Genomic DNA, 252216 nt, shown 5'->3' on the forward strand with positions numbered 1-252216 from the left:
TCTAATTAGTAAGTGTGCCTGTGCACAGGCACACCTTTCCGAATTGAGAATTAGTCTCCAAAATCCCAGAAAAAAGTAAGTGGCTAACCTGGAGGTGAGACCAGATTCTACTTAAGCAGACTGCTTACTCAAAGTAACAGGTGACACAGCACCCCCTGGTGGCGAAACACACAGAGCCCCAGGTGACCAGGGACTTGATTGAGAATGACAAGACATAAACCCTAAGACTTTTGACTGAGTCCCCCCACCCTCCGTGACACTGGTAACTGCATTACTCTAGACTATGAAAACACCAGCCACAGACATGCCATGACACACAACACCCTCAGACACAGACTGCCCGAGTCCACAGCTGTTCCAGGGACTAGCACATGGTAGAAACTTCTAGAACTCCTGTACTGAGAGTCTCCACTGAGATCCATAAGCATTCAGCTGTAGTTGGTGTTATTTACTCCTTGGCTCTTTACTCTTTAAGGGCCCCACCACCCAACTCCCAAATAAACCACACACGGAGACTTTTTCTTACTTATAAATGCCTGGGCTTAACTTGGCTTGTTTCTTGCCAGTTTTTCTTTTCTTTTCTTTCTTTCTTTCTTTCTTTCTTTCTTTCTTTCTTTCTTTCTTTCTTTCTTTCTTTCTTTCTTTCTTTCTTTCTTTCTTTCTCTTTTCTTTTTTTTCCCAGACAGGGTTTCTCTGTGCAGCTTTGCGCCTTTCCTAGAACTTGCTTTAGAGACCAGGCTGGCCTTGAACTCACAGAGATCCACCTGGCTCTGTCTCCTGAGTGCTGGGATTAAAGGCTTGTGCCACCACTGCCCGGCACCAGCTTTTCTTAAATCATTCCATCTACCTTTTGCCTCTGGGCTTCTACCTTTCTCTATTTCTGTATACTTCTTCACTTCTTACTCCATGGCTTGCTGAGTGGCTGGCCCCCGGAGTCCTCCTCCTTATCCTGTTCCTCGATCTCCCTCTGCCCAAATTTCTCCTCCTATTTATTCTCTCTGCATGCCAACACTGCCTATCCTTTTTTTCTGCCTCCCTATCAGCCGTTCAGCTCTTTATTAGACCAATCAAAAGTGTTTTAGACAGGTAAAGTAACACAGCTTCATAGAGTTAAACAAACGCAACATAAAGGAATGCAACACATCTTTGCATCAATAAACAAATTTTCCACAGCATAAATGAATGTAACAAATCTTAAACTAATATTCCACAACATTCAGTCAGGTCAAAAGTTTCCAATGGAGACTGAAATGGTGCATATATCCAAGCTCTCCTCAGTTGCTGGGATTCCAAGCATCAGCCACCCCTTCCTTCCTTTCTCTTTTTTGAGAGTCAGTGGTCCTCCATCTCTCCTCCCAGTTTCCTCAGCAAGACCAAGTTAGTGATAAGCCAGATGGCTGCTCACACTAAGCCTTTCCCTGCTCCAGCCTCCTTGCCTGTTGCTGCCTCCTTGTGGAATATCTAATGAGACTCACAGAAGACTCCTTTCCTGGGCAGCCTTACCAAGTGCTTCTGCCCTTACTTAAACGTGTGCGCGCACGCACTCAAGCACACAAACACACCACTGGTGTTCAGGACTGCAGTGGGCCTTGCAGACTCAAGCCCCAGTCAACCTCAGATTTTGGAGCAGAGCCACAGACAATAACGTTGGTGCTAGAGAAGTTGGTCTACCTGACCTCACTGGGGTGGAGTGCAGTCTTTGAGGTTCAATCACCCAGTCCCTTCCAGTTTGGACAAATTATTCCTGTTGAGGAGTGATTCTTCTGAACTGTACCAGCCAGCTTACAGTGCTCACTGGCCCCTTCCCTTCCTACCATGATGAACTGACCTGAAACACACCCCAGACTGCCCCTGGACATGGCCAGGAGCCCTGCAGCACCAAGGGGGTGTGCCTAGGTAGTGTCAAAACTACTGTGTGGGAAGGCCTGTAAGCAGCTCTCTGTCCTCCCTGATCAAGGCAGAGACTGCAGGCATCATCTGCCTTCTAAATTTTATTATGTATCCATGGAGTCCAGCTCTGAGGTTCACCAGCCATAGACAGGCAGGGTCTTCACAGGGGTACAGAGCTACACCCAGGCAAGAACAGGGGCCAAGCTCCTATCAATGGCACCCTCTCCAAGGAGTCCCTGCTGAAGCTGCAGAGCAATATCTGAAGAGGATAGAGGTCACCAGTGGCACATGTGACAGACCTGCACCTGAGACCCAGTCAACACAAGACAATCCCATAGGAATGAGCAGCAGAGGGAGAGGAGGAAACAGAGCTACAGCCAGGGAAGGACACAAACAACAACAGGGAAGTGACCATGTGAAGCCTCACACCTGACCCTGGGCAGAGATATAAAGGGCCCAGGCTCAGGAGGCTCCACATCTGCACACTTCCCTCTCTATCTGCTCCTCTAACCTACTCCATCCTCAACCAAACACCAGAATCATGAGCTGCTGTGGCTGTTCAGGAGGCTGTGGCTCCAGCTGTGGAGGCTGTGGCTCCAGCTGTGGGGGCTGTGGCTCCAGCTGTGGAGGCTGTGGCTCCTGCTGCTGCAAGCCTGTGTGCTGCTGCAAGCCTGTGTGCTGCTGTGTGCCTGCCTGTTCCTGCTCCAGCTGTGGGGGCTGCAAGGGAGGCTGTGGTTCCTGTGGGGGCTGCAAGGGAGGCTGTGGTTCCTGTGGAGGCTGCAAGGGAGGCTGTGGCTCCTGTGGGGGCTGTGGCTCCTGTGGGGGCTGTGGCTCCTGTGGGGGCTGCAAGGGAGGCTGTGGCTCCTGTGGGGGCTGCAAGGGAGGCTGCGGCTCCTGTGGGGGCTGCAAGGGAGGCTGTGGTTCCTGTGGGGGCTGCAAGGGAGGCTGTGGCTCCTGTGGTTGTTGCCAGTCCAGCTGCTGTAAACCCTGCTGCTGCCAGTCCAGCTGCTGTAAGCCCTGCTGCTGCCAGTCCAGCTGCTGCAAGCCCTGCTGCTGTCAATCCAGCTGCTGCAAGCCCTGCTGCTGCCAGTCCAGCTGCTGCAAGCCCTGCTGCTGTCAGTCAAGCTGCTGCAAGCCCTGCTGCTGCCAGTCCAGCTGCTGCAAGCCCTGCTGCTGTCAGTCCAGCTGCTGCAAGCCCTGCTGCTCTTCAGGCTGTGGGTCTTCCTGCTGCCAATCCAGCTGCTGCAAGCCCTGCTGCTGTGCCCCTGTGTGCTGTCAGTGCAAGATCTGAGGTACTGACCACAGGCTTCATGCAGTTTCCCTCAACCACAACTAGGGAGGTTTCTGGTTTCATTGTTCCCTGACCACTTCCTCATCCTGTGGTTCTCTGGCATTCTCCTCTCAGCACCAGTTCTGTTTCATTCCCCTGGAGGAAGTATACATTCCAACCCTCAGGCATGTCCCTGCCCTATGCTAATCCCTACTTCTGCTCTGGTCTACCTCTTCAACTCTTCTTATGGACACAACCACATCCCTGTGATCTGTTAAAAATGTCAGGGGGAACAACCCCCTGCCCTCACCCAGACTTATTCTTCCTACTTCTCTGACTGTCAGCTCTGCCCAGCAGGGCTTCCTTCCTGAGGCAGTGAGGGAGGTTCCCATCTTTGTCTGTTAAAATCAAATTAAACCCCAATTTATTAAAAGCTCTTTGTCCACTACAGACAGTTCTGTTCATTGCATGTGTTCTTATTTCTTTTCTGTTACTGTAATAAAACACTCTGACCAAAAGGAACTCAGGAAAGAATTTATTCGGCTTACACTTCCGGGTCACAGACCATCATTAAAGGAAGTGCAGGAACTTGAAGCAGTAACCATGGGGGAATGCTGCTTGCTGGCTTGCTCACAGGATCATACTCACTAGCTTCCCTATACATGCCAGGACAGCCTGCCTAGGGAATGGTGCCGCCTACAATGGGCTGGGCCCTCCATCAACTAATAATCAAGATAACCCCTCACAGACATGCCCACAGGCCAATCTCATCTGGGCAAGCCTCCTCAGGTGACTCTAGGCTGTGTTAGGTTGACAATTAAAGCTGACTATAACAGTGGGATTCTTTCTCAGCCCCTTTTGTTTATATCACCACACATTTCAGTGTTTGATTCACTCCAGGAAATCTATATCCAGTCAACAGGTGCATAGCACACACCACCCACCCATGTGTCCTCAGCCCAGAGACATCCATCCAAATGCCCTCATATGATCTTAGTAGGTAATTGAGGTAACATTTTGGAAGAGGGAGATAGAATAGGAATGCTGGCCTTCAAGTCAGGGCCCTGAGATTTAAGCCCTGGTTGCTCTGATCCAGCAGATGGACCCAAGGCCTCTATGTTCTCTCACTGGCCTCAGTTTCCACAACTATACAACAGGGAAGTGGCAAGGTGAAGTCATTCCCTGCATCTTTATACAGCCTCTGTGCTGCAAGAAGGAGCCCACAGGATTCCTTCACAGACAGCTACTACACAGATTTACTTCCTGGGGCTGACGGCACTTGGGACTGCCAAGGTTCAGGCTCTTTGTCTCATCCAGGGCCCACAAAACCATAGGTGATGAAGTAGATCACAAGGACACATAGCGGTGACTCTTACGTTTAAATAGAATCTAAGACACCTACCATCCAGATAATCCAATCCTAATCTGGATGCTGTCATGAAGGTTGCCTACATTTAAGGTCCTGTATTGGTCTGTTCCATGTTACTAGCACAAAACACTGGAGGCAGGCTAGCTTGGCCAAGAAGTGTTGGCACATACTTTGGTTGCAGGACATGGAGAAATCAAGCTAGGACTCAGATGGAAGTTTCCTCCTTGCTGGCTAGTCCTCATAGTGCTAGATGGTGCTATGTAGGTTGCTAGGAGAGAATGGTCACCAATAGTTTTTGCTGCAGACCGCAGGAATATATCATAAGAACTCATCTGGTTATGGCAAAGTCACTACCTGAAGGGATCAGGGAATTCCTCCAGAGGAAGCCAAATTCCAAGGAGTTTTTGGTGTTACTTGGCTTGTTATATATCAGCTGTATTCTGTTATGAAAATCATGTGTGCCTTTATAGTTTTTCCAATTGACTTTCCCCTAAGAAGGACTAACAGTGTAGACTGATCACTCTCTGGACATACACATTCCAGGTATTTGGAGAACAGCTTCAGGAAAGGCTTTCTCTGGAATCAGATTATCTCCCTTAGCCACTTTCAAGGACTACAGGAAACACCACCCAGGGGGACGCCCAACTTCCGAGGACTAACAGTGATAACAGCCCACATGCAAGTCTCCTGACTTACAGTAAATTCCACAAGGAGACACCGCCTAGGAGAGGTGGTTGTTAAGTAATAGCTTTACACAATTTAGCTTGGACCCTCCCTTTATATAACGGGACTTCCAGGGCACAGGACGGAGAAGAGGAAAGAGAATGGAAGAACTAGATGGGTAAGAACTTGAGAGGAACAAACTGAGATGGGGAAGAACTAGATTGAAGGGCTAGAAGAGAGGACTAAAGGAACAAGATGGAAGATGAGGAAGAGCCAGATGGGGAAGAACAAGATGAGGAAGAGCCAGATGAGGTAGAAGGAGATGGGAGAGGAGCTGATAGGGGAAAGAACTAGATAGATGAGAACCTAGAAGGGACAGAACTAGATGAAGGAATCAAGGTAGAACCTAGAGGGGATAGTAGATAAATATACAGAGAAATTAGGCAAGAAAGGAGCTAGGCATGAGAGCAGAATAGAAGCTGTGTAGAGAGAGAACTATCACAGAATAATAAAGTGTATGAACTAAGGAGTCTCATGTACATAGATTCATTTCTTTTCATCAAAGATTAATTATCAGCTGGTTGTAGATTCTTCCCAGACCCTGGGAGGGGACTATTGAGGGGCTGGACCCCCATAGTCCCTGATAAGTTTTACCCTGCTTTGAGCCTTATGTGCAATACTACCAACCCACCAGCAAAAATGTATCTACTGGTGCAGTAGTGGCACGACTCTTTGGAGGCAACCAACAGCCTCCTTTTTGAAATTAAGGTCTACTACACAAGAAGATACATCTGGCACTATAAATCTGGTCAAAAGCTCATAGTTGGGGAAGTGGTCATAGGACCTTGTGGGGAAGCTGCTGCTATTGTTTTGCTACATGAACATAATGTATCCATCATATTGCCTTCTGAATGTGTTTATGTCCATAGATTAGCACTGCTATCAGCTTTGGTCAGAGAAGCTTCTTTTTTGCAGAAATTCATAATTGGTCCAAGTTCTGGGGAATCAGTGACTATTGAATGCTCAACCCTCAATGGGACATTTAGATCATCTCCTCAAAGGTTCAGAGGTCATTGAGGAAGATGGGGCTGCCATGGGATGATCCTTCTGTATGCTGTGAATATGTATTACTCCCATTGGTTAATAATAAAGCTGCTTGGCCTATGGAAAGGCAGGATAAAGTTAGGTGGAACAATCAAACTGAAGACTGAGATGAAGAAGGGCAGAGTCAAGGAAGACATGAGCCAGATGCCCAAGAAACAAGATGCCTGAGGACTGGTAAAGTCATAGCCCCGTAGCAATACATAGATTAGTAGAAATGGGTTAATTCAAATGTAAGAGCTAGTAAGTAATAAGCCTGAGCCATTGGCCAAGCATTTATGATTAGGTAAGCCTCTGTGTGGTAATTTGGGAAGCGGTTGCCAGGTATTTGGGAACAGGCAGATGAGACAGAAAACTCCACCTCTATTTACAGGGGGCAGAAAGAATGCACAATTTGGAGGGGAAAGTGGTGTGGAATGCTGCTTCCATGAGTGATATGGCCATTGCACTTTTGAACCTTCAGCAGCTGTGGTTAACTATATGAGACTTGAACATAATTGGGTCTGTCACCTCTCTGTCATGGGGAAAGAGGCTTACTTACAACATGCCATACCTCCTTGAGGATATATAGGCAATTAATGGTTGCTTGGAGAAGGAGAGACATTTTCTTCAGTTGTGTAGCTACCTAGGTAAGGTGTCCATGCTCTTGTAAATAATCCCTCACCCATTCTCCTATAAGCAACCCTAAGTAAACTCATTGGGTCACCCAATATGAAAGTATAGGGGTAGATCACCACATGTGTGAGGGGGACGGGACTACAAAGCAAGGAAAACAAACTTTATCAAGGAATAATGCTGATTGTCAATGAGGAAGATTTGGTGTAATCTGCAAAAATATACTAGAATTGAAAAATAAATGTAAGGTCAATTTACATGAACCAATATTAGAAGCAAGAGAATGAGATCAAAAATGTGGTTTTACCCTCATTTAGATCATCTCCTCAAAGGTTCAGAGGTCATTGAGGAAGATGTAGCACTAGTGTGAAAAGCACATGAATAAATTTAACAAAATCTTCCATTTACCTGTGCAATAAATACTATAAAACAATGCTAAAATCAACACAAATAAAAGAAGATAGAGCCTATGACCATGGATCAGTATACCCAGTACTATGTATTCTCTCCAAATTGATCTATAAATTTGGTGTCATCCCAAATTTACTAAAGGCCAAGCAAATGTTTTTGTAAAATTTGTTAAAGTGATGCAGCCACACAGGGAAGAAGGGAAGGCATTCCAACACATGAAACTAGATATTGATTGTCCACGTGGGAAGCAACTCAGAAAAATAAAAACATGTTGAAGGCCTAGATGTAACACTAAACAATCTTTTGAAGAAAACTTGGGAGAAAAATCCTTACTGCTTGGAGGTAGCCTAAGGTTTCTTATATAGGACATAAAAAGACTATGCCAAGGGGCTGGAGACATGGCTCATCAATTAAGTGACCTGGGTTCGATTGGCAGCACCCACATAGTTGCTGAAACTTTAGTTCAGGGCAGTCTAATGCCCCCTTCTGGCCTCTAGGGGCACTGCACATATGTGCAAAGACATATATGCAGGCAAAACATCCATATACATGAAATAATAAAATATATTTTTAAAAAGACTGAGCCATAAAAATAGATAAATTATTTCTATGCTAGTCTGCTTTCCTGCTGCTGTGATAAACACCACGACCAAAAACAACCTGGGAGTAAAGGGTTTATTTTATCTTACAGCTTGTAGTCCATCACGAAGGGAAATCAGAGTAGGAACTCAGGGCAGGAACCTGGAGGCAGGAGCTGAAGCAGAGGCCATGAAAGAATGCTGTTTACTGGTTTACTCTCATGGCTTGCTCAGCCTGCTTTCTTATGAAACTCAGGACCACCAGCCCAGTGATGGCACCACCCACAACAGGATGGATCTTCCCACAACAATTACCAAGAAAGAAAATGCTCCAAAGACATAACCACATACCAGTCTGATAGAATCAATTTTTCAGTTGAGGTTCCTTTTTCCCAGGTGTGTCAAGTTCACAGCTGACGCTAACTAAAATAGTATCCAAATTTTTTTTAAAAAAGTATTCTTTAAACATAAAAAAGAAAGGTCCAGTATATATATGAAAAGATATTTAGTATCAGTTACCATCAGTGAATTTAAAGCCATGAGACCCCACTGATACTTGCTAGAATTTGGAGGTTAAGAAAAATCACAATGACAAGTACTGACAAGGACGTGGGTCCACTGAAGCGCCACTCTCTGGCCGCTGTAGGGGTACAACCTACTGGAACACTGGAATTACTCTGACTATTCCATTACATGCATACTTACTAAAGGAAATGAGAGTAAATAGCCACAAAGCAGATGTATATAGCAGTCTTATTAATTTGAAAAAAGTGGAGACAACCTAAATGTCAGTCAAGAGGTGAATGAGGAAATGCAGTCTACAGTGGAATATTGCTCAGCAATACAAAGAAAGAAATTATACATGCCAGCAGAGATTCATCTCCGAAGGGTTGTACTGAAGAAATGGATGTGGCAGGAAAGAACAGAGACACTGTGTGAGAGTCACTCAAGATTAAGAGTTCTGTTCTAACAGGAAGAAAATTGACAGAGCCAAGGAGAGTGAGTGGCAGTGATAAGAGAGGCATGGCCAGATGCACCGATGGAAGCAGGTGCACGTCCAATGATGGTGCACAGGATCAGTGGTCAGATGGAACGAATACCATAAATTACACATCAAAGCCAGTGACAGAAAGGGATGGAAGATGCATAGATATGTGATAGGTAGATGATAGACAGACAGATACATACATACATACATATATACATACATACACAGATACATAGATAATTATGATATGTAGATAAGATAGATGGATGGATAGGTGATAAATAAATGATAGTCACTCCACATTATTAGATGCTCATGACAGCAACATTCCATCGCCAAATGTCAAACTCTGTATTTACTATCTGATTAACTACAGAACTATGGCACAACTATGGTACTTGTCTCAGAAACACATACCACCAATAACAGTGCTGGGGGTCCATCTCCATGTCACAGGTTGACATGTAATTGTCAGTAGTTCCTCTGGAAACTCTGAAGGAAAGACTATTCCTTGCTTCTTTCAGTTCCTCAGAGCTGCCGCTGGTCCTTGGTTTGGGATCCCATCACTTTGGGTCTTCAAGTCTCTCTCTTTAGCTACACAGCTTTGTCTCCCATTGGTGTCAAAACTCTTCCTACTAAGATGCACCTGAGTGAGTGCATGTGGATCCATCCAGATAACCTATGATCATCCCTCAGTGAAACATTCTCAGTTGACACAGATCGATAAAGTCTCTAATTCCAAATGACATAACTTTTAGAGGTTCCATGATAGGGGTGTCATGTCTGGGGCCACTAATGATTCTACAAAGTGAACCTAGGAAGAAAAGTCCAAATAGAACTTGTGTAGAAGAATCTGGACATGATACTGTCACATGAAGTCAGCAAACGGCAGGTGACCATCTTCCAGGAGCAGCTAGGAAGCAAACACCAAAGTTAACGTGAACAAGGAAGAGATCAAATTTGGAAACCTAAGATAAATCACTAGTGCATGCAGTCAGCAGAAAGTCAGGGAAATGGACACAACAAACAAACCACAACATCAAGGAAATAGCCTGAAGGCATGAGGAAGTGACCAGGAGCCCAGCAACACCTGGGCAGGGATATAAAGGGCCCATGCTCAGGAGGCTCCACATCTGCACACTTCCCTCTCTATCTGCTCCTCTAACCTACTCCATCCTCAACCAAACACCAGAACCATGAGCTGCTGTGGCTGTTCAGGAGGCTGTGGCTCCAGTTGTGGAGGCTGTGGCTCCAGCTGCTGCAAGCCTGTGTGCTGCTGCAAGCCTGTGTGCTGCTGTGTGCCTGCCTGTTCCTGCTCCAGCTGTGGGGGCTGTGGCTCCTGTGGGGGCTGCAAGGGAGGCTGTGGCTCCTGTGGAGGCTGCAAGGGAGGCTGTGGCTCCTGTGGAGGCTGCAAGGGAGGCTGTGGCTCCTGTGGGGGCTGCAAGGGAGGCTGTGGTTCCTGTGGGGGCTGCAAGGGAGGCTGTGGTTCCTGTGGGGGCTGTGGCTCCTGTGGGGGCTGCAAGGGAGGCTGTGGTTCCTGTGGGGGCTGCAAGGGAGGCTGTGGCTCCTGTGGAGGCTGTGGATCCTGTGGGGGCTGTGGTTCCTGTGGGGGCTGCAAGGGAGGCTGTGGCTCCTGTGGGGGCTGCAAGGGAGGTTGTGGTTCCTGTGGGGGCTGTGGTTCCTGTGGGGGCTGCAAATCTAGCTGCTGCCAGTCCAGCTGCTGCAAGCCCTGCTGCTGCCAATCCAGCTGCTGCAAACCCTGCTGCTCTTCAGGTTGTGGCTCATCTTGCTGTCAGTCCAGCTGCTGCAAACCCTGTTGCTGTCAGTCCAGCTGCTGCAAACCCTGTTGCTGTCAGTCCAGCTGCTGCAAGCCCTGCTGCTGTCAGTCCAGTTGCTGCAAACCCTGCTGTTGTGAGTGCAGCTGCTGCAAGCCCTGCTGCTGTCAGTCCAGCTGCTGTAAGCCCTGCTGCTGTCAGTCCAGCTGCTGCAAGCCCTGCTGCTGCCAGTCCAGCTGCTGCAAGCCCTGCTGCTGCCAGTCCAGCTGCTGTGCCCCTGTGTGCTGCCAGTGTAAGATCTGAGATACCAGGCAATCAGCTGTCAGGTGGGGTAGGGTAAGGTGGAGTTGAGCACTCCCTCAGATACCATCCTGTGCCCCTGAGGTTCTCTTTCTCACAAATATGACTTCTTTAAAACTCAGCCATAGCTTTGTAGGAGGCTAGTGGCCATGGGACTTTCTGACTGTTTCTTGGCCACTGTCCACTCCTCCCAGAAGATATGGATGCTAATTGTCTGCAGCACCTGGTGAGGGACAGCTTGTGTGACTTCTTAGCAGGACAAAGAAATACACTGCCCACATCACACCACTTCTTCCTGCCAGCACAGTCCACAGTGGCTCCCCCTTCACACCCTTTTTGTACCTATCTCTTTAGAACACAGTAATATTTTCCTTCAATAAAATCATCTCTGTCGCTGCAAAATAACTGTTCTTCCAGTGTCGTCCTTTCATTTTCTTCTCTCTGGACTAAGGAATGGCAAGGTCATTGTCAGTGGGCTCCTGGGAGACCCAGGAGAAGGTCTCTGTGGAACTGGGAAGGGTGGTCACCAGGAGGGAGCAGTGCTTACCCAGCCTTTGATGCAGTGAGGTGGCTCTCCCATTACTACACTCCTCTACTTGAACCGTCAAGACCCTGTGGAACACTCCTTGATGATTCATGGTGCCTCCTCCTCCAGAAGCACCCAGCCAGGAAATAGACAAGTGGATGAGACAGTATGGTGACCATACTGGGCAGGAGACACAGGAGGTCAAAAGCCAGGCTCAGATTCCTTTATGGAGTATACAGGATAAGAGCCAGGGACAGGCCCCAGAGGAGGAAAGTGATGACCACAATGCAGACATTATGGTAGATCCTGGCCAGTTGGCAACACAGGCCATGGAGGGCCTGGATCAGGCTGGACACTCACATTGTAGAACAGGTCAACAGTTGCAATATCATAAGTCCTGTGTAAAATGGGTTGCAGGTTAGGCCCTCCACCCAGTGGACACAGGCCTCAAGGCCTGCTTGTAGAGAAAGCGCCAGGACCCAGCTCAGAGAACTGACCACCACAGACGTTCACATGGGGCAAAAAGTGAAAAAGAGGATGCACAAAGAGTTCTCCATGCTCATGGCTACCAGGAGACAGAGAGCTGTGGTGATACATGTTCCCCAAAATATTGTGTAACCTAATAAACTTATCTGGGGTCAGAGAATAGAACAACCACTAGATATAGAGGTCAGAAAATGGTGGCACACACGCCTTTAATCCTAGCATTCCAGAGGCAGAGATCCACCTGAATCTCTGTGAGTTCAAGGACACACTGGAAACAGCCAGGCATGGTGACTCATACCTTTAATCCCAGGAAGTGATAGCAGAAAGCCAGAAAGGTATTTAAGGCATGAGGACAAGGAACTAGAGCTGGTTAAGCTTTTAGGCTTTTAGGAGTAGTTCAACTGAGAGCCATTCAGATGAGGACACAGAAGCTTCCAGTCTGAGGAAACAGGATCAGCTAAGGAATTGGCGAGGTGAGGAAGCTGTGGCTTGTTCTGCTTCTCTGATCTTCCAGCATTCACCCCAATATCTGGCTCTGGGTTTGTTTTTATTAATAAGACCATTTAAGATTTGTGCTACAAGAGGCGGCCACCGCTGCTACTGTTTCTGGGATTACCATTTCATAATTGCTTACTACAGCTAGCACAGTGGAGACCCTGGCAGCAAAAGTAGCTACCACAGTTAATTAATCTTTCATTCTATTGGGTATGATAAATTTAATTCAATAGTTATATACATTTCAATTGGCTTTTAAAATTATAAATTTATAAACTCAAGTTCCATTTTCCTATGGGATACCGTCTTACAAGGACTCCAATTTGCAGTAAGGGTCATTAAGGAAGGGAATGGCTCAGTTGCCCTTAACCTACTGGCTGTGGGTGGGTTAGGACTTCTGTTGGTCTTTTCTGTGTTGAACACACAGATTGCAAGCCCAGAGCCACTTTGAGATCTTTGGCAGCAGTTAACACTGCAGCTCACACACACGATTGGGCCTGTATAATAATGAGTATTCAGAGATGGGTAATGCCTGGGGGCACTCACCAACCTAAGACAGAGCGCCTGTGTGGCCTGGGCAGGCGTCTCCATGACGGGTAAGGTGACCTGCTGATGTCCCATGCAACCTAAGTCAGAAGCTCATTTATTAGTAAAAGGGGGACCTGTAGAGTCCTGGCCCCCGTTTTGGATAATTGTTGCCTTGCTTGCTGATCTTGACCTTGATATCCTCCCTATGCTAATTCCCTCCCGGGTTTCACCCTCCTGAATGCTTAAGGGAAGTTCTTTGTCTATGTATCCTGCATAATGGGTGTTAACAGCTTAGATGCAAGATTGTAAAACACCTGTAGAGAACTTCTGCCCTCCAGGGTTCTCCCATTGTGCTATAAGCCTGTATTTAAGACCTCCTCCCTCCTTCAATAAAAAGCATTCAGCATAAAAATAAAAAAAATAAAAATAAAAAGATTCGTGCTGCAGGGAGCCACTGTGTCAGAGAAAGAGGGGATTGGCTTCAGGGTCGCAGCAGCATGCCACACCACCTCATGAAGGAGTCTAATCATGTCCTCCAGCAGGACCCTGATGGTGCAGGTGAGACTGAGGTCAGCAGTGGCCAGGCTGGGGACATGGGCCAAACAGAAACAGAGGAGCCAGCAGACTACACTGTTGCCTGCTACCCCAAAGAGGGCCACCATCACCATGAGACAAGACCACCTGCTCAAACTGCAACCACTCCAGCCCTTGACTATCCACCTCCACGAGTCCTGGTGTCTCTGTGTCATAGTCCAAGCCCATCTCCCAGGGGAGGGGAGGGATGAGCTCAGCCATATAGATCCCCTGGCCATCTGGGCACATTTGTGGGGACCCCACAGGTGCAGGCCAGAAGAGGAACAGGCAATCTGTGGGGGACCGACCCCTGCTTTTCAGATCCTCAGTTGTGTGTGACCGACTGGGTCTCTAGATGCTCATCTTCTTTGACACCACAGCTGGTGTCCATCCCTGTAGCTATATCCTCTTTGGGCTGAATTAAAAGATAGACGTAAGGGCTGATGAGATGTTTCAGTTGGCAAGGCACTTGAATTACAAACATGAAGGCCTGAGTTCAATCCCCAGAACTCGTAAAAAAGGCGGGCTGTAAAAACTGCTCTGAGAGGGGCTGGAGAGATGGCTCAGTGATTAAGAGCACTGCTCTTCCAGAGGTCCTGAGTTCAATTCCCAGCAACCACATGGTGGCTCACAACCATCTGTAATGAGATCTGGTGCCCTCTTCTGGCCTGCATGCATACATGCAGACAGAACACTGTATACATAATAAATAAATCTTTTTAAAAAATGGCTCTGAGATTAGAGTACTTGCTGCCCTTTTTTTTGTGGGGGGGTCCGAGACAGGGTTTCTTTGTGTAATTTTGGTGCTTGTCCTGGATCTCGCTCTGTAGACCAGGCTGGCCTCGAACTCACAGAGATCCGCCTGGCTCTGCCTCCCAAGTGCTGGGATTAAAGGTGTGCGCCACCACCGCCCCGGCTACTCGCTGCTCTTCTGCTCTTACAGAAGACTGAAGTTTAGTTTCCAGCACCCATGCCAGGAAGCTCACAACCACCTTAACTCCAGCTCCAAGGGATCTGACTCCTTCTAGCCTCCACAAAGCACCCACACTCACCATCAGGCACACATGCACGCGCGCGCGCGCGCGCGCGCGCGCACACACACACACACACACACACTAAATATATTTTTAAATTTTTAAAGCGAAGCATGGTAGCATGTGCTTGTAATTCCAAAACTGGGGAAGTTGAGATAAAAGGATCCTAGGACTCACTGGCCAGCCAGTCTAGCCTACTCAGAAAGTTCAAGGACAGTGAGAGAGACCCTGTCTCAAAAACCAAGATGGACAACACCTGAGAAAGGACAGCATAGGCCTACATGTGCACACAAATATAAATAAATAACCAAACCAATAAGGAGCAGCAGAGTGGGTGTCCATCTGAGGACACAGTGAGAGGGTACTGTCTGGAAGCCAAGGACAGAGGACTTGGGACATGCCGGTCCTGTAGCACCTCCATCTTGGCCCTCCAGTCTCAGGCACATAGGGCAAATGGGCCTCTTGTTTTTCACTCTTTGGCTTTTGCGGGCCCAAATAAATCACATCGAGGCTTTATTCTTACTTATGAATGTCTGGCCTTAGCTTGGCTTGTTTAATTATCCCATCTACCTTTTGCCTCTGGGCCTTTACCTTTCTTTACTTCTTACTGTGGCTTGCTGTGTAGCTGAGTGGCTGGCCCCTAACATCCTCCTCTTTGATCTCCTTTTCCCAGATTTCTCCTTCTATTTATTCTCTCTGCCTGCCAGCCCCGCCTATCCTCTCTCCTGCCTAGCTATTGGCTATTCAGTTCTTTATTAGACCAATCAGGTGTTTTAGGCAGGCACAGTAACACAGCTTCACAGAGCTAAACAAATGCAACATAAAAGAATGCAACACATCTTTGCACCATTAAACAAATGTTCCCAGCGTAAACAATTGTAACACACCTTCAACTAATATTCCACAACAGCCTCTGACCTTAAATCCACCAGCTGTGTTGATGGCTACAGTAGCACCAGCCAGTACCATAGGTGTGATAAGAGTTGGACAGACCCAAGTGGGGGATGTCAGAACAGCAGAGTCAACCTGGTCCTACAATGCACAGCTGCACAGGCTTAGCTGAAACACTAAGCTGATAAGAAGCCCGTTTTAGTCAGGAAATACTCACAGGTGAGCCTGGAGTCTGCAGCTTGGGTGGATTCATCACTCAGGTGTTGGGAGCATGTTTGAGGTGGTGTATGAATCCCCTCCTTGCCAGGAGTGCCCTGCCCTCTAGGTCAGTGGTTCTATTGAAATGAACCAGCCTATTTTTTTTCTTTCAACCTCCACTGTAGCCTATACCCTCTTATCTGGGGTTATTGAAGACTGCAGATCCAGCTCAGATATCATCAAGTCATATGACTGGGTACAGGACTGGAGACATACAGTATTCTTGGAAACAGTTGGGGTCAGCATGTCAAAAATTATGATGGGACTGGCTGGAGAAGGTGGAATAGAACCCCACATATAGTTGACACCAGGAAGGTACAACTGGGCTGTGTCCCCTGTCCCAGCAAGAAGAGAGGGACATATAAATGAAACAGTCTCAGGGAGGAGAGGTGATGTCCCCTCCATCAAGGCAGCAGCTGCCCTTGATAGCATGTAGATTCTCAACAGAGTCCCACAACAGAGCAGTACCCTTGCCCAACCCCTAACCTTTCCGTTACTCTAAACTCTACCTCCGCCAGCAGCCTCTCCCATCCTCCTGCTTCTGGCTCTTGGCATCCACCATTCTGCTTCCTATCTCTGGGCTTTCCAGGCTGTGTAAGTGGAGCCATAGCCTATGATCTCCTATGCCTGGCTGCTCCTACTAGGCAACATGTGGTGGTTTTATTTTTGTTTTTTGTTTTTAATAAGGGGGGGGGGCAAAGTGTTCTGTTTTGTGTTTTAAGATAAGATCTGGGTGTGTACCCAAGCTGGCCTTGAATTTGCAATCATCCGGCCTCGGCCTTTTGAGTGCTGGAATTACAAGTGATGCTTGGTTGTGTTTTTAAGCTCATGACCTTATTCTTTGTGGGGTACCTCTCCTCAGAGGTCAGCAGACAAGGGTTACCACTCTGATTCAGTTGCCAGGTTAAAAACTGTCTCAGCCAGACATAGTGGTACACACCTTTAATCCCAGCACTTGGGAGGCAGAGGCAGGAGGATCTCTGTGAGTTCAAGACCAGCCTGGTCTACAGAGCAAGTTTCTAGGACTACATAAAGAGACCCTGTCTCAAAAAAAAAAATAAATCTGCCTAACCATTCCTTGGCTGGATGTAGTTATCTCAAGTATACCAGGTTGGCCTCAAGCTCACTGTGGAGGCAAGGATGAATTTGAACACACAGTCCTCCTGTCTTTAGCTTCCCAAGGGCTGGAATTACAGGCACTACCAAGCCCAACTTCTATGAAGTTTTAAGTTCTAGGGAAATACATCTCAAGATTTAATGAAAATGAAATGGGGTTCAGTTGGTAAAGCTCTTGCCATGTATTCAGGTCCAGAGGACCTTAATTCAGACCCCCAGAACCTAAGTAAAATGTTGGGCCTGGGGGCTTACAGCTGTAATCCCAGCACTGGGGAGGCAGAGACAGGATGCCCTGGAGCTCACGGGTCAGTCAGTCTAGCTAAATCAGTGAGTTCCAGGTACAATGAGAAAGCCTGTTTCAAACATAAGGTATACATAGCTCTGACCTCCACATGGATCTGCAGAGATGCACACATGTGCCCTCACACACATATCACATGCATGTCCACACACACAGGAAAAGAAAATGAGTAGAAGCATAGTCCCTTCCTACCTGGACTACCTTGGCAGTCCTGGTGCTGTGGCAGTCAGCATGCTGAGGTGAATTCGGATCCTCATGTCAGGAGTGCTGTGGGTATTTCTGCCAGGGGATGAGTCCTGACACTGGTGACAAGTCCTCAATGTCCTTGGATCCTCCTATGCTAGGGTCACTCACGAATCAGGTTGCGGATCTTTATCAGAACCATCACTTCAGCATCTTATGATGCCACCCACCCCCATCTGACTCTCAGTGTCTTTATCAATGGTCCCCAAACAAAGAAGGCTCTCCAAGGGAAGTTGCAGCCTCTGCACACATATCCACCTCCAACCCTGACATCCAGACCACTCTCAGCAAGCTGGAGATTTTTCAAATAGGATCAAGTATTTAGGGAGTTCAGACATGCTGATGTGTATAAAATGGTAGAGTGCTTGCCTAGCATGAACAAAACCCTGGGTTTCGTCTGCAGCACAGCATAAACATGGCATGGTGACACATGTCTATAATCCAGCACTTGGGAGGTGGGGGCTGAAGGATCTGAAGCTTAAGGTCATCCTTGGCTCCATAACAAATTAAGACCCTCAAGAATGGATAAAGATGTGGATATTCCTATAAACCCACCCCATAGCCTCCCCCAGGGCTCACTGTGTCTAGGGGATTTCTCTGAGCTCCACTAGGGCAGATCATTGCATTGGTCTGCCCACCCTTAGTTTGCACAAGACCAGTGAAAGACACTGTTTTATTCCCAAGAATTTTAACATAGCAGTCAGTTGGTTAATTTACTGTAATTAAGTCTCTGTTCAAGTCAACAGAGAGGTTCATTCAGGAATCTGGCGACTGGAAAGCACCTGGTCTGAGAACCCACTTAAAGGACCTGAGCCACTGCTAGAGATGGCATGTGCCACCTAGTGGAGGAGATGGGAAGTGCATGCCTGCCCTGCAGACCTACCTACCAGGAGCAGCTGAGGTAGGTGAGACTTTGCTTCAGCCACTTTATTGATGGGAAATGTAAAGAAAATGCACTGTCTTGCCAGGAGGAGGAAGGAATGAGGGATATGGGGGGAGGGGGGAAGTAGGAGGAGGGGTGAGAGGGGGATCTGTGGTTGGTATGTAAAATGAATAAAAAAAATTTTTTTTTTAAAAAAAGGAAAAGGAAAATTCTTCCCGGAGAAGCAAATAGAAAACTGCAAAACAAACAAAGGAAACTACTTAAGAGATTCAGTATTCACAGCTCGTGGTCCAGCACACCAGGGAATCATAAATGTGCAATTCCATGAAGACTGCTAAAGTGCAGATTTCGTCTTCACTGACTTTAAGAGGAAACTGATGCCCAGAGAGATGTGGAGACAACAAACTCTAGTTGAGAGGGAGGGACTGCCCCAGGTATGCACCTGCATTCTGGGGTTGACTCGGTTATGCACCTGCACCCTGACGTTGACTTGGGTATGCACCTCTGCCCCTGTATTGACTCAGTTATGCATTTGCAACCCTGTATTGACTTGACTGTGTACCTGCATCCCGGGTTCACTCAGCTATGCACCTGCACCCCTGATGTCTCAGTTAGAGTTTCTATTGCTGTGATAAAACACCGTGACCAAGGCAACTAATGAAAGAAAACATTCAATTAAGTTTAGTATTTGAGAAGCCTTAGATGGCTTGTCTCTTCCAGGTTTGCTGCCTGCAAGACACAACCCCCCCCCCTCTCATTTCACTCCCTGTGTGCAGCTTTCCTTGGCAGATATTTCATGGCTCCACCATACAGAAGATTTTGGGGTATCCAATGTAATCTAGAATTCACGTTCACAGTGTCATGTAACGATCTCTCAGGGCCTCATTCAGGGACTCCTCCGCCATACACCTAGCCTCAGTGGCTCTCCTCAACTGCAGGGTTAGATTCCACAGTTCACTCCTTTATTCATGTATCCTTCCTCACTCAAAAGTCAGAGCCATGTGGACAACACAGCCACGGGAAATCACCCCAGCCCCTAGAAACACTTCCCTGGAGGATTTCATTTGTTGTTCCTTTCTAGGAACAGAAAATTCCTTAGGCCTTTTCACAAGTTGGAAGCTTCACTGGGTGGGGCTTATCCTGAGGGCAACGCTCTCTTTATGCTGACTTAGATCAGGCTTCTCCTTCATTCCCTTATCTCAGCACAAGCCATGGCTCCAACACTAAATTTCCATTTTGCTCTACATTTTGTATTTCTATTTACCTCACTTGCTCTTTTTCACTGTATATCTGCATAAGACTGATTACTAATTGTGGGAGGCCCCAAAACAGCTTGACCACACAGCTGCCATGATAGGCCTGGAGGCCCAGACATAGCTTCTGTGACTGGCAGGCAACACCCAGATCCAGGAAAAGCTGTAAGCTGACACCACCCAGGGATCTACCCAGAGATGGGCCAGGGATAGGGAAGTACCTAACACCCCGAACATCCCAACCATTAGATAAGACAGCCAGATGTATTTGAGCCTAGCACACACCTATTTCCCCTTCTTACCAAGATACCCTAGACAAATGTCAGCCAATCAAGGTTCTGAACACTGGAAATCCCCTCACCCCAACCTCTGTTATGATAAAAACCCTAACCCACTTGGGCTCAGGGCTCTCTGCTCTCACTGCTGCATCAGACAGACAGAGAGCAAGCTCGGAGCTTGAAATAAAGGCTCTTTGGTTTTACATATAGGATTTGGTCTCCGTGGTGGTCTTTTGGGGGTCCCCGTGATCTGGGAATAACATTAATAACTACTCCACAAAGTCAATATTGGATTGTTTTGAAATCTCCTCCAACAAAAAAATTAGTTTGTCCATTGTTTTTCATTTCAGCCTTAGGCAAACTCTTAGGACAAGGGCTGAAGCTAGACACAATCTTTGTTAAAAATGCCACAAGAATGGACTTTAGCCCAGTTGCTAATACTCTTCCCTTCTGAAACCTCTTGAGCTGGCCCCCTATGGTCTACATTGCTTTCAGTACTACTATCTTCCAAGTTCCTACTAGGATGTCCCATTGAACTCTGTTTATAGCATTCAACCACTTTTTTAGTCCAAAAATCCCAAAGTCTTCCACAGTCCTCAAAAAAAAAAAAAAATCACATAGGGCTGTTACTGAAATAACTCACTCCCTACTACCAACATCAGAGTTTCTATTGCTATGATAAAACATCATGACCAAGGTAACTTATAGAAGAAAGCATTTAATTTGGGCTCACGGTTTCACAGTGTTGAGTCAATGACGGCAGAGTTGGGTGGCAGGTGGCTAGAACTGCAGCTAAGAGCTCATATCTTGAGCCACAAGAAAGGAGCAGAGTGAGAAAGAGACAGACAGAGAGCACACAGTGGAAGTGTCGAGAGTCTTTTAAACCTCAAAGGCCACCCCCAGTGACACACCTCCTCCAACAAAGCCTCCTAATCCTTCCATACAGTTCTACCAACTAGGGACCAAGTATTCAAACAGAGACTCTGTGGGGGGCATTCTCATTCAAACCCCCACACCTGTGTTGACTTGGTTATGCACCTGAACTCCTACTGTTGACTTGGTTATATACCTGGACACCTGGGTTCCGTATTCATACCCTGGAGTACTCCATTAATTTAAGTGAGTCTGTCCTTCTTTTCCACTTTCATCCTCAAATTGCTTTTGTTATTTCCCTTAAAATCTAATGTCTGTGTGGCCATCTGTTTTACTTCTTTGATCTTCATCTGTCTCTTAGGAAGCTGACAACGGGATACCAGCAAGAAAGGACATGAAAAAACAATGTTGGATGCTCTGTGATTTAAGACAGTCTCCAGAAAGATGCTGAAGGGTTCAGGGCTTCCCTGAAGGCAAGTGAAGCAGCAGGGCTAAAATTCTACAAGCTGCATCTTCTGTTCCAGGCCTAGCACGAGATGACTCTACCACAGTCAGTAGAACATTGTTGTTTCCTCCTCTTTGGGGCTTTCTGGACAACAGCAAGCCTGCTCACCCTAGATGTCCTGATGTCTGTCAAATCCACTCTCCTAGATGTTCTTTGTCCACAGGGTCTGTGGGCCTGTGCCCAGGCTCACTCTATCTGCTTTTTGCCTCTAATCCTCACTGTAAAAACCAAATGTGTTTTTGTATCTCTGATTAATTTTCAACCTGCTTTCCTGGGGTGGCCCCACAGCTCCAGCAGTAACATGCCACTGCTGGAACTGTGTCGTCTTGACATTTCCTTTGCTTAATTAATTCATTGCTTGTGAACTTGACCTCACTCAAGTTCTCCAGACACAGGCATATTATAGCCAGACTGTCAGAATGTAACACAAATGGCCTCTAGTTCAGTTCTCAGTGAAGCCCTTGTTCCTCTTGAAATCTCAAGAGCACTGTCTTCCCTGCCCACATCTCTGTCTACATTCTGCTCTTCCAATCTCCCACCAGAACTGCCCCCTGCACTCTTCTCCTTTCACATTAGAGTTTCTCGGTAAGATCCCCCAAATCTTCCATACTCCTGCAAAACAGCTCCAAAGACCTATGTTTCATGGAGCAAGGCCAATCAGAGCAACCAACACATTTCTGTTACCACTTTTCACATAGTTCTGACCTGTCAGGCACAACTTGTAGGATGAAGGATTTATTTGGCTGATGGTTTCAGAGAGATTTCAACCCATCCTGTAGAGGAAGACCTGGTGGAGGGACTCTGTGGCAGTGGGAGCATTTCGGGAGGCTCCTCACATTAAGGGGACCAAGAAGCAGAGAGGGTACTGAGGCTCTAGCCTTCAGAAAGCTACCTCCACCAGCAAGGTCCTTCCTCCTACATAGTTCAAAACATTATCAGCAACTGGAAAACAAGTAGAAGAAAAAAGGATCAGCAGCGGGGAGACAATTCAGATCAAACCCTAACAGAGGCTGTAAGTTCAAGAGTAAGTGGGGGGGAGAGAGAGATAAGGATGAGGGCTGAGAGATGGCCCAGCAGGTAAAAGCGCCTGCCACCAAGCCTGATGACCTGGCCTTTATCCCTGGTGAAAGGAGAGAACCAACTACTTACCACAGGTTGTCCTCTGACTTCTACGCATCTGCCATGGCATGTGTGCAAGCAGCACACACACACACACACACACACACACACACACACACACACACACACTATAATTTAAACATAATAAAATAAAATAAATAAAGGTAAATAAAAGAATTTGAGTGAAGCTGAATTGAAAATCGATTTGACAGAAGAACTTCAGGGCAGAATAATATCAGGACTGTGGTTGATGTTATAAGCTGATGTTACCCCTTCCTGTCCTTCAGGGCTCAGAAGACTCACATGAGGATTGTAAACATCACAGGATACTGACAAGGGAGCCATTAGTGTCTACAGCTGCTGCCACTTCCACCTCTGCCCTCAGTATTGCAAAGGTATCGTGGCCTATGAACCTTGACAAGGAGCAGTCTCCCCAGCACAGGTACCTCTGGGCCGATGTCATGCTATGTTACTCACAGACACAGAGGTTCCAGCCCAGGTTTCACCTCCATTAAGCCACTACACACAGTCATGCTGATGTCTGAAACACAAACACAAAGACGCCATGTGCTAGACTGCCCTCTATGGGAACAGCTGTAAGCAGCTGCCTCTTGCCATGATTCTGTTCTAGTCACATTTCTATTGTTATAATAAAGCACACTGAACAAAAGGACCATGGGAGAGGAAGGGGCTTATTTGTCTTATAATTGCAGGTTACAGTCCATCATTGAGAAGAAGTCAAGGCAGGAATGCTGTGGGATGGTCTGTATGTTAAATGTGTCACTCTGATTGGTTAATAAATAAAACATGGGTTGGCCAGTAGCCAGGCAGGAAGTACAGGTGGGACAAGGAGAGAGGAGAATTCTGGGAACAGGAAGGCTGAGTCAGAGAGATGCTGCCAACCTCCGCCATGAAAAGCGAGATGTAAGGTACCAGTAAGCCATGAGCCACATGGCAACCTATAGACTAATAGAAATGGGTTAATTTAAGATATAAGAACTAGATAACAAGAAGCCTGCTGTGGCCAAGTCTCTGTGTGTTTATTCGGTTGGGTCTAAGCAGCTGAGGGACTGGCCGGTGAGAGATTTGTCCTGACCATGGGCCAGGCAGGACTGGAGAAAACTCCAGCTACACAGGAACTCAAACAGTTCGTCACCAGTCAAGAGAAGAGAGAAACAAATGTACCCATGCTTCCTACTGGCCTGCTTGCTAGTTTTCTTCACTCTTACACAGTTTAGGGACCACCTTAGGGAATGGTGCCACCCACAGTGAGCTGAGTCTTCCTACATCAGTTAACAGTCAAAACAATTCCCTACAGACAAACATGCCCACAGGTCAACCTGATCTAGTGATTCCTCATTGAGACTGTCCTGCTGTGTGATTCTGGGCTGTGTTGAGTAGACAATTAGCTAACCAGCACACCCACCCTGATTTGGTTCCCACGAGAGTGTCCATGACTGTTGGACACCTACTGGACTGGAGGGAAGAGCAACAGTACTCTGGTTTCTGGACTTCAAAAGAAACTTCTCCACCACTTTGTTAATGTGACTGTTACTAGTCCCTCTAATTTTCTAATCTTCATTCACAGTACTCTGTGACACTGTTCTCTGGCTTGGCTCCTGCTTTCATGCACTTCATGAATTATTTCTCCTGCCTGGTGGGTCCAAAACTCCTAACTTCTATCAGCAATCAATACTGCATCCTCTCTGTTCTCTGGCACAGACATCCTTGCCCATGTCATAGGTCCCCCATCATCTGCCTCTGAATGGCCCTGTCTTCCCATGGATGAGACTGATTGCTACAAATTATTTCCTGAGCTTCATCTATGGCTTTGTCTTGATACCACTGTCCTCGTGACCAGCGTAACTCTGAGAAGGGTGCCTCCAGTGTGACACCCAGCACGTCTTGTTCTGTCTCACTGGCTTTGTGTTTCCTTCTACTGTTCCCTCGCACAGGTGTTTGCACGGTTTCTGCTTACACAGGGAGAACACCCATCTTGCACTACCGTGTCACTCACTTTGTGGTTAATGCCTTTGCTCCCATCGTCATCAATAACCTGTTAAAGTCTAGGATGTTATGCCACAGCTGACCCTCACATGACTAAAGAGAGCAATATATCTATCCCCTAAGACAATTAACAAGGCAAGCCAGTGCCTGCAGAGGGCTAATCACAGTGAATACACTAGGAAAACTGGTGTTTGGAGAAGGAGGATCAGTTTGTAGGAATGTCAACCACACATAGTAATCACATTCATACCTCTGATTGTGGGAGACACTAAGTTCTTTATAGTCTCACTTTTATCACACCACTATGATTTTTATTAATGAGGAGCTGGAGAGATGGTTCAGTTGTTAACAGTGTGTAGTGCTCTTGCAAAGGACACAACTTCAGTCCCCAGTACCCACACTGGGTGGCTCACAAATGCTTGCAATCTAGCTGCAAGGGAATCGGATGCCCTCTTCTGGTCTCCAAGGTCACTGGCTGCTGGGAACTGGACTTAGGTCTTCTACAAGAGGAGTGTGCATGCTCTTAATTGCTGAGCCATCTCTTGGTCCCAATGTATTAATATTCTTAACTATCTTATTAATTACATAAATTATGTAAATAGGTTATTTAATGTGGTAGTATAGTATGTACTTGATAATATCTATTAATACAAATTAATATAAAGTATTATAAATATTAATATGATAATACAATTCAATGTTTTCTTAATATAATAGTATATTATTACTAATGCATTAATATCTTGTTGCTTACATGTTAATATATTAACATATTGGCTTATATATAAGGTATCAATATATTAGTGGTTATACTATTACCACAATCAATTCTTTTGTTTGTTTGTTTGTTTGTTTGTTTGTTTGTTTTTTGAGACAGGGTTTCTCTGTGTTGCAGCTCTGGCTGACCTGGAACTCACAGACATATATGCCTGCCTCTGCCTCCTAAATGCTGGGATTAAAGGTGTGAGCCACCACCACCTGGCCCACCATCAATTCTTATTTTCTATATTTATATCATTTCATAATCATTATGTTATTTGTGTTATAATTATATTGACCATTTATCATATTCTAATTATTAATCATCAGCATCATTAATATTTTTAACATTACTACTGCTCATTATTGTCTAGACGCAAGATCTGGCAGCTCTTCCTTGGGCTGCTCTGCCCTCTGCTGGCAGCTCCCAGGGCTACAGGACTCCACCCAATCTTCAGAGTCACCTCTTGTTGAGATTGAGGTTCACTTTAAGACCAGTTTCCTCTTCTCTCAAGAGCTTCATAAGTAGAAACATGTCTGCAGTGATAAAACATCACTTGACACATAGTTTGGACTCACAGGGTAGAGCAGTACGTCTAGAGGAGCCTCTGGCTTCTCTGGATTTTCATAGCCATCTCTATCACACAGAACAACCGAGTGAGCCAGATGGGCAGGACCTGGTTTAGGGGAGAGTTTCCTAGACAGCCAGACGCAGGGATCTTCCTGTATGAGAAATGGAGATCTGCCTACCCAGCTGGATGACAGCCTAGCAGGGTCCTTAGGCAAGTCTCCAGCTCTGAGCAGATGGCCCCATCTGTTCTGTTCCTTTTTGGTGCTCCCGTTCTTACAGGGAGTCTCATATAATTTGAATGCAATTACTTGCTTCCATTAGTGAGTTAATAAATCCCTAAAGAGTTCCTGGCAATTCTAGTGGTGCCTAGGCTCTTACACCATATTTGAGCTTACAGAACATTCTGGTTTCTGCAAACAGCCTATGGAAAGGGAGGGGCATTGAGCAGCTGCAGAGCTACACAGAGCATCTGATGCTATGGTAGCAGGATCTGGCCACAGCTTCTTCTGTGGACCATGGCTTCCTCTATTGACCTTTATAAACTCTATAGACATTTGCAGAATGCCAAAGATGTGACTTCTTACAAGGCAGAAGCTATGAGTTGCTCTAGGACACTTTACTGGGGGCGGGGTGTTGCAGGAGAATAGATTTGAACTCTTTACAGAAGGCTATGACCAGTCATCCTCAGCTGAAAATTCAACATCTGACCTCTTACTTGGGATCCCATGACCCTTGGCATATCTCAGCAGAGTTATGGAGGATGCTACATCCCATGTCCAGGTCTCCAGGGCTCTGGGAACCATTGTGAGATGTCAGTTATGATGAATCCAAATATCCAAAATTGCCAGGAAGACCTCAGGATTCCTAAGAAGAAAACTCTCACGGGTCCAATGTCAAGCTCTCCTGCCACCCTGGATGCTGTCAGTGAACTTTGGTTCCTTGAAGACAATAAACACATGGAGCTTTTGGAGAAGTGGAGTAAGCTGGGGAGGGTGTTTCATAAACAGAGGAGGGCATTGAGTGAGGTGACACAGAAGGTCACTGTGGAATGGTCACAATGGTTCAGAGCTCAAAGGATGCAGTGAGAGCCTTCAACACCAAGAATAGACTCCCTCCTTCTGACCTGAGGACCACCAGCTTAAGTGAGGACAGAAGAATAGCCTGCAGCCATGGGCAGAGGGCCAGCAGCTCCAAAATGTGACTCCAATCAGGTATGGGCCAGAATAAAACATCAGAAAAATAAAAAATCAGAAGGCTGAGGCAGGAGGGTTGCGAGGAGTTCAGAGCCATCTTGAGCTACATAGTATGTTCTAGGTCAGTGAATGAGCCTGGAGGGCACCATTCTGAAGGGAGTAGCCTATATCTCCAAAGGTTTCATGATTGGAACATGTCCATTTTATACCTTCAGAACAGAACGCTAGAGGGGAGGAAATAACAAAGAGAGAATAATCTCACCATTCTGAAGGCTGGGAAACCCCAGATGGAGCATCCCATAGCTGGGTCTGGTGACAAGCACATACCGTCTCAACTACTCGGGAAACTAAGACAGGAGGATCTTTTGAGCCCAGGAAGTTGAGGCAAGTCAGAGCAACACTGTGAGACCCTGTTGAAAGAGAGAGACCCTGCACGCTTCAGGTAAGGTACAGGCACTGGTGCAATAGTGGCATGAATGCTATAGGGTAACCAACTGCTGTCTGATTAGATTAGAAGACTGCCTCACAGGAGAGAGTTTGTACTTGGTGCTGCAAACCTGGCCACAAGTCCATAGCTGGGGAGATGGGAGGCTCAAGTAGGGGAACCCATTACTGTTGTTTTGCTAAATGACTACGTTGTTAAACTGCCTGCCAAATATTTATGTTCATGCACATTGATGGGTGCTGCTCTCAACCCTGCTCAGAGAAGTTTCTTTTATCAGTGGACAATGGTTCATGCAGCAACTCTTAGCTCGTCAAAGTGTTGATATTAAATGACTGTTAAGTAATCAGCCCTAAGAGGGAAATCTCTATCAAACCTCCTTCTCCCAAGGCTCAGGGACCATCACAGAAGAGGGGAAAGAATTAACCAGAGCAGGAGGATGGGGAGGAGTGCTGTGCAACTGTCTTCTGGACATGACAGGGATGTTGTACTCATGAACTTACAGCAGTTATGCTTGTCTGCACAAGACCCACACGATATTGAGTCTGAGAACATTTCAAAATGAGTACGGGAGGAACATATAAGGTTCCAAGCCCAGCTGTGATGCCACTGGCAGGTAAAGGCTGCGGGGAGGTGGAAAGTCATTTTTCTTCAGTGACAGTCTCTGGTAAGTTGCCCATGGTTCAGTAAATAAATTCATACTTATGTTCATGCAAGTAAGCCTATTTTAACTCAATAGGTTATTACAAATAAATAAGCTGGGCAGTGGTGGCACACGCCTTTAATCCCAGCACTCAGAAGGCAGAGGCAGGTGGATCTCTGTGAATTGGGGCCAGCCAGGGCTACAGAGTGAGTTCCAGGAAAGGTGAAAGCTACACAGAGAAACCCTGTCTTGAAAAAAAACAAAATAAATAAACAAATAGATAGATAGAAAAAGGCCAGTGTAAAGGCACTTGCTACCAAGCATAACAACCTGAAATCAATTTCCAGTACCCACATGGTGGAAGGAGGTAACTAAGTTTCATTGGATGTCCACTGACCTACACACAGACACACAGACACAGACACACAGACACACACACACACACACACACACACACACACACACAAAATAAGAACATAGAGAGACATGTTGGGATGAAGGATACCAAAGGGAATGGGAGGGAGTAAAAGCATTATATGCATAGATAAAATTGTCAACAAATAAAACATTGTTTTAAAAAAAAACACTACCCCCATCTGGAGTGGCCCATTTGGCTGTGTCTTCACAGGATAGGCAGAAAACCATACCACCATACCTGCTAGCCCTTTTCACAGCAACAAGGATCCCCTCGTGAGAGTGGAGACACCATCTCAGGGGAACCTCAGCACAACTGCACTGGAGTAGTTTCCAGTACCCGAGTTAGGAGACATGGCCAGTTTTCAACAGAAAGGACCTATGGAAGCAAGCCGAGCAGAGATGCAGGTCTGACTGCAGCAGTCTCAGGGGCGAGGGCACTGAGCAGTGAAGTGAGGAGATGGCCAGAGACTGAGTGGTCAGATAGCCGTGGCAGGGAAAGGGATCCCATTATAGGGGTGAGAATGGGGTGAGTTTGTGTTCACAGGAGAATAGTTGAAAGTCCACCCCCAGAGGCTGGTATAGGCATGGAGAAACTGAGGCAGAACAGGCCTGGGAATATCTATTTAATTTGTGTACGGCATGCTTACAGAGAGCAACCAAGTGCCATCTGTAGGAATAGGGTACTGACTCATTTACTTTCTTTTTATTGTTTCTAATAAAATACCATGAGGCTGCCAGGCGGTGGTAGTGCACACCTTTAATCCCAGCACTTGGGAGGCAGAGCCAGGTGGATCTCTGTGAGTTCAAAGCCAGCCTGGGCTACAGAGTGAGATCCAGGACAGGCACCAAAACTATAAGAAGAAACCCTGTCTCAAAAAAAAAAAAAAAGAAAAGAAAGAAAGAGAGAGAGAGAGACAGAAAGAAAGAAACAAAGAAAGAAACAAAGAAAGGAAGAAATATTTTGGGGGCTGAAGTGATGGCTCAGTGGTAAAGAGCACTAACTGCTCTACCAGAGCACCTGGGTTCAATTCCCAGCACCCACATGGCAGCTAACAACTATCTGTAACTCCAAGATCTGACACCCTCACACAGACATACATGCAGGTAAAACACTAATGCACATAAAATAAAGATAAATAAATTGTTTAAAAAATACCATGGGTGACTTGAAAAGTTAGAATATAAAATAAATATCATCAGGGAACAGTCAACAGTGAAAGTATGTACATGTGACCAAGATGGTATTCTTAGGGATCACACAGTCAGGAGAGACAGCAGATGATCATTACACAACCCTCTTGGGGACATTCCTAACTACCTGGAGCCCAGGCTCCAATATGGCGGGGACAAAACAAACAAACAAACAAAAAAACCAGGAACAGCCCTGTAAAAACAGAGAGAAAGATGCTCAGCTAAGCTAACAGGAAGTCACTGCCTGGAGAAAACATGAGGATCTGGAGGACCCACAGAAAGTCACAAGGAAGTGACCACATGCAGACTTGCACCTGACCCTGGACAGGGATATAAAGGGCCCAGGCTCAGGAGGCTCCACACCTGCACATTTCCTCTCTATCCGCTTCTCTAACCTACTCCATCCTCAACCAAACACCAGAACCATGAGCTGCTGTGGCTGTTCAGGAGGCTGTGGCTCCAGCTGTGGAGGCTGTAGCTCCAGCTGCTGCAAGCCTGTGTGCTGCTGCAAGCCTGTGTGCTGCTGTGTGCCTGCCTGTTCCTGCTCCAGCTGTGGGGGCTGCAAGGGTGGCTGTAGCTCCTGTGGGGGCTGCAAGGGAGGCTGCAGCTCCTGTGGAGGCTGTGGTTCCTGTGGGGGCTGCAAGGGAGGCTGCAGCTCCTGTGGAGGCTGCAAGGGAGGCTGTGGCTCCTGTGGAGGCTGTGGCTCCTGTGGAGGCTGCAAGGGAGGCTGTGGCTCCTGTGGAGGCTGTGGCTCCTGTGGGGGCTGCAAGGGAGGCTGTGGCTCCTGTGGAGGCTGCAAGGGAGGCTGTGGCTCCTGTGGGGGCTGTGGCTCCTGTGGGGGCTGCAAATCTAGCTGCTGCCAGTCCAGCTGCTGCAAGCCCTGCTGCTGTCAGTCCAGCTGCTGCAAACCCTGCTGCTGCCAGTCCAGCTGTTGCAAACCCTGCTGCTGCCAGTCCAGCTGTTGCAAGCCCTGCTGTTCCTCAGGCTGTGGGTCATCTTGCTGTCAATCCAGCTGTTGCAAGCCCTGCTGCTGTCAATCCAGCTGTTGCAAGCCCTGCTGTTCCTCAGGCTGTGGGTCATCTTGCTGTCAATCCAGCTGCTGCAAACCCTGCTGCTGTCAGTCCAGCTGCTGCAAGCCCTGCTGCTGCCAGTCCAGCTGCTGTGCACCTGTGTGCTGCCAATGCAAAATCTAAACCTCCCAACTCGGGCTTTCAGTTTTCCCAATGCTCCATGACATCTGGTGTCCCTGAATTAGCTCATTTCTTCAGACTCTCCTGCAAACACCTGTAATCCCTCCCCACCTTTCACCCATGTCCTAATCTTCCCTGGCACAATCTTCCAGCTAGGTCTTGTCTCCATCCTCCTTCTGGAGAAATGTATTTCATAGGCCCTGGAAATGGACCCCTGTAAAGGTAGCTGACTATCTGATGGCCACAGGTGATCACTATCTGCCTCTTTGGGGCTTCTGAGAGCCAGAGTCTGACCCACAGGGGTCTGTGCTTCTGATCTGTCAGGGACTGCTTTCACTGGGTTCTCAGCCTTCTGAACCCTGAGTCTTCCAGGCTACTTCCTTTTTCCTGTGACTCATTTTCTACAACCTATTCTAGGACCTTTCTGTTGCTTCCTACTTTGCCTGCTTGAATAAATAAAATAATAAACAAATTTCTTTTGTGTGTGAGTATATGTGTTTAGGGGCAATGTGTACAGATGTGAGTGAGTGTGTGTATATGTGGAAGCCATGGGTCAATCTTGGTTGCTATTCTTCGTGGCCACTGTGATGATAAGTTGTTGTCAGTTTGACAGAATTTAGAATCACCTAAGATTCAGGCACACTTGCAACAGACTATCGAGATTGATGTTCACCTCTGGAAATGTCTGTGGGGGCTTGTCTTTAACAGTTTAATTGATGAGGAAAGACCCATCTTAATTGTGTGTGGGACCATCATATGTGGAGGACTGTATAAACTGGAGAAAATTAGATGAGCATTACCATTCATTCATCCATCCCTCTGTTTCCTGAAGGTTAAGGGGATGTGACCAGGGGCTCCCTTGGCTTCCCCACCATGATGGACCACACTCCTGATCTGTAAGCCAGAATAAACCCTTTCTTCCTTAATATCCACCAGGATATTTTATCACAGTGACAGGAGCTTTCACCTTCCAAGACAGCCATTCACCTTGGTTTTTGAGGCAGGGCTTCCACTCACTGGGGCCTGGGGCTCTCTGATTGGGCTAGACTATTGGGTCACTGAGTTCCAAGAGTTCTCCTGTCTCTACCTGATAGAAAAATGAACAATCTCAAATGGTTGGTTAGAAGACAAAGAGGTCTTGGACGTTATGGGTTACAGGTATCCCTGAGAAACAAGTGGTTCATCATGGTTCACTGTGTGGTGACAAAGAGCTCCCAGCAGGATGATGGGGTATGACAGGAACAGTTGAGTATAAAGTGGAATGCCTGTCTGCAGTTAGAAACAGCCCACTGTCTTTCCAAAGAACAATGTAGATAAATTTCAAAGACACCCAATTTGCTAAGTGAGAAACAGAACAAGATGTAGAATCACAGCGGATATAAACAGGCATGCTGCAGAGGTGGAGCCAGCTGGATCCCTGGGTCTCACTGTCCAAACATTATAGCCTACTTAACTAGTTCCAGGACAATGAGAGACACCGTCTGACAAAAAAAGACAGAAGGAACCAGAGAAATGAAGACCAAGCTGTACGCTGGCCTCTACACCTCTACACACTCAGGTACATATGTACATACACACACATACACACACACACACACACACACACACACACACACACACACACACGGGGGAGAGAGAGCAACACAAAACACTAGTGATCTCAGAGACTTAAAACTTGCAACAGTATCAAAATACTTCCATACAACAGGCCTGGCACATTTCGAGGAAAATTGTAGACAGTTTCCCATCCCAGCAGCTCTCCCAAATAACCACACAATAACTTAATATTAATTGTATATACTCGGCCAATAGCTCAGGCTTGTTACTAGCTAACTTTTACATTTAAATTAACCCATATTTCTTATCTACACTCTGCCATGTGGCTTGGTACCTTTTCTCAGTATGGCATGCTCACCTAGCTTACAATGTGTCTGCTGGTGACTCCTCTGACTCTGCCCCTCTCTCTTCCCAGTCCTTAATTTGGTTGTCCCACCTATACTTCCTGCCTGGCTACCAGCCAATCAGATTTTTTAACCTTTTTTTTTTTTGGTTTTTTGAGACGATGTTTCTCTGTGTAGCTTTGTGCCTTTCCTGGATCTCACACTGTAGACCAGGCTGGCCTTGAACTCACAAAGATCCGTCTGCCTCTGCCTCCCAAGTGCTGGGATTAAAGGCATGCACCACCACCGCCCACCAATCAGCTTTTTATGAACAATGAGAGCAACACATTTTCACTGTGTACAGGATTATTTCACAGCAAAAACTAGATGAAAAAAAAAAAAAAAACTTTAAAAACACAACCCCAAGAAAACAAGACAGTGACTAAGATGTCAGTTTGTCAGTTCAGATGTGTTCACATGTCAGTTCACATGGCTAACAAATCCACACCCTAGTGTCCACCAGACATACAGCCACATAGAAAATGTGGGTACCAGCATGCAGCAGTCTTCCCTATACTAAACAAACCAGAAAGACTCCAAATGTTTACCAACCAGTAAGTGAATAAATGAAATATGGAAGATGAGAATGACAGAATATCACTGAGCAATGAGGAGGAAATACTGACTGATCATTTCCAATAGTGGCACCATTCCTTGGGCAAGGGGTCCTGAAATGTGTAAGGGTAGAGAAGAGGAGCTAAGCATGGGCAAGCAAGCATACATACATTCATTGCTCTCTGCTCTTGATGGTGGATGTGATATGACCAGATGTTTGAAGTTCCTGCCTTGAATTCTCTGCAATGAAGAACTGTAACCTAGATCTGCAAAGTGAAACAAAGTTGCATTTTGTCAGGGTAATTCATCACAGCAACAGAAACCAACTATAATAGGCATGTACAATGAGACCCTCTCATGGAGGAAACAAGCAAGAACCCCAGATTCACTGTAAATCAACACACATAGACTCAGAACAAAAACAGAAAGGCACATTGCCTCCCTGTGGGACAATTCAACTGACCCCAAAAAGAGCATACCAGCAGGGCAATGCCTGGAAGCTCTAAGGAAAACAGCCATTCCTGTGGAGAGGTATCCCTAGTCAGAGCATCATTCTACTTCCCTACAAAGCTGGGACATTTCCTAGCAGGTGGTGGGGTTGAGCTCATGATGCAGGAAAAAAGGAAGCTGAGCCCTGCCACCAGAAGGACTGGCAGTGAGGCAGCAGGAGTCGAGTTCTTGGGAGCATGTGAGTGACTCAATAAACAAGGATCTTCGTGTGTAGAAAAACAGGAGGGAAACCCCCACACCACGTGGGTAGCTGGGCTGGGCTGGGCTGGGCTGGGCTGGGCTGGGCTGTGCTGGGCTGGGCTGGGCTGTGCTGGGCTGGGCTGGGCTAGAACTGCTTTCAACTTGACCATGCCCTCAGGTAGGTTGACATGCACAGTGCTGTTTAAAAGTATGGAGGGCTGCCAATGAAGGGGGTTTGTGGGGCTAGGGCATTGCTCAGGGTACAGCACTGGATTCTATCTCAAGCACAGTAAAATAAAATGGGAAAGGAAACTCTGTATGGAGTGTGTGTGTGTGTGTGTGTGTGTGTGTGTGTGTGTAATTTCTGAATGAGTCACAGAAAAATAAAGCAAGACCACCACCACCACCACCACCACCACCACCACACCACCACCACCCCAAAAAAATGCACGCCTTTATTCCCAGCACTCTCAGGAGACAGAGGCAGGGATCTATGAGATCAAGGCCAGCCTGGCTACAGAGCCAGTTCCAGGATAGCCAAGGCTACACAGAGAAATTGTCTCAAAAAAGAAAGGAAGGGAGGGAGGGAGGGAGGGAGGGAGGGAGGGAGGGAGGGAGAGAGGGAGGGAGGAAGAAAGGAAGAAAGAAGAAAAGAAAGAAAAGCCTCCGAAAATTCTAAGAGAATGGGAAAGTTGAATGTGGTAGCACATGAGTTTAAAACTAGCAGAGGCTATAAGGCAAGACCCTGTCTCAAAAAACCAGAAAGGGGGTGAGGGTTCTGAAAAAATGGCTCCGTGATTACAAGTGCCTACTGCTCTTCCCCAAGAACGCAAATGTGGTTCCTAGCATCCACCCTGAGCAGCTCAAAATTGCCTATAACTGTAGTTCTAAGGGATCTGATACCTCAGACTCATACACACACACACACACACACACACACACACACACACACACACGTGTGCGCACGTAAAATGTAATAAAAATGTGAAAGGAAAGGAAAAAATTAGAATAAATAGTATTTCATCTTTAAAAGAAACAAATCAAGGGCTGGAGTAATGGCTCAGAGGTTAAGAACACTTGCTGCTCTTGCAGAGGACAGAGGTTTAGTTCCCAGAATCCACATGGTGGATTACAACCATCCCTCACTCCAGCTCTCTCTTCTAAATCCAGATACAATCTTCTAAATGCTGCAGGCACCAGGCATACATGTTGGACACATACATACATGTAGGCTGTGATGGCTATTCTTGGTTATCAACTTTATTACATCTGGAATTAACTAAAACCCAAGCAATTGGATACATCTGTGAGGGATTTTTCTTGATTGAAACATTTGAGGTGAAAAGACCCACCCTAAATCCAGATCTTTTGTGGTGGCAAGATCTAAGTTAAATCTGAGGCCACATCTTCTGATGGCAGCCTATATAAAGAATATGGGAGAAGGAAGCATTTGCTTTTTGCCTACTTGACCTTGCTCTTGATGGCAAGTCCATTCATTTGCTGGTATTAGAGTCTGCTTCTTCGGGATTCCAGCATAAACTACAGCCCGGTTGAGATGTCCTGCATTGTGGACTGAACAAATATTGGATTCTTAGACTTTCTGTTGGGAGACAGCCATTGTTGGACTAGTTGGACCACTAATATAGATTCATTCTATCAGTTCTATTCTAGAAAACCCTAATACACAGGCAAAACACTCATCTACATAAAATAAATAATCAAAAATAATAATTTTAACAAAGAAAAGAAGAAAAGAAACAGATCAGAACAGGAGATGACTCCGTAGTCAGTAAACAACACAAACATGAGGATCTGAATTTAGTCCCAGAAACCACATACAGCAGCCAAGCACCATGGCATGTTCCTGAAATCCTGGTGTTGGTGGGTTGGAGGTGGGCAGGTCCCCCGAGCTCACTGACCAGCCAGCCTAGCCTAATCATCAAGCTCCAAGTCTGTGAGAGACCCTGTCACAAACAAAAAACAAAACAAAACAAACAAAAAAAACAGATATAGGGGTGAAATTAATTTCTAAACGGTCTTACTAAACAAGAAACATGGAGCCAGATATAGGGGTGAAAACCTGGGAGATCAGGGAAATAGGGAAAGCCATAGCTAACCTCACCTCACCAACTCTGCAGTTTCCAAAGAGACCTACCTCCTGTCTACCCACGCCTATATGCCTTGCTGTTCTGCCATTGGATTTGCTCTCTCTGTCCAGCTACATCACTTCCTCTTCCTGTCTAGCTCTGCCACTTCCTGTCTGTCTGTACAGACCTACAGACCTCCATGGTAAACTAGTGTTGGAATTTAAGGATGTGCCACCGCACATGGCTGTTTCCATTGTGGCCTTGAACTCACAGAGATCCAGACAGATCCCTGCCTGACAAGTAATAGGATTAAAGGCATGTTCTACCATTGCCTGACTTCTTTATTTACTTATAATGGCTTGCTTTTTCCTCTGATCTCCAGGCAAGCTTTATTTATTAAAGCACAATTAAAATATCACCACAACCCAGGACCGAGTAATTCCTGTCATGTACAAACTTTTCCAGAAGTAGACAATTTGAGATCAGGTTCATCTTCTTACATGGCTGGGACTTGTGTGCACTGCACACTGAACATGGCAGGAGCAGCAGGAGGGACCAGAAGCATCCAGCCCCCTGACATAGAAGGCTGCTCAGAAAACTGCATGTCAGCAAAGCCAGCTTGAAATGTATGAAACAACGCAAAACACCCTCAAGCGGTATGTGGTGCACACAAATAACCCCTGCCCTCAGGAGGTGGAGGAGAATGGATCACAAGTTTGAGGCAAGCCTGAGCTACATAGAGAGACCGGTCTTAACCCCTCAAAAAATTATACAACATGCAAGTTATAATAACCTCAGCACCATGTGCCTCAGTAGGACAAGGGCTATCCACCGTTTAAAGTGTATCTATAACTCACCACACTGAGTAAAAGGGATACCAGAGTACAGAAAGCCATCCAGTGAAGTTCTTACCTCCTGAAGACAAAGGAAAATGGTCAGCAAGCTAGAGACAAAAGGACCTTCCTTCAACTGATAAAATTTCCCACCCAGAAGTTACAACACCCATTTCATCTTGCAAATGTTAGACATGTCACCTGCAAAATCTGGAATAAGGCAAAGCTGCCATTGTGCCTGTGGGACACTGTCCAGGTCAACCACAAACAAATGCTACGAAGATTAAAAGGGGAAAAATGCTTTCCAATTTTCACTTTTAAAAAAGTGTCAATGCAAAAATAAAGAGACTCTACAGGTAAATTATTAATATTAAAAATAAAACTTGGGGCTTTGGAGATAATTCTATTGGTAAATTGTTTACCTCATAAGCAGAAGGATCCAAGTTGTAGTCCCCAAAACCACCTAAAATGCCTGGTATGGTGGCATGCACATATAACTACAGCCCTGGAAAGGTGGAAGCAGTGAGATTTCAGGGCTTATTAAGCTAACCTAGCCTAATAGGAGAGTCCCAGACCAGTGAGAGACCCTGTCTCAAAAACAGGTGGACAGCTCTTGATGAATGATACCCAGCGTGGACCTCTGGCCTGCCTCTACATACACACACACACATACATACCTACCTCTTCATACATACAAACAAACAAACAAACATACATACATACATACCCACATGTGCCTCTACATGTGTTTGTGCACACACACACACACACACACACACACACACACACACACACACATAAAGCTTGTCTAGGGATCAGAGGACAAAGCCAGCCTCTAAATTAGACATAGGTGTCAGGCAGTGGAGGCACAAACCTTTAATCCAATCACTCAGGAGGCAGAGATCCATCTGGATCTGTGAGTTCAAGGCCACACTGGGAACAGAGCTAGACATGATGGCACACACCTTTAATCCCAGAACTTGAGATCTCATGTCTTTGCTTGGGAAGGACATACGCCTTTAATCCCAGGAAGTAATATGACAGGACACAGAAAGGTATATAAAGCGTGAGGAAACAAGAACTCTTCTCTTGAGGCTGAGGATTTCGTAAAGGTAAGCTAGTGGCTGGCTGTTCTGATCTTTCAGCTTTCACCCCAATAACTGGCTCTGGGTTTTTTATTATAAGACCTTTTAAGATTTGTGTTACAGAACTTTGCAGAGTGAGCATGGCAGCCCACCTATAATCCCAGCATGCCCAAGGAAGTGACAGTGAATCCTCAGCAAGCTGGTTAGATGCACCAGCCAGAATAGCAAGCTCTGGTTGCCACAGGAGAGGTTACCTCAATATATGTAGCTGAGTGATTGAGGAAGACACCTGTGTGCAGCCTCTGACCATCACAAGTATGCACACAACTGAGTTCACTCCCATATATGTATACATATGTACATATACACAAATACATTGCATGTGGTGGTTTGAATGTAATTGGCCCCATAATCTCATAGGGAGTGGCACTATTAGGAGGTGTGGCTTGTTGGAGTGGGTAGGGCCTTGTTAGAGGAAGTGTGTCACTATGGGGGCAGCTCAGGATATTGCCCAGTATGTCAGCTGACTTCCTGTTGCTTGCAAGATAAAGCACTCTCAGCTCCAGCACTATGTCTGCCTGCATGCCACCATGCTCCCCATCATGATGACAATGAACTAAATCTCTGAAACTCTATGTGAGTTACCCAACTAAATGTTTTCCTTATAAGATTTGCTGTGGTCATGGTGTCTCTTCACAGCAATAAAAATCCAAACTAAGACACATACATAAGCAAAAAAAATTAATTACTCAAATGTTAAGTCTGAATTTTAACAAAATGAGCTGGGCCATTAGGGGCCTTGATCCACTCTGGACAAAAATTCAGCAATAAAGTTGGATTTATCAGGGAACAAAAAGCCAAAGATCAATGAGTGGTACATGAGGGGGTGATGACTGCAGGAAAACAAGAGAAGTAGCCCTAAAAATGGCACAAACAGGAACCAGGAAGTGACCATGTGCAGCCTCACACCTGACCTGGGCAGGGATATAAAGGTCCCAGACTCAGGAGGCTCCACACCTGCACACTTCCTCTCAACCTGCTCCTCTAACCTACTCCATCCTCAACCAAACACCAGAACCATGAGCTGCTGTGGCTGTTCAGGAGGCTGTGGCTCCAGCTGTGGAGGCTGTGGCTCCTGCTGCTGCAAGCCTGTGTGCTGCTGTGTGCCTGCCTGTTCCTGTTCCAGCTGTGGGGGCTGCAGTGGAGGCTGTGGCTCCTGTGGGGGCTGCAAGGGAGGCTGTGGTTCCTGTGGGGGCTGTGGTTCCTGTGGGGGCTGCAAGGGAGGCTGTGGCTCCTGTGGAGGCTGTGGTTCCTGTGGGGGCTGCAAGGGAGGCTGTGGTTCCTGTGGGGGCTGCAAGGGAGGCTGTGGTTCCTGTGGGGGCTGCAAGGGAGGCTGTGGTTCCTGTGGAGGTTGCAAGTCCAGCTGCTGTCAGTCCAGCTGCTGCAAACCCTGCTGCTGTCAGTCCAGCTGCTGTAAACCATGCTGTTCTTCAGGTTGTGGGTCATCTTGCTGCCAGTCCAGCTGCTGCAAACCCTGCTGCTGTCAGTCCAGCTGTTGCAAGCCCTGCTGCTGTGAGTGCAGCTGCTGCAAGCCCTGCTGCTGTCAGTCCAGCTGTTGCAAGCCCTGCTGCTGTCAGTCCAGCTGTTGCAAACCCTGCTGCTGTCAGTCCAGCTGTTGCAAACCCTGCTGCTGCCAGTCCAGCTGTTGCAAGCCCTGCTGCTGTCAGTCCAGCTGTTGCAAGCCCTGCTGCTGCCAGTCTAGCTGCTGTGCCCCTGTATGCTGTCAGTGCAAGATCTGATTTTTGGCTTTGCAGGGCTATTACCAGATAGGCCCTATCCCTGTCAGGAGTTCTAGCCCAGTACACAGAGCCAATCTCCTCCATTAGCTCCATCCCTCTCTTGTCTTCCTTCCTTCCCAAGCATGAAAATTTCCTTTTGGCTTCTTGTTGGTCCAGCTGCTACAAGGGTAGCTTTGGCTCCTGTAGTGGCTACCAGGCCAGCTCTTGCAGGTCTAGTTGCTATGGGCCTTGGGATCAAGAAGAATGACTTCCAGCACCCCCCTACCACCCCTGCAAATCACCCCTGGCCATTTCTGCAGGTATCAGTTTCACCCTTTTGCACAGTGCTATCCCTGCAGTTAAGGCCTTCCTCAGCCCACTCACTCTGAAGCCACTAGGAGCTCTGATCTCTGTCTTTTAGTCATCTAATAAAAGCACTACTCCAGCACCCCATTGCTTTATTGTGTCTGTTTTCCTCTGGTTGGGGAAGGGTACATTGGGATAGCGCCTGTGGCCACACTGCATTTCCAGTGGGCAGAGTGTCCTACCTGGCACAGCTCCTCCACTCACGACAGCTGACAGGCAGAAGCATCAATGACAGCCACTCAAGCCTTACTGTATAACTTCCCCATGCATCTGGGGAAGCCAGAGAGAATTAAGGGGACACATCGCCATCTTTGCTGATTATCTCAGATAATGTTCCTATCACAAAATGCCACAGACCCAGTGGCTTCTCAACAAGAGAACTAAGTTCTTTTTACACATGGAAGGTAGATCAAGTGTGGCAGAATCAGTACTCTTAGATCTCTCTTTGAGATGTGTGTGTGTGCGTGTGTGTGTGTGTGTGTGTGTGTGTGTGCGCGCGCGCGCGCGCGCGCGCGCGCGCGCGCATGTCTACAGGTGCACATGCAGATATATGCATATGTAGAGGCCAGAGGTGTCTTCCTTGATTTCTCTCCAATTTATCTTTTAAGACAAGGTCTCTCTCCATCAATCTTGAGCTCACCAATTCCACTAGGCCACAGTGAGCCCCAGAGATCCATACCCATCAGTACCCCAGCACTAGAATTATGGGTGCTACATACAGCTACCACACCTGGCTTCTACATGGTTGCTGGGGATTGAACTCAGGACCTCATGCTTGTGCAGCAAAAGCACTTTACTGACTGAGCCATGGCCCCAGTCCCATGGGGTATCTCATGTAAGCCCCACTAAGAAGGCTCCAACCTCATGATCTAATGGCCACACAATGGTATTGCCTTCTGATTCCATCACCCTGGGGCAAAGTCTCAACATACAGCTTTCAGGAGCAAACCATTCAGACCGGGCTTGCCTAATTAACCAGGGAAAATCCTGGCTTGGTGGACTCATGCTGCTCCTCCCCTCCCTGCACTGACTTGAATGTGAAATATCTCCTCGGGCTCAGGTGTTTGAACACTGGATCCCTAGTTGGTAGCACTGTTCTGGAAGGTTAGATATGGCTCCTACTTGGAGGAAATGAGTCCCTGGAGGTGGGCCTTGAGATGTTACAGCTGGGCTCCACCTTCTGTCTGCTTTCTGCTTCCTGACAAGACAGCGTGGTCTCACATCTCTGCCAGTGTGCTGGCCCCTGCCCACAGACTATAAGTTTGTCGTTGGTTATTTTTTGCTCTTTTGAGGGGCCCACCACCCAGCTCCCAAATAAATCACACATGGAGACTTATTAGTACGTATGAATGTCTAGCCTTAGCATGGTTTTCCTTAACTTTAAATTATACCTGCCTGTCTTTTTGCCTCTGGGCTTTTCCTTTACTTACTTTTGTAACCTTACTTTTACTCTTACTCCTATGCCTTGCTGTGTAGCTGGGTGGCTGGCCCGATGTTCTCCTCCTTCTCCAGCTACTTCTTCTCTCCTCCCACATTTTGCCTTCTATATATTCTCTCTCTGCCTGCCAGCCCTGCCTATCCTTTCTCCTGCCTTGCAATGGGCTGTTCAGCTCTTTGAAAAGTTTCTGCACCCTGATAAGCCTCTCCACCTACGCAGCAATCCGAATCAGACCGAATTATTAACGTGTCTGTTTTCTGGGGTGCAGTTTAAATATCCTGAGGGAGTGGTCTTGAGCATCTTTGGGGGAGAATCAGTGTTTGGTGGGCTTGAGACAGGACAGGGTTTGGGGAGAGAGAGATGGGGGAAATGGAGCTTCCACCAGAACATTCCAGACTCTTTGGGTATATGGGTGCCAGGGGCTGAGGTGGAGCTTCTACCAGAACACTTTATTAGATCATCAGGTGTTTTAGACAGGCACAGTAACACAGCTTCACAGAGTTAAACAAATGCAACATAAACAAAAGTAACACACCTTAAAATAATATTCCCCAACATAAGTTAAAATAAGCTCTTCCTCCCTTAAGTTGCTTTGTATCTGTATTTGGTCACAGCAACAGGAAAAGAAACACACTCCCTGTCCTGGAACTTCTGCTTCATTCTGAGGATTCTGGGAATGATGTACACAGGGTATTTAGTTACTTGGGGTGTGGGAGAGGGGGAGCAGAAGACAAAGAGCAGAGAGGAGTTTGGGGAGAGAAGAGGGTCTGCTTCCTGGGACTGATCAGATTTCACTCTCAGTTCTATCTCATGGTTTCTCTCTAATGACAAATCTCAACTGCCTCCATGGAGAACAGACTCCTATAATGTGTTCACATTCATGGTCCAGAGGGTCTTTGCCAGGCAGCTCGGCCCTTACACCAGGTCCTGCAGGGCATATCCTCTAAGGCAGTGGTTTTCAGCCTGTAGGTTGCAACCCCTTTGGGGGTTCCCATATCCGATATCCTGCATATCAGATATTTACCTTACAATTCATAACAGTAGCAAAATTAAAGTTATGAAGTAGCAATGAAATAATTTTATGGCTGGGGTCAGACTACTGTCTGGTTCCCCAAGAAAGTCCTTTTCCCAAGGTCAGACTTTTAGACAAAAGCTACCATTCCCTCAGGGGCTTACAGAAAGTTCCTGCTTGCTAAAAAGGGACTTATTCTTCTTATCTCTGGCAAGAGGCTCTTCCATTAACATATGACATATTAACATATGACTGTGGTGTCTATTAACTTGTCAAGGGCAATGCTAGCCTCTAGGCTCCCTCAATCCCTGCTCACAAGCCCCACCCCAGCTCATAAACCCTTTAACCCTGGAAATCTTTCCCCTGTGGCTTCTTCTTGCTTTCCTGGGAGACAGACTTAACAGTTGGGAATAAACCTTTCTCTTTTCACCCACAGAGAAGCTAATTTGGTTTCTTTACCTGTCTATTTCCATTCACTAACAGCCCACTTGTCCAAGACTCTCTCAAGCCACAATACCCAGTGCCACTGAGATCAGCTTTTCTGGAGGTCAGCTCCAGAAATCTGTTGTTCCCCAGAGCTTTGGTTTTGGCTTTGGTTTTTTGTTTGTTTGTTTGTTTTGTGAGACAAGGTCTCATTATGTAGTCCTGGCTGGCCTGGAACTTGCTATGTAGACCAGACTAGCCTCAAATTCATAGAGATCTGATTGTCTCTGACTCCTGAGTGCTATAATCAAAAGCATACCAGTTTTTTGTTTTGTTTTAATTGAAGAAACCATAAACCAGGTGTGGTGGTGCACAGCTTTAATTCCAGCACTCAGAAGACAGAAGTAGGTGGATCTCTGAATTCAAGGCCACCCTGGTCTGTCTACAGAGTGAGTTCCAGGATAGCCAGGACTACACAGAGAAACCCTGTCTCAAAAATAAAATAAAATAAATGCAAATGACTGAGCCTGGTGAGACTCCAGATATGGTTTTCTTTAGTGGTAGTTTAGACATGGAAAATGTTAACAAATCAGGCAATTACTTCACGTCTATCACTTGTCATTATAACTGGCTACTACTTGTCATCCACATAATGTCAAAACTTCAGACAAACAGAACTGATGTCATCTTGAGCTCTTTTGTTTTGACCAAGATTTATTTGGAATGGAAGCATTAGTTCCTTAAGGAAAAAAAAATTATATGAATTGTCTAAAAATAAAGAGTATTTAAGCAACATACCTTAGCCTGGCAATGGTGGCTCATACCCTTAATCCCAGCACTTGGAAAGCAGAGGAAGCAGATCTCTGTGAGTTTGAGGCCAGCCTGGACTACAGAATGAGTTTCAGGACAGCCAGGGCTACAAGGAGAAACCCTGTCTGGAAAAACAAAACAAAAAGAGAATACCTTAAGAAAATCATACACCATAGCACCAATTTGGATTCATACAGGAATTCAAGGTTAGTTAAACACACACAAATCAACAAATATAAGATAACACATACTAGAAAGATACAAATAATATGATCATCCCAGTAGGCACAAAAATGATTTTGAGTTCACCTTCACTGAGTTCAACATCTCTTCCGGAATGCTAGGACTAAAGGTGTGTGCTTCCACTGCCTAATGTCTACATCTAATATAGTGGCTGCTCTGTTTTCTGACCCCTAGATAAGTTTATTGGGTTGCACAATATATCAACCACATCAATGCAGGAACCTTGAGGCAGGAGCTGAAGCAGAGTCTAAGGAAGAACTCTGTTTATTGTTTTGCTCTTCATGGCTCTTCATGGCTCACTCAGCTCGCTTTCTTGTATAGCCTAAGACCACCTTCTCAGGGGTGGCACCACCCATAGAGACCTGAGCTCTCCCACATCAATCAGTAATCAAGACAATATCCCACAGACATTCCCATAGACCAATATGAGAGAGGCAGATCTTCAACTGAGGTTCCTCTTCAAGAGACTCTAGTCTGTGTGATGTTGACAAAACTAACCAGCACAGGGACTATGGAAGGGCAGGAGAACAAAAAAAGGCAATGAACAACACATCACAAGAAAGCAGGAGCAGGCAGTGGTGACACACGCCTTTGATCCCAGCACTCAGGAAGCAGAGGCAGGCAGATCTCTGTGAGTTCTAGGACAGCCTGGGCTACAGAGTGAGTTCCAGGACAGGCTCCAAAGCTACACAGAGAGACCCTGTCTCAAAAAACAAAAACAAAAACAAAAAATCAAAAACAAACAAACAAACAAACAAAAAAGAAGGCAGGAGGCCCTACTTGAGAGGAAGAAAGAACCAGTTAGAGGGGATGAGGGAGACGGGAAGACATTGGAGGGACTAAAAACTAAGTATAGTGATACATGTGTGTGAAAAATGTCACAGTGAACCTTAGCACCCTCTCTGTTACAACTCTGGCCCTCTACTTAATCTCACCCCTCATTCTAGAATTCCAAAAATGCACATAGTGGTCACTATTAATCTAGCACTTAAAAAAGTACTATGTATATGGATGTTTTGCTTGCATGTATATCTGTGTACCATGTGTGCAGCTCCCAGGAGGCCAAAAGAGAGTGTCAGATCTCCTGGAATTGGAGTTACAAAGAGTTGTGAGCTGCTCTGTGGGTGCTGGGAATAGAGCCCAGGTCCTGGGAGAGTAGTCAGTGTTCTTAACTACTGAGCCAGCTCTCCATCTCTGGCTCTTAAAAAATATTTTGCTGGGCGGTGGTGGTGCACACCTTTAATCCCAGCACTCGGGAGGCAGAGGCAGGCGGATCTCTGTGAGTTCAAGGCCAACCTGGGCTACAGAGTGAGTTCCAGGAAAGGCACAAAGCTACACAAAGAAACCCTGTCTCAAAAAAAACAAAAATAAAATAAAGATTTTACTATTTTTATTATGTGTATGTGTCTACGTGAGTGCATACCATATGTGTGTGGGTACCCAGAGGCCAAAAGAGGGTGTCAGACCTAGAGCTGGCATTACAGATGTTTGTGAGGTATCTGATCTGGGTACTGGGAGCAACATGAGCTCTTAACTGCTGAGCCATTTCTCCAGCTCCTAATTTGGCTCTTTTAATTGGTGTATTAAGATCTGGCTTGTTAGGGATGCCAAGAGCACAGTCTCTGTCTTTAATAATTCTGGGGAAAAAGCTGTCCAAGTATCCATTGACATAAAAAAGAAGAATACATAGGTCGCTGTAGTGCATTCCTGCTGAGCTCCTGGCCTGATTCCAGAGAGCAGCACTTAGCCCTAATCCTTCCTTTGTTTAACCACACCTTTTGTTTCTCTTATTTGCCCTATGTGAATCTTGTCTGAGAGTCAAGTATCAGAGAGTCCCCCAAGGACCAAAGGCCTGTGCAAAACTTGGTTCAGGAAACCTGGAAGACCATGGTACCTGAGAAATCAAATAATTTGCACTTGGCGTTTGGTCTCTGGGGGCTCCTTTTAGGGTGCTTTGAAGGCATAGAAATTAACCGGCTAAACTGTAAATAGAGAGTAAATAAAAATGACCTAGGCAAAGGCAAAGTGCTTCAGTCCTTTGAGGCTGGAACCCCCTGCAGCCATGAAAGGCTAGATTCATTCTTAAGATGTCTCTGAGTCTTCATTCCACGGATCCACGTGAACCTACACACCGGTGCCTTCACAGTTACAGGTTGCAACATGGAGAGAGACCTGCCCAGTGTGATGGTGCATACCTTTAATCCCAGCACTTGGGAGGCAGAGGCAGGTGGATCCCTATGAGTTCAAGGCCACCCTAGTCTACAGAGCCAGTTCCAGGACAGCCAAGAATGTTACACAGGGAAATCCTGTCTCAAAAAACAAACAAAAAACAACACGGATGGACCTAGAGGACACTATGCTGAGTGAAACAAGTTGGACACAAATGGACAAATGCTTTGCAACTGTATTTGTAGGAGGTTCCTATATTCAACAACCCCACAGAGACAGAAAGCAGGGTGGGTGAGCCAAGGACTGGGGAGGGGAGAGGAGTCAGGGTGGTGATATTTTATCTGTGTGCTCCAATAAAGTTTATCTGAGGATCAGAAAAAAAAGCCAAGCACTACAGTAAACATAGAAGCCAGGCAATGGTAGCACATGCCTTTAATCCTATCACTTGGGAGGCAGGGATCCATCTGGATCTCTGTGAGTTCAAGGCCACACTGGGAACAGAGCCAGGCATGGTGGCACACACCTTAAATTCCAATATAGTTAACCATAGAGGTCTGTACAGACAGACAGGAAGTGACAGAGCTGGGCTGGAAGAGGAAGTGATGTAGCTGGGCGGAAACGAAGTAAGTTGGCAGAACAGAAAGGCATATAAGTGTGGGTATACAGAAAGTAGCTCGTCTTTGGAAGCTGCAGAATTAGTGAGGCAAGGTTAGCTGTGGCTTTTCCTATTCCTCTAATCTCTCAGGTTTGACCCCGATATCTGGCTCCAGGTTTTTGTTTAATAAGACCTTTTAAGATTCCTGTTAGAAGTCAGCATTTAGTAGGGACGGAGCTTCAGTGTGGAAACATGAGAAAGGTTTCGAGGTGGATGGTGGGGATCAACATTGGGTGTACTTCATGCTGCTGAGTTAAGTGCACTTGGACATGCTTAAGATGGCAACTTTTAGGATTGCAAGGTGGATTACTTAGCAGGTAAAGCCACATCCCTAGAACCCACTCCTGACTGGGGATGTAGCTGGGCAGTACAGTGTTTAACTAGTGCATGTGAAGCCATGGATTCCATCCTCAGTACTACCAATGGGAAATAATTATAATGACAATAAAGAGTTGGAGGTAGAATTAAGCCAGTAGGATAGCTCAGTGGATAAAGACACCTGCTGCCAAGCCTGATGTCTGAGTTTAATTCCTAAGAGCCACCTGGTGGAAGGAGAGAACCAGTCCTGAGAGTTATCATCTAACCCCCACCTGCAAGTGCACACAGACACACATAGACACAGATAGATAGATAGATAGATAGATAGATAGATAGATAGATAGATAGATAGATAGATAGACAGAAAGATAGATTAGTTTCATATATACATATTTTACCACAGTTTTTAAATCCTAACAGTCAACCTTACTATATGATAATGTTAAAAATTAAAGAGAATTATGCAAAAGTGAAAATAAAATATTGGACATGTGTGCACATATCCTAGACTTGCTAAGACATAGATCTTGGGTTGTAGGCCCTAGGCAATATAAAACAGGTATCCAGGGAACAGAAGAGTGTCTACCATTCTTTGCCATGAAAGCTAAGTACTCATCAGTGGCCACGTGAACAGAATCAAGCAGCAGTGTGTGTCCTTGGTGACTGGTTTGTGTCATTAATCATAGGGTTGTGCAGGTTCACCCATGATGCCTTTCCAAAGGGAAGCCTACATCGAGGAAGGAGCCAGACTCACATTAATAATGATTCACAGACCAGAAGAAAAAGCAAGGGGCCTAAGAATAGTGGCAACATCCTTATTTGTGAACACTCCTGACTAGGGATGTGACTCAGTGGTGGAGTGCTTACTCCACATGTGTGAGGCCATAATACTGCCAAAGGAAAAATAACAAAGATTGGAGGAATGACTGGGCTGGCGACATGGCTCAGCAAGGAAAATCAGCTGCTGCCAAGCTCAGCATCCAGAGTTCAAGCTCTGGGACCCACATGGTGGAAGGAGAGGACTGAGTCCTTTGCTTTGACTTCTGACCTCCAGACACACACCAAGGCATACCCATATCCTCCCCTCTACAAACATTCACATAAAATAAATGGAAATGTAATTTTAAGACCTTTTAAAAGATTTTTAAAAATATATGTGAGTATTTTACCTGTATGTGCACTGTGTGTGTGCCTGGGGCTTAGGGGGCAGAAGAAGGCACTGGATCTCTGAGGAACTGGAGTATTAGATATTTGTAAGTGGCCATGTGGGTGCTAGGAAATGAAACTAGGTCCTCTGGAGGAGTGGCCAGTGGTCCTAAGTACTGAGCCATCCTTCCAGCCCCTAACTTTAATAAATTTTATTCACTCCAAAGCACACAACAAAATAAAACTACCTACATAGGGACCGGCAGAGCAGTGAAACTGCAAACACAGTACAGGGGGACCCCCCCCCCCAAACCTGGTATTCTAACCTGGGGTTTCTTTTCTGTTGATGTGACAGATATCCCAACGGGAAGCAACTTGGGGGGGAAGGGGTTTATTCAACCCACAATTCCGAGTCACAGTTCATCATTGAGAAAAATTAAGTTCTATGATGACAATTATGGGTAGTCACCAATCTAATTACAGGAGATGGCCAGTTCAGGCACCCTCTCCACTATTGCTAGGAGTCTTAGCTGGGGTCATCCTTGTGGTTTCCTGGGAGTTTCACTGGCACCAGGTTTCTTCCTAACCCTACAATGCCCCCCTCTATCAAGATCTCTCTTTCATTGCTCTTTCTCTCCGTCCCTTCCCCAACTCATCCATCTCAATCCCTCATGTTCCCATCCCCCATCCCCTCCCCTCTACCCCCGACCCCAGTTTACCCAGGAGATCGTAACTATTTTCCATTCCTGGGGCAATCCATGTGTGACCATCTTAGGGTCCTCCTTTTCACCTAGTTTCTCTGGGGCTGTGGGTTGTAGCCTGGTTATCCTTTACTTTGTGTCTAATATCCATTTATGAGCGAGTGCATACTGTGTTTGTCTTTCTGGGTCTTGGTTACCTCACTCAGGATGATTTTTTTCGATTTCTATCCACTTATCTACAAATTTCATGATGTCATTGTTTTTTATTGCTGAGTAGTACTCCATTGTGTAAATATACCACATTTTTATCCATTCTCCCATTGAGGGGCATCTAGGTTGTTTCCAGGTTCTGGCTATTACGAATAATGCCTCTATGAACATTGTTGAGCAAGTGTCCGTGTGGTATACATTTTTTGTGTATATGCCCAAATATTGGTGGGTCTTGAGGTAGTTGATTTCCAGTTTTCTGAGAAACTGCCATATTGATTTCCAGAGTGGCTATACAAATTTGCACTCCATCCAGCAGTGGAGGTTTTTTGGTTTTTTGTTTGTTTGTTTTTGTTTTTGAGATGGGATTTCTTTGTGTAGCCTGATCTGTCCCGGAACTTGCTCTGTAGACCAGGCTGGCCTCTAACCTACAGATATCCACCTGCCTCTGCCTACTGAGCACTGGGATTAAAGGTGTGCACCACCACCACTTGGCTTTCCTAGCTTTCTTATACAGTTCAGAACCACATGCCCAGGGATGGTGCTACCTACATCGTGGTGGGCCCTCCTTCATCAATCAACAATCAAGATAATCCCACATGCCCACAGACCAACCTGATCTAGGCAATTCTTCAGTTGAGGTGTTCTTCTTAGATGGCTCTAGATTGTATCAAGTTGACAGTTAAAGCTATCCAGGACACCTAGATAGCACCTGCCTCTGGACACCATAGCCTGTGGTGGGGATCCTTCCTATTGCTTTTCTAATCTGAAATAACAACCAAACAGGACAGTATTGCAATTGCTGCATCTGGCAGCTAGATACTTGCTATTTTGTTCCCCATGTTTATCGTTTTAATTGTGTCATAATTTCAAAAGAAATAGTCTGAAGTGCGTACTAAGGGCACATGAAAGGATGACACCCACCATGCTGTATATACTAGCCAAAATATGGGAATAATCTAATATATAAAAATAAATGAGGTCTGGGGAGATGACTCAGTGGGTAAATCACTTGCTGTGCAAACCTGAGGGCCTGAGATGGAATCCCCAGCCCCCACATAAATGCCAAGGAAGCACAGCAGCCTGCTTGTCATCCCAACACACAAGAGGCAGAGACAAGGGATCCCTGGAACAGTCTGGTGAGTGAAACTAGCCAAAACAGTAGCTCTGTGTTCAAATGAGAGACCTTAGTCCAATAAAGATGGCAAGCAACCAAAAAAAGACACTAGATAATAACCTCTAATTCATGCGTGCACTCCCACACATATATGTGCACACACCTACACACTTTCAAACATGTGTACACATGTACTAAGAAAAAAATGTTTTAAATAGATAACCCAAAATTGTAAGCCAAATAAACCCTTTCTCCCCCAAAGTTGCTTTCAGTCGGGTTATTTGTCACATCAACAGAAATTAGAATACCAGGCTTGTGGGTATCCTCCTGTACTGTTTATAGTTTCATTACATCTGGTCCCTATGTGTAGTAGGTATGGTGGCAGAAGCCTGTAATCTCAGCACTCAGAAGGTTGAGGCAGTAGGATTACTCTGAATTCCACAGTGAGTTCAAGGCCAGGGTGGACTACAGAGGAACATCTTGTCTCAGAAGTGGGGAGCGGGGAATAAATATCGATTCAAATACCACTGCAAACCTTTTGAAAATACAACACACAGCCATGGTTGTGGGAGAGCAACAATAAGGAAGCATTTCCCCAGCTTGAAGAAGTCAAACAGCAGAATACAAACTATGTTTCCATATCTATGTCTGAGCACCCATCAGAACAAACAAGGGGCCCAGCTAGAAGGGAGTCTGTTTTCTTATAAATGTATACAATTGTCAACACATCAGTTTCCATAGTGGCCGCCCCAGTCTACATTCCTGCCAGCAGAGAATAAGGATTCCCTTTCCCCACATTCTCATTAGCATCTCTTGCTATTTGTTTTCTTGATTCAGACTGGAGTGAGATGGAATTTCAAAGTGGTTTTAATTAACATTTCCCTAATGCATAGGTGTTTTTCAACCAAATAAAAACAGAAGTATCATATAATTCAACTATATCACTCAGTGCCATATACCTAATGGACTAGGTCCACATTCCTGAGATACTTGCACATCCACATTTGATGCCACACTAGCTAGGAAATGGGACCACCCTAGATGCCCACCAACAAATGAATGTCTAGAGAAAATACACACAGAAAAGTGGATGGAATTATAGCACTAAGTGTAACATGTCAGGCTGAGAAAGACAAATATTGCATGTTTTCTCTTATAAAAAGAATCTAGGTATTTTTAGTAGTGGTGGTGGTGGTGGTGGTGGTGGTGGTGGTGGTGTGTGTGTGTGTGTGTGTGTGTGTGTGTAAGACATGAATCTAGGAGAGGTGTCTCAGGCATTAAGGATGCTCAACCTGCCTATGGTAGTTTGAATGTAATTAGCCCCCATAATCTCACAGGGAGTGGCACTGTTAGGAGGTGTGGGTTTGTTGGAATGGGTATGGCCTTGTTGGAGGAAGTGTGTCACTGTGGGGGCGGGCTTTGAGGTTTCCTATACTCAGGATATCACCCAGTGTCTCACTCATCTTCCTGTTTTCTGCAAGATGTAACACTCTCAGCTCCAGCACATCTACCTCAATGCTGCCATGCTCTCTGTCACGATGATAATGGACCAAACCTCTGAAACTGTAATCAAGTCACCCCAATCAAATGTTTTCATTTACAAGAGTTGCCATGGTCATGGTGTCTTTTCGCAGCAACAGAAACCCTAACTAAGACAGAAGTTGGTAGTAGGGACTAGGGTATTGTTGTGATAAGCCTGACCATGTTTTTGTTTGGAGTAATATGGACTTAGAGAGTTTGGATTAGGAAAGCAGTGGAATGCTTTAAACACTGCTTAATGGGCCATAGTAGTAGGAGCATGGAAAACAATGGTGCTGAATGTGATCTGATGAACTGTGGGGATCAAGAGATTCAGGGAAGAATGTTAGTATGTGGTCTAGAGACTGGTCTTGTGATATTTTGGTGAAGAAAGTGGCTGCTTTTTGCCCTTGTCTGAAGAGTCTGCCTGAGGCTACTCTTCAGAATTTTGGATTAATTCTGTTGGCAGAAGAAATCTGAAAACAGCCTAGTATAGACTCTGGTGTGGTTATTAGTGGTAACTCTAATGAACATTTATGATGAAAAGGAGCACACTGAGCAGGTAAATTACAAAATGTCAATTTTGAGGAGAAAAAGAGCACCAGAAAGTGGAATGGAGCTAAATCCTGTGTTCAAGGAAAGAAACAGATTAAGAAATGGAATAAAGGGAGTAGTGACCTCAGGTCAAGATCCCACCCAGCTAACTTGTGAAAAGGAACTAAAGAAAAGCTTAGAACCAGGTGTGGTGGGGCACACCTTTAATCCCAGTACCAGGAAGTCAAGAGGCTGGAGGATCTCTGAGTTTGAGGTCAGCCTGGTCTACAGAGCAAGTTCCAGAACAGCTAAGCTTAGGCAGTGAAGAACAGAAAGCTGATGAAGATGTAATTGAACAAGGGGGGAGCGTCTGAACCCTAGTAAGCAGCCGAACTTGGCAGCTTTAGCCATGTGGTTCTGGCTTTAGAGTTAAAAAAAAAACAAGTTATGGAATTTGCCTCTGCACCCAAAAAAAAAAAAAAAAAAAAAAAAAAAGCTGCTGAGGCCAGGCATGTGTTAGGGGTGTCCCTAAATGAGGCCTAGGAGAGAGACCACTGGATGAAGCTGTGAAGTTGAATTGCCTTAGAGAACTCAAGATTTTAGAGATGCCAGAGCTGTGGGATACCTGCTGAGGAGAGCTGCTAACAGGAAGTGGAATGAGCCCAAGAGAAAGAAGTATGTTGTAGTCCGGAGTTTGCCCTGCTGATTTTCAGTTTTGCTTTGGTCCAATATTTCCTTGATATGTTCCCTTCCCTGCATTTTGGAACAGTAATGTATATCCTGTGACATTATATGTTGGAACTATGTGATCTGCTTTTTTATTTTTATTTTTATAGGGGATTACAGGTAAGAGATTGCATGAATCTCAGAAGAGACTTTGAACTTTGGACTTTAAAACTTTGTTGAGACTGTGATAGACTACGGGGAGTTTTGAAGTTGGACTAAATGAATTTTGCATTATGATATTGTTAAAAGCTTATGGTCATGGAATGTGGTAGCTTGAATGTAATTGGCCCCCGTGATCTTATAGGAGTAGCACAATTAGGAAGTGTAGCTTTGTTGGAATGAATTTGGCCTTGTTGGAGGAAGTGTGTCACTGTAGAGGCAGGCTTTGAGGTTTCCTTTGCTCAGGATACCACCCAGTGCCTCAGTCAATGTTCTGTTGCCTGCAAGATGTAGGACTCTCAGCTACTACTCCAGCACCACATGTGTCTGCACACTGCCATGTTCCCCATCATAATAATAAGAGACTGAACCTCTGAAACTGTAAGGGAGCCATCCCAATTAAATGTTTTCATTTATAAGAGTTACCATGGTCATGGTGTCCTTTCACAGCAATAGAAACCCTAACTAAGACACTGCACAAGCATAAGGACAAGAGTTTGGATCAAAGCACCCATCTAACAAGGTCTTGTTGATGCCTGTGGCCCTAGCACTAAGAGGAGTAAAGACAGAAGGGGCTTGCTGGCTTCTAGCATAACTAGAAAAGCAGGAGCTCTAGGTTCAGTGAAAGACCCTGCCTTAAAGGAATAAGGTGAAGAGTGATCTGCACCATCCTCCGTTGGCCTCCACTGTGCCCAAAGGCACATAAACCGCATGCCCATGTGAGCACATACAAACTAAAACGAGAACAACAAGAAGGGATCTTAAGGGATGTGGAAGGGGAGAAAGAGAAGAAAATAGAATACATGTGAGGGAAGCAGAGGAAGCTATCTGGGGGGAAACGTTGCCAGCAAGAGAGAGGCAAGCAGATAGTGGAGGGCAGTGGGTGTGTGTGTGTGTGTGAAAGTATCATAATAGAAACCCATGACTTTACATGCCAACTGTAGACTTTAAAGGTGTGGACAGTAGCAGGGGGACTGGAGAGATGGCTCAGAAGTAAAGAACACTTGCTGCTCTTGCGGAGGACCCAGGTTCAGTTCCTAGCACCTATACATCACTCACAACAGTCTACAAGTCCAGTTCCAAGGCATCTGACATCTTCTTCTGGCCTCTGAGGGCACTGTATGCACATGGTGTTCATCCATACAGGCAGAAAAGCATTAATATGCATTAAAAATAAATGAATAAAAGCTACCTCATCAGTTAAAAACAATAAAAATAATAAAGTGTAAGAATAAACCTCTTCCTCATACTGGATTGCCTTTCCCAGCCTTAATACAAGGGGAGGAGCTTAGTCCAACCTCAACCTGATATGCCTGCTTTGTTGACAGCCATGGGAGGCCTGGCCCTTTCTGAACAGAAACAGAGGAGTGGACTAGGAGGGGGGAGGGAGGAATGAAAGGACAGGAGGGGGGAAACTGTGGTTAGGATATAAAAGAAATGAATAAATTTAATTAATAGAAAGAAAGAATAAACATCACCTTTTTAAAAATAACATTATCAGTTTGAACGGTGGTCCATGAGGCTGAGGGGGATAAATTCTAGCAGGGACCACTGCTCTGTTTTGTAGGAAGACAAAGAGTTCAGCAGATGGATGGTGGTGGTGGTACATAGCAACCTGAATATTCTCAAGGCCTCTGGGTTGTGCTCTTCAACGTTGAAAGTGTGTGTATTTGACCATAGAATAGAATTTAAAAATAAGGATGGAGGGTGTGACTCTGTGACAAAATGATTGCCTAGCATCCACAAGGCACTGAGTTAGATCCCTGGCACTGCCACACTGGTGATGATAATAATAAATATATTTTTTAATCAGGAAAGGGCCATCTGCTGCACTAACATTTCATTTACTGTTCCTTCTCTTAGAAGTCAGGCTGGGCAGCCCAAGGGCACAGATGGTTCTCATGCCTCATAGGCTGAAACAGAGAGATGAACATTCACTTCTCTTTGCCAGGCAGTGGGGTCAGCCTCTGGCGACCTAGCTGCACCTCAGGCGGCCAGCCCTCGCAGGGTACTGTTGTGGGCGGCAGAGGGCGCCCGTGGACAGAGCAGAGGGACCCAAGCTCGCTGCACCTGCCGGACCCTTCCTGAACAATTCACTCCAGCCAGGACTGCCTCCGTCTGAGCGAGCCCCCAGCACCTGTAGAATCCTGTCAACACAAGGGACTCCAAAAGGTGTCCTTAGGCTGAGGCCAGTGTGGTGCGCTCACCTGTGGGCTCCAGTGCCCACAGGGCCACCGGAGGTTGGATATTGTCCTCCCTTGGCACGGAGGTCCAGCACAGAGGAGAGCAGCAGCCTGAGACTGCTCTGCTGGCTCCAGACACTTCTAATCCCCACTCGGTTTGTGAATATATGACTCCAATGACCAGCACTCCAGAAGACTGCCTCTCACTGCCGGGGGTGTGAGGGACCCAGCACCCCCACTGAGAAAGCATAGGTTTGCAGAGCAGGTAGTCCTGGAAAGGTACATAACTAGCAGCATTTGTATGACATTTGTAGGGCACCTAGCAAGCCCACCCACGAATTGTATCTGCTCCAGCATTACCATACGTGTGTCCCAGCACAAAACTATAAACTTACTTGAAATACTTTGAGTTTTTTTTGCAACCTGATTATACTGTTTACAATATTGTGTCCCAGTCTCAAAAGGGTGGGGACAGGCTGCTGTCCATCCCACCCACCTGGGGTTTCCAGAAGGATCTCCAGGTCACCTGTGGTCTGCTGCTCTAACCTGTCAAGAATCTGTGTCAGCATAACCAGAGATCTAATGGGCACTCCCAGAGTGTCAGACCATATTCTCCCACACTGCTTCTCACCTGGACACCCTTTTAGGGTCGTGCCCCCCCCCAGCTCCTCCTGGGTCTGGTAGAGCGAGAATTCATTCTCTCTCTCTCTCTCTCTCTCTCTCTCTCTCTCTCTCTCTCTCTCTCTCTCTCACACACACACACACACACACACACACACACACACCAGGAGACCGACAGCTCCTCTATCAGCCCCCACACCTGCAGACCCCAAGCTCTTTGAGGCCCTGCCTCCTCAGGAATCCTACATGTCCATCCGATTTGCCACCTGGACCTGTCCAGGGCTCAGCCTGAGCTGTTTCCCCGTCCCAAACCTCAGCCTCCCCATTCTTTGGGCTCAAAGTGGGCAGAAAGCCAGCCCATCAGCAATCTTCACCCCAACACTGACCTGAGGAAGCATCCAGTGGAGTTGGCCAGCTTCCACTTCAAGGGCTATCTCCAGTAGGAGACCCCTCTTCAGGGCCGAGCCTGAGGCAGGGAGAGAAAGATCTGAACCCAGTGCCAACCCCAAACATCCCTAGGGCTCCTCAGGCTTCCTTCCTGGCAGCACCCCCAAGTTGTTTGTTTATGTTGTGCTATTTCTGAACCAGAGACAACTCTTCCCTCCAACCTGTGTTAATCCCAGGCTAGACTCCCAGACTCCCCCTGGGCTACATGGGGAGATCTCTGCAAGCTGTCTTCAAACACCCATGGTGAGCCGAGCCAAGCAGGGTACAGCAGGGTAGAGGAGGTCCCTGCAGAGCCTTGCCCAGCACCCACGGTTGTTTGTAGTATCCTTCACCTAACCCACACTAGCATCGGAGTGAGTGTTCCTTTGTGCCTGCTTCCTTTTCTGTGACTTTTCATTCAACTAGCCTTCTCCAAGCTCCTTCCTTCACCTGGGGCTGGACTCCCAGGGGAAGTTCAGAACCACTCCCCTCAACAACAAGAGACTCATGCTATCTGGTCACCTCACTGTTCACCCAGCAGCCTGGATAGGGGCACTTTTGTGAAATGTCTGAGGTAGCCTGGCATCGTGGTGGGTGCCTGTAATCTCAACACTAAAGGCTGAGACCAGCCTGGAGAACAATATAGAGTTTTAGGCCAACCTGGATTGTATAATAGATCCCGAGGAAGGAGAAAACTAAGGACTCACGTGGTTTCTGCCTGCAGGTGAACCAGAGTGGCACAATACTTCCCTTCCTCTCAGATCTGCCTGACCCCTGTGTATTTCTGCCCTAGTTGTAATTACCCATGTTTTGTTCTGAGTGCTCACGTGGTTGTGCTCACACAGTGGGATGAGGCCGACAGTCCCCAGCGGGTAGTGATGTCTGGGTGGGAGCAGAGGACTGTTTCCAGGGGACTTTTCACTGGAAGCATCAAGGACTGAATGTCATAGGTAGGGGGCAGTGCCGCCTGGGGAGCATCGGTGGGTCTGGAGCACCGCTCCGAGTTCCCGGGATTAGTGACCTGAGGCAAACCATATAACCTCGGAGCTTCTCCCGCAAGGTAGAGAGCTGGGTCCCCACCTCCTCCAGGGGTCGTAGAAAGGACAAACGTGGACGCCGCAGGTAAGGCGCTTTGCGGGCGCGGTTCTCCGTGAGCGTGTGCCCGGGCTGCACCGGAGCTAGACGCACTCTTGGAGGGCGTCCCCGCGTGAACAAAGGCTAAGGGAAGGAAAGAAACCGACGACAGCTCCAGTTCAGGAGGGCACACAGGGACAGTAGGCGCGGGTCAGAGTGCCGCGAGGTTGAGGGTTCTTGGGGCCACCAGGAGCCCTGGGCTGGGAAGGCTTCCTGGAGATGGGGAGCCGCGGCATACGTGGCCCCTTTAAGAATCGGTGCCCGAGGAGAGCGGGGTGCGGGGGACCGAGGGCGGTGGCAGAAAGACCCACGGCTGCCGCCAGGGCTCCGCACCCAGCGCCCGCTCCGCTGACGTCACCTGCCCCCGAGCGGCCCACTCTGATTGGCTGCAGGTGACGTCAGGGGCTTTTTCGCTCGGCATGACCTCATCCCCGCCGGCAGCCCCGCCCTCCGCCCCGGGCCTGTCACTCGCGGCTCCCGCGGTGGCCGAGCCGGCTCCGCGGACCCCCGCCCCACCCGGACGCCGGACGCGGGACGCCGGACGTTGAGCCGGGCCGGAGCCGCCAGCCGCGCCCGCCAAGCTGCGGGCTGGGATGCGCGCCGTGAGCGCGCGTGCCCGACCGCAGTGCGCGCGCTCCGTCCCGAGCGAGCGCTCCCCGCGGTGGCGGCGACGACGACGGCGGCGGCGGCGACGCGCCCCGCGCGCCTCTCCGGCCCTTGCCCCGGCTGTGCGGGCCCCCGACGGGCCCATGGGTGGCGTGACAGAACGGGTGCCCTGAGCGCGGCACCGACGTCGGGGGCACCCCCACGGCAAGCGAGATCCAGGTGAGCCGGGCGCGGGCACCAGTCGGTTTCGGAGCCGGCTGTGGGCCCGGGGCGTGAGGGAGGTTTCAGCGGGCGTGCGCCCCCGGAGAAGGCTCTTTGGAGCACCAAGGAATGGATAGATGTCTCTGCCCTGCGCCCGGCGCGCGCTGCGAATCTGCGCCCGCACCGAGCCGTCTTTCTATGCTCATTCCTTCTTATCTGGAGGGACGTACATTAGAGGCATAGGGATTCGTGGGGGAGGGCTGAGATCCTGCACAGATCAGTGAGAATCCCTGCAAGGCGCCCCCGCTGGCGGCTAGAATTGGAGAAGGTCGTCCGCGGCTGCAGCCGGCAGCGAGATGCGAAACCTCCGACGCCAGAAGGTCGGCTCCGGCCTGTGGTAGGCTCTGTGTCTGGAGGGGAGGCCCTAGGACCCCCCACTCTGCGGCTCTCTGATGGCTGTCCTGTCACCCCCACTTCAGGGTGCTCTACTGGCCTCTGCGGATAAAGAACATCCTTACCCGACGCAGAGGCAGCAGGCGCGATGCTGGGGGAGGGGCCGGCACAGCTGCCTCCTTCAGCCTGTCTTCCTGGCCTATCTGCCCACCTTGGGAGGGAGCGGCCAGTCAGCCGCCGCGGGTACCTGTGGGCGAAACCTTGCAGGTGGAGGGGTAAAGACAGGCCCAGATTCCACTAGATCAGACCTCTTGGGTAAATTTGCCTTTGACTCCTTGTTGACAGGGTATGCTGCGTCTGCAGCCGAGAGATGGGGGCCCTGATGATGCAGTGATGGGGGTGGGGGACCAGTGTGGCATCTGCAATGCTCTGTTGTGCAGCTTGGGGTCGGGCTGGGGGGTGCCTCAGGCCAGGGGCACAGCGTCTTTCACTGTACGAGTGGGTTCAGAATGGAGATCCAGTGACCTGTAGACCCACCCTCACACTTGCTTGCCCTGCCCCCGCCACCCCACGCGGCGGGGGTAGCTGGGTGGGTGAGTGTAGCCTACAGTGCCAGGCTCTGCTCAAGGAGGTCAGAGTCCCCGTGCATCCACTCCTTAGTTAACAAGCACCTGCTAGAGATGAGCAGATCATATGACCAGGAGCTGTAGGTTCATCTTTATGTCTGACTGCTGCAGTCAGCTTAGAGACCTCAGGAGAGTTGCTGGGCAGGTTCTCTTTCCCTCTTTCCCTGTGCCCTTGGGGAGACTTGAGGCTGCCTCTGAGGACTTAGCACTGAATAGAGATGCAGAAAGATTCTTCAAGTCGGTGTCTCGGACCGCTGCCAGCTTCTCTCTTCTTGGGCTGATACTGATGTCCAGCGCAGAAGTTTCAACTGGACAGGTGTTTCAATGTGGTACATCTGTGGATTTGAGGTGATTCAGACATGCAGCTCATAGAGAAAGCAGGGACAGAGGCTGAGTCCACGACAGAAGAGATAGTAGGTTGTGGTCCTAAGAACCTTATGAGCCAGAGAATCTGACTGGACCTCTCAGGACCACAGCTTTCTCAGGCCTCCACTGTCTCTTCTTGGCCTGGCCATTTGCCTGAGACAATGTTTCTGTCCTCTCCCAGGGGAGCCTGGCCAGAGAAGTCATGGGCTCGCCATGCAGGAGCATTTAAGGCCACCCCCTCCCACCCCAGGAGATGGTCTCTGCTGGTCTCCAGAAGTGCCATGTGTGACAGTGACCTGGCATCTCAGTGTCTTGGGCCCCTAATTGCTGGCTCTTTCCTGAAAGTCTGCTTGGCTGTGGCCAAGGACACTCAGGCTAGACCACTGTGAGGGGGACCCAGTCTTACAGTGGCTAATGGTCCTGGCAGCCATCCCTAGAAGTAGGGAGTTCCTTGTTACTAGGCACTGAGCAAGAAGTAGCTTGGTGAGGATGCCCACCCAGGACTTGGGCTTTTGTTGGTCACATAAGGACTCAGGGACCAGAACATGCTGTATGGGAACCCCAGTGTGAAAGGTAATGGACTGGCACTTGATATATGGGCACCAGGACCTTTGATATTCAGAAGACAAGGATATGTATGCAACTGTATACTTAAGTCATGCTCTCCAGGAGACTATAATGCCGTATGTATGTGCAGATGGACACATTGACACATGTATAATTGCACTCAGGGACAAGAAGGATTGTCAATAATGCACGCATCTGCCAACGTGCAAAGAGGTGTGTTCTCGTGCCCAGAGAACAGTGCCACAGAGGCTGAACTGTGGACCTGGCCTCCAGAATGGGGGCTATCCAGGACCTCCCTGAGAGGCGTGGTCATTGGTTGAGCGTGCCTGGGAGAGGCCTTCTCCTGATTTTGGACTTAGGAATGCTTGCCTCCTGGCTCAAAATCCTTTGATGAAGGCCTACAGCTTCTGCATAGAGGATCTTGACCACCCCTCACCCCATTCAGGGTTCTGGAAGAATAGGCTGATAGCTGCTCTTCCTGGGAAGGTCTGGGCAGGGAGTACTTGAGAGCACACGCTTTGCTCAGATTTTGCATGGTCTATCTGTGCCCTGATGACCTTCTCAGAATTGACCCTGCATCTCTACTTCTAGCCCCAATGAAATTCTAGGCCTGATGCCCAACACTGAGAAAGCCAGGGGTGAGGGTACAAAGAGGTGCTGTCAGGATGTGCTACTGAAGACCAGCATAGTGCAGGGGTTCCTGTGTGAGGGGGCTCATCCAGATCTTTGCAGTGCAGTATACTGATGGCCTCGGAGGAATGCAGAGCCAGTGAGCTGCAGTATGGGGCTGGGTCCTGGGAATTAGAGCCAAGTAGGACAGGGTTAGAGTAAGGGGCTTCCTTGCTGTCTTTGAGCGATAGGTCACAGCTCCTGGGCACCTGCCATGGAGGAGTGGGAGCATAGAGGAGGGAGTCCTGCCTGATCTGCGGAGCAGCCTGCTTAGTGGCTGCTGCAGTAGGAGCAGCCGTTGCCTGGCACCTCTGCTGTTGCCATGGCAACGACGGAGGTGCTAACTTGCTAATGAGTCCCCCTCCGCTGCAAATAACAATACTGTAATGGTTAATAGGGCCCAGCTCCTGTTCTCAGGGTTCCCTGGGAGGTAGAGGAAGGGACAGGTAACAGACCTGAACAAAGCTGCCCCCAATCCCACCTGCCATCAACCCCATCAACCGGCTCTCCCCTGCCCTTCCCTCTGGGTCTCAGGCTTCCCTTCCCTGACATCCTCGGCCGCAGCCCCTTGGAGGTTCTGTGATGAGGGTCTTCAGAAGGGGCACCCCCAGCACAGCTTCCCTCAGGGTAGTTCAAGGGCTGCTGCAGAGAGGGTGGGGCTGCGTCTTCTAGCTCCCTGGACTCTCTGCGTCTCTTGATGCAGTTAACCCATACCACTCATCTGGGAGGAGGGGGAAACTGCTGGGTGGGAGGGCCAAGGGACTAGCAAAAGCCCTCTCTACCCCAGCATCCTCCACTATGGTCCTTTCAAGGTCCTGGACTTTTAGTCCTGCTGTCCAGCCCTGCAGGTGGGAGGGCCTGCTCCTTCCTCTGGCCCAGGTCCTAACCATCAGCCTGTTGTTCCCTCATGCAGTGGAGGAGTGGGAATGGGCCAAACACTAAAGAGCTAAGTTCCTCCCTACCCCACTACATTTGTGAGGTTAGATGGGGGGGGGGCACTACTATTTCACCTCCATTGCCTCAAGCCTCCGTGTTCCCATTTTAAGGCAAACTCATTGTCCTGACATTGCATGTGTCCTAGGGGCTGCAGGGAAGACAGCACCTGACAGATGAGGGTCGTCCAGCCTGTTTGATGGGGCCTCCAGAGGTCCCTTGACGCCGTCTATCTCTAGTTCCTCCACACATTCTTCAGCTCAAGAGCTTCTGGGGCCCCACGCAGAAGGTCCAGCAGTTCCATGCATCCCCAGCACCCCAGCCTTCGTCCTAGAGCTGACAACCTCCATCCCTTTGTGCAATGGGTGGAATGCACCAACCTCAGCCAGAAGCACACAACAGTTGCAGTGAAACAGGAGCTCCCAGCACCTGGCCTTCAGCCTCCAGGAGCCCAGGAGTGGGGCGGGGTGGTGCTGGGGGGTGGTCCTGCCCTCCTGTCTACCAGCATCCAGATTATGAGCTTAGAGAACCTTTCCTGGAGATGAATTCTAGGAACTGACCATGCAGCACTGTGTCAAGAAGGGGAGGGAGGTCTGAGAGTCTCTAGCTGGGAAAAGAGCAGAGAGACAAACTCTGTACCCTAGGGTCCTGAGAAGAGGAAAATGCAGAGACCAGCAAGTCAGAAGGCACAAGTTTAGCTGCACCCCACAGCTCATACTAAGAATTCTTCTTTGGGTCCTAATTTGTCCTCTGCCTTACACCAGAACCCAGGCAGAGTAGGGGGTGGTCAAGGTCTCTTCTATGCACTCACCTTACTGGGGAAGGTGTTGATTCATCTATCCAGGATGAAGGGCCCAAAGGACATGCCAGCTGCCAAACATACAGCCTGCCTGGGAGCCAACTGTAGCTACCCAGATCCCACCATCTGCTGACCATTCACCTTTCCCTCAGGTCTGGCGCCATGCACTAGGGTACCCAGAACGCTGCAAGGCCACGCCCTCCTCACTTCAGGGGTCACTCTCCCCACTGCCTACCACCCCACCATGGCTGGGGATCGGCTCCCGAGGAAGGTGATGGATGCTAAGAAACTGGCCAGTCTGCTGCGCGGCGGGCCTGGGGGCCCTTTGGTCATCGACAGTCGATCCTTCGTGGAATACAACAGCTGCCATGTGCTGAGCTCTGTGAATATCTGCTGTTCCAAGCTGGTGAAGCGGCGCCTTCAGCAGGGAAAAGTGACCATTGCTGAGCTCATCCAGCCAGCTACACGCAGCCAGGTACCTGTGTTCCCACCTTGCATACATCCCTGGGGCTGACCTTTCCTGAGCAAGCATGCACATGTCACCTCTGAAAGAGACTGGAACTCCTAGACCTGGGGCCCAAGAGTCCTCTGATCAAACACTTCCTCTTCTCTGTCCTCTAATTCCAAACTGGGTTCCTTGGGGTCACAGCTGGCAGTGCTGTAGAGTAGTCCCCTCTAGTGAGACCTTCCTCTAGAAGTGGTGGGAAGCCCCTTTGTCTCCCCATCTACAGGGCAGGTTCAGAGGGTGGACTGCTGAATGGATAAGAGAAGTGGGCTTATGCAGAGGGTAGAACCGGGTAGATGCAGCAGGCTGGTGCATTCTGAGGACAAGGACAGCTGGGTCTGGCTACTCTGACTAGAGTGAGGCCAGGAGGGGGTGACTAAGGGGATTATACTAGGCAGACCATTTCACTAGCCTCCCCATTCCTCCCCCTACCTCCCAGAGTCTTAAGTAACCCAGAATGCTCTCTGTGGCCCCCAAGAAGGACCATCCTTCCAGGGAGAAAGGGACAGATTTCTCCCCAGGACTATCCAGTACAATAGCTGGAGAGGGACTAGCCTATCCAGGAGCATGTGTGGCCTAGGGTATTTACCAACTTCTCCCACCTCCTTTGGGTTCAGGGGCATGCCAACAGACCAGAGGCTTTCGGAGGGTTTTAGTCCCCAAACTGCCTGACTCCACGCTATGATGTGAGAGAACCCAGGTGGGATGCCGCTTGTCGGGAGTCCCCCACTCCAAGGCCAGAACTGGCTCCCTGTGGTGCCAATGAAGGGAATCCAGTGATTAATCACCCCCAGCGAGGACTCCAGCCAGACTGCAATCCTATTGGCTGCCGATGACATCATCCAGCCTGGGGTTGACAGCTCAGCTAGCTTAAAGGCTGAGTGTGCTTGGGAGGCAGGGACATCGGCCTGTCTGAGCAAAAGCCCCTCAACATCTGGCCCTAAGGCCACCACAGTGGGGAGAAAGGCAGGAAGAACCCCAGCTTTCAGCTTCTGCTTCCTGACCTGGTGGTGTTTGGGGAGGGGAGTCCTATTGCAGCCCCAGTTTCTCCATCAGGGGCTGGGGGACAACAAATAAGAAAAGAGGTACTGACCTCCCAGGAAGCCTAGGAGCCAGCCCAGGCTATGTGTATGTGCTCTCTGGGGCCACATTATACCCCCCTGTGCTCGTTAACACTTCTGGTTCTGATGCTTTTGCCCATGAGGGGCATGGCTGCCTAGAACTCAAGCCACCCCCAATCCCCAGTCCCTGCCTGGTACAAAGCCTGTTAGTGGAACCATGGATTTTTTTCTGCCTGTCCAAGGGAGTGGGAGGGAGGATGACAGCAGCCCCCTGCCTCCTGTCCTCTGCCACCTTGATCTTTCAAATGGCCTAACTTCTGCCCTTATGGCCCCCTAGGTGGATGCCACAGAACCACAGGATGTGGTAGTGTATGACCAGAGCACTCGAGATGCCAGCGTGCTGGCAGCAGACAGCTTCCTGTCCATCCTGCTCAGCAAGCTGGACGGCTGCTTCAACAGCGTGGCCATCCTCACAGGTGAACTCCAGGGATGGGCCAGGGCTATGGGATACCTTCTCTTCCAAGCACCCCTCCCCATGCCCTTGGCTGGGACAGGAGTGTCAGAAGAGAAGCAGAAGTCTGGGCCAGTAAGGGGATGCTAGTGCCTCTAGAGTTCTCAAAATGCACCTCTACCTAAATAAATAGCAGAAGAGGTGGACAAGCAGGAGCTCCCCCAAAGCCATGTTTTTGGTAGAGAGGGGGCCAGGGACCCAGGCCACAACCTGTCCCTGTCTCAAGGAGAAGATGTGGAGGCTTTACCTCCTGAAAACCTCAGTCTATTCCAGAACTGGTCACACAGCAGGAACCTTACTCAGAGAAGGTGCCAGTTGGCCACAGGTTATCTCACAACAGCCTACTCCATCATGGCTACTACTTAAGGGACCAGCAGAGTATCTCTCTGGGCTACCTGTACTCCAAAAGCAGTCTGGCCAGCTGGCCTCCAGTCCCCACTCAGAGTCACACACACCCGCTGACTCATGTCTCATACTCCCACTCTCAGCCATGTGCTTAGGCACACTCACCCTCAGGCCGTGGCTGAAAGGGCTTTTGTAGAATCTACCTCCCTGGGAGGCAGCCTAGATTCCTAAATAGCTGCTAGAGTGGGCTTGTTCCAGGATGCCTGCTCTGGCTGGCTGGAATCTGGGCCCTTTGCTGATGCCCTGTGCCCATGCTAGTAGCCTCTGCATAGCACAGAGCTGATGGAGTGTCCTCCACACCCACTGCATATGGGGTGGAATAAGTGAGTGGGTGGCCAGGCCAGTTTAGTGGCACCAGAATCCCATGAGTACAGTGACATCCAGCCCAACCTGAGAGGGAGGCTGGGAGAGCCCGGACTGCTTTAACCAGACTGCTAGGTGGATGAACCCAACCCGAGGGGCTTCGAGTGGTTTGGAGGCTCAGTATCATGGGTAGGGCGAGTGTCTATTTGGCCAGTATGGCCCAAGGATATCTGTGTGTCTGTGTGCCCTGAGCCTCTTGTCTCAGCCACATGCATATGTACATGCACCCCACCTCTGGTATCTGTATAGGTGCTAAGCCTGTCTGGGTAGGAATCATGATTTATTGTTGCATGTGAGAATTCTTGGGACCAGAAGCCACATAGCAGCTAGCTGTACCATAGTTCCAGCCTCCTGGGCTAAGTTTGGGAGGGCGAGGAGTCTGGGCCTTTTTACAAGCCCACTAGGCCTATAGGAACACCTCCAGGACCTAACTCAGTACCCTAGTCATACATGGAAGCATGAGGTCCTTCTGAAAATATGAAGGGCTGAGGAGCAGCACCCTTCCTGGCCCTAGCAGGACAGCTCAAAACCTGGCAGGGCTTGTCTCTTGGGCAAAGAGCAGAAGGCAAGGACACTATTGGAGGCTGGAGTAGTCCTGGGCTGGGATCCTCCCAAAGGGTTCATCTGGACCTGGTTGTGCTCTACCCAGCTCCCTCCAGTTCTAGATATCTGTCTTGCCAAGTTTGAGTCCTTGTCCCCGTTCATCCAAACATTGAGCCAGGGAGTCCTCCTGGTCAATGCAGTGTTGAGACAGACTCAAAGTGACAACACCTTGGCACAGCCCCTGCTGAGCTAGTGTGGAATCAGAACAGACTACTGAGTCGGGGTTAGGGGTGACTTCCCAGCACACATAGTCCTTTGGTCTCCTGGCCAAACACAACAGAGACTAGGCCTTTAAATATCTTCCTCTGGCTGGTGCTCACAGGAAGCTCAGGGAGATAGGTATGGGCAGTGAAGGCAATCAGGAGAGGGTACTGGGAACTCAAACAGTGCCCCCACAGTGGTGTTATCTGGGGGAAGGTGCCTTAGGCTTTGTTTGTTTGTTTTTTGAGACAGGGTTTCTCTGGATAGCCCTGGCTATCCTGGAACTCTCTCTGTAGATCAGTCTGGCTTCAAACTCACAGAGATCCACTTGTCTCTGTCTCCCGAGTGCTGGGATTAAAGACCACCTGGCTAGTTAGGGTTTCTATTGCAGTGAAGACACTCCGTGACCATAGCAACTCTTATAAAGGAAAATATTTAATTGGGGCTGGCTTACAGTTCAGAAGTTTAGTCCATTGTCATGGCAGGAAGTGTGGCAGGAAGCATGGCAGCATGCAGGCAGACATGGTGCTGGAGAGGTAGCTGAGAGTTCTACAACTTTTGGGTTTGCAGGCAGCAGGAAGAGTGAGACAGTGGGCCTGCCTTGAGCATTTGAAACCTCAAAACACACCCCCAGTGACACACTTCCTCCAACAAGGCCACACCTCCTAGTAGTGCCACTCCCTATGGGCCTATGTGGGCTATTTTCATTCAAACCACCACAGAGGGTTAATGAACTTAGTCCCTTTTTCCCTTAAGTAAAGTTAGAGTTTATGAAGAAAGAGTTTTAACCTAGATGTCAGTATGCTTTAGGTCCTTTTCTGCTACTGTGATAAAACTTCTAGTCAAGGTAACTTCAGGGAGGGAGGGTTCATCTGGCTCACAGGTAAGGATACAGCCATCACAGTATGGAAATTAAGATTTCAGGAGCCTGAAGTAGCTGATCACATTACATCCATAATCAGGAACAGGACTGCATATGTGGGTAGACTGCTGCCAGCTCACTTCCTGCGTTTTGTATCGTTCTGAATCCCCTGCCCAGGGAATGGTTATGTTCATAACTGAGATGGGTCTTCTCACATCACTGAACATAATCAAGATAATTCCCCACAGGTTTGCCAGAGAATTCTCTCCCGAGTGATTCTAGATTCTGTCAAGTTGACAATTAACATTATCCATCACAGTGTGCATTATTAGAGACAAGGAGAGGGAGGGAGGGACTTTAGCCTTTTAAACAGTGGGCAGACCCTTAGCCGAGAGTTGGTGCAGCCTACAGTGGTACCATCACTGTGGAGTGTGAGCCAGTGATGCCACAGCTGTCGGACAAGCAGGCCCTGCTGCCTGGAGATGCTGACCTGCCCCAGACCCTAGTGGGTAGGTGGCTGTAATAAGAGCAGAGCAAGCCTGGCCATCAGTAGCACAAATGAATGCATGTTTCTGCAGATGTCTCCTTGTAAACAGCAGACTTGACAAGGGCACAGTCTCTGGCCTCCCAAGTACAGGGGGTAGGGGCAGTGTATGGGAATGTTCTGTAGAAGAATGAGCTTCAGGGACGGTCAGAGCATTTTCTAGGTGTCCCAGAGACTTAAAAAAAATAGCTGAGGTGCACTCACTCAACCTTGGTACCCCCATTTCCACTCACTCACATAGCCTGGGATAGCCCCCCAAATCCCTGAAGCCTCAGACCATGGGGAGATGGAGTCCATAGGATGGATCTGGAAGGGAGCTCAAAGGCCTCAAACTCAGCTTAGCCTGGAAAGCTTTCTAAGCTGCTGAGAAGTCTGGGGTGGCTATACTTGGTGGACACATTTGAACCTGCCTCCTGTGAGTAGGGTGGACAGGGGTCTCCCTTGGGCAGGCTGTAGAGGAAAGAGTGAGACCAAGGCTTCTGGCAGAGAGAGGAACAAGAAAACAAAAAGGGCTGTAATCCATGGAAGAGGCTATGCAGAGGCACCATCCCTCTAGGGCCTAGCCCTGAGCGGCACAGACCCCACAATGCCCAACTCAGCCTCCCCTTGGAGTGCCTGCATGGAAGCCGCAGCATTGCTGGTACCACCATGACCAGCCGTTCCTCCCTGCCTAGCCTTCCCGAGGAAGGGGCTGCTTCTCCCCCTAAGGCCACCAAAGATAAGATTTCATTGAGGGAGTAGGGAGCAGCCATAACAGATAGACCGGTTGAGAGGTTGCACGTGTACTGTCTATGAGCTGGGCCAGTGTGGCAGCAAAGGTAGAAGCTTCCCTGTTCTTAGAGGTTATCTAGGTCCTTGGCACCTGCCTCTTTCCAGACCGGGGAAAAAGCAGTGTGTGTGTGTGTGTGTGTGTGTGTGTGTGTGTGTGTGTGTGTGTCCGTCCAGAAAGTGTCCTCACTTTCTCCCATGGGACACATTGGGTCTTAGCCCAGGTGTCCTGTATTTGGATGGTATGATTGAGACCAGAAACTGAGCCCACTTGCTTGTCAGAGCCTGTCACTATGGAGTATAGGAAGTCCCATTCTGCTGAGCCCTCCTCACCATGCTGAGAGTTGGTTTCTGGATGAACCCCAGCCAGGCTAGATGTGGCTGGATCTATTTTCACATCTTTATTATTATTTTTCTGAGCCTGTCAACAATGCTGTGTGACAGGCAAAATAAGGAAACTGAGGCCAGAGGCATGCCTTGCCTATGGTCACTGAGTCAGATATACCAGAAGAGCCAGCTTGGGTATCTCAGATTGGTGGAGGGTTTCCTTCCTCAGTCCAGAGTCTGGATCTTGGATGTATCTAGACAGTGGCCACAGGGAGCAGGCTGTTTGTATCCTGTGTGCAGGCTTTCCTGCTTCTCTGTCATCTCCGGCTGGGTAGACTGGAGCCATGGCTGGACCACAAATGCCCTGTGGGCTATGGCAATTCCAGTGGGTGATGTCATGCCCAAAGAGGCCCCACCTCAGAACCTTTCCTCCCAGGCCTGGCACTAGAGCCCAGGCCTGTGGCTTTCAGCCAACTGGAGTCAGGGAGGGATTGCATCAGCATGGAGAGAGGCTAAGTGCCAGCCTGGCCCCAGGCCAGTGATGTACAGAGGCTGGGAAAGGACTTGCCATGCCTGGGGAATAAGAGAAGACCCTGATGAGGTCTGAGCCATCCCCTGCCTGGCTTCCATGTGCTGTGCTGACAGGCCACCTTGACTCCACATTTATGGGCATCAAAGCAGTGCCCCTGAGCCAGTCCCTAATTAGCCTGAGGAGGAATGTGGGCGTAGGTGCCTGCTCTAAATGGGCAGCAGCACACCCCCCAGTGCTGCGGAGAAGAGCAAGTAGCCTGGCAGCAAGAGTCCAGGTGCTAGGCCAGAAGCAGGCTTGGGGTCCACAGAGGAACTCTCCTGCCCTGGCTGGCCAGCCTCCTTAAGAGCCTTCTGTGTCTCCTCCTACAGGGGGCTTCGCCACCTTCTCCTCCTGCTTCCCAGGCCTCTGTGAGGGAAAACCTACCACCCTGCCATCCATGAGCCTCTCTCAGCCCTGCCTGCCTGTGCCCAGTGTGGGCCTGACCCGTATTCTGCCTCACCTCTACCTGGGCTCTCAGAAAGATGTCTTGAACAAGGTGAGTGCACAGGGGGTCACCGCTGATGGTGTAAAGAGGGGGAATCTGGAATTAGGTCCTAAGATAGTCTGAAGGGAAGAGCAGGTGATAGATGAGTATGAGGTGGGAGCAGAGGAGGACCCAGAGCCCCACTCCCTGGACCACAGCATGGCCCAGGGAGGAACCCAGCGAGGCTAGGTGGAAAAGCAGGCTCCCGGACTCTTCTGTGGTGGGGCGCTGGAAGCCTGCATGCCAAACTACTTCTGTCACTGGGCCACTGGCCAGCTCTGAAAGAATCCCGTGTTTTAAAAATGGTGAAGAGGGAAAAGGATGAAGGCACCGCCCAGGCAACCATAAAATTCTTGGGAGCCCAATGCAGGCTGTGGGTGTGGCTTACAGAAGCCATCCTTCCTGTACCCATTCGGTGAGTTCAATGGTTGAGATGAGAAGAAATTCCTAGAGCCAGTCTTTTCCATATAGCAAGATCCTAGACAAAATCTGAGGCTCAGGAGCATCACAAGACTTTAGAGTCCTTCTATTCTGCAGAGAGAGATAGACAGACCACACACACACACACACACACTCACACACACACACACACACACACAGAGAGAGAGAGAGAGAGAGAGAGAGAGAGAGAGAGACAGAGAGACAGAGAGACAGAGACAGAGACAGAGAGAGACACAAAGACAGACAGGCACAGACTCTCAGCTCCTCCTCTAGGGAGGGGGCTTTGCTTTTCTCTGCGACCCCATTCTGACCCATCTTCCTCTCCCTCCAGGATCTGATGACCCAAAATGGAATAAGCTATGTCCTCAATGCCAGCAACTCCTGCCCTAAACCGGACTTCATCTGTGAGAGCCGTTTCATGCGTATCCCCATCAATGACAACTACTGTGAAAAGCTGCTGCCCTGGCTGGACAAGTCCATTGAGTTTATTGGTGAGGGGAGGTTCCGGAGGGTGTGTCTGTCTCTATGGGGTGTGGGAGCCTGGCTAGAGGAAGACTGGACAGAGGCAGAGGGGAGGACTACCCCTGGGGCCACCTGGCTCTGAGAAGTCACCTGCACTGTCTGCCATAGAGAGGGTAGGGGCCTACCTTGGGTAGGGAGGAAAAGTGTAATCTCAGCCCTCACCTGGTCCCCCCCCCATCCACCTGCCCCCAGATAAAGCCAAGCTGTCCAGCTGCCAAGTCATCGTTCACTGTCTGGCTGGCATCTCTCGCTCTGCCACCATCGCCATCGCCTACATCATGAAAACCATGGGCATGTCCTCTGACGACGCATACAGGTACTCTTCCCCTTCTGGCCCTAGGGACCTGGAACTCCACAACCGATGGCTAACAGCATTGCCCTCCTGTCTTGCCTCCACCCACTTGGATGGTACAACCTACTGCCCTGGCAGGGAGGGAAGGCTGGGGCCCAACACAAAGCTTGGATACCTAAAGTGGCAGTGGGTGCTGCACGGGGAAAATTGGGCAAGGCCAGTTGTGACAAATTTCTCTTGCTTGCCCAGGTTTGTGAAGGATCGACGCCCCTCCATCTCACCCAACTTCAACTTCCTGGGCCAGCTGTTGGAGTATGAGAGGAGTCTGAAGCTGCTGGCTGCCTTGCAGAGTGATGGACCTCACTTGGGGACCCCTGAGCCCCTCATGGGCCCAGCAGCAGGCATCCCACTGCCCCGGCTGCCACCATCTACCTCAGAGAGCGCTGCCACTGGGAGTGAGGCAGCCGCTGCAGCCAAGGAGGGCAGCCCAAGTGCTGGAGGGGATGCTCTGATCCCCAGCACAGCTCCAGCCACCAGCGCACTGCAGCAGGGCCTGCGTGGCCTGCACCTCTCCTCTGACCGCCTCCAGGACACCAACCGCCTGAAGCGCTCCTTCTCCCTGGACATCAAGTCAGCCTATGCACCCAGCAGGAGGCCTGACTTTCCCGGCCCACCTGACCCTGGCGAAGCCCCAAAGCTCTGCAAGCTGGACAGCCCATCTGGGGGGACACTGGGCCTGCCCTCGCCCAGCCCCGACAGCCCAGACTCGGCTCCAGAGGGGCGCCCGCGACCCCGCCGGCGACGTCCCCCGGCCAGTTCTCCGGCCCGCTCCCCGGCTCATGGCCTTGGCCTAAACTTTGGAGACACAGCCCGACAGACTCCGCGGCATGGCCTCTCGGCCCTGTCGGCACCGGGACTGCCCGGCCCTGGCCAGCCGGCTGGCCCCGGGGGCTGGGTCCCGCCGCTGGACTCCCCCGGCACACCGTCGCCAGATGGACCCTGGTGCTTCAGCCCCGAGGGCGCTCAGGGTCCGGGCGCGGTATTCTCTGCCTTCGGCAGGGCGAGTGCTGGCGCACCTGGACCGGGTGGTGGCAGCAGCAGTGACCTGCGGAGGAGGGAGGTGCGGGCCGAACCCCGGGACCTGCGGACCGGCTGGCCTGAGGAGCCTGCTTCAGATACACAGTTCAAGAGGCGCAGCTGCCAGATGGAGTTCGAAGAGGGCATGGTGGAGGGGCGGGCACGTGGCGAGGAGCTAGCAGCTCTAGGCAAGCAAGCCAGCTTCTCCGGTAGCGTGGAGGTCATCGAAGTATCGTGACCCTTCAGGAGTCCCTGAGCCCCCGCTCCAGCCAGGCCAGGTATAAATATATATTATATATAACACACAGAAAGGTAAATGGTTTTACTGCAATTTTTATCAAGAAGTAAATATTTCGATTTTTTTATTTATTTAAGCTAGTGATCTGGCAACTGTGCGGGGCGGTCCTCAAGCTCTGTTTTTACTGTCTGGTATTTAAAACTGAAATAGGTTTCTAAGCAATATGAGGCTACCTTCAATCCCAAGCTGGGTTGACAGGCCTGGGCCCCTCCTCGCCCCTCCCCTCTGGAAACATTACTGACCTTGCAAAAAGCTGCCCAGCTTTCCTGCACTTTTTACGTAAGAAAAGGGGAAAAGGAAAAAAATAACCCTTATTTGCCACAAACTGAGCCGCAGACTCCTTGCCCTTTCCTTTCCTTCCTCTCCTGGTCTCTCCTCTCCTGTCTCATGTCTTGGGCTCTGTAGCAAAGCCATAGGTAAGGGGAGGGGGAGACCCTAGTGTCCCTGCAGAAAGCCCCACAGCAGCCTCTCCCCCGCACACCTCAAGTTGCCAAGTCTTAGTGGCATAGGGGTACCCTCTCTGCCGGTCCATTATCCCCCACCCCAGGGCTGTTCCTTGGCAGGTGTTGGTGGGCACTGGACCCAGTGAACCAGAGTTTTCAGGGAGACTTGGACAAGGAGGGCAGGGTTCTTGAGAGCCAGATGAGGTAACCCCTAAGGCAAGGATGGAGTAGACGAAAGAGCTCACACTTCTGTGAGAGTGAGGTCTAGTTCCTCAAAAGGGCCCAGGAGGCCATTCAGAGGAGGATTCTCTCTTTCCTTTGCGGGTGCTCTTGCCCCTTGGGAAGCCCAGTAGCACCCCCAGCATGGACTGGGGCAGTGTCAAACACTGGCGGGAGCAGCTAGGCTAGCTGGGGCTGGCAGGGGCTAGCTAGCTCTGCTGGTCAGAGGGGAGCTCTGGGTCCAGTATAAATGGGGGTAGGTCCAAGCTCTCATTCTGGGTTCTTCTTGCCCCTGGTAGGACTTGGAATTCAGGTGCACTTGTGGGTTGAGGGGTCTCTGGAGCAGGCCTCCTTACAGATGGAGCAAAGCACCTACCAAGCCCTTAGGCTTCCAGGAAGTAGGAATCCTCAGCTTTGGGAGAACTATCTCCAAGCAGAGAAAGACCCCATCTAGAGACAGATGCTGGGGGAAGTCCTCAGTGACTTCCCCATCCCCACAGGGGCTTCTCAGGAGAGAGTCCCCTGTGTGCTCCCTTCCCAGGATACTTTCCCAGTGTCTTCAAGATGGGATGCTTTTTTTTTTTTTTTTAATTTTATTATTTTTTTTTCTCAGAGCCAATCTAGGAGCAAGGACAGGAGAAAGGTACCAATCACCCTTGCTGAATACCCTCTTGGACCATTTGGGACCCAAAGTTTTGAGGCAGAATAGGGGTCCTTGCCCTCAGATATCCTCAAGTCTAGGAGTGGGGATGTCCTTTAGGAATAAGCTGGGGGCTTGGTAACAGGCAGCTGGGGCAGGACCGAGTCCTGGAGAAGACCTAGAGTGGCACCTTTCTACCCCCGCTCCCTTACTGTGCCCTTCTGTTTGTTCTTCCCACCCACTGCCCTGTGTTCCTGTCATTCTCCTCCCTAAGCAAAAATCCTGTTCCAGTTCTCTTGATCCCACCCATCCTGATCCTTGAGAAAATAAGCTATTGTTGTATTTGCAATCTATGGATTAGAGTATTTATTATTATTGGTTAATTTTATTATTATTATTATTATTAATTATGTAAATTTGCCTCCTGTCTGTCATTGAATTTCTAAGGTGACCCTGGGTGTGGAGGATGCACTGGCTTCCCCCTCCTTGCCCCATCCTACTGCTGTCCAGGAGACAGTAGTTTGTGGCCACCAGTTGGACCCTAAAGATCCCCCTTGGGTCTGGTCCCTCCCCTCTCTTGGTGGAGATATGGCATCTATCCTGGACACATGGGGCCCATTGGCCTCAGTCTGTCTCTGCTCTCACTCACTCATGACCCTGGTCACTCCAAAGTGAGCAGACAAGATGGAGGAGAAGGTCTCAGCTGCCTGCTTCTGTGCAGGGAAGGGAGAGACGGAGCACAGGCCCACCCTGGTGGCTTTTCACCTACTCTCCAAGCTGTGGAGGGTATAGGGTCCTCTCTGAGCCTCTCCTGTTCTCTCACCCTCCTACCTGGTCACTGTCTGGCACTGGAATGGCCCAGAATGCACCTGCCCCCCTTCTGTTGTTTTCTGGAAAGTCCAGTATAGGAGAGGTAGCTGGTCCCTTGCCCAAGGCTTCTGGTCCCTGAGGACCAGGGTGCCAGCTTCCCCCTTGGGACCTTGCCCCATGAGGCCGCACTTTCCCGTCCCTCCTTTTGTATTTGAAACAATGTGTTGTAATAAATCATGAGAACGATGTTTTCCCCAGGCCTCTGCTGCCTCTTTCTTAGGGCTGGTTGTGGGAGAGAGAGGTTGGGCACTGGGGGGCAGTCTGGAGGCTCCAGGAGACAAGGATCTGGTAAGTTGTGTTTGCAAAGTGGGCAGAATGAAGAATCTGAGGTTTATCCTTGGTAGGCCTGGTATAGGACCTGGAATGTACTCTGAGGATATAAAATACCTGTTTTCTCATCTTCTCTTAAAATAACTGAAAACTAGATAACTTTAAATATCAGTTCACAGGCTGGGGAGATGCTTCAGTCAGTATGGTGTTTGCTGGGCAAGTGTGAGTACCTGAGCTGGATCACCAGAAGCCAGGTATGGTGGCATGCACTTGTAATCCCAGAGCCAAGAGGCAAACACAGAAGGATCTTGGTGCTCCCTGACCAGCCAGCTTAGCCTATTTGGTGGCCCAGGCCAACTTGTATATGTCTCAAAACACACAAGTTAGATAGCTTCTGAGGAATGACACCTGAGATTGACCTCTGACCTCTACACACATGCACATGTAAATGGCATATACATGTGCACACACAAGAGTTCACTTGTCAGCTGGCCCCACAATACAATCCTTCTGCAAACACCTCATTCCTTGTCTTTTCATACACACATACGTCACCGCCGTCTTTCCAACAGACACGGGGTTTGCAAGTAATTCTTTTGTGTGACATGAGCACCACAGGCATACTGGAGGTGCTGACTTCTGCAGTACACAGACTAAAACTGGAGCAGCATGGAGATCAGCATGGCCCTCGTGCAAAAATGAGACGTAGATTCATGATGAAGTCCGGATTTTTGAGATCCGCCTGGTACATCTACCAACTGATCCCTGGAGCAGCCCACCTTTCTGATCCCCTAGAGGATGTACCATTGGCCATGACTGTAGACTCCTCTGCTTCATTCTTTCCCTCATCGCTCCCGTGGTAGGGAACGGTAAAAGGAGTCAGGCACAGACCTTGGGTCATGAGCTTCTCAACAGCCATCTTTTTCATCACCCCGACTGGGACCAGGTGTCTCTCTTTGGCTCCTTTCTTCTTTTCACACTCTCATCCCCTCCAACCCCCAACCCTCAACCCCCAACCACAGATCTTTGGATTGGATGATTTCTGACATCTTCAATTTTTTAAAGTTTGTTTTTGTTAAAAAAAAAAAAAAAGGGGGGGGGTGCGCTGGAGAGATGGTTCAGCGGTTAAGAGCACTGGCTGCTCTTCCAGAGGTCCTGAGTTCAATTCCCAGCAACCACATGGTGGCTCACAACCATCTGTAATGAGATCTGTTGTCCCTTCTGGCCTGCAGGCGTACATGCAGGCAAACATTATATACATAAATAAATAAATCTTTTTTTTTTTTTTTTTAAAAAAAGAGCAAAAGCATACTAAAGTGTCTGATGTGAGCCCATCGTTGTCTCCAGACACAGGGCTCCTCTCTCTGGACAGGCTGCCCCTACACCAGTGCAGGCCAGCCAGTGCCCAGGCTTACCTACCATGTGTCATTCATTACAAGTTATGTGGCCGTGGGCATCCATGTACCATTCCCTAGGACAGACTTCCAGATGTGACTTTTCTGGGTCGCCTCAACATTTGGTTCTCATCTTAACAGTCTGTGAGTAGACTACCCTAGATGCCCTGTGGGAATTCCTAAGTGAGCTTTTTGGAGGATCTTAGTTCTCATCCCTGCCCCTGGCTAATGCAAAATTCTCTATGTTTGTCCATCCTGTTCAAGAGACCCTTTGTGCTTTCAGGCAGACAGTGACATTGGCCGTGTGTGTGTGTGTGTGTGTGTGTGTGTGTGTGTGTGTGTGTGTGTGTGCGCGCCACATTAGAAGATGGAGGAGGAAGAATCAGGAGAGGAGGGGAAGAGGATGTGGCTAACCCCTCTTTCAGCAGATCTTGAATTCTGCATCCTCAAGAGCCCTCAAAGAAGCTGAAAGCTAGCAGCATAGTCTGCCTCTAACAAGGCTATTTTTAGCTCAAGAACATCTATTTATAGCCCTGGCAGCCCCTAGGAGTCAATAAAGCCAAGGACTGGAAAAAGCTGATGGTTGTCTCAAGCAGCCCGGGTACTCCTTCCACCCTCGGCACACACGAGCGCCTGCAGATGCAGAGGGTAAGTGACAGCACTTCTCCTGCGAGACCAGCTGAGAGCATTGGCCTCGGGATCCTGGGGACAGTGGAAGACTCCACATGAGAGTGAAGGAGGTGCCATTTACTAACTCACCCAAGGACTCGGCCAAGGACTGCACAAGAGCGGAATATGCTGGGCTGGCCCTCTGTTCAACTCCTATATATACTACCATACCTAGATACATAGCCTCCTCTAAAGGCCTGACCCCAGCTTGCACCTCTCTCCCCAGCCAGCCAAGAACTGTTAACAGTAAGAATGACAGAGAGAGAAAGAGGAGAGAGGAATAGAGTGTTTGTGTGTGTGTATGTATGTGTGCAAATGCATGTGACTTTGGAGACAGGTTATAACACATAGCCTCAAGACTAGCCTCAGATGGTAGACAGGTGGGAATGTGGGATGATAAATGAATAGAATAAATAGATGATGAGTAAGAAGGAGGATGGATGGATGGATGGATGGATGGATGGATGGATGGATGGATGAGTGAATAGACAAGTGGTTGAGTGGATAATAAAGTGGCTGGATGGCTAAAAGGGAGCGGGGAGTGAAAGTGTGCATGGATAAATAATGTACTATTACAATGGAGCTCTTCTTATATTAAAGGCATGTGTTCAGCCGTGCATGGTGGTCCAAATCTCTAATCCCAGCACTCAGCTGAGGCAAGATGATTGCTTGGAATTCAAGGCCAATCTGAGCTACATGAAATCTATGTCTCAAAAATGATCAAATAGGGGCCAGGGAGATGGGCCAGCAAGTTAGGGCACTTGCTGTCAAGCCTAATGACCCCAGTTCAATATCTGGGACCCATATGGTGGGAGGAAAATATCAACTCCCATACATAGGTTGTCTTCTGAATTCCACATGCAAATTGTGGCATGGACACACCCACAAATATGCAGGTGCATGGCCACACATATAATAAATAAATGTGAAAAAAAACCCAAGCAAATGGCAATAATAATAATGAAGCTGTGTGCTTCTCCCTGTTCAACATTGTGCTGTAGACAGGCACTAGCCTTAAACATAGAGGGCATTCAGTGAGTACCCTCTGAGTAAGCCACACATTAGCAGTTCTAGGGCTGCGTACCACTACAGAGTCCAGTTTCTCTTCTAGGCCCAGAGAGAGGAGATGTTTTGTCCAACGTCCCCCAGCAAGTCGGGGGCAAAGTGGGCTGGACTAGGCTCCCCGTTTGCTCCATTGTCATTCCTTCCAAGGCTCTGTGAAAACTCCCTGAAGATGTCCTAGAGGGCTGTTCTCAGTGGTTTTATGTGACCTGTGCTGCCCTAGGTGGATTTGTCAAAGCATTTCTCCACTGAGGACTGGAAGGACTTTGGGGAGCAATGTGGGAGGCCAGTTCTCAGGAGGGCATCATTTAGCTTCCGAAGGCTGAGTGGTTGGGAGAAGCTGGGGCATGTATAGGTAGGGGCCATTGCAGAGGGTCACCAGGCAGGAGAAATACAGAGGATACACAGCCAGGAGCCATGGAGGTGCTGGAGGCCTTTGTCTAGGCAGAGTGCTCAGGAGATGGATTGAACCTACCTGGCTCCGAAGGGCCAATAGGGAGGGACTACAGAGGATTCTCCAGAAAGGTGGCTCATCTCAGGGTGGTTTCAGGGGTTTAGGAGCAAGCCCCCCTAGAGAAATCAAATCCTACCTAGAAGTGAAAGCTAGACTAGGGAGACAGGAATAGCTCCAGGCCCATTCCAGGCCTCAGAGCATTGGTCTTTAGAGGTAAGGTACTTCCTGGAAACAGAAGCAGGCACCCTGAAGTGGCAATATCTTTATGAAGGGGTTGGGCCCCTTTTGGATCGGGAGGAGAGCCAGTCTTGTCCAAAGAAGAAGGAAAGAGGAGGCCATCTGAGCCAATTTCCAAAATTGTCCTGAAGGGTCGAGGAACATAAAAGTGCTCTCTCTTCTGCTACCCACCCCACCCTCGCCCCAGGCCACAGAGGAGGATGCTGCAAAGGGCAGGCTTATGCCAAAAACCAAGCAGATGTCTAGAGAGCTCCCTCCAGCCTTTCCAAGTAGAACAAGGCTTGTCTGACTTTAGCATCTGCCAATGCACACCTTCCCTCTCCAGGAGCCCCTGCAGTAGAGGTGATCTCAGAAAGGGGAGGGTCTGAGACTTTCCCTAAGTGGAAGGATACTAAAGGTGCAGGTGTGGCCTAGAGGTATGCCTCTACATCTTTGCAAACACCAACCTGGGAACTAGATCACCAGCCAAGGGAAATGCTAGCATCCAAAGGCAAAGCTTCCTCTTACCCTTTCCTCACCAGGAGTCACACCAAAGCACGGGGATCGGTGGCACCATTGGCATCTGTAGAGGAAGCCAGACTCAGGCTGATGATGCAGTTAGTGGACATGACTATAAATAGTGAAGGAGAGCCTTAAATAGAAGTGGTGGAGTGAGTCCCCGAAAGGCTGGTGGGGAGGAGATTGGACCTGAGTGCATGCCTAACTAGATCTAGAGGAGGCAACAAAACCAGTCCTGGGCCCTCAGTCTCCCACTGCCCCTGCACAGAGTGTTGGCTCCCAGGAATGTGTCAGGGAAGAGGATAAAGTCGGGGACTCTGTCCATCCACACTAGGGTGGTACCTCACAGCACCACCCTGGAACTGGGGAGGTTCAGGGAAGTGAGGACCTGTGTTCCTCCAGGCTCCTTTTCCACAGCAGCTCCTGGCCTTGGGCTTTCCTGGATAGCAGCCTCCCCTCCTGAGGGCTGAAGGACTAAGTAGAAAGGAGAGAGACTGCCCTTCCCTTCTCTGTCCTTTTCTAGTCAAGCCCTTGAATTTGACTCCTCCCACACCGGATAAGGTCCAGATGGATTGGCACTCCACTTTCCCTGAGTCGGGCAGTCAAGTATCCTCCCTGAATACCTTGGTCTCCTCCCTCAGAGCCTCCTCCAGGTCAGAGGTGGATCTGACACAAGAGTCTGGGTGAGACAACCCACATGTCCAAGAGGACACTACAGCTAATGGAAACCCAGGCACAAACTTTAGGCTCCTGGCGCCTGTCCTGCTTGCTCAGGCTCCTCTCCATGTCTTATTCACTCACATAAGCGTTGTGCGCCTAGGCCCAGGCCAAGCACCAGTTAGGAAGACAGCATTGGGTAGCCACACTAGGCTGAGTCCTGGAAAGAGAGAACCCTACAGCCAATTAGAGACTTCCGTCCAAGTTCTCACTGAGCACATACCCTGCCTGGGACTCCCCACCCAGCTACCCAGCTCTTTAATCTCCACCGGTGGGGAGGGAGAGAGAGAGGGAGGGAGGAGAGGTAAGACCTTTTGACATGAGTCAGCGCTAACCTGAACCACAGGCTTTAGGATAGTAGGACCAAGTGGAAAGAGGAGGGGGCGTTTGGGCCTCACCCCTCCCTTTGCCAGTAGCTAGCGGCCTTCTGCTCCGCCCTCCCCCCAACTTCTGCATTCGGGGCATGAGTAGAGCTGGGGAGTGGGGAGCGCGCTACTGTGCCAATGGGAGTGGGCACGGTCTTGTAGGACGTCTGCGGCCACTGGCTGGGTGTCTGCTTGGTTAAGAGGTACCCACGATAGCAGTGGCTAGCGAAGGAAAAGCAAGTGAGCGTGTCCCAGGAAACAGCTCCATTCTGGGCCCCCAGATGGTGCACAACAGAGGGCGCAGTGCCTGCTCTGGGGCTAGAAGGCCGGGCCCTGTGAGTGCAATGCCTTCAGGAGGCCAGGGCCCGCCCATTCTCCGCGGCGATTTTCTAAGCGCTGCTGCACCTGGCTCCCAGGAGACCAGAGACAGCCGAGTACGGGTGCGTTGAGCACCAGCCCGCTCTGATGTCTGCACCTCGCGCAGCTCGAGATCCTTGCACTAGGTGGGCAAATGGTTGCCTGCGTTTTTCCTCACACAATCTGCCCTGACTAGGATGGTATTGACGCGCTTGAGTGACCTGCCACTCCCCTCCCCTCTCCAACCCGGAGCTTGAACAGTGAGGGTTGCGAGCAGCCTGCTAGCGCCACCTGCTGTCCGCTTCTGAGCGGACGAGGGCGGGAGCCCGTATGTGGGTGATAGCCATTCTACTCAGTGTTTCCTACACACCTGGTCTTCAAACTGAAAGGAACAGTTGACCAAGACTTCCGAGGTCTCCAGACCCGCCTCCTTTCTACCTTCGGTCTGAGGCCCTCCCCTTGGTCTGTCTGCAGCCTCAACTGTGCCGGTATCCTGCACCTCCACCTGCTGTTGGCTCTCTGGCTTCCCTCAGAAAGGTCAGCCACACCCATGGTTTCAACAGTCATCTGCCCGGTTGTTCCTCCAACCAGATTTCCTCCTGGACTTTCAGACCTGGAAATGCCAAGCTCACCTGGATGGTTTTACCACCATCCCTCTATTTGCCCAGCCACCCCCGCCAATCCTCCCACTCAATTGTAAGCCATCTACAATTCCTCCCAGAAAGTGCCTCTCTCTCTGGCCTGCTGCCAGCCTGTGCATGTGCCAGGCTGGCACACCCATTCCCTGCACAGGGGCAAGCTGCTGCCAGGTTCAAGGCTTCACTTAAACCCCTCCATGTTGAGTGCACAAGTCTTGGGGTTCAAGTTCGAGTCTTGGGGTGGGAGTCTGTTTCCACCCATCATACCCAATAGGGCCTGCCTGACATTTGAGAGTTTCCCTCTAAGGTACTGTGTGCTTCCAGGGGCTTCTGTAACAAGCCTCGTGAACTGGGTGGCTTACACAACTGGAGTTTCTTTCTGAATTCTGGTTAGAAGTCAGAGATCAATTGTTGCTTAGTGGATGGAGAAGTGCTGAGAGAGAAGACCTAGCCGGGGCCTCAGTGGCTGCAGTGGCCTCCTGGAATCCTTCATTACGCCACCTGTCACTTTGGATTAACATCCCCACATATTTCAAAGTGGTCTCATCTAAGCTATATGGATAAAGACACACGTTCAGTAAGATCACATATGAATCTAGGGGGATATACAGCCCAACCATTAATAAGCATTGGAGGGTGGCTACATGTACATTCTGCAGCTGTGGTCATGAAAGCCACGTGGACCACTTGAACAGCTACTAACCCTGATGGAAGCTGTAGGAAGAAGGTTGATTAAGGAAAGCCTCTAGTGGTCATGTGGACCTGTGGGTTCCCATTTCAGCATTTTCTGGAATGTCTATAAATGCAGGTTCCTTGGGCCCCACCCAGAACTTCAGATTGAGACCTAAGGCGAAGGGCTCAGGGATGTGTTCCCAGAGATTCCCCAGAGAGACCTCGTGTTTGGTGGTGTCCATCCATTGGATGGGGATGGGGGATGGACAAGAGTGAGCCCCAGTGGGTCAGCATGGAGCAGGGCAGTCTTTGGGCTTTCTTCAACCTTCTTCCTGCTCTCCTCTTAGAGGGGTCGCCTCCCAGAAGTGGCTCGAATACCAGACACGCATGCTTGCTGAAGCACAGGCTATGGCCAGCTCCACACACTTAGCTGAAATGCTGAGTGCCTCCCCTCCCTTGCCCACCCAACCCTTGAGTTTTGTTGTCAGCTTGATTGCAACTAGCATCAACTAAGAAATAAGAAATAAGCCCCTGGGCAAGTCTGAGGGTATTTCCTGGAAGTATTAATCAAGGTGGGGAGATCCTACCCCAGACTAGGTAGACTCTCCAGCAGTAGCCCAGATATAAAAATGGCTGAGAGGAATGCAGCGCTGCTTTTTGCCTGTCTGCATTTGCTCCTTGCTTCTGAGTGCATCGACTATGCTGTTGTTGTTGTTGTTGTTGCTGCTGCTGCTGCTGCTGCCATCACTGCCATCCTTTGCTGATATCAGAACCCAGTTACTTTGGCCTTCCACTAAGGGTTGAAGGCTCTCCAGGAATCCTCCAGGCCTTCGGACTCAGACTGCTGAAACATCCAGCCCTGTGGATTGAGTATCGACTGGGGTCTCAGTCTGGCCATTATTGGACTACCCTGTCCAGATTATACAAGCCAATCAAATAAATCCCCTTTGTAATTATATTTATTCTATATTTATATATTTATTGTAATAAATTTATTAATAGAATGTTTAATATGTTATATAATAAATATAAACTTTACTAATATATTTATTCTATCAATTCTGTTCCCTCTAGAGAATCTTGACTAATAAATAGAGCCTCAGCATTGTATGAAGACAGAGGCAGAGGTTGAGCTATGTGTGTGCAGCAGAGAAATGTCAGGAATCAGTGGAGCTAGGAAGAGGCCACGTAGCCCCTTAATCTCATGCTTTTGGCTTCCAGGATTGGGAAAGAATCCATTTCTGTTGTTTGAAGTCAACAAGGTTGTGATCTGATCCTTTCTAGGAATTCCCAGGAAACCCCACAATCCCCTATCAGTCCCTTTAAGGTCTCTCCAACCCAGCATAAACTTGGAAGGGACAGCCAGTGTCTTGCGGGCAGGCACAGCCTCTGAAGTTGAATTGTAATGAGCCTTTGGGAACACAGAACTTGATGTGCATCGTGCTTCTTGAGGGGCCTACTGCCTCTTCAGACAGCTGCAGCTCCCTGTGAAGTAGACAAGATGCCTTTCAGGAAGCAGTGGGGTGCTGACTGGCATGCTCTTTCATTTGAACTTTGGCTGGCAGGAACTGTAATGAGCTTATTATGGTTCTCTGTAGATGCCAGGCAAGCCATCAGTGAACAGGACCAGGTACAGCTGCCCAGGATGCAGACCTCTACTTCTGAGATCCTGGATGGCACAACACACAGTGTGAGGCCTGGGTACAACCTTCCACGATTCCACCTCAGGCAGACATCTTGGCTGCACCTACCTAGAGTATAGTTCCAGGCTGCTCCAGGGCCTACTTGTGATGCATTTGCCAAGCTTCTGGTGAGTGCTTGGAAATGATCCCTACTCAGGAGCATCCCCCACCCTGAGCTCTGGCTACCCCAGGAGCAGAGCACCATGCCCTGTGAGCCACGAAAGGGGTTTCTTGTGCTCTGCAGAGAGTGATACAGGAGTCTCTATAGACATCTCAGTCCTTCCTCTGCCACTGGGCAGAGATCCTGCTGTCCAGCCTGCTCCTGTAGGTAAGCTCCTCAACTCTCCTTTCGGGCCTGAGGAGGAGAGTCCCTCTGGAAAACAGGATGATATAAGAAGATGGAAGTGTGTGGTCTGAAATCCCAGCTCCCTACCTGAGTCGACTAAGGTAAGCATCTGGCCATTGAGGATCCTCAGTCTCCACATGAGAATCGTTACCTGGAGCAGCATGAGAATACAATGGAGGCACAGCAGGGACTGCAAGGGGACATCTGAGGTGCTGACTGAAGCCTTGGGAAAGCCCATGCCTGGCAGGGCTGGGGGAGGGGAGGTCACAGACTATTGCAACCCACAGGGGTCTGGCTCGCCACAATTCTTCCCCCAAACAGATCCCTGGACTTCCAGAAGCTGAAGTAAATACTGCCCTTCATGGGTAGTGAGGACAGAGAGGCCCTCTCTCCTGTCCAGCAGGCTCTAGCAGCTGTGGGTGCCCTCGGCTTCACTTGGGACAGTCCCAAGCACAGAGCCAGCTCCCGAGGTGAGAGGGAACCATTGTTCCCAGTCTCCCAAGGGCAGGAGAATGTGTGTCACATGGCCCACCCTGTGCCAAGCCCCCGTCCATGGGGGTGGCAGTGAGGAAGGGAGGAGATGCTTTGCACCCCACACTGGTTGTGCCTCTGACTAGGGGTGAGGCAGGGCAGCGAGTAGACCCCAGGGAAAGGAGTAGTCAAACTTTTGTGAGAGGGGAGGGCCCAGCAAACTCAGGAAGTGTCACAGAGTGGGGACGGGGTCACTCTTATTCTCTGAAAACCTGGCCACTTGGTTTGTGTCATCCTGAATGTTTCAGCCCTCCACCCCAAAGGGAGACAGCTACCTGGGGTGGGGGTGGGAGACCCATAGGTCCTGACTTGAGGGCTGCCTAGTATGGGGTCAAGACTAGCCCCTAGATAGCTGGAGACACCTAGCCCCTCACTTCCTATCCCAGGGACCCTCAAAACTGGACAGAGGAAGGGATGTGGTAACAAAGGTGAGATATAGGACGGACCTGTGTCTGTTAGTTCCCAAGGCTGCCACCACAATGTGCCACAAATTGTTTAAAAGTGCAGGCACGTGTTGTCTTAGCTCTGAAGGATTGAAGTCCTGTCTTCAGTGTCCTCAAAATTGGCCCCTTCCCAGGTGTCTTAGGGTTTCTATTGCTGCGATGAAACACCATGACCAGTAAGCATGTTGAGGAGGAAAGGGTTTAATAGGCTTACATTTCAGCATTGCTGTTCATCACTGAAGGAAGTCAGGGCAGGAACTCAAACAGGGCAGGATCCCAGAGGCAGGAGCCAATGCAGAGGCCATGGAAGGGTGCTGCTTACTGGCTTGCTTCCCCTGGCTTGCTCAGCCTGCTTTCTTATAGAAACAAAGGATCACCAGCCCAGACATGGCACCACCCACCATGGGCTGGGCCCCTCCACATTGATCACTAATTGAGAAAATGCCTTACAGCTGGCTGTCATGGAGGCATTTTCTCAACTGAGGCTCCTTCCTTTGATGACTCTAGCTGTGTCAAGTTGACACACAAAACCAGCCTGCACACTTGGGTTGGGAGGAGCACCGGCACTGGGTTCCTCTGTGCCTTGTAGGTGGTTGTGTTATCACGCCCCTTCCTCTTCAGTGTCTGTTGGAATTTCCCCTTTATTTAAGGACACTGGATTGGGCCTCTACTCCACAGTGACCTCACCTTCAGTGAATATGCCTCCAGTTCCTGTTTCATATATGGTCAGGAGCCGAGGTACTTGGGGTCAGAGCTTCACAATATCTTCTTTTGGACAGCATGCATTAACCTTCAACAACCGGCATTCTCTGCCCCCTGTGAGCAGTGGCTTTATTCTCCAGTGTGTCCATTACTTCCTGACATGTATATCCCTCCATTTTCTCATCATTTAGTACTCCTACCAGCCAGCTGCTCTTCTAAGGAAGGTTTATGTGTATTTTTCCACTTCTGTTTTCCAAGCACCTTATAAATGCCTAGAGCATAGTTGGCACTCGAAACTTGTTAATTATGAATGGATGGGTACAAAGAAGGAAGGGCTACATGGAAAGCCCTCTGCTCCATCTTCTAGGCAAAATGGTAAACCACAATCAAAACTTCATCTCCACAGAACCCCAGAGGTTGCTGTCACTCTCCCAGTTCTAGTAGACACAGAGAAAGGGCTCATAGCATTACTCATAGTTTTACTCCTGTTTTTTTCCCTGAACAGGACAAGGAGTGTTGTTATTAAATGGGATTGTCATAAGCTGGAAGACATAAATGAGTCCAATTGCAATTGTTTCCCCAGATGTGGGGACTATATTGGCACATCAACACATCTGAAGGGACTCTAGATAGTCCGAGCATGGTAAATATGGATCTGGCAGGCCTTGCCCTTCCCTCATTCCCTCTGTCTTGCTAAAAAAAAAAAAAAAAAAAAAAAAAAAAAAAAAAAAACAAAAAAACTATTAGATTATATTCCTAAAGCTAGCCACCAAGGTCTATTCTCTTATTTGGCCACTTCCTCTTCCTGAGGCTGACTACCAAGGTTCAGCTATCAAAATATTGAAGCCCACAATCAAAAGACCCCTTGTGCCCCCCCCAATTAACATGCCCAATCAAAATTAAACACCTCATCCTAACATGGTGTTTCCCCTCTTACCTTTATAGATTGCCATTTGCCTATGGGTTACATCTGTCTCCTCTCTATCCAGAGGCAATCCTTTGTCTCTCTAGGACAAATATCACTGCCCCTTGCCCCTTCTCCCCCATCCTCTGTCTCCTGTTTTTGTCTCTTATTCCCCATCCATTGTCCCTCTTGGGCAAATAAATCTGCTTTGTGCTGAGAACTTTGTCTCTGGGTGTCTTGTGCCAAATACTGGTCCCTTCAGCATCAGTGAGCTTTAAGTCACTAAATAAAATATTGGGCCCAGGCTAACTTTGTAAAGAAGGTTTGTTTAGTTCACAGTTTTGTGCAAACAACATGGTACAGGCTCTGATATGGGTCCTCCTTGGCTATAGTGCCTCACAGTATACAGTAATGGTGGGAACATGTGTAGGAACAGATGATCAAATCCCAAAACCAGTGGCAGAGACAGCTGGGAAGGGCTGGGTTTGCTTCTTTTATAACAATTACCTTTGAGCAACCCCCATAATTATCTTAGTCTTTTTCAGAGCAGGGCCAAAGGACCCCCCACCCCCACCCCCACCAAATGGCTCTTAAAGGTTCTAACACCCTGCCCTCACTATCCTGGAAACTAAGTTTCTAACATTTTTACCCCCATTTCAATGGAGTGTGCCAGAAATAACACGCTATCTCTTGGAGGGATGAACTTCTTGTCCCTACCATCTTGCCTCAGAAGTAAACTAGTTCAAATGCTGTTCTTCTCAAGACATGTCCCAGCATGTTCAGGATGTCACAGCATTCCACTACAGAGATGACGTCCCATGGGTAGACCCTGGAGCTGAGGTACTAGTGAAGGGCTAGATGCTGATATATCCTTGCCAAAGGGCTCCACCCTGTCTTAGTCACTGTTCTATTGCTGTGAAGAGACACCATGACCACGGCAACTCTTAAAAAAAAGAAAGTATTTAATTGGGAGCTTGCTTACAGTTTCAGAGGTTTATCTCACTATCATAATGGCAGGGAGTGTGGAAGCAGATGCTGGAGCAGTAGCTGAGAGCTACATCTTGATCTGTAGACAGACAGAAAGAGAGTCTAGGCCTGACATGGGCTTTTGAAACCTCAAAGTCCACCACCAGTGACACACCTACTCCAACATGTCCCACACTATCCCAACAAGGCCACATTTCCTAATCCCTCTGATCTGTTTAAAGAGTTCCACTCCTTGGTGACTAAGCATTCAGATATATGAGCCTATAAGGGTCATTCTTATTCAAACCACCACATTGACATGGAGACTTATTATTACTTATGAAAGCTTGGCCTTAGCTTAGGCTTGCCCCACTAGCTCTTTTAGCTTAACCCACTTATTTTAGTCTGCATTCTGTCGAGTGGCTTGTTACTTCATCTCTCCACACTGCTCATACTGCTTCCTCCATGTGTGGCTGGCAACTCTGCCTTCTTCTTCTCAGAGTTCTCTCTATGTCCAGAAGTCCCACCTATACCTCCTGCCTAGCTATTGGACATTCAGCTTTTTATTACACCAATCACAGCAATACATTTTCACACAGTGTACAAATATCCCACAATACCACATACCCCATGAAAGTTTAGGAACTCAGACATTGGTGACATGTGGGGGTTCTCATGGTCTGGGAATACCAAGACATCAGCTTCAATCAGGTGTGGTGGCTCATGATTGTAAACCGTAGCACTCAGAAGGCTAAGGCAGCTGAGTTGCTGCAAATTTGAGGCCAGCTTGGGCAATGCAATGAATTCCAGATCAGCCTAGCTACAGAGTGAGACTCTGTCTCAAACACACAATCTTCTGGATGTGACAGAGCCATTGCATCTATGAACATTCAGCACAAGATCAAGTCAGTCAACATTCCAGCATGGACAGGAGAAGAGCTCATGAGGCTGTACCCCTAGCTGAAGAGCTATTGGCAATTGATTTCCTGCTGGGGAAGGAAGAATTGTTTTTCTTTGGGAGTACAGCTGCTGGTAGGTTGCCCATGCTCCAGTGAATAGGCACACACTTGCATGTAGCCAGTACTCAGTGTGTTTTTTTTTTTTCAAAGAAGAAAAGAAGGTGAGAGGGGGAAATATTGGGAAGGTCTAAGGGATGGGGAGGGGAATTTTATTTAAGTATGAAAAAAATTTTAGGTGAGTGAAATTGTCAAAGAATAAAACACCATTTTAAACAAAAGTCACACACACAAGCACATACACAAAAAGCAAGCAAGCAAGCAAACAAACAAAAATATTACCTCCAAAGAAAAGCATAAACCATCCTTACAGTAGTGCAGGCTTTTAATCTCAGCTACTTGGGAGGCTGAAGCAAGAAGACAATAAGTTCAAGGCCAGCCTGGCCAACTCAATGAGACTATAAAAATAAAGAAGCCTGGGGATATAGAACAAGTGGTATAGTACTTGCCTAGCATGAAGAAGACCCTGGGTTCAGTTCTTAGTACTGCAAATGAAAGTGCTGCATGTTGGTTGAACATCTTACTACTAGGACATAGAGCTCCCAATCAGATGGTATGTAAGGTCCTGGCATGCTGCAAGTCGCAAGAATATATTATAGATGTCACAGGCCATAAGAATATAAAATACAAGAATATATACTGGCACACAGCATGTGATCTGAATTTCCCCCTTTGAACTAGGTGTTGGGTGTGCCCTATAGTGCAGAATTATTCAGGGAAGAGAGGGCCAAGCTTGAACCTGGGAATGCTGCACCAGCCAGTATGCTCAGTCACAGTTTACTCTCCCCTGCTTCCCACCTACACAATGACCTCATAAAGGATTAGTTATGCCATGTTTGGTAGACACTTGTAAGATGTTTCTGTGATCTATAATGTTGTGGGCACAGGTGAAATGCATAGATGATGGTGGTCCCATAGAGTTTAATGAAGCTGAAAACTCCTACTGTCTAGTGATGTTACAACATCTTAACATAATCCATCACTTGTGTCTGTGGGTGCTGGAACAAATGATCTGTTCAGGTACACAGACTCCACTGTGTTCCAGTTACCTACAGTGCAGCAGTAGTACAGATTTGTTAATCAGGAGTAACATCCTACACCTATGTATAAAAGGCCATACAATTTAGGTCTATGTATGTGCCCTTTGGGACATTTGTGTGATTAAATGGCCTAACAAAGAAATTCTCAGAATATATCTCCATTATAAAGCAACACGTGACTGAATTATTATTATTCTCATTACAATGAAAGGGAAATGGAGGGCTGGAGACATGCTTGCTGCTCTTCCAGAAGAGTGGAGTTCAGTTCTCAGCATCCACATTAGGTAGCTCACAACTACTTACAACTCCAGTTCCAGGACATCAGATGATCTCTTTTGGCTTCTGCAGGTACCAAATACACACACACACACACACACACACACACACACACACACACACACACACACAGAGAGAGAGAGAGAGAGAGAGAGAGAGAGAGAGAGACAGAGACAGAGAGAGACAGAGAGACAGAGAGAGAGACAGAGAGACAGAGAGAGACAGAGAGAGACAGAGACAGAGAGACAGGCTGGCTTACCAAGGACTGATGCTCCTCAGAAGCAGTGGACAAGGGAACATTATAAGGCAACCAGCTGATGGTTGGCTAAAAGCAAGGTGACTATGATGGGGTGGGGGAGTCATTCAGTATGACCATGGGCACCCATGGGAATGAAAATGGGGGAGAGCACAGACTTGATTGCCTCCTGATATAGTCTTAAGTGACTTTTCTCCCTCCAGATATTTCCTTCCTCACTGTTTCATTTCAGGTATTTTTTGGTGATGAAAGATGCCACCACTCTCCATCCCCCCCCCCGGGTGCCTGACAGTTTGTGCTATAAAGGAGGAATGGACTGGAAATCTCCCAGCACCCTGGAATGGTTCTTTTGGGAGGATTGAGTACCATTTCAAGTATATGACAGTTGTATTACAGTGGGCAGCTGGCCTGAAGGTATTATCTGTCTGGTGCCTGCTATTCATGACACCCCATTGAGGACACTAGTGAGTTGGGTTGTTGCTATTCCTCTGTTCAATGAGTTCCTGGTACTGGTCAGGCTCTGGAAAGAGCAACCAATAGGACAGATATCCAGGACCATGAGACTTATGGATGTCCTGGATGATAGAGAGTCACCCAAGAGCCAGAAGGTACAGCTCATGGAGCAAGGGAACAAGTGGGGACTCAAGGGGACAAGCATGTCCACATGGGTGGGCAGCTGGGGTGAAAAGGAACAGAAAGCAAAGCAAGGGGACACAGAAGAGGCAGTGTGGTCCAAACAGTTCTGGCAGAGGCACTAGGTGAGGCAAAAGATGATTACAAGGTTAAGGTGGACAGCATGGGGGATATAAATAGTCAGGGATGAGGCTCTGTAGAGGAAAGGGGCACATACTGGGGGGGGGCACTCTGGTGTTCCAGCCTGGGGTTCAGAGTGTACTCCCAGGTCTGGGACACAGGGTTGGGGCCACTCTGGGATTCCAGGCACTTCTGTGTCTGGGCATTCCCCGGTCTGGGATACTGGGGCAGGGATACTTAGGTTCCAGGAATTTCAGATTCCCGGGGTCTGTGCATTCTGCGGATTCTGGCACTCTGGGGGTAAGGGTCACTTCTGGGGTCCGGGCACTCCAGAGTATGCAACACCGGGGTCGGGTGTGCTCCAGGGTCCAGTGCACTGTGATGTTACAGGCACTTCGTCTGGGGCACTCCGGAGTTCCGGGCAGTCTGGGTTTCCGGAGAGCTCTGAAGTTAAACGCACTGGGGATCCGGAAGCTCCGGAGTTTCTGGCAGTCTTCGAGTCTTGGGTGCTTCGGGGTCCTGAGTTTCACAGTTCGGCAGGGTCCTAGCGTTCCAGAACAGGTACTCCGGGGCGGGGCCGCAGTGGCCGCTGGGACTACGCGTCCCAGCAAGCCGTGCGCGCGTCACTTCCGGCAGCGGGCGGGAGCCATCGAGTGTTTACTTCCGGCCGCCGGCGGGGCTGAGGCCGAGCGAGGCGCGGGCCCCGCGCAGCCATGGACTGGCTCATGGGGTGAGTAGCAGCTGCCGGCACAGCGCGGCGCTGTGCGGGGCGGCGGCGAACGTAGCGAACGCCGGGCGGCGGGCGGCTGGCTCCAGGAGGGGCGGGGGCTCGAGAGGACGGCCAGCTGCTGCGGGGCGCCCGGAGGCCGGGCGGGCGGGCGGGCGGGAGGGCGGCCGGCAGGAGCGAGGCCCGGTCCCCAAGGCGCTGTCCCGAGAGGCCGCGGCCCCTCGCCGCGGGGTGACGGGCTGCGAGTCCGGGCGCTGGGCACCGTCAGCCGTCAGTCTTCGCTGGGCCTGCGAAAGTTCTTCCGCCCAAATGACTTTCTTCCAAATTACTTTTGAGGAGAGTGAGAGGCGGGCGCTCCTGGCCGCGCGCGCTCTCCCAGCTTCTCAGTCCCCGATCCTGTCCGTGGTGGTGCCTGCGGCCCTGCTGCGGGGTTCAACGTAACCATGCTGGGTCACTGAGATGCCGCCTTTGGTTTCGGCAGTGCGAGAGGGCTGCGCGGGACCCTGGAGTTAGAAACTGGGGAAAGGCGGAGGGCAGCGTAAATAGTGGTACTTTCAGGATGACTGAGGCGGTGGAGACGGGTTCTGACCTCCCAGTGCGTGCAACCTGAGAGGGCGGACCAAGAGGACAGGCAGCCCCAGGGGTAATCAGAAGGCCAAGAGAGGCTGCGAGCCACATTGTGCCACTTAGGGTAATAGTGTGGGTGACACAGGGGACCAGGCGTAGGCCCATCTGGTTTGTCCAAGAGGCAGCACTGTCACTGGCTCTCCTCAACTTACTAGCTGTGTGCTCCTCTCTAGGCTTGCTTTAAAGCATTATCTGTTAGACGGACGCTGTGGAATGTGCAGTACAGGTATATGGAAGGGTAAATTGAGTTAAGGGCCAGCACATGTTTGGCATGCAGTAAGCATGGTAGGGGATATGTCCTGGTCATTTTCAAGGTCTTTGAAGCCCAGGGGTTTTAAATGCAGGACACACAGCTGTGTCCGACCTATTCCCAATCACTCTCCCTTTGTGTATTTGTGGAGAGGGCCAGCATTGGAGGTAACTTGGCCTATCTGCAAATATGGTTTCACTGCAAGAAAACTGGATCTGTCCGCTGGGTCACTGAGGAGGCTGCCCACTGTTGTATGTGTTATTTTTACAGGCCCATGCCCATGAATAGCAGGTACTTTTTGCCTGCAGACTGACCAGAAGCCAGTCTTTAAACTGACAGAGGACTGTGTTTTGTGGACTGAATCATCGTTGCACATATGCAGACATTAACTCATCAGCCTTTGGAGGCACTGGTTCTTGGGACTCCTTGGTGACAAGGAGCTCTGTGGAAAAGGACAGCTGAACCCTCATCTGTTACCCTAGGATGGGGTCAGTCCAGGCTCTAGAATATAGCTGGGAGCTGCTTCTCCTTTTGGGGCCTTTAGGAAAGGAAGGAATCTCAGCCTCATTGTAAAAATAGAGTTGTGGTTGCAAAGGGCAGTGGAGACTTTTTTAAAGAGGGATCTGGCTGCAGGGTAATTATCTTTGTGTCGGTGTTCTTAAGTGTCACAGATTGCATACTGGATATTGGCAGTCGCAAGTTTTATATAATTCCTGTCTATCCCCCACCCCCACCAACACCGCCCTGGTCAGTTCCTCCTTGGTGTCTTTGGAAGATAAAGGCACAGTGCCCTAGTATTTATTCCTCATCCCTCTTTCATAGTATTGCTATAAAAGTAGGAAGACATGAAAGTTTCAGAGTGAGCCTCAGAGATCTCCCACCTCTCCACACACATGCAGATCTCATCCACTTTGTCTTCTGATCCCTGGGTGACAAGGTGGTCACTAGAGAGTGAAGCCATTTTTTTCCTTTCGAATGCCCATTGTTTGCTCAGGGATGGAGCTTTATCTGCAGTTAACCCTTGAACTAGTTTGAACTAGTTTTTTGTTTGGAAGAATTGGAGAAACGTATCATTTTTTACTGTGTCTTGGTCATTTTCTTAATTCAGACCATTGTCAATGAGGAGTTTAGAATACAGTGCTTGTGTTTTGAGAAAGATTGTTTGCTTCCTTGCTTGCTTTAAAGTAAAGGTTTTGTTGAACGGCTTCATGTTGGGTGGACCAAGTATGGGTGTGAGAGCAGTGTTCTTTTCCAGCAATTGTTCGAGCCTGGAGAGTGGTCTACAGAAATGCAAGTGGAAAACCACATCTTCCTCTTAGCTGGATGAAGATCAAACTGGGACTTCGAGCATCTCACAGCCTTATCTTCTGCATTCAGCTGCTCAGGAGGAAGGGAGGCCCTGCAGGGAAACATGCTTGGGATAGCCAGAGCAGAGTTTGGCACGTTGGAACTTGGTGGTGGACCTGCTGGGACTTTTCTGGAGAATGTTGTAGGTGTGGCTCTTACCCGCCTCTTATGCTGTAGGTTTCCTCTGCTTGGAGAAGCTTTGAGCGTCTTAAGTAGTGTATATAGTCAGACTGCCTTCAGTCCTTACTAGAAAGGATTGCAACTTTTGTGTAGTGAATTTTTGTTCTGTTGTGGACAACCAAGAACAGGGTAACACCCAAGGGGAAGCTGCTCAGGATTTGGAGGAGGGAACCTCAACATGCTGTGTGATACTTTAGGAAACTCTTGAGTCTTTCTTGTCAGGGGCAGGCATTTAAGCAGAAGGTCTGAGTGCAGTTTGGATTTTATCTAGCAGAAAGCAGTCCAGAAGCTCCTGAGCTCTAGGGAGTCAGAACACACTTTCTCCTCTTCCCACTGATGATAGTGAATTGGCCCTCCTGCCTAGCAACCCTTACTGAACCTCTACACTCTCCAGTAGTCCCTCTCCAGCCCTCCACTGTGGCTCCCTTTCTGGTTGTTCCTGACTCAGAGCTACAGGTGCCTTCCCAGCCATGCTCTCCTGTTATTGTTCAGGCCTTGGGGCCCTTAGATCTCTCTGATGCAGGCAGGAGATGAAACCTGATGTTGGCCATTCATACAGTGTACATTGGAAGGTCTGTTCTTGCTCAGCTAACAGGTAAAAACTAAATGGCCTCAGGGCTTTCCAGCCTCTCTGGAACAGTCTTCAGCAGACTTGTACTCTGAGCCATTGTGTGTAGGTGTCTGTAAGGTTGGCATGGGGGCAAAAGGCTTTATCTCCTGGGAGAGTGTTTCTGGTGACTGACATCTGACTGGGCTTGCCAGAGTTTGGTTTTGTTTGAATGGCCTCATGTGGTATGGTTTACGTACTACCAAGTTTGCTTGTTTTAAGTATATGATTAGGTAATTTTTAGTAAAATTATAGACTTCTGTTACTAAGACCATGATTTAATTTAAAGTGTGTGTGTGTGTGTGTGTGTGTGTGTGTGTGTGTGTGTGTGTGTGAGTGTGTTGCTAGGGGTGGAACCCACAGCTTTCAGCATCTTGGGCAAACCCCCTGCCATGCCACCCTCAGCCCAATATGGAACATTACCATTATTCTTTGAATAGACTTCTAGTTGATGCAGGTCTCCACCCCTACAAGAGGCAGCATCAATTCACTCTATCCAGTGTAATGTGTAAATGGAGTCATGAGATCTGTTCTGTGATGGGTTCAGTGATAGGTGTCAGCAGTTTGTCCATTTGTTGCTCCACCAGGCATTGTGAGGAAACTTGAATGTTCTGCTTCTCCCTTTACCTGTGGGTAGAGGTGGTTGTGGAAAGTTTGCAGTCATAACTGATGATGCTGTAACCCAGTCTTTTAGGACAGTGAATTGTACTCTTTCCCCAGCCAAGGATTCTGAGCCCACTTGTGTTGAGAGTAAGGTTTCCAGGTCAGTGTTTTGAACGCTAAGGCTGCCAGAGGAGGACAGGACAAGCACAGTGGAAGTATCAAGGATCTGAGTGAGTGAGCGAGCGTGGGATGTGAAGTAGAGTATAGGGATCTTCCTAAAGGATTTTGGCACAGTAAGTGGAGAGGGTACCTGCAAGAGGCCTAGAGGCATAATGGAGATGCCATCTCTAATAGCCAGGCTCTCCAGTGGATGGCTCCACTGAAAGATGTGATTCTAGGAACACCCTCAGGAATAGCCTCTTTCCATGAGTGGCTGCCCAGGTAGTCATCTGGGTTGGGTTTACAAAGGTGTCTGCTTGGGTCTCTTGTGTCCCCATTCTTTTTTTTTTTTTAAAAAAAGCAGTGATCATAAGTGCTGTGTACTTCAGGACACTGTGAACACTTCATTTCTCTCTTTTGCTTAGAGTGTCCCCTAGAAGCTCATGTACAAGTATCCTAAAGCTGGCCAGCAGTGAGCAGGATGAGGCCAGTGTTGTGTTAAAGAAGAGCTCTCTGTTGACTGGGGATAGTTGGATGGCATGGCTGTGATTCCCTATAAAGGTGTGTCTGAGGCCAGTGCTTACTCTCCTTAGTGGGTCCTCAATCCAGCTGTTGTTTGGTGCTGCCATACTATGTACCTGCCCAGCAAAGCATCTTCTCAGGCTACCTCCAGACCTTGCTATCATTGTTGCCTGTGGGATTACAGTTGAGAGTGTACTTACTTGCAAGACTTCCTCTCAGGAGGAGCTGTGGTCTGCCATGGTCATCTGGTATAGCATCTATTTGAAGGCCAACTCAGTGGGGAACACCCATATCAGTGGTCCTGGTAGCCCAGCATTTCCTGTATCTTTCTTGCAGTGGCCATGGAAACAGAAACACTCAAACCCCACTTCCTGTGTTTGTGTAGACATGCTGTACAGCCCTGAGGGAAGCTTAGCCTGTTGGCAGGGTGGGCAAACTCAGATCCTAGTGGCTACCATTTGCCTTCCAATGCTCTACTGGGTAACTGAAAGTGCTGGGTGAGGTCGTTGGTCATTTCCTGCTAGGGATTTCTGTGCACCCTGTCTATTATGGGCTAGTCTGGCAGAAGAAGGTGCGAGCTGCTTCTCTGTGCCTTGCCAGAAGTTCCTCCCATTCTGTGCCTACCTCCTGTTTGTTTTTCTTTCTGCACAGGATTTCTCAGCTGGGACACACCCGCTGGTATTCACTGCAGCTTCATGGGATGGTGCCTGGGAACACGGAAGTAGAAACAATTGAAATAAAAACAAAAGGTTAAAGAGAGAAGGAAGGGCAATTCAGGCCACATGTGACCCCTGACCCCTCTACTTGGCATTGTCAGTGTCAGTGCCGTGCGTGGACCATGACCACACCTACTGGTTTTCTTCTCTTTGAAGGTTCCTTTTGCCAGCGCTGGTACATGATCATCTGGGCTGCAGTTTTCATTCAGTTACTCCCACAATCCTTAGTGGGCACATCCCTGGCAGGGTCATGGGGCTATGTATAGCTAAGTTCATGTGGTTATGTGGTGTTCTACCTTGGGCCCTTGATTTTGGTTGAAGTATTTCATTGTTTTGGTGTGTCAGGAAGGCATGAATACTCACTTCTGTGTATGAGGTTGTACCCCATAGGTCATGGATGGTGGGCAGGTAGAAACAGCAGGGAAGGGTCTGGTCTTCTCAGAGTCAGGCACTTTTCAGTGCCTTTTCAGTGGCACCCCTTTTCTTCCCTCCTTGAGCTAGCAGAAGGGACACAGTCTCAGCAGTCCTCGACAGGTTTGGACTGAAGTGTCCCTCCTGAAGGTTCCAGCCTTCACCTTGTGGGGCTGTGTCCCCAGTTTTTGAAAAGGCCTGACAGTGCCAAGTGGACCCAAGGAAGTGATGTCTGAGCCTGAGGCTGGCCTTGGGAGCAAGCCCAGGAATGTAAAATTAGTCTAGGCATTGTGTGACATACAGCTTGGCTTGTCTGCATGGGACCTTGTGTAAAGTCCTGGCTGTGTCCCCAGGCCTGTCTCAGGGTTCTCTGCAGAGCTTCTGTAGGCCAGTGGGAGCTGCTGTGCCACCCAGCATATATTTGCCTTTCTGCTCTTTAGCCATTTCTTTTGGTGCCATATGTGACAAGGCAGTTTGTGTGAGCTACAGAGTATGAGCCAGAGATTATAGTGGAATCAAGGAGCTGCCAAAGGTGAGTGCTGTATGACTAGAGACAAGTGGCCTGATACTTAAGGGAGGTAATAAGGAAACTAGGATGTGGTGGATGTAGGGCAGAAGAGTAATTTTAGTAGAGATCCTGGGGTTTGAGGAGGTGTCATGAAGGTGACTGGACTCAAGGAGGGCTGACAAGATGGACATCTGCACAAAAGGGCTTCCTGTGCTGTTCTTCTAGGTCACCGTAGACTTGTTCAGTTTTCTACAGTCAAACACAGTCTTTATCATTTATTACTTTTATTCTTTTTTTATTTTGATGAGTGGATTGCCTCAAATTTATCTAGCAAGAGTACTTTTGAATTAGCTCTTTTATCCCTTCAGTAGGAAAAGGGATTAGAAGTGGCTGGAGGATGAGGGCTCTGAACGAAACTCTAGGGCAGCAGTTCTCAACTTGTGGGGCACGACCCCTTTGGAGGTAGAACAACCCTTCCACAGGGATCGAATATCAGATATCCTGCATATCAGATATCTACATTACAATTTATAACAGTAGCAAAATTACAGTTATGAAGTAGCAATGAAAACCATTTTATGGTTGGGGGTCACCACAACATTAGAGGAACTGTATTAAAGGATCACAGCATTAGGAAGGTTGAGACCCACTGCTGTAGGGGATAATGGCAAAGCTATTTTGTCTTATGATTTGGCAACTATCTTTTTAGACTGTGGGTTGAAACAAGTACATACATCAGTGCCACAGGAAACAAGTTAACTTTTCCTTCCACCTCTCCTTTTAGTTTTTAGAGTCAAGGTCTTGCTTCAGCCAGCCTCAGCATGTGAGTAGTGGAATTGTAAGTGTCTGAGAGCATGCCTGACTTTTGATGAGAAAAAAGCTATTATGAAATATAATAAATAACAAAAACCCTATAATGTTTCATCAGAGACACTAGAACTTACAGTTCTAGACAGGTAATATCCTGAGGGTAGTGGTCCCGGGGCTACCTCAAGTGCCAATCTGCTCAAATGCTCAAGTCTCTTATGTTAGTAATATATTTATATGGAACATGGCCACCCTCCTGAGTACTGCAGATCATCTCTATATTTTCTTCTAACACATGACAGGTCCAACTGCTGTGTAAATAGTTGCAAGTTTGTATTATTTAGGAAATAATGACAGTCTGTCACCTGCTCAGTGCAGACACTATCTTTTGTTGGTTGGTTGGTTGGTTGGTTGGTTGGTTGATTTGAAACAGGGTCTTATGTAGCCTGGGCTGGTCTATAGTGTGCTACCACCTCCTGAGTGCTAAGATTATAGGTATGTATCACCACACATGGTTTATGCCCTGTGGGGGATGAACCCAGAGCTTCATGCGGTTAGATAAGTGCTGTACCAAACCAAGTCACATCCCCAATACCATATACTTTATTTTAAAAGATTTATTTTTATTATCCCCCCCCCCGCCCAGAGTTTCTCTGTATAGTTTTGGTGCCTGTCCTGGATCTCACTGTAGACCAGGCTGGCCTCGAACTCACAGAGATCCACCTGGCTCTGCCTCCTGAGTGCTGTGATTAAAGGTGCACACCATTACTGCCCGGCTATTTTTATTGTTCTTAATGGTGTGTGTGTGTGTGTGTGTGTGTGTGTGTGTGTGTGTGTGTGTGTGTAGCTATGTGTACATGAGTGCAGGTGCCCAAAGAGGCTAGAGGATTTAAATCTCCCCAAATCTAGAGTTATAGGAGGTTGTGAGGTATTTGTTGTGGGTGCTGGGAATTAAACTCAGGTCCTCTGCAAGAGCAGTATGTGTTCTTGACTGCTGAGCTATCTTTCCAGTCCCTTCCAGATAGAATTTAAAAAAAAAAAAATGGTTTTTTTCCCTTGTTTGGGTGACTCATGGATCCTTCAGATCACTGTATTGTTTCATGGTTATGATTTATACTTTGCTTGTACATGAGGAGCATTATGGGTTGGCCTTGGCTTTCCTTGTGCTCCACCAGAACCATCAGCAAAGAAAGTCCTCTCTAGAACCCTCCTGTCTTCTTTCCATGACGCTCTGGCCACATCTCTTTGAAGCAGTGTCTGTTCTTAGCAGAGACCCCAGCTGTACTTACTGTACTCACTGTTTCTGCTGTGACAGGGACACTCAGTGAGGCTAAGTGTATGTCTTATGGCAGCTCCTGGGACAAGTGCCTGCCTGACTCTGCATCTCTGACTGTGATTATGGCTCAGCAGCTTCAGATGCTGCTTGTTGGTCCTGAACCTTGTACCAGACAAGGTGTTTTCACCTCAGCTGCCCTAGTTCTTCCAGGTCACCTGTGCTGCCTCCATCAGTGGCTAGTCTGCGAGTCCCGAGAGGGCCTTGCTTTCTTGAGTGTCTTGGTCCTGGCTGTCTACCAGAGCATGTTTCCCCAATGTAGCCTTTCTTACATGACGTTTCCTCCTGGGCCTAGAGCAGCATTCTCAAACTCTTTGCTCCTAGGACCCCTTTAGACTCTAAGTCTTAATCACATTTGTGTTAGTTGTAGCTGTCAGTATTTGCCATTTTAGACATTAAACAGAAATATCTCTAACCATTTAAAAAGGATAAAGACTAAACATAATTTAACATAAATAACATTTTTAAATTGAAAAAGAGCTGTTTTCTAAAGTGGGAAAGCTGGCAAGAACAGTCTTGCTTTTTTCCACCCCTGGAGCTGGATCCCAGGGTGACTTTGTGTTGGTTCTGCTTGGATTTGGTCTTTACCAAGCTTATGCAGGCAGAGCTGTATTGAACACTAATGGGATGAAGGTGTGAGAGACAAGTCATATTCATGGGACAGAGAGGGTTTTTTGGTTAACTTCTGAGCCTGGATGCTACTCCGGGCTCTGTAGCTCTGGGGCTCGCCTGCCCAGGGAAGCTTCTCAACACAAGGACCTGGCTGGAAGGGGAGAACAGTGTTCTTGTCAGCTTCTGTTGATCAGAATTACAGCTGCCGGGATAAGGGAGGTGGACTGGGAGGAGAAGCTGGTCTTTGGGTGAAGTGAGATTATTGTTGGTCATGTTAGCCCTTGGTTCTTATCCCTAACAGGAGATTCAAAAGGCACTAAGGATCACCAAGGTGCCACCTCTTTCTTTGGCAGGTGGGTGGAGTTTTGTGGCAGGGTAGCTTCAAGTTGACTTCCAGGCAGGGTGAGATAGACTTCCTAGATTTCCTGATACCTAATCCCATCACTAAGTGACTAGTACCTTCTGGTCTGTGCCTGCAGTTGTAGTCCATAGGGTTATTTCTGCTGTAAACAATGGAGAGCCTCTGAGGCCTGACACCTAAGCTCCAGCTCTTACTGCTGCAGATAAAAGCAACAAACTCTCATACTTCCTTAGCAGTGTGGCTGGGCTCTTTCATTGGCCCACTCTCCCTTCTGTATCTTTTTGCTGTGACCTTGTGAACTGTCCTTTTATGCCATCATAGGATGTGATGGACCCTAGTATTCAAGGCCCAGTGTTCTTGGTAGCTTAGCAAGGGGAATCATAGAAGAGCCATGTTGACCAGAGAATAGGAATCTGCTCTGTCTCTAGCCTGCCTGTCCCTGGGCTTTGCTTTTTATCAAAATAATTGTTTCTTAGTGGAAGGTTTAACAATTTTTAAATTATTATTTCTTCATTTATGTATGTGGGCATTTTCCCTGGTTGTATGTGTACTACATGCATGCCTGGTGCTGTGGAGGCCAGAAGAGGGAATCAAATCCCCTGGAACTGGAGTTACATAGACAGTTGTGAGCCACCAGGGGGCTGGGAATCAAGCCTGGGTCCTCTGGGAAAGTAGCCAGCACTCTTAGTCACTGAGCCATCTCTCCAGTCTCTTTAAAAAGATCATCCTGTATGTGTGGAGCAGTCTCCTGCCAATGCCCCTCTGCCTTTGGGACTTGGCAGCCTTAACATCCTGACCTGCTCTGGTCTTTTGGTGGGAAGACATCCTATATGGAATCTACCCTTCATTCTGTTCTCCTGCTAGGGTCATTGCTTCCAGGTGTCTTCTTTTGGGATCTTGCTGCTTCCCTCAACTTGGCCACTCAGCCCAATGCAGATAGATTCCTTTTCTTCGGCTTGCTTGGTCCACTCAGGATGGCTTCCTCCAGGTACCTGGCTGGGCTCTCTAAGGCCTCAGCTCCCTTTCTTGTCCCTGTCTGGGCAGGGTGTGGCTACTTGCCTTTCCTGCCCCTTATTTCCTCCCTCTTTTCTTCCTCTCTGCTTTTCCTCAAGGTTCCTGTGTTTGCAGTAGCAGCACAAGGCAGTGAGGCCATGAGTAGCTGCTGTGCCCATTGCTCTCCTGTTCACACTCTTCTAAAAGGAGATACCTCATATTATGATGGGATTACATGCCAGATGAAGGTGCCACTGGGACCATAGAGACCTGCTCAGGATTGAGCCCACTTTGGGGACTCCTTCCCTTAAGCATTTTTCATGAGCCTGCCTTCAGGAAATAGTTGCCCTTCATTGTGAGGTTGTTTCTCAGTATCTGGAAGTAGTGAAGAGGGATAGTTACCACCTTCTTTCTTTATACCTGTCTTTATACCTGGACCTCTGTCTTCCTAACCACTGTTGTGAGGGCAATGAACTGATAAGCCTGACTGAAGCGCTACATCTTGCTCCTTGTTCTTATTCTAGAACAATGGTTCTCACAAGGGTCACCTAAGACCGCCAGAAAATACAGATATTTACATTATGATTCATAACAGCAGAATTACATCTATGAAGCACAACAAAAATAATTTTGTGATATGGGGTCACCACAGCATGATGAACTGTATTAATGGATTGCAGCATTAGGAAGATTGAGAACCACTGCTCTAGAATGAGAAGTGAGCACAGCCCTACTGCTGTAGAAGGCAATAACATGTTGTATGTAGCATGAAGCAGCAGCCAGACCCTCTGTGTCTGCAGAAAGAGTAGAGGCTGGACAGACACTGTATTAGACTTGATGGGTGGGGCCATTACCTTCACCTGGTGCTTTGACTGTCAAACAGGTGTTTGGTAGGAACCAGGTATCTGAGGAAGGCTTAGTGGATGGAGGCTTTGCTTTAGCCTGTGTAGCTTGAGGGCTTTCTGCATTGAGTAGCCCCTGTCCCAAATGGAAGTACTGAAGCACCTATTAGAACCACTTACAGCATCAGTTGAGTTTTGGCTTCTGAACTTGACTGTCTCTCTAAGTGCCCTTAGGTTGTTCTTCAGATACCTCAGAAGCTGGGAGTCAAGGAGAGTCCTCAGAGAATGACCCATCCAGGAGGTAGGAGGAACCTGTGATTACCATACAGTCCCAGAGAGTCAAGAATCAGAAGCTTCTAAAGCAAGTAGACTGTTCTTCACAGAGGGCTGTCTCCCCTCTGTGTCATCTTGAGGTGCCGAGGGAGTCAGGTGAGAGAGCATTCTCATTTCTAGGGCTAGTGCCTCAAGAGTATGCAAGGCTCACTCATATCAGCAAGGGTACTGCCAGCCAGTGCCTGTCAGTGGGTGAGATGGGCATGTAGTCTGAAGCCACCATCCAGCCTGAGTGCTATACAGGTATATGGGGTCTATTTCTGGTCTGATTTAATACCTACTCTGCATGGGGCCTGGCATGGCAGATTTGTAACTTGAAGTAGAGTTCATCTGACTTCCATATGGCTCCACTCAAGTGTCATCTCCCCGGGGCTTTAACAAGGTCAGGAATACCCCTAGAGATAGGTGCAGGGATTGCCCATTTAACAAGAGTTTCTGAGCCTCCATCCTTTGTCTGGATACTTAGCACCTCCTCTGGATCCACCTGCTGACTGTGCTGCCTGGCACCTAGTAATTGGCAGAGTGGTGCTGCTGAAGGAGGGAAGAACCTGTGACAGCCAAGGCAGGCAATTGGCTCCTGTGGGACAGTATGCCTCCACTTAGTGACTGTATCTAGCCAAGTTTCTTTGGGAGTTGCTCACCCTGGCTATGGGCCTGTACATGATAGGCTTTGCTGTCTTACTGTGTTCTCTGCAACGGCAGAGCCCACAGGAGCTTACCAATGAGTAGGATCTGTATGAGGGTTCAGTGGCCTCACAGGGAGGGGAGGGTGGGGTGCATAAGAGACTGTATCATTGAGCTGGACCTGTTATAGCAGGGTAGAGGACACCACAGATGGCAGGCAGCCAGACACTCCCTGTGCTCTAGTGTCACCTGAGTGGGTGGGCTGAGATGGGAGGGGTCAAACTATAATCTAGCATGTGGTCTCTCTTCAACCTGCATTTCTTCTGTAAAATGAGAGTGAATCATTATTTTTGCCTTATTCAGGGTAGAAAGAAGTCAGTCCTTGCAGTGGCACCCCACACAGTGTCTAGCACCTGGGAAGCCAGCAGGGGAAGTTAGGTTGCCATTTTGCCACGTTGCATTGTTGCTGTTTAAGACAAAGAACAAAGGGTACAGGAAGGGCACTGGGTCCTGCTTATGTGTTGACACAGAGGGAGAAGAATCTGAGCCAGGAATCTGGAGGGCACTGCCAGTCCTGGGTGGAAATGGGGTCAGGTCTAGCCATTTGAAATGTGGGATTGAGGCACATGTGTCCTTGGAATGTGAGTTTCTCTGTCCTGATGAGCTGTTCTCTAGAGGTCCATGGTGCTGCTGTGGGGTTTTGGTGGGGCTGGACCTGGTGGGTGTTCACAATGGGGGCAGTATTCATTTCTCTGCCTACCTCTGAAGAGTAGAGACTTGCTGGTGGTCGTGTCATTCCCGGGAACTGGGTACATAGGCATGTTTAGAGCCCTCAGTTGGATTCACAGTCCTGTCTCCCAGAGCTTGTGGAATTCTGATGAGTGTGCTTTGAAACCTTGTATAGGTGTCATGGGAGAGGGAGCAGGATCTTTGCTCTTGTGAAAATTGGTATTATGTGTCTATTGTAGAAAGATGAAGCAGAGCAAAAAAACCAGAAACCAAAAGCTAATGATCCCACCACTTAGGTGGTTCAAGCTGCCACACTCTGTCCTGTTTCCTGTGCTGGGTATTAGGATGTTTCCAGACCAGGTGGTGCCACACTGCTGTACCTGATGCTTCCATGGGTTCTTGAGTGGCTGCTGCCATATTCCACAGCAATTTTCCCATGCTTCTCCCATCTTTCCTGCTAGCAATAAGCAAAACAGTGTCATTCCATAGCATTGGGACCATGTGGTTTTCTTTTTGTGATCATCTGCTTTGCCTTTGCCTACTTTACCTTCACTGGTTCTGTCTTCATTTGATGGGCATTGAGTTCTCTGTATGGACAAGGTCCTGAATATTAGGAGTTATCCATGAGTAGGTTCCTAGAGACAAGTGAAAGTCAAGGCAGGAACCATGGGGTGGAATAGGGCCAAAGAATCCTTACCACTCAGAGCTGCCATGAAACAGAGGATCTATACCAGAGGCAGAGATGCCTGGGGCCAGGCAGTGGTGGCTGGAGGGATTAAGGATAGCAGGGATAGGTCATGACACACCTGGCGTCTGCTGGGCCCTGTGTCTGCCTTTTCCTTCGTTGACCCTTGAGGGGTGCTCTTGCTTTTGTTGTACCTTACCTTCTTTACAGCCTGCTCCCCTTCCCCTAGTTGTTGAAAGTGTGTACTGTTTAGTTCCTCAGTCAGGAATTCAAGGCCTATTTGCTCTTAACACGATACTGCACTTATGTGTTCAGTGCTGAGGCTGCAGAGAATTTTGAGAAAGTGCTGGCTGGGTACGGGATATTATGGAAGGCCTACAACAATTTCTCATTGTCTTTCAAGAGAACACTTCCCAACTGATATGATCAGGTGAGTGTTGTGGGCCCTGGATACATCTAGGAAGTTCAGTGGACTGTGGTAGTAGGGCTCTGAGCCATTCTTAATGACAACCAAGGTTGATTCTAACCAATGGCTCCAACTCCCTGACTTCTGTCATCTGTTTTGGCCACTGACATTTACTCCCATCCCAGGGGCAGGATTTTCTCTTTCCAGTCCTTTGTCCCTGTCCTCTTCTTAGCTGTTGGAGGTGATACTGGAATGGTAGAAGGGACAAGAGACCTTCAGGGCCTTGGATGGCACACAAACACCCTCCCATTTGTCTGTGCTTATGGGGTACAGATGGGTATACAGCCTGGGTATTCCCTCGATGGTCAGAAGTATTTACTTCTTGCCATAGATTGTTAGGCATTTATTACCCAGTGATTTTCCTTCTATCCCTGGGTAAACAGCATGGTGGCCAGTGTCACAGGGCCTTCTTCTGAACTGAGGCTGCTTTCTGGCTGCCTCTCTGTACCTGACTGAGGACTCATACCAGCAGTGGCTCTGTCTCCTAAAGGTAGCATCTCTCCCTCTGTGACAGCAGTACTGGTTGTGATCCCCTTTTCTATGCCATCCTTGTCTTGATAAAATGTCTTCTGCATGCTTGTTTTGTCTTTTCTCTGGACTCACTTCCTTTTATCTTTTCCACACTCAGGCAGACCCTGTGCTGTTGCTGCTATGCAGGGAGTGGTGTTGGTTGAGTCCTTTTGTCTGCCTGCCCCCCCCCCCTTCATGGTAGGCATCAGGGCTGCAATGAGTTATAGGCAGGAGACTTGTCTCCTTTTATGCCTTGGAAATGCAGGAACATTTATTGCAACATCTTCTTATCCAAAATGGGAGGTCAGAGCCCTCTCCGGAAGTGACACTGTCAGCAGGAGGGTCACAAAATCTTTTTTTCCAATACATTCTGCTGTGTCTGTGAAAATGTCTTCTGTCTTGGTTGAAGTGGTGCTTGGCACCCTTAGTTCTGCTACAGGTTCAGGCATGGGTTCTCTGTATGGTAGGGTGTTAGTTCTGAGTATTAGGATTTAGTCATAAGCTGATTCTTAAGAGACAGATAAATGCCAAGGTAGATACTGTGGGTAGGTTAGGCAGAGGGCATCTGTCTCTACTACTCACAGCAGCAGGGAGAGTCATGGGGAAGTCAGTGAAGTCTGGCTGTGCCATGTGATTGTCATGAACTTCCAGGGCCACCATATTTGATGGTTGACTAAATGCTATGGTCATTGGTCCATGGGTGTTTACACTTGACTTTTTCCCTATGGGATGGTCTGTACATCATAAGGAGTAGGTTTGAGAGCAGTCTGCTTGCTGGATCAGCTTCTGTTTTACTGGACACTCTGGTCTTAAGTATTTAAGTACCATTCCTAGGAATGTAGCAGGGCATTGGGTTTCCTAACCAAATGTTCCCTGTCCCTCTAGATGGCTATGTAGGAAACCCCAATGGCACAGGCTCTGCTGCCATCTGGGTGCTCACCAGGAGTCTTTGGAGCTCACATTTCTGCTCATACAGGATTTAGAACGACTGTTCTGGGCCTTGAGCCGCCAGCAGAAAGACTAGGTAGGAAGCCTGTTCTGTCTATGCCCATTATACACGGTACAGTAAAAGTGCAGTCTGGCAATACTAGGTGGGACCTACAGCTGCCTTCTCCCAATAGGCTCCTTCCTGTCCTAGGTGTTCTGTGGGTTGAATGGATGAGCTGTGTGCACTGGTGTTCAGTGTTACAGGCAGACAGTGGTAAAGGGTTCAGCCCTTGCCTGGGGCATGTGTTGGAGTGATACTAAAAGCAGAGCAGTGGCAGAGTAGGGCAGGGCAGCTACTGGTGCCTTCAACTTGTGTCTGCCTCTTTTTTTTGTTTGTTTGTTTGTTTTACAAATAGTAATACACATTGAGGCGGGGCTGGCCAGTCTAGGAATACAGAGGTTCTGCCTTGTCTGTTCCATGGAGAGGCTACAATTGCTTATCACTCAGGAACTGTGATGTTGGGCTGTTGGGATGGGTCTGGGTCTCTCTCACCATACCTGCTATATAGGTTCTTAGCTGCTAGATGGTGATTGTCTCTGCTCCAGTAGAGGTCCTGGTTGTAGAGGCAGGTGTGATGATGAAGGCCTCAGTAGCTGTTGTTTCCACAATGGCTGGGAAAGAGGGGAAGTATTGGTGGCTCTTTGTCAACCCTGGGTGTGATGGTGGAGGTGTTGTGCAGAATGGCTGTGCCCACAGATACAGTGAGGTAGGGTGTTGGATCACTCCAGTGATGCTGTTGCCCTGCTCTGCCTCAGAAAGATGAATGTCTCTTGGACCTCTTTGTATACCTCAGCTTGGTGATTCCTAAGTCAGCCTGCCTTGACCACAGACCAACTGCTGCATTTTAGCTAATAGTCCAAAGATGAGATTAGGTGACACCTACAGCTGCCCCAGGTCTCTGTTAATGGTCTCTGCTGTCTCTGTATCATCTAACTCATGGACCAAAAAGGGAAAGGACCAAACCCCTCGTTCCTGCACTTCTGAAGCTACTGTCTCTGCCAGATGTGGCTGACAGGGACATTAATATGAGTGTAGTTTTGTCTCGAGCTGTCCTTAAAATTTTTTCTTACTAATGAATTAACTTACTTATGTGTTTGGGTGTGTTACCTGCATATTTATCTGTGTACCATGTGTATGCCTGGTACCTAGGGAGGTCAGAAGAGGACAACAGATCTTCTGGACGTAGAATAACAGGTGATCATGAGCTGCCATTTAGGCAGTCCTGGGCCAAATCCTTTAAGATTGGGACTCTAGATGTGGGAAGGTCCCTGGGTTGTATAGTGCCCTGTCTAGACCCAGTCTAGAAACCTATAAGGTCCACTGTTTCCTGGGATGACCCAATCTGTGGCTCCAGGCTATCACAGACACCTGGAGTAGAGAGGACCTATGTCCTGATCTTTGATTCAGGAAGCCACTGGAGGGAACTGAACACACCTCCTTCCTGCTTAAAAGACTTGATAGATACCTTTGCCTCCTTCACCCTCATCTTGTATACCCCAATCACACTACAGCCTGGCTGTCAGGACACCTGGTTTATGCTTATGTGTGTCCTCAAGCCTTTTGTCTCATGAGTGAAGACCCTGTGTGGACTTTTCTGGCTCCCAGTTGCTTTACCTCTAGTTCTTCTGTGCCAGGAGCCTCAGGACCAAGACAAGAGGGGGCACCTGAGTTGAAATTTGGCCCAACTTTGTCCTTCCTCTTTTCTGGGTCCTGCACCTCTCGGAAAGGTGCAGAGTTGCCCTGGTGGTGAACTGCTGAAAGATGTTCGAGAGCTAAGCACTCTATCTGCTCAGTGATGTAAGGGTGGACATCACTGCTGAGGAGGGACCCTGTCTGGCAGCTCAGTTAGATCTTCTTCAAAGTTGGTAGTGAATTGACAGCTTGTTGGCCACACTCCTTCATGCACTCAGGAGCATGGACCCAAATGGACCAGATCTCAGCAAGCCTCAATGGCCCGAGATCATGCAGAGTGGGTTCCAACCAAATTATTAACCTAAAACTTGACAGAGGAAATTATTTACATAGGAAACCAAGTGCACTTCCTATAGTGACAAAGGATCTGTGATGGGAAGTAGGAAATGTCTTTAGCCAGAAGATAACATGTACAGTACATGCCCAGACTTGCAGAGTGATTCTCTTACTAAATTACCCTTCTTCTTAGGCCCTGTTACTTTTTGAGTTGTGTACTTCTCTACCTTTTTTTTTGCGGCCATCTGGCCATGCACCCTGAACCTACAAAAGCCATTTTAGTAAACAGCATGTCTACCTCCCTGTGGCTTCTGGGATAGGAGAGCACACTCAGGCATTATCGTCTCCTGGAAATTGGAATAGACATTTTAAAAACCTGTGGGTGAGTTGGGTGTAGTGGCCTACACCTTTGATTCTAGCACTTGGGAGGCAGAGGCAGAGGGATCTTTGTGTGTTTGAGACCAACCTGGTTTACATAATAAGTCTGGGGACAGCTACATAGAGAGATTTAGATTATATTTAGGGATTTATATGTATATGCATGTAATAATAAAGAAGAAAGAGACCATAACTTGAAAGAGAGTAAGGAGTAGTATATGAGCAGGCTTGGAGGTAGAGGGAAAAGGATTTAATTATATTATAATCTCAAAAACAAAAGAAAATTATTAACGAATTAACAAAAGTAAAACAACAACCATTTGCAGCCCCCAGATGTTAGTGTTGGTTAGTTTCCCTGGCATTTATGCAAATGTCCTAGAATTCCTCTGTTCCTGGACTTTCTGACCAATCTCTCTACCTTCAGCAGGCCTTCTATGCCTTTCTGATGACACTCTGCTTGTGGGCCTCCCTCAGTCCTACAGTCTTGAAAGCTACAGTCGATGTTGAGGAGTTAGCTGTCAAGGAAACTGGTGTGTATACATATATACATACACACAGACACACACACACACACACACACACACACACACACACACACACACACACATATATATACATGTGCACATGTGAACAACCCTTTCTTCCTTAAGCTTGAGAGTGACTTTATTGCCCAATGTGGAATTGAATGTGTTGTTCTGGTATGTAAATGTCTGAGGGCCATGACACTGAAAGACCTAACTAAGGGATCAGACTTTCTTTCCTTGTTCAGTACAACCCCCACTCAGACTAGAATGGCTTTGAATTTGATCTAGTCACTTTGAAGGCTCACAAAGGAGGGTAGGGTATGGTGTTAGAGTAGGGCAATAGTCTCAGTGTGTCTGTTCTTGTGGTTGAAGAATGACAACGGAGGTGGGGGGTGGGGGAGGAAGAAGAGCATTCACGCACAGGGGTCCTTAGGAATGGAAGAAGCCAGAGGGACCTCTGCTCTCAGTCCTACGGGCCGTTGCCCCGGGGCATATCCATTATAGTGGCTAAGGGCAAAGCTGCTTCCTAAAAACTGCACTAACGTTGAAGTATGTTCACACACTAGTATGTGAGACCTTAGAGGCCAGTCCCTGCTGTGGTGACAGGAAAAGGGAACACAACAGAAGGGAGAAAAAAGATGGGATGTTCAAGATGCTTGTATAGTAACCCTGGGCCACCTTTGCTGCTCTTGTGAATCATGGCAGTCCTTGCATCGTTGATGGTTAAACCAAGTGTGAGGCTAATGGTTCTGAAATCCATTTCTAGACACTGTCCTAGTTGAGATTCCTTTTCCAGTACAACTTTATCATGAAGTTCTGGTTCGTTCTGTCTGTCTGTCTGTTAGTCAGTTTGTCATCTATCATCTATCTGAGACGGGGTTTCACTATGTAGGCCTGGCTGTCCTGGAACTCTCTACGTAGGTTGGCCTCAAACTGACAGATTTACCTGCTTCTGCCTATGATTGAAAGTATGTACACCACTGCACCTTACCTGAAGTTTGATTTCAGTGAGACCTTTCTTGTTTGTTTTTCTTTGAAATAGCATCTAATGTAGTCCAGACTGGCCTCAAACTTGGTAAGTATTTGAGGCTGGCCTTGAGCCCCTGATCCTCCTGCCTCCACCTCCGAGTGCTATGGTTATAGGCATAAGCCATCATATATGGCCTAGTATAGCTTTTCATTTGTTTTTTGAGACAAAGTGGTCTTCTGGTCCTCCTACCTTTGCTTCCCTAGTGCTGAGATTACAGGTATAAGCCACCTCATTTGGCCTTATATAACATTTATTTATTTATTTATTTATTTATTTATTTATTTATTTATTTATTTATAGATAGAATCACCCAATTGTGCCTCTCCCTCCTCATTGCTGGTATTATAGTAGTGTGCATCATGCCCAAATGTTACATAGCTTTTATAAAATCTGCTGTGACATACTTGCACTCTGAGAGCCCACACTAATCTTGCTGGTGTTCCTCAGCCTGGCACAACCCAGAATACTTTCCAGTTTCCAGAATACTCACTCATGTTTGGTAGTAGCTTACCCTCTGACTTGTGTCCTGTGTCTCTGGCTAATGCCACAATCTGTCTTTACTATTATTCTGTTGGCATAGCCAGAGACTGTCCAGAAATGATGCAGGTCTACATTCCTTTGCTTGCTTGTATCCACTGTGTGCTCAGATTCTCTCTCTAGCACTGGAACCTATACTTGTAATATTTCTTCCTGTGGGCTTCACATGCCAGCCTCCCCCTGGAAACTGGATGAAACAATTAATTCTTGGGTTCTTTGTACCATGGTCTCATAGTGCTGGCCTGGGGAAGACATGCATCAATGCTTCCTCTGTTGCCATTGCCCAGCTTTGACTGGCACTCTAGAGAGGCAAAAGGGCCCTTCCCATACATGTAGCTAGTTCAAGATGTCTGATAAGACAGAGCCTCACCATCTGTCTTAGAGGGCTCCTCAGGTATTCAGGAGAGCCATGCCAGCCTCTGGTAACTAGACTCTGAACATGCAGTTCATGGCTACCTTCTTCATAAATCCTTGTGAATGAGAGTTAAGGGCCTTCTTGAATGGCTTGGAAAGACACCAACTCACTGCAGAGGTTGAATATAAATGGGTCCCAGGGCATCAAAACTACCAGGTTCTAAGAGACTCTGCCACCTGTGGTGGATATGGTGTACAAAGACTTTGTCCTGTTTGTAATCCATAGCTTAGGGCCTTGGTTCTTCCTTGCTAGCACCGCACATTGCTGCAGTTCATTGTGCACTGCCTGGTATGCAAACTCTTAGCGTTGGGGCAGAACAGAAAGTCAGCTCACTACTTTGACCACCTCCTCTTCCCTCATTCTGAAGGTCTCTGTCCACATGGGTGACAGGATAATCTATGGCAAGTTTTTTGCAGTGGCTGGGGCTGAAAGACAGCTCCATTGGGAATATAACCAACTTACCTCCCAGGTCAGAGTTGGACTCAGGTTCTCATTCACTTTGTGTCTGGTCTGGTTTGTGTTCAGAGAGCAAGCAGGTGCATCTTTTACCTTCTCTATCTTCACCTTTCTGTCTAGATCCTGTGGGCCACAGGTGCTATGGTCTGATCTTTGTGCATAGGGGTCAGCTCAGGAGGAACCTGAGGTGGATCCTGGTTCTACTCATGTCTTAATTCTTTCTCCTTCCCTGGTTAGGGTTGCCCACCTGAACTGTTCTGTCATACCTCCTCAACTCTAGACACTAACTTCTGCCTTCACTCACCCACTGCCCTGAACCATTAGAACTCCATCAGGGCAAGTATGTGCATAGACTAGAGCTTGTGAGAAAACAAAAGGGAATTCGCTGTGTGAGTACTAGGCAGATATGGACCTGTTAAGTGTGTTAGATCCCCTGCAGGAAGCTCCTCCCCTGGGAGGCATTAGGAGAGCTAGGGAGGTATCTGGGAACTCTTCAGAAATGAGAGCCTGTAAGTGTTAGGCCAATTGCTTGCATAGGATGGAGAGCCTTCAGGAGTCCAAATCATATTTTACCCCAGGCCCTTGCATGCCTGCCATGGAACTACCTCTGGGTCCTTGGTTGCCACCTTTTCCTAGTGGGAGCTCTAGTGACTTCAGCTGTGTGTATATGGGTGTGGAAATACATTAATGCGAGAAAGTGCTGCTTCTAGATTTGTCATCCTCTGCATACACCCATGGTAAGTGTTTCCACTGCTGTTGTTCAGGAAGTGTGGTGGATGTGACTGGCTACATTAAGTTGTGTCCTGAAGTTGGTGGGGGTGGAGGACTCAGAAGGGTCTTTTCTTCTGTGGAAGCTGCTTGTGAGGAAGGAAGTGGCTGTGGTCTCATTACAAGGCTAGCTGTGAGGGCAGACCAGGCAGGGTCTTCAGGTCTGTAATGAACTAATTGTGCTGGCAGAAGAGTCACTAAATGGGTGTCCTGGGTTCAGGAGAGCTGTGTCAAGGTGTATGGTACAGTGGAAAGGTGAGCCTGAGAGAGTTTTGGACCTGCCCTCTTTTTTCCCTTCTCTTCTCCTCCCTTGATACAGTGCCACCCTTTGTAGACATGTCCAGATCATATCTCTGTGGGAGTCTAATGAAGCCCAAGAAGCTGAAGGGCACAGCCCTAAATGTGGAGTGTTGCCCAGGCCACAGAATCAGAGAATGGTGTTGATGGCATCAGCTTGTAGCCAATTCCTGCTCTCTTGTCTGTAGCTCTCCCTTCCTGTCCAAGCATTTGGTGAGCTTTATTTCTATATGTGGTCCTGGGAAGCAAACGCAGGGCCTTACAAGGTGAGCAGGTACTTTACTACTGAACTATATGTCCTCCCAACACTGCCCAAACATATCGAAGTCTTAGTGTTCTCTTGTAAGTATTTCAGTGTGCATCTCTGAAAGATGAAGAGAGGTTTTGTTTTTGTTTTGTATTAAGATAGGATCTCAATTTGTCACCCAGCTTGGCTAATCCTCCTGCCTTTGCCTGCTTTAAGTAGTGGAATTGCAGGTGTGTGCCACCATTCTAGTCACAGGAAATCTTCTCTCAGTGTTCACATTTTCAAAGACCCTCCCATGTATCTGTCCCCGTTTCTTTCTCTCTTCCATCTTTTCACTCCCTTTTCTTTCCCTTTACTCATCCCTCCCTCCCATGTTCACTCTCTTCTTGCTTCCCTTTTATCTGAGACCCAGATAAATCCCATGGGTGGCTCTGTTGGTGTTGCCAGGTGCCATCGAAGCTGTAGAAGCAGCTCCTTTGTACTTTTCTGTTGAGGAAACTGGTTTTGCTGTATGACTGCCTCTGTACTTTCACAGTGTTTCTCTTTGCTTGGGCTAACTGTCCATAGGCATCTTGGCAAAGGACCAGGCTCCTTTATCAGTGTAGGTGCTTCCTCAGTTATGGTGGTGCTGTTAGCTACTGGTCATTGGCAGGATGCATGAAGTCTTTGGATGCTCCTGGATACCACAGGATATTTCCCTTGTCTGCTTTTCTCACTAGGTAGATATCTATGAAGAAGTGTCTCTTGTGGCTCCCTGGCACCCCCAAGAAAGTCAAGGTACATGGTGTCTTTTCTCTCAGTTTTCCACCTCTCTGAGTGAAGATGCTGACCTAGTTGCCTTTCAGAAGTACAAGTTTAAAATTCATATATCTGTAAGCCATTTTTTTTTTTTTTTTTTTTGGTTTTTGAGATAGGATTTCTCTGTAGCTTTGGAGCCTGTCCTGTTTTGGAGCCTCCAAAACTCACCCTGTAGACCAGGCTGGCCTCGAACTCATAGAGATCTGTCTGGCTCTGCCTTCTGAGTGCTGGGATTAAAGGTGTGTGCCACCACAGCCTGGCTGTACGCCATTCTGTACGTCTGTCACCTGGTATGGTTCTCACTATACTTATGAAAACCTTATTCCATCTTGAGCCAGTCTCCTGCTCAGCTCCAGTGCCTACTGGAGCCCTCATGTATGTGTCCCCTGGCCCTGCCCTGGCTCCCTGCTGCTGTCTGCAGTTTGCAAAGTGGTCCCAGCATGTTTCTTAAGCCTTGCCTCAATGCTGCAGGGTGTAGGTAATGCATGTAGTAGATAGACATCAAGGCTCATAACTTAACCCTTCTGAAAATGGAAACTTGGGAGGTATAAGGAGGAAAATAAGCTAGATATAGTTTTCCAAGACAAGTGAAAGCCACATGCAAAGGACTACAGATACCTTGGCAGACACTAAAACAACAGCCTTCCTGGGTTCAGCATGACCAGATAAGTGTTTTCGAAAGACCACGCTGATGCTGCAGGGAGGGTTCTACCTCCTAAGTGTGGCTTGTTGGGGTTGTGATTACCTTCCACACACCTACTGTGGAGGCAGCCTCTTGTTGTCCACTGTGGCATGAGATACCTAGACAGGGAGATGTCAGTTGGGCAGTAAGCATAGGAAATAGGTCTAGCTGTGCTAGAAGGCAAGAGTAAGACGAGCAAGGGTGAGGTAGAGAAGGAGCACAGAGAAGTTGGACACAGAAGGCCTGCATGATCAGGAGTAGGGTACAGGGACGGAAGATGAGAGCCAGCAGGTGATCATAGTGCTTCATAGGTGTGTATCTCTGCAAGCAGAACTGGCTACTGGTACAGAGGTGGCTTGTTGGGTTAGGCTTGCCTTGGGGAAAGGACAGGGATGGTCCTGTCAATGTAGCTAGTGCTTGGCATTATCTGTTTGGCAGCTGGAAGATTCCTTTTCATGTGACTGTTCAGAGGTAGCTGCCCAGACAAGTTACCTCAGCTAGGGTTCTGTTAGATTTGAAACGCTACCTCAATCTGTCCAGAAACTCTTCAAGTACTTATGGCCTTTCCATTTCCAGGTCCAGCCAAGGTTGTCCAGGGATGTTGCCAGATTTCTAGAAAAATGCTGAACTCTGCTCCCTTGAACACACCTGAGCCATTGTTGTCACTTCACAAGTGGGAAGGTGAATCACAGAGGTTGATGAGCACAGGAAGTCTGGTTTTCCAAAGCCCACCTAGCCTGCATGGAGGGCTTCTGAAGAACATTCAGGCAGTGTCCAAGAAATGACTAACCCAACCTTATTTTTTCCTCAGGACCCTGCAACCACTGTATATCAATGCCTGTGGTCTCTAATTCTCTGAAGGCCTTAAAGGATTGTAGGCTTTGAACCTGCTGGCCCAGACCAGGGTGGCCCATGTGGAACCCACCAAAGCTGATTGAGAAGGATTGGCTATTTATCCACATGTCAGCATGTCCCATCCCTATGTGTGTCACCTCACTCCACACTAGGGTGTCCTTGCAAACAGGCTAGTCTGGGTCTTGTTTCCACTAGAGGGCACTCTTGACCACTTAGGACCCCACAGTGATCCTGTTCACAGTACAAAGAATAGTTACTCTGTGGCCTAACCTATCGGAACGTGACTTTTCTATGTGGTTGGTGGCCTCTCCTGAGTTGCTGTGGGGTTAATGAGAGAAGGCTGGAGGAAGCTCTGCATAATGAGAACATATCCAAAACAAATGTGGAGCTGGCATCAGGGTCATCGCCTAGCAGCCCACACCCTTAGGTGTGTCTGTACACATATGCACATGTGACCCAGGAGCCAGGCCCCAAGACCTGTGCCTTGTCCCCGAAATGGTGAGAGAGACTCGGTGCTCACCTGTGCCAGCTTAGGATGACACTAGTATTTTCATCTCTGACAATTGAGTGAGTGAAAGAGATTATTCTAATCAGATCATTTTGGCCTTGTTAATTTTGATCCACCATCCTCATTCCTTGTATTTTGTTTGGTTCCAGGCTGCCTGTGACCACTCCCACATCTCAAGAGCAGTCAGGATAGTCAGAAAATATATCCATTCTATTTGTGTATGGTTCTTACCTGAGTTCAGGGCTCTGTTATGCAGGCACAATCCTCTTGGCTCATCATGGGAATGGCATTTAGGTGTTTTCTCTGAAGGGAGCATCCAGAGGAAGGGCTTATAGTTTGCTATATCATTGACCCTATTTAGATAGCAACCCTGTTTAAGATTATGGTCAGCTATTATCCCCTTTCACAGAGTGCCTGGTGGCTCTGCACCAGAGGGAGAAGGGCCTTCTGAACCACAAACCCACCTGAAAGTGGTTGCAGGACTTTGTGTGTGACAGATGTGAGATGGGTACACAGTAGTGGCCTGTGGTGGGTTTGTGTGCCTCATCTCCAGTGCCCTGGCTTGCTGCATCCTCCCCTTTGTCTATCAGAGAGACAATGATTGGCAGCCCTGCCCAGGGGATAGAGAACACACTTGGGTGTCAGAGCTGTACTCTTGGTCCTTGGTCACTGGGGCAAATCTCTATGCAAACAGTATATTAGGGTTTTGATTTTGTTTTGTTTTCTTAGTTTCTTTTTTTTCTTTTGGTGCTGGGGTGGGAACCCACGGCCTTGTGCAAGCAAGGAAAGTACCCTACTACTGAGCTACTACAACTACATCAGTTTTGAAGCCTTAAGCCAGGACTCTGATGTGGTCCATTAACTTGGACAAGGTGGAGTCCCTGACCTTCAGAGTCACAATAGCACTTATTATGGGATAGACCTGGAGCAAAGCCTCTGCTTTAGGCCTTGTTGCTGACTGGGAAATGAGGCAGATGTGGAGCCAACCCATCTGCCCTGGACATCTGCATAACAGGTACTGGATGCACTCGAGTCTACCTGAGTGGGAATGGATGTCCCTCATAGCCCAGACCTACCACATGGCACAGCCTCCTCACCAGCTTCTATACATGTGAAAAAGCAGACTTGTAGCCCACATGAGTGGAAGGGCTCTTTTGCTCTTTCTGGTGTATCATTCTGTAATCAGTGCTTTATTCAGTCTCATTTGTAAGTTATTCTGAGTTTGAATGTTTGTGATAAATTGCTAAAATCCAGACTTTCTGGTCCATGGGTCTTCATGTTTTGCATGCTGAAGCATTCTGTGTGGTAACCTCTGGGTGCGGAATGCCTGGCCTGCTGTAATGGAAGATAGTGATAGCCATTATCTTTAGTTGTTTCTTCTTTTCTTTTGTTTGTTGGCCTTTTGCTTGCCCCATCCTACTTGTATATATTTTCTTCCTTGCTTTTTATTACTATTTTTGGGTGGGGTAGACATCTCTTTGGTGTTGATTTGCAAACACTTGAACCTGTGAAAATTGTTCCCCTGCTTGGGCCCTTCTCTAGGATGCAGGTGACAACCTACAGATCAGGCAGGATAAGGAGGACAACATTCTTGTGTAACCTTGGGAAGATTCATAGAGATCTGCAGGAGGGAAGTGGGAGCCTTCTGGGCAGAGGGTATGGCAAATGCTGGGGTTTGAAGAAGGCCTGTGTAGGCTAGCACATGTATGTCATGGTAGGTCTTAGAGACCCTTGGGAGTCTGAGTAGCCAGAGCAAGACAGGCACTGCTCTGGTTTAAGTGCTAGTACTATGCATACTTCTGCTTATTTTCTGCCATTTTTGCCCTTCTATTTTCTGCTATGGATGCCATAGCATGGAGACCCTCACCAAATGCTAGCTTCTTGGACTCAGGAATGTGGAGCTGAATGAGCCTATTATAAATTTCCTACCCAGGTATTAGTGTGTTACATCAGTAGGAAAAGGATCAAGATTGGCTTTGGAGATGTGGATCCAAGAGTGACTTGAGCAAGCTTGGCTTTGAGAAGGCTTTCTCTGGCCAAGGGCCAAGGCTGGGCCAGGGTCAGTGAGGTGGTGACTAGTAAACTGCCCTGTCGTGACTGGCTGGTGAAGTGGCTGGCAGTGTTATCAAGCCCTTCCACAGGTACTGTATGCTAAGAATCTCCTCTGGAAGCCACAGCCTCTCGGTTGCTGCCTCCTTGAAAAATGTGAAGGATAGTTTCTGGCACCTCCTCTGCTGTTTCCCTCATTTTCAGAACACAGGTAACTCCCACATCTAATGCCTCCTCTCCATCTTTAAAGACAAAAATATTTCTAATTAGAGAGGAATGTGCCTTTGAGGGGACAGCCTGCTGCCTGCCTGGTGACCTGCAGCTGGTGGAACAGGTGGCCAGTGAGGGACCAATGTCCTGTGTCTTTGGAGTGCCAGCCTCCTCCTGTTCTGCCCCCCCCCCCAAGTCTTTCCCTGTACAAAATAACCAAGACTGGTAGAGCCCTGACAAGGCCTGCTGGTTCTCCTTGGCACCTCTCACCTGGTATTTGTGACACCACAAATAAGGACAATGCCAGATACTAAGTTAACTTCTCAGGTCTTAGAATTTACTTGGTGGTTTGTGACTTCTCCTCCTTAGAGCCCCAGGCCAGGCAGAGCCCTTGAAGAGGTATATATCATGCTGTGTGATTGAAGCTGCACTGCCACAGCTGTGGGCCTGGGTTTTCCCACCTGTGTCAGGTCATGTTCCTGATGGGAGAAGGCAGTAACCAGTCCTCAGTGGGGCTCTCTGCATTGGAATCCTCTGCACTCCCTTCTGGAGATGCCTCTTATCCTTCCATGAAGATGCCCTTTCCTTTTCCTTTGATAGGCAGTTTCTCTATCTTTCTCTCTGAAAGTCATACTTCTCTATGTTTCTGTATTTCAGACTTTCCTTTTGGAAAAAATAAAAACCACCAAATCCCTATTGATTTTCAGTTTTTTAGGTTGGAGTACTAAATAAAGCCTCTGTGGGAGCTTCCTTGCCTGGCATGTAATGTGGAAGGACAGAACTGGAAGGGCCTCATAACCCAGTACTCAGGGAGCAGGCACCTGGCAGGCTCTGAGCAGCTCTATTCATCTGGCCAGTTGTGTCAGAGCTGCTGCCTCCCTCTTGTGTAGGGCTCTCTGCCTCCTTCCTGGGGACTGAGTCGGGCTAAATTTTGCAGCTGAGGTTTTTATACCACCAGGCAGGGAGGGGCAGCTTGGCAGAGTTGGCCATTACCCTTTCCTGACTGCCTGTGCTCAGGGCCTGTACATCTTGGTGACATGCCAAGGGTGTGTGATAGGCAGGATGTTACAGTCTTCCTGCAGTGAATGGACTTGGCTTTGGAACCTACAAGCTCCTGGGAATATGAACAGTCAGCTTGGTGGGTGTAGGGCCCACCTGTGATTGTAGGTGAACCTAGAGCTAGCTGGTTCTGTGCCTCACCAGTATAAGGCATGCTTTAGCCATGAACACAAGTCTTCCTTCCTCCCTAGACCTCTTTCTCACTTGTCATGTGTAGTAGTCTGTGAGTGTAGGGCATCAGAAAGGAAGAGATGTGGAGACCCCTTAGTACCCCTGCCCTCTTGTTGGTACAACAGCTGGGTCAGACAGGATGACTGTAGCCCCTAACAGCTTCTTTAATTTTCCAATTTTGGATGGGACATGAGCTTGAAACAGGATTTGGGTAGCATGGTGGTATATTTTCCTGTCTTTTAAATTTGTCCTAGAATTCTGGCCTTCCTCCTCTTCCCTCTCGATTGTTCCAGGCAGTACTTTCTTTCCAACCTTACCTTGTTGCTCACAATCAATGCCTCACCTTTAGGAGGGTGTTTGGCCTGTAGCCTGGCCCCTGTGAGTCCTCTACTTGCTGCCTTGGAAGTGGGGCTCTTCCTAATTTCTTGTGGCTGAGTTGTGTCAGTTTGCAAGGCACACTTGGCCTCCTCTTGGAGCTGAGGTACTCTGGCTTGCTGCCCACTCCTTTCTGTATTTTACATTGTCCTATCCTCTCCAGGTTCCAGGTTGACAACTGTGGAAGGGAGGCTCCTCCTGACTTGGGAAAGGATGTCCTTGTCCTTGTATTCCTCAGTTCAACACGTGAAGAAACAGGTGCTGAGTTCCAGCATCACTGGCTGGCTTGTGGGAACAGTGGTAGGTTTAGGGGTGGAGCTCACAGCAGCTGCTCCTTCTGTAGGATATCTCATCTTGAGTAGTAGTGGAGTTGTCTCATGAGCCAAGCACAGGATTTCTGGTGAAGGACTATGGAGTTCTGGCACAGGAACATTACCCTGGCCACATGAATGTAAATATGGTTGCCTCCTTTCCCTGTGTGCTTGTCTCCTTGGAGGTGGTCAAGGATAAAGGCTCCAGTGCTGCACTGCCAGTATAGGAAACCATGTGGAACAGGTCAGACCCCAGTGTAAGGGAAGGCCTGCCTTAGCTACCAACCTCTGCCTCACACAGTTTCCTCTCCTCTGGTGAATAATGCTGGTAAGTAAGCTAGTTCTTAAAAGCTCTCCCTGTGTCTCCCTCCAGCCTGTATGGCAGCTCCTTTTCTTGTGACTTCTAGGATGTTGGTAAACAGTTGAGGCTTTTCTTAGGTTGCTTCTGGGCCATTGTTCATCAGTGGGACAGTGACTTCTCACTCAGGATCTAGCCCAATTGTTTTGAGTATTAGTGTTTGGATACAGGATGTCCCGTCCACCCCTGAGGGCATCTTAGTTAGGGTTTCTATTGCTGTGAAGAGACACCATGACCACAGCAACTCCTATAAAGGAAAGACATTGAATTGGGGTAGCTTATATTTTCAGAGGTTTAGTCCATTATTGTCATAGTGCAGTGACATGATGGCTTGCAGGCAGTTGTGCTGGAGCAGTAGCTGAGAGTTCTTCCATCTTGATTCACAGGCACCAGAAGTGGTCTGAGACACTGGGTGGTATCTTGAGCATAGGAGACCTCAAAGCCTGATTGCACAGTGGCACATTTCCTCCAATAAGGCCACATCCAATCCAACAAAGCCACACCTCCTAATAGTGTCAGTCCCTCTGGGGGCCATTTTCTTTCAAACCACCATAAAGGGTATAACCTAGAGGGAGTACTGTTGCCTTTAACACCTTTTCCCCCTTTCTTCTATCTTTGCTACTGTGAATTTTTTTTATCTGAAAAGTCACTTAGAGAAGAATGGGGCACATAGCTGCAGGTGGAGCTCAGAAGTAGATCATTGATGTAGTGCATGCAAGGCCCTGGGCTCCATCTCGGCACTGCAGAAAAGCCACCATCCTATGGCTCTAACACCATCATTGTGAGTGTTAGGTTGTGCAGAACACAGCAGTTCCCAGATCTCCCTCCCTGATCTCGCAGTAACCCTTCTCAGACCTCAGAGGAGCCAAATCTGCAAGTCTAGTTTTGTGGGATTGCCTTGCCTATCCTAGACTCTTGAGTGAACTCTATACTGTCCTTCTACTTGCCACTGCCTCTAGGCTGTCCCCTAGTGGAAGCTGTGCTACGTGTCCTTTCTCCTGGAGTGCAATATATGTTTAGAACAATTCAGCAATTTAAGGCATATGCTTGGGCACACATACTGACAAGCCCATGTAGCCATGAACCATACCCCAGGAGACAATATAGAATAGTAAGAGCTTCTGAAGCCATCCCTAGCTTTGCCCTTAGCCACTGCTCGCCTACCTTCAGCATTTCATTTGCTTGTGATGAAATGTCATAGAAAGGGGCTCCTAGGTTGCCTTGGTCTTGATGCCTCAGCTTGGACTGTGCAGTTGGTGCTGATTTTGCACTTTATGCCTGTGGTTGCTGTAAGCCTACCAGGAGGCATGTAGAGGTGCTCTTCTCTTTGCATGGGCAAACTGGCCGCATCTGGAGCCTTGTGCTTTTTGTGTCAGTTGTGCACAAATGAAAAAAAAAAAAAAATAGGCCAATAAGATTTGACCATTGACGCTGTCAGTGGTGAGACCTCTTTAGTGCTAAAGTTGACAGAAGCCTAGACAGTCATGTACATAGGGGTCAGAAGTAAGAGTGTGTCTAGAGTGCCACTGTGTAAAAAGCTCAATGAGAAAATTTGCCAACAGCACAATGAAGTCAGTTTACACACTCATGGTACCACCTCATCCCCACTGTTTCTGTGGGTGTTGGGGTGGTTAGGAGGAAGCAGGTGATATACTTCCTCTTGGGGCTTACTGGTGGGGTGATGAAGGAAGGTAGATAGTGTGCGTGCAGCTCCTGAGTGTGTGACTGTAGTGAGGAGAGTGAGGGGCTTCAAGATGTAGTAAGGAAAACACTTGAGAAAATGGTTCAGCCGACCTCAGTCCTGGGGGAGCCTTCACAAAGCCCTCAGAGCAAAATGACTTGGGGTCTTGGCCTGGCTGTATGGTTTCATGGCATGGAGAGGGCCTGAGAGGGAAGGACACACATAGATGCACACATGGGCATGAGTACAGCTTTGCATACAGCTTTGCCATATACAGCCCTCCCTGAACACCACGTGGAAGAAAGATGAACTGATCCAGTTTTGTTAGGACACACTTTTAAGAAAAAGATTATAATGGGGATTGGTTGATTAGAATTAAAACACTGCTTCTCCAGATGGCTGGAGGTCTGCCATGGACATATGTCCACTGCCCTATTCTATATGGTTAGAAATTTAAGAAATTGGGTGGGTGATAGCTGTAACTGTCTACTTGACACAATCTAGACTTAATTGGGAAGAGAGTCAAATGAGGGATTTTGTAAATAAGGGTGGCCTGTGCATAGGTCTGTAAGGGATTTTGATTATCTTAATTGAGGTGGGCAGACCATTCCTTGGGTTTGGATCCTGGACTGTATAAGAGTGGAGAAATTGAATAATAATAGTGCATAGATTCATTCTCTCTGTTCTTTACTGCATATGACTGGGTGACTTGACTTCCTCCACAGTGATGGTCTGTAACCAGGTAAGCCAAATAAGCCCTTTTTTCCGTGTCTTAGTTAGGGTTTCTATTGCTATGAAGACACCACGACACGGCAACTCTTACAAAGGAAAACATTTAATTGGGATTGCTTTCATTCTCAGAGGTTCCGTCCATTATCATGGTGTGACATGGTGGTATGCAGGCAGACATGGTGCTGGAGAAGGAGCTGAGAGTCCTACATTTTGCTTGACCTAAAGGCAGCAGGAAGTGGTCTGGGACTCAGGGCATGGCTTGAGCATATATGAGACCTCCAAGCCCACCCCCACAGTGACGCACTTCCTCCAACAAGACCATACTTATTGCAACAAAACCACACCTCCCAGTAGTGCCACTCTCTTTGGGGGCTATTTTCTTTCAAAGAACCACATCCTGTAAAGTTGTTTTTGCCCAGTATTTTTATCACAGCAACAGGAAAGGAAAGTAGGACAAGACTGTATGCGTTTTATTGTTGTTGTTTTGCTTTGTTTTTTTTTTTTTTTTTTTTTTTTTTGAGACAGGGTTTCTCTGTGTAGCCTTGGCTGTCCTGGAACTCACTCTGTAAACCAGGCTGGCCTCAAACTCAGAGATCCGCCTGCCTCTGCCTTCTGAGTCCTGGGATTAAAGGCGTGCGCCACCACTGCCCGGCAGTGGGTCTTTTTTTAAACACCCATTGTGGGTATGGAAATGCCTGCTCTGATGTTCTTACAGGGTTAGGAAGATCCACTGAGATGGAAGGGTGCTGTGCATGCATTTCTGACAGGAGGATGTTCCTCCTCAGTGCTAGCTCTATGCCAGCTGCTATGGATACAAGACAAAGAAAACGATCTTTGTTCTCATCTTCCAGTTTTCTTTGCTGGACCTTAGGATTCAGTGTTTAACAATGTCTGTAAGACTGACGACCATGTCAGAGCCCTCACACTTCTTCTTTGGGTCAAATGCTAGGTAGAGTCTTCTCATTTGGTGTGTACAGCTCCTCCTTGGACAGTCTTGCTAAGCCCTCCACCCAGGTGTCTGCTGGCATCAGGGTTCTGGGACCTAAGTTCATAGGCAGTGCGTGTTTGCTTTGAAAAGAGGGCAGCTTTCCCCATTAGTTATTTTTCAGTGACTTCAGATTGTTTTTTGTTTTTTGTTTTTTTTTTTTTCCCTGCCAAGGGCAAACTTGAGAGGAAAGCAGTCTGTTCACTTTCCAGGGGTCCTGTATGAGCCCTGGGGGGCTATGGTGAGAACTAATGTGTCTGTGCCCATTTCTTTTTCTTTCTTTTTTTAAAAATGAGATTTAGCTGAGTTTTAAAATTATTTTTTAGATTAGATAGATATATAGATATCACTTTTTCCTCATTTGTATCTGTGCGCCATGTGTATGCATAGTGCACAAAGAGGTTAGAAGAGGGCATTGGATCTCCCTGGAACTAAAGTTACAGGCAGCTGTGAGCTACCATGTGGGTCCTGAGAATTGAACTCAGGTCCTCTGTCAGAACAAGTGCTCTTAACTACTAAGCCATCTCTTCAGCCTTGTGCCAGCTCTTGTGCTGCCTGGCACATGAAGGAGTCCCAAGAAGTGGCTTTCTTCCCCTTTCCTAGAATTTCAGCCTGTAGTTTGTATAAAGCTGTCAGAAAGCAACTGCTTGGTGTCCTTGCCTGACCCCTGCACAGAGAGTATTCCTTCCTACCCAGACAGACCAGCCTGAAGTTACTCTGGGATTGGCAACTAGTTGGCAGCAAGGTTTGGGACTGGCCCAGGAGCCTCTATGTAAAGGATAACCTCTAGCAGAGCAGGTGTGAAGCCCTATATCCTGAAGTTCCATGGGGGTCTCCTGCTGCTGCTGCTGTAGTCATATTGGCTACCTCCACCCTTCCATTTACTCAGGCTACCCATTCCCCCTAAAGGGAGCTGACAGGCCAAGCCCCTGAGTAGGATGGTCTTCTGCTACCCAGAATCTCTTAGTGTAGTCACATAGGGTGAATGAGGTACTTGCATGCAGGTCAGGTTGGAAGCATAGAGAGGCTGGTGGCAGGGGTTGGGGGGGCGTGGTTCTTAGGGAGCACTCCTTTCCCAGCAGGAAAGGTACAGCCCACCATGGTGGTTTTGAACCTTGTGGCATACCAAAAAAAGACTGCACTGTCTGGAAGTAAGCAAAACAGAGACTTTCACCTTTCACTGCCTCAGGCACCTGTGTTCTGGAGGAATGCCTGCCAGGAGACTGGGACCACATACTTTTCTGCTGAGGAGCTCTTGCTCTTTGGCAGTGGGCAGGCAGTGCTCCTTCTGCCCAGCGTTGGCTCTCTGGCTGCACTGCCTGGGAGTTGCCTCTAATCCTTCAGGCTCTCCATAACTCAGGAAGGAGTGGGGAGCTACTGAAGCCAAGAAGACTGAGCAGAGGATAATAGGATACTACTGTTGGTCACTCTGGATTTCTATCTAAGTGTTTTTTCCCCAGGCATGTGATTTGTAAGAAATTGCCCCTACAGCCTGACCAGGTGTGTTCCCAACAGACTGGGGCCTGGCATGCCTCGGCTTTTTCCAGGCTAAGGTTGCATGGCTAGTGAGAGCATTTATTTACTTGACCTGGGGGCAATTAACTGGACTGTCCAATATAATACACTTGCTTTGCTTGGGGCCAGTAGGGCACTGAAATGGCAACTTTGTTATGGAATCTGTGCTCTTGGCCAAAGTAGGTCTGTGGGCCCAGGAGCTTCTTAATCAGGATGTTGCCTCAGGTGTATAAGCTGAATGCAGATGTGAACATGAGGGTGATTGCTTCCAGGCACCTCTTCTTATGGATAGGGGTTTCTGCATGAGCGTCTGCTGCACCAGAATCTGCAATGTGAGACTACTTTATAATGACACCTGCTTGTTGGTCATTCATAAGTGAGAACTGCAATCATCTGGATGCTAAGCCCTGAGTCTCAGGAGGAAGCTCCCTGGGAGCATTGCTCAGCTGACAGGTGCAGGTCTGTCTCCATCTTTTGTGGGGCTAAGGGAGGACAAGGCTGAAGCCAAGGCAGATGCCTCTATATCAGGATGTCACCTGAGGTAATAATGTTTCTACTGTGTGGTTATCTAGGATGTCTGATTGTCCTTGCATCTCTGGGTCCTTCTACCTCTCACCCCCAGGGCTTGTCCAACTTTGCCCCATGGTGCCAGTGAAATCTCTGCTCTTCTAATTAAATTCTACAGGGCCTTTCCAGGTCCTCAAATCATAGTTCAGACTTTACCTCAGTCTCTAGAAGTTCCTTCCCTATTATGTATTCCAATTAGCCCTCCATTGACTCCTCTTCCCCTGAACTCCCATCACAAGACTCCTGTCCCTGGTCTTTTCCTTTTGAAAGCCTGGTAGAGTTGAACCCTCAATATAGGCTGATTGCCTAGTCTAACCAGCATGGGATGGTCTTTGGTAAGCTTTTGAAAAAAGAGCCTGGGACCTGGACACAGGGTGGAAAGCCAAATGTTTCACGCAAAGGACTATACATCCATGATGCAAGGCCCTGTCTTATTCTATGGGGAGCTGTGTGCTGTCCTCCTGTCTGATGTATTTGGGTACCAGGGGTTGCTGATTGGAATTCTCTGGCTGGGCTAGTGTTGTTCCGTGGTACAAACTCATTTCTGGAAGCAGTTTTAGGAGCTCAGATGCTTTGGAACCTCAAAGGCAAGCACTAGTGAAAGGCCTTCTACTTTTAGGTGATTAACAGGAGACTCTGTATGTCAGGGTCTGCAGATTCTTGCGATTCTTCTTACTTTGGGACTGATCTCAGCACTGACCACCAGACACTCTTTTCCCTAGTGGTTTCACCCTTATTCCTGCTTGTGGACCAGAGAACAGACTATTCTATGGAATGGGCCTCCTAGCCTGGGCCTGAGGGTCTTGGCTGGCTGTGTAAAGCTATGTGTCTGCCAGCTATAGTAGCCTGGCAGTAGAACCCTGGAGGTCTTCTCCAGGGTGGACACAGCAAAAAGATATCTCCATGTTTCTCTCCCATTAGTTTGCCTGCCTCAAGAAACATTTCAGCACAAATAAGTACTTTCATTATGTTGTGTGGTGAAACCCTGAAAAGTGGCAGAAGACTCACTTGCCTCATAGTTTTGCTTATCATAAATTTTTGCTTTATGGGGCATATTTAACCCACCCTAGGGATTTTGCTTTGGAAGATAGCTATGTCTTCTATGCCCTGCTCCAGACTAGTGTGTAACAGCTTCAACACTTGTCCAGAGGGTAAAGGTGTGTGTGTGTGTGTTTGTGTGTGTGTGTGTGTGTGTGTGTGTGTGTGTGTGTGTGTGTTATGAGAGAACGAAAGAGAGCAAGGATGAATGGCTAGAGCTGTGATCTGAGCACCACGAGTCTCCCATTTCTCTGTTACTAACCACAGTTTCCATCAGTGATAAAGTTCAGTCCCCATTGTCTACTGAATCACTGGTACAGGAATCACTATTGTGACTGAGTGGTAGGTATCCTGGTGATTCTGGTTTACATGGAAGGTAGCACAGAATTAACCTATCAACATGACAGGCACTGTGGGGTCAGAGGCAAATCACAGAAGGGAAGAGACTCACTGGGGAAGTGTTTATGACTGAAGAGCTAAGGTATGGCATCCAGGTATGTGTTTGGGAGGGCAGCTAGGCCTGTGACTCACAGGAACAGACCTGGTGCCTACCTTACTGGAGTGGTCCTTGAGCTAGTTAAATCCTACTTTTTCATAGACTTTCCCCTATCCCCTTAACACAGCCATTGGGACCATGCCTCAGATTTCATGGGGAACAGATACATGGTTTCTAAGGTCAGCTTTTTCCAAATACCAGTGTGGCTAGTTTGGGGATGTAGTACCCTTCATCTGGGTCACTGTGGGCATCCCAGTCCAGGCAGCTGCATATGTCACAGAGGCTACTGTCTTGGAAAAGGCCACCCTTTCCCCCATTCCTACCCCAGTGAGCCTATAATTAGAGCTTTGGAGCTTTGTACCTAACCATGTCAGCCTGTTGCCAGAACTGTTCCGGATGCCATCAGGGAACTGCAAGGAGATTCAAGCCTCGTGGACTGAGAACACATTGAAGCAGGGAAAGCAGTCTCATTTGACTCACTGTGGTTTGACTCCCTCACCTGCCCATATCTACTCTGTGCTATGTTGATAGAAGTTTCTCTCTCCCGCCTAGCCCTGAGGTCCAGACAAATCTTTCCCATCTGAGCTCTCATAGCTGCTTATAAAATAATTGTTCAGAGGCTTATATTAATTACAAACTGTTTGGTCTATGGCTCAGGCTTCTTGCTAGCTAGCTCTTACTTACAACTTAACCCATTCCTATTAAGCTATGTTTTGCCACGTGGCTTTGTGGCATTACCTGTTCTCTTACATCTTGCTTCTCCTGGCAGTGGCTTGCAGTGTTTCCCTGACTCTGCCTTTCTTCTCTTTCTCTCTTGGATTTTCCTACCTGGCTCCATCCTGCCTTGCCATAGGCCAATGCAGCTTTATTTATTAACCAGTGGGAGCAACACATACTCACATCACAGTATACAGAAAGATATCCTACAGCAGTGCTATTAAAATTCATTTTCTGAGCCAGGTGGTGGTGGTGCATGCTTTTAATTCCAGGTAGGCAGATCTCAGTTTGAAGACAGCCTGGACTACATACATAGTGAGTTCCAGAACAGCCAGGCTACATATAGAAACCCTGTCTCAAGAAACCAAAAAGAAAAAAAAAAAAAAAAAAAAAAAAAAAAAAAAAAGAGTTATTTTCTGGCTATAATACTAATTTGGAATTTCTTTCATTCACTGCCAAATATTGACTCCCTGCTGGTGCTCCATTCTAGGTACTGGGAATACAATGGACATAAGGTCCCTGCCCTAAAGTCTCTTTTCTGATAGGACAGATGTGGCTATTGGAGGGTACTTTCCATATCTGACCCCATGTAGCTTCTGACATCAGACAGGATCAGAGTGGTAATGGTCCTAGGCCCTTGCTTTCTTTGATGTGGGCCTGCTGAGCTGTTGGATGGCAGAGAAAAGCTGGGTTTTGACACAAGAAGAGTTCTCTTTGAGGTGCTGCAGTGCTCCCACAACTGCAGCTGCATGTCTGCTGCACTTCCTGGTCACATGCTCAGAATCATACTACCTGTAGCTGGTTTGCACTAGCTCTTCAACTGAACTCGACTGGTCATGGGCAATACCATTCCAGCAGCAGGCCTCACTCCCCCCTTTAGAGTAAGGCTTCTGCTTTCTAACTGCTGCCATGTTCTTGCCTGAATCTTTATATGGGCATTTATGTTTTCTTTTGGGTTAGTCTGTAGCTGTAGAGTTACTTATTGGCTTGGTATAACTTTAGAAGAAGCTGCTAGCTGTTTCCCAAAATTGTCATTCCACTTTCTGTCCCCACCAACGTTGTGTTCCGTCTCTGGTTGTCCCCCTCTTTTACCACCTTGTCATGTACTTGCATTCTGTTTGGCTTGAGCCATTCTGTCTCAGGTAGCATGCACTTCCCAGCAACCAGCCCTGCTAAATAAACACTCTTATGCATAGCAGCCTATGTCTTAAAGTTTCTATTGCTGTGATAAAATACCAAAAACAACTTGGGGAGGAAAGAGTTTTATTTTCATCATACAGCTTGTAGTCTATTAATCCAGGGAAGTCAGGGAAGGAAATCAAGGCAAGAATCTGGAGGCAGGAACTGATGCAGAGGCCACGGAGGAGTGCTGCTTGCCAGTTTGTTCCCCATAGCTTGCTCAGTCTGCTTTCTTACACCATCCAGGACCTACCCAGGGTGGCACCACCCACAGTGGTCTGAGTCCTCTCATATCAATTATCAATCAAGTAAATGTCCTACAGACTTGTCTACAGGCCAATTCTATAGAGGCATTTTCTGGATTAAGATTTCCCAGATGTCCCTAGTTTGTGCCAAGTTAACTTAAAACTAACCAGAACACTGGACTTGTTGCCTTTATAATGTGTCTTGTTCAGCATTTAACTCTTCTTGAAAACAGGATTGTCTTTTCTTTAAATCACTGAGTTAAAGACTTCTGTACTTAGTGCAGATAAGAGTCTTTTGTTAGGTACATGCAACCTATGGTTACCTACTACGTTCATTTTTTCTAAAGATTGATTTATTTTTATTTTATGTGTATGTATGTTTTGCCTGCATGTATGTCTGTGTACCATGTGTGTGCCTGGTGCCAGTGGAGGCCAGAAGAGGGTATAAGATGCTCTAAAAGTGAGTTTCAGGTAGTTTTGAGCTGCCATATGAATGCTGGGAATAGAACCCAGGTCCTGTGGATGAGCAACCAGTCCTCTTAACAACTGAGTCGTCTTTCCCTCCCCAAGTGTCTTAGTTAGGATTTTATTGCTATGAGGAGATACTATGACCATGGCAGCTCTTATAAAGGAAAACATTTAATTGGGGCTGGCTTGTAGTATCAGAGGTTTAGTCTATTGTTGTCGTGGTGAGAAGCATGCAGCATGCAGGCAGAAGCACGTGGTACTAGAGAAGAAGCTGAGGGCTCTACATCTTGATCTGTAGGCAGCAGAAGACAACTGAGACACACTAGCTAGACTTGAGCTTCTTAGACCTCAAAACCCACCCTCGCAGTAACATACTTCCTCCAACAAGGTCACACCTGCTAATAGTGCCACTTCCTATGGGCCAAACATTCAAACACAGAGTCTGTGGGGGCCAATTCTATTCAAACCACCACACCAAGTCTGTTCATTTTTTACAAACATAAAAAAAAAAAGTTTGTTTTTGTTGGTTGTTTTCTTTACTCTTTTGTTCTTAGATCTTTTGGGGACCTGCCACCCAGCTCCCAAATAAATACACATAGAGGCTTTTTCCTACTTAAGAGTGCCTGGCCTTAGCTTGGCTAGTTTCTTGCCAGCTTTTCTTAACTTAAATTATCTTGTCTATCTTTAGCCTCAGGGATTTATCTTTCTCTATTCCTGTATACCTTTTCTTTATTTCTTTGTGTCTGGCTGTGTAGCTGGTTGGCTGGGTGGCTGAGTGGCTGGCCCCTTAAGTCCTCCTTCTTCCTGTCTTGTTCCTTGATCTTTCTTCCTCTTCTCCCAGATTTCTCCTTCTATTTATCCTTTCTGCCTGCCAGCCCCACATGTCCTTTCTTCTGCCTCGCCATTGGCCATTCAGCTCTTTATTAAACTATCAGATGTTTTAGACAGGCACAGTAACACAGCTTCACAGAGTTAAACAAATACAACATAAAGGAATGCAATATTTCTTTGCATCACTAAACAAATGTTCCACAGCATAAACAAATGTAACACATCTTAAAATAATATTCTATGACAGTTTGTGTCTGTTTAAATGTTGGTGAGATTCTTTTTTCTCCTTTTAATTTAATGTTGTTTGTATTTTGAAAAGCTTTGCCCGCTCTGAGTTTGGCAGAGATACTGCTAAGCTTTGTTTCTGTTTTGTTCTCTGATGCATCTGGCTGTGAGGTAGGGCTTACCACTGTTTCTTACCAACACATTCCTTTCTCCACTGAATGATTTCATACTTTTGTTTTGTCATAGTTTTCATTTTTCTAGGTCAGGAGAGAAGTGGTTGAGTCACATGGTAATTGTATGTTTAACTTTTTAGAATACATTCAAACGGTTTGCTAGACTAGTTGGCCATTTTGGATTCCCTCCAGTAAATGATTCAGGAATCTACTCACTCCATGTTAGCACTTTTTTTTAGCCATTCTGACAGGTGCTGCTGTGGTCTGGATATGGTTTGAGTATGCCTCCCAAGAGCCTAGATGTTGATTTTAATTTCCACTGTGAGACATTCATCAGTGGAGACTGATTCTTACCATGGTGTTCAGAGGAAGGAGCTTCAGTGGGTGAGTAGGGTTAGAGAAATCTCTTAGGTTGGAACCCTAGGATACAGTTCTGCTGACCAAATAAGAGTAGAAGCCACACAGACATACTCTCCTCATCTCTTGTAGTGTGATGCTCTATGACGTCTTGGACTTCAGTTAGCAAAAAAGGCGGTTGATGTGAAGCTGGAGAAAAGGTTAGGTGCACTAGCTGCTCTTCCAGAGAACTGGAATTTGGTTCCCAGCACCTACTTGGCAGCTCAAAACCATCTATATCTCCAGTTCCAGGGAATCCTAGGCCCTCTTCTGTCCCCCTTGGGTACCAAATACACATGTAGTACAGATAAACACCAAAAAAAAAATAAAGTAATAAAAATAAAAAGGAACATTTTAGGTTTTCTATTTTTAGGCAATTGCCAAGTGGGGATTTCTGAACTTCAGAACTGTAAACTAAACAAGCCCTCTTTTTAAAATTACCTAGTTTCCAGGCTGACCAACCCTGCAAGTACCCAGGCACAGAACCGGGGTTTAAGTGTTGGCCCATCCCAGCATCCACCTTGTCTGTGATCTGCTGGAGCATAGGTGTGTGTGTGTGTGTGTGTGTGTGTGTGTGTGTGTGTGTGTGTGTGTGTGTGTGTGTGAGTGTTGTCCTGTGGACCCAGGACTATAGGATATCCACGACACAGGACAGCAATAGGATGTCCAGGAAGAGTCCCAGTTAAGGCCCAGTGTTAACAGTGTAGCAGAGACCAGGTACTCGAATCAAACCAACAATTCTTTGCGACGAATGCCTGTATGTAAAGATGTATGGATAAAGGGGTTTACTGTGTGACTCACTCTGTCACACTACAGCTTCCATGATGAGATTTTCCCTTTCTTCCTTTTTTCCTTTTTTATCTTAAATTTTATTTTGTTTTGGTTTTGGGGGTGAGGTTGCAGGGCAGAGGGCGAATGCAAGGGACGGGAGATGGGTGGGATTGAGATGCATGATGTGAAAGACACAAAGAATAAAAAAGAAAGTTTAAAAAAAAAAAAGATTACCCAGCTTCAGGTTATTTTTAATGGTAAAACAGGCCTGGCATTGGTGACACACGCCTTTAATCCCAACACTCAAGGCAGAGGCAAACTCTGTGAGTTTGAGGCCAGCCTGCACTACAGATTGAGATCCAGGACAGGCACCAAAACTACACAGAGAAACCCTCTCTGAAAAAAACAAAAACAAATAGTAAGACAGAATAAAGTGATGCAGATTGCCAGAAGCCATACTGGATGCCATCTCTTCCATCATTGGTACCAGGCTCACCATCAGGCCATGGTGCTATCTCCAGAGCATATTGAGCAAGTGCTTTTTTCCACCCCACATCCTTCAATGTTTGCAGAAGCTGCTAGCCCAGATTTCTTGTTCCATCCCCATTAGTACATTCCACCAGAGAATCAGAGAAACCTGTGAGGAACATAAATTGGATCATGCCACTGCCCGGAGTAAATCTTTTGATGCTTTTCTGTGCTGATCCCCACCCAGGACTTTGGGCCCTGTGCCATTTGTCCAACCTCTTTCCATGTCTCCACCAGTACACACTACTGATCCCCCTTTTGGGTTCTGGCTTTCTGTCTGTTCTTTAGCTAGCTGGTTGGCTTGCCCTGCCTTCTCAGTGTCACTAGGGTCTCATTTCATAGTGTAACAGTTTGACTTACATGTTTATGTGTTCTTGTTCATTTGGATGCTGTTTTTAAATTCTAAAAATTGACACATAACCTGCTTGTGGGATTCAGTTACTCACTATCGCTGGCATCTGAGTCTGTTTGCACTGGCTTTCTTTCCTGGTCATGGTTTGTTTTTCTGCTTCTTTACATATCTAACACTTTTTAAATACTACTCCCAGGAAGTATATTTATTATTCAAAAGCTCAGCTTGTAACCAGGCTGCCCTCCAGGAGGTAGGACCAAGCTTCTCAGCCATCACCTACTCACTTGTAGGTGAACAAAGCCTCTTCCTTACTGAGAGAGGCTCTGTGAAGTGGAGACCTTGCAGGCAACCCAGCCAGGACAGCCAGGGCTCCTGGCTCAGAGACAAGTCATGTGGGGACCCTTGGTGGGAGGTTAAGAGAGGACGGTCTTCGTTCCTCATCCCACAAGCTCTGTCTAACCCTGGGGAAAATAAAACACCCAAGCCTGGCCTATGTGGAGAAGTTCTGCAGTGCCCATCCCTTGATTGGCAGGAACATGGGAGCTTGACTGGCACCCAAACCATAGTGGATCTGGTGGAGCAGAACCTCCCTATCAGTCCATATTGACTACTCTGACACTCCAGTGGAGTCCAAGATGAGATAAGGTGGTAGTACCACTCCCAGGTATTTGATTTTTAAGGCTTGGCAGTCTCCTATGTACAGAACATCCACAAAGAAGACCTTGGCTACACAATTTGGTTGCCTGTGATATGTTCCAGATATTTCTGATGTCATAGTGGCAATGGTCCCGACTGGCAGGCCTTAGCAGCCCTGTCCAGAACCAGCTTTGTGCCCCCTAGATTCTCCAGAAGCCTGTTGATCCTTTTCAAAAAGTTTGTCTGAAACTCACCTGCAGAGTAGCAGCAGTTGTGCCCATTCTGGAGGGAACCTTATGGCCTGTTGATCCCTGTCCTGAGTGTGCTTGCTGGAGAAGCCTTGCCTGCCTGCTGGTTTCCAGGCTTCACTCATCAGGGCTGTATTCAGCCCTAGGCCTAGATGCAAGGGAGGGCCTCCAGGTGTGACTTGGGTCTCTCTGACAGGCCCTTCCCACTGCTGAGTCTGCCCCTGTCTCCTCCCTTTTGGCTTTGCTGATCCTACCCTGCCTAGCCAGCTCTTCACCACTTTGAAAAGGCTGTTCAGGCACTCCCCTATTTCGCCAGCCTGGGCGGCCCTTGCTGTGTAAAGGGAGCAGCTGTTTGTCTCTACCGTGGTCCTCATTGGCCTAGAGCAAGGGCGGAGGGCACTTCCGAGGGAGGGAGCCCAGAGCTGCATTGCCTGGCCTCCACTTTTCCCTCACCAGCTCTGCACTCCCCACATCATGTTTGGAGAGCACTGCAGTCTCCCTTCAGAGCAAACTCTGCTCAGCCACCCCCCAAAAACTGGACTCCGCTGCAAAATGGTGCTTCAGGCAGTCAGCAAAGTGCTCAGGTAACAGTTGTCCCAAAGCAGTCTTCCTGGGAGGCAGTTAGCTGTGGCCCTGATTGCCTTCTCAGCAAAGCAGCCTGCTGTGCAGAGCCTGCAATGGGGTGGGTGTGCTGTCCCTGGGCCTGATGCTGGGGTAGTTGACATAGCCTGGCCAGCCTAACAACTGAGCTTACTGCATGTTGCCCAGGAGCAGCCATCTGCATTAGACCTTTGCTATGTGTGGCTCTCCTTGATGATAGACAGAAGTCCTACCTTGCTCCCTTTGGAGAGTGCTGGACAGTGAGTGACCTTTATCACAACAAGTGTGTCTGCCTGGGCTTATGTTTTGGCCAGTGGCTGTCTCTTGAGCATGGGCCTTGGCTACCCAAGGCAAGGATTTCCTGGAACCTGTCCTTGAGTGTCCAGAGAAGTGACATGGTGTATACCCCAGGTGCCTGCTGTGTATTAGCTGCTACTGGGTATTGCCAGACAAGCTTTTCAGACTTTTCTAACCTGTAGTGGTGCTCTTACCCCAAGCCTGGGGTGTGTATGGAATGCAAGTGGATGGGTGAGAGGGTGTATGCATGACTTGTTGATGGGGTGGCGGTGTCAAGGCAACTTGAGGCTGGATTCCTCAGCCTCTCGGGAAGAGGCTCTGCCCTTTAGAGTCCAGTCAGTTTTCCTTTAGTGCAGGAATCTTGTGTTTGCCTCCTAACTCAGTGAGTCAGTCTGCCTGCCTTTCTGCCTTTCTGCCTTTCTGTCTGTCTGCCTGCCTTTCTGCCTTTCTGCCTTTCTGCCTTTCTGTCTGTCTGCCTGCCTTTCTGCCTTTCTGCCTTTCTTTCTTTCTTTCTGCCTTTCTTTCTTTCTTCCTTCCTTCCTTCCTTCCTTCCTTCCTTCCTTCCTTCCTTCCTTCCTTCCTTCCTTCCTTCCTTCCTTTCTTTCTTTCTTTCTTTCTTTCTTTCTTTCTTTCTTTCTTTCCTCCCTCTCTCTTTTTCTTCCTTCCTTCCTTCCTTCCTTCCTTCCTTCCTTCCTTCTCTCCCTTCCTCCCTTCTCTCTCTCTCTCTCTCTCTCTCTCTCTCTCTCTCTCTCTCTCTCTCTCTTTCTTTTCGTCCTTCCATCCTTCTGTCCTTCCTTTCTTTGAGACAAGGTCTCAATATGTAGCCTTGGCTATCTTGAAACTCACTATGTAAGACTGGCTGGCTTTGAACTCACAGAGATCTGCCTGCCCCTGCCTGCTGAGTGCTGGAATTAAAGCTGTTATTATTTAAAATGAAAGCAAATAGCATTTACTTTTCCAGTACTTCTTTTAACTGTGAACTCCCAAAACAGAACTCTTGGTGAGGCTTTTGACATGAATCCAGCCTATAGTAGCTCCTTGCAAGTGGCTGATGAGTTTTGGGATGCATGTGTCTGTGCACCAGCCTGTCCCTTGTCACCTCTGACCTTACCTGTTCCCCTGGGCCATTGCCACTACATCATTACCTGAGTGCCTGAATAGGGAATGTCAGCAAAGTGGTGGAATCATCTGCCCTGATTTAGAATGTTATTGACAATGATAGTACGTAGAGGGCCACACACATGTTAATGTGTGTGTTTCTGCATGTGTGTGGATAGCAAATACCATCCTCAGCTCCAGGAAGGTTAAAGAATGGCATTCACCTGCCAATGAATCCTGGCTGTCTATACTGGGGAAGTTCCCATTGGGAGACATCTTAGCCTGGCCTTCTTGAGGATTACATTGAGTTCAGTAGGATAAGTAGGTACTGTCTAGGCATACCTCAGGCCTGATGTGTCTGTCTCTCTACTGCCTTGTCTCCAGGTGAGTGGGTCTTTTATTGGGTCAAGGACACTGGTGGAAGTGTGCTGTGTCTGGGACTACTAACCTTTCTAGATAGGGAGCACAGATACTCTTAAGAGAGAGCTCCAGTGACCCTCTCTACTGCTTCTGACCCCACCCCAACTTGTATAGTGAGGGCTGGGAGGGTCTTCCCATTTTGGTCTCTGAAGCCAAGCATTGGGCAGTGGAATTAGTGAGGAGTTGGTCCAGATATGGGCTTCCCAGTATTAGAAATGAAATTTTCAGGCCCCACAGAGCTCTAGGTCTAGATAGATGCTTCAGAAGAGATGGCAACCAGGGGTGAGTGTCTTCCCTATACTCACAGTCCAGTGGTAGGGTACCAGCTGTTGAGGGGCTGGGGAGAACCTGGGAGTATTTGGCTGGGCTGTGAAGGCCATTCTAGCTTGTACCTTGTTGTCACAGAGGCCCTACAGTGATGAGAAAAGATACCATTATAAGCTTGGAGTTAGTGCTTTGAGTAGACTGTAGCTTGGACATTTGCCATGACCAGGAGTGTGGGAGTCCCCAGTCATACCACTCTCCTTTTAGCATCTAGCTGTACTCTGCCTAAATAATAGTGTTTCTCAGACCTGGCCAGGGAAGGGCTTGTATCTTCAAACTTCTCATGCCCTGCCCCTTGCCATACCCTCCTCCAGTGCTATCCCCCAGCCCCTCAGTGTCAGCATCTCCTTCCTTAATGTTGACCACAGGCCTCTAGATGTTAACTTCTGGTCCCTCATTGCTAATCCCCACTCTGTCCAGCCCCTCAATGTTAACCCAGCTGGGACTGGTCAGGTGGCAGGGTGGAAAGCAAACACATTCTGTTTCTCTAGAGACCTGGCATATCCACACTCAATGTTTTTCACTTCCTTGGAGTGATGTACTTTACCACAAAACTCTTGTATCCCCTCCCTACCATCCTTAGACCTTAGTGTTTTTAAGCCCTTCATCCTGTTGACTTTCTGTGTATGCCTCCCCCAAGTCTGAGCATCCTTTTCTTGGAGCACTTTGCTTTGTGAGCATCTGTGTTGGGTCAGAGGTTGGGGAAACCCGGGTGGCATGCCAAATGGAGGCTTGTGGGGAGGATGCAGGCTAATAAGCCTCAGTTCAGGGCAAGAGCACATGCCAACATAGCATCTTACCATCCTGGTCCCAGAAAGATGCTGCTAGCCTGGCTTCCACAGAACACTCACAGCCACCCCAGCCTAATGCTTGGCACCACAAATGTCACAGAGATTGATTTTTTTTTTTTAATCTGTAATTTCTATTACTCCTCAGAGGTCAGACTGTCAACCAGGATTGACTCATTCCTGGTGCTGGGGGTGCCAAAGAGTCCAGTGTCATGGGGTATGGCCAGCTAGAATAGAAGATAATGACATTTGGAGAACCAGGGGAAGTTTGCCATGTGGTCAGGGGGTAGACAGAGCACTATGAGCAGCAGAAGTGCTGGAGCAAGGAGAAGGAGGCTAAGGCCAGATGATTATGTGGGAGGCAAGAAGAAGGTGATTCTGATAGAGCATGGATACCTCTAAAGTAGTCAGTTTACTTTATGAGTAGGCCCCCTGCTCATTAGGGGCCAACCTCAGCCTCACTGTTGGGGATTTTGTTTTGGGGATGCTTTCCCAGGAGCTCATAGAAGCTCTGTGGATATGGTAGTGCCTGGACTCCCTAGTCCCTATAATACAGTCTCTGTGCTGCCCACTGAAGGCCTTGTCTGCATAGTCTTCCCTCCACATGAGTAACAGTGGCGAGTGGTATAAGGGAAGCAGGAAGAGCCTCTGACCTCAAGCCTAGTATGCAGGCATGGCTAGCCACTGACATCATAGTCTCTTCAGCTTGCCCCAGAGCCCATAAGATGTTTGTTTGCTCATCTTACTAGGTGAAAACAGAAACACTGGCAAAGGAGCTAGAACTGGTCCTCTAGATGAGTCTTGTGCCCTGGCTAAGCCTCACTCATTTAGGGAAAGGAGAGAAGTTGGAGTTTGAAGTTTGATGTCCTACAGAAGCCCTTCCACTAGCATCTACCACATTCTTCCTCAGGCAGAACCCAGGCCCTGGGCTGCCTCTTGTTCCTTTTGCCAGAGTGAGGGCCCTGTGACTAGGACTGGAAAACTTAGGTTGGCAGGAGGGTGTCCCAGAGTGCACTATGCTCTGGGGCCCAGGTTGGCCCTTTGTGATGGGGACAGCAACTAAATGGGGATATGACTGAAATAGGGAAGGCTTGGGGCTTGGTGTACACATGCTGGTGTCTAGCATGGCATCTATTTGCTGCCTTTTGACTTCACCCTAAGCCCCTGGGGCCCATTACAGAGTGAGGCAGGCCTTTCAGGAACCTTTTCCCCATCAGGTTTGGGCAGTAGCTTCTGCCTGAAGGAACTATGTCCTCCCTTGTGACTATGAGTGGGAGTGAGGACAGGATGCTGTTCATAGGATACCCTCCTTGAATGGGTCCTGAACAGTGGGTGTTCAGGAGCCATGGTGATGGCTGGTTCCTACCAGCAGCTCTTCCTAGTTGTCCTGTTTTCATTCCCTTTAGCTTGCAGGTGATCATCTCAAGCCACAAAGCATGGAAATGGTTTGACAGCTTGGCCCTCACCAGCCCCTTTCTTTGTAGTCTTGGCTTTCAGGACAGGATACCTAGAAGACAGAAGGTAGCTTGATAGTCTTGAGGAAAACCTATCCTTTGAGGACACTACCGGCCTGATCCAGCATTAGCGAAGCAGACCTTTGCTTTCTGACTGAATAACAGGTGAACCCAGCCCATATCACTAGTGGAAGATGAGGGTTCAGAGAAGTGCCCAGGACGGAGTGGATGTGTCCCCAAAGACATGGGCAGAGCCCCTCCTGGGGTTTGTCCACAACTGCTAGAGAGGCTGGAGTCTACACTGCTGGTCTGCAAGGCTCAGAAGCCCATGCCAGAGAGGCTTGAAGTGCCCACTTTCTATACGGTACATCCACACCTATGTTTCAGCCCTAACAGACTTCCATGCTATTTTCCTTAGAGCTTGTGCTGTGCCAGAAGCCTCAAGGCTGGGCTGTGCCCTGCCCTGTCCACTGCTTGTTTCTGACTGCTCTTGGCCCTGCCCCGGAGGCCAAGCACACATTGCCTTTTAAGGCTAAGCTCTGCCATGAGAAGCTGAAAGGAAAACATTTCCCTGGCATTCAGGGAACATTTTTCTTTCCTCTTTCTCTTAAGTAAACCATCAGCAACCTTTCAAAGCAACGAAAGGAAAAAATAGGTCACAGTCAGTTAGAAAGACCTTTCACCCTACCCCCATCTACCCTCCCAGGGCCATGGAAGACAGGATTCAGAGGCAAGTCAGACTGCCTCCTGATGCCATGCATGGTAGCAGGCCTAACTGCCTATGTTCTCAGGTCAAAAAGAAAGGTATATAAGAGGTACCCTGGTCTGAGGCCTACACTGTACCTCATCTGGACAGGCAAGGCTAACCTGGAGTGGGCGTGGTGGGAATCTGAGCCAAAGGCCACCTCCAACACACAGTCCCACCAGTCCACCTGTTTGCAAGGAGGCCATGACCCTAGAGGTATGCCTTTAATGCACTGTTCTTCCCTGCTGGGTGCTCAGGCTGCTTCTCATCCCTTTGGAGCATGGTGGGCACTCCTAAGGAGACTGCTTCTGGGACAGGACCCCTCTGCTGGATCTGCTCCTCCCTTTAATCCCCTGGTCTGTTGTAGGCCTTGTATAGCCTGGTGCTCCTTGCAATTGGTTGCCTTATTAGAGAAGGTCTGTTCCTGTCCTTGGGCCTTCAACTGTCCAGCACCTCCTACTGAATTCCATATTGAGAGTTCCTGATCAAAAGCATCCTTTTCTGATCATAAGGCTTCATGCCAGTATCAGTTTATCTCTTACATTTTAACTGAAGAATTCATTTGATTATGTGAGGACAAGACTCAGCTTTGCTGTGGGAACATTCATTGTGTTTCTCAGATTTCTCATCCAGTACTCTCATTCTGAGCCTGAACATGTCAGACATGTGTGGATGCCAGCTAGCAGGTCAGAGATTGGTAGAGGCTCCTTTGTTTCTAGCATTGTGTGGTCAGCACCTAGAAGAACCTGATATCCAGTGTGCTGGTCTGACCTGGCCAGCCAGGAACACCTACAGACTCTTTCACTTGACTTCCTCGAGGAACTCACCAGGAAACTTTAGGTCAAAAAGCCTTTCTGACCAGGTACAGACTTAGCTACATGACAAAGATTTCAGCAAAATCATCGGTCTTCTGCTGGGCTAGCACACCATCAAGAACTCAGGCCAGGTAGTTACTGCCAGTGGAGCACTGTCGTCTCCTCTCTTAAGGGGCACACTATCTCGGTGTCTGACCAGAAGCTTGTTCACCAGCAACCAAAGGCACACAGACTAAGTGTTACCACCAACATTTGGGGCGTAACTGGCCTGGAGGAATTGAGCATATATGCGCCTGGGGTAAGCCATTCCATGGCTTTAGGATTTCTATTCAAGTGAAAACAAAACATTTAAAAAATGTTTATTGTTTAAAAATAGACATAGTAAGCCCACTGTTAGCAAAGCAAAACAATCTTATTAAAAAAACTTTAAAACAAGGTAGAAGCTTAACAAAGAGTCCTATGCTGTCTGGCTTGGGAAGAGGCTGGATTCTCTTATTGCCTCTGCCTTTACATGGGGACTAGTGGAGGGATTCTCTGTGCTGAGGCTGAGCCTTATCCCTGGGGGTTGTTTTCTCTTGCATTCACTCCATGAAGGGTGACAAGGTGTGGGTGTTGTGCCCAGGCTGGGTGGGGCTACACCCCAGCAAGAGTATGTTGCTCAGTGGTAGAGCACATCAGCAAGACCTAAAGGAAGAGCTAGCCCTCTACTGGAGAGAGTACTCTTTCTTGGGGTGCCCTCCTATGGGTTAGCAACCTGGTACCTTCCTTGGGTGGTTTTCCCTCTGAAGCTTTGATGATAGCTGTGCACCCTCCTGGAACTGGCATGCCTGGAAGGTTAGAGCCTTGGTGTGGCCTGTGGGTGCCACTGCTCAGAAAGGCCCTTGTGTAATGTTACAGCTCTGAGGGGAAAGATTTCCCTAATGCAAGTGTTACAGCTCTGAGGGCAAAGGTATCCTGGCAGTTGGGAGTCAAGGAATACTACAGAGTGACACCACATAAAGATCTTCACACAAGAGATTTATTGGAAAAGACACAAGAGGGTGGCTGCCTCTGCTTTGTTGAGAAACAGCAAAGAACTGAATGGGATGCAGGCTTTATAGGGCAGTGGTTCTCAACCTGTAGGTTGCAATCTCCGCAGGGGTTGCATATCAGATATTTACATTACAATTCATAGCGGTAGCAAAATTACAATTATGAAGTAGCAACAAAAATAATTTTCTGATTTCGGGGAGTCACCACAACGTGAGGAACTGTATTAAAGGATCACAGCATTAGCAAAGTTGGCAACCATTGATATTGGGTTTCTTGGGGGGCAGAACTTTCCAGGGTGGAGATTGGTGGGATTTCAAGTACTGAACTTGAGGCAAGCTCAAGGATTGGTGGATTTTCAAGCCCAGGGATTGGTGGGATTTCAAGACTAGAGCTTGAGCTTTTTAGTCTGTAGGAAGGAGCTTGGCCACCTGCATCTATAGGGTCTAGGTCAAGCCATCATGGCCATTAGAGTGTTCTGTGGGTGGAACCTGGTGGTTGGAAGTCCTCAGGGGCCAGCCCTTAGAGTATTCTTGGGGGGGGGGGCGCTGGCAGTTAGAGGTCCTCATTGGAGAAACCTGCCTCTCACACACCTCAAGGGGTTTACATTATCCCCCTTTTTTGTTTACAATTCATAAACAATCAGGGGTCAGGAAAGGGGGGCAACAGTATCATCAGACTTATTCCTGTTGAATGGGGGCATCCAAGTCTTTGGGGCAAGCTTGATCTTCACCATGGGTGTATCAGGAGTTGCAGGCCTCTGGCTCTGTAGCTAGGGGCTGATAATCCTGTAATAGTAACTGATTAAAAGTCTGGTTAGATATCTTTTGGATCTGTTGTTGAAGAAATCTAGACAAGTTTATAAGGCAGGATGTGACTAGTAGGATTAAGAAAAGGAGGAGAAAGGGGGTTAAGAAGGATACTAGCCAATTCCACATTGGACTGTCAGTGATCCACTAGCCAGAGACACTGAGCTGTTTCTTACAGTTTTGGAGGTCCGTCCGGAGTTGTCAGATCTTATTTTTTACTATACCCAATTGGTTGACATAAAAGCAACATTTCTCCCTGAGGAAGGGACAAAGACCACCTCTCTCTGAAGTTAGTAAATCTAACCCTTGCTGATTTTGTGGTACTATGGTGGCCAGTGAGTCTGTTTGGCCCTGGAGGATAAGGGTGGTCTGAGCCACCCACTGGAGATACTGGATGAACTTAGGGGAAACTGATGGTAAATAGCAAGGAAAGTAGTCACTCCCACCCCCCTCAGTGGCGATGCCAGTGGTTATACCCAGGACTTCGAGAAATTATAGGACCTGAATCACTCATTTGTCATGCCATGCTGCTATAAACTCTGTGATGTGAACTGGCAAGGGTTCTTCACCTGATACTACCCCTAGTTTTGAAAAAAAAGAAAAGGGCACAATTTCCAGACCACCCAGTGGGTAGTCATTGGGAAACTTGAGTGCTGCAGAGAATTGAGACATTTTTGGGCATAGGTAGGGCTTGGGTGATAGTACTAAGGGTTAAGGTGTATTGCAGTCTGTAGAATCCAGTAAGCCCACAAAGGCATGTTCTTGAAGTTAAAGCAATCTGTGATGTCAAAGAGAGAGATGTGGTAGAGATAAGGGATGGGTAGTGATATTTGATATTATTCAGTAGCTGATATGTAGAGGTTAAGGTCTGAAACAAGAGATGGTGTGACAAGGAGGCAGTATCAATGTTGTCTAAGAGAGGTGATATTAGGGATGTAAGGACCTTTGAGGAACGTTGGACAACTTCTACTATGTCTATACCTAGGGTTTGAGAGAATGGGGTGTGAACCTTTTGTATTTTAATCATGCCCGATGGACAGCTGTGATAAATACTATAGTAAAGTCTATCAGTGACCCCCATCTCCTATCTAGGGTGCCATGGGTTCTTAGTTAGGATATAAAAGATCCCCCATTCTAAATAAAAGGTAGAATGCCTTCCTGAATATGCATCATGTCTCCTGCAGGATCAGTAAAGGCAGTCTCCATAAGTATCTGGCCAACATCGTCAGTAATCTCTAGTTTGATCATAGAGAAAACAAACATAGGGACAGCTGTTTTAGAAATAGATTTAGGTGTTATAGGGATAAATATCTCCTTTTGGCAATCTGCTGGTGAGCAGTCTCCAGACCCCACCATAGGAGTGGTCTGGTAGAACCGTTGGGTATGGGTTTCCTGAACCTTTGAAATCTTAATATAGTAATAGCATAGAGGGGAAAAGAAATCTGAAACATTTTTTCATTACCTTAAGTCACTTCCTTATATACTCAGAACTTTCATTTGCATGCCTTAAAAACACTTTCTCAGACCTTCAGACAGTTTATACACTTTCTTAGACCCTCAGAACTTTCTTAAGTTTTCATCTTGGAAGAGCAGCTTTTTGAAAGATGTTTATGCTTCAGGCATCAGGTGCTGCCCCCTGCTGTCACACATGTGTTGCAGCCCAGGCCCACAGTGTTTTCCCCCAGGGTGTCTATAGAGTCATGACCATTTGGATTGGCCACCCAATTGCCCTGAGCAGTCTGGCCTTTGGTCTCTCTCCTTGCCTGCATCTGACTTAATTAGCCCAATGTGCAGGGTTCTTCTTCAGACCCCTGTGGTTTAGCCCCAAATGGGACATGTGGTGACCTCAACATCCTTTCTTTCTTGGCAGGAAGTCTAAAGCTAAGCCAAACGGCAAGAAAACTGCTTCAGAGGAGAAGAAAGTGTACCTGGAGCCAGAGCACACCAAGTCCAGGATCACCGATTTTGAGTTCAAGGAGCTGGTAGTGCTGCCCCGGGAGATCGACCTCAACGAGTGGCTGGCCAGCAACAGTGCGTGCGGGTGGGGAGGCGGGTGCAGCAGCTGCAGGGCAGGGAGCCTCCCCCATCTCCAAGTACCCCCAGAGCAGTGGTCCATGGACAGGCTGAACTCAGCTGAACCCACTCCCTGTCACGCCAGCTGGAGCAGGGGTGTTTACTCACCTGGCCCTTTGCTTCTCTTCCAGCAACAACATTTTTTCACCACATCAACCTGCAGTATAGCACAATCTCAGAATTTTGCACAGGAGAGACGTGTCAGACAATGGCCGTGTGCAACACGTGAGTAGCAGCCTGGCCATAGCATCTGTTGGGAGTGTGGGATGGGTTATGGTTGACCTTGCTATCCTGGCTACTAGCTTCTTGGACTTCATTCTTAACTGGAGTCCCTGCACAATCTCAGGCTATGCAAAGTCTGTACGTAAGGGGCCAGGTGCCCAGCTTAAGTGTCTCTGCTGGGGCATAAAAGATGCTCAGAGTCATCAGAGGCCAAATGCAGGCTATGCTTAGATGGTCCCTGAGCCTGCAGAGTATTCAGTGTCCTGGGAGCTGCAAGGCTAAGTGGGCAGGCTCATTCTACTAGTAGAGGTGTCTTGTTGATAACTTCTGAACATCTCTAGTGCTGACAGCTCTCTTCTGGATATATGTGTACATTCAGTGCTGTAGTATGCAGGTGTCTTCAGGGTCTCCAAGGTAACTCACCTTGCTTTGTGCATAGGAAATCCATTGAGTGGCACATATTTGCCAGCTGCCCTGGGTTGATGGTAGGAGTGGCTATACTAATGTAGGCAGAAGGCTGGGTCTGGCAGGGCTCACTCAGCCTAGGGTAGATGTGGCTAAGGAGGTGGAAGATCTTCCATGATGACCCCTCAAGATGCTGTGTACACATGGAAATGTGTGTGTATACGCACGTGCATATGTGTATGGTATACACTCAAGCAGTCTTCCCTGTAGGTACAGATCTCCCCAGACAATAGCTCTGTTTTCAAGAGTCTGCTGTAAGTCCTGGTACAGCAGGTGACAGGAGTCCCCTCTGTGTCAGGCCTGATCACATAGCTTTAGTGACTCTAGCTCAGTTTCTGGCAGTGTAGGGGGAACAGAGCCAGCTGTCTGTTCCCCAGGAGGGTCAGGTATCAGCTAAGCATTGCCAGGGAAGGTGAATAGGAACAAGTTTGGTATGCATAGGACAGAGGCGTGGTCTCTGAAGGACAGACCCATGACAGATTCTGAGGTAGCACTTGAGAGCATGTGAGTAGCCTAGACAAGACAGCATGGTACCCTCCCTAGCTTTTCCCATGTGCCTTTCAGAGCTGAGTTTGTTTGGGAGAAGCTTTCTTGAGAGCATAGGAGGTAGTGTTGTACAGACCTTCATTTAGTGCATGCTGGAGAGCCTGGGCAGCTAAGCTTGCCTTTTGCTCACTTTGTAGAATCATTTAATAATTCCTGCTATAGTCCCTTTGCAGGAATCATATGAGACCAAGGGATTTTGGAAACTCAAAATTAGTTTGAAAGGAAGAGTTGGGTTAGTCAGAAATCTGCAGAACTCCTTGCTGTGCACCAGTCCTGGAGGCTTGCCTAGGAGAGGATCTGCTTTAGGCTAGGTCTCATTTCTATCCTTGCAGCACCTGCAGGATAACCCCAAAAGGCCAGCATTGGGACCTAGGGAGCCAAGACACATTCAGAAATATGGCTGAACAGGTCCCTCAGAGACACTCCTTTACATTGACAGAGCTGAGTGAACCCTTAAGGACTGTCCAGTGAAATAGCCCAGACACCAAGCACTGTAAAGGCCCCGTGGCACCCAAGGCAGTGCTGCAGGATTTGGGGAAGCACCCCCCCCCCCCCATGTCTCACGTGCCACAGGGAAGAAGCATTACTCCACATTCCACACCCAGCAGCCATGCCCTTCAGGAGCATAATTAAATGGACCACTGCAAACTGTCTGACCTACTGCAGGAGAGTTCCAACCAGTTCTTCAACTATGTGACAGTACAAAAGAAGAGTGAGCATCAGGAGAACTAGAGACTCTTCCCTGGAGTGCTCAGACGTAATTTGAGAGTGAAATGAAGTGTGTGATCTGACACATTCTCAGGGTTCAGAGAAGTGACATGTGAGCAATGGTGGTGAGAGGGGTGAGGTGCCCACTTTCTGTTAGTGACCAACTTTCTCCAGCTGATACCAAACTCAGTGAAATCTTGAGCATGAAAAGCCATGTATGTACTTTGAAATTCTTTAAGCAACTTCAAAAATGACATGAAAACATACAGCCAGAACATTAATGGGTAAATTGAAATGGAGTAGTTAAAAAGATGCAGGTCAGGGGATATAGCCACAAATACAGCAAGACCACAGAAGTATAAAGATAAAAACAGAACAAGCAGAAAACCAACAATGGTAAAGTAAATCCAGCAGATGAGTGACTGCCACAATGTGAGCATAAGAGTTTCCAAGGGATTTTTATGAAAATATTCTTGTAGAACTAAATCTGATCCTTCTTGTGAGAAACATCATCATTGTCAGTCTGGACTGCCATAATCAACTGCTGGTAATGAAGGCTACTGAACAGCACTGGTATATTTCTCATGGTTCTGAGAAGAGCTTCTTGGTTCATGAACAGCAGCTCTTTTTGAAAGGCAGGAGTACTGGTCTGGGAGCTCTGCCACTGTGGCTTGATCACCTCTAGAAGCCCACTTCCTAATACATGACCTTGGGAGTAAGAATTTATTATAAGGATTTGAGGGACTTGTGTACACCAAAGTGTTCATTTTGCTTGATTGGTTGACTGATTAATTTATGCATTATGCATGCTAGCAAGTGCTCTGCTCCAGCCCTGTTTAAAGTTTTATAAGAGACAGAATTCTGCCATTGCTGTCCAAGCTGACCTGGAGCTGGCATCCTCCTGCTTTTATCTGCCAAGCAGCTGAGATCACAGGTGCAATCCACCCACCTGCTCCTGGCTCATCGTAGCATTTTAAATGCAGTAAAGTAGGAAAGTCAACCATAGAAGATGGAAGATGACAAACCTAGAAAACACTGACAGATGAAAGCTAACGTAGCTGTGTTCATAGCAGCAGAGACTCAAAGTCAGCCAGGTTGTGAGTTGGAAAGGGCTGGTCATCAGGCCAGTAGTGTTCCTCAGTGCCTGTATGCCAGATGGCAGAGCTTCACAAAGCATACCACCAGCTGCAGGGGGAAGGGCAGGGGCAGAGGGGCTGAGGTGCCATGTAAGGACATTCTAGCCCAGCAGCAAAATGAACCTTCTTTTCAACTTTACAAGGAGTGCTCACTAAACATAATGTCCCAGCTCCCAGAAGAGTCCTTGGCAACTTTTAAAGAGTTGAAGTCACACTAAGTAAGTTATCTGACCATTGTGGAGTTAATCTGGAAATTGGTGTCAGAGAAATAACAAATTTCCAAACACCTTGGGACCAGTCCACTCCTGAATTATCCATGGGTGGGTGGGTGGGGGACGACAATATCAAGGGCAATGAGAAACTCATTTGAACTAAACACAAGTAAAAATGCAAAGTATCCCAGAATTTGTGAGCTCCAGCCATGTATGATAGCTCACATCTGTAATCCCAGTACATGGGAAGTTGAGGCAGGAGAATTGCTGGGAGTTTGAGGCCAGTCCTGGCTACGGAGTGAACCTGTCTAAAATAATGCAAAAATAAATAAAGAGAGAAAGAGAAGAATTTGTAGGTTGTAGCAGAGCAGTGAGAACAGTTTACAACACCAAGTGTACATTTCAGACAAAGACTTCAGAACAAAACCAACCTAAGGTAGACAGAAGAAAGGAATCATAAAACAAGAGTGGAAGTCACTCAAATTGAGTTATAGAAACAATAGGGGAAATACATGCTTGCTTGGAAAGAGCAATAAAAATTTATAAGCAAGACACAAAGATGAGACAGAAGATAGGAATTATAAACATAAGAAATTGGGACAGTTCACTATGAATCCAACAGTTGTTACAAAGGTTGTTAGGAAACTACAGGATCCTCTCCAGCTGTTACACAGCTGGCATGAAGTCGACTGTTCTTTGGAGAAGAAAACTTAAGAGCTCATCCAGTTCAGTGGAAAAGGAGGGAAAGTTTGCATCCGAAAAGAAGAAATCAGCTGTCCCTCTTTGCAGAGAACACAACTGTGAGACTCTGAAGGAGTCCAGTAATGAAATAAATTCTGCAAGATCAGCACACAGAAACAGTCAAAGGTCTCCATGCTAGCTATGTATGATTGAAAGCCTAACTAATCAGAAGCAACAAAATGCTTAGGTTATAAACTTAGTATTCACAGGGTTCTGTTTCTGGAAACCACAGAAGTCCAGGACAGTGAGTCAAAGACAGCACATGAACAGCCACACTGTGTTGATGGATTGGAAGACAACAAGCTGAACATACAGCTCTATGCTGAATGAATCTGTGGTTGAGTGTGTTCCCAGTTAAAAACTCCTCAGAGCTCTTAGCTACTAGACTAGTGTGTTTGGAATTGATATGGAAGTGAGTAGCTGGAGTAGCCAGCTGGAAAGAGGCCCAGAGTTCAAAGATACACTGTTAAACCACAGGGACAAGACAGTGGAGTGCTGACCAAAGGTGAGGCAAAAGTTAGTGGATCAGAGCAGAGTCCAGGAGGAAACTCAAAAGCACAGTCTTTGAATTTTCATGAAGTGGCCAATGAAACTGAGTGGAGAGAGGACAGTTTTGTTTCCCAGCAACTGCTGCTGTGAAATGCAACTTTACACAGAGGAAAGGAAAAGTACCTCTACTTTAAGCCTCACACCTGATGCAGAAATGGGAAAATGCAAGGCTTTTAGAGGGCAGGAGGAAATCTCTGTGACCTAGCATTAGGCTATTGGACACTATGTCAAAGGAGCCGCCCACTGATGAAAAGCACTCAGCCCATTGGACTTTACGATGATTCAGAACTTTTGCTCTAAGAAAGACAACTCTGAAGAGAAAGAACAAACACAGACTGTGGAAACATCTGGGAGGCACCTGTTGCACAAGAACTAGTATCTAGGACATTCAGCGACCTCTCAGTGCAGCAGCATGCAAATAGCAGTTGGATTGACAAGAATGGGAAAGGACTAGTTGCCATAGTGACAGTATGGCAGTGAGCCACTAAGAAGATACTCAGCACTGGGGTGTTAAACACCAGTGAAACCCACACGGAGTATTGCAGAACACTAGGTGCTGGGGAGCACATGCCATACTGGTGAGGGGCAGGTGGCACAGCACATAGGATAACGCTGACACAGTCTCAGGAAATGATGCACAGACCTTGCTGTGACCATAATCCCGTCCTTGGCTTTTGCTTTAGAGATGAAAACCTACGTTTACATAGAACAGCCCCCGGTGGGAACATATGTAACAGTGTGGTCTATAATCGTCCCCATTTGGAAGGAATCACAGGCCCTCAGCAGGAGCTTGGAGGAGCATGCTGTGCCCTTGAATCCAGGGCACTTAGGTGGTGTGACATCCCCACAGCATGGCCAGATATCAGAGGCTTGTGAGAGGCCTGTGTGATTCCTTCATCCAAGATCTCCCGAGGAGAGATGCCTGAGGGGGCAGCAGGTAGTGCACCAAGGGTAGCACCAGCTCCTCTTGGCAGAATACAGAGTGACTGTGACACTGCCCATGGTTAAGACCCAGGGGCTCTATATGCTCAGTATCTCCCCGTCTCTGATGCTGGTCTTCTCAGAAATGGCAATCATATGAGGACTGGCTACCCCATGCACAGGCTAAAGAGTTTGGGGTGGGCCTCCAGGGGTCAGGTCACTTTACTGCAAGCATCTACTATTCTCCATGGGGAAAGTGTGACTTCTAATTCTGGGAATAAGACACCACCAAGGATCTAGGTTCTCTGACCAGTTCCAGGCCACCTCCTAGACAGATACTTGTGCCCAATTAATTTTAAGGGACTTATTTAAAATAAATACAGATTTATTTAAAAGAAATAAAATCTGCAGAACTAGGCAAAAATGAAGGTGTCACATTGGGCTCCCTGCACTCTTGGTTCTGTACATGAGGCCCTTGCTTTCTTCAGATGCTGCTCTGAGTACTCTATGTGTTCCCATTGGAACAGTTGTATATAGCTTGCCCCACCTGACTGCCACTGCCTTTGAGTTTGTGCTGTATGAGTGGGAGCCTGCACTGGGGCGGGTATTTGGCAGGGTTGGCACCCTGACCAAAGTCTCTGTCCCTACAGACAATACTACTGGTATGACGAGCGGGGGAAGAAGGTCAAGTGCACTGCCCCCCAGTATGTTGACTTTGTCATGAGCTCTGTGCAGAAGCTGGTAACTGATGAAGATGTGTTCCCCACAAAATATGGTATGTCGCTTGCAGCTTGTACCCCAATCCTTATCAAAGCCAGCAGGTTCTTCAGCACTTGGCTAGAGTCTCTGGGGTTTGATTGCAAGTGGGGTCTAGAAGGGCTACAACTCTGTAATTCTGGCTCCTGCTCAGCAAAGGACCCGGGCGAATGAGGGAGGGAGGTTCCCCTTGTAGGTTCAGCTCAGCTAGGGTCAAATACCCACCTGTACTCTGGGACCCACTACTTGACCCCTTTTAGCCCCTCCCACCAGCTCTGCACAATGAGGCCATCATAGTCCATCTTGCTGGGGTTGGTATTTTCAGATCTGTCAGGTTCTGATGGGGGCTCAAAACCCATCCTGAGCAGCAAAAGGCCAGCACTGGCCTACAAGGATTCCCATGTACTTGTTACTGCTCCTCTACCTGGTCTCCAGATAGCCCTGGGGTGTCGGCTGGAGGAAGCATATGGAGCCTGAGGGCTCACCACATATTCTTTGCCGTGCAGGTGACCAGCATGGCTCAGCTAGTGCCTATTACTCCGGGCACATGCCACTCTGGGGGACAGGTTGCTGGGAACTCTGTGGAGGAGTGGTAGCAGGTGTGAGCACTTCAGGCCCATCCAGGGAAGCCTAGTTGTAGGAGCCTGGCCTCCTTTCAGGTCTATGACATGTGGCCTCCCCCTAGGCAGAGAATTCCCCAGCTCCTTCGAGTCCTTGGTGAAGAAGATCTGCAAGTATCTGTTTCACGTGTTGGGCCACATCTACTGGGCCCACTTCAAGGAGACCCTGGCCCTTGAGCTGCACGGACACTTGAACACATTGTACGTGCACTTCATCCTCTTCGCCAGAGAGTTCAACCTGCTCGACCCCAAAGAAACCGCAGTCATGGACGACCTCACTGAGGTGCTGTGCAGCAGCCCGGGTAGCAGTGGTGCCACTGGGGATGGGACCAGCAGTGGAGCTTCCGGAGCACAGAACCACGTGAAGGAGAGATGAGCCTCCAGGGCTAGATGGGTGCACATGTGCAAAGAGACAACTGTGTGTCTGTGTGTGCGCACACATGCCCAGGCGTGCTGGTGGCAAGGTCTGAGGGCCCCAGGCTGCGCAGAGTGTGGGCTCCATGGATGCCGCTGGAGTCAAGGCGTGTTTCCTGACTTTCCTGTTGGATGGATGAGTGCTGTTTGTAGTGAAGAGCCTTTGGAGTCATTCATTCATTCAACAAACATTTATTGGACTGATGTTTTGATTTTTCTTCTGTGGGGTTTTCCTTTCTTGGGTCTTCCATGTGGCTCTTGCCCTCCCCTCCCCCATCTCAGGGGGGCTCTGCAGCTTTGAGAGAAGCACCTTGTGAGAGGTGTCTCCCCCTATGGGCCTTGCCCTGCAGACCTGAAGTTCTGCTGTGCTTTGGGGATGGGCTTTACAGAGGCCCACCCTGCAGCTTCCCTCCCTAGCCCTTGCCTGGATCTTGGCTCGGAGTCCCTGGGGGAGAGAGGCCTGGGGTGACCCGTGAGGGCCCACACCTGCTGCTTGCTCCTGTCACCCCTTCTTGCTGCCTCCTCAGTGCCCATGCAGGTCCCGTTTGTGCATAAGGGCCAGGGCAGCGCCAGGACCTGGCTGAGGCCCTGTGTGGAGACAGGGCTGTCAGTGAAAGGCAGAATCTGCTTTAGTTCATCTGTTCAGTCATAATAAAAGAATTCTCTCAGGTCAGAGCCTGTGTCCTCTCAGCCTGCTGTTTCATCTTACTCTTCTGAGTCTTCTCTGAGGCTTCTGGGAAAGGAAGGGTACAAGCCCCTTGACCTTGTCCTCACTGGTTGTACCTCCTTGAGTGAGGATGGAGGCCTTCAGACCTGTTTAGAGTTGGCTCAGGAGGAGGCAACCTGCTGCCTAAGTGGGGACAGGGCCTAAGTTCCAGCCTGTAGCTGACCCTGGGCCCAAGTGGGCTAACAGGGATACGGGGGAGATAGACATCGTTATGGTTTGGTCCTCACAGGTAGCAAACTCAGGTCTTTGGATCCTGGCAGCCTGCTTGCTGTGCCCCAACAGGTTTCCTTTACATGGTGGGGCCTTCCTGGGTTTTGGTATTCACCTGGCCTCTTCACTTCCTGCACCTCAGCAGCCCCTGGGAGGTGGGCTTGAGACTGGAGGCTCTTCTGTTAACTCTGGTGATTTAGCTCCTGTGAACACCTGAACCAACCCCACCTACCTTTGACATTCTCAGCAGCCATCTACCCCTATCTAATGATTACCAGAAAATTCCAGGTACATGGAGTCTTCACAGCTTGGTCCTACTCCCTCTTCATAGGCATCTTCTGAGCCTGAGGCAGGAAGATTTTAAGTTTGAGGCCAGCCTAGGGCTACACAGGGAGCTCCTGTTTAAAAAGCAAAAACAAAAACAAAAAACCCTCCCTGGACCAACTTCAAGCCTTTTGTCTTAGTTCCTGGGAGTAGGACCCACCAGACTATCAGAGCCTCTGCCCCTGGGTATTGCTTACAACATCTCCTGTCTCAGCCAGACCCCTTATGTTGAAACCACAGGGTGCCCACATAACTAACTGTATGTCTAGGATCCTGTGGTGGCACCTCAGCTGGCTGAAAGTGCCACTGGGGAGTCCTGGGGGCAAAGGACAGCAGGAGCAAAGTGGAGTTTGACTAAGTGAGACTTCCTCTCCTCAGCTCCTAGGTACAGGAAGCTGGACTAGGGGTACCCAGTGTAGACAGAGTCCTTAGCTCTGGCTGCTAGGAAGATGGGTTTCTAGCTGGAGCTGCTGTGAGGAACCTGAGACAGAGCCTAAGTAGAGTGGTATGCCTCCACCCCTTGTGGGGTGTGTGTGTGTGGGGGGGAGTACATCTGATAGGAAAGAGTGGCAAGACCTCCAAGTACATGGTGTCAAACCTTTGGAATGTATCCATGAAGGGATGGACATCTAGGTAAGGGCTGCCATCTGCTGGGCTTGTGCTAGGGCCCAGCTTCCATGCCCTAAGACACATAGGGCAGTTTTGTGTGCTAGGGCCCAGCTTCCATGCTTTAAGGCACACGGGGCAGTTGTGTGTGCTCTCCAGCTTCCATGCTCTAAGGCACATGGAGCAGTTGTGTGTGCTCTCCAGCTTCCATGCTCTAAGGCACATGGGGCAGTTGTGTGTGCTCTCCAGCTTCCATGCTCTAAGGCACATGGGGCAGTTGGCTCCTTGCTGTCTCCTTGATCCCTGTGTCATAGTGTTGTCGTCTGTATAGGGAGCAGATCTGTGAGGCAGTCCTTGGATTCAACCTTTGGTGAAGTTGAGCTCAGCTCAAGCTGAACCAACCTGGAGCAACAGATAGAGGCTGACTGCTGATAGAAAGGCACACGTGGAATGCCCAGAGGTCCCTAAATGGTAGCAGAAGTATGGCTGTCAGTGGCTGCTACCAAGTGAGGGTCGGGAAGTGAAGGAAAGGGTGCAGCTGGGAAAAGCCACTCCATCCCTAAGAATGCTCAAAGTTGCTGTGACTAGTTGGTAAGTGGAAATACAAATGTGAGCAGCACTGCTAGTGAGGGCTCAGGAGAAACACACGCTACTGGGAATGAAAGATGAGATGTGGTGACAGAAGGTAGCTGAGCTATTGCACAGCTGTGTGGGAAACAGGATTTGAAAGCAGGCAACTTGAGCATCTGCCAGAGGTTTCCAAACAGCATGAAAGGCAAAACATGGTCTTGCCAATGTGTATTCTGAGGGGAAGAAGACAGAAGAGCTATAGCCCAGTAGGGAGCTAACACTTAATGCTGTGAAGCACACAGGCTGTGTGAATGACAAATGACACTCAAGTTTCATTGTCAGGAAAATATACTCCAAAGATAGGGCCCAGATGAATCTGGGCAGCCCTGTGTTTGGACCTCAGCAAGGCAGAAAGGCTAGCCTGGTCTGTTCAACAGCAGTTACTGACACCTTTGGTCAAAAGCTGAAAGTAGAGCAAAGATTATTTGTGAAGGACTTGTGGACAAGCCTTTGTCTTAGGGTGTGAGTCCTATGATAGACACAGAAGTCCAACAAGTTTCTTGAGCAGTGCATCTCATCAGAAGCCCTGAGATGGGATGAAACAAAAAGCTATTGAGTCAGGAAGCTCTCAGGTGGGAAGTTAACTAGTGCAGTAGTGGATGCTGCTTTTCCTACAAACTGGGCAGTGCACAGGGCTAGACCCCTGAGCCATAGAGGATGCCTGTCACTGGCTTCCTGTTTGTCCTTCTGTAGCTGGGAGTGCATGACTTTGTATTGGCCTGCAAGTGTAGAAAGATTACTCTCAGGACAGATCACACACTCTTATGGCTTCACACATAACAACCTCTTTTGACTTAGAGGATGCAGTTTGAGGCTTCTGAACTAATAAGGTGAGATATGAGGCCTGGCTTGATACTGTGATGAGTTGAGACTTTGGGGTGTGATAAATATTTTGCATATGGGATAGAAGTTTAAGTGTGGCCCATGGGCAGACTGAAAATAATGCCTCTCACATCAAACATGCCGAGGCCCTCACCCTGGAACCTGTTAATGTTATCTAGCACTGAGAGGACACAAAGTTACAGGTAGAATGAAGGTTGTAATCAGCTGATATATGGTCATGGAGGTGACCCAGGCCCTTATTGAAACCATGTTCATAACAGTGGGAGGAACATCAGCCAGTAGAACTAGAGGAAACAACACAGTGACTCAGTCTGGAGCACCTGTTTGGAAGGCAGTGGTAAGGCCCTGAGCTAAGGGATACAGAGCCCCAGGAGCCCCAGGACCCCAGGACGGCCTCCCCAGGTAGGAGTACTCTTCCCTCACCTGTCAATCCAGCTGTGTATCTCAGACATCACACCCTTGGTGACCACCACCATCCCCTGGCACTCAGCTGCTGTTTGCTTTTTACTAAACATCATCAAGAGACCTAGGCTAGTGGGTATCGAATGGTGTCAGTGGAGGGGTGGGCATTGGGTCACAGGAGAATGGAATACCTGACAAGGAGCCATCAGCCAGGCTGGAAGTCTGTAGTGAGCTGGCATTGAGGTGCTGGCAGGGCTGTACAACAGGCCACCCTGCAGCTGACCTGTAGGACTTTGAGGCCCCATCGTCTCTCAAGGAATTGTGCCATTCTGCTCTCAGGATGCTCAGCTGAAGGCAGCATGAAGCCTGAGATGGCTCACCAAGGTGGTTGGGTTTTTGAGCATCTCTTCTTGAGAGGTTAGGCTGTGCTTCACTTGTCGGGTGAGGCACCCATCCTACCTGCACACTTCCTGCTGTCTTGGGACAATCAAGTTATGTCCTGAGATGGGCTGGCCTCTAGAGGCCTTCTCTTTACTCTTTGGCAGTCCTCATCTTAATTTCTTCAGAATGATGTGCAGACCAGTGGGTTTAATACTCAGTGTGAACTGCATAAGGCCGAGTCTGGTGCAGTCTCTTCCTAATTTTTTTTTTTTTTTTTTGTTTTTCGAGACAGGGTTTCTCTGTGTAGCTTTGCGCCTTTCCTGGAGCTCACTTGGTAGCCCAGGCTGGCCTCGAACTCACAGAGATCTGCCTGGCTCTGCCTCCCGAGTGCTGGGATTAAAGGCATGCGCCACCAACGCCCGGCATCCTAATTATTTTTTATATGAATAATGGGCTGAGCTTGCTTTGCCTTATATACAGTCAGAAGTGGGATTGTAGAAGCTTCCTTTATGAGCCTTGGGGGTGCAATAGTGTGCAGATGGGAAGCTGCTGGGTCTGTGAAGTAAGCTGGCCTCCTTAGTGTCCACAAAGGCTGACTGTAGACTACATGACCAGTGGGCCAGCTGGAGGAAGATCTCATGGGGATGGGTGGGTTGCTGCTCTTAGCAAAGCAGATGCAGGACCATGGGAAGACATCTTAGCACCCAGACCCAGATAATCAGGTACCTTTGGATCAAATCCTTACCTAAATCTACATTTCAAGCTAAAGTTAACTGAAAAGCTCAAATAGGAGCTTGGTCCCTTGTCCTCACCAAGTGCCTTCTGGGTACCCCACTCCTCAGAGGGCACAGGAACATCCAGAATTCAGCAAAGGGTGACCCTGGCTTTACCTTGTTGCTTTTTTGTCCTGGGTTTTGAGCTTGATTCTGCAGAGCTGCTTCCTTTAGGGCACAGTGAAGCTAGGCAAAAATGGCTCTTAGACTTCTTTGGTAAGATTGTGTGTTAACTAGGCCTCAGCTCCAGGGCAGGACCTCATTTGGAGCTACTGTACCCCCAGGAGACACACAGTAGTGTCAGAGAGCTCCAAAAGGGTAGAAGAACGCTGGCATCTACTAGGCAGAGGCCAAGGATGCTGTGAACTCCTACAGTGCAAGGCAGAACCATCAGCCCCCACTGTCAATGTGCTATTAGTAGAGCTCTGCCACTAGGCAGTGTGGCACCTGTGCCAAATGCACAGCTTCATGGGCTGGGCACTTTACTCAGACTCCGGAGAACTGTCCAGCCTCAGGCTCTTGGGCATTCAAGACATGGTACTAGACCTGTCCTCCATATAATAGCAACAGAGAGGTAGTGGTGAGGCTGGGGCATCCCGGCTGGTTATAGGGAGTATGGTAGGGACTCTTCCTGGAGAAAGCCCAAGTGCTAGGTGACCTCAGGCATACCTGAGGTGACACTGGCACTGCCATGAGGAAGACAGCACTTCTGTCATTTATAGTATCTTCCTGGCAGCTCCTTGCCAGCCTGTCTCTAGACTGCTCTTTCCCTAGCTCTGGTTCTCACTGGAAACCCATCCCTGGTGGAAGAGCCTAGGGGCAACACCCTAGTCTGTTTAACAGACCCCGTTCCAGGGGTGGACCTCTTCTCTGAGCACAGCCCAAACAGGGACAAGTTGGGGACAAGAACCACTTCCAGACATCCTGTGCCCTTTCCCATTCCCACCCAGCCCGGATGGAGACCTTGCATCATGTATCTTTACGGAAGGAATTTATTGTTCCAGAACTGAAATTGCTCACAGTTATTTGACAGGGGTTACACCAGATGGGGCTTGTCCATTTCTGTGATGTCTGCGAGTCCGCGTGTGTCCAAAGTACAAAAGAGGAAGGCTAACAAGAGGTATTGCTTTCAGTATCCTGACTCCGTGGATAAGTTCCTTCCCACTTGTACTGCGTGGCTTTGCTGTTATTATAGGTGTTTGATTTTGCCCTATGTATGGGAATCCCAGCCTATGGTGGTTGAATGTAATAGAAGCATTAAAATCTGTACATGAGGGGAAGAGCAAAGGCATGCATGAAACCTGCCCCCCGGCCCCTCCTGCTGCTACGCCGGGCACCTTGGGCCAGCTGGGAGGGACTGGCTCAGCCAGACAGAACGGAACACAGACAGAAGCTGGGGATGAGGGAAGTGAGGTGGGCTTCGGTGGGCAGCAGGCAGTGGTGCGGGTCCTTTGCCCTCACCACCTCCAGGAGGAACCCACTGCAGAGCACATTGCTAACTCCATTTCTGGCTTTGATTTTTTTTTTTTTAATTTTTTTATTTTAATTTTTAAAAAGCCCCGAGGTACCCCTGCCATCCTGTGTGTGAGAGTAGGGTGCCAGCTCAGGGCCTTCTACCCCTTCTCGCTTCAGACACCAAACCAAGATCACCCTCAGTCTGGTGCAGCAGAGAAGTACTGGGCAGTACCTCTGGGAAGCAGGCACAGTTGGCCAGTGCAAGCTGACGCCCTGTATCCTGAGCCCTCGTGTGGAACTGGAGCTGCTGCTAAGTAGTAATAAAACAACCCGGGACAGAGCTAACCACATCGTTCTTTAAATATATATATATATATATATGTATATGTGTATAGAAATAGCCAAGAGCAAGGAGCCGAAACACAAACTCTAGCTCTGCCCCAGCGGCCCGACCCCACACCCTTTTCCAAAAACAACCAAGAAAAGAAAGTTTATAAAAATATCTTGCAGGAATTCTTTTAAAGTTTACAGTAGCTTGCCAGTGCTGCATCCACTGGCTGGCTCCCCACCGTTCCCAGCCCCACAACGGCTCTGTCCTTAGAGGGAACCTGGGCTCCAGACCCACCCTGCCCAAGTCAGACAGACAGAACAGACAGACAGAAGGCAAGAGGGTGCTGCTGCTGCTCCCCCTTCCCTGAACAGAGAACAGAGACATAAAGAAACTCAATAAATTAAAACAGCAAATAAATAATACTGGTCTCAGCCCAGCCTCCACAGCTTGGCCAGCCCAGGCAGCTCTGGAGCACCCAGGTCTCTTATTTCCACTTCAGCCCAAGAGAACCATCACAGCCGGAGCTCTGCAGCCTGACAAGGTGGAACAATGGATGCAGATGAGAAGAGGTGGCCCTGGTGAGGCCAAAGTGTGGAAAAGGCGAGGTGAGTGGCCTAGGAGGCCTCCAAATGTAGCGTGGAGGACAATCCATTCCCACTGCTTCACCCACCATGGTCCCCTACCCTGGAAGATGGTGGACAGGTTATCCCTGTCAAGGGTCTGGTCACTGGGAGTCCAGGGTGGCTGGGCTAGAAGAAGAGTCCCCTGGGAGTCAGGCCCTCCTCCCTTGGGCCATGCAGAGCTGCCAGGGAATGGGCAGAGGAGGTGGACAGGGGCTAGCCTCTCTGCCCAGCAGCAGCAGCAGGAGGAGAAGGAGGAGGAGGAAGAGGAGGAGGAGGAGGAGGGTGGTCCGCAGCAGCTGCCTTCGGTCAGCCAGTGTCCACACGCAGCACAGAGGATGGCCTCGTGGAGGTGACATGTTAACTTTTCGGGATAATTCCTGGTATCAGAGCGGAAACAAGCGATGCTGTCAGAGACAGGCAGAGACAGACCGCAAGAGAGAAAAGAGAGCAAGCCCAGCAGCCCAGCCTGCGGGCCACGCCCTGGCCACTCTCCTTTCCTCCCAGGCTTGAGACAAGTTCTGGGCAGGCAGGTGGGGCCTGGTCCACACAGGGCGGCAGAAGGCCACAGTCAGTGCTGTGCTGTGCTGTGCTGGGTTGTGCTGTGCTGGGAAGGGACTAGTGTCTAAGGCTGCTCACGGTGGGCGGCGGGCGGCCCCATCTTGGCCATGTCCTTGCCCATCGGGTACTCGGTGTCCCCTCCAGGGCCAGCGGCCGCGGAGTCACCCAGGGGGCCGTGGGCACTCCGCTTGGCGGGTGTGCAGGGGGCCTGGGCCGCCTGCCCATTCTTCTCGTCTGAAAAAAGTTGTTTAATTACGTCAAAGAAGTTACTCAATGGGGTGCCTGGGTACACAGAACAGAAGACAAAAAGAGAGAAAAGAAAAGAAAAAGGGGGAGGGGAGAGAGGGAGGGAAGGAGAGAAAGAACAAACAAATGAACGAAGGGGCCTTGACAAGAGAAAGAAGAACCCAACGAGATGAAGTCAGATGGAATGGCAGAGCAAGGATAGGCGGGTAGCAAGCAGGGTGGGCAGGCGGCCAGCGGGTCCCTAGTACCGGGAGCGATGCAGTGGGAGGGGCTGTTGGCTGTGGGACGGACAGACCCTTGGACCCTCCATACCTTCAGAGGAGCAGGGGACCTGGGGGCTGCTTCTGAGAACCGAGGCCCAGGCCTGGCAGTGAGAGTCCTCCCTCACCCAGCGTAGCCCCGAAGGTCCTGGGCCTCCCTTCCCAAGTGTCAGGGCCACGGAAGCTGGCCAACCCCAGGAGTAGAAAGAGCAATGGAAAGACCAGGGCTGAGTCAGACCCTGGGGTTGGCTGCTGCTCTGTGGGTAATGGTTGCTCTCAGAAAGGGTGGCCAGAGCCAGTGACCAGCAGCATACAGGGAGAGCCTGGCCCTGGCTAGCACAGACAGTTTAGCAGCAGACAGACAGGATGAATGGTTGGCGGGCAGGCAGGGAGCTGGGGACAGGCAGCCACAGCTGGGTTTCTGGTCCTGGAGGGCAGAAGTAATGGGTGACCCTCCACCCTCCTGGGCCTGTGCTCACTGCCCAGCTGTGCCAATTGGATACCTCAGTTCTATTCTCTCACTTGACATCAATCTGAGCCCAGTAGCGGATACCCCTCCTCTTCTGACTGGCATGGTCTATGGACAGGTGTCCACTTGCCCTCCAGGGCAGTGCTACATCTAGGCAGTGCTTTTACATCTAGGACCATTGTGGGCCTCAAGCACAAGGACCTTTTCCTGCTCTGAGCGTTGAAGTCCCTCCTCAGCCTGGCCTGATTGTAGAAATGGGGAGCAGGGAGTGAGTGGTTAAGACCGCTCTTGGTAGAAGATGGGGCCCAGGGGTGGTGGGTGGTCCACTGCCTGTGCATACACAGGGGACCCAGGACAGTCCAGGGACAGTGGGACAACACTAATCAGGGTAGGCTGTGGGGGCACGCAGTGGAAGTGGCAGGCTGGGGGCCAAGTGAGCATGAGGGGTTCTTACCACATTTGGAAAGCCGCCCCGTCATCACTTCCATACAGTTAGTGGTGTCTGGAGCACAGAATGGAAAGAGGGAGGGAGACAGTAAACAGGCTGCCCACCTGCTACCTGGGGCTGGTTGGCAACCTGCGGCCAGCCAGGGTGGGAGGGGGCAGGACCCTGAGAAGGCTGGAGCCAGGAGTGGACAGAGTCCAGGGGGGATTGGGGCTCATAGAGGAGCAGGGCTATGAGTAGACAGGGCCTAAGAATAGTGGCTGGCAGGAAGGGGAGCTGAGTCTGCAGATACAGGGTGAGAAAACAAGGCAAGCCCAGGGAAGTGTTGGGTTTGGAAGGAGCAGAGCTGAGAGCTAGGATCTAGGTCAGAGTAGGCCTATGACTACAACTGGGAGGGAGCCAGGCAGGTGGTGGACAGTCACCCGCCAATAGCCAAAGCCAGAAGACTGGAAGTGGTCTTTCCCCCTTGTGGGCCTGTCTCCCCTGGGCTAGATAAACCTCTTGCTCTGGCACTGTTTAACAGTCCACCTGTACAGTGCCTGTACCTCACCACCACTGGCTCCCATTTACCCCTCCTCTCCGACTATGCTAGGCCTACTGACATCAGAAGACCTGGATGGGGCATGTCCATTGGGCCTACTCATTCGTTCCCAGCCTCCTCTCCCTGAGTGGGGTCACTGAATGGTCCCCAGGTATCCTGGAGGTCTATTTCTGCCCACTGCCAGCAGGGTCTCTGGAGCCAAGCTCACTGGACAAGGGCCCAGGACATAGGGACACAATGGGAAGGTATCAGGGGCACAAGCTGAGATCTAAGAGTGGGTGGTACCCAACAGTCTCTAGGGTAGGTTCTGGCACTGATAGGGCTGACTGAGTAGAACTGGTGAGTGGGTCCTGTGTACAGGCCACACCCACCATATTCCCTGCAACATATTGGGACATGACACTGGGTAGGGCTATGACAGAACATCTCATAGGACAGGGTATGGAGAGCTGTCCAATACTCAGGAGTACAGGAGGGTTGCAGTGTCTGAGTGGTCACCAAGAGCAGAACCCCAGCGCATGCTAAACCCTGGATTTGCCTTAAACAGCCCTGGCCTGCCTCAGACACTGCCTGTCATTTCTTGCCCCCAGTTTCCCACTACTATTGCTAGTCCCCAGCCCGTTTTCCTCCTTCCAAGATGGAGGCCTAAAGCCCAGGAAGACAAGACTGACTGAAGTACAAGTGCCTACAGGAGCATCTGGCCCTGCCTGCTCGAGAAGAGTGGACAGCCGAATGAGACCAGGGCTGCTGGGGCTCCAGCCCCGCCTGCCAGATGATAAGGCCCATGTTGGGAGCACATCTACAGGCGATGGAATGAGGATGGAATGAGATGAGGAACAGGTGGAAAGGCCCTACACACACACACGCACGCACGCACGCACGCACGCACGCACGCACACACACACACGCCAAGTGACAGGCCCCAGATGTGGAGACAGTAAGCTGGGAATAGGGCTCAGAGAAGCTGGCCCTGAGCCACATCCCATCTTTTCTAGACTTCTCAAGAGTGTCTAAGTAGCCCCATGCCATACACCATCAGTCTGTCCCTTTGCTAAAAGATAGCCCAGACTCTATCCTAACTATTATTCTGACACACAGGTCCCATGTGTATGCCTATGCATAGGGCCAGACACACAGGCACTACCTCCTCCCATAGACACCAGCAGCCCAGGTGCCTGCCTTAGCACCATGCTAGGACCAGAGCCTCAGACCCCATCCTGCTTAAGGCAGAGCTCTGGTGGTCAGTGGCATGGAGGTGGTGAGTCCCAGCCATTGTAGGGCATTTCAGGGGGAGCCCCAAGGATTAAGGCCTTGGGCCCTACTCCCAGAGCCTGCTCAGGCTGCCCTCATGTCCAGCTGCCTGGGTGCTGAGCCTGCAGGCCTGTCCGGAGCCAGGCCAGGTGAGTGGCCACGGGGCACCCCTCTTAGGGCAAGCCTGGCTCTTGCAGGAGGCCCTGCCCGCAGCCCCTCCCCTCCCCGGCAGCAGGCCGGACACCTTACCTGCCAGCGTCAGAGGCTACTCTCGTAGCTGGTGGCCACCTTCTGGCCCTTAAGCCCAGCACCCCAGCTTAGTCCTGGCGCTGGCGGGGGTGGTTCTACGGTGGACAAGAGGTGCCTTTCAGTGTGATGCAGCCCACCATGCCCTGGGAGGGGCCCTGCTCCCTGAGGGGTGCAGCACTGCTCAGGGCAGGGAGGTGGGCATCCGTCAGAGTAGGAGGCCATGTCAGTCCTCATACCTCCCATCCAAGCAGCACTAGCCATAGATGCTCTGCCAAGCCCCCACCTCACCTGACAGGTGCTGGGCTGATGGCTGGTCATGAGTGCTCAACAGCTGGGCCTGGATGGTCTCCACCACCCTCTTGAAGCGGCGACTGGGGCCTGGGGGAAAACTGGCAGTCAGGGCACCGGCAGGACCAGTGAGGGTCAAACATAGCTACCCAGTGAGCTGGCTTACCTGAGAGCAGTGTGAATGTGACTGAGTAGATGCCATTCTCCTTCTGGGCCTCTCCACCCTCAGTGTAGGTGATGTCCACCTGGAACTTTACTGGCTTCTGGAACACCGCTGGGCCCCCTGTTGCCTTATATTCGGCCCGGAAGCTTGTCTGGGAGATAACGCTGTGGCTGAGGCTGGGTATCTGCAGTGTGCACAGGTTGGACATGAGCGCAGCCTACCAGCAGGCCTCACTCCTGGACCTCTGGGGAGGTGACCTCAGCAGAGCCAGTACTATGTGGGCACCAGACACAAACCCAGCCCTCCAAGTCATCTCCAGTTTTAAGAAGTATAACACAGTATAACCAAGTATAACACAGAAGACTAACAGAAACTTACTTCAGAGACCCCTTGCTCAGCCAGCCAGGGTGTACACTAGCCTATATCCTGGGTTTCCCACAGAAAACCCTAAACTGGAAGGGGTTAGGTGGCCTTAGAAACCTGAGTCAGGGGCAGGAATAGAGGAGCATCATGGTAGTGATCAGGAAAGCTATGGGCCTTTTGTGGATGTGGGAGGCTGTGTGTGAGTCCACAGCACCGAGGGCTGGTCACATGCACTTGACGGCAGCAAGAGCAGAACTAGAAAGCAGAGAGGGTCACCCCAGTATACAGGACGAGCCACCATGGGGAAGTGCTGAGGGCCCCAGGATGGCCTGGTGACCCAGGGGCCTTGTGAAGGGGTGTAATGGGTAGAGGCGAGGAAGAGACAGACTCAAGTCCAAGGGTAGGAGTGCTAAGGAGACACAGCAGGCCAAGAGTCTGGCCAACCTCAAGGTGACCACTCTATTGGGAATGGCCTTCCCTGGCTTGAGTCCTCTGGCAGACATTCTCAGTTGTCCCCAGAGGACCAAGGAAATCCTTCAACTGTAGCCACAGATATGGTAGTCTGAAGATTCTAGGGCAGAAAGGCAAGGGCACCTTGGAGCAGGACCTATCTTGGAATAAGGCAGGCACCTTCTGATGAATAACCATTGGAAAGATGACTTCCCTGGGCCAAAGTCAGCATATTGAGGTTCTGGGGTGGGAGGTACAACCTGAGGGAAGTCCTAGAGAGGCCCAGCCCAGAATAAGGCAGCCCTACACAGGAGGGACAGAGTCAATTCTGAGGGTACTCTGGGAGTTCGTATCCTGGCTGGAAAGTCTCATCTCCAGTCTTTAGGTGCCTTTCTGCTCCTTAGAACATAGGGATGCCCCATGTTCTCTGAGAACCCCAGTCTCTTCAGGAAGGTTGGGGGTGACAGGAGGTCACAGACTTCAAATAAGGAAGTAATATGGAAAACAGAGTCTGGGCCTCTAGATGTTAACTGGGTGTTATCAGAACCCACACAGATCCCACGGGGTCACAGCCTCTTTTTAATTCATGTGGCCGGCCACCTGTGCTTCACCCTCAGCCTCAGGGAGGTCTCACCTGAAGACCAGCACACCCCAGCCACAGGCAGCTCCCCACTCCCAGAGGTGCAGCTCCCAAAAAGTTGAAGGCCTAGGTAGACAGTGGTGGTCCAGGCAGAAGAACAGAAGGACAGGTGGGTGTCCAGAGTTAGTGGGAGTGAGAGGTCCTGTGGTCTGCCTGGAGGCTGGGCCCATGAGTGAGGGTTTCTACCTGGCTCTGCTGTAACCTCACCGAAAGGAAGGCATGAACGATGTCAGCCTTGATGGAGCTCAGGGGCTTGTCCTTGATCACCACAAAGATCTGCTCCTCCTTCTCGAGGTTGATGAAGTTCCCAAACCACGATTTCTTGGCCAGCCTAGGCAGAGCAGAGGCTGTGATGAAGGGACTGTGATGCCTGGTCCATTCCTGCAACCTCCATAGGGGCTGGGGCAGCAGAGCCCCACCGCAGAGCAGTGCTGGTGCCCCCAACGACCCAGAGCAGCCCTGTGGCCCTAATGCTAACTTGACCACACCACTCCCTCCAACTCCACAATCCAACCCTAAGGGCAACCCCTACCTCTAAACTTACCCCACAAACAAGACAAAACCTAACCAAATACATTTTTACCGTAACAACCAAAATCCTTAACCATAACCAAACTTCCATAACCCCTAACCTTCCCCCAATATCCATAAACCTAGACCTGTATCCTCAGCCTGAGCCCTCTGTCACTAACCCAGACCCCATGTTTTTAACATGGACCCCTTGTCCCAACCTTCACCCTACAACCCTAACCCCAATCCTATGTCCTTAACTATAAATTTCACCCCAACACACACCCAACCACAAGTCCTTGACTCCTACAGAGATGTCTGAGTGGCACTTGCTGGACATTCCACTGGATAGAGCATGGAACAGGAGAGTGTCTAGGTCTCACCCTCAATTTGGGCCCTAAATTTTGGAGAAGCACGCTCTCCAGCTTCCTGGTAGAAATGTTCCCAGGGCATGCTACAGAGTCTGGTGGGGCTCTCTGGGGTCAGGTCAAGATTATGTGGCTCCACACCCCAGCTTGTGGAGTAAGATCCCTGGCAGACCCTCAGAGTCAGTTAGGGAAGGCCCTGCCCTGAGCGCTCACGGCCACAGCCTCATCCAGGTCTGGCATACGCTGCCCACAGGACTTGTTCTCTTCCCATGATAGCTTGACGTAGTGCTTGGCCACCGCTCCACTACTGCCTGGCTGACCTCAGCTGTCCGGTCAGGAAACGCCAGCACCGCCCCTGGCCCACTGCGCCACTCCTCACTGTATACACCACCTCCTAAGTTGTGAATACTCGACTCTTACGTAGAATCCTTCAGCTTCAGGGGCTGGAAATGGCAATCCAAAGGGATGGAAGGCAGATATCAAGCTTCCCAGCCTCACTTGCAGGGCCCTCCCAACTAATCATACGCACAGCTGAAGCTCTTTCCAACTTGCTGACAGGCTTCCCACCAACATCTGCAGAGACCCCCAACCCAAGCCACCACCATGGGCAACTGGAAGAGATTCTTTCCTAGCCCTAGAGACCACCACAGCCCATTGACACTTGGCTTGCAGCCTTGAGAACAGAAAGCAGAATGTCCAGTCAAGTCATTGCTAGATGCCTGTTCCATAGATCCTGGGGTGGGGGGCTGGGGGGTTGGGGGGGGGCGAGCTGCAGGCTGACTCATGGCAACTCCCAGGCAACATGGCCAGGCAGACTTCAAATGCCTGGTATAGCTGCAGTGGGGGCACAGTCAGCACCCCCAGTCAGAGATATCCCTGTATCAGTGACTCAGAGAGGCTGGAAACTGGGGAGGTGGCCGCAGAAGCACACTGGTGTTCAGGGATAGGGTTAGCATGTGGCTAGCATGAGCAAGAATATCTGTGCTGGGAAGCACAGGCCTCCGTTAACCTAGGCTGAGTGTAGATTTTCCTGGCTGTGTGACTGCCCCCTTGTTCATTTCTGGGGTGGGTCTTTTGCCTCTGTAGCAGACAGAGACACCCCCCCCCCCAGCCCCTTTGTGCTTCAGCTGTCAGCTCTGTCCAGTCTGTGTGTAAATGTCCCTTGGGCAGGCCCTATGTCTAGAGACCAGCAATGTGGTTCTGGAAAACACAGGTAGAGCTTCTGGATGAAAATAACAGATGTAAGCAATAATACTTGTCTGGTATGGCATGTGAGACATGGCCACGTCTGAAAGAAGCCAGAGGATCAGAGGGGATTACATGGCACAGGGTGACAAAGCCCATAACAGAGCTCTGGTGTCCATATTGCTGGGCCCTAATGCTAGCCTGGGCACACAGAATTCTGGGTGTGGGCTGCATGAGAGAAAGGCCTACCTCGGTCAGTGGGCAAAAATCGTTCAGCTTAGTGGGCCCCAGCTAACAGCTGAAGGCACTGGAGAGAGAGGCTCTGCAAGAGTGACTTCTATAGACTGCTGCAGCTCCCATGGCTTCTAGCCAGCTGGCCCGACATCATGGATGACCAAGGGAGCCAGTTCCTGAGCTACCTCTCCTCTCCTGGTCATAGTTCTGTGGAGGCCATGACCAATGAGGAACAGGCTTGTGAGAGAAAAGGAGGGTACTAAGCCCTTAGCCCTCCTGGGCCACTGTGCAGGGCCAGGGGAGGGTGAGAACAAAGCTTCCCAAGGGTCTTGATCAAGGAGGAGGTGGTGTGGAAGGCCAAGGCCTTTCTCACTGGCCTTAAGCTACAGTCACAGATTTTCTACTTTTCTGGGGGGGGGGTATTTATAAGTATATCTCCAAAACCTTTGATCAGAGCAACATAAAGGCCTAACCTAGGCAAAAATGGTCCTGCACTCCCAGAGCCTCAGGGCAGGAGCCTCTGACCTCCACCTGGACCAAAAGCCTGCACAGCAATTACCTCTGCAGACGCTGCTCCCAGTGGGCTAGCACAGAGCAAGCAACCTCCCGTGGGTCCTTACTGGGTGCTGGCAACACAACTGAGGCCTTTCTTCTTATCTGGCCACTGTGTGAGGTTGTTGAGCTACAATGATATACGCCATGCTTCCCCCCACCTCGGTCATACGACATTTTCACACTTTCACACCAGTAGCTACCAAGGAGGTGATTACTGAGAGACCACTGTGAAAGACACAAAGAAGCCACACTATATGGGCATTCAGCGTTTGTAGGGGGCAACACTGGGCCTGCCTGTATTCCCTTTCCTCCAGCTGAAGGCTAGAGGTACTCTGTCTGTCCCAGGCCTCTGCCTATTCTCCCTCCCCCCAAGCATCACAAGCCAACCAGGCTACTGGTGCTGTACCTGGGCCCTACATCTTGTAGCTGTCTTTTCTCCTCAGCACAATCCCGTCTCTACCGTGTCCAAACCATCCCTGTGATCCCTTAGACTCCTGGGAAGCCCAGGACACAGTCACTTGCTTCTAGCCAACTTCAGGTTCCTCAGAGGACATGTCCACCACTGGCATTCCTCATGTGGACAGGACCTAAAGTTCATAAAAACTCACGGGCTAGGTCAGGCCCAAGGGGTTCAGGCCAGGGACCAAAAGCCTTCAGGTGGTTACCCCTGCCCAGCAGGAAAGATCCTAGGTCTCTCTCTCACCAGCCTCACGCAAAGCCACTTACTCTGGAGAGGACTCTGGGGTCAGGTTGGACATCTCCTCTGGCGTGGGAACTGTGTACAGGAAAGGACAAGGGCAAGGCTGGGTGAGCGCTGCAGGTTGTGTCCATTTGGCCCCCTGGCCCAGTGCGCTGTTCCATGCTCTGGTGCTGAAATCCCATTGTGCCCCTCCAGCCTCCCCCGCCCCCCTTCCCCCCCCCTCGCCCGCTGAGCAGAGAACTGGCCCCACCACAGGCCAGGACCTATAGACCTTCTGACCACCCAAAAGGCTTCACTGAACATAACTGCTGCTCGAAAATGACAGAATGGGGCCTGGGACAAGAGAGGGTACAGGGCAGACTCGGAGACTTTTGGAGAGGCCCACAGACCCGCCAGCTGTAAGCATGTTCCATCTCAGCAGTACAGGACCACTACCACCCCCCCATGCAGATCCCACCACCTAACCAACCCCACATCCATGCTAACCTTGCAGTTTCCGGCGGTGGAAGCGAGGTGAGCCCAGGAAGCTGTTCTTGATGGAGTTGAGCCGTGTCCGCCAGGGCACCCCTCCAACACTAGGACTGGATGGTGGTGTGGGGTTGGGTGTGCCAGCTGGGCTCTCCTTTGGCGTGTGGACAGGCGTCCCTTTGGGGGTAGGAAGGGGACTACCCCTTGGTGAGGGGTGAGGGGTCACCTGTATGGTGGGGACAGATTTGGCGTTTGATTCAGTCCCAGTTGGCAGGAGCCGGGCAGGGGCCGGCAGGGTCGGGGGCCCAGGGGACAGGGCCAGTGGAGGGCCAAGGCTGGCTCCAGGAGGCCGGGTCTGGGTGCAGGCCGGGAGCGGATTGGACTTGGTGCCCTGCAGCGGCTTGTCAGTCAGCTTTGCCTTGCACGGCAAGGTCTGAGTCTTGGGGTTGGGCCGCAGGGCGGCCTGTGGAGAGAGGATGTGTCCAGGCCGAGAGGCGCTCCGACAAGCTTCGGACTCCGAGGAAGTGGCCGGGGGGCAGGCCACATAGGGAAGCTCAGGGGGCAGAGGGGGCAGGACGAACTTCCTAACAGGCTACGGTGGCGCAGAGCAGGGGCAGGAGGGGTGACCGCGAAGCGGGGCCCGTGCCCACCCCACCCACATGCACACACAGCAGCCAGGATCGGCAACATCATTCAAGCAGGACCCCAAGCAGGACCAGAGGGAGGGGGCAGGCGAGGGGAGGGTTTGCCACAAAAGAAAACAAGTGACACACGAAAACGGACAACACAAAACAAAAGAACATGCAGTTAGCCAGCACCCAGCATCAGAACAGCAGCCAGGAGGGTGCCCGCAAAGGAGGCCTGTGTGCAAGGCAGGGAGGGGCTACTTCCCAGTCTGTGGAGGCCCTGCTCCCCACCCCCGGGGACTTTGGCTGGGGCTCCTTTTTTTTTTTTTTTTTTTTATTTCCTGAGGCTAGCCCTGTAACCTAAGGCTTAGGTGGGGTAGTCACTCACCCGAGGACTGCTGAGTGGACTTGTGGAAAGGCCTGAGGATGCGCCACTGATGGATCGAGACCTGGGGGTGCAAAGCAGAGTATTGATTCAGCAGGCGAGGGCTCCAAGCTCCTGTCCCCTAGGTAGCCCTTTCAGGAGGCCTGGGGTACTGGCCCAGAGCTCCAAGGCTCCTACCATGCCCAGAAGGGTTTCTGGAGGCACAGCTGTGTTGGGGATCATCCTGCTGACCTTGGCAGTCACCATCAGTATGCAGCCAAGGTTCCTGGGGCTCCTCTCCACTCAGACGAGCCACCCACCAGCGACCCCAGGCCACCCACCAGCGACCCCAGGCCACCCACCAGCGACCCCAGACCAGGCACATGAAAAGGTACTAAGGGGCCCTCAACAGCAGTCCACAGACACTGTGTGGACAGAGGTGCAAGGACACGCAATAAAGGATTCCCGTGAACTAGATAAAGCCTCATGCATCCCATGACCCTGGCACCCAAGTCCAGCCTCTCCAAGGCTGGACTGTACAACGTCCAGTATGTGGTTCACTACCTGGGCACTTGCCCAGTCCTTTCACATCCACCGCTACCCACAAGAGAAGCCCAGGACCATCCCACAGCCTTCATCTTAACCCACTATTACCCCACCAGGCTGAAGACCTAGCCTGCAAATAGCTAGGGGCAGGTGCTAGCCCCATGTGTTCACTGCAACATGGTAGCACAGCTGCTCTGCAGGTCAGAGACCAGGCCTTCCATCCAGCTCACCATGAAAGGACCCAAAAGCACTAGTTCACCCTTGGCAGTGGGACCTGCCATCTTGAGTGGGAAAAGTGGGGGTGGGGTACAGCCACAGGAGGAAAGAGGACAGAAGAGCACTAGACCAGCTTGCACTGCCCAGGCCTGCCCACCAGGAGCCAGACTATACACAATGGGTCTCTGATCCCCCCGCCTGGGCAACTCTCACCTCGAGCACCTGTGAGCAGAGCCCTGTGTCCATGACCTCCGAGTCTCTCCACCCACTGCTAAAGGAGCCCAAGAAACATGGGTGACCCATGGTCAGGGCAGCATGCCTGGGTCAAAGTGGTACCAGGGCTCCCCACTGGGACCAAGGTCCAGGTGTACAGCTAGGAGCCAGGCCCTGAGAAGATGGAGATGGTCATAGCAGGAGACGGGAGAGGGGATGCAGGCACGAGCAGTGAGGCCTGGGCCTTCAGTCCCACCATGCCAGATAGGAGCACACTGCTGGCACAAGGGCAGAAGAAGGGAAGCTGAGACGGAAGCATGGGAGCCATATCAACCTCTCCTCGGTCCAGCAATGCTGGAGTGGGGCTGCAGCCCGTCCAAAGTGGGAAAGATGACTCCAGCCCTGAGGACAGCCAGGTGGGCAAGAGGCAAGCAGGAAGGGGCACAGGCAGGTACAGGGGGCAGTGTGCTGCTCAACAGGATGTGGCCCAACCAATCAGCAGCGTGAGTGGGCAGCAGATGTTACTGGCCTGTTGTCACTTGCCAGGGGCTTGGGACACTCAGTCACTTAAACTGGCCAGCCCTTGAGGGAACAGCACCCAAGGCCGTCTGGACAAAAGAGCAACAGGGGTGGCAGGCCTGTAACCGTAAGGGGGCGTCTGTTCAGGGTGCAGGGTTGTGCCCCTGTCCTGACCCTAAGCAAACCTGGAGTCTGTGGCCCTCTGCTTTGGGCTGGCCATGGGCCTTGCCCCAGCAACCCCACCCCTCCTTGCCTCCTCATAGCTGGCCAGGCTCTTCCCCTGACCTGCTGGATGATTCCATTCCCAGAAAGGAGAGGTGGAAGTGTCTGTTAGTAAAGCCCTGCCTCCAGGCCCGCCTCTGTCTGCCTGGTTCAGGCAGGAGTCCTGCATCTGGGGCTGGGAGGACAGGATGGATGGGCAGGGTGTATACCTGTCTTCTTTGCTGAATTGGGGATGGGCTTCAGCGATATCCAGGCTTTTACTGAACACTGCTTTACTATAGCAGGAACAAAGCGAGAAAACAGAGTTACTGCCCTGGCCACACGCATGCAGGTCAGCTGCCGGGCCATGTGCTGCCTGGCCACGCCAAGCAAGCCCTCCAAGCATGGCCCGCCAACCCCAGGCCACTGTACGGAGATGAAGAGAGAGGAAGGGGACAGGAGCCACAGCACAGCCTGCCCTGGGTGACCTTCTGGGTAAGGAGCCAGCCAAGCTTAGGGATATCTAGACTCACCACCAGCCACAGGATCCCTTGTCCCAACCAGTGGTCCCATCACAGGTGTCAAGTGGTAAAACCAGAGCAGAAGCAGGCTAGACGTGCCAGGACAAAGGATCTTCCATATTCCCTTGGAGACAGCCACCACCCCACTGATGGGCCCACCCTGTAGCACCTAGGCCTAGAAGGTGTATTAGAAGCCAGGGAAGCTCACTCAGGCTTTAGATGCTGGAAGGGCTGAGCTCTGGCCCTCAGCTGCTACCCTTTGGGGTTCAAGGGAGGCCAGGGAGAGGCAACCATCTCTTGAGCAGATGGTGTGCACTAGAGCTGCTGGGAGAGTCCTGATGAAGTGAAGCATATCCACAAGAGGCGGAATCCCAGAGAAGGGCTAGGTAAGAACATGGCCAAGAGGGACCCTTGCTGTCCCGCCTTGTTGCCAGAAGCCGAGGGGCTGTGGGCCATGGCTGGCTGGAAAGTTGGAAGAAGTTTCTCAAGGAGGGAAACTTTGAGGCCAGAGCATGAGTCAGCCCAGATCCATGGGGGAGGGCCTAGCGGGGCAGACATACCGGCACCCCAGAGTCAAGGCAGAGGAAATCCTATCCTGATGACTACCTAGCCACCTCATGGCTCCCAGTTCCTGACAAATTCAGGGGCAGACCTGGCCTGCTTCAGCACTCAAGCTCCCAGCAGGAAGAATGAACTGTAGGTGGGTGCTGTGTGCAGAGTACAATGCTGACCTCTGCTGGCAGGGCCTGTGGGATCTCCCAGCTCCAGGTCCGTTCACGGATGACCCAAACCCCTGCTTGTTAGGGAGCTCCACTCAGCCAGGGCAGGCTTGGCAGGCTCTAAGTGCCCTTCTACTCATCACTCTCCTGAATTGTACATCCTGCCCACAACACTGCTACTGGCCACCAGGGAAGGACGAGCCTGCTAGGCAGGGGACTCTGAACAAAGCTGTACCACATCACAGCCCAGCTCAATACAGATCAGAGACAGCCAAGCACCAGGGAGGGACAAGCCTGCTGAGCAAGGAGCTCTGAACTTATATATGAACTTATAGCTGCACCATATCACAGCCCAGCTCAAACAAGAACAGAACAGCCAGGTACATCCCAGCCCAGCCTAGTCCAGTCCATCCCAGCTCAGCTCAGCCCAATTCAGTTTTGTCCAGTCCAGTCTAGTTCAGTCATGGCCAACTCAACCCAGCCCAGGACTGCCCAGCTTAGTCCAGACCAGACCAGCTCAGTCCAGGCCAACTCAGTACAGACCAGCTCATTCTAGTCTAGCACAGCTCAGCCCAGATCAGCTCAGTCAGTCCAGTTTAGTCTAGGACAGCCCAGTTCAGACCAGACCAGACCAGTTCAATCTATCCCAGCCTAGCTTAGTCCAGGCTAGCACAGCTCAGTCTAGTCCACCCCAGCTCACCCCAGTCCATTTCACAACAGTCCAGCCCAACTCAGCCTGGTCAAATTGAGTCCAGTCCAGTCCAACCCAGGTCAGTTGAGTACAGTCCAGCTCAGCCTAACCCAGTCCAGTCCAGCCCAGCTTAGTCAGCTCAGTCCAGTACAGCCCAGCTCAGCCCATGCAGCCAGCCAGCCAGCATGCTTAGCACCGTGAACTCCAACCCGCTCTAGTGGCCTCAGTTCAGATCCCAGGGATAGTGGACAGAGACAAGCAAGGCCAGAGAAAGGGTAGTAGGCTAAGAACCTGATGCTGCCCTGGTCAGGGCAAAGGAGGGAGGCTTGGGCCCCCAGGGGCAGGCACATACCTCTGGCCATGCTGAGCCATCTCAATGGCTCTCCGTGCAGGCACTGGGGAGCCACCATCTGTCACACTGAGTACTTCCATGGACTTGCGCTCAGGTCGCCGCTTGCCATGCCGGTTCAGCATCGGGGAGTCCACACGCTTCCGGGGAGGGTCTGTGTGCAGACTGGGGTCAGGCTGGGCCAAAAGCCAGGAACAGGGGGCACAGGGTAGACTGGAAGCTTTGTACCTATCTCATTCCTGGGAGGTAGGTCCTCATCCTCATGGCTGGGATACCGTTCTTTCCGGTCCAGGAGGAGGAAATAGATCATCTTTTCCTGATTTTCCCTGCAGAAGGTAAGAGGTGCCAAGAGGGTGGGCATATGGTGATATGGGGTACCTGACAATGACGCTGCAGGGACTCTGGCTGTGGCCACCTGCCTTGGAGGGTCCACAGGGGGGCAACAAGGATGTTCCCTAGAGCAGCTAGAGCTTGGGGCATGGAGCCCAGTAACTAAGCCAGCCCTACCCCCACTCCAACATACTCCTCAGATAGCAGGTCCTGCAGCAGCTTGTTGCGGTCTCGGAAGCAGCCCAGCGAATGCATGCTATCCAGCACATCAGGGTCGATGTCTTCCAGGCTGGGCAGTGAGCGGATCTGAACCTTGCGTGGGATGGGCTGTTCCGGCTCTGGCTCATTCTTGCCACCTCTGTGGACGACAGGGCACCCAGCAGCAGTCACTCATTCCTGGCCCATTCTGAAACCATTCCACCCACCCTGAGGTGGCCAGGAGGGTAGGAGGTCCACCCTCACGTGAGCCCAAGTCCTGCTGCTGTCCCTGCACCCAGCCCTGCAGACCTCCTGTATCCTGCAACAGCCGCTCAGGGAGGCCAAGAGTGAGGCTAGGGCAGCCCCGAGCTGGCTGGCACCCTCCCCCCTTCCTATCAGGCCCTGCAGGCCACAGCAACAGGCAAAGCAGGCGTTAGTGGGCAGAGAAGCTACTTACATATACCATATGTGTTTCTGAATGTGCTCTAGCTACAAGGAAAGAGAAACAGGGGTTAGTACCAGGGGGAGCCCACGTTAGGAGGTAGGGGGCCAGAGCGGGAGAACAGAAGGCAGGGCAGGGGCCGCATTCCCAGAGGCCCAGGCCAGCACCCCTACTCCACCCCAGATGCAGAGGAAATAAAGCCAGGGAAGTAGAGGCTGGGGGACAGGGTCCACGGAGAAGAGAGGCAAGAAAGCGAGCAGTGCCCTGGGACCCTGCCTGGTTGGGCCCTCCCAAATCAGAGGGCATGAGTGAGGAACCAGTCCAGGAGGCAAAGCCAGGCGGCTGGGAGGGGCTGGGTGCAGGTGTGGGCAGGAGGCTGAGGTAGCCCACTACACCTTTCTCTCCATCCTGACTCAGAGACAGGGATAACTTGCTTTGCGAGAGAGGGCAGAAAACATCTCTTCTAGAAAAGGCCAGCCTACCAGGCATCTTGCTTCCTTTACATTGGCAGATGCTGTGTGTCTCAAAACCAACTGCTGGGGCTTCCCTCACACCTTTGCCCACCCCACAGCTGATGGAGCGATGAGGCTCGCACTGCCAGGAGGCATTCCACAAGGATGTCAAAGGGGCAGAATGGCAGTCAAGGGCGGCAAACTCTCCAGGGCTCACCTGAACCAACCACTCACAGGCTCAGACCTGCCATCTACCACACATGTGCTCCTAAGATTTGGGTACAGGGCCCCCCACACCTGGGCGCACATACACACGGCTATGTACAGATAACGCACATAGGCACTCACCTTGCATGCAGCTAGGCACAGTCACATACACACACCTATGCACATCGACACCCACATACTGCTGTATAGGTGACACACACCTGAGGACTCACCCTGCACACAGCTGGGTACATGCTTTCCAAGCTGGGTACACACTCTCCCCCACAAAAGCTGGTTACAGCTCCCCCCACCACTCAGATACACACAAATATATGCATAAGTAACACGCACGGGCACTCACTCTACATGCAGCTGTGCACAGCCTCATTCACAGCTGGGCACACTCTGCCCACACATACCTGGGCACACATGCTAGCAAACATGGATCGACACCTGAGCCTATCCACCTGGCATGGCACAGACTCACATCACTGTGCATGTGGTATGCCTGCAGCGCGCGCACACACACAGAGGCACTGGTGGGCAGTCTCACCCTGAGAGATATTTTCTCCCTAAAGTGCCCAGGAGCAAGTGCTAGAGATGGAAGCTTGGCCCCACCGGTACAGGGCGGTCTGAGGAAGGGACAGGTCCAAGAGATGGTGTGAAGGGGGGACAAGAGGAGGGAGAAGGGCCTGGCTCCCCAAGGGTACCCGAGTTCTGGCTAGGGCAGAGGGGTAGGCAGGACGCACCGTGAGGCGCCGAGCTGCATCCACCTCAATCATGCCACGCAGAAGACTCTGGCAGTCTGGTGGGATAAAGTGTGGCATGTGGAACACGCCACGCTTGACCTTCTCCAGCAACTGCCGCAGGTTGTCGTCATCGAAAGGCAGAGCCCCCTGTGGGTGAGCAGGACAGCACTCATCATGGGTCGGTAGCACGGGAGGAGGGAAGGGAGACGGGGTGTGGGGAGCAGCAGGGAGCGGAACAAGTAGGTGAGGTGGGTGGGGCTCACCACCAGCAAGGCGAACAGGATCACACCACAGCTCCACACATCTGCCTTGCGGCCATCATACTTCTCACCCTGTGGGAGGAGGGCAATGCCAGGTGTTGGCAGTATGCAGGGTGGGGGGTGTCTAGTCGGGGAGTGGGTCTGAGGGAAGGCAGCTGAGCTGTGACTAGCCCAGCAGTAACAGGATAAGGGGACCTTCCACCACAGGGACCCCGGTGGCTGCTTACCCGAATCACTTCCGGACAGGCATAGTGTGGGGATCTAAGGGCAAAACAGCAGGTCAGGGGGCAGGAGGCCAGGGTGCACAGCCCAGATCTTTACACCCTCCCGGAGGCTTTCTCCATGTGAGCCCTGCTCTAGGAAGTCTGCATGTGAGGTCTACAGGCCACTGTTCGTCTGGCCCCAGGAAGATGAATGGCTTTGAGACCAAGTCCCCCCAACCTAAATACCCTGTATGCTCTGGTAGGAGATGGAGGTCTGGAGCCTGGGGGCTGCTATGCTCAGACCTACCTGCTCATCTCTCCAGACCCAGGAGAGAAGGCCCAATGAAATGGTCCCCCAGATCCCACCACTGAAAGATGATGCTGGTGCCAGACAAAGGGTCCCCACATGCCTACTATAAGGACAGGGGTCATGCCTTCTGCCCTCAGTCCAGCTCTAGCGCTGGGAGAGAAAGTCCTAGGGTTTCCCACCAAAATAGCCTGTAGCTCCGAAGCCACAGGCCAGTTTCAAAGCTTGTCCAGACTGGGCAGCAATGGCTATGGTGTCTGCCCCCCCCCCCGGGCTATGTCCTGAGCCTGTGGGGTACCACTCACTCACCCGCAGCTGGTCTCCAGCAGGCTGTCTCCCACCTGCAGGGATGCCATGCCAAAGTCTGCGATACGGATGTTGTTCCTCTCATCCAGCAACAGGTTCTCTGGCTTCAAGTCTCTATGGCTGGGGAGTAAGACCCAGGTGAGCCGAAACGAGGCCCTGTATGTACCCACCTCCCCACTGCAACTCCTTGATAGGGACTGCTCCCCTTTCTGAACTCCTGTTAGTCGGACAGGCCGGTGTCGACCTAGGTAGATAATATACTGGCAGCTGACACTAAGTGGTCTTCCTGGTCTGGATGACAGGGACAGGGATGAGGTGGCCTCCTGCCCTCCATAGGGATGAAGCGTGGTGGTGGGGGGGGGGGTTCCTGGCAGCCTTTCAATGCCTCCTAGATGAAGTCTGTAGGAGCCCCCCCGCCCTCTTGAGATGCAGGCCTGACCCAGCCTGGCCTGGCTCGCACCATATGGAGTGGCTGTGGCAGAAGTCCAGTGCAGAGATGATCTGCCGGAAGAACTTGCGGGCCTCCTTGGGGGTCAGCCGTCCCTTCTTCACCAGGTAGTCAAACAGCTCCCCCCCAGACACGTGTTCTAGCACCAGGTATCTGTGGAATGGGGCAGGGGAACATCAGCGCCAGCATCATGGCCTGGTACATAGCCTGCCCTTCTGCTGCCTCATCAGAGAGGCCTGGTGCAGGGGGGCTCAGAGCAAGGCCCCAAGGAGGGCTCATGCAGGATACCTGCTATGGCTCCTGGTGGCTCTCACACAAGCAGCTGGGTCCCAGTGAAGATCATAGAGACCCCCTGGAGCTGGGCAGAGGGTCGGTGTGGAAACCAAGAATGGAGTGAGGCTGACCCAGCGGGGCCTGCCATCTCCTCCCTGCCCAGTTTGTATCAGTCCCTTGGGGTCTTTGCTATACTGCAGAACCAGAGGGGAAGTGTGGGTAACTGGAGAATTACATCTCAGAGCCCTTAGGATCTTAGCTGTATAATAGGACTCAAGAGGTGACCAAGGAGATGCACAGGCTTCAGAGGATGCAGTCTGATGGGCTCAGAATGGAACAAACTCTTGGGGAAGGCAAGACCCCCGAGGGAGGGAACAAAGGACAGTTAGTGACATAGACGGGCGCCATCTCACTTGGTGACAGGCATCAGTGGTACTGGGACAGGAAGCCAGGCTGGGGTGGGACCTGCTGACAGTAGTCAGCTGACCTGGGGTCCCAAGCCCTATAAGCAAGCCTTGTGGTGCTGGGACCGGCATTAGAGAACACAGCGGTAGGTAGAGGCGCGGCATTGCCTCAGCAGAGCCCCTCCCCAGTTCCCTCCTGACCGTCATGGAGGTCCAGGACTATCAACTGCCCAGCCCCCAGGCTTGTGGGAGCTGATGCCCTGCTCACTCCCACCACACATCCTCAGCTCTCAAAAGGGCCAGAATAAGCGCTTCTTCCCTCAAGCTGCTTCCTGTCAGGTATCTGGTCACAGGAACTAAAAGAGCAGCGAGACTCACCCTCCATGCACTGCCCAATGAGCCTCACTCCGGGCCCTGCTCGCTGGCCTCCTGAGGGCCCTGGCAAGCTACAGCTCCACCCTCTTCCCAGGATGTCTCACTGAGCCTGGGCCTTGTGGGGCAGTGGGAGTTGGAAGACTGATGAATCCCCACAGAGGGGCTATTCAGTAGGGGACAGTATTAGGAGGGGACACGCTCTACTGGTCCTAGGACCCAGATCTTCCTCCAGGGAAGCCCTCCCCATTGTTGGCCTCAAGTCAACAGCCTGGAGATCCCCAGGAGCACCAGCCACAGGTCTGGTAATGAAAACTGTGGTCACGGTGGCTAGCCCCTCCTCAGCTGGATGGCAACACGGACACAGCCAGCTCTCCAAATGCAAGAGCAGTCTGGGCCTCTGCAGCCACCCCCCTGGCCTCCCCAGCTCTCCAGGCCCAGCAATACCTACAAATATTTTTTGTTTTCATAGACGTCATGCAGCTTCAGGACATGTGGATGCTCGATGAGCTTCAGGATGGCAATCTCTCGCTCCACCTGCAGAGAAACTATGTCACTGCCCTGCAGCCGACCACAGCCCACTCAAACAGGCCCTCCACTGGCCTACATGCATTGTCTCCTAGGTTTATGACGTTGCATTTGGGGCTGAGCTGGAGAGAAGGGATATCTGCAGCTTGGATCTTGCTATCTTGCAGGGAAGAGCAGATGCCAGGACAAATGCCTTGGCCAGGGGTTCTGCATAAGTTGGCAGTGGGGACCAGGACAGAGCTGCAGGTGAGTGTGCTTGCTCAGTGTGTGTATGTGTAGGGGGCTGCTTGTGTGTACAGAGGACTGCATGCGCATGCAGGATGTGGAACTGTGGGACAGGCCCTGTGTAAGGACTCAGGTCCCTCTTCTATGGGCTCCAGGATGTCACCATTCTTGGAAGCGAAGGTGGAGTCTGTTCTAGTGCCTACCCCAGGTCTGTTTCTGAGCTTAAGTCGAGAACTCTGGTGAGCATAGCTTTGCCCACAGCCACCTTGGCCCCACAGGCAATGGCAGTGAGAAGGTACCGGTAGGCACTAACCTCTCACAGGCCTCTCTGTCCCCAAAGCCTTTAACTCCCATGCAGTCCCATGTGTACAATGCCCACAGAACCAAGACCCTGCCCTTTATCTCAGGGCCCCTGTGCCATGGAATATATCCATCCAATGTGTCTCCAGTTCAAAACTGGACAGCCCACCAATGCCAACAGTCCTCCACTCCACCTAAGCTGGTGTCTTCTCTTACAACTGCCACCCACTCAGGTCTCTCAGCTTCTCCACATCAGGAGCTAGAGCCTATCCAGCCCTCTTCAGGATAGCCTGGTCAAGGCAGGTGGGGGGGGAGTCTCAGAGGCAAGGGGCAGGTCCTCATTCTAATCAGAGAACTAGGGCTCAGCCCGCTGCTCCAGCATGTCATTGTCCACTGTGGAACTGTTCTCCAGGCTAACATAGTCAAGGCAAATGGAACCCTTCCTGAGGATGGAATAGCCCAGGAGCTAACCTGCTGTTGCTTCCCCAGAATTGGGCAGGATCCCATGGGTTAACTGGGGTAAGGGGTAAGACAGAGGGCACCCATGCTAGTCCCAGATACCTAGGTCCATCCTTCCAGGGAGTGACCCTTCTGCCTCAGCCCACTGCCTCACCTTCATCAGCACCGACTCACTGAGCTTCTCACGGTTGACAATTTTGATGGCGACCTTCTGGCAGGTGACGCAGTGGATTCCCAGCTTTACCAGGCCTGTGGGAGAGAGGCCAGACTCTAGCCCCAGCTCTACATCACCCCAGCCTTAGACAGCAGGGGCCACATCCCAGTCTGGGAGCTCTGCATTCTGTCTTGCAATCCCCAAGCCTGTCAAACCCTGGCCACTGACCACCCTACTCCCTGATCAGAATGGCTCCGGAAAAGTGGCTTGCTGCACCAAAACCAGATCCCTCCTGAAACCTGAGGCCTTCGTGTGCCATTGTCCCTCTCCCAGGTCACCAGAGCCCTTCCCCCAGGCCAAGTACATCCCATGTGGAAGAGGCAACATGCTCTGAGTCCAGAGTCACTCTATCCTCTAACACAATCTTACTTAAAACCCTTCACCTGCAGACTTCTGCAGGGATAGTGTTCTGTACCTGTGCCCCCAGAGCCCTGTCAGGACCAGTCCCTAGACATGCTCCCCCCGGCCCCCTTGGAGGAGTCTACCTATCTTGAAGCTGGTACCTAGAGCTGGAGGAATCTCATGAGACATATGGATGCTAGGCAGGCTAGAGGAGGTAGCAGGGGTCTGCTCTGGAACCCATGATGGTCAGTGGGAAGCAAAGCTAGACCAAGATCAGCAGCCATGAGGCAGAGACTGCTCTTTTCAACTCAGGGTGTGTCCAGATACTGTCCCGACAGAATAAGCCACAGCAGGAGACATGAGAACAGTGCAGGGCAAAATCAGCGGAAAGGTAGAATAGGGCTAGAGGAAGCATTTCTGATGTGGGCATTATCTCCCTTCTCCACAAAAGATTAATTTCCTAACCAAATCAAAGGGCTCTTGAAAATCGATAAGAAAACACATACACAAAGACATGTGCATGTGCACATCCATGCACACACATGTGCACATGGCAGTATTATACAAATGGGCAAAAAATGAACACGAAACAGATAAATGTGTAGAAAGACAGTTCATGTTTTGTGTAAGTTCACAACAGAGATGTGGTTTCAGAACCCAGTTGGAGCTGGGGTCCTGGGTATCTAAGTGCAGTGCTGTGTTTTTTTTGATGGAGAAAATCCCAGGCTGCCATGTGAGAGCCCAGGCTAGGAGGTGGCCATAGTGGGACACCTTAGCCAGGGAAGCCTGGCATAGGCTCTGGTACCTCCTGCTGGCTGTCTTTGAGCCAGTGTGAATGCCTGTGATTCCTGCTCAGATTGGGGAGAAAGAGAACTAGCCAGGAGGGCAAGGGTACTGATAACTGCTATCCATAATTCAATCACCACATGGGCTGTGGCACTGGCCAAGGCATGAGGCCATCTGCACTTGGTCAGAAGGTACTAAAGACTTGGTAAAACTATCCAGTCCCCAAAACAAGACTGTAGGTGCAAGAGAAATGGGGAAGGACAGTATGACGAGTGATAAAAGCCTCCTGCCCCAGGAGGAAGGGCTCCTGCAAACCTACAAGATCCACTTGCAAAGGACAAAGGCAAATCAGGAGATAAGAGTAACCCAGAAACAATGCATCCACTCAGGAGATCTCAGAGGACAAAAAGCCATGTGCTGCCCAAGGATGGAATAAGAGCAGGGCTGGTGGGTAGGAAGGAGCATGGCAGGCATCCTCAAATGTGTTCCAGGCAGGTAGGCCCAGCCTTCCGGCAGACTGGATGGCTCGGCATGTGAGGAACAGGGAACACCAGAGTCTCAACAAGAGGAGTTCTGTATGTCAACACAATCCAGCTGGCAAGCATACCCAGAAGCCATTTAACCAGGAGTGCGGTTAAATCATGAGATGCTTACCAAGTGACCTCACGGATGACATGCTGGGCCCTGGCAGATATGGCACATGCCTCAGCTCCTCACTCTTATGTTCATACTCACCCTTATATGGTTGTGTGCACACCCATCCACCCCCACAATGCACTTATGCATATCCAGTCACATACTATGTACATGCCCATATACTCACCCTCACAAACAGGTGGCATACACATTCAGCCTCCCATGTATGTGCACATATACCAGAACACTCACATCTCACCTATGTGCATGCCCACCATGTACTACTCACCCTCACATGAATGTGCACACATATCCCACACCCAATCCCACATACATGCATTCACACTTACACACACTCTCCAGCCAGGTAACAGGTACCATGAAAGGCATGTAGAAAAGTATTGTCCTGCCTCAGGAAGGACATGGTACTAAGCTGGAGTGGGCATCAGATATTAAGAAGACAAGGCTGTCATCTCCATCCAGTGTGATTTCCAAAGTCTGTCGAGCATAGCTGTGTATCATACCCCACCTTAGAGGTGGGGGAACTGGGGTTGTGGCATCTACCTAGCTGGCTTTTCAAAAGCCAAGAGGACAGAGGGCTACCAGAACAAGGTGCCCCTGAGCCCCAAGTCTTGTCTAGGGGCTTCCTGGGAATAGGAGATCACAATCCCTGCTCAGGGGAATGGGTGGTACAATGGTAGCTCTAGATACAGTCTGGCTAAGGTGCAGGGGAGCCACCTGGACCCCTCACTTCACTTGCTTCCAGTATGCACAGAAAGCCCATTTCCCATCCACCACTGTACTTGAATATTCCTACATGCCTGGCATAGGCCAGCAAGGCATTGCTTCTCCTTGCTAAAGCTCTCCTGGTGCTTTAGGCCACTCCCTCCCTGTCTCCATGTGGGAAAGTGTGGTCCTGCCTCAGGAAAAAAAGGCAAATGGGGGTCTCCTGGGGTGAGGTGTCTGGGTCAGGAGCAGTTCTGCCCCTTTCCTGTTTCAGTGAGTAGGGAGTATGCCTTCAGAAGCCCCGCCGCAGTCTGGCCTGCAGCCTCAGGGACAAGCGACTTCCTGGCGGGAAGCCCACGATCACCCGTCATTACCCAGCCCTCTAACTCGCTGGGGCTTATTTTCCAATTGTGATTTTATCTGTAATTATTGTCTTCACACAGATGCAGCCTCACATAGAAAGGGAAAGTATACCATGTCACAGATAATTACACGAGGCCTTGCCAGGGTGGGGCTGAGCTGGAAGCAGGAGGATCCACCAGCTCCAAATGCACTACTTCTGCAAGGGGCAGCAGCAGGTTCAAAGGTACTGGGGCATGCCTCTAAGGAGGGTCCCCAGGCTTCAAAAGTATGGGTATGAAGGCCCCAGGCCCTTCTAGAGCTACTTCTACCCACAGGCACCCGGGGCTTCTGAGCCTGGCTAGAGAAATCAGGGGAGGTAAGCAGGTATGCAACTGTAGCTGGTCAACTCAGGCATTAGGCAGGCCCTGGCTGGGCCCCCAGCTGCCCAGGAAGCACATGGTGACTGGGTTCTGAGCCGTGCTGACCCTCACTAGAGGCAGAGGAGATGGAAGAGGATGAGGCCCCCATTTGGGAGGCAGATCTGGCTCCCTATGAACCTGCAGGAGTCCTTGGCTAATGGCCAAGTGCCTGGGGGCACTGGACACATTCTGGGATCCAGTGTCTGTCCCCTCCTGCCATTGCTGGACTCTCTTGTAGATCATGGTCCTCTTGAAAACCCCAACCTCAGGGTTCTCTGAGCCCTGGGGACCATGGTCAGAGAACACTTCTCACTGTCCAGTGACAGCCACAGAATGGCCTGCTGCTCTGTGGTTCCGGTAGTGTACACTAGGTAGGTGACAATATCAGCACCGGGGAGGGACCTTCTGTATCTCTCAACACCTCAGGCCATAGCCATGGGATTGGAGGGGTAGAGGTGGCATTCCAGAGACGTCCTTCCCCGAGATAGACAGAATGTCCATTTGAGTGGCAGCAGCAATCATGGATGCAGCATGTGCCTGCATGTCTCACCACTGATGTTCACCTCAAAGTGACAAGCAAGCAGAGCTCAGGGCTGCATCATACACCCAACTGGATCCCAAGCACAACATTTCTGCAGAGGCATCAAGTCAACTGGGAAACCATGGTCCACTTATAACCTCCTTCTGCCAGTCCCTTCCCTCAGTCTTTCCACAGTGGGCCAGGGTACCTAGAAAATGCACATGGTTGCAACCTTCTGCTTGTTCCCCAGGTCCCAGTGCTACCCTCAAGACAGTGACCCCCTGTGGTGGTTTGAAAGAAAATTGCCCCTAAAGGGAGTGGCACTATTAGGAGGTGTAGCCTTGTTGGAGGAAGTGTGTCACTGTGGGGTTGGGCTTTGAGATCTCCTTTGCTCAAGTTACACACAGTGAAACAGACTACTTCCTGTTGCCTGCACAAGATGCAGAACTCTCAGCTACCTCTCCAGCACCATGTCTGCCTACTTGCCATCATGTCCTACCATGATGATTATGGACTGAACCTCTGAACTGTAAGCAAGCCACCCCAATTACATGTTTTCCTGTATTAGAGTTGCTGTGGTCATGGTGCCTCTTCACAGCAGTAGAAACCCTAACTAAGACAGAAGTTGGTACAAGGACTGGGGTATTGCTGTGATAGGCCTGAACATGCTTTTGTTTAAGGAATATGGACCTTAGGACTGTGGATTAGAAAAGCAGTTAAATGATTTAAGTGGTGCTTAATGATCCATCCTAGTAAGAGCATGGAAGACAGTGGTGCTGAGTGTGATTTGAACTGTGGGGGCCTAGATCAAGAGGATTCAGAAAAGAAGACTGTTAGTTTGTGGCCTAGAGACTAGTCTTGTAATATTTTGGTGAAAAATGTGGCTGCCTTTTGCCCTTGTCTGAAGAGTCTGCCTAAGACTAAAATGAAGAGTTTTGGAGTAATTACACTGGCAGAGGAAATCTCAAAACAGCCTAGTATAGACTCTGCTGTGTGGTAACTAGTGTTAACTCTAATGAACATTTATAATGGAAAAGAGCAAGCTGATCAGGGTAAATCACAAAATATAAAATTTGAGAAAAGGAGCACCAGGAAGTGCTTAGGCAGTGAAGGAATCCATGGAAAACAGAAAGCTGGTGAAGATGTAATTGAACTAGGGGACCATGTTCCAGCCCCAGTAAGCAGCAGAACTTGGCAGCTTCAGCCAAGTGGTTCTGACTTTAGAGTTAAGAACAGGAGAAAGGGGCTATGGACTTTGCCTCCAACTAAGGAAAGCGGCTGAGGCCAGGCATGTGTCAGGGATGTCCCTGAATGGAGGCCCAGAGAGGCCATTGTGTGAAGCTGTGAAGTTGAAGCCTGGATTACCTTGGGGAATATCCCCAAGATATTGGAGATGCCAGAGTCATGGGATACCTGCCGAGGAAAGCTGGAACCAGCCCAAGAGAAAGAAGTGTGTTGCAGTCAGCAAAGCTAAAAGGAGCTGGAGATCTGAAGAGTGTTTTGACATCAGATATGGAGATGCAGAGTTTGGAGTTTGCCCAGCTGGTTTTTGGTCTATCTTTGGTCCAGCATTTCCTCACTCTGCTCCCTTCCCTACTCTTTGTAATGGTAATGTATATCCTATGCCATTGTATGTTGGAAGTATGTGATCCGGTTTTTAATTTTTATTTTATAGGGGATTACAGTTAAAAGACTGCATGAATCTCAGAAGAAGTCTGAACTTTAGACTTTAAAACATTGTTGAGACTGTGGGCTGAATACATTTTTGCATTATGATATGGGCTACAAGTTTTTGGAGGCCAGGGAGTGGAATGTGGCTGTTTGAAAGAAAATAGCCCCCAAAAGGAGTGACACTATTAAGAGGTGTGGCCTTGTTGGAGGAAGTATGTCACTGTAGGATTGTAGTACCTTGAATATATTTGGCCCCCATAAGCTCATAGGGAGTGACACTATTAGGAGGTATGGCCTTGTTGGAGGATGTGTAGTCTCATTGGAGGAGGCTAGATGACACATGCCTTTAATCTAGACCTTGAGGCTGGAGGGAGCACCTTTAACGGGGGCCACACCTTCTGTTGGAAGTGAGTCAGTCACTGTGGTGGCAGGCTTTGAGGTCTTTTTTTCAAGCATCACTCAGTGTGGCAGTCAGTCTACTTTCTGTTGCCTGCAAGATGTAGGACACTCAGCTATTTCTCCAGTACCATGCCTGCCTGTATGAAACCATGCTCCCCCGCCATGATGGACTGAACCTCTGAACTGCAAGCCACCACAATTAAATGTCTCCTTTATAAGAGTTGCTGTGGTCATGGTGTCCCTTCACAGCAACAGAAAAACCTAAGACAGGGGCTGTGCTTTGAGATCTCCTTTGCTCAAGTTACACACAATGAAACAGACTATTTCCTATTGCCTGTGCAAGATGCAGAACTCTCAGCTACCTCTCCAGCATCATGTCTGCCTGCTCACCACCATGTCCCACCATGATAATAATGGACTGAACCTCTGAACTGTAAGCCACCCAATTAAGGGTTTTCCTTTATAAAAGTTGCTGTGGTCATGGTGTCTCTTCACAGCCTCCCCAGGACTCTTACCAGGGAGATGTGAGCTGCATCAACTTGCACTCACGTTTCTCAGGCCCTCAAGCTCCCAGTGCCCCAGGGTCTCCTGGTGTACACAGCCTCAACAGATCTTAACTTAGGGCCAAGCTCTCCAGCCCCAGCTCTCCTCTGGGAAGGACGCCGGTTTCCCCAAGTTGCTCCCCTTACAAAGCCCAGACAGGACCTGTCTGCAATAGCCTGAGAGGAACAGTGACCCTCAGCCTCCCCACAGGGTCATCTCAGGCCTTCCCACCCATACTGCTCTACCTCCCCTCTTGCAAATGACATGACAGGCACACAGGCCCCATCTGTTCACTGCCAGTGGGCCTCAGCACAGGCCTTACTAGGTTACAGCATACTACCTCCCATGTGTAGATGGAAACCTATAATTCATGAGGCTCAGAGTCTACAACCCTGGGTATGGCACATGTGCATACATGTGGGCCACCTGTTGTTGGGAGCACATGGATCAAGAACATAGGCTGGACAGGGAGGCATGACTCTCACAGACTCCTAGGTCCCACACAGTACTGACTTCTTAGAGCTTTGTACAGTGGTGCTCGCTCAGGTGCAGGGCATGGCTGTATAGAAGCCACCAGTGTCGCAGTAGCTGCCTAGATCATGCTATCCCCGTGAGCACTATGGGACCAGTGTAAAGGAAAGTCAGGGGCTCCCAGGAGCAAGGAGACCCAGGCCAAGTGCCTCCCTCCTCTCCTATCCCCCAGGCCATCTCTAACCAGCCACTCTTAAGGCTCACCCCTTCCCAATCCTCCCAGACGGTCATCAGAGTGGATCCTCTGCCTAGTCTCCTCCCTGGCCTCTCCTGAACCTTGCCATTGGTGGACTCAGCTCTCCACAGGCCTTCAGGAGCAGAAGTCAGACATGAAGGGCACCTCTCTTCTGGGCACCTGTCTGCACATACTTGGGAGCATCCGCCCTGCCACTACTACCCATGAGGTTGCTCATCTGCCTACAGGTCACCCTGGGGACCCACTTGGCTTCTGCCAACTCCTATCCTAGCCAGAGTTTGTTCAGAGGGTGGAGAGGAGTCAGTCCTGCCCATGGCAGAGTGCCAGTGGTCAGATGAAGTGCTAGGGCAGAGGATGGAGGGGACAGGCTGTGGCTGAAAGGCCTCCTGGCTGTGCAGGGAGGACGGATCTGGACTGCTGTCCTTGGTGCTGAATGCAGTAGGCTGGGGGCATTGGTGTTTGGCCTGTGGCAGCCTTGGGGGCAGGGTCCTGCAGTTAGCTAGTGCTTGGGTGCGGTGTGTGAGTGACTGGCAGCAGTCTCCTCTGAGGGTTTTATGGAGTGAGGCATATCACAGCAGGCAGGATTCAGCAGTACCTGAATGCTGGCCCCAGTCAGCTGATGAGCACACTACCCCCAGTTCCAGAAGAGCCCGGCAGGGGGCACCTGCTCCAACCTTAGCTTAAGACTAGTGCTCATGAGCAGAATGCTTCACGGGTCACCGGACCTCCCCCATAAGTGACCAGCCCGCCTCTGGGACCAAGTGCGTCTTGTCTTAAGACCCCTGGCTCCACCCTGGGAAGCTCATCTCCCAGGGCAACCACTATGGCGCATGATGACCCATTTTCTTTCACTTATCTGTAGGCAGCACTGTGGGCGTGTGAAGGGGCAGTGGCTCCCATTTCCCTGAGGTGACAGATGGGACTCACAGCCAGCCTGTGTGGGCTTGGCAGGGGGCGGCCCCATCCTGGGAAAATAGATCTCAATGCAGAGTCCAACTTGCCCTGGCCAGGCTGTCCATAACAGCAGCAGGTGAATCCCGAGGATGTGTCTGGTAAGATGCAGGACAAACACCTGAGAAATGAAGTCCCCACCCTCGCCAGAAGGGGGCAGATGTTCTCCATCATGCACAGAGTCTCGCTGACAGCAGAGAGCAGATGAAGCCATCCCTGCCTGCACACAGCTGTCCTTGAACGTCCTGAGAGAACTCCGCGGGCTCTTCCCAGAGAGCAGGCACCAGCAGTAGCCTCATGGTGGTCTCAGCTATTACTGCAGGTCACATCCTTAACACATACACACAACCACAACATGTCAAAGCAGGAGACCAGAGGCACTGGTGCACAGGGCTGGCTGGGTTCCCAAGGGTTCCTGAAAAAGCTGACCCTAGAGTTGGGGAGGAAGAGCAGGAGGCAGCAACCACCCAGTCCCTGGTCTCAGCTCTTCCACCCACTCAGTCACTGTTCCAGCCGACCTCCCCAAGGCCCCCAGTGAGCCAGCCTGTTGGAGCCACACCCTACACAGGCCCCTCTCCTGGCCATGGACCCCCAAAACATGGCCACTATTGGGGTTCTGCTCCGTGGAGAGCCTCCTGCAGAGAAATGAGGTCCTTGTACAGCAGCTCTCTGGCTCTGAGCGATGGAGGGAGTGGTCTTCCCCTCCCAACAACATCCCAGTTGACCCTCATCAGACTGTGAGCCAGGGCCACAGCTAAGCCAGGGCCACAGCTAAGGCTGGGCCACAGCTAAGCCAGGGCCACAGCTAAGCCAGGGCCACAGCTAAGCCAGGGCCACAGCTAAGCCAGGACCACAGCTAAGCCAGGGCCATAGCTAAGCCAGGGCCACAGCTAAGGCTGGGCCACAGCTAAGCCAGGGCCACAGCTAAGCCAGGACCACACCTAAGGCTGGGCCACAGCTAAGCCAGGACCACACCTAAGGCTGGGCCACAGCTAAGGCTGGGCCACAGCTAAGCCAGGGCCACAGCTAAGCCAGGACCACACCTAAGGCTGGGCCACAGCTAAGCCAGGACCACACCTAAGGCTGGACCACCGCTAAGCTAGGACTGCAGCTAGGCCAAGGCTTCTGCTAAGCTGCCCCAAGTTCCTGACACCAGAGACCAGGGAATGATGGTGTTTGCCACCATAGGCCATTCAATGTCAGGGTGACCAGTCATAAAATAACAACAGATGTTCAGTCCCTAAAGGCCTCCAGATGATGCTAGGACAGACAGACAGGCGTAGGGGGCAGCCATTTCACTGTGGCAGTGCCCTGGCCAGACCCAACCCCATTCACCATGTGGTCTCTGAACTTGCTTTCACCTCCCCCACTTCCCAGGCCCAGTAGGACAAGGCTGAGCTCTTCTGGAGCCAACTGGAGACAAGGTTCAACATCATTAGCTTGCTTAGCTCCCCTTTACATCCCCAGCCGTGACCAAAGCCCCAGAATCCTTCCTGATGGGAGTCTCATAGCTAAAGCACCCCCTGGGTAGCAAGAGCCCACACTGCTCACTAATCCCAGTCCATCCAATGCCTGGGCCTCTCAGGCCAGGGCAGAGGACAGAGGGTCGGGAGCAAAGGATGAGAGACACTGGCAGTCAGCATGGACACTGGAGGAGAGGGGAGGGTCTTGGCCATTTCTTGCCCTTGCTAGATACCAAGATTTTTAGAGTGGAAGAGCTCTGGATCCCCTCTTCCCTTTTACACGCTGGTGAAGTTCCCACTGATGAGAAGTAAATGGGCTCCTCATCCTGCCCCATCCCTCATGACGATTCCACCACTCCTCTGCTACCTGCTTAGAGGGCAGGGTCCTGAGGGTGAGCTGGAGCTCCCCTGGGAGCACCTCCTCCCTGCCTGGCCCTCCTTACTCTTGCCCTACACTGAGACTCATCTGGTGCTAGGGAACCCAGAGCAGGGGTATGGAGGTGATAAGACTTGGCGGAGATGGGGTTGTCATGTACTTGTTGCTGATGCCTGCACCCATCTTGAGTGCCAAGCCTCAAATAGGGCACATGGGGGATAGGTGATGGCCTAGGTAAAGGCCTTTGCACATTAGTTCACTATCCCAATTTGAGGTAGCTGGATTGGGGGGTATCCAAGACTACTAGCAACCCCCCAACACCGGAAAGAAGCTAGAAGGAATTCCCTAAAATCTCAAAAATCAGCCCTGCTGACCCTGCAGTGTGAGAGGCCAAATCCTTTTATAGTGACTTCTGTCTGGAGGCCCAATGAGCTAACACATGACACCTCAGCTCACATGCGCATGTATGTTTTTCATGACAAACCTGGTCATGTCTCCACAAAAGTTCCCTCACAAAGACCTCTTTGCTCACTGCAATATGACTACCCCCAGCAAATACACTTGCACCGCCCAGAGGCACTAAGACCTACCACCAGCCTTGGACATGGAGGACAGAATGGTAGTCTGACCAGGTGTCCCAGCAATGCCACTGTGGGACCCAGCTAGGCTCACATGCACCTTCCTCTTTAGTCACGAAGCTCTGCTCTTCTTCTCAGAAGGGGAAGCAGGCTCAGCACCTGGGGTCACATGCTCAGAAACTAGGTTCACAAGACTTCAGGCCTCATTCTCCTGCCACTGCACCAGCAGTCAAGGCTTCCAGCTGGGTGGTGTCCCAAGCATTTCCTCTCAGTCCAGGCTCAGGGCTGTAACATGAAATCTAAATGGTCTTTTAATAAAAAAAAACCTTGAGTCAGATTTTGGGGTCAATGCTGAAAGATCAAAGAGACAAAGGAACAAGCCACTGCCATGTCTTACCTCTAGGACTCCTCAGCCTGAAAAGGCTCCCTAGCCGAAAGGGAGCCGAAATGCTTTAGTTCCTGTCTCCCCACGCCATATATACCTTTCTCCACCCACCACATCACTCCTTTCTTAGTGCTGGGATGAAAGGCATGTGACTTCCCAAGCAAAGGCATGAGATCTCAAGTACTGGGATTAAAGGTGTGTGCCACCCCTGCCTGGCTCTGTTTTCTCTCCTAGACTGAGTCCATCTCATGTAGTCCAGGGTGGCTTTGAACTCACAGAGATCCAGACATCTCTGCCTCCTGAGTGCTAGGATTAAAGGTGTGTGCCACCACTGCCTGGCTTCTGTGTTTAATCAAGTGGCTTGTTCTGTCCTCTGATCTTCAGGCAAACTTTATTAGGGTTCACAATATATCACCACACAGGGTGTCTACCGTGCCTGAACAAAGGAGCAGTGAAAAACGAGAGAAGACAGAGACAGCATGTTGTTTATCCAGAGTCAACCACACTGAAGAGACAGTCCAGGAACATCACGGGTGGGAACGTGAGGGCCCCAAGAAGCTTGGGGTCGTGAGAAGCTCCTGGCAGCCATCAGATGTCAACACAGACAGCACAGCTCAGCTGCCAGGCAGAAGGGTCTCCGACCACACAGAGCTGAGCAGCTTGGGAGAGAAGATTTACTTAGGACCAAACTGGGGGTGTCCTTGGGAGCTGGCTGCCAGTGTTCCAAGTCACCAGAAGCCCCTAACTCTCCAGAGCTCAAGTTTGGCGGGCTTCAGGGTTCCAGATCTCTAGACTCTGACCCTCCCTCTATGTGCTGAGAATGACAATGCTCTGGAGAGACAGAGTCTGGCACTTTAACTACAGTTCTAGAGCCTGGCTGCTGGCCCGGGAAGGCCCTCAGATTTCCTCACCCCCAAGCTCTGACTGGCCCCTCTTCTGATCCTGACGACAGATCACGTCAGGCTGGAAAGCAAGGCTCGTGGGCAAAGGGATCAGGATGCCTGGGGCACACACTGGGGAGGGAATTTGGCTCCTGGGTTGGGGGTGTTCAGACCCAGTGGGCAGCTTCAAAGGCAGACTGGCTTGGAGCATGCCTCTCCCTCAGCCGGGCTGTGGAGACTTTGAAGTTGAGGACATCAAAGTATTCATGTTCTCCTCAGCAGCCACACAGCTGTGGGTGCTGAAGCGGCCTCCACAGCCACTCCTCACCTGTCAGCCTCCACCCCCACAGCTCGGGCATCCATGTTTCCAAGCCATGGCTGTAGTCAGGATTCCCCAATGCTGGGGGAGGCTGGCGACAGGGTGCAGGCAAAGCTCCCCCACACAGATCCCGAGGACGCCCACCAGTGCGCTAGGGAAGGCACACGTCTCTGGGGAGACAACTGTTCACACTCTGAAAAGGAATCTCTCAAATTAAATTAATTAAGCCCTGAAATATTTCACATGCCTGAGGCCCTTTGGCTGCCTCTATGCACCCCCTCCCCTGCATATCGCCCAAATAGGGGGCAGGAACCTCCTGTTCTTAGGCAAAATGTACCCCCAGGTCAGTGCCCACTAAAGGAGGCTCTGGCCCAGGAAGGGAAGGGATGTGGAAAGGGAGAGGAGCATCAACCTCACGTCACCTTGCTGTGCTGTATCCCAAATCCCTTCCCAGATAGAGTGAAATCATCTCTGCAGCCCATGGATGGGCAAGGAGGGCTAGGAACCTATAACCTCATCTGGCAGGGCCTGAGTTCCCCCAGCCTGGATGCAGGGATCTCCTGGTAGCTTTTCCTGTGGTGGACAATCAAATGTGAAGGACCCCACACTGGAAGTACTAAAAACTCTGCACCTGCCGGTCTCATCTCCCACCGAAAGGTGGCTAAGAGCTCACCAGGGAAGAGGCAGGGGTCAAGCCAGACGCCATCCGCATTGCCCGAAGGCAGCCTGGAGCGCCTAGATACTGGGCAGCCAGGCCTCCAGGGACAGGCTGGCCAAGGCTTTGAGCAGATGGGAGAGAATGGCAGTTTTGGCCAGGAGTGGCCAGAGGCATTTTACCCATCAGGCCACAGTCAGGTGAGGATAAGGAGGCCACAGAGCGAAGCTAGAGGAAGGAGACTGCTCCTAAGAGGCTTTCCCAACCCAGGCAAAGGGGTGAGGGGCACGTGCACAAAAAATGGACCTGGAGTTTATAAAAATCAAGCTTATAATAGGTAAACGATGCCACAAAAAGAAAAAAAAATTAAATAAAGGCAACTTAGAACTACAGGAAACTCAAAGGCCTCAGAGACATAGTGAAAATGTAAATGGACCATACCATAAATATAAAGCATCCACAGTATCAGATTTAAAAAAAAATCTACTCAACAGGCTTCCATCCCCCAACCTCCCAAGTCTATGAAAATCAGTCTCAACACAGAACTACTAGGCACACAAGTAGTGTCCTTCCAGTGGGTCACTGACTCTACCCTGGCTGCCCATCCCCATCCCTCACTCCACCTGCCCTATTCTCCTGCCTTCCAGCAATAAGAAAACAGTGACATCAAGTTGATTTATATAATGGGAACATTCCACCAAGTGGCCAAGAAACCACTTTTGATCCCTTACCTTGGGGAGAGATTAACCCTTTGCCTCTACCCCACTTCTCCACATGGGCTCTAATGTTGGATGTTTTCAACAGAGAGCTCCTCTCACACCAGGGCCCAGAGGACCCAGGTCCTCTGTATGTATCCCTCTCCAACCAGAGAATGGCAGGAAATGGGCAGCAGAGGGACCCCAGCCCACCTCCACATCAGGCCAGGGGCTTCAGTGAGATCGGAGGCCAGCCTGTGTCACCCCTGTGATCTCAACCCTGATACCAGGCAAAGCCAATGGGTTTCCCCTGCAAGTGGACATGAGACTTGCAGGGAATCACCCACCACAGCAATGAGGCACTAAATCCCAAGCCACCCAGCCTGTCAGCCCAAACATTCTTTTGTGATAAGTAGTGCCACTACCCATTGTCAGCCCAGGAAAGGAAGGCCATGCTTGGATGCACCTGTGCAGCAATTTCCTGGGAATCATGAGACAAAGGCCTGGGGCCAGAGGGGCCTCAACCTTAGAACAGCCAGAGGGGCTAAGCTCAGGCCCTATCACAGCTGCCTCCGCTTTGTTTGGGTTCTGGGCAGAGAGGAAAGGCCTGGCACCCTTTCACAGAAGCAGGTGATAGCCTTCATTTCCCAACACATCTGAAGACAGGGTCACTCTTCCCTGCCAACACCAATGGCAGAGGCCCTCACAAGCTAAAGGGACCCACTTGGACCCAAGACCTTCTAGAATGGCCCTGTAGGAACACACAGCTTCTTGATGTGGTTAATCTCCCCTCGGTACCCTCTAAAGGCCCCATACGGGGAAGACCACATTCACAGGGACCATTACTGTGGGGGTCTTGGAGATCAGACCAGAACCCAGGAACTGGGAAGGGCAAAATTCCCTGGATTAACAGGGAGGGTGGTGGGCTTGGCACGTGCTTACCTTGATCATGTCCTAGTGAAGTCATGTGAGGGTAGTAGACTGAAAATTGGAGAGAGCACTGTCCACAATGGAGTACAGGACCACCAGAGGTGCCTATCGCCAGCATAGGCAACTGGTTCTAGCCTTAGTGTGAGTTGGGGTGGCTATGAGGCAAATACCTACCCCACCATCCTCCCTGGGAGACTGAGCTAGCCCACCAGCCAGGCTTGTGACAGGCAGAGAGGGGTATGTAGTGGAGGACCATGCAATGTCTGCCAGGTGAGCTTATATACTATCTTTTTCTGTTTGGGGTTCAAGGAGATCCTGCCCTATACCTGACCTTGGAGAACGAGAGACACATGGTAGTGGCCGGGGGCTCCACAGACGTGGTAGGACATTGCATCACTGTGTAGTCTGGGCCCCAAGGCCTACACTAGGCAGGTGGGCAGTGTTGGATCCAAGGGGGAAACTACCATGGGATCCTTACCACTGTCTCCAATTGGGGAAAGGTCTTCCTACTGATACCAGCCCTTCCTTTTTAGCCCAGCCCTGAGGTGCCTGCTACTGGGCCTCGCCCAAGGAACCCATGCCCCAGTCCGTTGACGGTCAGGGAAGATGCAGCAGGGGAACATACTTGGGACTAGAGGCAGTGCTCCAGAGGGTAGGCAGGTGGGGTTCCGACAGCCAAACCAGGCTGGCAAGTTGCTCCTGGGTACCAAAGCCAGGCTTACAGCCAGTGCTGCCCTCCCCCACAGAGGGCGGTGCCAGGCCCAAGGCCTCAGCCCAAGTGCCAAGCTCCCACAGCACTTGGGAATGCAACAGCTGGAGAGGGCTGGCCTCCCTCCCCACGGTGGAAGTGCCCACTGTTTTCTCAGGAATTTGCTTAGGCCTGCCCAGCAGGCCAACTCCCTCTCTCACCTCCTCATGCACCAGCATGAGCTTTCACAGGCCATAAATGTCCCCTGCAGGGTTGGTCTGAACCCACATGCCTACCCTTAGCCCAGCCTTGAAGAGGTCAGAGCACCAAGGCCTGAGCCTGGGAGTGTAGCCAGGCTGTATGCCACAGCCTAGCTCTACCTGCCATGTGAGGCCGGGAAGCTCTCTGGGGAAGAGGGGAGAAAGGGCTCAGAGACATCTGGGACATGCCCATCTATAGGTGAAGCTGGTGTCCCTCGGAGGCCTTTTCCCTGGCTTCAGAGTGGGAGAGACACAGCCCTGTCCACTGTCAAGCTCTCCGCCCTGGTGTTCACTTCAACCCACCAGCTATTCAGCTGAGAGCATGAAACCCTCCCCAGTCTGCCATTCTGAACCAGAAATCAGGCTGAGGGACGCTAAAAAAAAGAGGTTCAGTCCTACTCCAAATCCCACTCAGAAGTCTTGGGGGGTCAATGGCCCTAGGGAGAGATCCTGAGGTCATGTCCCTTCCTCTTCAATGATCCTTGAAGGATCCCTGTCTCCAAATCCCAGGCACCTCATATAGAGTCCTCCTTCTCTTCTTCCAAACCTCCATCTGTTGCCATGGTGACAGGAGCAGATAAGGAAGACATCCAAGGCTCCCCTTTCCTTCCTGCCTCCTTTAGTTAGGGCTAGGTTCTGGCCCCCACTGTGCCCCAGTCACTTCCCTGGCCACTGAGCCCTATGAACAGAGTTTCAACTGCCCACTGATCCAGCTCGCTTGCTGTACCCTCACCTGCTGGTAGCCAAAAGAAAGGGTGCCCAGGGACATCCTGGCTGGGGTCCATAAATGATGCTTGTGTGGGTAACCAGCCCCCAGAGTCAGAGAATATGGCTCCTTCTTTCTATCTCTGCTACCCACAAAACTTCCAAGGGTCCAAAGAATAGAGGAGACATCCAGTACCTGCATGCGCTTAACACTGGGGACTCAGAACTGTCCAGGACCCATAGCAGCCAACAGTCCACCAGCATGCTGCCTAAGGGTCTTCCCAGCATCACTCTGAAGTTCTCCCCACTCTATGGCGCAGAAGGCTACGGCATCCCTACTATAAGACACCTGAGTCTCAGAAACTAGAAAGGCTGTATGACGAGTAAGTGGCAAGTGGGAAGAGGATCTGGGCCCACCGCCAGGGTTTTCACAGTTCCTATCTCCTGCTTTGAACGGTTGATGTGGCCCCTGAGACTTGCTGTCCAGCATTCCCACCTCACCTACATCCTATAGCACTCTCAATAGACTTGACTAACAACAGCTACAAGAATTTCAAACACTCATTTGGTCTTGTGTTCAGCACTCATGTACTAAGTCATCAGTCAATCAGGAAAGCCTACACAGCCTTCACCCCCTCCCCAAGTGTCCTTGCATTCTTGCAACCACAGCTCACTTCCATCACTGCTATGGTCTGCCTTCTGCAACTTCACAAATTGGTCCACACGGCACATTACCCCAGCCCTTGGAACACCACATGAACCCTGAAGTGACTTCTACAATCCAAACACATATTAAGAGTGACAGGCTGGTGTGAATGGGGACATAAGGCCTGTTGTTCACTAGGACATCACCAGCACCCTTAAGGCTATGACAAGTGATTCTCCAATGATGCAGACGACTGGACACCTGAGCTAAAGGACTCTACATGCCCTTCCCAGGAAGCATCATGGGATTCTGGAGAAACTGTCCTCACCTGCCAATATATCTAAGCATGACAACATGACTCTGGGTTCTGGGAAGAAGGATGCACACAAGCTAAGGGACAAGGAAGATGGGTTCTCTATAGTTGTTTCAATAGCTCTACCCCAGGGTCTGCTCCAGGCCTCTAATGTGAACAATACATGTGGTCCAGGCATTGAACTCCAACCCCCTAAAGCCAGGATTCAGGATGGGCAGTAGAGCCTCCCCAAGGGCACTGAGAGTAAGATCATAAACATGTGTAATAATGGAGAGCAAGGACTAGACTGAGGAAGTCTCCCCAGTAGCAGATTGCAAGCCCTACTGTGGAGGAGGCTTGAGGAAAGCTAGGCTAGGTCTATGAACCGGGTATCACAAATCCTTCATGCTGGCAAGAGGGGGCAAGCAGACTACAGGTTGTGTGTCCCAGAAGGAGAGGGTTTGAGAGGCTTATGGGGATGTTGGCAGGGGGTCCTCTACAGCTAAAGGGTCTAGGTCCCTGATACACTCCAAGACCTACCATCAATACCTTATGTGAGGGATGAGGGACAGTTCCTTATCTTCCATTCATGGAGGAAGAGGGGCCAAGAACCCATAGCAAGGTGTTAACCTAGATATACACCCCCAGAAGCCCAGCAGCACGAAGGGACGTCCAAGACCCCATGTGCAGGCCTCAATTCCCCCGAGGGAGCACCATGGGAACCCTCTGAAGTCCCCCTGAGTTGGGCAGCCTTCCCCTAGCTCCCTTATCTGGGGTCACAAGCACTATCAAGCTGGAAGTTTCAGGGCATACAGGAGCCTAGCAGGACACTCCGCTGGACACGACTGCCACCATCCATGCTGGACCCTTAGCCAGTTCCAGGAACCCCCTTCTTGCTGAGGCACATCCCTAGAGGTGGGTGGGGACCTCCCACTCCAATCCCCACAGTGCCAGGTGATCACATTACATTTCTATTAACTGGTCTCTGCAATTCAATACTGTAAAATTATTCCAATGGGGTATTTTTGATGAATCCCTTATCTATTCAGTAATTCAATTGAGTGAACCGTTCATCTAAGCTGGTGTCCTAGTTAAGGAAGCCCTTGCTCTTCTACCCTCCCTAGGAATGGAAGCAGGTGATTAGGCCACTGGCCGAGCCACTTTCAGAGTGACAGGCCTAGAGGCCCCAGAAGGAGAAGGTTCTGAGGGAGCAGCATTTTCCTGGAAGGCATGTTGAGGGCAAAGGTGGAAAGGTGAGCAGGGACCAGGCGGAGCCCAGCAAAGTGAAGGGGAGCTGATGTCCACACCTGAGGATCCAACACATGAAGAACTCCCACGGCCCCCATGAGGGTGAGGGCAGACTCCCACCTTCTGCCCATGATGTCGCAAAGGAGACACAGCCAGTGGCAGAGCTCTAACCAGTGGCTGTCTAGCTTCGGAGGGCCATGCAGGGCAGGGCAGAGACGTCAGGATCACAGTGTTGGGCAGTGTGTAGTGCTCTGGGGGGGGGCCTGGAAGGAGCCACTAGAGCCTGCAGGCCTGACTGTGGGAGTCCAGACAGACATCCACTCCCATGCTCCCATGTGTTGGCAGAGCTCTGAGTCCTGTAGCTGCTATCTCCTGCTTTGCACCTGCCAGGCCCCACCCCTTCAGTGCCCAAGGGATGGGTAATGGGGTTGCCATGGTGATGAGGTTGGGGATGCCTTCCTTGGGAAGCCCCAGGGATTCTCTGACTGTCATCCCACACACAGGCAGACATGAGAGTTCAGACCTTCACAGACACACCAGCTCTACACATACACACGCGCACGCGCGCGCGCGCGCGCGCACACACACACACACACACACACACCTTTGTACACACCTTCGTAGGCCTACATGTACATAGGTATACAAGACTGCAAATCACAGGATAGACACACACACACACACACACACACCTTTGTACACAGCTTCATAGGTCTACATGTACATAGGTACACAAGACTGCAAAACACAGGACACACACACACACACACACACACACACACACAGGATACAGACTCTGACATAGGCCTGCACACACCCTCAAACCCCATCCCAAAGCAGAAGGCTCCAGGCCTCCCCATCTGAGCATCCTGTAGGCTTTTCATCACTCAGGCCCTCTGAGAGCCCAGGGATAGGCCACCCAAATGTTCTCCCAGAAACCCAGCTAGTACTAAGGACAACTTGCAAAACCCAGAGATGTCCTAATCCCATTAGCTCCTTCACAACCACCCATCAGTGTCCCTTAGCAGCATCCTCCACAGGCATGTGAGGCCCTGGCAGCTCACCCTGGACCTTTTCACCAGCAGAACTCAAGTAACCCCTTGAGGAATTCAAAGGCAGAAAAGGCCTCCATTCTTAATCTTTTCAGGGAAACTTCTACCCGGTTACTATTGGCAGCTATGAGCACCAATGGACCACCATGGGCAAATCTACTCTCTCCATACAGATGGGACTCACCTGCTTCTATCTCCATGTCATTTAGCCAGTGTTCACCCCATGCCTGCCCTGGACTAGCCCTGTTGCAAGAATCCACAGAGCAGTACACTAAGAATCTATGAACTAGAAGAAAGCTGAGGAGGAGTCCAGCTGTTGCCTGTATGTCCTTATAGCCAAGGAAAGGGAGGCAGCCTGGCCAGTACTATTCTCATGTCCAGGGAAGCAACCTCCATGGAGGAACATACACAGTTCAGGGACCCCTCCCCCCACCAGGGGGACACGCTGCCCAGATTATCAGAGACACGGACAGATGGACCCATGCCTGGCCTACAATGCCAACGGGAGGCCACAGTCAGGGAGAGAAGTCACGCTGAGCCCTGCAGTCACCTGCTGTCAGAGACAGAAACACTGGCCCCACCCCCGCAGCAGTGCCTGCCCGTCCATCCTCAAGCAGGAGGCCAGTAATCTGCAGTAAGGTAATAATAGAATCTGCTTAGTGGGCAGCGGGCAGGAAGGACAGGGAGAGGAGAGAGGCAGAGCTTGCCGGCCCACACTGGTGCTTCCAAACACCAGCATCTGTCCCCAAGTATCACTGAGCTAGTGTCCAACCAAGGAACCCAGCATTATGTCTGCCTCAGCCACCTCTTCCTCTCCAGGCTGTCACTCAGACTGGGGGCTGCCTTGTCCCAAGAGATCTGCCTGTCCTCATCCCAGTCCCCAGTGGATGCCAGAACTTGAAGCCAGGACTGATTCTGTGCAGTGGGGTCTCTATTCCCATGTCTGCCTCCCGGGCACTAGGCAGGGCCATCTGGCTGGCTCTATCCTTATACACCCACTCTGAAGTCCACAGCTCTGAGAGGGAGCCCTGAGGAGAGGCTGCAACAGAGGAGGAAGAGTCAGGAAGAGTGTGGCACTGCGATTGGGAGCAGAGCTGGGAAGGCAGACAGAGAGGAGTGGACACAGAGGAGTGAGGCCGGCTAGAAGGAGCTGACCATGGCACCTCAGGTCCCATAGCCCTGAAGGCCTTGGGGTGTTGGAGGTCAGGAGGCAAACCACCTGACCCTGGCAAGCATCCCAGAGTAGCTGAGGCCTGGAGGAAAATGCTGTAGGGAATGCAGGTGCTTCTGAAGGGCTGGGGAAGAGCACCGGCTCTGGAAGCTTCCCTCTAGAGAGTGGGTCAAAGCACACTGGGCCGCCAGACCCAGCCTGGGCAGCAAGGATGAGCCTGAAGGCTGGCAACTACTTGTGGAGATCCCCCACCCCTCACCCCAACCAGGTATCTACCAGCAAGAGACCAGCTTCCAGAGCATCGGACCGACACACGCCCCACCAGGAGTGCTGTACTGTGGAAAGTGGTACCCTACCAGCTCGGGACCCACAAGAACTCTCCCTGGTGGGACTGTCATCCCAGCATCGCAACACAAGATCCAAGGCAGAGGTCCCCACAGTGGCCTATGAACCAAAGACCATGGAGCCAGGGGTGATAGCCATCATCCTGCCTTCTTGGGCCTGAGGACAACCTGCTACTGACCCCGAAGTGACCTGATGAGGCTCTGTGTTCCTCTCCTCCAGATGATGTGCATAGGCCCCGGAGGCGCGTGTCTCAGGAGAAAGCAGTGTGACGCGGGAGAGGGGCTGGGGTAAGGGGACTTCTCAAACCCACCCCTGCCTGCATTTGTCAGTGTGTCTAGGATAGTAAGCCAAGCTCTGGGGGTCAATGGGACCACCAAGTGCCTATGCCAAGCATATAGCATGACTTCTCCTCCCCCCGCTAGACACTGGGTCCTGATGTCACTGGGTAGTGTTCCAACTCGCATCTTGGGATGGCCCCCAATGTGTCCTTCCAAGGACGGGACCGAACAGTGGGCTTGTGAGCCCTTCCACTGGACGCAGCTATGACTCCCTTGTCCCCCTGTGGCATTTACTGTATACTGTCTGTAACACTCATGACTAGTTGTAAGTCCTCTGAGATTTGGGGTTTGGCACCCACAATCTTCCCATCTGAGATGAGCCCGCTTCTTTATAGTCACCCCGGTGGCTGGTCCTTCAGCAATCTTTTGTCCCAGCAGCCCCTCCTGAGACCCCCCAGGCCTCTCATTGCAAATGTCACCTGTTTCCAGGCATTCCCATCTCCCAGTTAGCCTGAGGGGGGTGCAGGAAAGATGGACACTGTGTGCAAGGAACCAGCAGGGCTGGCCCTGAGGAAATGAAGGGCCCAGGTTGGAGCAGCCAGAAGTGAGCACCAGCAACCTCTCACCTCCATGCCCCTCCCCTCCCAGGGGTAGGGTGCAGGAACCAGCCTGGCCTACAGCCAGCCTCTCCTCGCTTCATGCCCCAACAGCTGCCCAAGGCCATCACATTCCTGCATGCCACCCACCCTTAGAACTATGAAACAAGGGGCACCCAGGAGTGAGGGCAGGGGAGAGGCTGCATCAATGGTAGACCGAGCCCAACCCCAAGATACTCATGTGAAAGGCTATGTCCTCATCCTCCTGCAGTCAGAGCCACTCATGGGAGGATCAATCACCAAGAAGTCAATGTCAGAGTCTGTACCAATGAGAAGTGTTCTCCTCCAGAGGCAGTTGGAGGCCTGCACCTAACACCCTTGAGCACACAGGCCAGGCCAGGGCTGGCAGTATGAGGCCCAATATACATAAATTTCCACTGGCCCATAGCCAGATCCATGTCCCAACAGCGACCCAAGGCCATCACAAACCCAAAGCCACAGCTGGGAGACACATCTGGAAGTCCACCAAAGACCTCCGAGTCCCTCACACAGCTCAGTACACCCAAAGGTGGGGACTGAAGACCAGCAGCCATCAGAAGCACCCTTCTCCCAACCCCACCTGGTGGAAGTGGTGGACTTCAGCACAAGCCTGATGGACAGCTCCCAGCTAGCCGGGAGCAAAGGCCAGACTTAGAACAGGAGCTCCACAGTAGAGCCAAAGGCCCAAGGCTATCTCCACCCCCCCACCACCACCACCCAGGAAGGACCCAGGGACTTGAGGCCTTTGCACCATTTAGGCTTGCCAAAAGCTTTCTCTGCAAATTAGGGTGGGCAAGGGTCACTAGATGCTGGCACCCAGCAGCCAAGGGCAGGTAAGGTAAGGGGCTGCTCAGGTAAAGGGTAATAGTTCTAGGGGCCCCTGAGCCCTGACACCTCCCATACACATGGACTAACAGGTTGAGGAAAGGTATATTCTTCTAAATTACCACAGTTGTATGTATACCCAAGATACCTGTGTTCTAGACATGAACCCCAACTCACAGGCACTAAGCTTAGCTCCAATGCCAATGAAAACACACATTCTCCAGGGATGCCCATGCCAGTTCCCCAGCATCTGCTACATGTCAGGCAACACAACCATTCTTGTCGCTGCCCACTGCCTCCCAGCTTCTGGCACAGCCTCCTGAGGCCACACCGAGGCCATAAGTCAGTGTGTTAGCACAAGAGCTCCATGAAGAAAGGTGCTAGTATGTGGGGCCTGGAGCAAGAGGCCTGGGCAGGCTGGTTTGCTTACCCCAGCTCCTCGCCTACTGCACCCGCTGTCCATCCGCTGGAAATGTAGCATCCCTAGTGGTGCTCACAGAACTGCACTCTGACCAGATGGAAGTCCTCCTTCCTGGAGATGGAGGCTGTATCAGGAGCCAGTGGGCAGTGAGGGGCACTGCCTCCCTGCCTGGCATATATGAAGGCTGGCATATGTGAACAGCAACTCTGACATCCAATCACACAGGAATCTGAGAGACCTGGCCTGAGCTAAGATGTCATCCTTCTACCCACACCTCTGCCCTCACCTGCTGAAAGGCTCAAGACAGATGGTAGGGTCTAGGGCAATCCCAATGCTCAGTAAGAGGCTACTCTTATACTCTCCCTTGAGAGGCCCACCCCACCCAGGCTTTCTGGAGCAACAGATCAGCAAATGCAGGCGGCCAGTGAAAGAGGTTCAGGCCCAGGAAAGCTCTTTACTTTCCAGAGCTGGACCAGCTTCTACTGCTTTAGAAGCCAGAGTTACTTCTGGGGTGGTAACAGCTCTGTGATCCTGGGTCTCTGTCTTTCTGATATACACACTAGAACATGACCAGGTAGGATGTGTTTCCAAATAAATAGGGTTGAGGCAAAACTGGGTGACACTGCTGGAGACTGTAGCTGGGAATATCAGGAAGGGGTACACTGTGTTTTAGAGGCCCCTCTACATCCTACATGGAAATGCCGTAACCCAGGACAGATCCAGCACAGCACACACAGTTTCTATAACAGCCCCAATCCACAGAAATCCCACAGGGCTGAGTCTGGGAGGACACCCTGTAAGCTGGAGACCCACAGATGGCTTGCTGCCCTAAATCCCCTTCCCCCATGCCCACCATGCTGGAGGCAGGGGCAGAGTGAGATGAGCCCAACCAGTAGGAATCCAGGGATTTGCTTGAGACTCCACGGGCACATGACAAGAGACACAATCAGCCCACTCGCTCACTAGTCCAGAGTCTGTGAAGGTGGCAGAGGTGCCATTCTGAGCCTCAAGAGGCTGGGCCTGCCCAGCTCTCCTTGGCTAGGCAGAGATGACCATAATCCCATCACCTCTCCCTGCCTGCTGCTCCACCAACAAGGGCTCTGGGAAAATCTCCTCAGTGGAAGGGACGAGCAAGCAGAAAGGCCCGTCTGTCTTGTTTCTCCTCATGTCCCAGGCCCTTTAGCCTGCACATCGCTGACCCCGGGGTTGTCACTGGGCAGAGTGGGAGGCACGGGACTACTCAGTCCCATGTAAGAAGGCTTCCCTGGCACCGTCTCATTGTTACACCCTTATTGCTATACAGACAGAGGCATGGAGAAGAAGGAATTCCCTGTTGTGGTCTGGTCTCTCAACTAAGCCCTAGGGATAGACCTGCCCAGAGACACGGCACGCAAACTGTGCCATAGGGCAGTAACGACCCCAGGGCCTCCAGACAGTTGCAAACACCACTTGCTGCAGCATGGGATGGGGCTTGCCCAGCTTCTAGTGGGATGGACTTGCCTTTGGCAGGGGCCAGGCCAATAGAATCGTGCCTGCAGCCCCGTCATCCCTGAAGGAAGCTGGCACAATGTAACTCCAAAGACTAGAACCCTGACTCGATGGTAGTGTATATGAGATCCAGAAACAGCTAGGATAAAGGGACCCTGCCACTGCCCAAAGCCAGTGAAATTCTGTGCCCTCAACATGGTCTAAAACGAGAAGGGTTGGCATCCTGGGTATTCAGGTCACGCTGACTATGTATTCCGTTAGTACCCAGGCTACGCCAGGCCTTTGTTCACTCTGAAGGGCCCACTGATTACACCAGGACAAGCCAGAGGCTGTGTGTGAGAGTCAGGTTGAGGGTGGGGCTTGCAGCTCTTTACCTGAGGGAGGGCCTTCACCTGGCCACACAAGAGGAAGCTGAACAAACCCTTACCTGTCCAGGCCCAGAGCATGAAGAACTCCATCTCAGGGACAACCTCCCCAGCCCCAGCACCAATAACCCTCAAGGTGGCCGCTCTGGCCAATATCCTGGGGCGAGGACTTGTGGTCGGGACGAGAGAACTCTGTTGAGGGTAGAGGCCATGTGATGAGAAAACCAGCATCCAGGGGCTCAGGAGCCCAGGAGAGCTTGTCGCAAGCCAGCCCATGTGGCAGTAATGTGGCTTTACCCTGGCCATGGGCTCTTGGAACAGGTTCTCAAGTACCCACAGCCATGTGACTCCCGCCGACAGCCCTCTCCCTGGGCGCTGAGGGCCCACCAGGCACTGCCACCCCAACTCCTATCCTGATGCTTTCACCCTTGCAAGGGCTGCAGACAGCTGGGGTAACTGGGGCGCCCAGGCCCAGCCGCCCCTCAACAGCCACATTCATAGCCTCCCTGCGCAAACCGCCCACGGCTCTGAGCCTCAGCTGACGTGTAGCCGCCCCCACCTGCGTCACCAGCCTTTCGGCGGCTGTCCATGCTGCCCTTAAGCCTCTGCCCAAAGGCCACGAAGGCCAGCCCTGCTCTCCAGGACCCAGAGTGGGCAGCAGGGTGAATGTGACCAAGACACTTCTATCCCCCAAGAAGGCCGAAGAATCTCTGTGCCAGAGACCCTCCAAATGAACCCTGGACTCCCGAAACGGCTCCAAGACCAGCTCTGTGCTCTGTTCTAGCCATCCCTAAACCACGAGGGCCCCAAATTACCCATTCGACCCTGGTCAGATTCACAAGGATGCTGTGGCTACCCAGAGAAGGTGGTTATGTCCTCCCACACAATTAGGAAGTGAAGACACTATCCCACTCTACATGGACTGGTCAATCAGCCAAGAAGATGATGTCAAACTCTAGGCCTGGGGCAAGACCCTAGACCCAGCCTGTGACCAGCATGCCAGAATCCACCCTCAAAAAGGGGGAGGTTTCTTATCAAACAGATGGACTTTCAGGATACTGTCCAGCAGGCGGGGCTGGCTCCCAGCTGCTGGGATCCAGAACACTGGCCCTTCAGAGACAACAGAACAAGGCCTGGACCAAGCGGGCTGGGCCCTGAGTAGTGGCCACCCTGGCACAATCCCTGCTTTGTTCCCGAAGCCTAAGCCAAAGCCCAGCCTCCATCCTGTTCAGAATGCTGGGCAGCCTGGCTCAGCCAGCATCTCTGGGCAAGGTCTTGTAGAGGCCTGTGGGCAGCTTGGCCACGTCAGGCTGGGGCCTGGGTCGCTGGGCACATTAGCTACTAAGCAGGTGAGCTCAAGTCTTACTTCTAACCAAGGAAGCCCACTCACGAACCCATGAACTTCCTACAGAGTACAGGGCAAACAAGTGACCCCTCCAAACAGAGGAGCCCAAAGAGACCCTCATCTCCCACAGTATCCCCAAGAAGGGCCATGACAGGCACCCTTACTTGCTCTTACCAGACACTGTAACCATCTTTGGAGCCCCACAAAAGACCCAAGGAAACCCCACCCCCAAACCCATTTGTAAATGAGGTCTAAGGCCTAAAGCCCTCCTGCTACAGTTGGTAGCCAGCATACAGCCTTCAGATTCAGCAGCACAGATTCGCCTCCACTAAGTTCCAAGTGATCACGGGACCCCCAGGCCTGGCCCACAAAGGACAGCCTGTACAACTGGGTGTTAACCTACCCCAGGGACTCTCTGAAAGAAATAACCAACGAGGTCACTGTGAAGGTGTCCTCACTACTCTGCCAGAGCCCAGACAATGGGACTTCCTAGTGACTTGAGCCACTCTTAATGATAGCTGGTGGCTATCCTGGGGAAGGTCTGCTGTCCACAAATTGTGTGGTATAGAAGCAGAGTACTAAGGTAGGAAGGGGTTAAAGTTATATGCTCTCCCCTGGCCCACTCCACACACACCAGGGAAGAACCTAGGACAGATAGATGGCCAGGGTACCAGGAAACACTTGACAGGCTATGTCCAGGAGGGGGCCTGGCTGGTGCTGCTAACAGGTAGCGCACGGGCCTTACCAGCCTCACATTACTATTCGGGGGACTAGTCACAGAGAAGGGCAGTGCACAGCAAGTTAAGGGGAGTCTCCACACCAGTAACACAGACACTGTCTGGCTACCCTCAGAGTAAGGACGGGCTCTGGCTACCTCACGCAACCAGGGACATGGTGGGACCTAGAGGCCCCCAGAGCCTCAGCCCACCCACCACCCACTGCTGTGGTGCCTATGGCTGGCCACAGTGGCATTCACCTCTGAGACTGCCTGATGGTCTGCCAGAAACAGAGCCCGGGGAGCGGTGGCAAGAGCTGAATCGGGTCACCGTAAGGGTTAGGCCTGCGCCTACTTCAGCACAGCTGCACAGAACAGCTTGCTCCACCGCTTCCAGACAGTTCTCCCCTGGGCGATAGCAGGGCAGAGACCTAGACATGGCCCACTCTAGAAGGCTCCTCTTCATAGGCCTATTACACCAGGGCTCTGGTATGTAGCCAGGCCCTGGGCAAAGCCCATATAAGTCAGGCCCATGAGCACACCAAGGAAGGATCTGTGCAGGCACATAGCACACCTTGAGTGAGCACTCATAGTGTACCTTTCCAGTATAAGCATGTCCTATGCCATGGCAGGAAGTTCATGGGTCCATGGAAGGGCCTTTCTGGTCTTCATCGCTGCCTGTAACAAGGCAGATACCCATGTGCACCAGGGCACATGCACTCTGAGCCACCTCAGCGGGCCAGGACAGTATGGTTCCCCAACCTCTACCATGAGCACTTATCCTTCAAGCGCACCCCCCCCCCTTCCCTAGCCTCTGTGCCCCACTGCCTGCAAAAATCTCTCAGAGAGAATAGGAACACCTGAGCAAGTACGAACTGTGGGAGGAGGGCTGGCAGTGCCCAGGCTTGGCTGCAGAGAGAAGCTGAGCAGGGCAGAAGAGAGGCAGGACAGCTGCATGGCCCATGCAGCTCCCAGAACTGCATGCCACCTGATCTGAGCTCTGAACAAGGCCCTGGGCAGGAGATAAATCATTCCCTGTTCCCAATAAGTAGAACTCTAACAGAGTGTTAGTTCTGAAGCCACAGCATCCTCATCTACACAACTAGGTCAGATGGCCAGGGCCAGATGTGGAAGAAGGCTATGTAATTCCATGAGGGGCTCACAGCAGGGGCCAGAAGAACCTGGTGAGTGGTCGTCGCCAGACACGACATGCCATCCACCTTCACTGCTGCAAAAGCCACCAGGTCCTTCCCACCCAGCTTTAGGGGCTCTGGGACTTGGCTCCACACAGCTTCCCCCTCAGCCTCTCACCAGCCTGGCCCATCTATAGGGCCGGACACAGAAGCCACTCACTTGCTCCTGCTTGGCTTTCAAAAACGTGACCCAGTCCCAGCAGTCACCTTCTCTCCTGCACCTGTTCACTGTATTGCCCTCCACCCATAAACACCAACATTCCTGGTCCTGAGACACCTACAGGTCTGCTACCTCCTTCTCACCTGATTCTCTACACCTGTCTCTCTTCTCACCTGTCTCTCCTACCCATCTCCCCTTTGGTCCACCTGTCCCGTCTCACAGCTTCTTCTACCCCAAGATCCCCCTGCGGCCTGCCAGTCATCAGAGCTCTTAAAGGCCACTCGGCAGTGTGAAAGGGACATCTCAGGTCTCTCATTCTGGCAGACCATCCACTGACCTGTGAGCCCAGTCAGGTAAGCTTGAAGGCAGTCCCCTTCATTCATCCCCTTCTCTTGGCCTGACTGACCATTTCTTGCAGAGTAGAGGGCCCTGGCATCACCTCCTACATTAGGTCTGTGCTGGCTAGTTTTTATATCAACTTGACACAGACTAGATTTGGGAAGACAGAAGATCAATTGAGAAAAAAAATGCCCCCTTCAGACTGACCCATAGACAAACCTATGGGGCACTTTCTTGATTAATGATCAATATGATATCACCCATTCCATGTGGGTGATGCCACTCTTGGGTAGGTAGTCCTGGGGTCGTACAAGAAAGCACATGGCACAAGGCATGAGGAGCAAACCAGTAAGCAGCACTCCTCCATGGCCTCTGCTTCAGTTCCTGCCTCCAGAGTCCTGCCCTGCCATAAGTTCCTGCCACGACTCCCTTCTATAATGGACTGTGATGTGCAAGCTGAAATAAACCTTGCACTCTCCAAGTTGATTTTGGTTATGGAGTTTTAGCACAGCTATAGAAATCCTAACAAAGAAAGGGTCCTACAGGCCCTCCTGGGCTGCAAGCCCATGAAGGCAGAGCTCTAGCATGGGCAAAAAGGTGCCCTGCTCTGCCTCTGGCAGGCAGAGTAGTGAGGCTACCCAGCCTATGCAATCCTCCTCTGTTCCTGATACCACCTAGACTTGAAGCATCTCCCATTCCTCCTCCCAATTCAGTCTATAGGGGTGACTTCAAAGGTAGGGACTGTCTCCCTTCTCTGCAGGGGCCAAGTCTGGAGGGAACTGGGGAAAAACACATCTCAGATCAGGGGAAAGTCCTGCAGAGTCTTTGCCAGTGGATCCCCATCCCATCCCAGGAACACTTGGCCCTGGTGTGCCCCCAACTCCCAAACAGCCTTTGCTGGCCAGGCTTCCAAGTCCTCCAATGTCACTTAATACTTGGACCCAGGTGGATAAATAATCAAAGGACATTCTCCAGCCTCCAAGAGCAGTTTAACAGGAAGAGAGACGACTGCATGACCACAGACACAGCAGCAAGATGCAGAGGCCAACACCAGCAAAAGTGATACAAGAAACTCACTGGGCCCAAGCCACCCACACAAGGCTGAGCCACTGCCCAATGAGTGGTCCAAAACAAGGGGCATAGTGGATGCTCCAGAAAGCATAGAGAAGCCGCACACCCTCTACCCCATCTAACTCCATGAAGGCGACATCTTGAGGTCCATCTTCCTACAGGTAATGGGCTTACACTGCTCCAAGGTTCACTGGATAGCCAGCAGACTATCCCCCATCCACAGCCCCAAGAAGCAGCTTATATGTGGATAGACAGACACAGCAAAAAGAAGCAAGGGTTAGTGTTGAAATGAGCAGGTGGGTAAGAACTAAGAGCCCCCCACCCCCTCTGTGTGTGTGTGTTCCCATGACATGTAGCCATGCCAGGAGAAGCCCTCAGATCAGCATGTAAGCAGGACAGCAATGGACAGAGGTCTGGCCTACACTCTCCATCAAGCTTTCGTGGCAAGAAGTCTGGCTCTGACTGATCCAGGAGTAACACACAAGGCTGAGATATAGCAATTCTGCTGACACCTGGTGCTATGTGGTCAGGCCCAGCAAATACAGTCAGGACCTACCTACATCCACCAGGATGACCTTTCACTAGCAGAGAGGGAAGACATACATGATGAACGGTCTCCTTGGCTGCACATTTGCACTCTGCTGGTCAGAAGTCAGGAGAGGGTGTGTCCAGAGGGCCCAGGAGCTAAGCTGCTCAGGGTCCTTCTATGTCACTGGCGATCATGGTATCATTAACTATACGACCATGTAATGCCACAGAGAAGACAGGGAGCCCAGCCCCTACCCACAGAGTCCACAAGGCACCATGCATCATTCACTACTGTCATCACTTACACGCCCAGGGCTCCTTATAACAACGTTTTATTGGTACGATAATTAGATTATTTCACTGCCTCCTGCATTCTGCTGCTCCAGGCCCTTCCCTCACAAACTACAGTTGCTCATCCCCAGGAAACATGCATATCCGGAACTCAACAGAACACCAGCTGCCTATGCCTTCCCCTCAGCCCCGAGCCCCTTGCACCAAGGCACCGACTGCTTAGCTTGGGGGTTGACTCCAGGGTGAGAAGATATAGCTTCTGGGGCTCAAAAAAAACCCATGTGCCTCTGTCTCCGTGACATCACAGCTGCAAGCCTCCAAAGGGAACTCAGCCTGGCCCACCTTCTTCCGAAACATCACCTTCTACCACGGCCTCCCTGAAGCCCTGGGGTGCTTCTAGAGGGCTCCTAAGCCCCCACCCTAACCACACTGCACCCTCCCGCTGTCCTCCACTCCCTAGCCTGCCCTGGCTCTGGGGAACTTTTCCAAACGGAAAGGAGATGTGGGCAGTGCCAGTCGGACCTTTGGGCAGCCGGAAGACAGGCCAGTCCTGGGAGAAGAAAGAAAATGGCTGAGTCCCAGCCTCCCACAAAGAAGACTGTGTGAATGCGCCTGGCTGACCAGATGAGGGGGCTGACTAAACCCAGCCCGCCCCAGAAAGCTGGCCAAATGCAAGGTAGCCGGGTTCTCTGCTGGTCTACGGGGAAAGCTGTGCAGAGATGGAACCTGCCCAGGGAAAGACAGCGAGGCCTCTTGGGGAGGTTCGTCTCTGCTGTAGGCCTAGGTCTGTTCCAACCGTCAGGCAGGGATGGATGGCCCAAGCCCAGGAACTGTCACCCTCTACCTCCCGAGGGAAGCCCAGTGTCGCAGAGGCTCAGGCTTGAGACTGGGTGCAGAAGAAGGCGCTGTCCAGCTTTCCTAAGGTTCCTGCGCTGTCACCCCCCCCCCCCCCCCCCATCCGAGCGGGAGGTCCGGGCTAGGAAAGCCAGGCCGGGACCTGCCGGGCGGTGGCCGCTGCCTGGAGGTGGGGGTCATGCGGCCGGGACGCAGCTGCTCAGGCAGCATGCCTATTAGCGTGGCAGACGGCAGATGGGCGCCCGCTCGTCCCCCTCCTCCCGTGGCACAATGGGCCCGGCGCTCGCTCGGGCGCACAATGCGGGCCCCGGGCCGCGCACCTGCAGCGGGATTGCCGGGAACCGCCAGGCCCGGCTCATGCTGCCCCAGTCGCCGTGCGCCCCAGGCCGCGCCGCGTGTCCTTGGGCTGCGCCCGCCCGCCCGCAACCGGTGGGCTGCGGGGCTCCACCACGGGACCCAGGAGTGCGGCGGACGACGGCGCACCGCCGCCCATTGTTCGCGGCCGCCGGGCCGGGCCTGCAGCATCTCTGCTCTGCGGCCTCCCTCCGCCCCGCCCGGCCGGTCAGCACGGTTTCACCGGCCCCGCGGCCGCGCGCCGGCCCCCCACCCCGGCCCCGCCCGCGCCCCCAGCCGCCGGCGCGCACGCACCTGTCTGCCCCTTGCCCAGCGTCTTCTCCAGCCGGTAGGGCCCCACATACTGCGCGTGCTGCGCCCCGCCGCCGTCCTTCCCCGTCGATGTCATCGCTCCCGGGCCCCGCGCCGGCGAGTGGGCGCCCGGGCGCGCGGGCAGGGAGGGGCCGGCCAGCCGTGCGCCCGAGTCCGCCGAGCGCCGTCCGCGCTGACCCGGCCCGCGGCGCCCCCGGGCGGGCCGCGCCGCTCTGCGCCCCCGCCGCCCCCCACGCCGCGCCCGCCGCACCCGTGCGAGGCCGGGCCGCGGGGATACCTCTCTGCCTCTCTGAGAGGACCCGGCGGGCGGGGCACCAGGCTTCCGCCGCCACCTCCGAGGCCCGCGCCCCGCGCCCCCCAGCGCACGCCCGTCCGCGGCCGTGCAGCCGAGCCCCGCCAAGCAACCGAACCGAGCCGCTCAGCCGAGCCCAGACGAGCAGCCGAGCAGCTTCGAGTGCCGCCGAGCCCGAGCCGAGCCCGAGCGAGCGCCACCGGCCGCAGCTACCGTGACAAGTGGTGCTTGTGGCTGTCAATCAGAGGCATGGCCCAATCAGCGCCGCCCGCCTGGACCGCCCCGCCATTCTCCAAGAGCGCACTGGGCCGCTGGGCCGGGAAAGGCGAGATTGGGGTGTTGGTGGGGTGGGGGTGAAGTGGAGGCCACGCCAGGGCTGGGAGCCTCCGGACCGTGCTCTATCTGCTGGGGGTCTTGTCATTAAAAGGAATGCCGGGGTGGTGCAGGCAGCAGGCCTCTGGGAGAAGTCCATGTGGCCGCCTTGGTCTAGGGGTTTCTTCCTGCACCCCTGGGTTTTGGGAGGAGTTTTCCGCCCCTCGCGAGAGTTTTGTATATAAAACTGGGCCGTTGTACCATGGAAGGGTGCTGCAGGCGGGTTTGGAGTGCTCGTTACCAGGCACAGGTGTTCCCTGCAGGGTGGGGATGTTAAGTGCTGGCGAGGATACTGCATGCGAGCCGGGTTCTGCAGACGGGGTGGAGATGCTGCTTTTAGGTTGGGGTTCTGCATACAGCGTGGGTGCTATGTGTAGGCTAGAGCTCTGAACGCAGGTAGTGTTCTGCATATGAGGCGTAATGCTTCATTCGGAGCGAGAGAGCTGTGCACTGCAGTACCCAGAGTGCCCTGGATGTCTCTCTCCACCGGCTGTTTCTGTTCCCGTGAGAAAGGGACAGCATTTTCGCGGTATGCCAGTAGACACCAGTATACTAGCATCCATGAATTCTAGCAGAGGCATTCTGCAGCAGGGCCCTCTGGTGCCTCCGAGACCTCAGCTGCAGACCTTTCTGTATTTAAGATAAGCCGTGAGTAAAGGGGTTTCATGGTTTCCTGAGAAGCCTCTGAAAAGTGTATGGCCTTAAGGCCAGCAGTGGAGGCAATCAGACCTACAGCGACCCTCCTTTTCTTGCGTGAAACCCTTGTATTTCCTTAAGATATGCTGTGGGAGGTGGTGGAAAAGGAGAGATGAGGACCAGGCTCAGAACTTTACAGATGTGGGCTATACTTCCTGTGTACCTCAATGGAAGGAAGCTGCATTAGCCAACAATGTTCCAGGTCAACAAGGTATGGAATGTCACCTTCTCCTTCAGCCACCTGCTTGCCCTTGCCCACCCTAGGTGTCACAGTGTGAACTTACAGAGGGGCCCACTTTTTCCAGCACTACCCAGGAATACCAATGGAGAGTAAGGACATTGTGGCCTGTTCATATTTCCAATGTAAGAAAGAACCAACCCTCAGAACAGCTTTCTCTTCAAAGAGCTGGCCTGATCTTTGGAAGTGGTAGATTTAGGGCCAGTGGGTACTAAGTGTTGTTCTGGAATGAGCAGCACTGGCCTGCTAATGGGGACACACAGGCAATCACAGAGGGTGGGCCTCAGGCTGATGCTGGCACCACTCGGGGCAGTGGTGATTTTTCAGCAACACCTGAGAGTATTTGGGACCTTGGAGTAGAGTATTCAACCAGATTTGGCCAGAGGTGAGCAGTAGAAGTAGAACATGGGCAGGTGAGTGGGAGGGCCAATGATCCACATAAGAAAGGAAAGACGATGCCAAGTCCCTGTCTACTGGGGTCCCTCTGGTCACCTTGCCTCCCTGTCTACATTCCCACCTTTCCAGTGGCCTTAGCAGCATTTGGTCTGTAGCTATCTTCATCTGCTCCCCAAAACTTTTATCTTCAAGACTGCTTTCTCCCTACCTGCAGTCTACCCTCTCTCTGCCTCTTGGTCTCTTCCCCTCTCTCTAGCCCGTTTTTTGTGTGTGCATCTAGCCAACACCAATCAACAAGCTCTCCAGGGTCAGGTGCAGAGCCTCTTCCCTTGGATGTGCCCTCCAGGAACTGCTGTGTCCCTGCGGTACCTACAGCTTTGAAGCCCGGTGAGTCTCTACTGCCAGGACCACCTGGAGCCCAGGTTCCAACCATACCTGTTCCATAAATCCTTAAATTTTACATCTTTATAACAGATGTCGTATCCCCTATCCCCATCTTTGTGAGATCACAAACACAAACTCTAGGATGAGCAGATCTGAGACTGAAGGACATTCCAAGTAATGGTCAGCTAAGAGGCACTTGTGATTGTGGATACCATGGCTAGTGGGGCCCACTTGGTCCGCTGCATTGTGGGGACAGGAGCTGTGAGGGATCCAGTGCTACTGAGCAAGTTGACCTGCTCCAGAGTTAGGGAGGCCCTTGTCCAAACCAGGAGGCCTCTCTGGCAGACTAACCTCCCACTGCACCAGTATGGCCTTAATTATTTAACATAACCCAGGACCCACACCAGATAAAGATAGGTCAAGAAAGGAAGTGGAGCCCACTACTTTTCCAAGGACCTAGTAACGAAAATCCTTAACAGAGTGTCAGCAGCAAATTGATTCCAGCGATAAGTGAAAAGAATTCCTGTGAACCTGTAGGGCTTTTGTCTAGGAATTACCAGTTAATGTTTCAAACTAATTTTAGTAGGTTAGGCCAATTAGGCCAGAAAAAAACTATAATACTCATTTTTAAAAAAAAAAGTTTCCCATTGCCCCATCTAGTGTCAGGCAGGTCCCAGAGCCCTTAGCCTGAGGATCCAAGTGAAATTCCTTTGCCATTTTTACCTGCTTCTTTTTTATTTTTTCTTTTTTTAAAATTTATTTTATTTTACAATACCATTCAGTTCTACATATCAGCCACGGGTTCCCCTATTCTCCCCCCTCCCACCCCCTCCCCTTACCCACAGCCCACCCCCCATTCCCACCTCCTCCAGGGCAAATCCTCCCCCGAGGACTGCGATCAACCTGGTAGACTCAGTCCAGGCAGGTCCAGTCCCTTCCTCCCAGACTGAGCCAAGTGTCCCTGCATAAGCTCCAGGTTTCAAACAGCCAACTCATGCAATGAGCACAGGACTTGGTCCCACTGTCTAGTTGCCTCCCAAACTGATCAAGCCAATCAACTGTCACACCTATTCAGAGGGCCTGATCCAGCTGGGGGCCCCTCAGCCTTTGGTTCACAGTTCATGTGTTTCCATTCATTTGGCTATTTTTTTTCAATAATTGAGTAAAACCGAAATTTATTATAAGCCACAGTCGTCCTAGGGACCTCCATGCTATATATATAGCCTCCATGGTTCTATGGGTTGTGGTCTGATTGTTCTTTATTTTATATCTAGAATCCACTTATGAGTGAGTACATACCATGACTGTCTTTTTGGGTTTGGGTTACCTCACTCAGTACCTGCTTCTTTTGATTGTGTTTTGAGACAGGTTCTCCCCGTGTACCCTAGACTGGCCTCGTTTGCCATGATCCTCTCCTCAGCCTTCCAAATGTTGGGATTACAGGCACGTACTGCCATGCCTGCTTCTGTCTGCCCAGGGAGAGAATACAGAGCATTTAGGGGAACTGCCAGGGGGGAGACCAAGATGCCAGGAGAGGCTCAGAACTCCTGTAGACTAAGCCTGCTTCTAGTTAGCCTGGGCTAACCTAGAGACAGATGTGGGAGTAGATAACCCCAAGACCAAGGAGTATAAGTCCCAAAGCCACTACTTTGGGACTGCTTTTACAGTAATTCAGCTGTGGGGCCTGGACTTGGGAGGGGGCTGATACATTTGGGAGGGACATAGGGATGGTAGGTAGCCAAGGTTCAGGCCCATGTGGGGTGCAATTGGGAAGGTGTACTCTCACTTATCTTCACTTTTTCCTCCACCTTGTCTATTATTCCATTCACATTTATCTGAGAAGGAAATGAGGCTAAGAAAACACAGCCCTGGCCTTGGGAAAGGTTGCACAGCCCTCCAAATGCGGATAAGAGACTGGCGTGTGGATACATCTGAAAAGGACCACAGATGCTGCGTGCTGTGTGCATTTTCCCACACTTTAAAAAATTGAAAGCAGGCTAGAGAGTTACATTTTAAAATTGGTGCTTTTGTTCCTTTCCTCACTTTCTGGCACATGGGGTATTGTTGTATGGCATCTGGGGGCCCCACCGCCAGGGTTGGGGAAGCCGGAGCCAGATGCAGGATTATGGGGAGTAAGGAAAGGAGACATTGTTTCCAAGGCCTCCTGGATCAGTTTAGAGCATTAATCCATTTCCTGGGAAACAGCCCAGACCCCTGAATGCATTCCCTAGGAGACAGCACCAGGGGGCCCTCATCCTGGCTCCTTACTGTCTTGTACATACAGTAAGGCAACCAGAGTGGAGGACAGGCTGAGAATATGCATCCACACCCTGGAAAGAGGAAAGAGGAAGGAGGTGGTAGTATTAAGCAAATGCAGTAAATGCAAGTACTGCAGTTGCCAGGAGCATGCATTCTTTTCTCTTCCCTCCACTCCTTCTAGAGCAAGCCACAAAGAATTGATGAAGAGCAAAACTGTGTCCAAGGCAATTGAGCAAACACTCTCTGTATAGAGTCATCCCAGCCCACTAGTAACAGCTGAAGGAAGACAGAACGGTAAGCTGTACCTTCATCCACCGTGGATTTTTAGCTCAACCGTCCTTGTATTGACTCATTTAATGAGATGGCTTCTGAGGCAAAGGTGAGGTCCCAGCCACAGACCTACTTTGAGCCACGAGTGGTGCCCTGCCTAGCATTCTCATCCTGCCTGCTCTTGCTTGTAATGAGACTATTGATGGTTTCAATTTAGTTTTTATTATTATTGCTGTTTGCTGTTCAGAGTTTAGAGATGTACATCAAGGCTTCTCCCACCTCACACGCCTCTAAAGCATTCCTCAGCTTCCAGGGAAGAGCATGAGAGTCATGGTGAACACTGATAATTAAAGTCAACATCTCAGCACATTGAGTCAATTTCTTTAAAAAAAAAATTTTCAACACCAGGTAACCCTGTATATCAATTCTCCATACCCAAATAGCTGGCAGGCTTCCTTTTCTGATGTCTCTCATGAAATTTGCATTTAATAGCAGATGTTTTCCTGCCTTTCTCAGGAACCTCCAATACTGTGGTCCTCTCTTGGTCCTGACCTGACCATTTTCCAAGTGATGCAGGAGGGTAAGGAGCTGCCTATGGTTGTCATGGCTGTGGAGTGTGCATTGTACTGCCCCATGTTTGTTCATACACAGAGGAACGTGAATCCTGTTTTACCCCAGCAATGCGATCCTTGGGCCTCCAACTCCTGCTGTGAAGAAGCTACAGGGCCCTGCCTTCCTGACCCCTTCCTCAAGGTCCAGGGTGGTAACCAAGTTGGGCTGTGAGCAGCTCTGAGGCTAGGTGCACCTCAGATGTCAAGCCTTTTGTGGTTGAATGTAGTAGTGAGGTCTCATGTAGAAACTCACAGTCTTCCCTCGCAGGTCAGGGCTTCTGCAAAGAGACTGTAGTCCGGGCGGTTAGAAGGGTTATAAGGTTATAACCCTTCTAACCCTAAGGTTAGAAGACCCCCTTTCAAAGGGCAGCTGTGAGCATGCTGGGGAGGGCATCAATGACCCAGCGGTTCTCCAGGGTTTGAACTTTCCTCTCCACCCTTGTCCAACCTCTGCTCAGTAGCCATTGTCCCCCACTTCCTCAGTGGTATCATTCAGGGATGATGGCAGCAGCGAAGCAGCTGAAGGTCCCCCACATCCTTTGGGGTCCAGCCCTACTACCATCCTCATCTTGAGAGCAAAGGCCAGGGACTTGCTCATTGTTGAGGCCACCGTCCCTCCTTGTCTTCCTTAGCCCTGACCCTCTGGGAAGCCTGGGATCCGCACAGTACCTCCTTGTATTCAGGGTTCCCCGCCCCTGTATATCCCATAATCACCACTTGGTCTCTCCCCTTCTCGCTCTGAGTCCCCTACTCTCTGAGCCTTTCCCTAACATATACCAGTGTTAGGGTGAATGCCAAACACACCCTGAGCACCTCCTGAGCAATTGTGTCTAGGTCCTTCGCAAAGCCAGGGCCCAGATGCAGGACCGTGGGAGGAATGCTGTTCCCTGGCTTCCCCTAAGGCCCCATCACAGAACCAACACCTTCTCCCCTGGATAGGCACCAGTGCTGGCCATGACCAACAGACCTGCCTGGCTAGTGCAGTCCACAGAGTGATCCCGAATTTGCACCTGACAGACCTTTGTGCTGTCGTGGCTATAAGGAGAACAGGTCTCAGGTGGCTTCTCCAGCTGTGGCACAGGAACAGAAGGACTCTAAACTACACCCTGGAGTCACAGTGCTGAGCCACAGTCCAACTGTCCTGCACACCTGCTTCAACTGTATACATGCTTGTACTGCACAGTACCAAGCCTGAGGCTGTCGTTGGCTGTGCCACACTTTGTCTCTGGTGACAGACTAGGGCTCCTGCCACCCCTCCAACCCCAATCTGGTGACCCCAGGCCACAGTCCAGACAAGCACCCAGTGCTGCTTGGCAGCTCTGCCCATTTCTACTCCCCACAGCCCATTTCCCCTCCCGACAGGTCTTTCAGCCCCAGTGTCTAGAAGCAGCAAAAAAGCAACTGACCTCCCTATGACAAAGACAAAGAGCAGACCAGAAGGAAAATTGAGAGCATTTTATTTTCATTAAAACATATCGGATACTAAGAATTGTGTTTTCCTAATCACAGCGCTGGGCTGGAAGCCAGGGCATCTCTGCTGACGTCAGCTGTGTGTGGAGGCAGGCAGGGCCCAACCCACTTTTGGTTGAGAGCTCTCAGAAGTTGCTGGGAGCCGACACTTTCAGCGGCTGCTCCATTTCCCTGTGAAGCTAGCACGGGCTAGGGTTTAGAGGATTCATCCCCCACCTGTGACTGATGCTGTGACTCCTCTTGATTGTAGATTTCTGCATAGCTTGCTATCCCTCCATAGTTGAGAGCGGCAGACACTGCTGCGTATAGTGCCTGCCAGTGACTAGTCAGAGGGGTCCAGGACTACAGTAAGGAGCAGATATGCGAACAGAGGACCCGAGCTACCCATCAGGTGGCTATAGCCAAGGGCTCCTGGAGCCACAGGATTCCTGAGCTCCTGGTAGAATCCCAGGAGACGGATGTTACTGGCATCCCACCTCCTCACCCTGCAGATTCTGTCTCTTGGCAAAAGGTCTGTTGGGGAGGCTGGGCCTAGAGTATAGCAGCCACTTCACTCCTGTCCTTCCTTGGCAATGAGGCTTGGCCCCTCATGCCTACTGGTACCTCAGTTTGCATAAAATAGATGAATTCACGAGACTCCTCAAGGTTGTGGGGTGTGTAGTGCTAAGGCAAGGATGTAGAGTGTGAGCTAGTCAACTGTTCTCATTTGAAAAGATCCAAAAACAACCACACACACACAAAAAGACTCTCTTGCCCCATACCTGAGCCTGAAAAACAATCTTTCTTAAAATCAGAATCTGTTTTCCTGGACAGCAAGACAGGTCCCATGATCAGGATGAAGTACAATTTAGAATCTCGGTCCTAACTGGCTAGACTGTCCCAGCACAGGAGACCTGGAGTGAGGTGTTGTGGAGGACACTGTGGCAGGAAGCAGCCAATGACTCTTTGTGAGTGGGTGTCCTCAACACCTAGTAGGCCATGCTGTGAAACAGATCTCCCAAACAGTGGCACAAAACAACTGTTTGTAACACTCAAGGATATGAAAATCCAACCTAGCAGGCCCAAACTGGGAGACAAAAGGCTGAGTCTGGAATCTTCAGATGTGTTTTCGAATGTTGCACTCTTTTCTTAATCATTTGGCTGGGGTCCTTATGGATAGAAATCGATGGGCAGGTAAGGAAAAGCTCTTCTAGTGCAGGTAGCCCCTAGCTCCTGAGTACCCAAGACCTAGGGGTGGGAGGACAATACCCAAGCCTACAACTTGAGTCCTGAGAGCTGAGGGTGTACTGCACCAAGCTTTAGAAACTAGAGACTTAGGGTTCTCTACACAGCCTTATTACCCTGCACCTTACCCTTCGGTGACCCCAGCACTTGGCAGCTGTGAAATCCCAAGCTTCCAGCAGTAATGAGTGGCAGCAGCGGGCTGAGAAGGCAGGAGGCTTAGTGCTAACCTTCTTAAATGGCCTGCAGGTAACCCCAAGCTGCTTCAGTGGCTGGTGTTACAGATGTCAGTCCCAGAATGTCAGCTCCTTCACCCTTGATTGTAGCTGGAGTTACAGCTGTCAGACCAAGGGGGTCTGAGGCCCTTGACCCTACAGCTTAGCAGCTCCCTGGAACTTTTTTTCTGGCAAGACTGTAGTTTCTTATCTTTAGCATCTGCCTGCCTGCCTTCCTTCTTTCCTTCCTACCTTCCTTTCTTCCTTCCTTCCTTCTTTGTTTTGGTTTGGATTATTTTTTTTTTTCTGAGACAGGGTTTCTCTGTGTAGGCCTGGCTATCCTGGAACTCTCTCTATAGATTAGGCTGGCCTCAGACTCACAGAGATCCACCTGCCTCTGCCTCCTGAGTGCTGGGATTAAAGGCATGCACCTCCACCGCCCGGCCTACCTTTCTTTTAAAATAAGTTTTAGGGGCTGGAGAAATGGCTCAGAAGTGAAGAGCATTTGCTGCTCTTACAGAGGACCTGGGTTCAGTTCCCAGCACCCACACTGGGCAATGCACAGCTGCCTGTAACTTCAGTCTAGGGGACCTGATGCACTCTTCTGGCCTCCATGGAAACCTGCTACACACTATGCACAAACTTACATTCACACATACACACATATACATAAAAGAATAACATAAACATTTAGCCAGGCACACTTTTAATCCCATCATTTGGGAGGCAGAGGCAGGCAAATCTCTGTGAGTTCAAGGCCAGCAGGATCTACAAAGTGAGGTCCAGGATAGCCAGGGCTGTTACACAGAGAAACCCTGTCCCCTGTCTCAAAAAACAACAGAGAGAGAGAGAGAGAGAGAGAGAGAGAGAGAGAGAGAGGGGGGAAGAAGAAGAAGAAGGAGGAGGAGGAGGAGGAAGAAAGGAAGGAAGAAAGAGAAACCTTTAAAGATTTTTACATTTTTTGTGTGCGCATGCTGGAGTGTGTGTGTCACAGCATGCATGTGAAAGTTAGAAGACAACTCTTAGAAGTCAGTTGCTCCTTCCACCACATAGGTCCCAAGGATCAAACCCAGGATGTTATGTTTGGCAACTTTTACCTGCTGAACCAACTCAGCTTATGCTTTGTGCGTTCGCCCCTTCTCTCTCTCTCTCTCTCTCTCTCTCTCTCTCTCTCTCTCTCTCTCTCTCTCTCTCTCTCTCTCTCCCTCCCTCCCTCCCTCCCTCCCTCCCTCTCTCTCTCTCTCTCTCCTTCCTTCCCTCCCTCCCTCCTTCCCTTCCCCCCCTTCCCCCCTTCACTCTGCCATGCCTTGTCTCTGCTGCCTCTGCCCCCCATCACTTATTCTGCAGCCACTCTTTGGAACCCCCCAGCCACCTGGCTTCTGTCTGCCACCACCATCACTCCCACTGCCAGGATGACTGCTGCCACCATTTCAAATGGCACTGCCATTTTACCCTCGCGTTACCAGAATAGCCAACTCCACCAATGGTAAAGATCAAAAGTTAGCATGAAAAGTGTTCTCCAGTGACACATTATATTATGTCTGTGCTGGTTAGCTTTTGTCCCGTTGACATGGGCTAGGGGCATCTAGGTCCTAGATTCTAGGAAGAGCTAACATCAATTGAAGAATTGCCTCCATCCGATTGGCAGATTCGGTGAGTCTGTGGGGCATTTCCTGGTTAATGATTGATGTGGGAAGGCCCAGATCATTGCAGGCGGTGCCACCCTCGTACAAGTGATGCTGGGTTGTATAAGAAAGCAAGCTGAGCAAGCCATGGGGAGCAAGCCAGTAGGCAATGTTCCTCCATGGCCTCTGCTTCAGTTCCTGCCTCCAGAGTCCTGCCTTGAGTTCCTTCCCGGATTCTCTTAACCATGGAATGTAGCCTGAAAAGGGAACTAAACCCCTTTGTCCCCCAAGTTGCTTTTGGTCATGGTTTTTATCACAGCAATAGAATGCAAACTAGTACGGTGCCTGATGTTGCAAACCCAGGAGGCAGCGCTAGAGGATGTCTCCTACCAGACTAGAGAAGCGAACCAAGCATCTGGCTTCTGCAGAGACAGAAGGGAATGTGGCAAGGATCTTTGTGCCAATCATAGCACAATTCTTCCTGCAAATAAAGGATTACGTTTGCAACAATCACAGGCCTCCTTGCTGGGCCATCAGGAGAAGTGCTCCTCCTCTGGCCTTGGTGAAGACGGAGCCTAGAGTTCACTGAGATTTGTAATGGGGAAAGTCTAAAATAAGCAGGTCTTGTCCATGGCTGGGATAGTGTCTTCTGGAGCCTGAGTGGGAGCCATAGCAGCTATGGTTGGTGTGTAGCTTCATCAAGGCAGCTATGGAATTTCAGAGCAGCAAGGCTACCTTAAGAGCAGCCCAATGAGCTACTTGGTTAATAGTAGAGGAACTGCTTAGAGGAACCAGGACCCCCAGGAAGGGTCTAACAACTGGGAAGTCAAATCACCCAATGCCTTACATCTTAGCTTATTTAAAGGTCAACTGCTGTGGATATCGTTCTATATAAATAAAACACTGATGGCCAGTGACCAGGCAGGAAGTAGGTGGGACAAGGAGAGAGGAGAATTCTGGGAAGCAGAAGGCTGAGGGGAGAGACACTGCAGCCACCGCCAGGACAAGCAGCATGTAAAGACACCGGTAAGCCACCAGCCACGTGGCAAGGTATAGATTTATAGGAATGGGTTAATTTAAGATATAAGAACAGTTAGCAAGAAGCCTGCCACGGCCATACAGTTTATAAGTGATATAAGTGTCTGAGTGATTATTTTATACGTGGATTGTGGGACTGCGGGGTTTGGTGGAACCTGGAGAGAAGCCCTCCAGCAACAGTCAACATTAAAAAGAATGCTTACCGTGAAGGTTTATCATTAGCATCAACAGTGATTTAACTGTATGTAACAATTCACTCTTAACCAAATACCGTAGGCACAAGTTAGATCATCTCATCTGCCTCACACTGCCTCTAGTAGTTGTGGGGCTGTCAGTGGATTTGTAATTTTCTCACATGCTGCTTAAAGGTCCACAAAGGCTCAAAGGCAGCAACCACCGCCTCCTGGTGAGCAGTTCAGAAGTCGGGAGAACACTGGAACTGAGAGTGGCATCGTGGCCATTCTTGGACTGTGCACTGTGCAGCACCAGCAACAGGCTCTTGTTGAAACACTCTTCCCCTTCTACAAGGGATCCCTGTATTCCACCCTGTATATACCCCTTTCCTTGTGCTGACCTCCCAGCCCTTGTATTCTGAGGGCCTCCAGTTTCTTCCTGTCCTGATGCCTTAAAGCCTAGGCATAAAGCACACTGAGGAACCCTGTCCCATCCACCCTGGCTCCACTACATATTTGAGTGCCTTCCCACCCCATTCTGATTCTCACATGTGCCTTCCTTCAGCCAATCCCAGAAAGGGAGTCTTGGGCTGGGTCTGTACCCCGCCATGAGCCTAAAGCCGCAGGCTCCCAGCAGGGGATCAGGACCCTGCAGAAAAGTAGTTTCTCAGTGAACCCTGCCCAACTCTCCAGACCCCCCTCTGTACACTTTGTGGTTGCACCATCTGTTAAATTAATTTGAGCATGTCCTTTTGTCCCCTCTAGCTCCAGTGTGAAGCCTGGGACACCAATGACCTATCACTTTACTTTGCCATTTGTGGGTCTTACTTCAATGCTCTTGAACAGAACTCTGAATTTCCTCAAACAGGTTGGCTCATATTGCCTCACTCAATAAATAACCCTGCAAGATGTCCATTGTTCCCAAGGACAGGTGAGAGATGGGGCTAGGTAATATGTGTCTAGGACCAAGTCGCTTACTGAGGAGAGAGACTGGGGAAGAGAGTACTGACGTAAAGGGACCCAAGGACTTGCCTGAAAGCCAAAGGAAAGATTGCTCGGGCAGGTGGCTATGCAGTGACATAGCCCTCCGCCCCACCTCTCAAGGCACTTTCTGATGGGGTGGAGGAGGTTCCAGGAAGCTGGGTCAGGTGAACAAGCCCTTCTCCTGAGCAAAGGAGAAGGGCTGTGGGACATGCCTGGACAGCTGGGGGGGGGGGGGGGGGGGGAGAGAGAGAGAGAGAGAGAGAGAGAGAGAGAGAGAGAGAGAGAGAGATGTTTCCTGGTCATGCCCTGCTTCCTGGGCTGCAGCGCTCACACACTCACTGTACTGATAACACTGCCAGATGCCAGCCCTCCCTGCCTCGATGACGCTTTCTGTTTGCACCTCAGCACTGGGCATTGAGTGAACAATCCACCTAATGCCTCCAAAGGGGCCTCTGAAGGTGGTATTGCTGGGAACAAGTGGTGTATTCCTGTGGGGTGACTGCGTTGTTGCATCACACATCATTGTTTACTGAAGGAAGAGCGTCCCGGTAACAAATAGGGATTCCCTGGCTTTTCCATCTAGTGCGTTGGTTTTCCTTTTCTCTCTCTCCCTCTCTCCTTCCCTCCCCCACTTCTTTCTTTCTTTCTTTTTTTTTCTGGAGGAGACAAAGCTTCATATAGCCCTGGCTTGCCCCTAGTTCACTACTAAATAGCAGAGGATGACCTTGAACTCATAAGTCTCTGCTTCCCAAGTGTTGGGATTATAGGCATGTGACACTGGCTTTTCTTAAAATGAGGAGAAACCATTACTCCCAGTGGAATGCCAGTGCTTCCAATGAAAGCGATATCGTGAGTTTTGGCAGCGCACACCAACACGCCTCACCCCAGAGGAGTTGAAGAATATCCTGGATGTCCCCTTAGGGGCTGGTAAAATGATTCAGGGGGTAAAGGTGCCTGCCACCAAGCTTGACACCTGAGTTCAATCCCTGGGACCCATGTGGTGAAAGGAGAGACCCAGCTCTCCCAAGTTGTTATCTGACGTCCACATGCACTCTGACTTTCATCTCACACATAGACACACAGAGATCAAATAAATAAGTGTAATAAAAAATTTAAATCAGAGGCTGGAGTTCAGAAGTTAAGAGAACTTTCTGTTTTTTGTTTTGTTATGTTATGTTTTGTTTTGTTTTGTTTTGTTTTGTTTTTTAAACGAAGGCCCTTATTCAGTTCCCAGGACCCACATAGCAGCTAGGGTCTGATGCTCTGCTCTCTCCTGGCCTCCACAGGCACCAGGCACTCATGTTATACACATAAAATAAAAATAAATAAATTTTTAAATTAAAAATAAAATAGTGGTCAAATAAGTTTAAAATTTCTCATCTTAGACACTTTTAAGTGCACAGTTCAACAGCATGAAGCTACCTTACCATCCACCTCTAGAACATTCCGTCCTTCCAAGTGAAATTGTGTTCCCATGAAACATTTCCTCTCCACACCTCCCCATCCTGCTTTCTGCCTCTGTGAATCTGATGGCATTGCAGACATCTGTGAGTGTATTCTTGTAGTACATGGTCTTTTGTGTCTGACTTATTTTCTTGTACCTGCCCCCCAAGTCCATCCACACTATAACATGTGTCAGAACTTCCTTCTTCTGTAAGCCTGATCATATTTCACCCATGATGTGGTTGGACCACCTCATCAGAACACAAGAAGGACTGGACAACTGCTCAGATCTCTTGTACTGCTCGGTCACCAGCTGGCCTAAGGCAACATCCTTCTGAACCCCATGGGAGGAACCCTAGAAACACCAGTGTCATTGCTGGAGAAGAGCCTTGTGCAAGGGTGTAAGTGGCCCAGGCTTCCTGAGTTTCACTGTATTATGATCACAGGAAAGGGGCTCAAAATGAGACAGGAGCAACCCAAGCTGGTATGGGGGTCAGAGTGAGAAAAGTGCCCCATAGGCTCAACATTTGAAAAATGGGTTCCCAGTGGGTGATGCTATTTGGGGGAGGTTATGGAAACCTTGGGAGGTGGACTCATGCCAGAAGAAGTATGTCACTGGAGGTGGGCTTGGAGACTTCATAGCCTCACTCCCACCTTCCAGTTCACTTTCTGCTTTTCGCATGTGGTTGAAGATGGATCTCTCAGCTTCCTGCTGCCAAGCCTCCTCTGCCGTTATGCACTTTCCCTCTAGACTGGAAACCGAAAATAAACTCTTCTATAAGTTGCTTTTGGCCATGGTGCTTTATCACAGTGACAGAAAATTAACTAATACAGCTGGAGGATGGCTCAGTCAGTAAAGTGCTTGCCACACAAGCCTGAGGACCAGGGCACCATCTCCAAAAAACCAACACAAAAATGTGCGGGTGATCAAAGCGCTTGCACTGGCGATATAGAGACAGGAAGATCCCCATGCGCCCTGGCCAGGCAACCTAGCCTAATTGGTGGGTTTGGGGCCAAGTAAGATACCGTGTCTCAAAAAATAAGGTGCACAGTGCCCGAGGGAAAACACTCCAAGTTAACTTCTGGCCTTTGAGTATATATGCACACACATGCACACTTAAAGATAAACAGTAATACCCGTGAGTGTATGTACATGTGCATACACACACATAGAGCATACGTGCCAACACAGGCACAAAGAGAGGAGAGAGAGGCTGAGGAGAGAGAGAGAAAGAGAGAGAGAGAGAGAGAGAGAGAGAGAGAGAGAGAGAGAGAGAGAGAGAGAGAGAGAGAGAGAGCGCCTTAACTGCTCAGCTCCTGGGCCCAGGGCCAGAGCCATGAAAGGTGTGGCCAAGCCTGGGCAATGCCTTCCTTCTCTTTGTGTTCTTTGATTGTATCTGCATCACTCTAGCCTCTGCTTGGCGTTCTCATGGCCCCCTCCTTTCTGCCAATTCTTCTTTGATCTCTTCTATTAACACATTGTACAGGGGCCACCCTAACTCAGGACAGTATCATCTCCAACTCCTCCACTTGATTACATCTGTCAGAGTCCTTCTGTCATGTAAATGCCCTCATGGATGCTGAGGACTGGACATAGGTGGATCTTCAGGGCCTCCATATAGCCCACCACAACTCTGTACCACCCTATAGTGTTAATCAAGATGCTCATACAAGCAAGGGACGCAGACTCTTGGGTGGGGGCCCAAACCTATTATACCTGTGGGGCAGTGGTCCTTCTCCAAGGAGTGGAGGATGAGGCTGGGTCCAGGATATCATATGTGGGCTAGAAAAACATGGTCCTGGAAGCCTTATGCTCAGGAACACCCAGGCCATGGACCTTTTCAGAAACCAGCAGGATGTGAGCCCAGCATCAATCAACCTGGGAGGGGGGGGGTGTCACTGGTTATGAAAGAGCTACTCTAAGCAGCAAACACTCCAACTAGATCTGCTACCTCCAGGTGAGGGCTTGGGTTGGACCCTTGCAGAGCCCTGAGTGACACCACACTCACCCTCTGCCAAGGAAGAAGATCCATAGCAGCCAGGGCAGAGATGGCTCTGAAGCCCTCCATGGCTGCAGGCTGAGGCTTAAGGGTGATATTGGCTCCCACAGGCCCAGGAGTTATGAGGGACTGACTCTTCTATCTTCCTAGATCCTGCCTCCAAGTTAGTGCAGCAATCCTATCATGATCATCCTGGAACTGCCTGAAAGTTATTGGCCTCTTGGGATAGTACCTCACCCTCCTGAAGCTATGGGTCAGTGCAATAGGCAAGCAGATGGTCGGTTTCGCCCTGGGCGTGAGTGACAGACTGGCCTGCCAGGATCTCAAAATGTCCTGGGAACTCCCAGAACAACAGAGAGACAAAGTACAGGGCAGAAGATGGCAGAAACAAAAGCCCCCAGCCCAAAGCGGGTAGAGACCCCTACAGAACAGACAGGTCCTGAGGACTAGAGGCAGGTGACTCTACTGGAAAAGCCTTGCTACCCAGTTTTTGGTCAGACCCCATCATCCTGGCCAGGCCCCTCTGCAGAGAAGTGGAATCCCACAGTCTAGTGAATGAGAGACAAAGAGAAGGCTGGCCAACAGCTGGCCACTGAGCCTGCCCCCACAGCAGGCAGCCTATCTCCCAGTGTCAGACCAGACGGAGCAGGTGCGGGCCACCACCAGGACTGGGGCTTTGTGCTGTCAGCCCGGGGCCTGACATCCATCATCCATCATCAACCTGAAAGTCCCTCATCTGCATTCTAATGAGAAGGGAGTGGGGACCAAATGGAGCAGCTGATCCACCAGCCAGAGTCCCAGGGCCCCACTGGGCTAGGCAGTGAGAGGCTGCCTCCCAGAGAACAGAAGCGTGTGTGCTCCTGGCTTTCCTGGAGATCCACCCAGATTGTACCACCTGCCACAGAAGGCACAGCAAACTGCCCCTGCCTGCTTGCAGGGAGGCCTGCCTGGACCCTGCCCAGCCCTGCTTGCCGAGGACTGAGTTCTCCTGGGGCCCCACTGTAGCTGATACAAATTTTCTCTACTCTCAGCTGGCCTAGTGTGTAAAGAGTAATAGATGCCCCTTCCCAGATGGGTGCAGTGTCCCACACCGGGCCCTGCCTATGCATTGACCGGGGATGTTACTACCTGACACTCAATGGGACCCCGACAGGGCCACACATCTGCACCTATGTGCACAGACAGGAAGGATCTGGGCCTAGGTTTTGAACCCCTGCAATAGGAGAAGCAGGATGAGTTTGAGATGCTGTGGAGAGTTGTGTGAAGGGGATGGGGTTTGCAGGGGAGATCCCCAAAGACTATGGAAACATCTTATTCCAAAGGAGCATTAATTCACCACCAGGCAGAAAGGCAGAATCTGGGTCAAGTCCCACGCTGGGCCCACGGCAAAGCTGTTGAGAGTGAGGGAAGATCCACTGACTAAGGTTCCTAGCCATCTTTATGCTTAAAGAACCGGGTCGGGAAGGGTCCACTGCAAGGCCCTGGAGAGTGTGTGCTGAGCCCGGTTAGAAATCAGCCAGAGACAGAGTGGGGGCTCAATGGCACTTGGTGGTAACTGTCATAAAAGTGGCAACAGCTACTGTCTTCAGGACAGTTCCATGCCTGTCCTGCCCCTGGCAGCAGTGGGTGTTTGTTTGAGACAGGGTCTCTCTGCCGTGACCTGGAACTTGCTGTGTCAATCAGGCTGGCCTCAAGCTCATAGAGCTCCACCTACCTCTGCCAAGTGCTAGAATTAAAGGTGTGCACCACCACACCTTGAGTGAATTAAAAAGTAATCTTTTTAAAATTTAAAAATTACATTTATGTATTTATAGTGTGCACGCTTGGGTGTTTGTGTGTGTGTATGTGCATGCCATGGTGTACATGTGGAGGTCAGAGGACAACTTGTAGGAGGTGGTTCTCCATTTTCATCATGTGAGTTCTGCAGGTCTCACTCAGGCCATCAGGCTTGGTGACCTTTACTCATCTTGCTGGCCCAGTAATGAATACTTTTAATTAGTCTGGAACATAATTCCATGACCTAAGAACTATACCTGACATTTTGAAGAAAAATAAGTGGAAACATCTAGATCTCCAGAGTCAAGAAGACATACTGGACTGTGATCCACTGTAAACACCATGCATTTAGAATTCAGCCAAGCACAGGAAAACAATTTTGTCTGTGCTGAGCATGGGTGATTTCCCCTCACCGCCAGTATCCAACTATTAAAGCCTGGCATGATCTGTGATCCCTAAACGAGGAGGCTGAGACAGGAGGATTACACATTGGAGACCAATATGTATTACAAAGTACATCCGTGTGGTCCATGTGGTCTGTGTGGTCCGTGTGGTCTGTGTGTGTGTGTGTGTGTGTGTGTGTGTGTGTGTGTGTGTGTGTGAGTGAAAGAGAGAGAGAGAGAGAGAGAGAGAGAGAGAGAGAGATGTGGTCCATTTGTGTGTGTGTGTGTATGAGAGAGAGAGAGAGAGAGAGAGAGAGAGAGAGAGAGAGAGAGAGAGAGAGAGAGAGAGAGAGGTGGAAGGGAGAGGGAGAGAAGAGAAGAGAAGAGAAGAGAAGAGAAGAGAAGAGAAGAGAAGAGAAGAGAAGAGAAGAGAAGAGAAGAGAAGAGAAGAGAAGCACTGTCAATAAAAATAGCCCATGGCTATTTGTGTGGGTTTTCAGTTTTAGGTGTCTTGAGAGCAGAGCACTTACTGGCCTTGCAGAGGATCTGAGTTCAGTTTCCAGCACCTACAAGGTGGCTTATAGCCTCATATAATTCTAGTTCCAGGGGATCTGACACTCTCTGATGGCCTCCATGGGTACCTACATGCAAGTGGTCCCCATAAACTCATATAGATTCATAATATGAACAAACAAACAAATAAATAAATACAGATATTTGTAAGAGTTTTGGTTCAGCAGGACTACATGAGAGAGGTGGTGGAACCAGAGCAGGTGTCCTGTTCCTGGAAGAGTCTGGCTCAGATCCAAGGTGTCCTCCTCTTCCCAGCACCTGTCAATGTCAAGGTATGTGGAGCATCTGTTTCTGAAGGCTCTCCCTGCCTCACACATCCCAGCACACCTTGGATCAGGTCTATATTCTCTTTCAAAGGCTGTGGGTTATTTCAACACATCTCTGCCCATTCCTTGTAGCATCCCCTTGTCACAAACGTGATCTTCATCTTTCCCAGAGGTTTGCAGAGAGTTTCCAAGTCTGTGCCATCTGGTTCCCTCACAAGTTTCCTTTCTCTTCCTTAATTGTTTCATTTTATTTTATCAATGTGTGCATGTATGTGTGCATGGCATGGCGTGAATGTGGAGATCAAAGAACAACTTGTGGAGATCTGTTCTTTCCTTCCACCACATGGGCCCTGGGGGTTGAACATAGGTCATCAGGCTTGGCAAAAGATGAGCCATTTTGTCCAGTCTCCCTCACAAGTTTTCTACCCTGGCTGTTCAGACACAGGTGTTTCCTTAGGGTCAATGTGTCTGATGCCACAACTTGGGTTCTGAATCTTCACCAGAATTGCACAGAATTTGCAAATTAACATGGGAAGAGCTGACATCAACATGGGACTTGGTCCTTCTGTCCACAAGAAGGGGATACTTCTTCATTCACTCAGGTGATTCATATATCTATCAGGCATCTAAAGGTGTCCCCACTACAGGGCTTAGGGCAGCAGCATGGCTCATAGCAGCTGTCACTGTCATTCCAGAGAGGTTTTAAGTGACAGGAACCCATGTTTCGGTTCTAATCCTGGCATTTAAGAACTCCCTGGAGAACCATCCCCAGCCCCCATGCCTCCTCCACATATCCCTGTGCCCATGGGAGAGACCCCAACCTTGCCTGGGTCCTTAAGGTGACCTTGATACTCACCACATCAGCAGAATTGAAATGATGATTGTGATAGGGCAGATGGGCTTCAGAGAATGGATGAATTTGTGCTGGAATTTATAGTACACAGGATGCCAAGGACATGGGACCCTTGGAGACTTCATCGGCAAAGCCCGTGTGCGAACAGAGGGAAGGGAGGAGTTGTTGGCTCTTCTCAATAGATCTGGTAATGCTTTCAATAAAACCTAACATTCATTCATCATTAAAAAAAAAAAAAACTAGGAGTAGAGGTAGCTTCTTCAAGCACCCTGGTGAGTCACACAAGTCATCCCTGACATTATGAATGGAGCTGAGGCTTCTGGCGAACTTGCCTTCAGTCCTGGGCTCTGAAGAACAGAGAGGAAAGGCAGTACTGCTCTCACATGTGACACAGATGGACACATGGAAAAGCCAGCCTCTAACCCCTGTGTTGCACACTGTGACCCTGTGACGGGCCAGGTCAGAGGTAATGGAGTTATAGGGAGGTTGCTGGGGTTGGTTCTGACCCACAAAACTGGGGTCCTTAGAAAAAAAGGATTCCAGGGTGCTCATGCTTCTATAAGCCCCCCAATGAAACTCGTTGGGTCAGCAGGGACAAAATAAAGGCATGAGAGTGGAAGAGGGATTAGTTATGAAAAGGAAGGACATCAGCAGAAGTAGGAGGGGACAAAAGACAATAATGAGATGGATATGATCAAACTAAATTATGTACATGTATGAAATGTCATAATGAAATCCATTTTATGAATAATTGCTATATGCTAATAAAGCACATTTAAAAAGAAGAGGCTAGGGAAATGGTTCTGTGGGTAAAACACTTGCCACACAAGCGTAAGAACCTGAGTTTGAATCCCCAGAGCCTACATAAAGCTGGGTGTGGGAGCATGCATCTATAATCCCAGTGCTCCGTAGCCGAATGGGAGGCAGAGACACAGAAGACCCTGGAAGACTGTAGGCCGGCCAGCCAGTCATCTGCAACAAGGAACAAGAGACCTAGTAGAATGCAAGGACTGATACCCAAGGTTGTCCTCTGGCCTCCACATACATGACTGCCTCCACACTCAGATACACATGCAAACAGAAGAGCATTTCATGGCACAGACAGCAGGAGGATGACCATGTGAAGACAGAAGACACCGTCTCAAGCCAAAGAGAGAGGCCTTGGGGGAGCCAGCCCTGTGACATCCTCATCTCTGACTTCCAGTTTCTGAGACTATGATAAAATGAATTTCTATTCAAGCCCTTGGCCCATGGTTTGGGGGACACAGACTGAAGCAAACTACAAAATCAGCATAGAGAGAGCAGTTTTAGCTTGGGAAAATTTGGAGGTAGATGGCCACACAACGTGAAGGTGTCTATTGCTGCCAAGCTGTGTTTAGACAGAACATTTTACATTGTGTGTATTTTGTGCCACTAAAACAATTAATGTAAGGTTGAGAAGAGGGCTCAGCAGGTAAGGCGCTTTCTGTTCAAATGAGAGGACTGGAATTTGGGTCCCCAGAACCTGCATAAGTGTCAAGGGGGTGCAGCGGCCCACCTATATTTGTCTTGGAAGGTGGAGACGGGGATTCTTGGAGCAAGCTGGCTAGTGAGGAGACAAGCCAGATCCAAGAGCACAAAGAAAAGGCAGAAGAATGCTCGAGGAAAACTCCCGACACCAACTTTGGGCCTCCACATGCATTCATATACACATGGACACACACTCAAACACAAACACCAGCACACATTCAGATATACACATATACATGAAACTACTAAGGAAAAAGGAAAAAAAAATAGTGCAAGAAATCAGTTGTGAGCCAGGTGGAGTGATACACGTACATACTCTCAACACTTGAGCAGTAGAGGCAGGAAGATCAGGAGTTCAAGGTCCTCCCCAACTACATTAGACTATGTCTAAAACAAACAAACCACAACCACCACCACAACAAAAACTAAAATCAAACCAAGCTAGACCAAAACCAAACCAATTGTTTACATGTTGGCATCAAACCACTGCTTAAGTGGAGACAATGTTCCTGATATCCCCCCAAATATCAAACACGTGTGAGTAAATCCAGCAAGAGATGTGAGAAAACGGCACAAAAATCGTGACAGTCTGAGAGGATTTAATTCATAACTAAAAGCAGAGAAAAACACTGCAGCTTTGGGTCCAAAACTTGGAGCTGAGCATGTTGAATCTCCCCAAATTTCCCTTTGTGCTTCATTTCAGACATAAGGAATGGCCCTGTCCAGCTAATGCAGAAGAAGTCAGGGGCCATTGCTGGGGGTCTCTGAGCCACATCCCGGGCCGCTAAGGCAGAGATTTCTATTCCTGACGAACTTCTCAGCTCTGTGTGTGGGGCTGGGTGCAATAATAGACTTCCTAACATTGCCGCCCTCGCGCTGAGATAACCTGCTTCCCACCATGACTAGCTGCTATTTTCATCCTCCGCTGGGTCCCGTTCCTAGTGTCTTATTTAGGAAGCACAAAGGCAGCTCTGTGCATTTCCACAAGTGTAGAGAACCCACAGTTCCAAGCCCAGAAAACCATTTATCTTGGGAGGGGCAGGGACAGGCCATAGGAGGCAGCTACGGGGCAGGAGGGACACCTCCTGAGTAAGTGGCATGTGGACTAACATACACCGCAGAGTGGACCTCCTTGGAGTGTTTGTGTCCACCTCCTCTGAGGTATTTTCCTGTGGTATATTTCTTTCGTGTGTGTGTGTGTGTGTGTGTGTGTGTGTGTGTGTGTGTGTGTGTGTGTTTCTCTGGGCCTGTGTGTGAGACTGGGCTGTGTGAATGTTGTCTAGGTTTATCTGTGTGACATGTGGACTGTCTATGTGCATGCCTATGTGTATGTTTGTATGTATGTATGGGTGTGTGACATGTGGACTGTCTGTGTGCATGCCTATGTGTATGTCTGTGTGTGTTTCTCTGTCTCGTTGTTTGTGACTGTGCAGGACCCAGGACTGAGGGAGCTGTCCACAGCTTTAGGGACACTATGTTCACATTTGGACAGAGTACTACTTGGATATTCACCGAGCCCGTTGTCAGGTTCCCACAGTGTCAAAGTCAGACAAAGTCACTACCCTCCACTCTCCTGGTCGCCTTCATCCTGGCTTTCTTCCTCTCTGGGTCCTGTCCTGTTAGAAAGTTGGATCCTCAGGAGCAGGGGTCCATGTTTATCTACTACCTGTCCCAGATCTAGCTGGCCAAGCTCCTCAAATGGTCCCACAGAACGTTTGGGAATGAATTTAGTGAATGAGCCTGCTGTGACCCCAAATGGTCTTACAAATTATCCATTGCAACTGCTGCAAATTCATAGTAATAAAATTATAAGCAGTAAAATGTGTGTAATGTCCACCTTTTTCTTGTTCAGTTTTTACTTTTTGGTTTGTTTATTGTTTGTGTGTGGGGGGGTCTGTTTGTTTAGTTTTGTTGCTACAAGGGCTCATGATATAGTCTAAGCTAGTCGAATTCACAATTGTGTTCCTTCAGCCAGGATTACCAACATGCACTACCACATCTGGCTTAATATTTAGAAAAAAAATTATTAGTACATTTTATGTATTTGTGTGTGAGAGAGAGAGGGGAGGAGAGAGAGGGAGTCCATGCATGCACGCATGTTCATGTCATGGCTCACCTGTTGAGGTCAAAGGACACAAAGGACAATCTGCAGGAGTCAGTTCTCTCCTTCTACCATGTGGGTCCCAGGGATCAAACTCAGGTTGTCAGGCTTGGCAGCAAGCTCCTTTACCTGATAAGCCATCTGTGGCTGTGAGCCAGTCCACATCTGACATTTAAATAAATATGTATTTTATTTAATGTGTTTGGATGTTTTGCCTGAATGTATGTGAATGTGTCTGTTGCCCACAAAGGTTACAAGAGAGCATCAAATCCCCTGGAACTGGAGCTGCAAATGGTGTGGGTGCTGGAAACTGAACCCAGATCCTCTAGAAGAGCCCCTAGTGCGCTGAACCACTGAACCATCTCTCTAGTCCCACACCCAACTGTTTAGATGAGCATCTATTATATGTATTTACAAACACAGTTGTTCTCTGTTTGGCTTCATGGCTGGTTGCCTAACCTATGCTTTCTCCATCCTGTTTTGTGGTTCATTTTCTATTGTGTCTATTGTACATGGCATATTGGCTCTGGTTCCCTTTCCCAACACTCTCAAATTTGGAAGAGTTTCAGTAAAGATTAAGGCTTGGCCCCTACTCTGATTTCCAGTGACTTGGCATCTGCTCCTACTACCTATGACTTCCTGTCCCCCTTTCCTTCTCCAGCTGTGGTAGTTTGAATGAGAATAGCCCCCACAGGCTCATATGTTCAGATACTTGGTCCCCAGCTGGTGGAACAGTTTGGAAAGGATTAGGAGGTGTGGCTGTATTGGAGAAGATGTGTCACTCACGGCAGGTTTTGAGTTTTCAAAAGACTCGTCCCCTCTCTGTGCCTCATGGTTGTGGGTCAAGATGTGAGCTTTCGGCTGCTTCTTCGCTCCACCATCATGCACTGTAACCATCTGAAACAATAAACTAAATTAAATGCTTTCTTTTTATAAGTTGTCTTGATTATGGTGTTTTATCAAAACAATAGAAAAATAACCAAGACATTAGCACTCACTGCATCAACTGAACTTCCTTTGTTCTGCTTTTCAGTGTTGCAAGTTTTTTTGGTACCTCCCCTTCACACATTATACACCAAAAAAGTATTTCTATCAACATCAGAAGTGACCCCTTGTGGTCCACCCAGGCGGGGCAACCATTCTTCTGAGGGACAATCACTCACAGCATTTGAGACAGTCATGGTGTGGTGCCAACACACACATACACGATTGGTGTGTTACTGATTTTTGAGTCCTCTTAGCACCTGGGTGTGGTGTCTACCTATCTCTTGGTAGGTGGCTATCATTAGCCAAGGTCCCTTCAGAAACAAAAAGAGTCCCACACACTGAATCAGAAAGCCCCCATATAAACATGTGTGCACTTACACCTACATACACAATGCACACATGTCCATACACACAACTACACTCTGATAACAGCATACCTATATGCCCACATATGCCCAGTACATACTACACATTCATGTATGTGCACACAAAACAGATATGTATGTGTGTTACACAACTACAAAGTCACCCCACATACATATGCACAACTGAACACCCACCTTCCACCACATTCGTCTATATCCACAATCGCATACTCTTGTGCCTATATACCTACTCATACAGGTACCTGAAATGCACACACACATGCACGCGTGGCCCCTTTGTGTACAATATCCACACAGTATATGAGGACTAATCACGGACCACAGCTACACACAGGCGTGTAGGGAACACCTCACGTACCTCAGCAACACATGTGTGTACACTCTATTGTTCACTCCCACATGGCCTCTCTCCTCTCTGCTCTGGCTTTGTTCCCTGAGATGCCAGGTCCTTGTGGACACCTGATAGTGCCCTAGGAAAATAGAGTTGTGGTGTGTGGGACTAGGAAGCAGGGGCCAGGGCCAGGGCCCAGGGCCAGGGCCCAGGTCAGCTTTGTCCTCTCAGGGACTGCTCTGTCGTTGTCCACTAATGTCCAGAGACTCAACATGGGACAGTTACTGTCAGTGTATGAACAGCTGCAGATAGCCAGCGTTCTGAAGGCTGTCCATTGCAGCCTGATGTGCCACAGCCACACAGCCAGTAGTCACTGGGGGACTCTAAACTCTGGGGGGACACTCTGGCCTCATGGACAACCTCCGGATCCTGAAAATAGGGCCTCGGTACTAAACGAGGGGACCCAGGGTGCCAGTGAAGAGCAGGAACTGGGCCTCTCCTTGCTGTGGGAGTGAGGCCAGGGCAGGAGAAAGAAGGACAGAAGATCAATAGAAGGTGTTTTTAAAAGAAGGCAGGAAGTGAACGTTGAGACATGGTGACAAAGATAGACACTGAGACAGGGAGACAGAGACAGGAAAATCGAAAAGATGAGGGTAGGTGGCTGGGAACCTCAAGAGCTGGAAAACACCCATCCCCATCCTGGCTGATGAAGCTTGGTCTCTGACTCCCTCCCTCCTTCACTGGCTCTGGGGGGTTGGGAGAAACGTGTGCACCTCAGCCGGCAGGTGGCGCTAGAGGCCCCCCAGCTTGGTTTCTGCAGGCAGGACCATGAATTTCTGATTTCTGATCTGGGCCCTCCTCCCTCTTATTTAGGAACATTGTGCCAGGAGGCTAGGGAACAATGATGGATGTGGGGTGGGAGGAGGGAGCTTTGAAAGAGGCAGGCTCAACACCGTGGCATCCTGCAGAAGCAAGCATTCTCTGAGGCGCCCAACATCAGATGCAAGTTGTCCTAGGGGAGGTGGCTGGAGGAACCCCAGGACTGGGATCCCCACTCCCCAGCCTGTCTCTAACGTCCCCTTCCATGGAGCTGGGGTCACAGGACACAGTTGATAGTGGACATCTTCCTTCCACAATCAGCTGACAGAGACAGTCACTCTTCAATTTATCAGTAATCTTTCCAAGGGTTTCTGAAGTCCACACTACCCATGAATCATAACCAAATGCACCCACTTCTATGGGGCTGTCCTCATGCCTCTTTTTCTGGGGAGTCGTGAGCAAAACATTTGTTCACTGTAGACAGGGCATCAAGGACAGATCAAAGAAATCATTTCCACCTGAGTGTATGTTGGTGAACCAATGACTTAGTTTAAAGCTTGCTTCCTAGAGCACAAACTGCAGACAGCTCCACTGAGGCACCCCGTCTCCTCGGAGGTTACTGGGATCGTGTATAATCTTGGGTAGAGTTGTGAGCCCATGAGTTGTGGCGTTTTCTGAGTTTTATATTCGTGGTCAGCATCCTGAACTTGCTGTGTCTTAGGAGCCTCTCACCTCTTTCCAGGATGGAATGTTCTAATTCCCATGGTGTGTGTGCCTGCTCACTTTACATGGGAGTGAGTTGAATTCCGAGTCCTTTGTCTGTGCTGTTCAACTTGTTTGGTTCAGTAAATAACGTTTCCCACGAGAATGTGAAGACTTGAGTTCAATCCCCAGCTTCCACATAAAAAGCTGGGTATTGGGGCTGGAGAGGTGGTTCAGTGGTTAAGAGCATTCTTCCAGATGACCTGGTTTCAGTTCCCAGCACCCACGTGGCAGCTCATAACTGTCTGTAATCCCAGTTTCAGGGAACCTCACACCTACTTCTGACTTCCATAGGTACTATATTCTGATAGTGTGTATACATCACCCAGGTAAACACACACACACACACACACACACACACACACACACACACACGGAGAGAGAGAGAAAGAGAGAGAGAGAGAGAGAGAGAGAGAGAGAGAGAGAGAGAGAGAGAGAGAGAGAGAGAACTAAACATGATGGTGTAAACTTGTAATCCCAGAACTGAGGAGGCAGAGACAGAAGGAGGATCCCAAAGCTTGATGGCTGGCCAATCTAGTCTAACTGGCAACTTCCAGGCCAGTGAGAGACTTAGTCTGAAAGGGCTGTGGAGGTGGCTCTGTGGAGAAGGCACCTGCTCACAAGTATGAGGGCCTGAGTTCAGATTCCTAAAACCTACACAAAGCTGGGCATAGAAACACACTCCTGGAATCCAGGCGCTGCTAATGTGAGATGGGAGGCAGAAACAGGAGGCTCCAGAAACCCAGGAGTCTAGTCTGAAGAAAGTAGCAGAAAAAATGAGAGAGGTGGTGTCTCAAACAAGGAGGAAGGAGGATAGACATCTGAGGTGTCTACTGACCTCTCTCTATACACTGTTATGGCGTGTGTGTGACCACACACACACACACACACACACACACACACACACACACACACACACGTCAGGGGGAGACACATGGCTTTGTTTTTGTTGTTGTTGTTGTTTGTTTGTCTGTTTTTTCTTGTTGTTTTATTTCGTTTGAGAGAGCGTTTTACACTGTAGCCCAGGCTGTCCTCAAACTCAGCAATTTCCTTGCCTCGGTTTCTGAGTGCTGGGATTACATGTATTAGCCACCACACCTGAGCAACCTAGAGCACTGTGAGGAAAATGTGTGGTTTTCCACATATCTAAGATGCTCTCAGAATTAACAGGTGAAACTGTTTCAGGTATCGTCCTAGTGCTCTAGCAGGGACACCGTGTTATGCGGGGTGTGACGCCGTTGTGAGGAGTGTGAAGGAGCGAGCTTACTAGCGCTTCTCCATGGATGTTAGCTAAATGCTCATCAGCTACTCAACCCTGTACATGTGAATTTGCTCATCTGTGAGCAGGGACATTCCTGATGGACTCCAAGATGACTAACATCAGTACTGGTGCAAAGACACAAGTCATGCGCCTGGGTCCCAGCCAGTCACTAAAGCTGTCCAGGACTGTGGGGGACAGTCTTAGTCCAGGTCTGGTTTTATCTTTTAAGTTTTAATTTTTTAGTGTGTATACATATATGCATGTGAGTACATGGTGGGCCATGGCATGAGTGTGAAGCTCAAAGGACAACTTGTAGGGATAGTTCTTTCCATCCTGTGGATCTCAGAGATGAAACTCAAGTCCTGAGTCTTAGCAAAAGTGCTTTTATCCCCCGAGCTGTCCTGCCAGCCCCCAAGGTTGGGTCTTGCCAAATGAGCAAGAGATTTCCAGGTGGTGGAGAGGATTTACAATGCAGAAAAATTAAGGAACCAGAGAGTTTAATGGTCACTAGAAAGGGACAGGCATCTTAGGTCACAGGCAAAAATTGATGCAAAGTGAGGCAAGCTGGACAGGCAGAGGGAAAATGGTACAAACTACATGGTGGCTGGAAGCTGATGTATCCGCTAAGCCGTATCACAGCAGCACCACCTGAAACTGGCCGGGATTAGCACCACCTGTGAGATGACCAGATACTGTTATTTGCTTGGCTACCCTGTCATTTCCACATCATTTGAGTTGCAAAGTCACTGGTTGTCATCACACTTCTATTATTAGAATACATCCAGAAAACCCTGCTAAGATCAGAGGGAAGTGCTATGGTTTAAATGCAAAATGTCCCTGTAGACTTATGGGTTAGAACGTTTGGTCCCCTGTGGGTGATGTGTTTGGGGAGATTGTGGGATCTTTGGGATGAGCCTGGAGGGTTATATTAGTTACTTGTCTTGTTGCTATGACAACATACCTGACCTCAGTTATTTAAGAAGGAAGGCTTTCTTTTGGCTCACGGTTTGAGGGTGTATTCCATCACAGCAGAGAGGACACAGTGGCAGAAAGTTGAGGCAGCTGGTCACATTGCACCCACAGTCAGGAACTTTCTTTCTTTCTTTCTTTCTTTTTTTTTAATTGAGCCCAGAACTCCAGCCCAAACGTCTTAGTTAGGGTTTCTATTGCTGTGAAGAGACACCATGACCACAGTAACTCTTATAAAGGAAAAACATTTAATTGGGGTGGCTTGCACTTTCAGAGGTTCAGTCCATTATCATCATGGTGGGACATGGTGGTGTGCAGGCAGACATGGTGCTAGAGAAGCAGCCGAGTATCCTACATCTTGCAGGCAACAGGAAGTGAACTGAGACACTGGTGGTATCTTGAGCACATATGAGACCTCAAAGCCCCCCTCCACAGTGACACACTTCCTCTAACAAGACCACACCTACTCCAACAAGACCACACTTCCTAATAGTGCCACTCCCTTTGGGGGCCATTTTCCTTCAAACCACCACACCATGGAATGGTACAGTCTACATTTAGGGTGATCTTCCCACTTCAATTAGCCTGATCTAGGCACTCTGTCAAAGACATACCCAGAACGTTGTCTCCTAGATGATTTCAGACTGTCAAGTTGATGGTCAAAATTAAGCTTCACAAAGCCTATAGCCACATCCCACATCCATCCCAAACTTTCTGCTTCCACAATGACCAGCTACAAGTTTCCTCCTCCACAGGCCCAGCCGCCCTAGAGAGGCCTGCTAAGGAAACCTCAGAAAGTTGTTGGGATCTTTGCTTCCCCTTTCCTCTTAGTTACGAAGTGTCTCTAGTCTGGAATACACACCCCATCCCTTCAGGCCATGTGACTAAACCCTAAGAAGAAGGTACAGCAGGGTGTAGCCCTAAGCAGGAGTTCTTGGCCTCTCCTTTTCTGGGTGGAGGCATCTGTGGGGAGAAAGGATCCGGGGACCCAGAAAAAGATGCCTAGCTTTGTCCTTGAAAAAAAAAAAGATCTCGACTTGCTTGAGCTGAAGATCCCGGGCACCTTATTGTGGGGCTGCACACAGGCCCTGGCCTCTATGTGCACAGAAAAGGATACAGAAGCCAAGAAGGAGAAGAGTGGGTCCCCCACTTGCTTCTCCCTACACCCTGAAGTGCTGACCCTTCTCTACACACCAGAAGCTGCCATCTGCAAAACAAACCCCTGCTTTTGAGAAGCCCACACAGCTGGGTTTACTGGTATAGACTTATAACCCCAGAACTCAGGGGGCCAAGGCAGGGGGATTGCTGTAAGGTCAAGTCTAGACTTGGCTACATAGTGAGCACAAGGTCTGGCAAGATTATATAGGAAGATAAAATTTCAAAACAGAAACAAAAGCAAAACAACCACAAAAAATGGGAGGGTCAAAATTAAAGACTGAAGACTGTGGTGGTTCCATACCTATAATCCTAGAACTCAGCCTGAGGCAAAAGGATTGCCAGGAGTCCAAGGGATGCTTGGGTTACAGAGTGAGGCCCTGTTCTGAGAAAGAGAGGAGACGGGAGAGGGAGAGGGAGAGGGAGAGAGGGAGAGGGAGAGGGAGAGGGAGAGGGAGAGGGAGAGGGAGAGGGAGAGGGAGAGGGAGAGGGAGAGGGAGAGGGAGAGAGAGAGAGAGAGAGAGAGAGAGAGAGAGAGAGAGAGAGAGAGAGACCTGGGTTTGGCCCCAGACAGCAGCCCAGATGGGCACTGAACTCTTTCAAGAGGCACAGTTGTAGTTTTCCATCTCGGCGTCTCTTGTTTCTTAATTTAAAGGCAGAATGAGTCTATCCTCTTGGGACCAACTCCTAGAGGCAAAAATTCCCCTGTAGCCTGTTCTTCCACAGCTGGCTAGGACAGTTGAAAGGACATTTCTGGTCAGCATTGTGTTGACTTTTGATACTCCCAATAGAAGAGGGCTTGTGGGGAGAGTCACTGGACCCTTACCTAATCCCAGTCACTCTCTCTTGCACCTCCCAGCCAGCTCTACATGGCTCTGTTCCCAGACTTGTGGTCTCTGAAGGTACTAGGACATACAGACTGTGAAAGGTTAACTGAAGCGAGGACCCCATTTATGCAGCTAAGAGGACATCATCCGTACCAGGGTGAGGTTTTCCCATGGTGTGGCTGCTTTGCGGTCACCCACACTCCCATAACCTCTCACCCATGCTCTGTTATGTAAGTCTAATAAACTCACAGGTTCATCAAACTGGACTTTTGACGAATCATACTTCAGTTTGTCATTTTTATTCTATAAGGACAGGATAGACAGTTGTTTACACCTCTTCAGGGGAAGAATTCCTGTAATACCCCTCCCCCAAGTGGTGATTGTGCCTCTGTCATTGTCCTGGAAAAATATCTTGGCCATTTTACAATGCAGAAAATGTACAAGAGCCAGCTGATGAAGAAGTCCACCAAGAGGCATGATCCAAAAAAAAAAAAAAAAAAGAAAAAGAAAAAAGAAAAAAAAAAGAAAAGGTATATGTGTATGGGTTACTTTTCTATGGCTGGGATAAAAACACTGTGACCAAGGCAACTTAAGGAAGAGAGTTTATTTTGGCTTCTGGTTCCAGAGCGATGAGAGTCCATGATAGCAGTGGGGAGGCATGACAGGAACAGGAAACTGAGAGCTCACATCTTAAACTGCACAGACAAAGCAGAGAGAGAGAGAGAGAGAGAGAGAGAGAGAGAGAGAGAGAGAGAGAGAGAGAGAGAGAGAGAGAGAGAGAGAGAGTTGAGGATGGTACCATGCTTTGAAACCTCAAAGCCCTACCCCAGTGACTACTTCCTACATCAAGGCCGTACCTCCTAAACCTCCCCAAACAGCACTGCCAACTGGGCACCAGGTGTTCAAATGCCAGAGCCTATGGGGGACATTTCTCACTCAAACCACTACAACTTGTCTCCAAATACAGCTGCGTTCTGAGGTTAGGGGTCAGGGCTTCAGCACAGAGGCAGACAGGATTCAGCCTGTGACATGGCTGTGTTGAGGCCACCAGCCTCAGAAACCTGAATGCCAAAGCAAAGGAGCAACTCTGCTATGGGGAGGTTGGGACTTCTGAGAGTTCCCAGGGACACGGGAGGAAGCATGGGCAGCTTTTTTTGTGTGTCTGTCCTGTGAGAAGTGGCCACATATACCATGTAGTACTGTAGTTCAAATCTGGGCTTTAATGGATGAGGCTGGACCAAGCCCCTGAACAGAATGTTTGTCCACAGCTTGAAGAACAGCCAGCAGAAAATGACATTCAACTCATGATCTTCTTGTCTCTGCCTCCCCAGTGCTGGGGTCACAAGTGTGTGCCACCATCCACAGCTCTTTTCAGTCCACAACTTTTGCCCATTTTAGTTGAGCTGTTGATTTTTCTTGTTGTTGAGTATAAAGAGTTTGTGATGCATTCTGCATAAAAATTCTTTATCTGATTGATAATTTGCAAATATTTTTCTTGTCTCTGGGTGTTTTTTTTTATTCTTTAATTTTTTAAATTGTATTTATTTATCCTGTGTCTCTGTGTGGGGGAAGAAAATTGACTCACACAAGTTGTCCCCACCATGTGGATCTTGGGGATTGAACTCAGGTCATCAAGTTTGGCAGGAAGCAGCTTTACCTGCTGAGCCATCTGGTCAGTCTATCCCTGAATAATTTTGACGTTATTATAAATTGTACCTTTAAGTTTAATTTCTGAATATTACTGCTACAGAAATGCAACAGTGTTTTTTACTTTTCTCAAATTTTGGCAATTGGTAAAACTCACTAATTCTAATAACTGTTTTGTAGGTTTTCCCACATGTATTTTGCCTGTGAGTGAAGATAAATGGACCTGTTATTTTTCAGTCAGGACACATTGTTTCTCTTTCTTGTCTGCTTACCCTGAGCTTGGCCTCTCTTTCTGCCCCGAATAAAAGTGACAGAAGTGGCCTTGGCACCCTGCCCCACAACCTGGGAGCACTGTCCCTTGTCCACCACCACCTGCACTGTTTGTTGTTCAGTGTCAGACAGAAGTTGTTCTTTCTAATTCTGCTACACACACACACACACACACACACACACACACACACACACACACACACACATGAACTACTAAACAGACATGGGTTGCTTTGTCTTATTCTCCTCTAAAGTTCTTTCTGCATCTCTTCAGCTGCCTATCTTCCTTTTTAGTGTAGCATATGAAAGATTACATTGAATGATGATTTTAGATGAAAATCACTCTGGCATACTTGAGATAGTTGCCACTGTGATCATGTTCTGACCTTTCTATATATTGACACTTGCAATTTTTAATATGATTTTCTTTTCCAAAAGGTTGATTTATTTTTATTTGTATGTGTATGAGTGTTTGCATATATATATACATACATACATACATACATACATACATACATACATACATTCTGTGCATACCTGGCACCTTCAGAGGCCAGAGGAGTGCAATGGGTACCCTGAACTGGAATTACAGGCAATTGTGAGCCAAATGAGTGGATGCTAGGAACTAAATCCAGGTCTTTGGTGCTTTTAACTGCTGAGCCATCTCTTCAGCCCTCAACGCTTTTATTTTATTTTATTTTATTTTATTTTATTTTATTTTATTTTACTTTTTATTTTATTGAGACAGGGTGTTACTATGCAGCCCTAGCTGGCCTGGAACTCATTAAGTGAACACCGCTGGTCTTGAACTCACTGAGATTCACCTGCCCTTGCCTCCTGCATGCTGGGATTAAAGGTGTGTGACAACACATCCAGGCAATTTTTGTTAAACATTTTTTTTCCTAGCCAGCTGTAGTAGCACACACCTGTGATCTGTCATGTGGAAATCTGAGGCAAGAGGATGCCATCAAGCTGGAGACCAGTTTTAAAAAACACAGCAAACATATGTGCCTGGAAAGCATAACAGAACAATACTGTAGCACGAATGTTAGAAGGTCTTGCTAATAAAATCAAACCTGGAGCCAGGTATTGGGTTAAAGCTGGAAGATCAGAGAGACAGAACAAGCCACAGCCACCTCACCTTGCCAGCTCCTCAGCTGATCTGTTTCCTGGAGGCCTCTGTGTCCTCATCCAGAATGAATCTCAGCTGAACCACTGCTCAAAAGCTTACAAGCTTAAGCAGCCCTGGTTTTCATGCCTTATACACCTTTCTTCTTTCTGCCATCACAATACCTTCGCATCTAGCTTCACAAGTGATACTGGCTTGCTGGCTTCACAAAGTGAATTGGAAAATGTTTCTCTGCTATAGTCTATAGAACTGATGTTCTTTCTAAACTATTTCTAGAACTTGCCTGTGGAGCCGTTTGAGTTTGAGGTTTCTCAGTGGAAACGTTTTTAGACTTCTTTAATAAGCAAGGGCTGTTCAGGTTGTCTATCCCCCCCACCCACTTCAGAAAGCTTTAGTCATTCACTTCTTTCACAGAATTTGTCTGAGCCAGGCATGATGGCACATACCAGTAATCTCAGCACTTAGGAGGTAGAGACAGGAAGATCATGAGTTCAAGGCTGTTCTCAGCTATATAGGGATTCTGAGGAGACAGACTGGGCCTCATGAAACCCTGTTTAAAAACAAACAAACAAACAAAAACAGAGGCAACAAAGAATTTGCTTCATTTTTCAACATTTAACTCAAGGAAAATTGTCCCTGACATCTCTTACGAGTTTCAACTCTGTGGAGCTGTAGTGATGTCTCTGTGTTTGCTGACGGAACTCATAACTTGTGTCTTCTCTTGTTCTCAATCTGCCAGATGTATATTAGCTCCACTTGTCTTCTCAGGGTGCATGATTTGGCTGTTAATTTCTTCTATGACTTATATGTTTCCTTTTCCCAGCCCCTGCTTACTTAATATTAATTTTCTACCAGTTTTCAGAGATATAACAGAGAATTCTGCTTACCTTCTTTTCTAATGTAGATGCATAGTGCTGTGGTTTCCCCTAAATACTGCTTCTGCTTCATTCTATAAAGCATTCAATGTTATATGTTTTATTTTGTTACACAAAGGACTGTGTAGTTTCCTCTTTCATTTCTTCCCTGAAGCATGGGTTATTTGGTTGTATTTAGTCCACACCCATTGTGAGAAATTTCAAGATCTGCTTAAAAATATTTTCAAGGATTTTATTTTATTATTAATTAAGTGCATGAGTATGTCTTTGTGGGGTTTATGTTCGTGAGTGTAGTGCCCAAGGAGGCCAGAAGAGGATGTCAGATCTCCCTAGAGCTGGAGTTACAAACAATTGTGAGCTACCTGTTTTATGGGTGCAGTGAACAGAACTCAGGTCCTCTGCAAGAGCAGCAAGCACTCTCAACCACTGAGCCTTCTCTTGAACCCCCAGACTCCTTCCCTCTCATGTTCTTACACTCTGATTTCAAGTTTAATTCCATTTTTACCAGAGAATATACTTCCTACTATTTTAATAATTTCAGACTTGTTTTCTGGTCCAGAATATGGTCTGTTTTTGTAAATGTTTGATATGCAACTTACATGTTCCTTTGTTGACTAATCTATAAACTGATTTTTTTTATGAACGTTGATTGGGAGCTGGTAGAGTCCTTCACACCCTCACTACATTTTCCTGAATGCTAAGAGAGGGGTGCTAAGATCCCCAGATATAATTTGGTATTTGTTTTATTTCTTGTGGTTCCGTCAGTTTTGGCTCCAAGTATTTCAAAGCTCTGAAACTAGTATATAAACTTACAGGATTTTTATCTTCTTTTGTGAAACGACTCACAGGTCCCTGAGGGACCTGTTACCCTTCTGAGCACCATCTAGGATATCCTGACAGCTATGTGGTCTCTTACTTATTTTGACTGGTGGTGGAGATGCTTCTCCTGCCCCTGTGAGCTCGGGGTGCTAACTCCATTTCTTCCCTGGGGCAGCTGCATGAGATGCCTGTATTGATCTGTACTGAGTCTCAGAGAGTCTCTGCAGATCTCTGCTGCTTGTTCTCTGTGCAGATCTCTCCTCCCTGGTTCTGTCCCCAGAAAATTCCAGCCTTTCTGGTCTTCTCAAGTTAGGGAGTCCTAGTCTTTGCCTCGGTTTCCCTTCTTTGTGCTGTAGCCTGGAAACTCTCCAGGCAGTAAACAATTATGGGGCTCTCGTTGCTTGCTGCTTGTCTCACAGGGAGAGCCGCCTTTCCTCCCCTGATACCCAGTGCCCTGAAAACTGCTGCCTAACCTATTTTTCTGGATTAAAAATAAAAGTGTGCAAGTCGTTCTGTAAACATCTGCTTTGTTGCTTCTCCCTGCTGCACAGTGTTCCACAGTGGATACTCATCACAGTGTGCTTATTCATTCCTCTAAAGAGGGATGATTAAGCCAGCAACTCCTGCTACACAAACAACTGTGCAACCGACAGTCTGAAGTGTGTTCCCTTGTGAGCCCTGTGAGTGTTTACCGAACAGACTCCAAGGGAGCTCATTAGGGGTGTCTTTGACTTCCTTAAGCAAGCCTACATCATGTTTCAGAGATCCTATACCATCTGGCCCCCACCCAGAGCCTCCCCTCTCCACAGCAACCCCGGCTCCTCCTGTTCTAATTGTTATTCTGATAAACACAAGTGGAATCTCAATGCTGTTTAATTTCACTTCTTATTGATGAATTTGAGAGCCCCTTGATGTATCTGGGAAGCATTTGGGATTCACCTTTATGCTATCCATTTACAACACAGATTCATCTAACTACAACTTCTGTATTCCTTTTGATATTTAGTAGTGAGTTATATGTTGTATGAATATAAATTATTTATTGGATTTGGACATTGTAAACATTTCACCTTCCATCTGGTATCCTCAGCTTGAAGCAGATTGACCCCAAAATACATTCTGCTGGGTTGTGTTGTCCATTCGCTGAGGAGACAGGCATGACTTAGAGCAATGCCTGGAACACAGTAAGTATTCTAAATTGTCACAGGCCTGTTGCCCCAGCACAGGGAAGGCTGAGGATCTTAAGCACAAGGTCAGCCTGGGCTATGTAGTGAGAACCCGCTGTTTTTACAGCAGCAAAAAAAATGTAATGCAACCTAAAGATATGCAGGAAACAAATCGGGGCCGAATGCTATACTGTCCCATGAACATGAAGGCACCTGTGTCATTGCAAGCCTGGGATAGAAACAAAAATGGTGACAGAGTAGACTTCTGCAGGCAACAGAGAGATCATCATCTCCTTAAGTATGAGACTCTGAGTACTGGCATTCAGATGTCTAAGAGATTGTAGGCAATTCGCAGAAGCTACTGATGCTCAAGTCAGAATTGCTTACAGAGTCAACACTAAAGGCAGAAATGCATTTGGCTGGGTTCCTGGCCTCCACCATACCCCCTTTTGTAGTTTTCCTGCCAAATACACCATCTCTGCTCACCAGGATGGGAGAGTATCACCATTGCTTGTTGGGCCTTCCTTTATTCCTTTTGACATTTAGTAGTTAATGATGAGGTGATGACCTCTTCCCTGTTCACCTTGTGAGAAAGTCTTTTTTAAAAATCAATAATGGCACCGGGCGGTGGTGGCACACGCCTTTAATCCCAGCACTTGGGAGACAGAGACAGGTGGATCTCTGTGAATTGGAGGCCAGCCTGGGCTACAGAGCGAGATCCAGGACAGGCACCAAAACAACACAGAGAAATCCTGTCTCGAAAAAAAAATTCGACAATGGCTAGCCCACCAAGGGCCCATATTCTATAGACCTCCCCAACTTGTGTACATTTCTGTTTGTTCAGGGTACTAAACATTCCTGAACATTGACTCTCTATCACACCCTTCCTCTTCATGCTGATTGTGAATTAGCTAATTGTGTCAGGTTGTGAGGTTGAACATCCACCCACAGGGCGAGACACAGTCACTCCTTATGTTAAGAACTAAGCCAGCTTCCTGCCCCAGTGTGCTTACTCATCTGGTTTGGATCTTAGTGCACCCTTTTGCAAAAGTGAAAATTGCCTTGCCAAGTTACTTTGACTTGATTCATATGTTTCTTTGTAAGACATTAAGAATATTCTTTTCCAACAACCTATAAAGGGCAACACCTTCCCTGATCACCTGGATGGGGAATCATTTTACTGGTTCATCTAGTCAGAAAGACATCTTACCTACTCACCTGTATGGGCAGGCACTTCCCTGCTCATGTGGGTAGGACTACATTTTTGTTTGCATCTCTCCACTCCTGAGACTCTGTGATGAGCACATCACTGTCCCTGTGACGGCTCCTAATGTCCTTCCCTAGGTAGGGAACTCCCTTTCTGTCCCACCTAGCCTGTTCTTCCTCCTCATTAACTCCACCTTCACGTGTACTGTTCCTCAGTGCCCTGTCAGGTTGTTTTAGTCTGCTGGGCACCTTTCTGCCATGCTTACTAAGTGGCTCCACTTTCAATATACCCATTGTTTCCCAACACCTCAGCTCCTGTTCGAGCCTTCCCAAATGAATCACTGCAGAGGTGACTTCTTGGTCATCCTTCAAAAACATGATCCAGATACTGAATTCAACAATATTTATTGGACCAACTGTATTAGGAATTGCTGTCCTGTTCTTTTTAATTAAAATATTTATTTTAATGTGTGTGTGCACATGTGTGTGAATATATATATCCCTTTTGAGGTATAGACAGATAGATAGCTCAGAATATATATATTTCTAATAAATATAAGCCCTCTTGAGAAATTGAATTTTATAGAGCAGTTTGGAGACTTCTGAGTCTTCCACCATCCCTCACCATGACGGACCTTATCTCCTTAAACTTTAAGCCAAAATAAGTTTTTCTGCCCTTAAAATTGTTTCTGTTATGTATTTGTTACAACAATGAGAAGAGCTAAAATGCATATTATTTATACTTAGAAAAAACTCTTAGTGGTTGCCCTGTAGTTCAGGACAGACAATTATTTACAACTCACACAACACAGCTTCACAGGTGGTGTGAAGACACTACAAGAGATAATTCTGATCCTTCTTTTGGCCTTGTATGGCTGCTGCCATTCATCAAAACTACATATAGGCTGAAATCCTCAAAGACACCCTCATGAGTATATTTGAATAAACTTACTGGTCTTGTTTCTTGTTTGTCTGGGTTTGACTTTTTTCTTTTTCCTTTCTTTCCTTCCTTCTTTTCTGATCAGGCTAACTTCAAACTCACAATCCATCTGCCTCAGTTTCCCAAGTGCTAGGATGACCAATGTGTATCACTGGGACTGACAACTCTTACCTAACCTGAATATCAACTAAAAATAAGGAAAACTGAAGTTTTTATTT

General features: G+C 49.6%; 3 protein-coding genes and 1 long non-coding RNA gene across 22 annotated transcripts; 3 read left to right on the top strand and 1 right to left on the bottom strand.

Moving 5' to 3' along the window:
• The first annotated feature begins 58072 nt into the window (after window positions 1–58072).
• Dusp8 (dual specificity phosphatase 8) lies at window positions 58073–74969 on the top strand. Of its 2 annotated transcripts, none has more exons than XM_028870680.2 (7): window positions 58073–58434; window positions 62922–63244; window positions 64673–64811; window positions 69820–69986; window positions 70747–70906; window positions 71130–71253; window positions 71479–74969. In XM_028870680.2, the coding sequence occupies exons 2-7, from the start codon at window positions 63014–63016 to the stop codon at window positions 72542–72544; spliced, it is 1887 nt and encodes a 628-aa protein (XP_028726513.1). In that variant the 5' UTR covers window positions 58073–58434; window positions 62922–63013; the 3' UTR covers window positions 72545–74969. The 2 variants fall into 2 exon arrangements, with proteins under 2 accessions (XP_028726513.1, XP_028726522.1); XM_028870689.2 differs by lacking the exon at window positions 58073–58434 and adding an exon at window positions 58449–58813.
• A 16690-nt stretch (window positions 74970–91659) lies between these two features.
• On the top strand, window positions 91660–153160 carry Mob2 (MOB kinase activator 2). Of its 2 annotated transcripts, none has more exons than XM_028870649.2 (5): window positions 91660–91754; window positions 144993–145153; window positions 145327–145420; window positions 151346–151470; window positions 152137–153160. In XM_028870649.2, exons 1-5 carry the CDS (start codon window positions 91738–91740, stop codon window positions 152445–152447), a joined length of 708 nt encoding a protein of 235 aa, XP_028726482.1. In that variant the 5' UTR covers window positions 91660–91737; the 3' UTR covers window positions 152448–153160. The 2 variants fall into 2 exon arrangements, with proteins under 2 accessions (XP_028726482.1, XP_028726474.1); XM_028870641.2 differs by lacking the exon at window positions 91660–91754 and adding an exon at window positions 135172–135327.
• A 5195-nt stretch (window positions 153161–158355) lies between these two features.
• Brsk2 (BR serine/threonine kinase 2) lies at window positions 158356–213734 on the bottom strand. 16 transcript variants are annotated; one of them, XR_005092332.1, is made up of 22 exons: window positions 213284–213488; window positions 181316–181410; window positions 180101–180186; window positions 178613–178753; window positions 178156–178272; window positions 177564–177597; window positions 177340–177408; window positions 177077–177223; window positions 175684–175715; window positions 175222–175386; window positions 174927–175024; window positions 174702–174852; window positions 172649–172714; window positions 170748–170808; window positions 169752–169959; window positions 169292–169340; window positions 165921–166044; window positions 164264–164444; window positions 164098–164187; window positions 163810–163904; window positions 161778–161825; window positions 158356–160167 (listed from the first exon to the last, which is right to left on the bottom strand). XR_005092332.1 is itself a non-coding variant. In XM_028870475.2 (21 exons), exons 1-21 carry the CDS (start codon window positions 213375–213377, stop codon window positions 160413–160415), a joined length of 2274 nt encoding a protein of 757 aa, XP_028726308.1. In that variant the 5' UTR covers window positions 213378–213490; the 3' UTR covers window positions 158356–160412. The 16 variants fall into 16 exon arrangements, 13 of the variants coding, with proteins under 13 accessions (XP_028726308.1, XP_028726377.1, XP_028726318.1 ...); XR_005092331.1 differs by lacking the exon at window positions 158356–160167 and adding an exon at window positions 160565–160582; XR_003734630.2 differs by lacking the exon at window positions 172649–172714 and having other exon boundaries at window positions 213284–213734.
• A 5-nt stretch (window positions 213735–213739) lies between these two features.
• On the top strand, window positions 213740–221966 carry LOC114693988. Of its 2 annotated transcripts, XR_003734634.2 has the most exons (4): window positions 213889–215682; window positions 218120–218232; window positions 218725–218788; window positions 219759–221966. It is a non-coding gene; the product is annotated as an uncharacterized LOC114693988 (long non-coding RNA). The 2 variants fall into 2 exon arrangements; XR_003734632.2 differs by having other exon boundaries at window positions 213740–215682; window positions 218725–221966.
• Window positions 221967–252216: the final 30250 nt, after the last annotated feature.

The sequence above is a fragment of the Peromyscus leucopus genome, chromosome 1, assembly GCF_004664715.2.
Source record: "Peromyscus leucopus breed LL Stock chromosome 1, UCI_PerLeu_2.1, whole genome shotgun sequence".
In the NCBI taxonomy this organism is placed as follows: domain Eukaryota; kingdom Metazoa; phylum Chordata; class Mammalia; order Rodentia; family Cricetidae; genus Peromyscus; species Peromyscus leucopus.

What these genes read in the sequence shown, in the direction of transcription:
- Dusp8 (XM_028870680.2), top strand. Translation starts at nt 63,014, where the DNA reads ATGGCTGGGGATCGGCTCCCGAGGAAGGTGATGGATGCTAAGAAACTG. An exon ending in AGCCAGCTACACGCAGCCAG is followed by an intron (nt 63,245 to 64,672) that starts GTACCTGTGTTC and finishes ATGGCCCCCTAG; the next exon opens with GTGGATGCCACAGAACCACA. An exon ending in CAGCGTGGCCATCCTCACAG is followed by an intron (nt 64,812 to 69,819) that starts GTGAACTCCAGG and finishes CTCCTCCTACAG; the next exon opens with GGGGCTTCGCCACCTTCTCC.
- Mob2 (XM_028870641.2), top strand. Translation starts at nt 135,218, where the DNA reads ATGTTTGGAGAGCACTGCAGTCTCCCTTCAGAGCAAACTCTGCTCAGC. An exon ending in GCAGTCAGCAAAGTGCTCAG is followed by an intron (nt 135,328 to 144,992) that starts GTAACAGTTGTC and finishes CTTTCTTGGCAG; the next exon opens with GAAGTCTAAAGCTAAGCCAA. An exon ending in TGTGTTCCCCACAAAATATG is followed by an intron (nt 151,471 to 152,136) that starts GTATGTCGCTTG and finishes GCCTCCCCCTAG; the next exon opens with GCAGAGAATTCCCCAGCTCC.
- Brsk2 (XM_028870475.2), bottom strand. Translation starts at nt 213,377, where the DNA reads ATGACATCGACGGGGAAGGACGGCGGCGGGGCGCAGCACGCGCAGTAT. An exon ending in CAGAAACACATATGGTATAT is followed by an intron (nt 175,387 to 175,683) that starts GTAAGTAGCTTC and finishes TGTCGTCCACAG; the next exon opens with AGGTGGCAAGAATGAGCCAG. An exon ending in CCACCGCCGGAAACTGCAAG is followed by an intron (nt 169,341 to 169,751) that starts GTTAGCATGGAT and finishes TCCTGTACACAG; the next exon opens with TTCCCACGCCAGAGGAGATG.